Source organism: Mauremys mutica, chromosome 5 (assembly GCF_020497125.1).
Source record: "Mauremys mutica isolate MM-2020 ecotype Southern chromosome 5, ASM2049712v1, whole genome shotgun sequence".
NCBI lineage: Eukaryota > Metazoa > Chordata > Testudines > Geoemydidae > Mauremys > Mauremys mutica.
The window spans coordinates 115,805,534-116,093,891 of record NC_059076.1 but is presented as its reverse complement, the minus strand read 5'-3'; the positions used below and the strand labels follow the sequence as shown (position 1 = coordinate 116,093,891).

At 41.4% G+C, this 288,358-nt stretch overlaps 1 long non-coding RNA gene across 2 annotated transcripts; it reads left to right on the top strand.

Annotated features, from left to right (window-relative positions):
- Positions 1–102,039: 102,039 nt before the first annotated feature.
- On the top strand, positions 102,040–224,215 carry LOC123371768. Of its 2 annotated transcripts, none has more exons than XR_006579949.1 (5): positions 102,040–102,212; positions 126,234–126,482; positions 138,546–138,631; positions 176,170–176,246; positions 224,085–224,215. It is a non-coding gene; the product is annotated as an uncharacterized LOC123371768 (long non-coding RNA). The 2 variants fall into 2 exon arrangements; XR_006579950.1 differs by lacking the exons at positions 176,170–176,246; positions 224,085–224,215 and adding exons at positions 139,314–139,400; positions 141,684–141,755.
- Positions 224,216–288,358: the final 64,143 nt, after the last annotated feature.

Genomic DNA, 288,358 nt, shown 5'->3' with positions numbered 1-288,358 from the left:
CTATGTAGAGGGCAAGAATTTCATAACACATCATGTGTTAGGGTGCTTTGAATACCCCTCTGTCTAAAATAATAAAAACAAATAGTCACAAAAACACCACTGACATTTGTTGGTGGTGTTTTTAAAAAAAATACAATTTGTCCCTATGTGTCTACCCTTTATTCTTCACAAATTCTTGTGACACTACATCACTGGGTGGGTCATTGGCGGAGGGATTGAACTGGGGATCTCAGCATGAGGTTCTGCTTCCTGAGTTAGAAGACCCAGCTGCATTAGCTAAGGCTGTAGCAGGCTCAGCCAACTCTCAGTGTATGTCAGCACAACAAGAGCTGTGCAAGGGCTACCCTAACTGAGCTAACTTGAATCAAGCCAGTGTAACAATAGCAGTGAAGACAGTGCAGTTGTAGCTAGTGCATCAAATACATACCCGGGGGGGTCCATGCTGGGCTTGTACTGCCTGCATTGTGCTGTCTTCACTGTTGTTGTTACCCATTGTTACTGAACTGGCCACCTCCCAAGATCCACCTTATGGTTACAGGTTGCTCTGCAGGTGCCTTGCCCTCTTCAAGGGGTTGCTATAAACTCCACACAGGCTTTTACAAGCCCAGAGACAACAGCCCTTCTTAGGAGCTGATTTATTAACTGAAAACTCAAAAATAAGCACAAAAGTCTTACCCCATCCTTAAGGTGGCATCAGTGCCAAATTCACCTGGTGTCTTAGGGTCCTTCCTAACTAGAGCAACATCCCTAGTCTCAAGGTGTATGTGTACACTGCATAGAAAAACCTGGAACACTGAGTCTCAGAGCCCAGATCAATTGACTCAGTGCTTTGGAGTTTTCTGTGCACTGTCTTCCCTCCAGTAGACTTTAGCTCCCCTGGCTTCAGCATTTTCCCTATAGGAGGCTCTCACTACAGTTTTCTTATGAATTCTTATTTTATTATTCCTTGTCTTCTTTTCCCCAAAGCTTCCCGTTGCTCTTTGCAGGAGAATCAGCTCCTCCATACCCAGCTGGTTCTACTAATTAATCTCAGCTAAGATTGCCAACTCTCCAGGATTGCCCTGGACTTTCCAGGAATTAAAGTGTGTGTCAGTTTTTTAAAAAATAGAACTGGAAGGGACCCTGAAAGGTCATTGAGTCCAACCCCCTGCCTTCACTAGCAGGACCAAGTACTGATTTTGCTCCAGATCCCTACGTGGCCCCCTGAAGCATTGAACGCACAACCCTGGGTTTAGCAGGGCAATACTCAAACCACTGAGCTATTAAAGATTATGTTATGTGATTAAACCACCCAAAATTGGCAACCCTATGCCAGATCCCCCATCCCAGGTGTGGCAGGTAGGGCTGATTGGACTGTGGCTAGCCAGCTCCAGGGGCAGGTCACTCTATCACACCCATGTTAGCTGGAGTCAAGCTAGCCTGGGTAGGCTAGCCCATGCATAGCTTGTGCTGGGTAGCTGTACTTTAAATGTCTCCCAGTTCCTGTTACAGGGGTACAGAGCATCATGCTAAATAGTTGTGGGTTACTCAGCCAGGGAAGCTTGTCTCAAGCTTCAGAGGGTCACTCAACTCAAATCCCTGTACGGGATGGCATGTGTAGTGAACCATGTATAATGATCATCCTTAGCTAGGAATTCTGAGTTGGACTCTGACCAGTACTGAACATATTGGTTTTTTTTTTTCATTTACAAAACTGCTCTTTTCCTTTTCCAGGTTGATTTTGAAGTGTAACTAGTGAGAAAGTTTTTCTCTCTCCAAGGTATGGGGAGGGGACTGGTTTTTTTTTGTTTTTTGTTTTAAATTCTCTTGCAGATGGTTGCAAAAATAGACACTTCCTTATTTCCTTTTGTTAGCTTTTATGAGAGGATATTAAAGTGTTTTAATGAACCACACAGATGAGGAAGCTATTGTTCAAGATAAGTGTTATGTTCCAAAATGTTCTTGTATTATCATCGGTAAAATGAGTGGAAAAAGTTAATATTTTGCTTGGAGATATGCTAATACCCATGAGGTATTTTAAAACTGCAATAAGGCTTTTTAGTCATTTTATGTACTGTATATTGTGTTAAAAAACATAGGTACTGGGCAGATTTTAAAGGCAGGAAGAAAACTGAAGTAATGATCTTAATGTAAATTATCTTAAAGTAGTGCGTCTTTTTATTTGTTTTTTCAAATTACATTCTCCCATGGGTTTGGGTTATTGACCAAGGCTAAATTATGCATATCTAAAAGCAATAACGTTTGCTTTCTGTCACTGACGCATTAATGAGAACTTGTAGAGTGCTACTACAGAAATATCGGTCCATAGTACTTTATGTTGTGAATAGACCCATTTTCTTAAAAAATGGCAGAATTCCACTGCACCCCTCCCCCTCCATTTTTTTGGTCTTTTTCAGTAGCAAAAAAAGAAAACTAGGGGAAAAAGTAGAAAGTGGAGAGAGATTCAAACTCAAAAAATTTCAGCAAAAAATGGAACATTTTCAAACTAATTTAAAAAAAATTCAGAGCAAAAATATTTTTGAAAATTATCATTTTTTTTTCATTTCTTTGGCCAGATCTAATGAAAAATCACTACTGGAGAGATCAGAGATAGAGAACAAGTTGGAAAAAATAATTGAAGGAGGAATGAGAAGAAGAAAGAAGTTCTGTGGCTCACAAGAAAAGGAAGGCTGTTCCAGTAATCGGAGGCAGTTTGAAAGCAAAAGCTAAGAGTGGAAAGTGACAAAATGAGCATTAAGGAGTGAGAAGTGGCCAGAGTGTGAACTGGTTTTGAAAGAGAAAGCAAAGTCAAAGAAAACAAACTTTTGGGGGCAGGGACTGTCTTGTTATATGTATGTACAATGCCTAGCACAACGGGGCCTAGTCTGTGATTGGGGCTTCTAGATACTACTGCAATGTAGTACTAATAAGATAGAGGTAAAGGCATTGTAGGCTGTGTGACGTTATTGATATAATCTGGGACCATATAGAACGTGGTTGCAACCAAGGTCCTGTAGTGGCACCAAATCTTATGTAAAGGGGGTCATATAAGGTGTCTAAGACCACGTTATGGGTTGCTGGTTATGATTATGCTGTCTATATATATGTATCATTTTGTAGTTGAAGTTATGAGTATTGGCTCTATACTGTCTGTATTTCAAACTTATGCTATGCTTCTGGGAAACATCCCAGACAAGCTCTGCCTAGCCTGCTTGATGGCCCATTAAGGACCATCAGCTACACAATTGACCCATTGAGAGAAGGCAGATATGCCTTGTAACTCAGCAAAGTATGCAGGGACTTGCCCATGGGACTCCAGACTCCATTTTGCTGTAAGTTTCCACAGTAAGAACAAAGAGATGTTCTTACACCTGGAAAAGCCTATATAAGGCTGATGCCTCATCTCCATCTGGTCTTCAGTCCTGCTTCTTACCTCTGGAGGGACTTTGCTACAAACTGAAGCTCTGAACAAAGGACTGATGACCCATCCCAGAGGGGGATGTACTCCAGAGACTTGATTTGAACCTGCAGTTTACTCCATCACTGCTACAAGCCTGAACTAAGAACTTTGCTATTACTGTATGTAATTGATTCCATTTAACCAATTCTAGCTCTCATCTACATCTTTTTCCTTTAATGAATAAACCTTTAGATTTTAGATTCTAAAGGATTGGCAACAGCGTGATTTGTGGGTAAGATCCAATTTGTACCATATATTGACCTGGGTCTGGGGCTTGGTCCTTTGGGATCGAGAGAACCGTTTTCTTTTACTGGGGTGTTGGTTTTCATAACACTGGTGGTGATACTGGGAGGCTGGAGTGTCTAAGGAAATTGCTTGTGTGACTTGTGGTTAGCCAGTGGGGTGCAACCAAAGTCCTCTTTGTCTGGCTGGTTTGGTTTGCCTTAGAGGTAGAGAAACCCCAGCCTTGGGCTGTAACTGCCCTGTTTAAGCAATTGGTCCTGAATTGACACTCTCAGTGGGGTCCCGCCAGAACCTCATCGTCACAGGCTGGCAGATGAGTTTGAATTTGAGGAAAGAGAGATCATGCTAATGCAGAGGGCAAGGAGAGGGTTTGGCATGGCTGGAGCTACAGGAGAGGGAGTTGATGAAATTGTGCTTTCTTCATTGTCATGCTGCAGACTCATACGTTTAGTTCTGGCTTTGCCTAGTTCTGTCCCCTGTGCACCAATCAAGATGGCAGCCATCACACCTAGATAGACAAGACTCTAACTGAAATGCATAAAAAACTGCTGTCTAGGTGGCTCAGCCCAAGCAAGAACTACACCCATTCCAGTCTGGGTACTTCCATCAGAGGTGAAGACCCCATTGACGGCGGCAATAACACGTTCCCTTCCAGGTTCTGTGCTTGCTTGTGAGACATTGTGCCTTGTGCCAGCAGGCTGTCTCCCCAGCCGCTTATGCAAGTAGCAAACTGTCACTCCCACTTTCCTAGAGTTTGTTTTTTGTAACAAGATTTAGCCCTTTGTGTGTGTATGTTTTTGTATATAAAATCTATCAAGTTCCAGCCCAGAAATCAATTTTTCCTTTAATCTTATTTACTTCTGACTGCATTAACATTCAGCTGCTAGTCCTACTCTGTAACTTTGGATACTTGATTTCATGTCTTGTAAATTGTAATTAATCATTTCCTCTCTACTGTGAAGGGTAGTACAACAACATCTACACTGTCTATGGATTTTTACCTGTTTAAATACAACTGACATTAATTGTACATATTGTTTGAACCAACAAGGTAGAAAATTAAGGGAGCAACCTTTCTAATCAGTGGAACTGTCACAAATTCCTCACTGAATCATTGGTTTATTTAAATTTGCAACTGATCCTACAAATATAGACACAGCAAAAGAAACTGCCAGCTAGAAATAAGAAAATCAAGAGTTATATTCACCACTGGTATAAACTCCCTTAATTTAAATGGAGTTTTACCACATTATATCAGAGGTGAAGTGAGCCCCAGATTTTCTCAGTGGGTTTCTGGATAACAAAAGGATTTTTTTTTCCTTTCAATTTCACATCCCCTATTGCCTGAGTGGCAAGAAAACTGGTGTGACATAACCCAAATTCTGTTCACTAGTCCCAGCGTGGATGAATTTACTCACAAAGTAAGTATGTTGTTTACTAGATACTTCTACAATTTTTTCCCCTAATGTAATGGTACAATCTTTAATATATATAGTCCTATTTCATATAGTTTTGCAAAAATGCTCATTGAAATTGACAAGCATAATACATGCAAATTTTCCTGAGTTAACATCCAATTGAGATGAATAAGCATTCTATACTTTGAACATGTTTCTTCCGATATACTTGAAGACTGAGAGTTTTGGGGCAGGGGGATTTTTTCCTTCTGTACAGCACTTAGCACAATAGGGTCCTGGTCCATGACTAGGTTCTTTGGAACTATGGTAATAAAAAAATAAGACTACAGCACTGTTCATATTTGGAAGTTTCTCTCTAATAGAACTGGCTATAAAATGCTAATCCCCTTTTTTTCTATCCCCAATCAGGACAAAAAGGGGGTGGGGGGACATGATTTTCTTTTTTATGGGAAGGGATTTTCAGAAAAAAATCCATTTTGGGAGAAAGTGAAAGTGACAAGAGCCTTCCACTTGGGCAGTTGAAATTTTCCCACAGAAAATTCAGATTTTTTTTCTTAAAAGGGCATTTTCCATCAGAAAATAATTTCAGCAGAGAATTCCTAGCTCTACTTTTTACATCCAAATGAGCCAGGTGAACACTTATTAAATTGCAGATTAAAGTGTGTAGCAATTGATGGGGTAATATCACTTAGATCCTGAGAGCACATGTTAAGGAACCAAACAAACCAACAAAAATCAGGTATCATATGTAAAAGAGACCTACTTTGATACTCTAAAATTAAATAAAGGGGAGAGGAAATACCATTCAGTTGTATTGTTTACTGGAGCTATTTAAAATCTACACCAGAAAAGCAAAACTACTTGAAGTTCAAGTTTATTTATATGAACTAAAAAATAAAGCCTGTAACAAAGAGTTGTAACACACAAACACCCATTTTATCCCCAGACTCAACATCTTCCTCTGTAATTGCCTATTATCTACTCACCCTCCCCCACCACAGGGTTTCCTTCTCAGAAACTTTCTCCCAGCATGCCCTGGGAATGGCTCTTAAATTTGTCTGAGAGCAGCAGCTGCCTCCCTAAAATGGCCATTTTGCAAATGACTGTTAGGTGGTGCATCTCCTTCTCTTCTAGTGGGTAAGTGTCCCTAATGCCTGATATTCTTTCTTCCCAGTTGTTTTAAGGAAAGTGGCATATCCACACAGGCCCTTTCTAGTTTTGTATTTTAAAAAAATAAGTATGTTTCTTTCAGGTTTGTGATGACCAAATAGCTATTTTCTAGAATTTCATGATAAAACAAAATTTGGGTGGAATGAATTTGCCTGCAAAACAGCAGATATTCTGGTGTGAAATTATGCTGAAAAATAGTCCCACACTTTGCTCGGCTTTGCTCTATATTTTCTCTTTGAAGTTTCTGTATTCACCAGTTATACCTGTATTCCCTTTTATGGGCCAGAAGGGCACCTACTCTAGGCTCCCAAATCCTTAAATCATCACCTCTCTTGGGTGTAGATGTGCATTTCTCTCCCTTCTGACTGGGGTATTTCCAGGCTGCACAGTTCCCTGGCTATACGGCGATATCCCCAGCCAAAGAGAAGACTGCCTAAGCGGGGTTGCTTCCCTTCTCTCCTCAGAGAGGCTAAACAGTTGTGATGGCCCATGGTTATAAGTTATCATACAGCTTTTCTACGCAGGCACATTTATTCTTAAGGTGAAAGCATTACAGAGAAAACATACTAAAAACAATTTTAAAAAGCCCTTACATGTATGCTATAAGCTTACCAGAGATCACTCCCTGACTCCAACAAGGGCTCTTTAAACCCCCCACAGGAGGTTTACCTTTGGCAGGGCTGTCCCTAGGGGGGTGCAGGGTCTGGGGTGGAAGTGACAAATCTGTCACTTCTGGGACCAGCTGTGCTAGGCATTGGCACCCGCCTGAGGGACCGCCCCAAAGTGTGAGACCCGGAGCAGTTGCCCCAATTTGCCATACCCTAGGGATGGCTCTGACCTTTGGTCACCTGTTTGTAACCACTTTTACCCACAACTAGCCTCCCCCATAAGTTGGAGTCCCTCCTTTATCCAGTTTGGGCCTTTGAAGAGACCATGAATAGATAATAAGCCAGACAGTGGGTTTCTCTTTAAGGCGTAACTTCAAAGGGAAGGCTACAGAGCTGCGTAATTTGCATTCCCCGCTTTCCAAGTATTTCCCAGGAACCTCACTCAATTAAAAATTTAATTTTGTCTGGGCCATTTTTTTTTAAATCCTTTGAAGCACATTGGTCCTGTCTCCCCCTTAGACTATCCCCCAATACTATGTAAATATTTGTATATTTAATACAATGACCTCCTAAAATAATTAAACTTAATCCAATAAGATTTAACTTAATTCAATAAGGTTTGTCCAGGATATTGTCATATTTGTCAGAAGCACATCCACAGAGAGTGTCGCACATCCAGCTTTGTCATGTGGTGAATCTGCCTAGATATGTCCTAAAGCTATAATCATTTTCTTACCCATACAGAGAGCTTGTAAAGGAACTGAAAAAAAATTATAACAGAAAGGAATAAGAGCCAAACTTTACATACAGCCTCCTATTTTATGCTAGTCACAAATACCATTAATACATTCTTTGAAGGTTTTTAAATTGTTTAATCAGTTTCCAGCTGCAACAGAAATAGAAGAAAGTAGCACCTCAGCTTACTCAACAAGAATGACAACCAAGTACTAAATAATGAGACTCAAAATATCACCCCCAAAGTCATAAGACTGAGGGTGCTCATGCTTCATTCCACTTCTGAGATCAAAAGAAAACAAAATCTACTGAAAACAATATTCCCACTAATGATTTGTATGCCCTTTGGGGAACCTTTCACACAAGGCTCACACACCAGAGTAGTTAATATAATTGGAAACATCTTGTGTTTTGGGAACTTCTCTTTTCATTGCTTTAAAAAAAAAAATCTAGTGAAAATTGTCTCTAACAACAGGAGTATATCAGGATAAAAATATTGCCCAGAGGTTAAAGAAAAGTGTGTGTGCATGTTGCCCTCAGCTTTAGGACAATATCAAACAATTTTAGGAGCTACTTTTGCATTTTGGTAAGTCTGTCTTTGTCAGATCTGAGATGCCTATTATAACAAATGTATGTGCTGCTGTCAGCAAAGAGCACAGTCTTATCTCATTAAAGTCAATGGGAATATTGCCACCAACTATGTTAGAAGCAGTATCAGTGTCTAACTTCTATAAATTGCACACATACACAGTGGGAGTTGAGACAAGAACCCTTGTCCTCAAGTTCAAAAAAATACCTCTCCTACTTGAACTAAATCAGAACTTCTTTAGCTTAGAAATTTTCAAACTGAGGTCAGCAGAGGGCTGGTTACCTGTATTATTCGGGTCCATCTGCATTATTTCCAGTGACTGTATTGCATTAAAAGACAGCTAACAATACATTCAATACATTTTTAAATATCGTTAACACATAAGCAGTTGCTGATATTGGTACAAGTATTATTTACAGTTATGAATGGGAGGCGGTGGTCATGTGACATTGAACACAAAGGAGATGGTTCACAGAAGAACCACTAGGCTGAGCTATACTGAAAGTGTGTAAGAACCCCAACTATAGCTAAAGAGCCGTAAGTACCAGTTTCTTAGGGTAGGGCTATACTCACCGTCCGGGTCGACGCGGTGAGTTCGACTTCTCGGAGTTCAAACTATTGCGTCTAATCAAGACGCGATAGTTCGAACTCCCTGCACACTCCGGTCGACTCCGGAACTCCACCACCGCGAACGGCGGTGGCGGAGTCGACCTTGGAGCCGCGGAGTTCGACCCCGCTGCATCTGGACGGGTAAGTCAGTCGAACTAGGGTACTTCGAGTTCAGCTACGCTATTCGCGTAGCTGAACTTGCGTACCCTTGTTCGACCCCCCCCCCCTTAGTGTAGACCAGGCCTTAGATAGTACCTGCTCCAAAGACTTTATTATCTCTTACCATAGATTTGTACAGCACCTACAGCAATGGGGGTTTGAGCCTGAGTGCATCATAATACTAATCATTAGAACTGGTAAAATTTTTATTGAAACTATTTTTGTCTTTTTGACCACAATGAACATACCGGTATTTTCACAAAAAATAATGTTGGTCAAAATTTTTCATTTTTCAGTGAAAATGTTTCAAAGGGAAACACGTTGAATATTTTTTTAAAAAAATTCTTTTTGTTTTGGGGTGGGCAGGAAACATTCTCCCCTTTTAACTCCCTCTGCCCTGAAGGAGGGAAAATAAAGGTTAAAAAAAACCCACTAGCACGCTTTGCCTTTTTTATCTTCTATGAGCCAGCTATTTAAGGGCAACAACACAAAGCCAGTACATTTCAATATTACCTTGGTATCTGATCTTTGATCCTGGTATCACAGTATTACCTTTTCATCCTAAAGATGATCTTTGGAGACTGGGCAAGCCATCTCCCCTCCCAAAAAAAAAAAAAAAAGACAGAAAAGAGGTAGCTAGCTGCCCAGAAGATGGGATGAGAAAGGGATCAGAGGTGGATAGAGGTGAATAAAAGCCAGGGTCTATCATATTTCTTCCCCACCCCAGGAGTAGGAATCTTCACTTCTCAAAGGATCTGGCGTCCTTGGGCAAGGGGCTGTGTTTCATCACCAGCACTTTGATTTCTAGGATTCTGTAAATGGGAGAATCTTTTTTTCCCCCTTCCTTTCTTCTTCCTCACTTCTACCCGTGATGTCTTGCATATTCATGTTTCTGAACTGGGTCTGGTACGCATGTCTAACAGGTTTCTGCAGCATGAACTCTCACAACCAATGGATTTTTTTCCCAAAAATGCTTGTATCAGGATTTAGCATGATAGTGTTGTGATGTGAGCAGGGCCTAATAGAGACTGATATTTTATTAAGGGAGGTTTTTCCCATTTTTCACTTGACTTGAAAAGACTATATTCACTCATGAATGAAAAAAGGGCAGCTAAGTATGAAGAGGAGAAACTGCCTCTCCAGCTACACAATTGCCCTAGTGCATAATAAATGGGGATCAACTTCTTAAAGGATAACTTAAGCAATGAATTAATTGGAAAAATAAAGTGGTAATCAGAAATGTTTGCAAGCAATGTATCACACTAAACCTTTCAAAATATGTTTTCAAAGCAGCTTTGAAAGAAGCTACAGTCTGAAATTGCTACTTAACGTGTTGGGTTGGTAGTCTCCTTCATTGCTGATTCAGGTCCTCCAAGGTCAGACCAACTTCACTTCAAGCATTGTTTTGGATGTTATCACGCCAAATGAAACTTTCTCTGCTGTGAATGGATTGGAAAATTGGGATTATTTTTAATGCTTCTAGATAAGAATAAAGGATATTGTGAGCAGGATGATACAATCCTTTCAGGCAGGTGACCCCCTTTGAAATCGATAGGTATTTTGCATGCCAAAGGGCTGCAGGATTGGAAATAAGCACATCAAATTGATTACGCATTCATTTTTCTGCAGCTAATAGCAATTCAAACTTATTTTATTTGCACAGTTAAGGGCTTTTTGACTCTGCTGTATACTGAAACTGTAGTGAAAGGAGTAATATGTTGTTCTCATTGTATGAAGAACAGCTTTCATCCCCGGATCTCAACGTGCTTTATAAATATTAATAATATTATAAATGACATGCTTCTGAGTTTAAGTATCAGCTGGGAGAACAGAGCTTATTATTTCAACCCTTGCATATGAAACGCATGCAATGAAGGCCCCAGTCCTGCAGTGAGCTCTGTTCAAGTGGACCCCTAGAGAGGTGAATGGAACTCAGTCTGTAGGGCATTCTCTGCATGGGGCTCACTTAGGGTGGAGTCCTAAAGATGAATGGGAGGTTTTGAAACAAGTCACCACAATCATGGTATCACTTGGAGCATAGCTTTTGAATGCTCATGTAAAATTTGTACTGTCCGTAGCCACGTTCTGCCCCCTCCAGGAGAGCTCTTCTGGTTCCTGACTTTGGTTCTTCCCTTTGGTATTCTAGGTGTGTTTGCTTATCTGCCTCAAGCAAGGCACTTCCCACTGTCCCAGCTCTCCAGGACTTGCCCAAGATGGGCAAGATTTAGTCCTGCATCAACAGCTTTTACAGACACTATACAAAATCACAATATCAGAGGCCAACATCCTGTGAAACTAAATACAAAATATATTTTTCTCCAGGAAAAAAAATGTATTGGGACCTACTACTTGTGTCTAGCTTTGAAAGGGAATCAGGTATCAGACCTTATAAATTGTAACATTTTTTTAACCACAAATCATCTTTCCAGATTTATTTTAGAGGCTTTTCAGGCTCCCTGTGAGCCCTGTATGGTTGGACTCATGGTAACAAAGGTACCTTGTTTTACAGGTGGAAGGATACAGAAGCTAGTCCTAATAACATTAAAACTCTAAAGCATACATAAGTTTCACCACTTGTGAGTAATGGGACCCTGTCAAACTCATGCTGATAAAACCTTTATAATTACAAACTACACCAGTATATATTCCCTATATACATACTGTATATATACAAACTTCTGTAAAAAGTGATTCACATTATGCAAGTATGAGAGTATAAATGGCACGTTGATTACAATTTCAGAAATAGTCTTAACTAATGAAATGTTCTGGGCATGCAGCAACAACTGAAGTCTGGACCAGCTGTTCTAGAAATGTTAATGTGTATCTTTCAGGTGAGATTTCATCTTCTCTCTTTCTGTAAAGAACCAAATTTACTTCCTGATCTTTTGGGGTGAGGGGTGGGGAGTGAAAAGATTTTTCATTACCCAATAACAAATACTCTGATTGCAAGAAGGACATATTGAACAATGCATTTAAACAAGTCTTAATATAGTACCAGGCTACTTGGGATAGTAGCTTTTGTGTAGTATCTACTGAAATAACCATCTTTTAAAAGGATACAGATTTATTCTTAGAGTATTAAAATCAATGGAGAGAAACCAGGGGCAAATCAATGGAGATAGACCATGGATGAATTTGGTTAATATTTTTCCTGCTGAATTTGCTAACATGCAAGGTATATTTACAAAATATTATAATAATAATAGGAGATATACCAATCTCCTAGAACTGGAAGGGACCTTGAAAGGTCATCAAGTCCAGCTCCCTGCCTTCACTAGCAGGACTAATTTTTGCCCCAGATCCCTAAGTGGCCCCCTCAAGGACTGAACTCACAACCCTGGGTTTAGCAGGCCAATGCTCAAACCAAAGTGCTTTGCTCTGTTTTTGTAAACCTGTTAAAACTCCCTAAATAGACAGATTTTTAAAAAGTGTTTTGCTCCCAAACTATTTAGAATATATCCTTTCATTTACACTAGACTCAGTATTTTAAAGTTAATAAAGAATAAAATATGCCCTGCCAAATAAATAATACTCCCTTTTGTTAAACATACACATTAGATTAAATGACTTTTTTTTTCATACCGTGCTTATCACGTTAGACAGAATTCATTCTGTCATAAGAGCAGATGGCTTGGTTTGATGGAATGTGTTTCATTCAAGGAAAGGATTGAATAGTTTGACAAAATGAATTTTGTGGATGGATTAGACAAAGGAACATGACTCGTATTATCTATGGAAAGCACCAACAAACTGATTTTTAAAATGTTCTGTATGGAATGGATTGGAGAGGTTTAAAACATGCACTTTATTGATCAAACAGATTCAGAGGTCTGGCAATCAGTAAAATGTGTCCATAGAACTCAATGGGGATGTTTTTCATGCAGCGGCACGCTCCACAAATTGTATTCTCTCATATGTTTCAAATGATCCCATCAGTACAATGCCATTCCCTCCCTGCTTCCTCCCCACTCTCCATAAAAGCCTCTTTTTTTTTTCCTGTGACAAGAGAAGATATTTGGTAAAATTCCTCAACATGGCTCTAATTTCAGCATTTGGGGACAGTATATACCTTCAAGTCAGCGGCACTGCTATGGGTACCTGCATGGCCCCACAGTATGCCAACATTTTTATGGCTGACTTAGAACAACGCTTCCTTAGTTCTCGTCCCCTCACGCCCCTACTCTACTTGCGCTACATTCATGACATCTTCATCATCTGGACCTATGGAAAAGAAGCCCTCAAAGAATTCCACCATGATTTTAACAATTTCTATCCCACCATCAACTTCAGTCTAGACCAGTCCACACAAGCGGTCCATTTCCTAGAACTACTGTGCTAATAAGCGATGGTCACATAAACACCACCCTATACCGGAAACCTACTGACCGCTATACTTACCTACATGCCTCCACCTTCCATCCACGACACACCACACGATCCATTGTCTACAGCCAAGCTCTAAGATACAACCGCATTTGCTACAATCCCTCAGACAGAGACAAACATGTACACGATCTCCATCAAGCATTCTTAAAACTACAATACCCACCTGCTGAAGTGAAAAAACAGATTGATAGAGCCAGGAGAGTACCCAGAAGTCACCTACTACAGAACAGGCCCAACAAAGAAAATAACAGAACACCACTAGCCATCACCTTCAGCCCCCAGCTAAAACCTCTCCAGTGCATCATCAAAGATCTACCACCTATCGTGAAAGATGATCCCTCACTCCCACAGATCTTGAGACAGACCAGTCCTCGCTTAGAGACAGGCCCCTAACCTGAAGCAAATACTCACCAGCAACCGCACACCATACAACATAAACACTAACCCAGGAACCTATCCTTGCAACAAAGCCCAATGCCAACTCTGTCCACATATCTATTGAAGTGACATCATCATAGGACCTAATCACATCAGCCATGCCATCAGGGGTTCGTTCACCTGTACATCTACCAATGTGATATACGCCATCATGTGCCAGCAATGCCCCTCTGCCATATACATTGGCCAAACCGGACAGTCTCTACGCAAAAGAATAAATGGACACAAATCTGACATCAAGAATCATAATATTCAAAAACCAGTGGGAGAAGACTTCAACCTCTCTAACCACTCAGTGACAGACTTGAAGGTGGCAATTTTACAACAAAAAAACTTCAAAAACAGACTCCAAAGAGAGACTGCTGAACTTGAATTAATGTGCAAATTAGATACAATTAACTTAGGTTTGAACAGAGACTGGGAATGGTTGGGCCATTACACTAATTGAATCTATTTCCCCATGTTAAGTATCCTCACACCTTCTATGGGTCATCTCGATTATCACTTCAAAAAATGTTTTTCTCTTGTTGATGATTAGCTCATCTCAATTGATTGGCCTCTTACAGTTGATATGGCTACTTCCAACTTTCCACGTTCTCTGTATGTATAAATATCTTCTTGCTGTATGTTCCAGTCTATGCATCCGATGAAGTGGGCTGTAGCCCACGAAAGCTTATGCTCAAATAAATTTGTTAGTCTCTAAGGTGCCACAAGAACTCCTGTTCTAATTTCAACAAGAAATACATGGAGTCAGGTTCCTCACATCCATTAAATACATTCATTTTAGGTGTAGCAAGGCAGGATGATCCATGGTTTGGGTAATCATCTAGAGCTTGGGAAACACTGATTCAAATCCTAACTCTGCTATAAACTTCCTATGTGACCTTGCCAAGTAACTCTGTCTGTGCCTTGCCAGTGAAGTGGGGATAATAGTACTTCACAGGAGTGTTGAGAAGATAAAAACATTAACAGATTATGAGGCAGTTGGGTATTATGGTGATGGAGAATGTGTAAGCATTTAAGATGGATGAAGATGGACTCCTGTAAGTGCTGAACACACAAAATTCCCAGTGATTAAGGGGGAGGAGGCAAAAGGAGGGCAAATATTACCTTTGTTCTTCAGCAAATTATTGTATATTAAGTACTACTGGAGGAATAATGTTATAAACAGAACCCATCATTCAATATTTCAGAGAAAAGCTAAGACCTAAAATGATACAAAAGAAAATAATTCTCTCAAAACAAAGAAATCTATACTGAACTAGAACTATAAGTTGTATTTTACAGTTAGGGTGATGCCAAGTGATTTCTATCCCTCATAGATGGGCTCTGTTATTGGAAAGATAAACAGTAACACAGCTGTATTTGCTACTAGATATGGTTAGGTCTTCAAGGACCTACTTGAATAGTGCCAATGAGCTTGTTGAAGGTTTAATTGAAGATAAGTGACTGTTACTGGCATAAATATTAAGCAAAAGCTTTCGAACTAAATGGCAGCTTTGGGTTATTTTTGTCATTTTTAATATTCCGTGTTTTATTGCTTTTATCATCCTTTGTTTGTCGCTAATACCCTCATAAAAGTTCATAATGGTGCTTCATACAGCCAGATTGAAGTGTTAGTAGATTGTTCATTAATAATGTTAACTGACCAAATTTAATGAAGGTTCATTAACATTCATAAAGCAGCTCATGCATATTTCATAAGAGACTCTAAACATGAAATGCAACATTTTTCCAAACATGGAAGTTCACAAACTTAAATTTTTTTAGGAATTGTCAGGAGCTTTAATTAATGAAATATCGGAAAAAAAGTCAGTCAGTTTCTAAATGTTTGAACTCTTTTGAATAACTCCTGTATATTATTTAATTCATAATTCAGTACACCTTTAAGAAAATATTCCATATGTAGTTAATAAGCAAGGGCCTGTTATGGGATGGGCATAACCCACGGCCCTTCATCCGAAAGATGTCATTAAGCTCCTTTATATAACTTGTGTAGCTGAAACAATAGGAACCTCCACTCAAAGTAGGCACATGTCATTACTCAAAACAAAAGCAGATGCAAGACACACATGGGTGAAGGGCTTCACCGGCTATTGTTTTAGGCAAAAGGTGCGTGTGTGAGAGAAGGAGGAGAAACACCACAGAAGGAGACAGAGAAGGCAGCAAGGAATCACCAGACACAACCACAGAAACGCTAGTTGAGTGATCCTGAGAAAAAGTTGAAAGAGAGAGGCTAGGACTGCGAGCAAAGAAACTATCACCTTTTGTTTGATTCCATCAGTGTTCAAGGAAAAAAGACTTTGTACATCCTTTGTATCTAAACAGGATTGTCTCAGATCAATAACTATCATCAATTTCTCATAATGGAAACATCCTGAAGGACCCCAAAAGTTGTCAGAAAGGGATAATAGGCCTTATCCTTTAAACCTTTCTCATGCAGGGAATCCTTAGTCATGCATGCAGTTCCATTACCAGGGTATTTTCTCATCATTGTGGAATTACTTCTTTGAGTGAGGGTTACCCATCTGAGTAAGAATTGAAGGATTGGGTTCCCAAATGGTATTTTCCTCCAATCCTAGGAGTCTGATTCTGCTCTTGTTAAAGTTGATAGGCATTTCAGTGTAGGCTCCTAATGTTTATAAAAATACGTAGGACTAAATGCACTGTACAGCTATGGTTTGCGGTGGTTTGAATGGTAACACTGCAAATTCAGTGATGTTCATTTATTGTTTGAGCAATTTACACATGTAAGAGACAAGCACACAGTTATCAAATCTCCCAGTGATAACTGCACATGGCTTCTAGGAATGCTACTAGTAGTTGCATATATGTGCCAGTAACTGCCTCTCTGTGTTCTAAGAGTGCAACTAAATTACTGAATAAAAGTCACCAAAACTAAATAAAATGAAGAATGAGCTTCCCTAGAAATTGCCTATGTTTGGAACAACTCTCACATCTCTAAAAGCTGCTAACTAAAACAGTCTATTTTATAAAACCCTCCATTTCCTGTTGTTTTTGGTCAATCCCACCCATCCATTTTCCATTTGTTTCCTCTATTACCTGATTGCAGTGTCTCATTCCAAACCTAGTCAATGCCAGTCTGCGCATCAGCCATTGAAGATGTTTGAGGATGATTCAAGGTGCTCCTCCCACCAGGGCTAAGCATGCTGCCAGTGCTGAAAAAGAGCAAGTGCATCTCTTCACCCTATTTAAATGTTCCTTTTCCGTGTACAGCCCATTTTTGTACTTCAGACGGCAATGAGTTGATAGCACTTTTCATCATAGAGATGTCCACAAACCATTCAGATATTGGGGGCTAGATTGTGGTTGAAAGCTACAGCCCAGTGTCAAGTGCAGAGAAATGGTGTGGGGCGGGGGGGGGAATGCATCACAGTAGGACCCACCGCACACAAATCAGCCTCCTGAGGATTCCTATGGAGAGCACAACAGAGTGGTGGCTCCACCACTCTGGGGTTAGGGCTAGCCAGGAAAAGGGGAGACACAGGGCCTGTTCTCATTCCTCCCCGTCCCTTTAAGTGCCATATGCAGTGTTCACCTTTCCCAGATACACGGTGACTGGCCCTTGCATAGAGATGAGAAGAGTTGCACTGTTCCATCTCACGGTGCAACTGAACAGGCCCAGACAAAATCTGTTCCTGAAAGATAAGTGATATGATTAAGGCTTCCATAGTTCAGGATAAAATTAATTTGCAAAACAGTTAATAATTCATTAGCTTACAGTTAATCATAATGCATGTAAATCATAATGAGAAAGATCAAGGACAGAGACGATTTTCCCATATGAGTATAATCTATGTTAAATCATGCTTTGCTTCAGTTCTCAACCCAATTCCTGCTCCCACTATCGTTCTGCAAGTATGTCGTCTTTTTAATGATAAAAATGGATGCTGCATTTTAAATTTGAGTTGTATTGCCAACACTGTCTGGATTTTTATGTATACAGGTAGGAAGGCACTTTATGACTGGGTGGGAGGTCTGATGATGTGACTTTCAGCAAAAGAACACTTTAGGAAAATTATATGTTGCTCAATGAACTGTGCATTTATTTTCAGGCAATTTTAAATGTTTGAGGCTTAACTTCAAAACATGTGTAACCCTTTCTCCCACTGAGCTGCAGGAGAAGGGACCTGGCAGAGAATTGGACGGTTCATATGGGAGTGAGCATGGGTGGGGTACTTTGAGAGGTATCAAGATTTCCTGGCAGCTGGAGGCAGAGAAACTGTCAGTCAGGAGGAGCCTCCAAACCTGTGTATGAAATGAAGGTTTCAGATGATATTAATTAATTATTATAATTATTAATATAAACTACTCTTTTCCTCAGTAGATCTCAAAGTGCTTTAAAAAGTTGCTCAGTAGCCCCATCCCAATTTTGCTAATGGGGAAACTTGAGGGACAGAGGGGCCAAATGTCTTGCTCAATGTCACCCAGCAGCAGAGCTGGGAATCCAACTCCAGGTCTCATGAGTTCCCATCGAGCCTGCTATCCACTAGGCTACACTGCCTCCCATTGGCTTATATTGGTTTTGATCAAGTATGGGGGTAGAGAGCATTGCTCTCTCATGACCTGATTGTCCTGCTACCTGCCTCAGATGCTCCAGGCTGCCCCCATGTTGGTGATCTGGGGAGCTCCTCAACCTCTCCTCTTACAGGCAGTCACAGGGAGTGGGGCACAATGACGGCTGGCTGGCTGGCTTGCTAGAGACAATATATTTCTCTTTTGTTTTTCACCTGGCAGCCTCCAAGCTAATGGTTGAAATGTGATAAACTTAGGATCTAGACTACTTAAGAAAAAGCACCAAAAGCCTTTGTCCTTGAGTTCAATATGTATTATCAGTTTTTTATTACAGTTTAATTTATCATGTTGGGTCCTTGTTTTTATTATTCACAGAGGATTTGTTATAGGTTGAAAGAATTTGCTCCAACGCTGAGACAAATACTCTAGTCCATCTATAGAATAATAATAATCATGCCTAGCACTTCTATAGTACTTTTCAGCTGTAGATTTCAAAACACTTTACAAAAGCGGTCAGGATCATTACAGATGAGGAAACTGAGGTACCGGGAGGTGAAGTGACTTCCCCAATGTCTCCCAGCAAGCTAGCGGGAAAGCCAGCAACAGAACCCAGCTCACCTGCCTCCCACTCTAGTGTTCTAGCCATTAGGCCACACACCAATTTGCACCTGCATTTCCATGCACTATGGTGACCACTCAACTATTTGGCACATGCCGTCTTTCTCATGTGGTAGGAGATCTATTGGGGGCTAGTTAGTGATGTCACAAACTTGAAATAGAAAAAAAAAAGACAGGTATTTTATTACCTGTTATCTACACTGGATAGATATTTCCAAAATTATTCAATTCCAATTTAGCAGGATAAAACTCAGTACCATAAATGAGCTTCACTGTTGTTATGAATTACAATAAGCGTGGAGCTGGCCTTACAGATAGGTAGTAACATTGCTAGGAATGTGTTTTTATTTTTGTAAATCTTCATCAATTACTCAAGCTATCCCTATAGGGAAAAAAAACAGTATAAAATCTCCAAAGAAGTTGGCTTCCTGATAATAAAATATTCTTAATGAAACAAGCAGGGATAAATGGATGCTCCTCCCAAATTGCCTGGACTTGTTCAAATGTTCACTCAGTAATTTTATTCATAATGAGTAAATCATTTCAAACACTGGAGACTTGTTGGGTAAGAGCCATCCCTTAATAATCTGCACTCTTTGGAGAAAGGCCCCTAGCTACTGAAGACTTTTAAGCAGTGATAACGTTTATCATGACAAAACCATTTTTCTTTAATTGGGAGCTATCAGAATTCAGAACCCATATCTAATAGTAGGTCCAGGCTTCAGTTCTTGAACCAGGATGTTTAAGAGGGAAAGGGGGGACACTAACACAATATCTCAGTTGTTACATGTAGCTCCAATTTGTGATTTCCCAAGACACAATTATATGCATCCAATCTAACTACGCTAGTACACTACCATGATAATCTCTTATCTGCAGCACGTTGTCCTTGTCTAGTTGAATAGCTCAAAAATTCTCCATCACTCACAATCCTCAGGCCAAAGTCTGCCCGGATTCACATGCCATGGAACCCCATATTATTCAATGGGCCATCACAAAACAAAGAATAAGCCAGTTGCCTTTGCTTGGATGGTTGCTGCCTACTTTATGAGCTGAGTAAGTGTGCGTATAAATTGCTCTCATTAGCAGATGCTTGAGATTGCCTATGCATAACTATTATTAATCCCAATGATCCAACATTCTGTCACTTTCCAAATGATACTCTAGGATCCAAAGCTTTAATACACTTACCTACCTTTATCCAACACAGACAAATGATTCTTGGTGGAAACAAATTATAAATTATCTTGGCATACACACTACTTGTTTTAACTATGTCAAGTTAACGGGCCTGATTCTTCATTCCCCTGGACCTTGTGTAGTCATTTATATCCATTGAAAGTGGTTGTAAACCACTATTATTCTGGCTTTGGTAGCATTTTACATCCACTTGGCATTCCCTTTGCAGAGGTTAAATGGTTACATTACGTTCAAGATAGTAGAGAATCAGTTCAAGCATGTTGTAACTATATCCATAAAGGTTTAGATTTCAATCATGCTGCATTATAGACATGTTTAACTATGAGTCATTTTAACTTGCAAGACACTAGAATAAATATATACTGCATGATATACCCTTAAGAAATGGAGGCAAAACAATTTTGGAACTAGGCCTAACCAACTTAAGAAATAGCCTGGGTTCTTGATATTTGCAAACTTTGGATCTTCATGCTTACTTTATTATCTTTTCTTTTACATTTGGAAATTTAAAAAAAAATGTTGGAAAGAGAGTTTCTGCCTAAGTGGATTTCCTCTGGAACCTCCAAAAGGATTTAGTGCCATTTTAAATAAGGGCTGTCAAGCGATTAAAAAAAGTAATTGTGATTAATCACACTGTTAATAATAGAATAGCATTTATTTAAATATTTTTTTGATGTTTTCTACATTTTCAAATATATTTATTTCAATTACAATACAGAATACAAAGTGTACGCTCGCTTTATAGTTATTTTTGATTACAAGTGTTTGCACTGTAAAAAGACAAAAGAAATAGTATTTTTCAATTCACCTTGTACAAGTACTGTAGTGCAGTCTCTTTATCATGAAAGTTGAACTTACAAATGTAGAATTATGTACAAAAAACCTGCATTAAAAATAAAACCATGTAAAATTTTTAAGCCTGCAAGTCCATTCAGTCCTACTTCTTGTTCAACCAATCTTTCAGACAAACAAGTTATTTTTACATTTATAGGACATAATGCTGCTCACTTTTTTACAATGTCACCTGAAAGTGAGAACAGGCATTCTCATGGCATTGTTGTAGTCAGTATTGTAAGACATTTACATGCCAGATGTGGTAAAGAGTCATCTGTCCCATCAAGCTTCAACCACCATTCCAGGGGACATGCATCCATATGTCCATGCTGATGATAGGGTCTGCTCGATAACAATCCAAAGCAGTGCGGCCCGACACATGTTCATTTTCATCATCTAAGTCAGATGCCACCAGCTGATGGTTGATTTTCTTTTTTGGTGGTTTGGGTTCTGGAGTTTCTGTATCAGAGTGTTGATCTTTAAGATTTCTGAAAGTATGCTCCACACCTCATCCCCCTCAGATTTTGGAAGGCACTTTAGATTCTTAAACCTTGGGTCGAGTGCTGTAGCTATCTTTAGAAATATCACATTGGTACTTTCTTTACATTTTGTCAAATCTGCAGTGAAAGTGTTCTTAAAATGAACAACATGTGCTGGGTCATCATCTGAGACTGCTATAACATGAAATATATGGCAGAATGTGGGTAAAACAGAGCATGGGACATACAATTCTCCCCCAAAGAGTTCAGTTACAAATTTAATTAATGCATTATTTTTTAATGAGTATCATCAGCATGGAAGCATGTCCTCTGGAAATGTGTCCGAAGCATGAAGGGGCATACGAATGTTTTGCATATCTGGCACATAAATACCCTGCAATGCCAGCTACAAAAATGCCATGCCAAATGCCTGGTGACATTGTAAATAAGAAGAGGGCAACATTATCTCCTGTAAATGTAAATAGACTTGTTTGCCTTAGTGATTGGCTGAACGAGAAGTATGACTGAGTGGACTTTTAGGCTCTGAAGTTTTACATTGTTTTGGTTTTGAGTGCAGCTGTGTAACCAAAAGAATCTACATTTGTAAGTTGCACTTTCATGACAGAGATAGCACTACAGTACTTGTATGGTGAATTGAAAAATACTATTTATTTTGTCTTTCTACAGTGCAAATATTTATAATAAAAAGATACACTTTGATTTCAATTACAACACAGAATACAATATATATGAAAAACATCCACAATATTTAATACATTTCAATTGGTATTCAATTGTTTAACAGTGCAATTAAAACTGCTGTTAATCACAATTAATTTTTTAAATCACAATTAATTTTTTGAGTTAATCGCATGAGTTAACTGCGATTAATCGACAGCCCTAATTCAAATCATTCTTTGTGACTGACAACATGGGTTGTTTGCAATGTTAGTGAGATGGTCTATACAAAATAATGAAGAACGAGTTCACTTGTAATGTTTGTTATTAGCAGGGTAATACCCCATATTCTCCTTTATTATTGATCTTGGACAATAGTAAGGATAATATACTAACTTGACATTGAGCGAGGACAGTGACTGTTAATAGGTGTCCATTCTCAGATCTCTTCCAAAGTCTGCACTCTGTATTATGCTCAGATTTTGATTACATTTCACAATTCTGTAAATATCTCTGGTCTCATTAGTTGTTTTTTTTGTTTTTGGCACTGAATTTCTGAAACCTCTTCTTCATCCCAAAATCTACATCTTCAATAATTTTGAATGTGTTTACTCTGTCATGATATTCTGCCCCATTCAGTTTTATGTCATCTTAAAAGCCTGTTTTTCAATTCCCATGCGCTCTAAATCAGTGCAAGCTTAAAAATTATAGAGAGTGGGTATTATAACCATCTGCATGTCTGCACAATAAACTATTTATTTTTATTGATAACCTCTGTTTCTTCCTCCTCTGTCAGTTTTTCATTTGTTACAAGAGTGATGGGGACCCTGCGGGCCGGATCCGGCCCCTTGCTTCATTTCATCTGGCCCATGGGCCCCCTGCAGGGCTGGAGCTGCGAGCGCTGTCTCATCCCTCCGTGGGGGGGAACCCTGAGCCTCTGCGCAGAGGCATGGGAACTAGGGGTGTGTGGGGGTGATGCAGCACCCCCAGGTTGTGCATGGGTCCCGCACCCGTGGCTCTGCTCCCATCACCAGCTGTGGTCCCAGCCTCAGCCCCCTACCCCTGTCTGCGTTCTGCCCACCCCGTCCCCCCTCCCAAAGCCATGGCCTAGTCTTTGCCCCAGCTCTGGGGAAATGGGGCATGGACAGGGGTAAGGCGGGTACCAGGCAAAAAGTTTGGGGACCACTGGCTTTCAGCACCCCTACTGTAAAAATTGTTCCAGTGCCACTGCCTCTGTGACCCCCGCCCCTGTGGGGCTGGGGCTTGCCCTGATGCGGGGGGAGTGGCCCGCGATTAATTTTTTCTCTGTGGATCAATGGCCTGTGACAAAAAAAGTGTCCCCACCCCTGCATTACAGTATTTATTTCTACCACATTGGAATAGTTTTATAAATTAATCTCTTACACAAAACTTTTCATGTTATCCACATTTTTTTGTCCTCTGTCATCTTTGCCTAGCAGTTCACTTATTAGACTGCACTTACAGAACTCATGGCAGGTTGCTCTGTTATGCTCTCTTCTGAGTAAGAGGCATTAACTGTCCTTTGCTAAATAATACATTTGTAAAGGTTATATTATTTCATATCATATCCCCTGATCCTTTGTTAAACCTTTGAACTGTATTAGCCACGGACACCCCTCTGGTACTTCCGCTTTCTGTGATGAGCTTCCCGTGGTATTTGCCAAAGGCTTTTCTACTTCCCCATGCCACTTCCTTCATAATGATGGGATGCTATCCATCTGGGTCTCTTGCCTTGTCAACATTTATTACATTTAATTGCTAGGCTATATGCCATCTCATGATCAAAAAGACTCAGAACATTTTGTCTCTTTCCCCAAAAAATTCTGACCCCGTCTCCAGAGTGCAATCACCCTGTTTCTTTTTGTCAGATCTAAGACTAAGTAATTTTCAGAATCACAGCGATACACATCTCAACTATCGTACACTTTCTCTTGGTTTCCATATTGGTCCCACTCACTCTCCGCCAGGTTTTTTAGCTAGGGATTAGGGAGCATCATAATTTTTCCATCAAAGCTGTTTATTGGTTGAAAATTGTGGTTTTGATACAACAAAATGTCCTTAAAAGTGTCTGCTTTCCATGAATTTTTTTTTGGTGGGAAAAAAATGAAACTGTTAAGCTGAAAACCAAAGCACTCACATGATACAACACCTCCTATTTCAAAGGGAGAGATTAAGTGGCGGCACAGGATCTAGAAAGGAGAGAATGAGAGATGAGAGAGAGGCATAGAGAGGGAGGAAGGGAATATCTAGTTTGAGATGTGGCTCTAGAATAAGATAAGGACCATAGAGCATTTTTTATGTTATAAAAGTGTCTTGCAGCATTTTCCAGGTCTGGGAAAACAAGTCCATTTTTTCCTCTTAGAGACAGGTGATTCTTTACATGAACTCTGGATAACATAACAAGAAGAAGAAATGGGGCACCATCATAGCCATTCTTTCCATAACCAATCATTGTACCAAGAGAGATCTGTAAAGTGTCTGAAACTTTTAACAGGCAGTTCTATGTCTCAGAAACAGCTGATGGGTCAAAATGCTGTTGCCATCTCCTGTGAGGACAGACACCTTCCACCACACTCGCAAAGTGAGATACTAGACAGAAAATTATCTGTGTCAAATCTACTCAGCACAATCAAAATCTTGCCAACCAATCTGTGATTTAGAGCACCAGTTTTTCAGGCAGCCTCTACATTTGTGCACTCAGCCATTTGCATATACAAAAAAAGCATATATGCACTGGAAGCGGGTAAGCAAACATGCAGGTCACTAACCCAATTTGTACTGTACAATTTTTTTCTAAAACAGGAGATAGAACAATAGAAGATAATGTCCATATTGGGTCAGACCAATGGTTCATCTAGCCCAGTATCATGTCTTCCAATAGTTGCCATGCCAGTGCCAGGTGCTTCAGAGGGTAGTAACAGAACAGAGCAATTATCAAATGATCCATCCAGTTGTCCACTCCCAGCTTCTGGCAGTCAGAGACTGTAGACACCCTGAGCATGAGATTGCAGCTGGCTAATTGCCAGTGATGGGCTGATTCTCCATGAACCTACCTAGTTCTTTTTTTGAATCCAGTTATAGTTTTGGTCTTCACAACATCCCCTGGTAATGAGTTCCACAGGTTGACTGTATGTTGTGTGAAGAAGTACTTCCTTGTGTTAGTTTTAAACATATTGCCTATCAATTTCATTGGGTGACCCCTGGTTCTTGTGTTATGTGAAAGAGTAAATAACACTTCCTATGCACTTTCTCCATACCATAATTGATTTTATAGATCTCTATCATATCCCCCTTAGTCGTCTCTTTTCCTGGCTGAAAAGTCCCAGTCTTTTTAATCTATTGTCATATGGAAGCTGTTCCATGTCCCTAATAATTTTTGTTGCCCTTCTCTGTACCTTCTCGAATTCTAATCTTTTTTGAGATGGGGAGACCAGAACTACACACAGGTTTCAAGGTGTGGGCATACGATGGATTTATATAGTGGCATTATGATATTTACTGTCTTATTATCTATCCCTTTCCTAATGCTTCCTAATATTCTGTTAGCTTTTTTTACTTTTGCTGTACATTGAGTGAATGTTTTTCAGAGAACTATGCATAATGACTCCAAGATCTTTTTCTGGAGTGTAACAGCTAATTTAGACCCCATCATTTTGTATATATAGTTGGGGTTAATTATGTTTTCCAATGTGTATTACTTTTCATTTATCAACATTGAATTTCATCTTCCATTTTATTGCCCATTCACCCAGTTATGTGAGATCCCTTTGTAACTCCTCATAGTCTGCTGTGGACTTAACTAACCCGAGTAATTTTTTATCATCTGAAAATTTTGCTTGCATCCGACGAAGTGAGTATTCATCCACGAAAGCTCATGCTGCAAAACGTCTGTTAGTCTATAAGGTGCCACAGGATTCTTTGCTGCTTTTAAAAAATTGGTGTCAGTATATTAGCTATCCTCCAGTCATCTGGTACGGAAGCTGATTTAAGTGATAGGTTACATATCATAGTTGTTCTGCAATATCATATTTGAGTTCTTTCAGAACTCTTGGGTGAATACCATCTGGTCCTGGTGACTTATTACAGTTTGTTTAATCAAATTGTTCCAAAACTACCTCAAATGACACCTCAATCTGGGAGAGTTCCTCAGATTAGTCACCCAGAAAGAATGGTTCAGGTGTAGGACTCTCCCTCACATCCTCTGCAGTGAAGACCAATTCTCTTCAATGGCCTTATCTTCCTTGAGTGCTCCTTTTGCACCTTGTTTGTCCAGTGGCTCCACTGATTGATTGGCAGGCTTTCTGCTTCTGATGGAGTCTCTGAATGTGTCCACATCTTTCCAAAGAATGGTGCCTAAATCTGGACACAATACTCCAGTGCCAAGAAGAGTAGAACAATTACTTCTCCTGTTTTATGTACATCACTTGTGTTTAATAACCCCCAGAATGACATTTGCCTTTTTTGCAACAGCATCACAGTTGACTCATATTCAATTTGTGATCCACTATAACCCCCAGAACCTTTTCTGAAGCATTGCTGCCTACCTAGTTATTTCCCATTTTGTACTTGTAGATTTGATTTTTCCTTCCCAAGTGTAGTATTTTGCACTTGTCTTTATTGAATTTCACCTTATTGATTTCAAACCAATTCTCCAATTTTTCCAGATCACTTTGGATTGTAATCCTGTCCTCCAAAGTGCTTGTGATCCCTCCCAGTTTGGTGTCATCTGCAAATTTTATAAGCATGCCTTCCACTCCATCTTTCAAATTGGGCAGCGTTTTTAAAAGTGTCTAGTTTTTTTGGGTGCCTAACTTTTAAGACACCTTGAAGGGACCTGATTTTCAGAGCGCGGGTACACAGTACTTTCTGAAAATAAGACCCCTTTGAGGTTTCTCAAGTTGGGTAACCAAAACTTGAGGGAATCTAAAATCACTGCTTACATTTTAAAATGTTGGCCTTAATCATTACTATCCTAGGCTGTACTTGAATCTGCCACCCAGCAGTGAAGGGTCTGTATCCCAATATTAGAAATGGGCTGGAGCCAAGATCCTAACACCCTGAACTTGGAAGCTCAAGCTTAACTTGCCTCCTTATCAATCCCCAATCTATTCAAGTTTCCTATTCAATTATTTGTTTAAGCAAATTACGGTGTAAACTTTGGATCCATGTTATCTGTAATTCAGAAGGCAGTAACCTTTTCAGCATAAGGAAAATCATACAATGTTAGCAGTGTGCCAAGGTAGCTATATAATTCTCTATCCATATATAAACATATAGTAAATTTTGACCTCGAGACTAAAAACCAAGTTATCATCCATAACTAAATGGATATGACAGCAAGCTTATAGAATGCTGCAGGAAAGCATCTTGGAACAGAGCAGGCTATAAATGTAATTTCAAGGTTTGAAGTAATACAGTGTGAAAACAGCACCTAGAGTTTCATTGGGTTGGAATGTCAGTATATCACAGATAATAGAAGTAACCTGTATATTTATGATACTCCTTTTTTAGGCCATAGAGGATAGCTGTAATATTGGATGCTAGAGAGAGATTTAGTGTGGTATGCAAGTTTTGTATTTACATTCACAGAGAAAGATATTAATGAGCATCATTTAATTAAAAGTCAGCCTTACGGACTGATAACTTTCTTGTAATTGAATTCTACACATCTGTTAAATGAAATACAGACTTTGTGCATTCTGATTACAAGTAAATCTTCCATTTAATTCAAGAAATGCATACTGTGTACAGTAAGCTATAGCAAACTGCAGTACTAGCGTTTTCCTATGTATAGCTGTCTATAATGAAGTCTAGAAGAATTTTGTTAAGCAGACTTTGGGACTCCTTATAAGAGCTGTGTCAGGGAGGGAAAATGGTCTTCTGGTTCAGGCACTGTAATGGAACACAGGAAATCTGTATTCAAGTCCTGCCTCTACCCCTCTCTTCCTCTGTAACCTTTTGGCAACTCTGTCTCTTTGTGATTTAGTATCCATCCGTAACATGGAAATGCTACTGATTGTCTCCCAAAGATTGGCTACTCAGATTATATCAGGGACTGTCTCTTACTTTGCACATATACAGCTCCTTGCCCTATAGGCAGGGCTTAAATTTCAAACCCTGCAGGTCTGAAAATATTTACCTGAGCACGGCTCTGGAGATCTCTGGCTGAATTTAAGCTCTGCCTATACACCTTTATATTGCACAATAAATAAAAGGATGTTGTTAAGTACTTTTATAATCATTTTCTGTTTTCTTCATTTTCCATTTGTTTTTGGTAATGACCTCTTAGAAGCTTAAGAATAAAGGCTAATTAAAGTAAAAAACCAATACACATTTGATAATGCAGCCGCAGAAGTTACCCTTAAAAACATATAAAGACAAAAGAGAAATTTGTAAGGGCATCTGCTGGAGTTAACATAGGAGAGAATCAGAGGTGATCCAAAGTTCATATTTTCTGTTTCCTTTTTGTTATTTTCTTAAACCTAATCCTTAGGAGGATTCTCTTATCCGCAGTAATACTTCTTTGGATTGCCTAGCTCTACTTGAACCATTTTGAGAGACTCCTAGCTTTAGAACTGGCACTGGATTTGTATTTGCTTTGCCGTTTGGAATTTAAGATTTTAAAACTTAATAAGAGTTGAAAGTAGTTTTCTTGAACATATAATTAGATTGTTCTTTTCTTTTTTGCTAGAGCAGAAACAAAGCACGAGAAAATGATGGTTCAATTATTTGTTCCTTGAGAAGAATTAGCAGGTTTAAATTTGGCAAAAATCTGACCAAGAACAAGTATGTGGGGGAGAAGGAGGAAGGAACTCGCCAAGAGTGCATTGTTTAAAATGATCTGTTTTCAGAAGTATTTTCCATTTTCCAGGGAAAAGCACTGGCAAGAGTGAAGCATTGGAAAAAGTAATAAGCATGAACAACATTTTAAAGTGGGCGTGATCATTTTATGAGCAGTTGACAGTGTGTGCCAGGAAGGACAGGGAAATATGGCAAAAAGGGTTGTTGAGACGAGAATGAGAAAGTAATTCATGCTTCAGTTCACAGTCAGTCTATTTAGAGAAGCATCTGACCAGTAATAAAGAGGGATCAAGACTCTGTTCAAGAGGTGCACCTCCTGAAATGTTAATGGTAACTCTATGCAATGTGTCACTTTTCCCAGTTTCACAAAAGAAAGTGTCTGTTACTTTAATAGTCCCCAATCCTGTATTATCTGAGTGCCTCATTAAGTATTGAAAAATAGAAATAATAACAATCTCTTTCTTCCCTCCCAGCCTGTAGGAGAAATATTTTGACTCCTAGGTTATAGAAGTTTTTGTTTGCTTGTGTCTGTCTGGGAAGAAATAGAAGGAAAGCAAAGTCAAAGAGATGGTTTTTGTATGTAAAGTGGTACTTTTCCATGGTCTTAATCTCTTGTGGGAATGAGTTATTTAGCATAGGTCTGTCCTCTTCATTCATACATCTCCCCCTAGTGGTTGATTTTGATCAGTCTGAACATAGCTACTGTGGGATGGATAGTTATAGGACTGATCCCATTGAAGAGTTTGAACATAAGGAGACAAAACTAGGCTGTATTCAATGTGGGATCCAGTGCAAAGAGTGACTCTCTACACTGTTTCAGCTGCCTTCTAGAGGAAATAGTTTCAAACATCTCCAGTGTGAAAATGGCTGTGGTGCTGAAATATCATGGAAAAACAAAATTGTTGCACCATGAAAAGGCTTGTTACAAAATGAGAAATATTTTAACATGAACTTTCATAAAAATATGTATGGCTTTCCCCCAGCTCAGGTAATGAAATGCTAGTTCAATGGATAATTACATTGCCACAATATCCAATTACCGAATCTAGTACCTAGCCTTCAAATATCTCTTTATTCAAAGATATTAGTACCTCAAATTTGCCATCTTTTCTGACTCAGCTCAGCTGCAAAAGTGGGCCCCAAACTGGTAAACACTTACACCAGTGCTAATTTTTGCTCTCATGAACAGTCCAATGGACTGATTGGAATTTAAATGACGAATTTAATGACGAATTGATGGGGAGAAGGTCCTTCTAATACAGTGGTTGTGGATCTGAAGAACAGAAGGAGCATTTCCCATGGTTCTGAGACCACTTGCACACATAGGGCTAACTCTTGACTCCATTGAAATCAGTGACAAAACTCTCATTGACTTCAATAGGGCCAGGTTTCACCCCAAGGCTTTTCCTACCCCAGAGCTCTGGCAACAGAGTTATTTTCCCTGCTTGTTTTTCTTTTCCTGCAGTTCTTTAATACTCCTACAATGAGGGGTCTAGATTAAAGATGAAAACTAACTGCTGCTTGCTTTTGGCTGCTGTTTCACAATTACTGCTGAAGCATCTGCCACCTTTCCTCTTCATCTACTCTCTCTGACACTATTGTATGACATTCCCATAACGGTTCTCCTCTTCACGCACACTGGACCTCAGGAACAGAGCCCGGCTTTCCTCTTTCCACATGTGCAAAATGTGTCAGCTAGATTATAAACTAGAAAAAAATAGCAACAAGATTAATCTCTTCCTCCACAACTTCTTGTAGGATCAGATCAATAAGAGAAAAGCATTTGACCTTCAGAATATGGGAATGAAAATTTTATTGAGAGTTATTTTTATAGATTGAGAGAGAGGCATTTTCTTTGTGTGTATTTTGGAAGCTGTAATTCCTTCATCCATCAGTATGCAAAGCCTTGAATGAGATTGCTCACCTATCCACAATGGCACTTCAGATAAAATATGGTTGCAAATCCACCAGTTTCCCTCATGATGCGGACTAGCATTGGCAGAAGCAGCAGAAGAAATGAAAAGAAGTGTTCAATTTTAGGTGAAAGGTTACTGGAGTTAAAGAACCATGGCTTGACAAGAGGATTCTCAGAGTTCATTGTTCATCTCACTCCCAGGGCTGCACAGAAGTTTTGGGGGGCCCAGGGCAGCATCTGAAACTGAGGTCCCCCCACATCCATTGATGGAGAGGGGAGATGCTGGGGAAGGGGGCTTTTGGGGAGCAAGCCTGCCCTACACTCATGCTGCAGCAGTGGTGCCTGTAACCACAGAGCTGGATCTGACTTCTTGTTCCTGGCATTGTGACCTAGTGCACGGGATTACCACACTCTATAGATTTACACCAGATTGCAACACCACTCGGTTTGGGGTCCCTCTCAAACAGGGTGCCAGTGGCAAACTGCCCCTTTTGCCCCTTCCCTCCCTGGGGCAGCCCAGCTGCGACCTGTAAAATCTGAGCCCACATGAGGGTTATTAAATTTAGTCTGATTTAATCTGATTTATGCAGCATTCTCCCAATCCCTCTGCCCTTCCCCCTCCCTTTATACACACTTTCCTTCTCTCCCTCTGTATCTGATTCTAATCTCACCACTGGTTACGGTACCTTAAGATGGTGTGGAGGAGCTCACACTGCACCATCCAAGGAGGGGGAGTAGCTGTGGGCTAAGGCTGTCCTCCCCACCCCCAAGCTAGGCAGAGAAGTGGGAGCTGTGCTATAAGCTTACTTTGCTCCTGAATCTCTCTGATTTTTCAGCATTGCCAACCCCGTGTCCCAAAAATGAGATTGGTTGAAAATCATGAGATTTAAAAAAAAAATTGTTGGTTTCCTTTTAGTTGCTTCCTAGATTTTTTTAAAGGATTTTGTTTGTTCCTGTCTTGCAATCTTTTCCCTCCCCCTGATTCTGTTTAATAAACTATTTCTAAAAGAGTGATTTTAAACAAATGCACACATTAATTTTAAACACTTTTAAAAAATATAATCTTTTCCTTGCAATCACCTCCAACATAGGGTGCAGACAAAAACACAGATGGCGGTGGCAGGCTAGAGATGATAGGGGTGAGATGGGATGTGGGCAAGCAGACCAGCACCCCAGTGATTTTATGCTCCCCCCCCAAAAAAAGCCCTAAAGAAATTATTGAAACGGGTGCAAACAGCCTCCTGGTTGTTACTCAACACAGGAGAGACACCCTGTCTCCTCTGTGTCCTTATGCTGGCATTTGCACAGGGATCAATCTGGCCCTGGGTCTAGTGGCTTTAGTCCATCTTTACTTTTTAATACTGAAACAAGTGAGTAATCTTACTGACATGGATAGACCTATTACCAGCAATGAGTCACTTACGGCAGTATGTTGCCTCAAATATTTGGAATTGGGGGCTTTAGTTATATCATCCCAAGATCATCTGATTAACTGCTTTCCCTGCTTGTTGATAAAATTATATTCCAGTTGTGTTTGGATACTGTTAATTTACTCCCTCTGAGTAGCTCAGTTCTTCAGCAACCAGATTTTTCCACAATCTCATTTTTGTAATAAATTCTTAATGCTGCTGAAGGGATGTCTGGCCCTGAATAATAATAATTTCCATGTTAGTGTCAGTTTCTTGTCTCCAGTGCTATGAAGTTCTTTTTTTATTTATTTTTTATTAAGCTTGCAATGTTTTGAAACTTTTGCTCTGCTTGCTCAAGCTTAAGGTTTCTTTGTTTGTCTCTTCTATGGTATGTTTTTAATTCCAGAATGTGGTGCTGCTAATGTGTCATTGGGATCAGCACTGAGCACCTGCAAACCAGAAGGCTGTAGGTACAGGTAGGAACGAGGTCAGAAACAAAAAGCCTGATGGTACGGGAAGTGATTGGTCGATTAGCAAGGATGATTTGGGAGTTATATGTATAATATTTAACTCCAAATCTTCCTTAATAATAGATTAACATATATATTGTGTGTGTTTGTGATTCCTAAGTGACAACCAAAGGATGGGGATGTAACTCTGCAAATATTTCAGAGCTGTCAACACCAAAGAGGCAGAAAAATGATCCAGGAAGGTACAAGGATGTATAAGTTAAGAGTAATGGGAGGGATTTAAGATAATTAAAATTTAGGCTAAATTATGAGCAAAAGTTCATGACAGAAATATCTATCAGAGTGTGGAGTAGTCTCCCAAGGGTCAGGGACCCTACTGCCAAATCATTTGAAAATGTTTAAATTAGACTGGGCAAGGCACTATAAAATGTGCTGTAAGAAACAATCCTGAACTGGCAGGAGGCTGAGGCCTAGCAAGTGAGTTTGTTTTTGTGGGCTGTGGCTATATTCCAGTATGCACATCTGGTCTTTGGTTGAGTTAATACATTGTACAATGATAGTAATACCAGCAGTCAAATTTTGCTATGACTTGCATCTTGTGCAACTCAAGTAAAGGACATTAAGAGGTGGAAGCGAACACAGGATTTAGCCCCATTGAGCTGAAGTCTATTCTCATGTATAGTGGTGTAAATCTGGAGTAACAGCATTGACTATAGTTGTTTTTCTGATTTACAGCATAATTACTGGGAGCTGAACTGGGCTTTTTAGCTCAAATTTGGAAAAAAGCTGGGAACACACATTTCTTTTCCAGAAGTTTTGAGTTGGTACATATACACAACAGGCTTTTAAGATCACATACTAGTAATAAGCTTTCCTATAAGCCCTTTAAAGAAATATAAAAGGTTTTTAATGGCTATGTAGCTACTTATGCCCCCCATACCTGCAGTATCAGAGAACCTCACAAATATTAATGTATCCTCATCACACAGTGTGAGGTTGGAAATGCTATTATCCCCATTTTACAGATGAGGAGCTGATGCATAGAGAGACTAAGACCAAACTGAATTAAAACACAAACAAACAAAAACTTGGAGAAAGGGCATGCATCATTTTTAGGTTCACATGACAGAAATCCGCCTGTGTGCGCACAAATTGGTGCTTGTGCATGAAGAAGAGCCTTATGTATACCTTTACCTAATTTACATTTACCAATGCAGCTGTTTGCATGTGCACGCAGATGTGCCCACTAATTTTGTGACTGCAGTTTGGGAAGTCTTGGATAATTTGCTCCTTCATGTCCACAGAGGGCTGTAAGACCCCTCTTGTAATCTTGAACCTTTAGTTGTATGCCCATATAGAAGCTTGGAATGGAACTTGATTGCATCATTACCCTACTTCTTCTCAGCAAGGGGATGTTTGAGTCTCCATATAATTAATGTGCACTCATTTAGAGGCGGTGTGAAAGGAAATGCATGAGGTAACATTTCAAATGGGCTATCTATAGTGTGATCATCATCACCCATAATACCTAGGGGATTTTCAAGTATTAAGAGCAGTTAGATGTACCATTTCCATTGACATTTGGCTAGCTCCCGTTAAGTGTTTTAGAAACACCCACCCTAAGCACCTTATATTCCTTATAGATTAGCAAACATAAATACAAAATAATTTTAAAAAATAACTACCTAGCCTTTAAGAGAGAGAGGCCCACATTTTAAAACGTATTTAAGTATTGCTACACTCAACATCACAAAGCTTAAGTATTTTACGAGTCTAAGTCTCATTGGCAGTTAATGGGACTTAACCTCTTAAGTGCTTAAATCACTTTTGAGAATGTGATTTAGGCTCCTATGTCACTTAGACCTGGCAACACTGATTAGGAACAACCCCTAAATACATTCAAAAATCTGGGCCAAAGTGATCTGTGACGGGTTCATGCCGCATGCAGTGACAAAGGGATGGATTATTAGCACATTGTATTTTAAGAAACTTGTCAATGCCTTGTTCTTGAGCTATGTTCAGAAATAAAAATACCTTGTTACCTGCTGGATGTTTCATATCTTTCTGTGAATCAGTGTCAGGTGCCAAACAGAACATGTGCTGACAATAATCAAGTTATAACGCTTGTCTTCTGCCTTACAGGAGTAAATGTTTGCTTTCTATAGTATTTCATCAGAAGTAATTTAGCTTATCAGAAGCCTAATTTATTAAACGAAACTGAGTCTAAGAGCTCTAAAACAAACATTGACCCTACAACTAGCAAGTCTGACACAAATCTAGGTGCATGATTACTTGGCTAATGGATCATACTTTGTAACCAGTAGGGCATGCTGCGATTAATAGGATATCCTTGCTTAAATGAGATTCTATGCAGGTTTAACGTTAAACTCTGAGTGACAAGCACTGATACACTTAAGAACACTGGAATGCTTAATGGATGCAAGTTAACATAACTGGGTAGGATTTCAAGTACTTAAAACAATAAATGTAGATCCCAAAAACAAACCTGTCCTCTTAAGATCTGTGTGCAACTCCTGCCAGCATTTATGGGACTTACAAATGTTGGCCAAATCTTGAAATGTTTAGCAAGTTTATACTCGATCCTAACTCATGCACATTTCTAATTGAAGTTAAGGGGAATTTTGCCTGAGTAACAGTTCAGTGAAAGGTGAGCATGGATTTCAGGGTTTGACTCACTGGGGGAGAAAATTGCCCACATCTTTGGCTAATGCTGAGAAGCAGACGTCATAGCTCAGGGGAGCTGAATGTGCGAAGGTGGCCTTTGCTTTTCCCCAGTCCTGAACCCAATCTGTGCCAGGCTGGTCCCTGAGCATAATTTAAAACACCCTTATGCCAGCTGCAATGGCCACATGGGACTCCCCTAGCCATGCCTCCTATAAGTGTGGAGCGGATCAGAAGAATAAGGAGCCCAAAAGCTGTCTCTACACTCCAAGAAGATCCCCCAACATGGAATTGATCTTTCAATGGCCTCTACACTGGTGTTATGGCTATAATCTGCTGGTGGTATGGCACGAAGCAGCTGCACCAGAGCGAATAATCTGAGCATAAGCCGAACTCTAAAAGTTCTCCACGTCATGCAGTAGGTTCCAGTTTGCCTTCCATCAAAACCTTCAACACTGAGAGACTAGCTGATTATGGCAAAAATGGCAGATTAGAAGATCCCTAAGCTGTTGCTTAGCCTTCAAATAGCTTTTTAAAGCAATGAATTGACAATACGCTTAGTGTGAAATGGGCTGGATCCATACCAAACTGTCAGCAATGAGCAGCTAAAACACGTGGAATCCAGTTTTCAAAACTGGATTCCTTAGCGTGCATGAGTCCACGTCTGGGAGCTCAAATCAACATTTGATTAGGCATGCACCTAAAATGAGCATTTGAGAGCCCAATGTGGAACAGGTGATGCAAGTCTGAAAATGAGCTGCCACATTCAAGAATTCCTTTAAAAGAAGGTTTTATTTTTGAATAAATTTTATTCTATGCAAAGCTTTAAACACTAAAAGAAGTTACAAGTCTTAGTAAGTTAAACACTTTGGAACTTTTTTACACGTAGTGATTTTTTTGAATTGCTTTTTTCTTGCTGTTTTTCAGTTAACATGTTTTTAAACTAATCATTATTATACATGTCAATAGCCTTCATTTATAAAACATCTTCAAGCCACAAAAGGCTGGTAATCATGGGTTAGCTAAACATATCACATTATAGGACTCCACTGCACTGTATCTATCCAATAGTACATAATGTTCATCTGAATAACCCAGCTGACATAATGAGATATAATTATCCTTTTCAATTTTTCATTGTAAATGGTAATTGTATTTTAAATTACTGTGCAATTTAACAAAATCATGAAATATAATTGCTGCCTTTCAACATGTATATGTTAGAGACTACGATCATTTTCTAAATTTATATGCGTTTCTCTCTATTTTTTTATTTTACATTTCCAGCTAACATACTCTGAATGAAGGTCTATTGTTCATTGTTAGTCATCTTGCTAATTTATTTTCGGTATTCAGTAAGAAACTAGCAGTCTTGAAGCTTGAGACAATAATATAAACATCTCTTTTGATTAATCTTCCGTGCACAAGCTTGAAGTTCTAGTCTCCTCGGTAACATCAATTTCATTAGTCTTATTTCTGGTTCTTTTCACCCAAGAAAAGCAACATTATTTAACTGTATTGGTTAGAGTTGTTTCTTCAGGAATCCTTTCTTAGTTCTTAAGCCTAAGAAGGGGGGAGGGATACCTCAGTGGTTTGAGCATTGGCCTGCTAAGTCAAGGGTTGTGAGTTCAGCCGTTGAGGGGGCCATTTAGGGATCTGGGACATCAATCTGTCTGGGGATTGGTTCCCCTTTGAGCAGGGGGTTGGACTAGATGACCTCCAGAGGTCCCTTCCAACCCTGGTATTCTAAGGTACAGGAGATCCCTGAAAAGCTTTCAGATATCTCTATATTCCCTCATGTATGGGAGCTTCAGAAAGGAGGGCAGAACTAAATAGAGAACCATAGCTTCTAGCTCTAGGTGCACTTTTGCTGTTTGGCACTAAGAAGTTAAACACAGATTTAAAACAACATGGTCTAAGTGGAGGTACATGGACACATGCGGATCTGCCAACTGCAGGCTAGATTGTAATGTAGCATTCTGCCCTTGGTAAAGGACAGTGCATAGCTTTACTGCCTCACAAGGAACCCAGAAAACAAATAGTGCCTGAGTCACAATCAATTTCCTGGTTCTGCACTTCTGTAAACCAATAGTAGATAATTTTTGCCTCTATGCTGGCCTGGTTCTGCTGACTGGCACACTTAAGGGTGGGGCTAAAGCTCTGTCTGTTCCCTACCCCTGCCTGCCCACTCTCCACCAACCGGAGGGAGCAACAACCCTGAAGTCTTTGGGTACCTCTACACAGCAGCTGGGACATATGACTGCTAAAAATAGCAGTGTGGCTAAGGCAGCATGGACAGCAGCTCGGGCTAGCTGCCGAAGTACGTTCCCAGGGAGTCAGGTGGGACTGTAGTGAGGTGGCAAGCCTGAGCCACAGCCCATGCTGCTGCGGCCCCACTGCTATTGTTGGAGCACTAGCTGAAGTAGGGTGCCTAACTCCTTTGGGCACCTATGCAAATCCCAGCCTTAGATTGGACAACATATGGTACCCAGAGGTTCAGTCTTAGGGATTTTTCCATTGGCATCAGTAGAGACAAGAGCTCACTCCTAGAACTGACAAATCTCACTTGTGCTGAAATGAGTTTCGTGTTGTGCAGGCTGAATTCCTTTGAATTTCTTGTAAGAAGAAACAGGCCCTTCCTATAGGACTGCATGCCAAATAACATTGGCTTTAATGTGACATTTGAGAACCAAATGGTGCCTCCACCTCTGTATGGGACAGAAGACCACAGTCATTAGGCCATTGAACCCAGCCCAAAACACTATGGCCCAGATCCACAAAGGTACTTAGGCACCTAAATCGCAGGTTTAGGCACCCAAGTCCCAGTTTTGGCTCCACTGTGATCCACAAAACTCCCACTGAACACAGTAAGCTCCTAAATTCAATCAGCATCTAAATTTTCAGAGTAAAAGTTCCCTAGGTGCTTATGTTTCCACTCCAGTGCCTGAGCACTGCTGCCTCACTCTGGCATCCGCCTAAGAGCCCGAGCCAGGCCCGATTTGAAGGAAGGCAGGCATTCAGTCAACTAACTTGTGTGTGGGCAACCTCTGAGCACACCCACCAGAACAGGTCCCATTCAAAATCTGGCCGGAAGAGGAGAGGGTAGTGGATTTGATTGGTGCATTGGGCCTGGACCCAGGGCCTCCCACCTCCCAGACAAGTGCTCTAACCACTGGGCTACAAGTTATAAGGTTGGCACCACACCATCTCCTCCGCCTCCCTCCTGCCCACCCAATTCCCAATCTTGTGTGGTGCAAGGCAGGCACCTAACTCATTCCGTCAAGAGACTACTGAAGCACCTAAGCTGGCTAATGTCAGGTAATGGGTTCCATTTGTGCATGGCTAAGCAGAGATAGGTGCCCATCTCCAAGAGATGGGCAGAGCTTAGCGCACACCCCTCGTGTTGGCATCTGCCATTGGTCAGCTTAGGCAGCTCCCCATCTAGTGTGCTTGCTTTTGTGGATCACGTTCAAAGGCACCTATCGCTCCCCATTCATTATATAGGGAGCCTAGGTGCTAAATCAGGCTTTGTGGATCGCAGTGTTTTTCTAGGCTCCTAAAAGTTAGGTATCGCAACACTCAGCCTGCCAATGCCCAAGTCCCTTTGTGGATCTGGACCTATCTGTCTGTCTAGGTATTTATACAGCTCACATTCCAGGATGTCTAAATACCTCACAAACATTAATTAATCCATCTCCACAACATTGTAGTGAGCTAGGGGTATCATTCCCATTTTACATATGGGAAACTCAGGCGCAGAAAGATTAACAAAGACCACACAAAACTGAGCGAGCTATTGAACCCACATTTTCTAAATCCTAGGCCAGTGATTTAACCAAAAGGCCCTCCATTCCCAACCCCATCCCTCTAAAAGAGTGTTCTTTACAAATATATTGTGGTGTATCTGAAAACATATCCATTACCGACCTCTGGGATAAATCCTTTTAAATGGGAGGAGAATTCAATTTTCTAAAGTTATTTACAGGCACAATATGGGAAAATACAGGTTGTACTCCTGATACAGCTGTATTTTTCAAGACAATAAGCTATTCCAAAGTTGCACTCTCATTGCATGAGATACAGGATCTTAAAGTCACTTAGGCTACATTTGATATTGTGAGGCCAGTGCATTAATCAAATAGTAGCCTTGGAAAAAGCACAACAAAAATTTTAACTGTAACCTCTTGGTGCCAGCGGGTCGGAAGCTCCCACTGTTAAGTGCTGATGCATTTGGCATTGCTCCCGAGAAGTCAATCCTCCAGGTGCCAGAAGGGCTTATTAACTTTAAATAGCCTAATGCACTGTTTCTCCGCCCTAGTGCTGCTACCCTAAGGCTGGTCATAATGGAGTTATTGTGGGGCTGCGGCCTAATTCTGCTAATTTTAAACAAAAGAAATTCTTGTTGTCATGGCAATGTGCTGCAACTGCCCCCCTTCCTTCCTTAACCTTGCCTCTGTTCACAGGTGTATTCACAGGGGAATAAGGGAGACATAACCCCCTCTCAGTTTGTTCTTTCTGCTTGATCAGTGTGGCTGCAGAACTAGTGCATTCTTCTCCCAAGCATAACTCTTTTAGTGTGGTTGCACCATTATTTTGGCTGCAAAGAGGCTCACTGCTTCTCCTATCACTTCAGCTAATGGGAGATTTTGCCCTATCACCTCTACTGCATGAAATTACAGATCCCTCTGCTGTCTAGGGAGAACAATGCAATTCAGCAACATTATATAAAATAAAAACGATGTGACACATTTATAATCGCATGAAACCTCTTCATGCTGCTGTACCCTTAGAAGTTTAAAAAGTCTTTGTTACAAGACTCAGGGTATATCTACATTGCAATCAGAGGTATGACTGCAGCACATGTAGACATAAGCAAGATAGCTTTGATCTAGCTAGCTTGAATAACTAGCAGTGAAGCCATATCAGCCTGCCCAGGACCCTGAGTATGTACTCGGCAGATTGGCTGTGCTGCCACAGTTGCACTGATATGCTGTCAAGTTAGCTAGTTCAAACCTTGCTTGAGTATCTCTGCAAGTGCTGCAGTCACACCTCTGATTGCAGTGTAGACGTAACTTCGGCATGTGTAAAGAGGTGTATCTTATAGAGTGGAAGCACCAGCATCTCCAAAGAACTGGTTAAGACATCAGGACTGTCTCTCAAAATTGGGCATCTGGGCAATATTTATTTGTATTATTGTTTTTCCTAGTTAACAACAAGAATTTCATATTTTATGTGCAAGAGCAAGAAATCCAGCCCCAGAGGTTTGTGTTGTGGAGATGGCTGGAGCAATACAATCCAGTCTGATTCCTTGGCTGGGGAGCAAAACTGAAATCCCAAGAAGGGACTCAACTTCTCACATAATGGCTACTTGGCAGTCTGACCCTATTCCCCACCAAAGGATGATGTCCAAGATTCTGAGGGTGGCTCTTACAAAGCTCTACACGTATACAGATATTCCCAGACTGTGGAGATGGTGTTGGGTCTCTACAGCAGAGATCTTTAGAGGGGACCTACAACCTAAAGAACAGCTTCAGCTGATAGCATCAACATAAATCCCAGCTGTGGGAATTTCTGGCCTTTGAACCGAATTGTGCAGCTACTCCTGAGCTACTCTGGGTCCTTTCTGCCCTGACTTGGCTATCCTCAGAATCCATCAGGACACTGTGGAGTGACTCCAGGCATTCCTTACTTTAGTTCACAAAAGGGTAATAATTTGTTCCATAATTAATATTTCATGGAAATGCCTTTGAAATCTCCCAGAAGTAATTAATATTAGATATATTGAAACAGAGTAGGATCATAGGGGTTCACCCCACTCCTGAGAGTTATGATAGGCAAGATTGTGGGGTATAACTACAAAGGCCTGCGGGATTGGGGTCCTGAGAAGAAACAAAAGCTATTCTTGAGGTCAGTGACTGAGGAAGTTGGAGAATATGTGGTCTAAGCATAAATGTAGAGATGACCATTCAGAGTGTATGAAATCACTGTTCCTAACACTGGTTACCTTTTTATTTCATCTTTTAAAAAGGGGAGGGATGTTATATTAAAATTTCTTTCTAAAAGGCAACAAAACTCTCTAATAGCCACAGCTGGGCTACTCCCTACTAAGACATCCTCTCAGTGTCATGTTCTGAAGCAGAGAACACCGAAGAGGCATGAACATTACTCTGAAGGGTTGTGTTATACTCCAGTGCCCTCAAAGAAGTCTGAATGGCAGTTCACATTTTAATCACGCAGCAGAATATAACTGGGAGAATGGACAGTCTACGGAGAACAGTTAGCAGGCCCTGGACAAGAAGAAGCTTTGATTGCTCAGAAAAAGACACAGGTTCATCTCAAGCACAGCAAAAGGCTCATGTCCTGCAACTGGCCATCTAGGTGTAGTATGTGCTCATGCTGGTGCGGGCAATCTATGTAGAATATCTGAGTGCTCCTCCTCTCATTTTCCAACCATGAGCTCTTCTCCCAAGGAGTCCATGGACATTACACAGACAGCCAATGGGGGAATCACTAGAATTTTGTGCAGCTGGAGTACAGGACGTGAATTTGAAGGTGGAGGCATAAAAGCTATTGTTGCTGGTAATTTTTCTGTTTTGGCAACAGAAAAGCCAGCTAGTCTTCCCACCAGGATCATATAGTATTTAGTACTACATTGATTGTCAGCACTTGTATTCTATGGGCCAGATTCTCTTCCTCACCAGATCTCTAATCAGCAGGAAAAAGAGGAGAGGGATGAGGAGTAGCCCTCAATGCACGAGACAGCTCTAAATTTGTTATCACCACACAAAGGCTATGGTCAATTAAGCACCCTAGCTCCACTATGCCCCCTTTTACTCTCTGTTTCTCCTACAGTGGGAGTGAGAGCAGGGGATCTAAGGTGCAGGACCCAATGCTGCCACAGATACACCAGCAGGGAGTTCCCCTACAGCAGCTGACATCTTGTGCTAACTACTTTCAATCCCCTTTGTACCACCTAAATAGCTCAAAGGAGCTGGGTTTAAAATTGGAAAACCAACCAATCAATCTCCTCCCCTGTCAGCATTGAGACAGACAACCTACTTGTAAAATGATGTTGTAAACTAGCCTCCTATAACCAAGCTACATATTAATCTAATGAAGGGCAACCTCAGAAGGTTACATGTTTTTTATATTTATCCAAGCTTATCCCCCCACCCCATCACTCTTTGCTCTATCCCCATATGGTTTCCTTCACTCCTACCTGGTGCTGTGTTTTTGTAGCTTAAGTTTCTCTCTGTTTCACCATAGCAGCTTGGAATTTGTGGACCAAGTCTCATTTTTCCACTGAGTCATTACATTTTTTATAACAGTCTGTGCTATTAGTTACCTTTGCAACCATTCACTGAATCTAAGCAGCAGCTTTTATTGAATACATAAAAAAATTGAACTAGCGTTGCTGAGGGTAGCAAAGCTTTGTCACACATAGTTATTACAGGCCTCAGGTCAGGAAGCTGATGTTGCACACAAACAGCTATGGGAACCCCAGGCTTCAGCTAAATATTTAGCAAGCTTTCAACTAAGTCTACCTGACCTGGGTCATTGCACAAACTGTAGTAACTGTCAGAAAATGTACAGTATTGCTAATGCACTCAGCGTTTGCTGACGAACTGGTGAGATAAAAAGAAAAATATTGTAGAAAGGATCATCTTGTACTTTGGGGACCTATCTAACAAAATCCTGATAGAAATTCTGTACATTGTTCATCGTAAATTCATCAGAAATGAACTCACTGGTTGAAAAATTACATGGCCCTTGATTCAATAAAGCACTTACACATGTCCTTAACTTTAATCACATGTGTAATCACATTAAAAAGGCCCTAATGTAGCAAGATACTTACATATTAACATACTTTTAACATAGGTTTTTTTGTGTATAGTTTCCTAGTTTTTTAAAAAGCAAACTGAAAAACAGAAATCCCACCATATGGCATAATGTTGACACCCATATGGATCATCAGCGAGGTTGGAACATTTAGCTCCACCGCATAGACTTCTGCGACTTGAGCAAACGGAGCAGTAGGTTATCCTCCTCTATGTGGGCACTAGAGAGGGACTAGACAAACACTTTGTCACTGGATTTCATGGATATTTGTTGACAACAGAGGAATGGCGAGACTCAGAAATCTTCCGTTCCTCTCCAGGTTCTGGAGGGAAATGTGGTAGAGCAGTCACAGACCCTTCTGCCCCTGTTCTCCTCAAGCCCTGATGCTTTCTGCCTGCGTACTCTCCAGACTATCCCTGGCCCAGTACAGTCTCTTCCCCACGCTACTCTTCAGCTTCTCATACTAGTCCCTGTCTTGCCAGCCCTGGTTTCCAACCTCCCAAGGCTCCTTATTAGATCTCAGTCTTCTCCTGACTGCCTGGCTTCTTATGCAGTCTGCTCCCTCCACACTCACTCCCCATCTAGCTTTTGTCCCTTCTGTGTTTGAGTCAGGTGGCTTTCACCTCTTGGTGTCAGAAGGGGAAGAACTGAGAGCACCGGAAAGACAATCTCCCTGCTCTCAGGTCTATGCCCAGCTCCACAGTGACACACAGCAGCCAGGAGCAGCAACTGTAGGGGAAGTCTTGATCAGCTCCTGCAGCCCCAGGGATGGAGCACTCTGTGGAGATGGAATCTTCAGCTACCAGACTCTAACAAGTCTCTACAGAGCATGGGTGAAGTGAGATGTTTGTCAAAGGCTTACCACTTGCCAAATTTGTAAATGAACACATTTGAATGGGAACACCAAAAGGCACATGCCTGTCTCTAGGGTGACCCACCTCTACCTCACAATTTCAAGTCCCTGCCCTAAGCATGGAGATGCCAGAGATTCTCAGCCAATCAGTTGCTAGAATATTCTTGAACCAGCAAACCAATTTTTGTTGAAAGTTTCCAGAAAATTAAATTCAGCATAAGGCAGACACACGGTATGGAACATTTCAGTTCAAATGATTAAAGTTTGGCAAAGTTATAAGCAACTGAAAACAGCGTTTTACAGTGGGAACAGGGCCGGCCCCAGACCCCAGCATGCCAAGTGCGTGCTTGGGGCGGCATGCCGTGGGGGGCGCTCTGCCTGTCGCCGGGAGGGCGGCAGACGGCTCTGGTGGACCTCCCATAGGCGTGCCTGCGGAGGGTCCGCTGGTCCCGTGACTCCGGTGGACCTCCCGCAGGCATGCCTGCAGATGCTTCACCGGAGCCGCGGGACCAGCGGACCCTCCGCAGGCACGTCTGCAGGAGGTCCACCGGAGCCGTGGGACCGGCGACCGCCACAGCGCCCCCCGCAGCGTGCTGCCATGCTTGGGGCGGCGAAATCGCTAGAGCCGCCCCTGAGTGGGAAGTGTCAGGAAACCTTAAATACAGGTCGAAGTTCCAGTTCTGCCTATAATTTTTTGTCATCTGGGCTGCTTCTTAGCAGTTGTCTAATGTTCCATTGTTAGATCAAGTAGTAGAGGGGATAAAGGATGTGTGATGAGTTTGTCGAGATAGAGTAAAATCAGTGGGCAGTCCACTATTAAGATTAGTTCCAGCACTGGGATCTCTGTATGTGGCCAATTGGCAATATTATGCAAATATTGCCTTCAATATCAATAACTTGAGTAATCCATCTTGTTCTTTAGAATGATTACAGAGAATCATTGGTCACAGTGTATTTTCTTATCTCCAACATATCATCCATTGCATCTCTAATTTTCCTTTCAGTTACTGTAGTTCTGATGGTTAAATCTTCACAGGATCTCTGCATCATAACCAAGCCCAATCTCAGCTTCTCCCCCAATTTGATAAGGCAAATAGTCATTGCCTGAACTTACTTCTGAAATAATAAGCACCAGATCTGAATAATTATTAAAGGAGGTGCCAGGAGGTAGTGCACCACCCTCTCACATGTTCCCTCTCCGAAGGGGGGAGTCAGAGGTAGGTAACAATGATCTGTGCAGTCTTGAGAGTAGGCTAATGTAAAGAACTCACTGCTGCCTTGGCTGGTTTCCTGTCACTGTCTCTGGAGGCTCCCATTGTGTGTGTGTGTGTGTGTGTTGGGGGCGGGAGGGGAAGGGAGCGAGGCTTATATAGGCAACTCCCTGCTACCTCTGGAATCAGTACTCATGGTGCTGCACTTGGCTCCCTTCAATGATTTTTATCTTCTCTGGTGACTTTTATTTTGTGCACTTTATTTTCCAGGCAAGGAAAACTAAACTGATCTATTTTGATCACCTTTCCACTGAAGTCACTGGGAGCAGGAGCAAGAGCCCAGATTTTCATGGCTGACAGCTTTGCTAGTTATCTTTCCTTCTCTTTCCTTTTTTTTTTTTTTAAATGATACTCTGGAACAGGGTGGTCTGCCCCTTTAAGGGCCTGGGCCCTGCCAGCCCTGTTTGGAGATGGAGTCATTTTTAGAATTGGTGTTTGGACTTTGGAGAGTGGATTATCAGACCCAGCTGGGACGGGTTCAGATGTTTCCTATGAAGGGCTGAAAGAGTTCGGCTGAAGGGGTTTGAGGAAGGTGGTTGGCTTCCGTGGCAGGATCTGGAGCAGGGCAGAGGGATGCAAGGGAAAAGGCACTGGGGCCCTTCCAGCCCGCTTTGGCCCAGGAACAACTTTGAAGATTTTTCTATGTGGTTCATTAGTCCCCCAAAGCAGGGGTGTGAATTCTAGTGTGCCCTACATGGGTGCTAGAACTGGGGTGCTGCCACACCCCCGGGCATGAAGTGGTTTCCTTTCATATACAAGGTTTACAGTTTGGTTCAATGGCTCTCAGCATCCCCACTATAAAAACGGCTCCAACACTACTGCCGCCCCAGCATGTCACACACTAATAAACCCATGTGGACCCTGCTGGTGCTCACTAAAAGTTCCCTAGTGCGCACTAATGAAGTCCCATTTCAAACAGCACAATGAGGGAACTTTCAGTACACACCAGCAGGGTCTACGTGGGCCAGTTGATGTGCAATACACTGGTGCACGTTACAATTTACACCCCTACTGGGACGGACTGAGGCACTATGTAGACAAGCCCTGTCTCACTGTGTGAATTTTGCATTTGAAGAATAAAACAGTGTCCTGAAGGAAGGGCCTAAACAGCCTTTGGGTACAGTCTTAGTTCTTCCTGGAATGAGGACACAGGCCTACTATACCATCTCTTAACTCCCAAAGTGGGAAGCCCTCCATAATATACCCCCCACATTAGAAGAAAATAACAATACAAGCACGTTGACAGTAAGCCAACAATATAGAAAATTACAGATTGCTACTTGGGATGTTAAAAAGAATTCATTGTGGCAGATGGAGGCAGATCGCTTCAGGAAATTAACAGCTGCATTGGCCTACATATCTTTCCCACAATTTAAAATTAATGCATTAATAAATTCACAGGAAATAGTGCATCATTGAATAAATACAGACCCCTGTCATATGGCAGGGCTGAAACCTTTTGTAATGCCTGTATCATGTAACCGAGGACAGGAAATAGAGTGGTTTCATACCAATGATCTTGTCTGTTACATCTATTTTACATTTATAGTCTTGATTTAACTCCTATGACCGAAGTCTACATGAGGAATTTTCTGTTAAAAGGAAACTACTGCTTTCTTGGCTTGTACTGCGAGGGATTGGTTTTTTATTTTAAAATGAAAAGCCAGTCAGAAGTTTGAAGCAGGACATGCAGTTAAACAGAGAATACCAAGAGGGGAGGTGAAGACAAGCAGCAGATGGTGGTGAAGAAAGATGGGGGTAGAAGCCGTGCTGCTCGCTTATATGAAAAACTGCTAAATGATTAAATTCTTCATGTACCAAACCTTTTCATCTGCCCATCAGCTGTAGTTCCAATTATTACATGAATAGCTGTAAAATGAATAAAATGCATATGAGAATATTTAAAATGTTCTATTATTCTGTGATGTGTTTTAGTGCATCATTAATTCTGCTGATAAATCTGGCTTTGATTAGCCAGATTGCTAAACATCTATTCTCAAGTGCTGATATGGTGTGAGAAATTACCTGCTGAACTACAGAAGTGTCATCTGAACGCAGTTTATATCTCAGATGTTGAGGATGGGCCTGTGCCCCATGACATTTCTTTAACATGTCAGGAGCATTTTAATGCTGTCTCTTTGTGTATTATGGAAATTGCTGAAAAAAATGGACAGATGAATTCAAATACTTTTATTCACTGAAGTGGAACTAGTGTTGTGCATGTAAGTGCTTTGCACCATAGCTTGAAAAAATGTCAAGAGCAACTTCATAGCTTCTAGGAGAGAATGAGGTATCAAATGCAATACCACACTAGTCTGTTAAACTGGGTCACAAATGCTAACATTTTGCTTTCAATCACCACCAATGGAGCAAAACATCAAAGAGTTGGTATACTTATATTAGTACTGTTTTGAGTCCTGACCTATACTCTTATTCATTTTATTTGCCATAACTGAATTAAAACTGAAATGTTTTTATTGTGAACAAGGGTCCTGCAAAAAAAGACATTTCCCTACCAGGATCTCATTCTTGCTCTAAGTGGGTCAGACACACTCAAGTTGCCTGAACATGCACTAACCAACTTCTGCTTGAACTTTTCTCTTTGTTCTTCTCTTTTGAAATGATACGAGGATGGGTTTTATTGTACCGGTTTTTGTAATGCTGTTACTTTATTACTGAGTGACTTGGTGGGGAGACTTTTACGAATAGATGTATTCCTGTTTGTTCCAGAATAGTTTGGCTCAGGGGCTTCCCAGGAATATTATTGGCATAGCTCTGAGAAAACATAAGTTGAGTTGGCGGAGTCGTTTCAGATTGTGCATTCTCTGTGTGATCTCAGAAGGGAAACATATTGGGGCAAATTCACCCATGTCTACCAGGGGAGGATACGGTGACAGTTCAAGGTGTCTACAACACAGTTTTATTATTATTGGTATTGCAGAAGTGCCTAGGGGCCCCATTGTGTTAGGCACGACACACACACAAAAAATCCCTGCCCCAGGGAGCCTACAGTCTAATGATAGGATGGAGGAGAGCAGGGTGATGGAACAAGCAGACAGGGAGAGCATGACATAGCAATGACGTGATTATGAACAGCATGATAAGCAACAGTCCCAGCACATCCACTTCCTAATCATTGTTGAGGTTTTTATGGTATCCCAGCATAGGTGAGTTTTGAGGAAAGATTTGGAGGGGGGGCTTTGTGATGGATTTTCACAGGGATTTTTACAGGGAACAACATCTGTGCATACAAGGTGGCATAGGAGGAAGCATGAAGATGCTTGTTGGAAAACCTCCTTGTAACCTGATATCTGGGCACCCTTGACTGGAGAGGCTGGTAGGGTTAGGGCAGCCAGAGGATGAATATATTGAGAAAATATATTCTAGGCAGCCTTATGCTAGTAAGGCTTCTATCCACTCCACAGTGGAGCTAAAAGGTACTCTTGGATGAATACCCCATAGTGTATAGCTGAATAGGTAGGAGCAGGGAAGTTCAGTTTGCCACCTGTCTGTGTCAGCAGAGAGAGTGGATTCCACTACCTTTTAAAGTATTAACAGTATGATTGCTCATTATTATCAGCTTCCTCTTTGTAAGTCACACCAAGTTTAAATTCGTTATGCAGCAATTACCTTTGTCTTTAACAACACCGGCAGCCAAAAATGAAGCAAGCTCTGAAATCCCTCAGCATGCTGAGTTTCATACTGTATTTCAATAACTCCAGTCTTGCTTTTACTATGTTTTAAAAATACAAATAATATTCCCTTAAGCAAGCAAGCAAGCAAGCAATCATATTCTGCAGCCCTTGTCACATAGCATATTACTCAACATTCTGCGAATAGACGATCCAGGAATTGTGACAAAGATATCTTTATTTAAGTTTGCCTGTGACCACCTAAATGTAATTTTTGTTCAGTGTGATAGTTCGGGAGGAAATAGAATCTAGACCTTTGGCAGCTAACATTTATCTGCACCTTTGAGATCACTGGGAATTCTATAAAAAGACTGGAATATAGAGGAGAATTTTATTTAGGCCTATGGGGACTGATTTCTGTATGGAGATAACTGGAGGACATTCTCTCAAATAGGCATCCTCAAACCACAAGCTGTATCAGCTCAATTCTATATGTTTAGGAATGTTGCTAATGGAGACCTTTACTCTGGACCTAGGCATGGACTGAGGTTATAATTAAATCCATGTAGCTGCATTTGTATTCATAATATACTTAATGACATCATAGTCTTCTCTGTGGAACAGCGTTTGGTATCACAAATACTAAATCTTGAGATAAAACTTGAGAGAGGCCATCAGAAACAGATAGAAAGGAACAGATTGTTTTTGTTTATTTTTAACATGAAGCTAGGAAAAAAAAGATTAAATGTACCACAACGTTCACAGGAAAGAGGGACAAGGGGTGTGTGCCTATAACAGACGTAAGAGCAGTAGGTATGGTCTTAAAGTGATGTATTGCAGGAAGATGGGAAGCCTGGGATCTCCTAAGGGTATTACCTCCTGAACCGACACTAAAGAGTTAAAATATTACAGCTTAGCTATTACAAAGCCACACATATCTGGTGCATTCACTGCCTAGACAGACCTCCCCTCTGACTAGTCTCTGCTTGGTCCCTTTCAATATGGCCTCCACTGTCTCCACACCCACCATCCTTACAGAATCTAAGGATGTGTTCCCTCTGCACTGTATCAAAGGGAAAGTTCTCTGTTCCTCTTCTTCTCGATCGCCATGCTGCAACGGATGCAGCTCTTCACTCTTTCCCTTTTGCTTTCAGCACTCTGTGGTGTCTTGTTTTTGATCTGCCTTTCTGCCAGCTCCTATAGTCCCTGACAAAAATAAGTACTTAAGCACATGTTTAAGTATATCCATATTCAGTATTTTAGTATTTAAGCATATGCTTAAATCTCAGTGGGATTTAAGCACATGTTTAAAGTTAAGCACATACACCCTGAATAGGGTACTTTTCTGATTTGGAGCCTGAGTGTTCCTACTGGTAGCATCTTATCTTCCCTTCTACCCCCACTAGGGTGACCAGACAGCAAATGTGAAAAATCGGGACGGGAGTGGGGGGTAATAGGTGCCTATATAAGAAAAAGACCCAAAAATCGGGACTGTCCTTATAAAATTGGGACATCTGGATCTGGTTACCCTAGCCCCCACTAGGTCAGTGCTGTCCTCTGCTCTTGTTTTACGTCTTCTTATCTGTTACAAAAGGTTCCCCATCACCTTTGCAGAAGACTTCAAAATCTAACTTCCCCACTCTCAACTTTCTGCAACCATCCATCCTGCCGCTGATACCTGGAAAATCTCTTACTTTGCCACCCATTGTCCTTTCTTACCGTTGCAAATTCCCTTCTTTAAAACTCATTTCTTCAAAGATTCCTTGCTCCACTTGTTTCCTCGCAACCCAGCTGTCTATATCCTCCCCTATGCAAAATTCTGTCCTGTTCTGCCTTTCTGTGTTACAATACAGGATGTTCAGGACAAAGAACTATGTCTTTTCCAGGTTCCTTAAGCATCATGTAGGATTCACAACATTATAGATGTTTATTATCATTACTAATAGAAATTTTCCATAATGCCGGGAGATGCCTTCTGCAAATCTTTTGTGCCAGGTAATCTATTCTTTTCTCCCTCATGTTAGCATATGTACAATGTCATTGGGAGTACCAACATTTTTTCACATAATTTATTTCAATCAAAAATACATTTCCTTTTTTGAAAAACCAGAATGGTTCTGAAAAATATGTTGACATTATCAACATAATCTGTTTGTGAAAATTTTTGTGATATTTCTTACGATTTAACGGACATTGTCACTAAATTTTTCAACATTTTTTATTTACTAAAACCCACATTATCTTACTGAAAACTGTTTTCTCTAAAAGAAAGAAATGTGCAAATAATTTGATAAATATGTAGCAAAAATTAGAAAACAAAAATTAGAAAACATTTAGCAAAAGATGGAAAATGGGTCCATTTCAAACATTGCAAAAGAGAAACAACTCCTACATTTAATTTTTTTTTGCAAAGTTGTTTTTCCGTTAGCACACAAAGTCACTGCTGTAACAAAACAAGAAAGAAGAGTGTTCTTTTCTTCAAAGCCTTCTGATTGCATTTGTTTTCATTATAGAGAGTACTGAGCACAATTCTAATATATTATTTGCAGTAGCAACTTCCACTGACATCATATTGTTTAAAAGCTATTGTCAAAATACTGAGACAAAGTAAAAAAACAACAACAACCCGGTGATTATTTTTGTTGGTAGTTCCATAGGCATAGAAAAGGAAATAATATATCATCATGAGTTTCTCGAAAACACACCAAACAGGATGGGATGTTTCCTGAATAAGCAAAGCTTTGAAGCACACACCTGCAAATATTTTGTCTCTGGGGCTTGATACATTAGTGAATTCAGTTTCCTATCTTTCAGTGAAAGTTCAACTCCCTGAAAGCATGGCATTTCCTGTGGACCTTTCTTTAATGGCATGGGGCAACCATTAATGAAACAGGACAGCTGGTTTTAGAATTATTAGGTGAACTGGTTGTATGCCAAAGTTTGCTATGAATTCAGAACAGTTGCTGAGCCAGCTTTGGGTGGTTATTGTGCTACCTATATGAGTAATATGTGCACTAAGGTGACGGGAGGGAGAAGAGGGAGGAGAGAGGGTTATTCCTTGTATATTCTATCTGCATTGTCCCAGCTAAGATCAGAAGATCTGAGATAATACTAAACGACTTAAATATTACAATTACTCTGATTATCATGGTAGTAATAGAAATTATTAATTAATGGTATTCAATAAAAATGGGCCTGATTCTTGGATTTTCACCACAGTGTAAAATACTCAGAAACCCAATCGATCCTTCCCCCTCAGAGTTCTCCCATAGCATCTTTTCCCAGGGAAAAGAAGGCATAGCTGGGGCATCCTTATACCACCATGCTCTTTAGCTGCTAGATTGGCCCTTCTATCAATTGACAGTTGGGCATAAGTTAGGTGAGCTCTGAGGCTGCTCTAACTTCTGCTGGGGGCCAGCCCAGCTGTCAGTCAGCCCCAGGATCAGGGAAATGCAAAGGAGCCCCCTTTCTGGTTCTGTGACCAGCAGTGCTCTGCTCGATCAGACGATGTGGGGCAATGTTTTTGATTTCTGTGACATCTTGACATTCTAGGCGATTCCCTTAAAAATAAAAAAAATGGAGATAAAGGTAAATAAGATACAATTCTAAAGCCGATCATTATGTCAGCTCGATTCCTTTTAAGATATAAATGGTTTTAAGACCTGTTTATAAATCTGATTTTCATAAAATTAGGAGGTAGGGGATAGCACAAAATTTGAGCTACAAATGCAAAGACTTGGTCAATATCCTCTCTACCTCTGCAAAGTCTCTCCCTAATCTGGTAGAGAAATGATGTCACAGAAGGTCCGTAAGTTCATTGGGACCCAGTCCTATTCTATTGGGGTTCTTATGCAATACCCATCACAGTGGCAACTGAGCAACTTTTTAGCATCCAAAAGCTTTAGATCAGTAGTTTTTTAACCTGTGCTCTGTGAACTCCTGGGGGTCCGCAGACTGTGTCTAAGGGGGTCCACAAAAGGTTGTCATTACCATAGAATAGTGGTTTTCAACTTGTGGTCCATGGACCCCTGGGGGTCCATACACTATGTCAAAGATTTCCAAAGGAGTGTACACCTCCATTTAAAATTTGTTAGGGGTCCACAAATGAAAAAAGGTTGAAAACCACTGCTTCGATGTTAAAGCCAAAATTACATTGGACCCACAGACCAATACATTGCTTTTATGTCTAGTGTTGTGATTTCCTGAGTAATCTTGTTAAGGCAGAACTGTGCTGGAATAAGTGGGGGTTTTGGCATGTGTACAAGTTATATACTGTGAATAAATAGTACTTAAAACAAAAAGCAGATCCGCTCTTTAAAAAAACAACAACTCCACTTATACTTAGTGGCGGAGACATTTTTTGGCCTACTGTGATCTCTATTTACTTCCTCCTTGCAGGATCCACTGCTGATTGCTACAGTTGTTATAAGACAGAGAAAAACTTTTGCTAAGAAAGCATCTGGAAGTTTAATAGCTTGTGACTTTTTAAACTCCAAAGCAAACCTTGAAAATGAAGAAGCAACTCTCATTATAAACACTTGCCACATTCCTCAATGTTATCTGAAGTTTCTGTTCTCTTGAATAACTTACCAAAACCAAATCAACCCCATGAAATTAAAGTTATCTGTCTGGTATTTTCTTGCCAGATGATTCTTTTTAATCTGATTCTGAACAGAGCGGCGAGGCGTCCCCAGATCTATAGTTTCCTTGCAATAACAACAATCGAAGACACTATTTGTCTTTTTGTAACAGAACTCTTCCTTATTTGGTATCATGGGTTTTTTCCTTTCTAACTTACAGCAGCAAGTCACTCCAAAGATGGTATGGTGTGATAGTACCAGTAGTATGGGGCAGGGAGCCCCTAGTAAGAACACTGATCCAGCACGATGCATATCATTTTAATTGTGCTTCCTAAAAATCCTAATTATATTCTAGACATGAAATACAACTTTGTACAAATTTGTGACCACACAGGACTTGATAATTGTCACTGTCCTGTTCACTATGCCACTTGGAACTTCACAGTGGGATAGAACTATTATCCTTTTATTTCAGGTGAGCTGAAAGAAAATCTAATATGAGACCTCTGACATGCAGTTAAGCAGTCTAATTCTATCCAGGACAGGGCAGCATTGTCAGTATTTTTAGTTTGGCAGTATGTATTCTTCAAGCTATAATAGATATCTATGGATTCTCCTGTGACACAGGTGCAACTGACAGAGAGCACGAAGGGTTCCTGGGATTTTATAGGGATCTCCTGGATTGGATATCTGCATAGTAGTTCACCAAAGGTTGCATGTGAGGTCTCTACTGATCATCATAATCATTGCAAAATGTATGTATGGATAATATTTAAGGAGCTATGTATCTAAACTGAAAGTTATGTTCTTAAGGTCTTGGAGTTAAGGCAGGTCACCAGGAGGTGGCATTCCTCAGACGTTCTTTTCTGGCAGGAGGTAATTGTGTCACTGAGGCTCCCTGGCAAAGGTTCTGCTGTTCTTTGCAAACAACTCTCACCTCAATCTTGACAAACACATGTCTTGCAGGATATTTATCCATAAAGAGTAATGTGTAAGGTATCTACAGAAAACTCATAACTTGTCAAGATTCATAATCATTGTGAGATGCATGTATGGGTAACATTTAAAGAATAATAGATTTATTTGAAAGTATGCTTTAAGGATCTGGAGTAAAATTAGGCAGCAACAGATGATGTCTCGGTTCTGACCCACTCAAGCAGTAGGAAGTATACACCCACACCCACACACACCCTTCCCCTCTCTCCTTGGTTGGCCGGTGATGTAATGCCATGCTGAATTGTCTAGCTTTGCTCCTTCTCAAGACTTCCAATGAAAAATCATCAGACACAACTGCAAACAATTGAAACAACTTGGAGATAAAAAAAAGGGGGGGACATTACATCAGACAGAGAACCATCCTGCAAATGAATAAGGACAATAGACTGTTTCAGTATTACACAGGAAGTGGGAAAGGTACTCTTTGATCCATTTACTGAGGAGACATCTTGAGGAGTGAGGTATTCTCATGAAAAAAATGGATCCTGGTTCCTGTGAAGCCAGCCAGCTCTACAACAGACTGAACTTTGGGGAGAAATCATATTTTATTAGATAGGAAAAGTAATGATTAATCCACCTATTGTTAACCTGCAACTCAAAGACAGGGCTGTCATAGCTCAGAGGACAGTGCATGATGGTAGTATTAGGGAGATGACACCCAGCTAGGCACAGGCAAGACTCCTTCATGCAGAAGAAGGGGTTAACAAGGTGACTCACAATCCCGGGTGCCCTCAGAACTGTCACAGTAACATCTCCCTGTCTGGTCATTTGTGTATTGTTATATGCCTCGTTGCATACTGAGCCACAGGAAAAAGAAGAGATTGCAAAATCTACAAGAGAGGAAATCTACAGGAATAAACAAACGGGGCAGGGGGTGTCCTGTTTATGAATAAAGACAAAGAATTTTTCTAGTATAGCTTGGAGATCAATGCAACACACTGGGTCCTTCATCTCGGAGGCAACTGACAGCATGCTTGTTTCAATAAAGGACAATCACAACCAACCTATCTACAAAACACTGCAGGGATTTTGGGTGAGCATTATTCTACAAGATGTGAGAGTATCTATTTAGTTAGTCTTCAGAACGCATGTTATGATTTTATTTTATGTGTAACTGTTTCCAATAGTTCTACTTGCTGCTACTTGAATCTCTGTGCTTTAAGTAAAATTATACTTGATTGCACTGTAAACGTATCTAAGTGCTGTGTGTTAAACAGAGCAGTGATATGAGATGGAGCTGCTAAGATGGGGGGTACTGCTTCTTTGGAAGCAGTGAATCTGTGAATGTCCAATGGACCACGGGCTGTGAATGTCCAATGGACCACGGGCTGGACACTCCATGGAGATGCTCGGAGAGCTCAAGGGTTGAGGGTGCCTGTAGAATAATAGCGAGGCCTAGAGGAGAGAGCTTGTATTGCCTGTGGAGCTGGGGAGCTAACCCATGGCAGGCACAGAGGCGGCTTCCTCACACTAGGGGCAGGTGGTAGCTAGGTGTCTCACAAGCCTGGGTACCTCCAGGAAGTGTCTGACTTTCCCCATAATATCCTTTCAGCTGGTTAGGCAGAATAAATGGCAGTACTGCAGGGCTGAAAGACTGCACCTATAATCTAACTCAGACAGCATTCATCAATGGACACAATGAGTTTGTGAAATTAATGGAGACATAATTTAACACACAATGTTCTTTCAGTACTGCAGAACTGTAATTTATTCATAGAAAACTAATAGGACTAGATACTCCACATGCTAGAAGAAATGTGCATAGAGAAACAGCACTGTGACCTAGTTATAGAAAGTTATAATTAAAGCAAAGGTGAGTCTTGCCTTTTTTTTTGAATGAATGTCCTTTGGTTCACTTGATGATCATAGAATCATAGTAATGTATGGCTGGAAGGAACCTCAAGATGTCATAAAGTCCAGCCCCCTGAACTAGGGCAGGACACAATAAACTTAGCCCATCCCTGCCAGGTGTTAGTCCAACCTGTTCTTAAAAATCTCCACTGATGGGTATTCCACAACCTCCCTTGGAAGCCTAATCCAGAGCGTAACTACCCCCTTCAGTTAATTTCCACCCCCCGCCCCCAATATCTAACCTAAAATTCCCTTTCTGCAGATTAAGGCCACTATTTCTTGTCCTACCTGCAGTGGACATGGAGAACAATTCATCACAGTCCCTCTTTATAACAGCCCTTAACATATTTGAAAACTATTAGCTGTTTCCCCCCTCATCTCCATAAACATGACATAAGAACATAAGAACGGCCATGCTGGGTCAGACCAAAGGTCCATCTAGCCCAGTATCCTGTCTTCCGACAGTGGCCAGTGCCAGGTGCCCCAGAGGGAATGAACAGAACAGGTAATCATCAAGTGATCCAACCCCCATCGCCTGTTCCCAGCTTCTGGCAAACAGAGGCTAGGGACACCATCCCTGCCCAACCTGCCTAATAGCCATTGATGGACCTATCCTCCATGAATTTATCTAGTTCTTTTTTGAACCCTGTTATAGTCTTGGCCTTTGCAACATCCTCTGGCAAGGAGTTCCACAGGTTGACTGTGTGTTGTGTGAAAAAATACTTTTTTGTTTGTTTTAAACCTGCTGCCTATTAATTTCATTTGGTGGCCCCTAGTTCTTGTGTTATGAGAAGGAGTAAATAACACTTCCTTACTTACTTTCTCCACATCAGTCATGGTTTTATAGACCACTATCATATCCCCTCTTAGTCGTCTCTTTTCCAAGCTGAAAGGTCCCAGTCTTATTAATCTCTCCTCATATGGCAGCCATTCCATACCCCTAATAGTTTTTGTTGCCCTTTTCTGAACCTTTTCCAATTCCAATATATCTTTTTTGAGATGGGGCAACCATATCTGCACACAGTATTCAAGATGTGGGCATACCCCATGGATTTATATAGAGGCAATATGATATTTTCTGTCTTATTATCTATCCCTTAATGATTCCCAACATTCTGTTCATTTTTTTGACTGCTGCTGCAGATTGAGTGGATGTTTTCAGAGAACTATCCACAATGACTTCAAGATCTCTTTCTTGAATGGTAACAGCTAATTTAGACCCCATCATTTTATATGTATAGTTCGGATTATGTTTTCCAATGTCCATCACTTTGCATTTATCAGGATTGAAATTAATCTCCCATTTTGTCACCCAATCACCCAGTTTTGAGAGATACTTTTGTAGCTCTTCGCAATCTGCCTGAGACTTAAGTATCTTCAGTAGTTTTGTATCATCTGCAAATTTTGCCACCTCACTGTTTACCTCTTTTTCCAGATCATTTATGAATATGTTCAATAGGCCTGGGCCTAGTACAGACCCCTGAGGGACACCACTATTAACCTCTCTCCATTCTGAAAACTGACCATTTATTCCTACCCTATGTTTCCTATCTTTTAACCAGCTACCAATCCATGAGAAAACCTTCCCTCTTATCCCATGGCTGCTTACTTTGCTTAAGAGCCTTTGGTGAGGGACCTTGTCAAAGGCTTTCTGAAAATCTAAATACACTATATCCACAAGATCCCCCTTGTTCACATGCTTGTTGACACCCTCAAAGAATTCTAGTAGATTGGTGAGGCAGGATTTCCCTCCACAAAAACATGTTGATTATTCCCCAACAAATTATGTTCATCTATGTGTCTGACGATCTTTACTATAGTTTTAACCAGTTTGCCTGGTAGTGAAGTCACAGGTTTACAGGTTTGCCACGGTCACCTTTGGAGCCCTTTTTAAAAATTGCCATCACATTAGCTATGGTCCAGTCATTCGGTTAGGAAGCTGATTTAAATGATAGGTTACAGAGGACAGTTAGTTTCACATTTGAGTTCCTTTAGAACTTTTGGGTGAATACCATCTGGTCCTGGTGACTTATTACTGGTTAGTTTATCAATTTGTTCCAAAACCACCTCTAATGACACCTCAGGCCTGGTCTACACTAGGACTTTAAATCGAATTTAGCAGCGTTAATTCGAACTAACCGCTCAACCGTCCACACCAGGAAGCCATTTAATTCGAACTAGAGGGCTCTTTAGTTCGAATTCGGTACTCCATCCCGACAGGTGGAGTAACGCTAAATTCGACATGGCTAGCTCGAATTAGGCTAGGTGTGGATGCAAATCGAACTTAGTAGCTCCGGGAGCTATCCCACAGTGCACCACTCTGTTGACGCTCTGGACAGCAGTCCGAGCTTGGATTCTCTGACCAGCCACACAGGAAATGACCCGGGAAAATTTGAATTCCTTTTCCTGTCTGGGCACTTTGAATCTGACGTCCTGGCTGGACATCGGGGCGAGCTCCGCAGCACCTGCAACGATGCAGAGCTCTCCAGCAGAGGAGTCCGGCCAATCCAAGAATAGAAAGAGGTCCCCAGCATGGACAGACCGGGAAGTCCTGGATCTGATCGGTGTGTGAGGCGAGGAGTCTGTGCTGTCAGAGCTGCGCTCCAACAAGCGGAATGCAAAGACCTTCGAGAAGGTCTCCAAAGCAATGATAGAGAAAGGATACAGCCGGGATGCAATGCAGTGCCACGTGAAAATCAAGGACCTGAGACAAGGCTACCAAAAAGTCAGAGCGGCAAACGGACGCTCCAGAGCCCAGCCCCAGACATGCCGCTTCTACGAGGCACTGCATGCCATTCTAGGTGGGTCTGCCACCACTGCCCCACCAGTGACCGTGGACTCAGTGGATGGCATAGTGAACCTGGACAGTTCCTCCTCGATGTTCGCCGATGGGGAAGATGAGGAAGGGTCTGTGGAGGACAGCGCAGGCGACAGCGAACACAATACCGCTTTCCCTGACAGCCAGGATCTCTTCATCACCCTCACAGAGATCCCCTACCAACCCTCCCCGGCCGTTAACCCGGACTCTGAATCAGGGGAAGGATCAGGCGGTAAGTGCTATAAACATGTAAACATTTATTTTTTATAAAACAGGTATAAAAAAATAGAAATACTATATATAAAATTTTCAATGAAAAACTATATGAAAAGTAGGTCCACACATATAGGGATTGAACAATAATCCTCCAGGGACAATTCAACAAAGGTCTCATAGAGGTCCTCGAAAAGCCTCCGCAGGAGGTTCCTGGGGAGAGGTGCCTTGTTGGGTGCTCCGTGGAAGCACACTCTTCCGCACCAGGACATCCTTATGTACATGGGAATCATCGCCTCCACAAGCATGGCCGCATATGGTCCTGGTCTCTGCAGGGCTTCCCTTAGCATCCGCTCTTTGTGACTCCGAGGGACCCGCCTCAGGGTGATCTCGTTCATGAAATGCTGCATCTAATTAGGGCAATTAGTGTATTGTTACTGTTGTGAATGGTTGACTTTTACTTTGCATATCAATGACCCTCGCTTAACAGCCACGTGTTGTAGGCCACATAGGAAAAGCATACATTGATCTTTCCCATGCACTGGCGGGAGTGGCTGGAAAAGGGTCAGAGTATATGATTTCCAGATTGCCTTTAGCGGGAGGGCACAGTTATCCATTAACTGATAAGCAGAATGTACTGTAAGGCTTACCAGGACTGTCTGCTAGACGGATTCAGCTGTCTCTCCCCACTTGTCCGCTCTCCTGTGCAATGCCGCAGCCAATGAGAGCGTATTCCAAAATCTCGAACTTGTCCTGAGATCTCGTGAGACTTGTTGCCCTGTATGGTCTTGTTCAGAGAAACTGACTAGACTGTGTTCACTGTTCGCAAACATGTATCTGTTCAAGGAAATCAGTTACTTTTCCCATCACACAGCTTCGGGTCTTTCCCGGACTGCCCCAGCATCCCCCTCGCAGAGGCTGGCACAGATTAGGCGGCGAAAGAAAAAGACTAGGGACGAGATGTTCGCGGAACTGATGGCCTGCTCCAGAGCTGAGGCGGCAGAGCAGAGACAGTGGAGGGAGACCCTATGTCAACAGCATCGCACACACATCGAACGGGAGGATAGGTGGCGGCAGGAAGACCAGCAGGCGACTCAAACGCTGCTTGGGCTAATGAGGGAGCAAACGGACACGCTCCGGCGCCTTGTTGATGTTCTGCAGGACCGCAGGCAGGAGGACAGAGCCCCCCTGCAGTGTATCTGCAACCGCCCTCCCCCGCCAAGAAGTCCTGCCCCCCCCTCACCCAAAAGTACAAGACGGAGGGGCGGTAGGGGCCGTGAGAACTGTCACTGCACCACTGCATAGCGCTAATGTACCACACACCTCTCACGCTATAAATTTGTAGAAGTGCTTCCCTTACAGGCTCACCCAGTCCCAAATCCAAGTTTCATGCCCCCACTGTGTAGTAGATTATTAAAAGCTGTTTGCTGTTATTCACTGTTTCGGTCACGTCTTTCGTGTCAGAGGATTTTTTTGTGTATGGGGGGGGGAAGGGGATTTATAATTGCACGGTATAGCCTACATTACCAGGGTACAGACTTGGGGGCATGATCAACTGCAGGGCACACACAGACTGCAGTCAGTAGGCACCAGGGTCACTCTGTGTGGTGTATGCTGCCCCGGTTCATTCTGTGATGTGTATGCTTGTCCAGGGTCCTAGCGCCTGCCACCCCCTTAATGTTAAGGCACGCTGCCCTTACCATGCACTTCCACCGTAGCACCGAGCCTCTCCGCTGCCCTGAGCCCCAACAAGAGCCCTCATCCACGGACAGATACTCACCCTTCCCCCACACCCCTCACCCCTTCCTACGCCCAAACCCGCAGCCCACTGCCGTCATCCAAACCCCTATCCAAAGAAGGCACCACTCGCCCCTTCCTGCAAACCCACCCCTTCCTGCAAACCCTCCCCTTCATGCACAACCACTTGCAACCGTCCCCAACCCCAGAGACCTATGTAGGAGCAGGAGGATGTCATTCCTCTATGGAACAAGCGGTCTGTACATCAGTGCACACCGTGCCCAGAACAGTATGCGTCCATGTTTCAACACCTGAACAGAAATGCAAAGTAAAACAAAGATTTATTAATAATGAGTGTTACAATTAATTTGCTTTAAAACGTGCTTTGGAAGTGGGGGAAACTTGGAGAATGGGGTATGTAACCGCAGATCGAAATCGACACATACAGACACAGGCCCAGGGTCAGTTTCTCTTGAAAGCAAGTGGAGAGTCATAGGTTACCCTGCTCTCCGAGGAAACTTGCTTTCAAAGCCTCCCGGATACACAGCGCTTCCCGCTGGGATATTCTCTCGGCACGGGTGTCTGGCTGAGCGTAAACTGCAGCCAGGAGATTTGCCTCAACCTCCCATCCGGTCAAAAAGGTCTCGCCCTTGCTCTCACAGAGATTGTGTAGCACACAGCAAGCAGCAATAACTACGGGGATATTCTTTTCGCTGATGTCCGAGCGAGTCAGTAAGCTCCGCCATCTCCCCTTGAGACGTCCGAAAGCACACTCCACCACCATTCTGCACTTGCTCAGCCGGTAGTTGAAGAGTTCCTTCTCTCTGTCCAAGGCGCCTGTATAGGGCTTCATGAGCCAGGGCATTAGCGGGTAGGCTGGGTCCCCGAGGATCACTGTAGGCATCTGCACATCCCCAACCGTTATTTTGTGGTCCGGGAAGAAAGTACCTGCCTGGAGGCGTTTAAACAGACCAGAGCTCCTGAACACATGCGCATCATGAACCTTGCCCGCCCACCCAACAAAGATGTTGGTAAAACGTCCCCTATGGTCTACCAGTGCTTGCAGCACCATTGAAAAGTAGCCCTTTCGGTTAATGTACTCGCTGGCCTGGTGGGCTGGTGCCAGGATAGGGATGTGAGTCCCATCTATAGCCCCACCGCAGTTTGGGAATCCCATCGCGGCGAAGCCATCTATGATGTCCTGGACGTTTCCGAGAGTCACTACCTTTGAGAGAAGTTGCTCAACGATTGCGTGGGCTACTTCAATCACAGCAACCCCCACGGTAGATTTGCCCACGCCAAAGTGGTTCGCTACTGACCGGTAGCTGTCTGGCGTTGCAAGTTTCCAGAGGGCTATGGCCACTCGCTTCTGCACACTCAGGGCTGCTCGCATCCGGGTGTCCTGGCGCTTCAGGGCAGGGGACAGCAAGTCACAGAGTTCAAGGAAAGTGCCCTTACGCATCCTGAAGTTTCGCAGCCACTGTGATTCATCCCAGACCTGCAGCACTATGCGGTCCCACCAGTCCGTGCTTGGTTCCCGGGCCCAGAATCGCCGTTCCACACCATGAACTTGACCCATTGCCACCATGATCTCCACGGCGCGGCGTACCCTGCTTTGTGAGAGGTCTGCGCCACTCTGTGAATTCCTGTCCTCACCGTGCTGCCGGAGCCTCCTCGCCCGATTTCTCAGCAGCTGACTGTGGAAGAGGTGGACGATAAGGTGCAAGGAGTTGACAACGGCCATAAGTGCAGCGATGATCGCAGCGGGCTCCATGCTCGCAGTGCTGTGGCGTACGCGCTGTAACTGACAAGAGAAGGGCGCAAACAGATTTCCCGCCGGAGCTTTCAGGGAGGGAGGGCGTGATTGACGGTTCAATGACAACAGTTACCCAAAAGCACCCTCGACACATTTTTCCCCCAGGAGGCATTGGGAGCTCTACCCAGCATTCCAATGGGCAGCGGGGACTGCGGGAACTGTGGGATAGCTTCCCACAGTGCACCGCTTCCAAAGTCGACGCCAGCCCCGTTACTGTGGACTCAGAAATTTGAATTAGTGTATTTACTGTGGATACACAAATTCGACTTCATAAGGTCGAATCCACAAATTCGACTTAAGTAGATTCGAAATAGTCTTGTAGTGTAGACAAGGCCTCAGTCTGGGACAGTTGCTCAGATTTGTCACCTAAAAAGAATGGCTCAAGTTTGGGAATTCGTTTAATTTCTCCACAATGGCTTTATCATCCTGGAGTGCTCCTTTAGCATCTCGATTGTCCAGTGGCCCCATTGGTTGTTTAGCAGGCTTCCTGCTTCTGATGTAATTTAAAAAAATTGCTATTACTTTTTGAGTCTTTGACTAGCTGTTCTTCAAATTCTTTTTTGGCCTTCCTAATTATATTTTTACACTTCATTTGCCAGAGTTTTTGCTCCTTTCTATTTTTCTCATTAGGATTTAACTTCCACTTTCTAAGGGATGCCTTTTTGCTTCTCACTGCTTCTTTTACTTTGTTGTTTAGCCACAGTGGCACTTTTTTGATTCTCTATGTTTTTTAATTTGGGGTATACATGCCAAGTTTTGTTTAACCTTTCCTCAGAGGTAGGATGACCAGATGTCCCATTTTTAAAGGGACAGTCCCATTTTTGGAGACTTTTTTTTTTATATAGGCACCTAGTAACCCCCACTCAGGGCATCCCATTTTTTTTCACAGTTGCTATCTGGTAACCCTACTCAGAGGTCATGTTTTTTAAACATTTATTATATTTGTTGCTCTCCTCTGTGCACTCTATTTTGTACACATCTTACCTCAGGTGTGGTGCCCAGAGCTGGACACAGTACTCAGAGGCCTCACTAGTGCTGAGTAGAGCAGCACAATTACCTCTCCTGTCTTACATAAACACTCCTATTAATACACCCCAGAATATTACCCTTTTTTGCAAGTGCATCACATTATTGATTCAAATTCAATTTGGGATCTACTATTATCCCCAGATCTTTTTCAGCAGTACTACTACCTAGACAGTTATTCCCCATTTTGTAGTGGGGCATTTGATTGTTCCGTCCTAAGTGAAGTACTTTCAACTTATCTTTATTGAATTTAATCTTGTTCCATTTAGACCAATTCTCCAATTTGTCAAGGTTACTTTGAATTCTAATCCTGTCCTCCAAAATGCTTTCAACTCCTCCCATCTTGGTATCAAGGTAAAAAATTTATAAGTATAGTCTCCACTCCACTATCCAAATCATTAATGAAAATATCAAACAATACCAGACACAGGACAGATGCCTGCAGGGCCCCACTAGACACACCCTCCCAGTTTGACAGTGAACCACTGATATCTTTTCTATGAGTATTGTCTTTCAACTAGTTGTGCACCCACCTTTTATAGTAATTTCATCTAGACCGGGGTTCTCACAACAAAATTTTTGGTGGTCTCAGAGTGCGGCCACCAACTCTTGCTGGTGGCCACTCTGACAATTTTTCCTAAAATACTTAATTAACTTTAGACAAAATAAATAAAAAGGCACGTACACATGTCCAAATCATTGTAAAATATTTATGTAGGTTTTTTTTTTGGAGATTCAATAATAAAAATAACATAGAGTTATCGCTATTCTTTACTGGACCTAAACAGAATAGAAACACAAATAAGGTGCTTTACATGTTTTTGTCTTTTGTTGTTGTTTCTTTTGCCTTTTTTAAAAAAAGACTTGCTAGCTAGTAAGTCTCCTGCTGTGAAAAGAGATATTTATATGTTTGTTAGTATCACTTTTCACAACAGCAGACTTGTTAGCTATCTGGGAGGCAGTGAAAAGTGATATTAACATACACACAAATATCACTTATCAGAGCAGACTTATTCAGTCCTGGCAAGCCAGGGGACAAATTAAGCCTTGGCTGGGAAGGTGGGTAGGGAGGCAGCAGGGGTGATAGGGTGGATGGATGAGGGACTGGGGGATGGAGCCTGTCGAGTCCTGTGGCTGAGGATGGAGCCCATGGCTGGAATCAGCCGCCATGTGGCCGGAGCCCCGGGCCAGAGCCTGTTGCTGTGTGGCTGGACCCTGCCTCCCGCCACCCCAGTGCTGAAGCCGGAAGCCTGAGCTCTACCATCCCCGGGAAGGTGGGGAACTCACACCGACTGTCTGCTCCTCCGGCATTTGTGCTTCCAGATGGAGGCAGGGCCCAGAGAAGGGGCTGCTGCTTCTCCTCCCCTCCCCTCCCAATCACTGCCCGGAAGGCTGCGGCCACAAGAAAAGCCCCTGGTGGCCTCATGCGGCCATGGTAGCCGCATTTTAGAAACATTGATCTAGACCATATTTCCCTAGTTTGTTTATGAGAAGATTATGTGGGACTGTATCAAAAGCCATACTAAAATTAAGATATATCACATCTGCTGCATTCCGCCTTTCCACTAGGTCAGTAACCCTGTCAAAAAGGGAAATTAGGTTGGTTTAGTATGATTTGTTCTTGACAATTCCATGCTGGCTATTCCTTATAATCCTATTATCCTCTAGCTGCTGACAAATAGATTGTTTCATAATATATTCCAGTATCTTTCCAGGTATTGAAGTTAGGCTGTCTGGGCTATAGTTCCATGGGTTCTCTGTGCTACCCTTTTAAGGATAGGGACTGTGTTTGCCCTTTTCCAGTTCTCTAGGACCTTACCATGAGTTCTCAAACATAATTGCTAACAGTACTGAGATTGCTACAGCTAGCTCCTTAAGTACCCTAGGATGACTTGAATACAACCAATTTATCTAAATATTCTTTAACCTTTTCTTTCCCTATTTTGGCTTACATTACTTCCCCCTTGTTGTTGTTGTTGTTGTGTTGAGTTTCTGATCACCATTAACCTTTTTAGTGAAGTCTGAAACAAAATAGGTATTAAATACCTCAGCCTTCTGGATATCATCAGTTATTAGCTCTCCTTCCCTGCTAAGTAGAAGACCTACACTTTCCTTCATCTTTCTCTTGCTCCTTATTTAAAGAACCTCTTCTTATCCTTTTAATGTCCTTTGTTAGATGTGACTCATTTTGTGCCTTAGTCTTTCTGATTTTATCCCTACATACTTGTACTATTTGTTTGTACTCCTCCTTAGCAATTTCTTCATATTTCCACTTTTGTAGGATTCCTTTTTGATTTCCCGGTCATTAACAAGCTGTTGATGGAGCCATATTGGCCTCATGTTAGTCTTCCTACCTTTCCTTTGCATTGGGATAGTTTGAACTTGGATAATAAAATATGCCAATGTACCACTCTCAATGTGGAGGTAGGTTTTTAAACATCTTACAGGGCATAGTAACTTAACCATTTTCCATCAAATCCATTTTGATGGAAAAAAATGTTGTGTGAAAACTATCTGCTTTTTTTGGTCAGAAAAATGAATAGCTGAAAACCGAAATATTTCAACTGAAAACTGAAATATTTTAGTTTGGAATTGCAGCTGCAGTGCATCTTGGGAGTTGGAGTTCAATTACCTCATGTCCCAAGTCTCCTTTATGGGCTTGGCTTCCTGACTGGACTACATCACCCAGGATGCACTTGGCCAGGGACTCCCAGAATATGCTGTCTCCCCTCTCCAAGGGAATGCTCTATTCCTTTTTTCAAAAGTGAAATTTAATTAAAAATGGCACCTTCTCACAGAAGGTTTCATTTTTGGTGAATCAATATTTTTGAGGGAAAAACATTCTCTCTGAATATTTCAACTATGTCTACTTGATATGTTTACTCTCCTCTGAGTGTGGCCCAAATTGTTTAAAAGAAATGTATTGAAGTGTGGTGTATTCCATTTTTTTTAAAAACTACTCTGTGTGAACTGGGTTGCCTGTTGAGTTAACACGTATATTTTACTTTATTAAGAGATCAGGTAGTGGATATGAAGACACACATACATTTCATTACATTCTCACTTGCCGGTCATGCATAGCTCTGCATTAGGGAGTTTCCAGAAGGGGCTCCAAGGGATTGTGCCTTAGGCACAAGGGCTTGTCATCCAGTGTGTAGGTGGACTGCAGAGGCAACTGCAGAGGCTGCACTATCCTTTAGGATGCTGCATCTTACTCAGCCCTGCTGATATGGAGGGAGGTGTCAAGGCAATGTCTCTTCCTTTTCCCTAGTCCTCCTTGTGTCTCTTGGAATGTTATGTGACCCCAATAGGAGCATCTCTGTGTTTCTCTGAGAGCAGACACTGCAATTGAAAGATATCCTTCTGTAAGCTGCACATGGGGAGCAAAACTCCTTGCATTCTACACCCTCCCAGCGCACATCCATAGAAAACCCTGCACAATCTACAAACTTTTACCACACCACAGCACCTCAGATACCACCACTCTTTTCTGATCTAACTAGAAAAAGGCTGAGCCCTCTCTTGTTGGTAAATGTTTATTTATTAATAGGAACCATTGTAATACATAAATTACTATGCCCTGTAAGATGTTATGCCTTGCATAATCAGAGAAAATAAAAGAGTAATAGTCAAAGTCCCTGCAAATCAGCTCAATATAATATCTTGCAACATCTAAAAGAATTTCCTAGGAGGCCCCTTTTCTCAGGTAAAGCAATCCCTAGTAGGCTCCTGGTCTCCATGAGGGTAAAATTTACCCCAGTGTGGAAAGCTGGTGTAATGCCCTCAATACCATGTAGCCCCCATGATAAGGTTAGTGGTCAACTGAAAAAGTTTCCACAGAAGGGACAGAAACTTCACGTTAGGCTGAGATCACAGGGCTTGCAGAATCCTTCCTCCCCTCCTTGGCTCTTGACTACATGTGACTCTGGTGCCAAGCTCCTCACCTGATCGTAATGGCCACTTTTGTTGAGTTAGGAGTGAAGGTTTCTGATTTTTCTACTGCCCAGATGCTGTGGAGTTTTGAAAACACCTTTCCCTTCTATAGGAGAAGGATATGGTATTGTCCTTACCTTCTAACTGGAATATAGAAGGTCAAATTCACCATTGGCATCAAGCTGACCTAACTCCTTGGAAATCAATAGAGTTGTTACTGCTCACACAGGTGATTATTTTTGATCTGTTATATCACCAATAACAGGCCTAAGAAATAACAAGAATTATTTCATAACAGCAAAGAGACACTCATTTTACCCTGGTATAACTCCATTGACTTTAATTAACTTACTCTGGTATACAGCGATGGTGTAACTGAGGTCCCTGGTTTTTTACAGTCTTTAGTGATCTGAATTTACAGGTCTGACCTACAATACGTCCTGCTGTATGGAGTGTGGTGGTAGAATTATTGTATCACCTAAATTTTTCCCTGCCTTAATTCATTCTTACCCTACAGGTTTATATCTATACAGATAAAAAGCCCATCCCTAAAAGATTCATTATACAAGTTCCATTTGCTCCATGATTTACAGTACACTTGAAAATATGAAAGATCTTCTTCAACCTGAGGTTCAAGCACTGGATTCACATTTCCAGTTGTCCACAACCTTGAAAAGGGCTATGAAAGCAAATCCTGTATTATAATAAATAGATAAATGAAACTTCCAAAAGGAACTACTGTCTCCACCTCATTCTCATCATGCCGTCATTAAGGTTAATGATTTGCAGAGTCCAGTTGCTGCAAATGGATTTTACTAAGATTATCACTATTGTTCTCAAGCCAGGCTTACAGTACTGATGAATCTGGGTCCCATTAATTCTCAGTCCACCTCGGCTATGTGGATAGGCTTAATCCTGAACATACTTTGAGATAACATCTTCTCACTTTTTGCCCAAGTGGAGGTGAAAGAGATGGGTTAGGAGTGGGAGGGTTATGAGCAGCTGATACCCATGTTACTCATATTCATACATGTAAAATACACAATATAAATAGTCTCCTCCACACACAGTCCTAACAAATGATGTGTCAGAGTACAACTACAGTGTGTATTTATTTTAGGATGAAATCCCATTAGTCACGGGCGGCTGGTGACCCAGCTGTTGGGGGAGACTAGCCCCCAGCCCCTCCCCTTGTGCCCGAGTCCCTACCCCTTCCCCACCCTTTCTGCCACCCCTCCCCTGCAGGAGCCCAGAGCACCCTCACCCAGTGCTGCGGGGCTGGGGGGCGAGGATCTAGCTCCGGTGTGCCGGTCCCCAGCCCTGGCGTGCCAGGAGGCGCAGCCACAGCACCAGCTGTCCTGAGTCCCTGTGGGAGGCAGGCTGGCCAACCCCAACCAGCTTGGGCCAGACAGGGCAGTGTGCTGGGAACTGCAGGAGGGGGCCTGGGCTGGAGGTGAAGCATGGATGGGGCCATGATAGGCTGTTTGGGGAGGCACAGCCTCCCGCTGCCTATGATAGCCACCACCCATGCCATTAGTCTTTAACCAAATACTTGTATATTCCAAGTCCTGTTCAACATAACATTGATCATGACATGTTAAGAAAGACAGCTAACTTCAAATGATTTTAGTAATACTCCATCACGCAGCTACCTCTATGATCATTGAAAAATACCTCTAATATTTTGCATTAATTTGAATGCAAATCAAGAGTTTACTGGCATCTGTGCTGTAAACCTATACTTTTCCCTAATACAACAGACCACAAATGTGTAATTAAGAGTTGAGTGAACTATTCACGCCAAATGTTTTATCCAACACTTGAGCCTTTTTTACTATGTGCAAATTATCCATGAACAACTTCACTATTTACAAATGTATTTGTTACTTGCAGTTTGAATACATTATTCAAAGATATTTCAGCCTAGGCTTGTTTGCAAACTGCTATTTATGTTATGTGATTGGTCACTTGTTGTTTCTATTCCCTATTGGATGACTGACATTTTTTATAAACAAGGGTGAGCATTCCCAGTATGAATAGCAAATACCCATGTTTGCACAAAATTACTCTCATCTGCCAGTGAAGAGGGCAGTTCTGTGACCAAGAAAAAAAAATCCCCAACATTTGTATAACCAAAGCCCCATTAGTATTCTTCATAATGTTTATGTTGTGATACTGCCCACAATGTGCTAGGCACTTTTTAAACATAGATGAATCCCTGTGCTGAAAAGCATACAGTCTAAAAAGATGACACACACAAAGGGTGGGGGAACGTGACATAACATACAAGCAATGCGATTAGGGTGATAGATGTGTGGTATTAATTATATGTTTGTTTATTTGTTTTAAAGTTAATGACTTAAATTGCTCTCTTTGCTCCCATCCCCCACAACCATTGTCCCTCACTCCCTTCTTGGCTACTCACTTGGGAGTGGAAGGAAACTATTAATCTGCATCTTTTAAAAAAAATATTCTTCTGCATCCTCTGCTTTTCTTTTAAAATCAACCCTCTGATTTATATAGGGAAGTGTGGTGGCACATTCTCATGCAAAGTATTTTTAGAGAATATGAATAATTACACCAGATGGTTGTTTAATTCTGTTGGCATTATCTCTGCTGTATATTTATGGTTTAAAGTAATATTTCCTTATATTTTTAAATATTCCTGGAAGGTCATGGGTAAGGACTTTTTCCTTATTTCCATTTGATCCCTTTCGTAGACATATTTCAATGCTACAGCTGTTGAAGAGTTACAAACGTGTTGATCTAAAGGCATCTTAACAAACAATTTGTCTGTTTCAGCCAAGGAAGTACTTTCATAAGAAAACATTACATCTCTAATAACAGATTGTTCTTAGTGTTTTATATACAAAGGAGAGCTACTTATTCTGTGATTGCCTCTATTTAATCCTCCAACATTTGCTAAAATTACCCATTTCAATCGCCTCTTCATTTTCTACTGCAGTAGAAAAAACAAAGGGATGTCTGAACAATTTTCCCCCATTCTATATACTTTGGCTGCTTTGTGAACTGCAGAGAACACCTCTGCTGTTCCCTTTGTTCTATGGGTCAATGAAGCTAATTAGGCAATTTTTTCCTTCCAAATTCTTGAACAATTGGATAAAGGTAAAAGATGTATTCTTTGTGTTATTTCAGAACACCACAGAGTGCATAGCATCCAAGTCATTCAACTGGAATATAATGCCAAGAGAAATATTCTAGGCGAATATTCAGCACATTTCTGGCTAAAGGTGGTTTAACAAGAATGGGTACAATTGTGGTGACGTTTGGGCACATCTGAAGCAGGTAAATTATGCAGCCAAATGGCTCAGCAGCACAGCAAACAAATCTTATTTTGGAACTCTTGAATGCATTTAGCATAGACAAAAATACCCTCTCTTCACACTGCTGCATGTTTCTGGGTCACTGCTGATCATCTCAAACTGCATGAAATGTGCAAAAGTCTCCCACAGACTAAGGCATTTACCCTTTGACTGTCAGTGCCAGCTCTCCTCTGTTCACAAGTTTAACTTGCACTCAGAACAAAGCAATTCTGTGCTAGATAAAGAGACCTACACAGACTATAATAGAAAGCAGACTTCAACCAGTATTTTTCTTGTAATTACAGATTTATATAGAAACATAGGTCTAGAAGACACCTCAAGAGACTGTCTAGTCGTCATCCCATGTTGACATGGGATTAAGCATAATTAGACCATCCCTGATAGGTGTTTGTCTAACCTATTCTTAAAAAAACTCCAGATAACTGATGTTTTTGTTAGTATCCTTCCAATTTGTAATTCATTTACTATGTGAGTCAAATTGGCAGTGACCTTGTGGGTTTTCCTCCTCTCTCTGCAATGTGGGGTGTGGGCACTTGTTAAGATTATCATGTCCTTGCCATTGCAGAAGTCTTGCGCATTGGTGCACCTCACTCCCTGCTGTTCTTTGCCTGTGGCACATAATGGACTAGTCTTCTGTGGGCCGTAATGCTGTGGTCTAGTTTCTGTTGTTGGGTTTCATGTGCAGGTGCTGGGTGGGGTTGGTGGCCGGCGATATGCAGCAGATCAGACAAGATGATCCCTTAGGAGAAGAAAAAATGTGACATGAATTCAAGATGGCTGTTTTATTTTTCATAGTAAATGAATTACAATCTGGAAGGATACTAACAAAAACATCAGTTTTCTGGGGGATGTTTTAATATAAAAGAATAACCATGTAACTGTACACTACATATGTCAAGAATGGTATCTGAAAAATAGGCTTGATATACCAACCGTGTTCCCCAAGAAGAAGAAAGCAGAAGAGGGAGAAGCATGATGCCACTTATGGTGATCTAAACTGCAGAATACCTCCCCAGCTCAAACAGGCTTTTTCTGAGTAGGTAATTCAGCATTCAAACATGTTGCTCTTTGTGACTGCGAAACGGACATGTAGGGATAGCTCTTATCCTTTCCTCTTCAGATGTGGAAGATGGTTTTTCTGCAGGACCAGTCTGATGGCAGCATGTGCGATAGAATTTGAAGAACTGGTGCAAGGACACAAGGACAGCGGTGGTTCCTTTCATGTTGGTGCATATAATGGATTTGGGGGGAAGTCCAGGAAAGGCAGGGCAGGCTCACCTTCCACAATGTCACTCCACAAGCTGTTCTCTCTACCTCTTTCCTATAGAGGTTGTGCAAGAAGTGTGCTCTAGCTCTGTAATCTCTCCATCACCTGAGTAGGAAGGATTCCTTCCACTCTAACAGAGTAACTCCCCAGAGCTCAGCAGGCATGCTTTGTTTGTGTGCTTGGGAACTATTAGCGCTGCAATGAAAGAAAAGAAAATTGTGGTGACATATACAGAGCTCATAAATTATTGAGTAATCATAAACATATTGAGCAAGCATGACATAGTAATGCATACAGCTGCTCACTCTTGGTGTACGGAGAGGAGTAGGGCTCAGCCACAAATTCCAATATACAATACATGAAACAAGCTGCTCCTGGAAAATTACACCTTCCTCATATTGTAAATGGATCGACGTCCGCGGCTCCCCATGTCGACTCCGTACCGCCATTCGCGTTGGTGGCGTTCCGGAGTCGACAGGAGCACGTTCGGGGTTCGATATATCGCGTCTAGATGAGACGCGATATATCGAACTCCGAGAAATTGATTGCTACCCGCCGATCCGGCGGGTAGTGAAGACATACCCTGACATACCAGCTAGTTCTGAAGAGACAGTGAAACCTTCAGATACTCTGCTTTACAGCCTAACAGCAGATTGCAGAGACTGTAACTCAAAGAAGTGTTCTAACATGGGCTGGCTCTCCAGGAGAGATTTTGGGGGAAATCTCACACTATGACACTACCATCACTGGAAATAATGGCAGGAAGACTAATGCAGACAAGGCGCTGGTATTTTTACCACCATATAGTCTAACGCTGCTGAGAGAAGGTCTAGATGAGACAATGTAAAAATGCAGATGAATGCCAATGCCCTACCTGCACTGGTGCTTCCGGTGTTGCTACCACCACTGGAGTTTGCCTGGTTTCTAACCTCCACCTGGAAATTCATCCCTAGAAGGTGGAATTCCTACATCCCAATCTTCCCCATTCACTGCCCCTCAACCATTCCTTTTTGTGATTGATTACATCCAACTAAGAGAAACATTCAGCTATTCATTGCTGTGGACATTAGAGAGGGGCAGGACAAAGGTCTGGTACTATTTTACCGCTCTAGCAATCTCTTTAAATTGTACACATTGTACATGTTGTGTAGTGAAGGTGAATGACTGTAGCAAACACCAACATGTGCAATGAAGGTTACCATTGCAGCAAATGTGTCACAGTAACATTATTGCCTAACTGTAAACAATGGTATTTCTCAGGCACTATAATTGTCTTCTGGTAAAACACCTTTGATCATGGTTTTACCATACCATCAGTATTCCTTAATATGAAAATTATTAATAATTTAACCACAGCTTTATTGTAAACAATTTCAGTTGTGCAGTCACCATAGACATTTCAGTTGGAATGGAAGCTGCATAAAGTTAGCAAAGATATTTTCCAGACTTAAGATGTAAGCAGGTGATTGTCTACATCAGGGCCACGTTCTGCTCCCAGATGTATAGGTGAGGCAGGAGTCATGAACATCCATGTGGGACAGGATTTTCCCCAAGGTATAATCTGGATAGATATTGCTATCATTTTCGAGAAAGAATGCACACAGCTTTCCTAAAGTATCAAACAATGTTCAGAGCAAAGTATGTCAATCTGTCTTTTAGGTGGTGAATGCCGGCCTCGTGGAAACATGTGCTACCACAATAGTATATAAAATGACTGCTTATCTCTGCAAAAGGGGCTGTCGCAGCCAAATGGAAAGCACCTGCCCTGCTTGCTCTGTGAATATGGTTGAAAGGTTAACAGAATAGTAGCAATGCAGGAAATAACAGCAAACATTTAAAAGATTCCTTAGTGACCAACAGTTGTTGTTTGATGGCTGTTTAGTGTCCTGTGTGAAATTAATTAGTGCTTTCAATTCATTACTGATCACTTGGCCCTAAGTAGCAGCTTCGTCGGTAGGATCAACAACAAGGGTCTGGAGTGACTGGATGTGGTAGAACAATACTTGTCCTGACAACCTGGTCCCTCTAGCTCTGGGTTGACACACACTGGAGGAAGTTTGCATTAACCCTGCCCATGCTGTGAGAACATAAGGATTGCCTAGTGGATCAAATCATTATTCCATATAGTCCAGTATCCTGTCTCAGATATTGGCCAGTAATAGATCCTTCAGAGAAAGGTCCCTTAGGGACAGTTATGGGCACTTTGATCAGCACTAGCTTGTGGGTTTTTTCCTAAATCCTAATGAGTTTTGTATGGCATGGGAATGTAGCTGACTATCATCTAAGAATGTGATTCAGGTCTTTTTAGACCTACAAGAAATAAAAAGAGGCAAAAGAGTCATGCAATCAAAATATTTCTGGCATGTTCCTCAAGAAGTACTGGCCCAGATGAACAACTTATCCAGTGGACAGTCTACGAGGGGTGGGGTAGAGGGACTCCATCAGTGGAAAGCTGATGAATGAAACCTCCGTTACACTACAGGAATAGCTCACCTATAGAGTGTGCCATGCTGAACAAAGAAGGGGAATGTGGTCGGAGGGTACTATTGAGACTTCTTTGGCAACCCAAACATAGAATGGAAGCTCCCCCCATACAGTGAAAAATCCTAACAGTGCTGCCTGTGGGCCAGTCCCCACAGGAGCATGTGGGACAATCAGCCTTGCCTCTAAATTTTGCTACCAATGTTAGTACTCGACTATGATCCCTGTGATTGTCAATATAGATTCTGATAAAAAAGCTCCTTGTTTTAGACTTCTATTTTTTAAAGAGGAAGCCATAACAAATAAGAAAAGGGGCAAACAGGATACCATAGTGTGTATAAATGTATACATTTAATGCAACATATTTTGGAATCTTAATGGGCTGAATGTGTCCATTTAAGATACTTATTCAGAACAAGAAATAAATCCAACCTCCCAGAAATTAATCTAAGCCCAACCCTCTTGTCAATCTTTAAAAAGGGAAGTGGAAGTGTGTTTTATGCTGACACACTCTGAAGAAGGACTTGACACAGCATGAAGTTCAATGTGTTTCAATGGGGGTAGGGTTACCTGAAGTGGGCTCTGGACAAGGTGAAGCAAAATGCTTTTGGAACAAAAGAGCATTCCATATAAAAGAAGCAAATGACACATTATATTATACCACAGCTACTGCTACTGGCTCCCCAAATGAACCTGAAATTGGCATATGAGATCAAGAGCAGTGCATTTGCTTGCAAAGAACAAAGCCCACATTGTCAGTAAATAGAAAGGCAACTTCCTACTGGGTTACACAGAGCTTTGTTTATACAGAGTACAATCCTCTGGGGTGACTGTTGTAGTACTGTACGTATTGAAATAACAAAAAAAGACTAGAAAGAGAAGTGGGCTTTATATTTTGTAACAACAATGTACAAATACAGTTGCATTTTTGTTCAAATTATAGAGACCATTACAATGTCACACAATTTCAATGGCCAATTATATGTTCTCATCATTCTCTAAGCAAAAAAATCTAACAAAAGAGGAAAATTGCACCAAATTAAAGTATTCCTGTGACAAAATTGTGATGCGAGCTGAAACTCATTAAGGAGACAAACTAAAAATTGTCCTGCTCAGATGCCCTACACAGAATAATCACACAAACAGCAAAGCCAATAGTTTGAAGTGAAATAAAAGAGAAAAAAGTGTTGTGTGTCGTCTTAAAATATGAAGTCCATTGATCCAAACAAACTGCATATCACAAACAGAAAAGCCTGCAGCCTTGGAGAAAACAAACCTTATTGAAACAATTAAGCAAGTCAGAACCAGTCCTTCAAAGACTGAAAAAATAGGCCGAGTTGATGTAAAAGGGTGTAACTACATTGGCTGATTATGTAGGTGCTTATACAGCCTCCATCACCACAGAATCTGAGCATCATGCACACACACTAATAAATGTATCCTCACAACATCTTTGTGAGGTAGAAAGCAACAAAGAGTCCTGTGGCACCTTATAGACTAACAGACGTATTGGAGCATAAGCTTTCGTGGGTGAATACCCACTTCGTCAGACGCATGTGGGTATTCACCCACGAAAGCTTATGCTCCATGTCTGTTAGTCTATAAGGTGCCACAGGACTCTGTTGCTTTTTACAGATCCAGACTAACACAGCTACCCCTCTGATACTTTGTGAGGTAGGGAAGTATTATCCATTTTACTTATGGGAAATTGAGAAACAGAGAACTTAAGCATCACATTTTCAAAAGGTCTGAGTGCTTGCAACTGGGCCATATTTTCAAAAGAACTCAGCTCCAATTTATGCCACTAAGGGCTTCTCTACACTAACAATTACTTTGCAGTAAGCAGGGGTGTGGATCTACTCCATGCTAGCCTGCCTTGGACTAACTGTCCATGTGAACCCTGCTAATGTTCATTAACAGTCAATGCACTTTGATCTAGTCCTCTTTGAAATGGGCTAATGAATGTCAGCAGGGGGTTCACATAGATATTTAGTCTGTAGCAGGCTTAATTCAGCCCATTGTATGTGCTGTGTGTGTAGCAGAATGTCTTGGCACAAGAGAACTGATACAACCAATATCATCAAGACACCTGCTGTCCAATATAAAAATCCTTTAAAAACAAGCAGAAGAAATTTGGAGTCAAGTTACAGAAACCTATTTTCAATTCAAAATCAATGGCTAGGATGCTTATCTTCCATATACTAAAAGCACTCACACCATATCTCAGGCTAATTGGTTGTAAAATTTAAATAATGTAATGATATTTTGCAGACACATTTACAGGAAACTGCACTACTTTTGTTGCGGCTAACAGAGAACCATAATGAGAGTTACATGCATAGAAGAGAGGGCAGAATATCACCTTAAGAATTTGCGAGGGAAGAAGCATTTGGCAGTTTGAATAAATAATTTAAAATAATAAATTGGAAAGGATTATTATTTTAAATTGTAATTATAATGGGTATTTCTGAGCCTCATTCAAGAGGTGGCCATCTTTCTGGGATGAGACATCATTTGAGACAAACCAGGGTTGCAAACTACTTTAACAGTTCGGAGAGTCAGAAGAACCAAAACCTTACATGCAAACACCCAAACCTGGATGATACAGATCTGAATTCACAGTTGACCCCTAGCCCTAGCAATACTCCTGATCCACTCCCCCCACCCTTGAATGTTGGGATAGTAATTGTGATTCTCCAGAGAGCTATGTTAAAATTCTGCCTCCCTACATAGGGGGAAGTTGAAGTGATTTCTTTGTCTGTGAAGGAGTTTACCCCTCATCTGTACATTGTTTAATCACCCCCGCCAGAAATGACTAAATCTGGGAGATCCTATAGAACAAATTCTATGGCAAGTATTTTTCAAAAAATGCTCAAAGAAGAGAATAACTCAGTGTTTCACTATATGGTCGTTGCCCCAGCACATTCTTAACACATTGAAGGCAGCTCTAACTGAAGTCAGTAGGGCTTGCAAGTGGTTAAAAGGCACTGAACACCTCAGAATTTGGCCCTACAAGCTTCCAGACCTGCTTGCACATTGTTGAGAGCTTGCAAGCTTAAGATGATGTAACTGTTCCCTGATGGGCACACCCATCAATTATACCTACACAGAAGAGGAGCGACATTGTTAGGTCATTTCCCTGTTCATCCCCATGGAGAAATACCCTCACAGAGAAATCAATAGATTATTTGGGCATAAGCTTTCATGGGCTAAAACCCACTTCATCAGATGCGTGGAGTGGAAAATAAAATAGGAAGATATATATATACACAGTACATGAAAAGATGGGAGTTGCCTTACCAAGTGGGGGGTCAGTTCTAAGGAGACAATTCAATTAAAGTAGCCCTGGATGGTGGGGCTCTGGTTATTAGCTCCCTGTCCAGGGCTGAAGCCCTCGGGCTTCCCCCCCCCCACACCAGGGTGGTGGGGTTCAGACTTTGGCCCCCCTGCCCGAGGAGATGGGGCTTGGGTGGGCTCATGCTTCAGTCCCCCTTCCTGGGCTTGTGTAGTGATTTTTGTTGCCAGGAGGGGGGTCACAGTGCAATGAAGTTTGAGAACCACTCTTCTATTAGTATGGCATGGGAAGTGAGTCTGATGGATTGTGTGTTGCTGCATTGATTGCTGCCTGCTGCCTGGCAGTTTCCAGAAAGAATGCTGCATAATCTGCAAACATCCACTGAGACACTGGAAGACTCCACACTGGTGTGTCCATCAGAGGTTCACCTCTTAGTGGTACAACCAACTCACTTCAAATTAGCTGGTGAGCATGCATTTCTAGTGATGGCCTGAAGAGTTACAAAGAGAAGCTGCCTGTGGGCTTGTCTACATGAAAATTAGACCATGGCAGGATGGGGTGTGAATCTACCCCCCCAATAGCCTGCTGCAGCGTAACTGTTCATGTTTACCCTGGTGATGTATGGTAACAACTCACTAGAGCACTTTGATCCGTCCTCTTTGAAATAGGACTAGATCAAAGCTCATTAGCAGACTGCTAACGTGCATCAGCAGGGTATACTCTAACTGTTAGACTGTGGCAGGCTAGTGTGGGCTAGAGTCACCACCCCAGCTTGCCATAAACTAAATCTTCCTGTAGGCAAGCCCTTAGTCAGGCTTTCAATTTCATATCTGTTATGGTGCTGAGGAATCATCTGCATTTAGTTGTATTCCCTGAATATGCAGCTTTTTATTGCTATTTTGGAATCTTGTTGTTATTCCATTGTATTTTTATTGTTGCACAGATCCCCATATGCACTTCAGTATGTGGCACAAAATAAACAGATTTGATATTCTTACTAACAATTATGGGCCCAAATCCTCACATTAAGAAGTCCCATATTGTGCAAGCAGTCCAACTGAAACCGGTGAAGTGATCATTATTAATATTTGTATTGCAGTAGCATCTATGGGACCTAATCAGGCATTGATGCCAAACTGTGCTGGGCATCATACATGCGCACATAACAAAAATAGTCAGTGTCCCAAAGAGCTTGCAACATTTGTGGTGTATGGTACTTAACTTGAGAAGGAGGCTTATATAATGTTATGTTATTATATGGGATTATATTCACAGTAATCCATGATATTACTCCAGTCTTCCAGTTGTAGATTACAGTTGCATTATAACAATACTTGCAGTAACTCAAATTGAAATGTAATTGTTAGAGATCTTACAGGTTACCTGTTAGACATATTGAAATGTATCACTGTGTTGCAGAATACAGTACAGCCACTTGAACTAGTTAAGTGTGTGTCTCTTTGTTCTCTTTAGGTTGGGAAAGCGTAGAGCAGCAAGATACTTGTGTCAGTCTTTGTCTGAATTCAGTTATATTTGTACAGAGTTAAAGTTCCTGAAGGCAATATAGATTTTTGACATATTATGAAAAAACAGAATGAGCGAATTGTTAAGGCAGTGCCCGAAGAATTCAGAGATAACACAGATTCCAAAATACGTGAGCTGCGTGTGGCCCTCCACTTTTCTCTGTACTCCTCTTTCTTTGATTAATCACTTTGGATTATTTAGCTGACATTCAAGCAGGTCACATCACACAAACCGTCTGGAAATGTCAGAGTCCCCCTTTCCTTGGAAGCATTCCCTGTGGATAATTGGAAAGTATGCAGGACAGCAATCTCTTAAATTTGGAAATTCTTAAGGCACTTGACTGAAACCCTTGTTTCTAGAAAAAGAAATGTTTCTTTTTAAATGTAATTTTTTTCTGGTGCAATCTACAGCCTTCCCACCATGACATGAAATATTATCAGATCTTTCACACAGAGATGGACAGAAATCTTTGATGACATTTTGAATTTCAGTGAGAAGCATGGAGGAAGAAATTGACAAGGTTTCATAAAAAAAAAATCTGATTTTTCTCAAACAATTCTACTCACCAACTAAGCAAGTTGAAGGACAGCCAGTGGGAGACAGTAGACAGAGTGAGTTGCAGGTAGAGGCACTGGTGAATGGATAGGTGGCACTCTTCCCTGAGCTAACCAAACCAGGTGATGGGAGCAAGGTATTGCCAAAAGTGTCACCCTTGAGATGAAATTTAAAGTTAAGGTATTTACATTATCTTTACCTTGTGCTCATTAAAGATTCCAGGGCTTTGACTTTTCCATGACTTTGCAAATGTAGCTGTGTTAACCCCTGGGTAATGGCAGAATTCCAGTTTGGATAATTACACTCTGCTTAACTAAATCACTGTGCTGTTTAAGATGGATAAGGTATTCCAAATGTTCTGACAATTTTAAATTATTGTGTAGCTTTGCTGTGAGTATTAACATCTTCTCTGGGGTTTGTGATAGTTCAAAAAGGGGAAAAAATCCTGTTCTCTTTTGAAGTTGCCTTGGAAACTGTACTCTTGCAAACTAGAGTTTCCACCTATCCATAGCAAAGTTGAGAAACTCAGTGTTTGACATCGTAGCTCTGTTTTTTTATGGCACCAGAATGGAACCACAGAGGCCTGATGGATTGGTACCAAAGGACTACTGCTATGCTAAGCAAGCTGAGAGTTGCGCCACACCTCCTTTCTCAGAAAGAGGCTGTAGAATGTTCCACACTGCACTTGGCTCTTTGGTATAAAGAAGTAAGTACTGAAGCTGTTGAGCCTTCTCCTATCACTGCTGGGGCAGGGGGGGAGAGGAAAAAAGCCCCACAGAGAAATAAAGAATGAATAAACTTCCTGATTGCACAGCAGGGAATAATGAGTTCCTCGCTCCCTCCCCCCATTACAATATAATATGGAAGAGGAAAGCAACCATGAAGGAGAAGAGCCTCCTTCTCAGCAGCCAGGCGATCCCTTCCAATAGCAAAGAAAGAGTATGGTGCATACAGTCCCTATTTATAGGTCTTGCATTGGTGCCTATTGCCATAGAATCTGAGTCCCTCCAGGTCAATCGATTGGCACAGTGAGGTCATAGCACAGGAACTAAGACTCATTCGATGCAATTAAAAGGAGGGAAATTTAAAATTTAGATCTGGGAGGGGCATAAGGTTGGGCAGATTACTCCACGTCTGCCTACTGCTGGGTTCTTATACCTTCCTCTGAAGCATCTGGTACTGCCCATTGTTAAAGACAAGCTATTGGACTACGTGGACTTTGGGTCTGATTTGGTATGGCAGTTCCTGTGGTCTTAATAGACTGCATGGGATCTTAGACCATTCTCCCTTTTCAGTTACTTTACTTGGGTGGTTTTTAGTGCCATGGGGGGAGGAGGGGTTTACAGTTGTCATCATGTTCATTTTGAAATGTGGACAAGAACAATGCTTGAGAAAAGGGACACAATGAACTGAAGGGATTGGTGGATGGATGTAGAGGTGGAGTTTATTTTGTTCTTTTGTCTCAATTCAGAATTAGCAGCACTGAAATCTTCTCCTCTAACATTCTCTTCTCAGCCCCCACAAAATTAACATCTTACTACACTGCAGCTCTTCTTCTTTAAGAGATACTGATTCTCTAGTACATATCTGAGTAATAAGCTGAACATTTCTTCAGGTGTAAAAACAGTGTTAAATCACTTGAAAATAACTAAACTTCAAATGTGTAACTTTTTTCTTATTCAGAAATGCCACAGACTTTAAAAAAAACCAACACCCTCCCTATAAGCATTTCAATGGGCAGTTTTTCAAATTAATGCAGTTTAACTATTACATTAACTTAATGGCTATTTTCCCCTACTTTAACCATGTTAAATGTGCCGGCAATAATGAGCTTCTAAAGCTGTCTCTTCCGAGTCTCTGAGGCATCTTTAGAGTTCTGCTTATCTCCTGGATCATAAAGCTGCATAATTTAGTATTCAAACAATTCATTTAAAACTGAAGCACTTTGAATTACCGTAAAATTAATCAGAACAAAGAAATCTTAGCACATCAATTTGGTTTATCTCTATTTAGCAAATTTGAAAGTGTAAGTAAGATAAATAAAACTTTAGAATAATCTTCTGTTTTCTACTTATAAATCAGCTACTATAACCACAAATGTATTTAAATTAAAGAGGGGCAGTTTACAAAAATTCTAATAAAAGGGCCCTTATGGCTAACACTCTAAGATGATTATTTTGATAGGACAAACCTTTTACATTGTTCCATACCATTAGCTTAAAGAGCTACAGCTTTAAAATAAATTGGCATTCAAAAACCTCTCCAGATCTTGCAATGCACAGAGGTAGCTGATGTACATAGTCACAACGGCCACACTGTTAACTGGCCATATCCTAGGTCATATTGTAGCTTGCAGTACTGTACTACCGTACTTAACACTTACATATATTTTCATGTCTAGGTTGTATTTGCTAGGTTGCTTTACTCGCCTTCTTGGTGGGTTTTTATTTTTTTTTTCTGGATGGGCTATTGCTGGTTATGGGAAGGAAGTGTTGGCAGGGAATTAGGTTTAGTTCCCATTTTTGCCACAGACTCATTGTGTGACCTTGAATAAATCACGTGCAGAGAAATTTTCAGAGGTCAAGCTGGGAATCTGAGTGCTCTGGTTTGGATTCACAAGGGACTTTTCAAAGCTCAGAATGGCTGGTTCAGGAGTTCTTAAAAATTTGGCTCCTGCTCTAGTCACCCATACTATCTGGGTGCTCTGACTTTAGCTGTGTCTTTAGTCATTAGTATTTCCAAAAATGGCTGCAAGGCTGGAGCATTTGTATTTAACATTCTGTTATTAAAAATTCAGGTTTCTTCCTTCCAAAATAAGCCCATTGCTTCCCAGAAAAAAGATATCTACAAAATCAAGATTTATCCAGCAATAAACTGCATCTGAAAATCCAAAAGAACAACCTTTTATACCAAAATACCATTAATAATGAGACAAAGAGCCTTTGATAAATTATTAAACATGATGCTCAGTATGTAGCACTTATGTACAGCACAGTCTATTTGACTTGACACTTTTTAATGAAGCAATTGTTAAATACAGATTATTAAAAAGGTGACTGATCTAATGAAAAACTATTTCAGGTGATCCAAGAGAGAGGAGTGACAAAAGAGTTTGTGTGCATTCTCTATTTTTATTTTGCCCTCTTGATCTAATGTGGGTAGTTAACTCATAGAGCTGGTTGGGAATTTTGTCCATATGTTTGTTGTTTAAAAATGTAGTTTCTGCAAAAATTTAATTTTTTGTAGGAAATTTCTGATTTTGTGGAAATTGTTTGAATTTCTATTGAAAAAACTGAAATGAAATATTTTGGTTTGGGTCTGTGTAGCAGGGTGGACCCCCGCTCCTGCCCTGAAGGGTTAAAAACAGCCCTGGGAGGGGGCTGTGGCTGGAGAAAGCAGCTTTTAGGCTGGGCTGACTGGGGAAAGTGGCTGCAGCTGGGGCCATGCCCCAAACAGACTCAGCTGGCCCTATAAAGGCAGGGAAGCCAGAAACAACAGGTTTCCCTCTGCCTGTAGAGGGAAAAGGGCCTGGCTGCAAGGAGCTAGAGACAGGGTACCTGAGTGAAGCAGGGCTGGGGAAAGGCAGAAGAGCTGGGGAGCTCCAGCCTGGAAAACCCCAGGCTGCAGCCTAGCATAAGGCCAACAGGTACTGGGGGTTGCAGAGGGCAGCCCAGGGGTATGCCAAGGCACCAACCTTGCCAGTGATGAGTAGGCTGATACTGCAGTCTGCCCCAGGGCGTGGGGGCTGGACGATGACTGGCAGTAGCCTTATACTGAGGTGAGGTGGGGCTAGAGGGTGGGGGTTCCCCTGGGAGGGGGAGACCCAAAGAGAAAGAGGTTACTGCTTGGGGGCAGCACCCCAGGAGGGACACGGGGGCCAGAGGATAGGCGGATCACCAGCCTGAAGAGGGCACTCCGGAGCTGGAACGAGGTAATTCCCCGAAGTCACCAGCAGGAGGCGCCGCAGGGGTGAGTCTGGCACATCTACAGTCTGATTGACCCAAACTGAAATATTTTGGTTTGTTAAATCAAAATGTTTCCACCTGAAATGATGCAGTGCCTCAGATCCCTGTTCTCCTCTGTGGTCTGGGTTCCATGACTGGACTACATCTCCCATCATATACCATGCTTTCCTCTTTGTCTGAACAACTGTGGTTCATCATACAAGTCCCATGGCCATGGTCATCATGGAAGATGTAAACTGGCCCACAGAGATATGAATTCATGAGATACGTGCACTACAGTTCTCATGAGGAGAGAACAGTGTGTGCAATGGAGTGTTTTGCTTTTTGTTTGGTTGTTTTTTTAAATGTACATGCTACTGCATGTTTGTTACAGAAATTAGATTAAAGACATGAGCCTTGTACTTGGAATAGAAGGTGGATAAGGTCTATGATGATCCTTCGTTCTTGTGGGAGTTTTGAAACCTTTTGTTTGTATCAGAAACATTCAAATGAAACATTTCCGACATAACTGAATTGACATTTTCAGAATTTTCCATTCTGTGCAAAAAATAGTGACATATTTTGACTTTTCATCCCAACAAATTTCAAAGAATCAGAATTCTCTAGAGGATGGATATTCTGATTTTTTTTAACCAACTCAGGAGGTATTTTGCTATGAATTATTTTTTGTTTATTGTGTGTCACTAGTATTCCTCAAGTTCTGTGCCTTGTACAGACAGTGAAGGGATGATGAAGAAAAATAGCAGCAACAGAAGAAAAATAATAAGGCATGAAGAGGGGTTCCCCAAGGGTCAGTCCTAGGACCAATCCTATTCAACTTATTCATAAATGATCTGGAGAAAGGGGTAAACAGTGAGGTGGCAAAGTTTGCAGATGATACTAAACTGCTCAAGATAGTTAAGACCAAAGCAGACTGTGAAGAACTTCAAAAAGATCTCACAAAACTAACTGCAGGGCCGCCCAGAGGGGGGGGGGGAAGTGGGGCAATTTGCCCCAGGCCCTGGGCTCCGCAGGGGCCCCCACGAGAATGGCCAAGGCTCCCTCCCTGGCCCGGCCCAGCCTCCGCCCCTCTCCCGGAGCCTCAGCGCATCCAGGGGCATCCCTGAACAACTGCAGCATGGCTCCGGTGGGGCTCCTGAGCTCCTCCCCGCTCAGAGCCGCGTGGTAAGGGGGCGGGGCTGCGAGCTCCAGTGGGGCCTGAGCTCCCTCCGCTCGGCATGGCGCTTGCAGCCCCGTCCCCTTACCACACAGCTCTGAGCGGGGAGGAGCTCAGGAGCCCCGCCAGAGCCACGCTGCACCGCTGTTCAGGGACGCTCCTGGATGTGGTGTGCTGAGGCTCCGGGTGAGGGGGGAGCCGGGGGTAAGGGGCGGGGGGGGCATGGATAAGGGGCAGGGAGTCCCGGGGACAGTCAGGGGACAGGGAATGGGGGGATTGGATCATGGGTGTTCCAGGGGTCTGTCAGGACTCGGTGAGGGGGTGGATAGGGATCGGGGTAGTCAGGGGACAAGGAACAGGGGTGGGGTCCCGGGGTGGTGGTTGGAGGAGGGTCTCTGGGGGACGGTGAGGGGACAAGGAGCAAGATGGGTTGGGGATTCTGAGGGGGGCAGGCAGTTGGGGGGCAGGAAGTGGGTGGGGGTCAGATATGGGGCAGGGCCAGGCTGTTTGGGAGGCACAGCCTTCCCTACCCTAAAGTTCATTCAGCAGTTTGAGGCTTGCAGAAGAGCCAAGCTGTTAGCTTTTCCATTAGGGCTACCATCCCTTTCACTTCTCAAATACCAAATTATAGTCTATATTTAATTTCAGTGCCATAGGGAGATTCATGTCAGGGGAGGGTAGCTTCATTTAAAATTAGCCACTGGGGGAGGGCTCACATGAGAAGAGCAATATCTACACCACCTACCTCCTTCCCAACCCTACCAAGGGAGACCCCCCCCTCCCCTGCATTCCCTGAGGCTTCAGAGGGGTTAATTCAGTGGTTCTCAAACTTCTGTACTGGTGACCTCTTTCACATAGCAAACCTCTGAGTGCGACCCCCCCCCATTAAATATATAAAAAAGTGTTTTCAGTGTATAACACTATTATAATTGCTGGAGGCAAAGCGGGGTTTGAGGTGGAGGCTGACAGCTCGTGACTCCCAGTAATAACCTCGTGACCCCCTGAGGGGTACCGACCCCCAGTTTGAGATCCTCTGGGTTAATTTAATTTTAGCACCCTGTGTCCATTCACATGCATGTGCTATTTTGTGCTTTTCAGTTTTCACAACATAGGCTCATCCCAGATTCTGGAACAAGCTGAAATGCTCAGTTCATGGAGTATGTACATAGTCTATACTAAAGACAAACCCACAGTAACCGTCTCCAGTTTGTGAGGGACCTCATGGAGCCAGTCTCTAGGAAACAGATAAATGCATGGAGGTTTAAGTTCATTAATGACTATTAGCCAGGATGGGTAAGGAATGGTGTCCCTAGCCTCTGTTTATCAGAGGGTGGAGATGGATGGCAGGAGAGAGATCACTTGATCATTACCTGTTAGGTTCACTCCCTCTGGGGCACTTGGCATTGGCCATTGTCGGTAGACAGGATACTGGGCTGGATGGACCTTTGGTTTGACCCAGTATGGCTGTTCTTATGTTCTAAGATAAATGAACTCAAAGTTATGGAGACAGCTATGAGTCAAGGAAGCCAGCAGAGTATCAGAAACCTGGAAAAATCTCTGACTGGATGGGCTCAGGCATTTGGTCACAAGCTGAGGTGGTTCAAAAGTTTTAGATTTTTTTTAAGCAGAATTTTTTTATTGTTTCTTTAAGCAATCAAACACAACAAGCAGCAAATATTTGGCCACACACTTCTGAAACCCAAAACCATATTCAGGTTTTGGCAGACTAATTTCAGCTTTTCAATTAAAAAAAACCCACACCCTGCTTTTTAAAAACCCCTAGTTTTCAATCCAAAAAAACTTTTGATGGAAAATATTTGTCCAACCCTTTTAATGAGCTTTAGTGCCTTTTAGCACTAGCTTATGCTGAGAACCAGTGATGCCTTGTAAAGAAGTTTTCTCAAAACTGGGTTTGTGCCGAGATGCAGAAGGTTTATTTTTCCAGGGCCGCCTGTGGGGGGCGGCGGGAAAGCAAGTGGGGCAATTTGCCCCGGGCCCCTCAGGGGTCCCCATGAGAATATAGTATTGTATAGTATTGCAATTTTTTTATGGAAGGGGCCTCCAAAAATTGCTTTGCCTCAGGCCCCCTGAATCCTCTGGGCAGCCCTGACTAAGTGATTGGACAACAAAATGGCAAATGAAATTTAATGTGGATAAATGTAAAGTAATGCACATTGGAAAAAATAACCCCAGCCATACATATAATATGATGGGGGCTAATGTATCTACAACTAATCAGGAAAGAGATCTTGGAGTCATCATGGATAGTTCTCTGAAGACGTCCACAGTGTGCAGCGGCAGTCAAAAAAGTGAACAGGATGTTAGGAATCATTAAAAAAGGGATAGAGAATAAGACGGAGAATATCTTATTGCCCTTATATAAATCCCTGGTACACCCACATCTTGAATACTGCATAGATATGTGGTCTCTTCATCTCAAAAACATTTTTTGCAGATGACACAAAGTTGAGGGGAGGGAGAGAGAGAGCTAAAATTCAGAGGGATCTTGATAAAGTGGACAGCTGGGCTATGGAAAACAACATAAAATTTGACCAAGACAAATGCAAGGTGCTACACTTAGGGAAGAAAAATCAAATGCACAAATACAGAATGGGGGAAAACTGGCTTAGCAACAGCACTGCTGAGAAGGATCTGGTAGTTGTGGTGGATCGCAACCTCAACATGCGTCGTCAATGCGATGCTGTTGCAAAAAAAGCACATGCAATTTAAGGTTGCATTAACGGTATGTCTATACTACGGGATTATTCTGATTTTACAGAAACTGGTATTTGGAAATAGATTGTATAAAGTCGAGTGCATGTGGCCACACTAAGCACATTAATTCGGCAGTGTGCATCCATGTACCGAGGCTAGTGTCGATTTCCGGAGAGTTGCACTGTGGGTAGCTATCCCATAGCTATCCCATGGTTCCCGCAGTTTCCCCCGCCCATTGGAATTCTGGGTTGAGATCACAATGCATGATGGGGCAAAAACAGTGTTGTGGGTGATTCTGGGTAAATGTTGTCAGTCAATCCTCCCTCCATGAAAGCAACGGCAGACAATCATTTCATTTTGCGCCCTTCTTTTCCCTGGATTTCCCTGGCAGACGCTATAGCATGGCAACCATAGAGCCCGTTCAGCCTTTTTTCACTGTCACCGTATGTCTACTGGATGCTGCTGACAGACACGGTACTGTAGTGCTACACAGCAGCATCCCCTTGCCTTTGCAAGTTAGCAGAGACCGTTACCAGTCATATTGTACCGTCTGTTCCTTTCATGGGTGCTCCTGGCTTGCCTCGGTGAGGTTGGCCGGGGGTGCATGGACAAAAATGGGAATGACTCCCCAGTCATTCCCTTCTTTAAGTTTTGTCCAAAGGTAGAGTCAGTCCTGCCTAGAACATCAGGCAAGTCTACTAAAGAACCAGAGAGGCAAACAGCCGCTCCGGGTCAGAGCCCCAGAGATCCTGCAGAAATGATGAGCTGCATGCCATTCTAGGGGGTGCCCCTGCAACAACCCCACCCATTGCTTCCCTCCTCCCCAACCCCTCCTGGGCTACCGTGGCAGTTATCCCCCAATTTGTGTGATGAAGTAATAAAGAATGCATGAATAAGAAACTGACTTTATTGCATCTGCAATCAGAGATAAAGGTGTGGGGGGGAGGCAGCCTCCAGCTGCTATGATATTCCAGGCAGGACTGAATCTCCAGGAGACAAAGCTTAAAGAAGGGAATGACCAGGAGTCATTCTCGTTTTTGCCCAAGCGCCCCCGGCCAATCTCACCGAGGCCAGCCAGGAGCACTCACAGGATGATGACAGATACCAGTCATATTGCACTGTCTGCCATCAGGAAGGGAAAGCAAAGGGATGCTGCTGTGTAGCGCTGCAGCACCATGTCTGCTAGCAGCATCCAGTAGACATACGGTGACATTGAAAAAAGGTGAGAAACGATTTTTTTCCCTTTTCTTTCACTCCACGCTGGGCAAACAGGAAATGAAATTCAAAAGTTCGCAGGGCTTTTCCTGTCTACCTGGCCCCAGTGCATCTGAGTTCAGATTGTTGTCCAGAGCGATCACAATGGTGCACTGTGGGATAGCGCCCGGAGGCCAATACTGTCAAATTGTGGCCACACTAACCCTAATCCAAAATGGCAATACTGATTTCAGCACTACTCCCCTCATCGGGGAGGATTACAGATATCGGTATTAAGAGCCCTTTATCGATATAAAGGGCTTTGTTGTGTGGATGGGTGCAGGGTTAATGCGATTTAACGCTGCTAAATTTGATATAAACTTGTAGTGTATGTTACCCGGGGTTCTTTCAACCCAAAGCTCTTGGTACCTTTACTTTGTGCGAGGAGGTGTCAGGAAATAAATCAGGGGAGACACGGCCGTCCGACCGATAGATGGCTGGCACAAACAGGACAACACGAGTGCTTTCGCTTAAAGCTAAACTTTACTTAGTCTCAAGCATTTACACACATCCACAACTAGTTAGTAAAACACCCCCAACCCTTGATAATTACCAAAGCTGAGAGTGATACAGCGGCAGCCCGTCTGCAGCTGGGGAACAGAAGATGCATCCAGAGGGAGAGGCCAGTCCCGAAATGAGTCCCACCTGTCTCAAGCTTTTTCCCCTTATTTATACATTAGTAATTGAAGAAACCTTGTTAAGTAAGCAGTTTTAATGATCGAGCAAGAGGTTCCTTCTGATTATTGATTAACCAGGTGTGGGTCTTTCCAGAGCCTGCAGCCTGGAGACACCAATAGACATTCCTGAGGGTACATCCTGCTCTTTTCAAATGCATATATCAGCAATTTTAGCACAATTCTTATCAGGAAGGATGTGGGGTCAAGCTGCCCTTTTGGTGGCACCCTAAACCCCCCTCCCCTCCTGCCTTGGTCAAGCTGAGACTTGCTTTTAACAGCTTGCTGACTAGGCTGTCTTTAACAATAAGCCATAGTGATTTCAGGCACTTTATTGGTTTGCAAAAGTCTCCCTGTACAGTGTAGATCAGGCCTAACAGGCATAGCATGCTGTGACACATGGCCAGAAAGGGTTAAGCAGCTTGCAGGCTAATTGACCCAGATTCAACCTTTGGGGACATATTGGTAGATAATGTTTGTGTTTTTGTGTGTTTACATATAGTTAGATTTGATGGAGCCATCCCTGTCTATGCTTTATTCTGTTAATTCAGAGATCAAAAGGAAATATTAACATTTAAAGGAACTGTAAACATAGTGATATCACTGTATTCATCCCTTTGCGAATGGTGGAAAACAGGCAATTGCCTTATGTTAATCGCTGTAGCTAATTACCAGTGATGCTTAGGAAATAGGTCTACTTCAAAGTCTCCATGATTCTCTATTGTTCACCTATGGACTCTGAGCTGTCAAAAGAAGGCCTGGAACTGTATAAAAATGTCTTGGGCCCTGATCCTTTCATCTCAGATCTGTTTGATGCTTCATTCAGAGGAAGCTGAAGTCATAAGGCTGTGATCTCCGGTACTATCTGGATCATCCTGAATATGAACTTTGGACTATAACCTATGGATTAATTCTGAAAGAACTCTTTGCAACTATGAAGCTCACCATCTCTATTATGAATCTGATCTCAGAACTATACTTATGTCTGTATGTATACTGATCTTTTAACCAATACTCTCTTTTCTTTTCTTTAATACATTTTAGTTTAGTTAATAAGAAATAGCTGTAAGCATGTATTTGGGTAAGATCTGGAATATTCATTAACCTGGGAGGTAATGTGTCCAATCCTTTGGGATTGGTAGAACTTTCTTATATGATGAATAAGATATTAATTAATCCTCATCATATTTGACTTGGGAGTCTGGGTGGAGGCTTAAATCTGGGTCGTTTTAAGGGAACTGTGTTGTTGGCTTCTGGGTAACCAGTAAGGTATTATAGAAGCTGTTTTGTGGTGATTTGGTAAATCTAAGCATTGGAATATCCATCGGATTGTCTGCTCCCTTCTTTGCAATTCACCCTAATTGAGCAACAACAGCGTGGCTCCCTGGTACTCCAGTTGCACGTGCAACTCATGGGAGGTGATAGTACCACTCTACTCAGCACTGGTTAGGCCTCAGCTGGAGTACTGTGTTCAGTTTTGGTTACCAAACTATAGAAAGGATGCAGGGAAACTGGAAAAGATCCAGAGGTGAATGACCAAGATGATCAAAGGGATGGAATGCAAGCCATATGAGCAAAGGCTGAAGGAACTGGGTATTTTTAGTTTGGAAAACAGGAGCTTAAGGGGGAATACAATGGCAATCTTCAAATACTTGAAAGGCTGTCATAACAAAGATGGAGAAAAGTTGCCCTCTTTTGCCACAGAGGGTAGGACAAGAGGTGATGGGTTCAAACTACAGCATAACAAATTTAGATTAAATCTCAGGAAAAACTTTCTAACTGTAAGAACAATAGGACAATGGAACAGACTGCCTAGGGAGGCCGTGGAAGCTTTTTCACTGGAAGTTTTCAAAAGAAGGCTGGATAGCTATCTGTCTTGGATGATTTAGACACAATAAATCCTGCATCTTGGCAGGGGTTTAGACTAGATGACTCTCGCGGTCCCTTCTAACCCTATGATTCTATGAAACAGAGTGGGGGGGAAAAGCACAGAAGTGAACTGACTTGCACAAAGTCACAGAGCAAGTCAGTGACAGAGGCAGCAAAAGAAGATGATGCAGATAGGTGCCTAGTGGATTTTCCATAGAAATACTTAAGTGAGTTAGGAGTCTAAGAATCATTTTCAAATGGGACCAAGGAGCCTGATTTCTGTTGAAATTAGTAGGGCTTAGGAGCCAAAGTGACTACATCACTTCAGAAAATGGGATATAGGTCCCTAAATCACCTAGGAGCTTTTGAAAAATGTATCCATGATCTGAAGGAACTGTGCACATTTTGATGATTGATTATGCATCTCTCTGTGCCCTCTCATTTCTCTCCCAAAATGGAAAATTCACAGTTCCCTGATCATTTTTGTCTCATGATATTTTCAGTAGTTCTCAGCATTTTAGGATCTCAAATAATTTCTGGTTTTTGTTTTTTTACTTGTTTGTTTTATTGGCTCTGACCCCTGAAATAAGAGTGTTAAGATGAATGAACACATCAGTAATACTGTGAAATGTATCAAGAATAAGTTTTCTGCTAGAATAAAAATATGCTAATTTAATATGCCATAGAAGCGTATTTGGATTTACTTGTTTGAGGGAAACCAGAAATATTTTTTTGCCAAATCAAGCACCAAAGAAGTTTTCCTTATCGCAAAATATTTCAATTATAAAACTATCTGCAAAAGTTTACTATGTGCAGCTCATAGATGCCTTTTGTACATTACTTGCCATAAACTTACAGACATTGGGCAAAATCAAATCTCATTTACATCAGTGAAATCAATGGAGTTACCCTGGATTTATATAGCTCAGACCATAATTTGGCCTCTTGACCCCGATCCAGCAATGAGCTTTTCGCATGCAGACCACTCTATCTGCACTGAGCTCATTTCAGGATGCTGAATGTAACAGTCATAATCATGGCAGTTATCTACAGATGAAAAGAAACTGGTAATGAAATTAGTATAGATATCAAAACCCAGTCATTCCAGTGCTAGAGTTTCTTCTTCTTACTGAAATTTCCCATAGTGCTTTTGAAATGCAGGGCAATACACACATATAAAAGGGAATCACATTGGTTCACTCTCACCTTCATATTGATGTATTGTCATTAGACTCTGTAATGGTAACATGACTGTAGTAGGTAAGTAACTTCCTTTCGTTTTTATTTTAGGACACCTATGAAAAAACATCTGGGTTAAATTCAGACTTGGTGTAACTATCTTCAGTGCACTTGTACAAGAGATTAATTTGGTCCATTTAGTGAAATGTTTCTAATTTGTTTGTATAGAGCTGAATCTCCTTTTTTAAACATTCTGCTCTAGCTGACATGCATGTTAAGTACTACAGCTGCAGCCATCTGTAAGAGCTTAGAATTAATTTTCCTCTTTATAGCTGTGGCTTATTTCATTCTGCCTTTCTTTATATTTGTCACACAGAAATCCTTCATTCCTGGAAAAAAGGTTGCAGTTACTTTCCTTTTTCAAGTAATCAATACAACTGTTACCAGTGTTACTTACACTAACTCCAGTATAAGCATTGTTGAAAGTAATTTACTGATATAGTAAATTATTTTTCTGTTAATTTTTTATTATACATATATATACACAAAATAGAACAAACATAGCAAATGATACATAAACTTCTCATAATGCATTCATCATTTGCTACCTAATCTTGGCTATACTTGAAACATTTTATTACATATTCAACATATAAATCAGTTATTTTCATTACCGCAATTTATAAACAAACGTTTATAAAAATCCAAGTAGCTAAACACAAATTATTAAGATAACATAAAACATTAGAAGCAAAGTTCAGAAGAGCAAGACAGAGACAAGGAGGGAAGGAAGGTAGGTAGGGGGGTCCCATACAATCAACAGGATCATTCAGATACTTCCAGGAAAGCATCCCATATCTCTGAGAATTTTTCTTGGGTATTTCTATTACAGTACACAATTCTTTCCATGGTGGCTAAACTTACGATGTCTGTGCTCCAGTCTTCAATTGCTGGTCTCTTTTTGGATTGCAGTTTTGTAGTACTAATCTTTTAGCAATTATTAGTGCTCTGCTTAGCCAAAGTATTTTTTCAGATTTATTCAGCTTCCAATTAACTTCCCTTAGGTTTATTATTACATGTTTAGCTTGTAACATATTTTTTTTCCTGTCAAATAAAATTAACTCTGTAATTATGTTCTGCCCAAAACATAAGGGTATAGGGGCAGTCCCAGAGCATATGGGCTAAATTAGCACCTGCTGAATCACAGTGCCAACATTTGTCTGCCTTAGCAGCGCTTGTTTTGAACAGTCAGAGAGAGTTCCAATGCATCCTCCGTATGATTTTTCTGCTGGATTAATCTGAAACAGAGGTCCAAGGAACAGTTTGGTGCACTGGCTAAAATTTGTTTCTATTGGTCTAGTTCCTCCTCCTATTTCTTTTTCAGGGAATCCATGTTTAATTCAAATTTGCTGGCCAAGTGTGTCTAGTGTTGCCACAGGTCTTGGCAAACTGGATAATTCTTGGAGAAATGAAAGCAGTTCAGCTGGGTCAGGGATAGCACAAGCATTGGGGCCAAACAGATGGGAGATGGCATGCTTAAACTGGATATATTGCCACTCCTTCTCAGGGCCGCCCAGAGGATTCCGGGGGCCCGGGGTCTTCGGCGGCGGGGGGGCCCTTCCGTTCCGGGACCGCCAAAGTGCCCCGAAGACCCGCGGCGGGAGCCCCCCACCGCCGAATTACCGCCGAAGCGGGACCGCTGCCGAAGCGCAGCCCGGTCTTCGGTGGTAATTCGGTGGCGGGGGGCGGTCCCCGCCGCGGGCCTTCCGGGCACTCAGGCGGCGGGTCCCGGAACAGAAGGGGCCCCCCGCCGCCGAAGACCGGGCTGCGCTTCGGCGGCGGTGGGTCCCGGTCCCGCCCCCGGCCCCGACGGTCCCGCTCCTCCCCCCCGCCCCGGCCCCGGCCCCGGCCTCTTACCGAGCACGTCCCCGGCGGGGCCTGAGCTCCGTCCCGCTCAGAGCCGCGTGGTGAGGGGGCGGGGCTGTGAGCTCCACGCCGAGCGGAGGCAGCTGCCCCGCCCCCTCCCCACGGCGCTCTGAGCGGGGCGGGGCTCAGGCCCCGTTGGAGCTCCCAGCCCCGCCCCGCTCACCACGCGGCTCGGATCGGGGCGGGGCTCAGGCCCCGCCAGAGACGTGCTCGGTAAGAGGCCGGGGCCGGGGCGGGACCGTCTCTGAGCGGGGCGGGGCTCAGGGGCCCCGCCGGAGACGCTGAGGCTCCAGGAGAGGGGCGGAGGCGGGAGCCTCCGCTCTTCTCTTGGGGGCCTCTGCGGAGCCCGGGGCCCGGGGCAAATTGCCCCCTTTGCCCCCCCCTCTGGGCGGCCCTGCTCCTTCTAAGTCTCTAGACTGAGCCTTTTTTGTAATATTGCAAAAGGGAGGAAGGTATCATGTTCAATTAATTGGCTGATGGTCAAAATTCCTTTCCTAATCCAATCTGGCCAGATAATGGGATTGCCTTCTATAAAGAGTTTTGAGTTACCCCAGACGGAGTCCTTGGTATGTAGAAGGGGGTGATTTTTATATTTCGTAAACATTGTACCAAGTATTTCTGGCTGCCACAATAGCTGGTAATTGTTCTGTAGGGAATCTATAATAATCTGGGTGCAGCGCATTGGGAAGGGGTAAAGGAGCAACCAATTCTGCTTCCAACTGGAGCCAATCCAGGGCTCTACAGCATGAGGGAACAAGGCCCTGTGCTACTTAGCTAAGAGTTATTGCTGATGGTAAAGTTTAAAGTTGGGAAATCTAAAACCACCTGTTTTGACAAGGAGCTGGAATCTTTGTAATGAGATTCTGGGTTTGTTATGAGAACCCAACAAGAAGGTCCTCAACATGTTGATTTTGATAAAATAAAAGGGAGGAACATGGACAGGGAGGGAATTCAGAATAAAAAGGATCCTGTGGCATTCACTGTGATTATGTTCATTTCCCCCCGCCCCCACGGAAGAGAGGCAGTGTGCGCCATCTATTTAAATTGTTTGCTAACTGCATGATTAATGGGGCTAAATTAACCTTGATTACATTTTTAATATCCTTGGGGAATGGGATGCCAAGATATCTGAGGTTTGTCAGTTGCCATCTTAGTGTCCCTGTAGGAGAGCCACTTCCAGCTAGATCCAATGAGATCTTCATTGCTTCCGATTCATCCCAATGTATCTTGTAGCCAGAGTATTTACCACAGTTAGCTCATGTTTGTAGGATACATAAAATAGATTAATCCTGGTTTTTAATAAATAGGGTGATGTCATCTACATATAGAAGAATTTTTGTCTCCTGAGTCCCAGATTTGATCCCTTGAATCCCTCGGTGTTCCTTGATTGGTACTACAAGTAATTCTAATGCTGGATTGACCAGGAGGGGAGAGAGGAGTCTTCCTGTCCAGTTCACCAAAACAGATCAAACGGATAGGGGAATAGTGTGCTATTTGTTAGGATGTGAGAATTGGGATTAGATTATAACAGTTTCATCCACAAAATAAAGGATTTCCCAGAAACACATACTGCCAGTTCACTCTGTCAAAGGCTTGCTCTGTATCGAGTGAAATGATTGCATGGGAATTTTTAGAATGTTAGTAGAATGTCATAACATTAATCAACTAATATGTGTTATCTGAACCATGCCTTTTTTAAAATAATTCCCACTTGATTGGGTCACTTATTTTTTTTTTTAAAGCCGCTTAGCTAATATTTTTGAAAGTATTTTTATATCAGTATTGATTAAAGAGAGAGGTCTATAGCTATTACACTTTTGCACATCCTTACCTGGTTTAAGTAGTACAGTAATGAGGGCTTCCCTCACAGTTGGAGGCAACATACTTTTCTTTAAGGCATCTTGGTAAATGTATAGCAGTTTAGGCTCCAGAATTTCTTAGAGACTTTTGATAGAATTCTATTTGTACTCCATCAGGGGCTGGGTCTTACCCAGATCCATTTCCTCCATGGCCTTATTTCCTCTGACTGTAAGGGAAAGGCCAGTCTGCTGATCTTTTGAGATTTGTGAGAGGTTAGGAGTTCTAACAGAATTATTCAGCTCTTCTTGGTCAGGAGGTGAATCATTATTGTAAAGAGCTGGTAGAATTTCAAAAATTGATCTTATCTATTTGATTAGTAATAACCCACCCTTGTTCTGACTTGAGTAATACTATTCAGGACCTTCTTAGGGGGGAGGGATAACTCAGTGGTTTGAGCATTGGCCTGCTAAACCCAGGGTTGTGAGTTCAATCCTTGAGGGGGCCACTCAGGGATCTGGGGCAAAAATCAGTACTTGGTCCTGCTAGTGAAGGCAGGGGGCTGGACTCAATGACCTTTCAAGGTCCCTTCCAGTTCTAGGAGATAGGTATATCTCCAATTATTACATTACCTTTGACCTCTCATTTTAAATCTATATGTGAGAATTTTCCCTGTTCTCTCTCCCTCGACTCCCAGTTTGTTTGAATCTTTAAAACAGTAAATTCAGCATGTGTTGAAGTCAATCTATTTACTTCATACCGAAGACTGATTAATTTTTTAAGATTTCCTTGGGAGAGAGAGTTTGCACATTCTAAATCCATAGCTTTAAATTGTTTGGTTAATTCCAGGAGCCATGCCAGGATAATCGTCTTTCTATCTACTGAGTAGGAAATGATCCTGCCCCAGCTTTTAGTATATCCCGTAGGATGGATCAGGATATCTCTGGTGAGTCATTTGTTTCAAAGACAAAAACATTTCTTCAGTAACATAGTTTTAAAATTTTTATCTTTCCAAAGAGAGGAGTTCAGTCTCCATCTTTTACAAGTCAAATTTGTCTCAGGAGGAGAAAATTATAATATCACTGGTGCATGATCAGAGATCATGATAGACTTGATTTCATTATCTGGCACTGAGTCCACCAGATTCATAGAAATCAGGAAGAAATCTATTTCTGACTATGTGAAATGTGGGGAGGAAAAAAGTAAAATCCTCCATTATAGGGTTCTGTAACCATCATACATCTTTTAACCCCAATTTATCTACATAATCTTCTATAATATTTCTAGCATGTGATTGTGTAGGCTGGGGATGTCCAAGTGTCTAAAAAGGGGTCCAACACCCCACTAAAATCTCCTGCTATAATGATTGATTCTAGTGGGATATTAATTAATTTGGAAAATACTTGTTGGAAAAAACTTGGATCACCTTTATTGGGTCCATATATATTAATTAGGGTATGTATAGAATCAGAGATCCTAGCCTTCACCAGCACAAATCTACCATCCTCATCTTTATTTACATCTACAATTTGTAAATTGAGTCTTTTGCGATACAATATTGCTACACATTTGGAGGAGAAATGGTTAAATACTCCTACTCCTATCCATCCCCCTCCTAAATTTCTCTGCCTTCAAGTCATAAAAGGTAAGTTTTCTGAAGGACAATAATATCTACTCTTAGGCCTGGTCTACACTAAGAAGGGGGTTCGAATTAGGGTACGCAAATTCAGCTATGTGAATAGCGTAGCTGAATTCGAAGTACCCTAATTCGAACAACTCACCCGTCCACACGCGGCGGGGTCGAACTCCACGGCTCCCCCGTCGACTCCGCCAACTCCTTCTGCCGAGGTGGAGTACCGGAGTCGACCGCGGCGCTTCCGGAGTTCGAACTATCGCGTCTAGATCAGACGCGATAGTTCGAACTCCAAAAAGTCGAACTCTCCGCATCGAACCGGCAGGTAAGTGTAGACGTACCCTCAGTGTTTTCAGATGGATGAAAAGAAGTGGTGGAAATTGATGAAGGCTAACTTAAAAAAATACATAACTCTTATCCAAACAGAAATAGGACCTAAATTCAGGAGGTTTACGAGGTGTAGCCTTGCCTCACTCACTCCCCCCACATACCCAAACAGGGGTATAATTGGATTCTATTTAGCTTTATAAAGAAAAAAAAATCGACTATCCAGGGAGGGCATGGTTTCTGCACTATGCGCAACAAGACAAAAGGACTGGGGGAAGAACGCTAGTGTCTAAACTTAAGAACATGTTTACAGTGGATGTATAAGAAAGTTATACAAATTGTTTAAATTACCTTATTCTTACATAATTGGATCACTGGCAGATAAGGGTTCATTGGCAGAACAGTTCTGCCTAAACTTTGCTCCTTAGATAGAGCCTTGTCCACACAAGATTATGTAGAGTGAACTCCATTGCCCAATAGCTATGTTGGTAGTCCATCGCTGACAGTGAGGATGATATTGTCACAGTTCTCATCCGTGGCTACTCATATGGCCCCGAAGTCCGAATGCTGATGCACAGAGTCGGCTGCACTGAGGGCATGGAAGTCTGTTTTTTATGATGTGGCTCTGTGGCGCCTTTCACATGCAGCCTGGAGATGAATTTGTCGATCCTGCTCAAACCTGTCAGATACCACCAGTGAGTCCTATTCTGAGCCATTTGCTCAAGTTCTTTGGGATTGATGCCAGCGCACTAGACACTGTTCAGTAGTTATATCAGCAATGTAAATCAGTGTAACATTTAGTTCAACTCCCTTAACAAAAATAAAAACTAAAGAAAAGCAGCTGAACTAATATGATTGGGAAAAAACCTGACAATATGTTGAGGAAGAGTCAATGCTGGTTTTGTAAAGGGAAATCATGCCTCACCAATCTATTAGAATTCTTTGAGGGGGCTGGGTCAACAAATACGTGGACAAGGGTGATCCAGTGGATATAGTGTATTTGGACCCTGTCAAAGGCTTTCTGAAAATCCTTCACCAATTGCTCTTAAGAAAAGTAAGCAGTTATGGGAGAAGAGGCAAGGTCCTCTCATGGACCAGTAACTTTTAAAGAGATAGGAAACAAAGGGTAGGATAAGTAATCAGTTTTCACAGTGGAGAGAAGTAAATAGCCGGGTCCCCCAAGAAACTGTACTGGGACCAGTGCTGTTCAACATGTTCATAAAGGATCTAGGAAAGAGGGTAAACAGTGAGATGGCAAAGTTTGCAGATAATACAAAATTACTCAAGATAGCTAAATCCAAAGCTAACTGCAAAGAGTAATGGGGATTTCACAAAACTGGGTGGCTGGGCTACAAAATGGCAGACAAAATTCAATGTTGATAAATGCAACCTATTTGGAAAACATAAATACCAATTATAAATACAAACTGTTGGGGTCTAAATTAGCTGTTACCACTCAAGAAAGAGTTCTTGGAGTCATTGTGGATAGTTCTCTGAAAACATCTGCTCAGTGTGCAGCAGCAGTCAAACAGGCTAACAGTATGTTAGGAACCAATAGGAAAGGGATAGATAATAAGACAGAAAATATCATAATGTCACTATATAAATCCATATTGCATGCAGTTCTGGTCTCACCATCTCAAAAAAGTTATTGTAGAATTAGAAAAACAGGTGCAGAGAAGGACAAAAAATGATTACGGGTATGAAATAGTTTCCATACAAGGAGATATTAAAAATACTGGATTATTCAGTTTAAAAAAGAGATGACTAAGGGGGGATACAACAGATGTCTATTTACTCATGAATGGAGTATAGAAAGAGAATGGAAAAGTGTTATTTATCTTCATAACACTAAGGGTCACCCAATGAAATTAATAGGCATCAGGTTTAAAAGAAACCTGTGAAGTAGTAATTCCTCATAACACACAGTCAATCTGTGGAACTCATTGCCAGTGGACACTATGAAGACTAGAAGTATAACTGGGTTCAAAAAAGAATTAGATAAATGGAGGATAGATCCCATCAATGGCAATTAGCCAAGATGATCAAGAATGCAACCACATGTTCTGGGTGTCCCTAAGTCTCTGACTGCCAGAAGTTAGGACTGGATGACAGGAGATGGATCTCTTGAAAATTGCCCTGTTGTGTTAATTCTTTCTGAAACAACTTGCACTGACCATTGTCAGAAGACAGGATACTGGGCTAGATGGCAAGTATCAGAGGGGTAGCCGTGTTAGTCTGGTTCTGTAGAAGCAGCAAAGAATCCTGTGGCACCTTATAGACTAACAGACGTTTTGCAGCATGAGCTTTCGTGGGTGAATACCCACTTCTTGCATCCACTGGCTTGCATCCGAAGAAGTGGGTATTCACCCACGAAAGCTCATGCTGCAAAACGTCTGTTAGTCTATAAGGTGCCACAGGATTCTTTGCTGCCTGGGCTAGATGGATCATTGGTCTGACCTAGTATGATCATTCATATATTCTTATTCTCATACTAACATATTCTCAGTAATGTGGTAATTCATAAGCAGCAATAACAATTATTCTTGGACAGGATATTAGGATATCAAATTTCTTTACAGTTAGGGAACTGAAAAGATTCACTGTTAAACAATGTAACAAAGATTTCAGTTTAGACTTGGTATCTTTTATGAGTAGTTTAGCACAAATGAACTGAATGTGTCTAGATTCCCTATAAACCTAGAATCTAGGAAATTAGATGGGGATGAAACAAAGTACAATTATGAGAGGTGAAGAGAAGAATTGGAGACAGATACTAGAACGGGGAGTGCCTCAGACTGAAAACAAAAAATCATACTGCTCTGTTGAGCCTTGCCAATCCATGGGACTAAACAGAAACCAGGTCTTGTGAGGCAACTAACTTGGAGTCACGATCTGGAATCATGGGGAGGCGGGGAGGGGTTAAGGCGGCCACTCATATGTACCCAGAATACCGGACATTCCAGCACTTCTGGGAACAGCATGAGCCCACTCCGCCAACATGACCTCATACACAAGGTTCTTGTGACATCACGCCGCATGAAGGACATTATTTTCAGGAGCCCACTGCCCTGCTCTGCTGGTGTGACCTCGCACTCACCATGCATATGAGTCCCCCATTCAATACCAAAATCCACATGGGCAAAGCCACATCCAGTTTTGTCCCAGTACTGGACAGGGGACAAATCAGCCATAAAGAGGACTGTTTGATAGAAAACTGGACAAGTAGCCTCCCAGGATGGGGTAGGTGCTCCCGAGGCCCTGAAATCACAGGAAATGGGGCAGGGTAGGCACTCTCAGTGCCCTGGAATCATGGTGGGTTGGGCAAGGTAGGTGGGATCCTTTTTCCCACCAGCTGTCTCACAAGCCAGATCCCTCTGTTGGTGAATCCAGGAAAGTTCAAAGAAATAAAACTGAGGGAGGAGACAAAGTGGTGAGTTTTCACTGTGCCATTTGTTGCTAGGCTAAAACTGAATTCCAGCAAAACAGTGACTAGTCTGACGAAGTGGGTATTCACCCATGGAAGCTTATGCTCCAATACATCTGTTAGTCTTAAAGGTGCCACAGGACTCTGTTGCTTTTTACAGATCCAGACTAACACGGCTACCCCTCTGATACTAGTCTGGTAAAGTTGCTTTAATTCAGCCTGTCTGTATCTTCTGCAGGGGTCTTTACTTGAGAGATCAGACTCCTTTCAGTTTCTTCTGCTGTCACAGAACTAGGCATTTTACCTTCCTTTCTAACTTTGCAAGTAGCAGGGAAGGAAATGAAGTCTGAACCCAATCCTTTGGCTAGGGCTCATGGTCTATTGAATGTAATCCTCTTTTCCACCATGTCATTGATGTAATCTGGGAATGTCATCAGCCGATGTCCGTTCCATATTAGACTTTTAAGTTCAGAGGCTTTTTAAAGAATGAGTTCCTTAACATTGTATTTTAAAAATCTTAGTTATGGCCCAGGACTTTGCATTTGGAGAGGGTTTGGGTGGAAGGGAGTGGTGGGCTCTCTCCATATCTAAGTTGTGGTCAGAGGGAGAGAGACAAAAGTCCTGACAAAATGGTGGAAAAAAATCCCACAAGCCTCCCTCTTTTCCAGCTCCTATGGGAGACCCACAATTCTGAGATTGTTTCTCTTTGATCTTCCCTGGAGTTCATTAACCTTCTCCTGCAGTGCTTTAATAGTCCTTTCCTGTTGCTCTGCAGTTATATTCAGAGTACTCACTGTGTCTTCTAGTGAGGAGATTCTGTTCTCAGCTTCCTCTGGTCTTGATGCCAAACCTTGCAAATCTGCTTTATGTGTGAGTAATATTTTTGATCTCAGTAATATCTTCAGATATTTTTCTTAACATATAGTCTGTTCACTTGAAATTTGTTTCAGCCAGTCCATAATTTCATCTGGTGTCAGAGGAGAAGCCTCTCCCTGGTCAGCCAGAAGTCCTGAAATAGTAAATTAAACCAGAATATCAAGTGAAATTTCCCTGTTTCTCTGGTGAAGACTTGAGTATAGGAAAAAAAAATACAGAAAAAGAACATTATGGCGAGGCAGTTGGAGTAGAGAAATTAATAAGAAAATCAATTGATTAGTAAACATTTTCCTAGGTTTTCCTAAAGGAAATTTATTTTGTTAAACATGAGATATGTTGCTCTTTGAAGAGAAAAAAAACATAGTTCATGATTTTATGCAACTCTTTTGCTGTCCAAGTATATTTAAAATTGTACATATGAACACTGGGCAAACACCTTTCCTTCCATGGAAAAACTTATATAATAATGTTTTGAAATTACGATAAAGAACATGCACTGCAGTTTGATCGGATCCTGATTCAGGAAAGTATCTCTATGCAGAACAGGAGTTAAAGTTAAGCATGTGCACAACTGTTGCCTTGAATATGGATGAATTTAAGCACATGCTTAAATGCTTTTCTGAATCAAAGCCTTTACCCTCCCTGCAGAAAGACGAACAGCGTGAGATGGCACAGCATGGGCCTTGGAAGCATGTTGATCTTTAGGACTCACCAAGAGTCACACTCACTGCCCAATGCTACAGGTGTCAATCTATTTTCACAAATATGTTGCACTTCTACTTGCTGTTCAGTGGCTGCTTCATTGGTTAGGATTCCCATTTGTCACTTGCACACTGTTGCATGCTGGCATTACCTCCCACTCTGGGAGGTGCAGAAGCCACAGAGTGGGATTTGATGCAGCTCCCTGAAGCAGTAAAATAGCAATTTGATGGTGATTGCTATCTATTTTAGATTTTTGTAATCCCCCCCTCCTTGCTATAATAGCTAATGCATTTATCTTCCCAACACCGCAATGAGGTAGGGAAGTGCTATGATCCCCATTTCACAGATGGGGGAACTAAAGACCAGAGAGACTTTAGTGGCTTGCCCAAGGTCACACAGAAAGTCTGTGGTAGAGCAGAGAATTGAACTCAAATCTCCCATGTTCTAGGCTAGCAGCCTAACCATCCTCCTTTTGCTATGGACACCTTCACTATGCTTTCTTTGTGCCCCACTTCTCCTCCCACACACACACCCTTTAATACACAGAGTGGCCTCACACAGGCTGCTGGCTGCTTGGCAGAATCAGGAGAGAGCAAAGAGCATAGCCACTGCACTCCTTCTCTGTGCTCCCTGGCCACACTTGTGTCATTGGTGGGCATTTTTCCTCTCTGTGCCCTCGTACAGAGGGGAATATCTCATACATTACCATAAACTTCATAATAGTTTTATATGAAATATTCAAACTTAAACCTGTTGGAAGGAGGAAGTCTTTTCCTCAGGGTTGAGATGCAAAATTGTATGTAAACGACACTTCTTTTAGAAGCTATGTGCAGAGGTATTATATCCCCATTTCATTCGGCATCTAATGGGTTTCACATAACTGAGATAAGTGAATTATTGGTAACTACATTTTCCTGAACAAATAAATCTACTGTTTGATGCAGCACTGTAAATAATAAATCTATTGAACCTGTTTACACACTACCCTTCAAAGAAGAGTGAGAATACCCTATGTATTTTAGTGCTAGAATATCTTACATTACTCATGCATTACATATAGCATAAGAGAGAACCATTTCTTTTATTCTATATAGCATCCTTAAAGGTGAAATCCATCCATGTGGTAAGAAGTGTCAGTTGAATATGAAATTATAGAAATGTCCATTTTAATGAAAAATGCTCTATATAGTGTTATCCCTTGGCCCAAGCAGATAACCGTCATTCAGGACCTACCTGGGTTGTTTCCAATAGGAGGTGAAACTGATTATACTAATCAGGTAGTTCTTTCCAGCAATTCTGCCCAAAAGAAGATCTCTTTCTTGGCTTGCTTCCAGGACCATGGTACTGGGCATCTCTCCTTGTTTGCTCACTTTCTGGGTGCTTTTATTTCTCTGGGCTGTTCTACACTAAAGTTATAAGTCAACCTAAGTTACGTTACTTCAGTTACATAACTGAAGTCAACATAAATTAGGTCGACTTACAGTGGTGTCTACACCGCGCTGTGTCAACGGAAGATGCTTACTTACCTTCCGCCTCTCGGGAAGGTGGAGCACAGACGTCGACAAGAGAGCGCTCTGCCATCAACTTAGCTTGTCTTCACCAGACCCACTAAATCGACTCCGCTGCATCAATCGCAGCAGTGCTGATTTAGCCGTAAGTATAGACAAGCCCTCTCACACGCAGGCATGCACAGATCCACCAATCAGTTCTCCACCCCCTGAATTTTTAATCAGTTGCAGGGAAACTTCTTGGGCCACATGACTCAGCTTTGAGGTCTCTAAAATTTTTCATGTCTCTTTCTCTAGACCTTGAAAGGTACCTCTTAGGCTTATTTGTGAAGGAGGCACTCTGTGCACAGGACTATGCCTCTCACTTCAGTACAGAAAAAGATGGGGTTCAAACTTGGATTGGAACACAGAACCTTAGCCTACCCACTGTTGCAAGGAGCAGTCTTAAAGCCTCTGTTGCAAAAGAGAATGATGTTAGGTCCTTTAGGTGGTAAGACAATGAGAAAATACTCTCTGCCAACACCTTGTGAGAGTGTCCTGCCTCGCGATCCATCGAGTGAGTTGGAGCAGAAGGGGGCTATAGGGACCAGGAAATGTTGCCTTGTTCTCTGTCCTGCTTGGATTATCTCTGCCACTGATTTATAGCTCTGACCTATCCACTTGACAATGTAACTAGAAGTCTGAATTGTTGAGATGAGAGAAGTTTACACTTGCACTAATAATACGACAGTGAGTAAGACTTGTTGTGACCACTGTCATTTGGCCCAGTTTACAAAAGAGTTGAACCCTCCCTTTGACCAGGACTATAATTAGAGGCCCTCAACTTCTCCAATTCAACAAGAGACTTGAAGGAAAGCCATTTCTAAGACCCAACAGACAGTTTTTGTAAATTAAACTACCCTATTTTAATCTGTCTTTCAGACTAAGGAACATTATAACAAATATGTCATCCTCACTGATTCTACTTGGCCTATTATAATGAGCCTGGCAATGAAACCAACAAACAGACAATCTTGAACACAATAGATGATTTTCAATGGCTTAGAAGTCTTTAGATGTTATAAACTATATGTGCCAGCCTGTGAGTAAAGAGTAGGTGTTTTGATACTTGTACGCTTTTAATTTTTGCAAAATCATTAACAAAATATGGGCTGGACACCTGCCACAAAGCTAATTTGAACATGATGAATAGCATGTTTATTCCAAAATTTGCAATATATTCTGTTCTATAATTTTGCATGACATCCCATAGTACTGAGCTGTAGTTACACTGTTATTTGTGAGTGTGAGTACAGTAGTTAAGTGGGTTTAAAATCCTGACTCTGTCAGTCTGGGCAGATTCTTTAGGGTATTTTAAACTTATTTATTTGTTTTAATTTAGGCATCTCAATAATGTAAAAATTAATCCTTTAGAAAGTGATGACAAATGGACACAGCTTCTGCTCTCTCTCTCTCCCAGCTGTAGGCTTTATATTGTGCTTACTCTGATTGGAAGCTTTGATCAGTTGAGCATAAGAATGCCCGTAAAAGCCAGTTGGAGCAAAATGATAGAATCCTGCAAAAATGACCACCAGAAATGACACCAGATGGACATACAATTAAATGTCCCCAAATAAACTTGCCATCTGACACCAATGCCAACCTAGCTCCTCTGGAATCTGCTTCAGGCTTGCAGAGTGAGTGGGTCCAAATTACTACAGATGTGGGCATCATGACTCTCATATCAACTATGACCAACATTTCCTGTTCAGTTGTGACTTTAAGCTTGTATACTCCTAGAGTGTGTTATCTGGGACAGGGACTATCACAATGAAACTAATAAGGAATAAACAGAATAGGACCTAAAATGATTGTGCTAAATAAGTGGAAGGAAATAGGGTGACCTCAGATTCATCTCTGTCTTTTAATATCCCATTTGGCAACACAATCAGAAAACATTCTATTTGACTTGCCCTTTTCCTTTGGCTCTCTTGGGTTTTGTTTATTTAGGCTTTTACATAACTAGAATAGAAAATGCTCCTCTTACTCTTGAGTAAACAAAAGCTAATTTACATTGTTAGCAATCTTTTAAGTGTGGATGTTATACAACATATAGGAATGCTTTGTGCTTGCTGAAAAGGGCAGACTTCATCTAAAAAAAAATTGTTTCCGTTCTGTGGCATTAACATACAGTATCTATTCCCCTTTAAACAGATAGGCTGACTCAAATTCTCAGTCCCCAAATGCTTCTGTTGAAATTTGAGAGTGGCTATAACCCAGTCACAGCTTTTACAGGTTCATAATAGACTCTCACCCTTGGTTAAAGGAAGAAAGAATCTCCCTAACAGTCAAAAGAACGGCAATATTCTTTGGAAGGTGATCATGTCACAGTTGCACTTTATTGCCATAATATTTTGGAATATATCAATCACATAGTCAAATCTTTAAAGAAAAAACATGTCTCATAACCATTCAAGTACATGTTGTCATGCAAGACTGCCCACTTTTAATTATTAGCATAAACTTTTCGATCTTGTAAACCAAGAGGTAAATGGCATACAGTGATGCACTTGGTTCTTTGAAGACCTAAAGATAAAGATGTTTTCCTGTATTTGGGCAAGTCCATTAAAAACTTTATTGCCAATGTCACTAGACTTTTTACTGCTACACAACTCAGGTCCAGTTTCTCTGCTGTTGACTCTAGAATAGCTGTGGCACTTTATATGAGTAGAGGATGTAGCCATCAGTCACAAGCTTCTCAAAGTCCTGGACTAAATTCATGGCTCTAGTCTCCTTTCTGTTAGGTCCTGTTTAGTTGAGTGGTCCGAGTGCCATTCTGTCTACAGCGGATGACGTTGCTGGCATGCTGCAAGTTTGAAATCACTTCTAATAACACTTGCTCTTGAGGTATTTCTGTCCCCTCAGAGGCTTGATTTTTTTCATTGGCCTGTATCTTGTGCTGTCATTTACACCAGTAAAACACCACCAATATGACATGGTAGCATTTGCACAAGTATGAATGATTACACAAATTGCAAGGTCATGGTATAAAGGGCCCCAATATTTTATGAAGTGGTTTAATAATATCATGCTTCATCTGCAAGGTACTTTCCTGGTTTATATTAGGTGCCAAATGATTATCATATCTCTGTACTTTTCACATGAGAATCAGAATCTGAAATGTCATTCCGGTTTCTTTTGGTATTGCTACCAAAAAGGCACGATCTGTATCACTAGTGAGAGATCTTAACTTTGGTGATTCTTTCTTAATATACTGGCTCTGATTCACCACTAACTGACTTCAGTTTTCTATTGGAGCAAGTCTATTCAAATTAAAGGAGTTATACCAGCATAAAACTGGAGTAACACAATGATGAACTGAGCCTACTGAGTTAAAATGAATGCCAAGTTTGGGGCTATGGAAGGAATTTTGCTTAGGGAATATTAGCAGTAACAGTATAGGCAGGTTTCACCTTCCTCTGAGTATTTTATTATTAATAGAATTCACTAATGTAGATGTTTGTGATTTTTAATAGCTTGTGCTCCAGCTTCGGGTAGGAGAGCACTTTAAAATTCAAGTTATCAGTGGCGATATTGCTGAGTTAAAGAACACTAGCCCTGACAGAAATATACTTCTGTGTTTTTTATTCATGTATGCTGCTCCCCATGACCTGTTATATGCCTGTGTTCTGAACACTGTTGTTTTTGCTGCCTAATTTGGAACAAATTTAACAGGTAGTTAATCTTTGTTATTAGCTCTGGAGATGTTTTCCAAAGCATGCAATATACTTGGTTTCTCTCTACAAACCAACAGCAAATAATTACCATCTATGGTTATTTCACTCACTGAAAACTGACACATCATCCTGTTTCAGCATCAGCCCATCGTGCAGAATTCTTTGTAGTGTTTTAATTAACCTGGCATCATGATCTCACTACAGCCCCAAATAAAATGAACATCAAACACTCATATGCTGTCAACGTTACATTGTTATATGAGATAGCTCAGCTGCTGAACACATACCATATGGTAATCTTTATAAAACAATGACTGCCAAACAGCATATTAAATGTGACTATCTTGTCATATTCATTGTAAGGATTGACATAAACAAAAATAACTTAGGCTCATGTAGCTTGTTCATCTCAAAGGATTCCAATGTGTTTTACTCTACCTATCAATCTATCTAGCTAACTCTCTATTGATCTATGTAAAACTAGCTCACTCATGACTTAAAAGCAGCCTTTTCTGTGGTGGAAAGTACCAGCTGTTGAACTAGAGCACAGGAAACTGGAATAACAATTTTAGGACAAGTAATACAGACATGGATATGCTATTTAAACTGCAGGGGCAGAAGGTAATTACCCAAATTTGAATCTGGCCAGGATAACAAGCTAGCGCCTCTCTTGCAAAAAATGATTTTATTTATTTAGTCACTTAACAACAGCATGGCTTTATGAGTGAGTATCATCAGAACCAACATTAGCAATGCTTTGTAAAAACAAACACCTTTCAAAGAAACTGCTAGAATTCTGGGAGATAAGAGTTTATATGTGAACTGTCATCTCCAGAACATCAGTCAAATCTGTATTACATTCCTGGTGTTGGATGGATAAAGATTTAGGATCAAACTATTGTCCTGATCTAAAGTCCAACTGAAGTCAATGGCATTACACCCAGACCCTTTGTCTGTTCCCATCTGGGAATACTAAAGAATGGGCACAGGAAGCCCTTCGTTGTTCACTAGCACAGCTGTGTTGTGGAGCACTAGCACTCCAAACTGGCCCAGAATCGAGAGATCTAATCAGGAAAGGGGCTTTACTCCCAGACCCACTCCACCCCATCCCAACACAGCAGTATTGAAGGAGTTCTGGCTACAAGTTTTCCAAGGTTTACCAACTGCTACTGAACATGTGCACACATGACATCCCAGCCTCAGCTCTCCCAAAGGCACTATGCCTGACAAAAACATACCTCCAGCCACCACTGCCTGTGCAGATCAGCTCTTCCCCCTCTTAGGGAACAATCCTGCCTTCAGTTGTGCGTTCCACTCCCACTTAAGTGCACCTTACTTATTTCCCTCTCTGTGAGAGAGGTTTGCTCAGTTACTTCCTGAAGTAAAGAACTTTAACTTATTTCCCTTTTTCATGCTTCTAGAAGCCAAGGGCCTGGTTGATTTATGCTGCCGATTAGGAAAAAAGGATGCTTAAGGTGCCAAAGATGAGTTATTTATGATAATACCTTGATACTGTGAGTATTGTTTCCTGCTGTGTTTTTCCTTCCTGGAGAAGACTGAACATGACAGAAACTTTTAGGTCTAAATTTTCAGGAAGCAGTCACAATTGCACAAGCGGTGCAATTCATTTCTTCTGCTGCTGTAAGTCAGGTGGTTAGAATTCTAACCGGGAGTAGTGTGAATAATTGTGCCTGCAACTGTGAGTGCAAAATTGTGTCCATGGTATTTGAGACTGGTTTGAAGCTCAGCTGAAATTCATAACCATAATCATTTTGCTTTTATGGTGTCTTGTCAGCTGCTTGATGATTCCCTTGTAGGTGTCCTGTTGTCAGTTGGACACCAGGTGCATGTAGCTCTCAGCTTAGTACTTCTATTTGGTGAGTACATGGCATATCATATCATATATGGCTATGACTTATCCAGGGCCGCCCAGAAGGGGGGGGGCAAGTGGGGCAATTTGCCCCAGGCCCCGAGCCCAGCAGAACCCCATGAGCCCTGGCCCGGCAGCGCTCCAGGTCTTCAGCGGCATTTCGGTGGTGGTGGGGCCTTTAATGCTGCTGAAGACGCGGAGCGACTGAAGGGCCCCCGCCGCCAAAATACCCCGTGAGCCCTGGCCCGACGGCAGTCTGGGTCTTTGGTGGCATTTTGGCAGCAGAGGGCCCTTCAGTCGCTCCACGTCTTCAGCGGCATTTCGGCGGCGGGGGGCCCTTCAGTGCTGCCGAAGACGCAAAGCGACTGAAGGCCCCCTGCCACCGAAATGGCGCCGAAGACTCAGACCGCCAGCAGGTAGTACAAGCACCACAGCTCCCCCACCTTGCCCCAGGCCCCCTGAATCCTCTGGGCGGCCCTGGACTTATTTATATGTATGGATTTGAGCCACATCATTCACTGCATTTGGTTGCATTGCCATTACACCACCTGTCTTTCTAGTTCACAGTTCAGCACCAAACAGCCCACACGTTTTCCACTCTGGAGTGAACTGCCTTTATTCCACTTTAAACATTTCTGAACTCTAATCTCTCATCAGCCTATTGCCCTACACAAAACATACTCTCCTCTCAGCTATTCTAAGCCATCTGATGACCTGCTTAGCCATTATAAGTCTGGGATTTGTAGCACAGTAGAGTCTACATAATTGGGATTCAGATTTATCTGAGCATTACATAACATTATAACCACATGTCTTAGCATCTCCTAATTCACCTGAAGCAGTTGTGACATTTCAGCTACTATCTAATTCCAATTCCTGGTAGCTATTTGCATGATCTAGGCAGAAGCAGTAGTATGTGACTATTCTCCATGTTAACACTTCTAATTATAACTGACAGGGCAAATGCGGTAAAAAATCATCTCAACAAATGACTTGAGCAATTATGATCATACTCTTAAAGTGGGATATCAATTCAACAGGGGAAAAATGTGATCTCAGAGATCACAGCTCATTATAATTTCTTTCCTGATTATTCAGATTATTTTTAAGTGCATTTAACTTTACTCCAGCACAGGAAGATCCATGTAGCTAGCAGAGTGTCTGCCAGGGTTCTAACAGAGGCTCACACCTATGTTAAGCTTAACCATTTTTCCTTCTTTCCAAATGCAGATGCTCAATATAGAGGATTTGCCTTTAATCGTGAACTTATTTTGGAGCTGAATATGAGCTCCACACAGGCTGACTCCTACTTCCACATAGAGATTTCAATCGGCTTCTGCACAGGTACAGGGGGTTCATTTGCTAGACTCATCCCTACTCCAAGCTGCTCTGCTGAGGCTTTTATTTTTTTATTCATTTGTTGTAGGTGCTCTGACATGCTTTATTTTCCACCCAAAATTGTGAACTGCTTAAACCAGCTTTCACAAAGACACCTGGTTTAGTTCTGTCATTAAAGTGAGTGGTTCTATCCTAAGACTCACCTGGGAAAACACACCCTATGTAGGATCCGGTCACACTTTCACATTAATTAGGTCAGCTGACAACAGGGTTAACACATTTCCCAGTTATTACAGCAAGACTTTTAATCATTTAAAAGACACACAAAAACATACATACTTCAGAAGTAGAAACAAAGGGGAAGGGATGATCCACTGACAGGAGAAGTCCATGTCACAAGAAAGATAGAATCATAGAACTGTAGGGTCAGAGGGGACCGCAAGTCTAACCCCATGCTAAGTTGCAGGATTTTTTTGTGTCTAAACCATCCAAGACAGATGGCTCTCCAGCTTCTCTTTGAAAACCTCCACAGTGAAGGCAATTCCATGACTTCCCTAGGCAGTCTGTTCCATTGTCCTAAAGGTCTCTCTTTTAAAAGCTTTCTGTTCCACTAGATGTGTTATACTAGATCCTTTTTTCTTGGTGTAAGATAACTTCTATTTTAATTGATTTTTGTAGACTTATTTGTAGGGAGGCATGAAAGAAAACTCTAGATCTGAGACCTGGATTCAGGCTTTGTGCCTCCTATAACAAGCTGAACCACAAGCGTGAATATTCCCAAATGTAGTGTTTCAAAGTCTGGGTCTAAATCTTAGTTACCCCAAGGCTCAAAGCTGTTCAGATTGGACTCATAGTAAATAGGTTTCAGGTGCAAACTCTGATCTGAACTTGGTTTATTTCTATGGGACTATTCACATATTTAAAGTAAAGCATGTATGTAAGTATTTGCAAAGCTAGGGTGTTAGCAAGCATGTTTTGTATAAGTGAAGGAGTGTTTATAATAAAAAAGTAGTCTCTCATTTAAACCCGAGTGCTCACATATTTCACCTCTGTGAGGTGCTTCAGGTCTACTAATTTAGTGTCAGATTGATATACCCTTACTCAGGTTCAGTAGCACCTTATCCATAAGAATTCAGTGGGACTACGGTTCATGGAGTACTGTTCTATTCAATGTGAGTAAGGGTATCAGAATCTGTCCCTCAGTGAGTGAGTGTCCCTTTGTTTGCCTCCTGCCACAGGCACTGTCTTTGCCTCCTAAGCTTAGCAGTATCAGGAAAGCTGGAGTCTGTGAACCTTTTTGTTGAAATTGAGTTCAGGTGTTTGAACCTTTTGCAGCATTTGAACTTCATTACCTCTCTCAATATGCATTCTTGTACTGGTGAATGTAAATGTGCCACACCCTATGTAGTTGACATATTTCTTTAAAAAAAAAAAAAGGAAGTGTAAAGATTCCAGATAAGAAAAAGCAGGCAAAGTCTGAATTGAGAGTGCCAAGGAACAGACAAAACAGTCAAGCAGCCAAGCTAAACAAAATGTTAAATTATCAGCACAAAAACTCAAACACAAAGAGCAATCAGGTGAGAAAATGTCAGATACAGTCATAAAGAAAGCAAAACAATCCTATTTTCTTCCCTCATCTTCCCCTCCTATAGTGTATATGTAACTGCGCTCCAGTTCCTTTTGCAAAGAAGATAAATTAACTTTATATAATTTCATTATAACTGTTGGATTTTGTTTTCTATTCTATTGTTGTTGGTCCCCATTTTACCTCTCCAAAGAAATCCCGTTTACTAGAACTTGTATCTAAAATAGAAATATATGTATCCAGTTGGCGTGTTATATTTAATTAACTTATTTGTTCCTCATCCTGTCAAAAAAGTAACTTTTTCACATTTTAGACCGCTTGAGAAGAGCTTTTCCCCTTCCAAGGCAAGAAGTGTTAGAGGATTTGTTAATGGTATCTTAAGTTGCACTAATTTATTTTCAGCTGTTGCATGCATATAACTGGCAAATACCGTTATAGAATTGTTTACTTTACATTATAAAATGATCTAATCCAGGGATTTGCATCATGCATAACTCAAATAGAAATGTGATGAAAGTGGATAATGGCTTTCAAAGGAAATCTCCACCTATTCTTTGCTGCACAGTATTCTAAAAATGCTCCAGGAAACCCTCTTCTCAAGACATCAAAATTAATTTGTTAGAAATGTTACAATTTTTAATTATATTCCAATGGGATCTTCTTGGATACATCTTTCAAGATTTCTTAATCAACAGAATATTTACAAGGAAAATATAGGCTCTTCTGAGACTAAGTTCAGGAGTTTCCCTCCCTGCATCTATTAAGAGAAACCACCTTATCTAGTTACAGCTTTTTAAAAATAAAGCACTGAAACAGGTGCTCAGCACAAGCTAAGATGAGCTAATGGCTGCTAATTTAACAGTACTTATATTCTCCACATCAGTCATGAGTTAGAGGGTGTGCTTCAAATGGAAGTAACTGGCAAACATTATTATTATTATTTTTAAGGATCAAAAGTATATTTAGCACTATAAAACATTGACCCAATCTGTGCTTTGAGGAGCTCATAATTTAAAAAAGACAATTAAATTTATACACTGGGCCATACCTGTGCTGATATGGTAAGAAGCCTGATAGGCAACCTGTCCAGCAAACATTTTCATTAGTCCAAGGTATTGACTGGCCACTAACAGAAACCATATTGACATATAACAACTCATTTCTTAAACTGCCTTATCAGGAACAAATAATAAATCTGTAAATTTTGTTAAATATCAGTGATTTTTATGATTTATTTATTTTTATAATTAAGCAGGGTCATTTGTTTTTAAAGCAGCCAGGCTCTCTTAAAGTCCTGCCAACCAACATCGAAAGAAGGAAAATGGAAAGCAACACCTTTTCCTTTCCAAGAACTGGCAGGAAACCCTATTCCGTTTTGATAAACAACTAATGACCTCCAGTTGTCCTACACGAAGGGCCACACTGTAGATGGCCTGACACAGATGTGTAACATGGAAAGAGGGCACTCTCTGCAACTAAATACACGGGGGGCATTATGCTCCCCCAAATAGAGAACCTCTGCCAGCCTACTCACATGGACCCTCTAAAGAGACTATCAGCACCAAAAAGTTGAGGCAAACAGCTGTTTTAAGAATCATTTCAAAGCTGAATTTTCCAGGTGACATTCTCAGTTTGATTTATAAATAAATAAATCATGAATTTTACTCCACTGACCAGGATATGCTCTGGTTTTAAGAAAGTTTTTTGCAAAATCTCTTTAGAAGTGTTCAGTCAATGAAATATTGATACCATATGGAAATGGTAATGTATTTATACATTCTTTCTTGTGTAACACAGCAAAAATAAATAAATAAAAGAACGGGGAGGGGGGGAGAGGGAGGAAGGGAAGCCAGTGAATTCATTGAAAAGTCAGGTAGGTTGCTATTCTTTGCATTTTTGGCACTAAAAGCCAGTCTCTCAAAATCTCCCATGTGTGGGCAACAACAAACATGGAACAAATGGACTGTAAAATAACGGCAAATTAAATGATAGCATAATTTGTTCACTCTTAGAATCTTGAAAAAGGAATAAACATATACAAGTGATTCTACAATATCATCACTGAAAGGAGAAAGCAGTTGGACCAATCTTATGTTATTTTTATTACCCTTAAAGGAGTTTTCTAGAGGTTCTACTTTGCTTATATTGGTCACAGAACTTTTCCTGTGTTAAAGTAGAGGGGAATGGTCCTGCTCCCTCAGTGTTTCCAGCTGAAAAAGAGAAAAGAATACAGCTAAGTGGGGAAATCATACCTTCATTTCTGCCACCACCCTTTTCCATTCTCTCTGTTCTGTGCACCCAGATTACATTCTATGGACACAGATATTTCTCAGCACTTCTTGTATGAAATTTGGACTTAGATCTGTAGGAAAGATGGAACAAGATATCTTATGCCAGCTATGTCCCTGCTCCGGCAAACATACATATGCAGTTTACTTGCAGAGCCCACATGGTTACCCATATGTGCAAAGTTAAACATGCCTAGGTGTCTGCAGGATCAGGTGGTGACATAAGCACGCTACTTGTCAGGCAAAATGTACAGTTTATGTATTGTTCTCAGTATAGTATTGTACTCATTTAGCATTAGGAATATTGAATATGCTCTTATGTCTGGTGCTCTCAAGTATCCTGAAGTATCCAACTACTTTGATTTTTAAATTCTTCCTGAGTGTTTTTCATTTTAAGGGTAATAGGCTACCGTCATCAATAACTATAACACATTGCCTCTTGTACACGGTTTTATTCAACTGTATGCTAATACATTAAAGGGAAGCTGCTTTCTAATCCAAGACAAGAAGAAAAATATCACCATAAATCTGAGCATGCAGTCTTCAGAAGTGCAAACTGTGTGCCAGTTGGCTGCTAACTTCTGACATACGAGTGACTTCATTTCAGTGGAGTTGCACAGTGGGTCTGATTTTAGGGCAAAGTACAATGAGTCTTTTTTCCACACTCCATGCAGAAAGAACTTGCAATTTGACTCCAACACTCCATTGCACAAGGCGAAGCAGATTCCAGGAAGCACTGCTTGGCCTCAAGGGCTTCTAGGTAGTGTCACAGCCCTGCCTTCCCTGTACATCAAATATGGTTGTGCTGGAAATATCATAGAGCTCTCTATACCACACCCAGAAGATGTTATGCCATATACAGTTGTAGTGTTTCTTAGCAGCACTAGAATATGCTGCCATTTCTTCTTATCTCCTGCCCACTCCTTCTTCCAGGAAGTACTTGGCCCCAAGTGTGATCTTTAGTGAGTCTCTGTTCTTAATCTTGATAATTCAAAATAACAGCTTTATAACAAGTTTTATGAAGGAATTAAACCCCAAACTCTGCTCCTGTTTCACCAAGCTGTCACTGCAAACGGAATGATGGATTTCAGCTCACTTCCTTGACAGAAACCTGAACATATAAAATTGGAATCAGTTATCTCTGTTTTACACCATCTTTTCATTGACTATCTAAATAGGCCATCATAGACAAGTTATAACTTTGTACTGCTTTCAGGTATGTGCATTGTGCAAGAGCTTACATACATGTTAGCATGCCGTCTTAGCCCATTTCTCAATAACTCTGTGCTACCCAATTACTGACATGAAACTCTTCCACTTTATTTACAACGCAGAAGTCTCTAGCAAACCATCATTAGTTCTGCATAATACAGAATTCGTAGGATTTGTGAGGCAAATCATTGTGTTTTTGATTTGGTGGCTGAAGTGAAAAATTTTTAAAAAATCATTTTGGGTTTTCCCAAAATTTACAACTTTTTGATTTTTTTCTGTCCAGTTTGAACAGAATGCTTCATTTGACATGAAATGAAATTTTGTTCTAGGGTATTTTATCCCTTTTATAAAAAGTTAAATGTAGCTAAATTTTGAAACAAGACAACATTTTGAAATGAAAATTCAAAATATTTAATTTTTAAAATGTCAAAACATTTCAATTTGACTTTTGGGGAATTTTTTTTGGCCAAAACTATTCATCAAATTTGTGAACAGTTTTGGTTGACCCCAAACTCCATCTTTCAGAGAATAAACTTTTTTTGAAATAAATAAATAAATAAACATTGCACGGGTCTGCATGAGACATCCGCGCTAACTTCTCCAGTCACTCCAAATGTTCAGTTACCAACATAAACTCTGCCATGGCCTCACAAATCCTTTGTTGTGGCCTTTTCTCCCCTCCCCGGATTTCTAGAGATCAGCTCCAATTTCTCTAAAATTTCAAAGCGAAAAAAAAAACCACACCTACTATGCTGGTGGGGTTCCAATAGCTACAGGGGTGCCCAGTTTGCTTTACTAAATTTAAACTTCCCAAGCAAAATTAAGTCATTATCCATTTCAGCCCAATGGATAATATTTGGACTGAATGAACCAACACATTGTGATATAATCATAGAGTTGCAAGGTAGATAAAAGCAATTTAAATCTCAAGGATGGAAAATAATTGTTGATGGTAAACCAAAAAATAACAATGATTAATATGATAAAATGTTAAAAAAGGGAAATTTTGGCTGGCAACCAGTGATTTCCTAATGGAGGTACTTATTAGATTGTGAAAGAGTCTTCCATGGATATGATGGAAGTTCTATCACTTTTTACAAAGAGGTGCTTAAAACTGCACATAGAGACAATACTTCTGCTCTTGTCCTACACAAGAGACCCCTGTAAACACATTCTAGAATACCATTATCCTCTATAGTGACTCGCTCAATGATTCCCTTGAACCTCCACATCCAGAAGTGGTTGAAAAATGCAGAAAAAAGCCACACTCCTATCCACTGGATTATAAAATAAGACTCAGGTGCACAAGCTTGCGCTCTCTCACTCTCTCTCTCTCCCACACTCCCATTAGAGTCATTCTATCTTGTATAAATAATTAAATATCCAGTGGGCCAAAGCGAGAGACTGACTCTCTAGCCCAGTGGGTAGGGCACTCACCAGGGAGGTGGGAGACCCAGATTCAAAATCCCTCTTAAAACCATTCTGTTGTTTTTTGATGATATGTTCATCATGAAGGATTTTCAGGCCCAGGATGGAAATGCTTGTAAAAAGCAAAGAGCCCCACCAAAATCAGTAGCTTAGTAGTGAGGGCCCTCCCCTGAGATGCAGGAGAGCGGTTCACGTCCCTGTTCTGAATCAGGCAGAGGAGGGAGTTGAATGTGGGTTTCTTGCAGCACATGTGAGTGCCCTGCCTATTCTGGGTTTTCATCTCTTATTCAGAAATTCCATCCTGGATCTGGAAAACTGTTTCAGTTCATCAGCATTTTGTGACAAAATGTTTCTTCAGAAAATTCTCAACCAGCTTTAATAATTAATTCCTCTTTACTGATCAGCACCAAATCTAAAATTGCCTCATTTCTAGTTGTGGTCTCAGTGTTGTGGAGTAAGAAATTATCCTCTACATCAGATTATTTTAATTGATATTCCCTGTTATGAGTATTGACATAAATCTCCCACCACCCTAGATCTGGATTTTGATGTCTTTATCATCTTCACCATACAAATGTTTCATCTTTGCCATTTCTTCTGACTTGGCAATCAAGAATCATCTTCAGCTCCTTCATTCCATTTCTCACTTGTAAGAACGTATGTAGCATCACTGATATAGTGTCATTGCTATTGATCAGTCACATCATGACTGATATAAATTATCTTGATAATTGGAACACTATACCCTACATCCTTTTTTCTTTTTCTATTCCGAGATCATATCCTTCACTGTTCCTATTCCAATCTTATAATTTGTCCTAAAACATGTTTCTGTAATGCTTGCCAAAGCACACTGCAAAGACTCTCTTGCTTTCAGTGGGCTTTGGATCAGGCTCCTAACCTCACCTTTAGTTCGCTCTGTTTATTTCTTACATACCTGACATTTGACAGGAAGAAAGCTTTGGCTTTTAATTTTCTTTCATTTATACGTTGTTTATGATTCAGAGTGCACAATACATGTAGTATCCAAAAAACAGTAGTAACAATGTCCAGGTGTTCCCTGGAAAATGTGAGAGTGAAGACAAAGAAAAGAATTGTTTGCTAACAAATTCTCTTTTAATTGTGCATCTATTTTATGTAGTTTATATTTGGTCATTTTCACAATGATGTTGCTACTAACTTGCCTTTTACAGAGGTGACCTGTGTATCTGGATCTCTCTTTGCAGAAGGAGGTAGTAGGGAATCAGCTGGCATCATGTCCTCTCTCTCTCCCTGCTCAATCCTACGGATGCCTCTTTGTGGAACAGCTTTCACAGGGTCACTAACGAATCCCTCTCTCATGATGTGGGTGGGAAGTGGGTGGAGTGTTGGCTCTCGTCTTTCTGCACACCAGCCAACACAGACTGGCCTCTATATTATTTCTCTAACCACCCTTCAGTTTAAGTGAGGGACCAGGGTGATTCTGTGGCTGCATAATCTGGTTTCGGAACTGTTCCTAGAGCACTGCAGCTACATGCTGTCCCTTCTCAGGCCTGGTAGCTAAGCCACAGCTTAGCCCAAAATGATTATTTCTTATACTTCACCACCATATGCCTACTTTGATAGATGTAACAACTTTTTTCATATTCTGGCAGAAACCATGTTGATTATTGACTATTTCTGATGTTGCTCCCCATTAGTTCTATTTCTATTGACGTGACTTTGGCTAAACAAGACATCTCAACAGTTCTGTTTATGCTGAAGGTCATTACTTCATAAGCAACAATTAGTGTAAAGTATTTTACAATTAATCCTTCAAAGAGCTTTTATTAGGGGGAGGGATAGCTCAGCTCAGCCGTTTGAACATTGGCCTGCTAAACCTAGGGTTGTGAGTTCAATCCTTGAGGAGGCCATTTGGGGATTGGTCTTGCTTTGAGCAAGGGGTTGGACTAGATGATCTCCTGAGGTCCTTTCCAACCCTAATAATCTATGCTTTACCATTTCCTTGACTTTGCATCATCAAGAATATTTGAGAGTTTCATCATTTGAAAGCTAAGGGGCAAATCTTGCAGTCCTTCATCCAGCAAAACTCTTTGAAGCCTACTGAGTTGTCTTTAGGACTAAGGATCACAGCATTTGGGGTATATATTTGTTACTTAGTAACTGTAGGCATGTAAATATTCTGTTGTCAAATGGTAGCCTGGATAGAATGCATCTGGAGAAGTGAGGTTTTTTACCCACGAAAGTTTATGCCCAAATAAATCTGTTAGTCTTTAAGGTGCCACCAGACTCCTTGTTGTTTTTGTGGATAGAAAATATCTCCCTTGTCTAGCTCCCTTATTGTCATCAATAATCTTTAATTCTAATAACTACACTAATTGATTTTTGGCTACTCTTGCATAACATAAGAATCAGGATAACTTCTTTTTATCTTGCCAGCCTTTTGTATGCTTCATTGTACTATACACTATGGCATCCTCATGGCTTTTCAATACTGTTGATTTCACACTGGGCTGACAGAAGGATTAATTTTACTATGTATAGTACATTCTGTACTGACAGTAACTCCTTAGACTTGTGCCCAAGTATTGGCAGGCCAAAGATATTGCATGCTAAACAGAACATGAACTGTGTTTACTTGTTTGGAAATTATACAGATTTATTTTAAGGATTAAATTTACTTCCTTACTGTTGGTATAGCTTGTGAATCTCCACATATCCTGGTGTAACCCACATGCCTCCTGGGTGTGGTGTTCTGTCCCATCTAGTGGCACCGAGACTACTTAGAGAGAGAGATCAAATGAGTCTGCTCAACAGCCTTAGCTAAGAGCCAGTTGGCTTTTAGCTCATGCGGTAGAGGCTCATGCACTGAGGTCCCAGGTTCAATCCTGCCTGCCGACGACCAGGGTCTGTCAGCATTACACTGGCATTTTCCAGCCACTCATTTTACTGAAACTCTATTTCTGTGGTTTTTGCCAGATTGCTACAGACAGTAACACTCATAAATCTTCCCTGTTATCACAAAATAATTCCTGAGAGTGTAAGGGATTATGAAGTAGCTGTCATTTCACAGTTGCCATTATTTCCTAGGAAAACATGCCAGCTAGTTAAAAGCACACAGCAGCACTATAAGATATATCAGGACAGCAAAAAAGAATATCATGCCAAATCAATGTGCTCAACCGAAATGTACATGGTGCAGCTCAGGATGTGTATTTGTTCAATAGTGGTATACAGTAAGCACATCTTAGTGCTCACCCGAAGCTCTGCTCATCTGCTCACCCAAGTTGCTAATGTCCCCATTAGCTGAAATGGAAACTGAGGATGAGTGAAGCCTAGGGCATCTCAGATATTCTCTTTATGATCACCATGCTCCCTACACTGCCAACAGGGGTCATGCTATAGGACGCAGTATGCTGTTCTGTGCTACAGGATAATCCCCTTATACTATGGGACATGCCCCTCCCATAATGGGACATGCGCTTTGTGGTCAGATTCTGCTAGTGGCTCCATCTACCCATCTGAAACTGCAAGGATAATTTAGAATATAATCACTTCATTAGATCTCTGGCCTGGAAACTACGATGAACACTCTTGCTCTTGCAAAAGGGGCTATGAGATTTTCAATGACTATATGGATTTTGGGCTTCCATATGATTGTACTTGCTTGTGTTACAGAATAATAAATTTACTAATGCGATCTGTTTTCCTACCATCTAAATACTTATTTCCTAATTAAACAGACACACACTTTTGGGTTCAACACTACCATCCTCATTTGGTCAAACTTCCACTAAAGGAACTTTTGTTATATATACAAGATTCAATATGAAAACAAACAAACAAAAAAAGCTTGTTTACAGTAAATTGTAACTTTGATATAAGTATCAGACAAAGACTAGAGCTAGCAAAAATGTTAATTGTTTTCCACTGGAATTTTTTTTCTTCAAAATTTTCCTTTTTTTTATTTGACCTTTCATTGAAAAACCAAATGAGAAAATTTTTTAGTTTTCATTGTTTATTTATGTGTCCTCTTTCACTCCCTTCCCCTGTTCACCTCCCTTCTCTGGACAAAAAAGAGAACAGGCACAGAAAAAGGTTGGGTTGGGGGAGAGAGAAATTGAAAAACAAACAGTTTCAGTATTCAATTTTTGGGCAGTTAATAGAAAAAATCCAATACAACAAAAACATTAAACTTTTTTTTTAAAGCCGTTTTTGTTACAAAATGTTTGGAGAAATTTTGCCCCACTGAAGTAAAGACATATTTTAATACCTTAAAATGTAAATTAAAATTTTACAACTAGAAGGCCAAATTGTGATTTGCAGTATTAAACTGCATAGGGGAGAAAGGAGATGTAAGGTAGCACACTGTACCTCCCTTAACTGGCTACCTGCACCATGGGTTATAAAATGGGGAAATTATCTCACATCACCAAGAGGGCAGAGTTGGGGAGTGGGCAGAGCACTGATTCTAATGTACCAGCTAGGACAACTCAAACATCGTGGAGCAGGACATAGGCTGTACCAGGAATAGGGCTAGTGCAGCTTACTTTGTCCCTTGAGCAAGGAGAGCCAAGGCCCAACCGGTGACTGAGTCATGGAGTCCCTGGCCTGCTCCTGGGACAGAGCAACTACCCACTGAGCTAAATCCATAATCTAGCCCATGGTTGTGTGGCATTAGTGTGTTTACTACCATGTTAAAAATAGACATAACTCTTTCCTTACAGATCACTTAGGGATTCAAATTACCAGGCTTTTAGTGCCTGAAATTCAATTAAAGGAGTGAAAACTCCATGTTGTAATAAAATCTAGTGTTTGAAATGGCTTAATAAAATGAACTTCATCTCAGAAGTGTTTTTCACTTTAATGTGCAAGTGTTAATTATTTCTTTCTGAATTAACAACACTTGTTAAAAATGTCTAATTGTTATTTACAACAGAGTGAGGTATCAGGGTTTCCGAGCCTTCTCCACCTTCTGAAAGCACACTCAGTTTGGTTTTAGAGGCCTTTTTTGAATGAACTGAAGTTGCTTTACAATTCTTAGTCCTTTATAGAGGATTGTAAATGGAGGGGAAAATTTACCATTCAAAACAGCTTATTTTACTTAGCTCACAGGACTGAAAAATCACCATGGAAGGTGAAAAGAAATACATCCCAACTGCATTGGACTGGTAAATGCTAATCTTATCAGATTGTACAAACAAAATAACAGAACACATACAGTCACTTCACCTTCCTGTGCCTCAGTTTTCCAATCTGTAAAATAGGAATAATGATACCTACCTTCTCTGTACAGTACTTTGAGACCTACTGATGTAAAGCACTATATAAGATCTAGGTATTATTATTATATATACAGCAGCTAGGAATACAATTCATGTGACCCAAGAGCTCTTCTACCTGTTTTTAATGAGAAAGCAGGGATGTGTGTGTACAGGGATGGGGTGGGGGGAGTGAAAAGCCCATCCACAACTCCCTTCCAAGTACCACAAAGCTCCCTTGGAGAATACAACCTTCCTGAAAAGACATTGCCGTCTGACAGAACTGCTGTCACAACAGGTCTGCTTCTGAGGTATTCTGAGCCTCAGCTTCTGCCTTCTCTTTACCGCCACTCTGTCCCTATCGGTGGTAGTAGTAGTAGTAATTAGTAATACCTAGAACTGGTTCATGGTGGAATAGACGTAGAGGGACCTGAGCAAGTTATTTGGACTGAAACTACAGCTGATGTTTTGAAACTCATGCTGGTGTGAATGTTACAACCTTCCAGGACAAATTTTGGGGGGTGGGGTGGGGGAGAAGTGACATGAATGGTCGCCATACTCCCCAAACTCCCAACTCACTACCCTGTCCCCCCCCCTTGATGTGCCCAGGTCTCTGTGAATATAGACCCAGCTTCCTGGCTCAGCTCTCTGGTGCACCAGTTAGAAATGCCAAAGAGAGACATCTTTGTGCTGAATATAAATACCCCTCCCCCCCTGCAAGGGGCTTCGCTCCATTTTTTCTTTCCCCTGGAAACAGGCTGCAGAATAGCTTGCTGTGACAAATCCCCAGTCTGAATCCCTTCTCTAGCAGACCCTTGTCACCCCAAGTGCCTGTTTTGGGGTTTGTGAAACTTTCCATAAAATGGAATAAAAAATTGTTTTCAGAGGGGAGAAAAGGTTCTTGTGGATTATTTTTCATATTTGGCATATGAAAGAAACATTTTTCCTTGAATTTTTGCATTTCCTCCCCTAATTTTGAGCTGTTTTGGGCACATGAGCCACTTGTCATTGGTTTTATTTTCCTCCTGGGCTGACCTTACCCCATGTATTTAGGAGGGACAGCAGAAGTCGCTTGGGCTCGCCCATTCCCTTGGAGTAGCTGCAGCAGGGTGTGGCTCTGTGCACAGCTCTGTAGTGCAGTGCAAAGAGGGATTTTTGTTACAGTGGCTTTGCTTTTCAGCCCCTCAAAGGTCCCAGATGAGAGAGCAGGCCATTCACTAAAGACAAGCACTAGCTCATTATCAGATTTCTGATTGGAAATCCATGGGCGTCTCAAAGAGTAGCTAGTTCCGTACTCCAAAGCCAATGAAAGAGATCCTGCATGTTAAAGGGAAGAAAGGAATGGTCCTCTTGAAACAGCAATCCCTCCTTCTCTTCCAGTCCCACTAAGATAGATTCTGTGTTCCTGGGTCCCCTCCAAATGAAGCAGCAGATGGGACAGTCTAATCCTTGGTCTCGGAGAAACTGTGCATATAAATATTAAAATATCACAAAAAAGTGTTTAGGTGAGTATTAATCCCGTTGAGTTAACTCAGTATGAGGGTAATTAGTGAGGGTTTTGTGAACCATAGGATACTGAATTAACATCACCTGAACACACCATTTATTTGCAAATGTGAATCAAATTTAAGAACACACAAATTGTATGCAGCCCTTTATCATTTTTATGCATTTTATTACTTTGTACTAATGCAAAATGTAAATCTCTAGCAATTAACAACAGCTTTTATATTACCAGAGTTCCCATGGTTCTATTATCTCCATTTGTCTATAAACATTTTATTAGAAATTTGACACCAGCATTGTCCTAATTAAAGTCCACTTTCTAGCATAAAGTACTTTAATATACAGCATCATGAATTTGTGCATTTGCAGTTGTCTCTGATTTCATGCTTAGTTATGGCAAATGTTGCAATTATTATTTTTCTTGAGACAGTCATTCACATGATGCTTGAACAGCCTTTTTGTAGCTGATTGTTAATTTCCCTTAAATCATAGCTACTTTTAATAGATCGCATTAAGACACTGGAATTAACTGTATCACCAAGTTTATTTCTGAATCTTTTCATGACAGAATGTTTTTCCTGATATGACATGCAGAGCCAATGTAAAGTCATTGAAACCACTGGTACCAAGAAGTAAATTTGCCTGTCATAAAATGACATGAAAGTAGTCTACAGCTCTTCCATAGCAACAGTCCCTCCAGTTACAAAAATACTTTCTTTAAATGAGTTGGATGCTGTTCTCAAGCAAGTGCAAACATGAAGATCAAGCAAAGAAAAAGAGAACATCCTGCTTTTAAGACCGTCCTATGGGACCAAAGGTAACTTACATTCATTATGTTCCGTATTCATATAATCCAAACTACTTCAGAAGAAACTGAGAGGTAATAACCTCTAAGGAAGGAACCTGCAATCAAAATATAACTAGAGTATCATACGTGCCATGGAAGCTCAAAGTATTAAACTTTTGGTTGCAATTTAATTGGCAAGGCATCCTCTCTAACTTTTGCAATGAGTTAGACGTCATCTGCTCTACAAAAAGCCTCTTGTCCCTAGCTTTTTATTTGTAAATAATACATAAGCATCACTCAAGATAGTAAAATAAAAAAATAAATATTTTTAAAGCCCATATAAATAACTAGGGCAACATTTAGGATCAATAGTTCATGGTACCTAATCCAGAATTAAAGGTATTCAATTATTCAGTAAACAAATTTGAAAGCCATTATAATAAAATTCTATATCTCAATAGATTTCTCTATAACTTACCTCAGAGCTTTTCCATAGAGTCTGCTATATATTTTTTCAATAAACCTTTCCAAAACAAACAGGCTACATCGTCTACTTAGCACATCTACACACAGCATTTTGCATTAAATTCATTGCCAGAGCCTGGCATAATAAAACTAAGCTAGAATTCAAATATTGCTTTTGGCTTAAAGACAATTTTTCTGAGGAAGTTCACTTCTCAATAAACTCTTCACTGGAAAAATACAGGATGATTAAAGAGAGTCTTTGCCTGCTACACCCAGTGTACATACAGGCAGCAGATGTGCTCCTTGGCAAATACTGACGCTTCCAGTCTTCAGTAACCGTAGCTACAGATGCTTCTCCACCCTATGCTCTCACAGAAAAGGTAGACAATCTGCATTGTCACAAATGCAATGCTAAACCCTGACCGTCCCCTGATATCTCCCTGCATGATTATGAAGGCTAACCCCTCTCAGAACAGTGTGGATGCTGTTTGGATTTTGCCTAAATGAATCCATCATTTTCCCATTTTGAAAACCAAATATATATATATGTATGTTTTGGTCTGGCCAACGTTAATCTGTGCTCATCTGAACAGTCACAGTGCCTCATGGAAGCTGTAATTCAGGTGTCTAATACCCCCATTTGCCTCTGTGGGTTGGGCTCTCTGGCTGTACTACTCCCCTATGGTTGGTCCTCTGCAGTGCATCATGGGATTCTTACCTTGCCCTGTCAGTAACTATTTTAGGTGTACTGCACAATAATATGGTCAGAAATGAGGGAGGATGTTTCCTCCTCTGTTCTTTGATATTGTGATAATTTTAATTCTGGGGCTTTCCCTTCTTCCTACTTTGTCCAAACTGGGCAGAGTATACATTTTCTGAGGTCATCAGTCCTGAAGCTTTTTTTCCCCCAATGGTCTTATGTCTGTTCTACTTTTTATGGTAGTAACCTTAGAGACAAAGCAAAATGTAAGCGTGACAGTGGATAGACTTGTCTTCTCCTACACTCAGAACTGAGTTCTAAGTGTTTATCCTTACTTTAGGGTAGAAAGGATCTTAAATTCAATGAATGGATGAACTCGTTCAGGTTAATAAAAAGACTCCTCCATACCTTTGCTCACTTTTTTATAAATAAACTTCAACCAAGCCTTTTCTGTGGTTCTGATATATTTGAATAAATGCTTTTTCATGGCTGGTTCCCATTCGAGAATAAAATGTGAAGTGCTGAAATATTATGAGTAAGGCTCTTATCAGAAGCTGGTTGTCCGAGAAGGTGGAGTTGAGGAATGGAGCCTGTTTGCTGGCTTCCATTAACTCTACCATGGACATCAATAAAATATCCACCTGTTTGCCTGTTAAAATGGAGACAAGATGCTCTGTGAATATAGAAGTCCTAATTACTGTGGAGAGAGCCTGAGAAAGGGCTGTGTAGTTATTAAAGAGAGAGGACGTTGGGTCTGTTCTGAGAGAAAGGTAGAATTTGGGGACTGATGAAAAGGTTTAATAGTTTCCTTTTTTTTTCCTGCTGAAAACTCTTTATGCCTTCATTGATTGATAATGCAGTACCATTAATGTTTGCTGTGACCGGTTTGCATAATGGTACGTAGAATCTAGTAGTCATCTTCTATTCCCTGAGCCATGTCACTGCAAATCACTGTTTGATTTGGATGTTCTAGCTATTTTATTGGGGATTCTTTTTGCCTATATCTTTGTAGAAAATTTATAGAACAGATTTAACAGGAAGGTAAACCCATGAGCTGCTAAAGTGTACATGTTATTAAATGCAGAGTAGATTTTATATGATTTGGGTATAACTTAGAATATTTCAACTGAACAACATATTTTAGTATCATTTTCAATAAGAAAACCTTAAGTATATTTAAAAGAGCAACAGTAGTATTCCTTGCCTGATCCTTTGTATCTCTTTGGCACCATTGTCTTCATGTAACATAGCTGAACCTGTACACTTTTTTTTTCTTTCAGGTTAGTTATTATTGCTTAGCACATTGATTTTTTGAAGATGAATGTTGGCTTCAGTACACAGATTTCTATGCCCGGTGCTTTTTGTAACATGCAAAACATTACGTACAGTGAATGATGAATGACATTTCGTTTTATCAGTATTTTATATTACTCTCATGCTTATTTGCCCAAAACAGTTGAAATATCAGGCAACTGAAATGCAGCTCGTGTATGGCAAACTTTTATAAATAAGTACAGTGTGTGTTTGCAACACCATGACATTTTGTGATGTACTCTCCTTCAGAAAAATCAAAGGCAGAAACGTCTCCCAGAAAATTTTCTCAGAACTTAAAAACAAAGGGTGGAATCCTGGTGTCATTGAACTTAATGGGAGTTTTTCCATTGACTTCAAAGGGATCAGGACTTTACTGCAAAACAAAGTTAGAGAATGGATGGGTCAGGAGAATGGTAATGGGATCCAAAGCCTTCTATCTTTAGGTTCCGAGATCCAAGCAGAGTAATGACAGAGACAATACCAGCTGAAAACCAGTCTGTAGCCTAATCTGTTTACTAGGAACTACAGTTCTACAGTTCATCTTAAAGTGTTGCCTTCAAGCTATACTAAGAAAAATCATTCTCATTAGTAGTCTCAGCAAAGAGCCTAGAGTTTGGTTGAGCATGAACACTAAAGTATGGTAACTTTCTCTCTTAACAAACAGTTAAGTCATCTAAGCATTCAACAATAAGAAGTGATGATATTCTGCTTAAAGAGTAAGGTAAAGAGCCAGGTTTACAAGGGTTCTACTCCTGGGTCTTCCATAAATGTATTATGTAATCTTGGCAAATCACTGAACCACTCTGCGCCTCAGTTTTCCACTCTGTAAAATGGAGATATTTACCTCACATTTAATGACGTTCTTTGATTTCCAAAGATGGAAAGTGCCAACCCTCCCAGGTCTCTCTCATTATGATGGACACCATTCATTTTACTCCCAAAATTACATATGTTCTACATAAATTTGGAAATGTGTTGAAAATGATCAGAAATGCTGAACAATGAAAGCGAGATTACAGAAAATGTCACTTACATGAAAGAAATGGATCCCGTGGCATTTTAGATGTCACGAAGGAATGACCTTTTGTGTCCCACCACATTTGTGCATTGTCAGGTGGATAGTGCTGTAGAAGAGCTAAGAATTATTTATTGATACACTGAATTGTTGTCGTCTGTGCTATACCTATTATTTTATTATTACGGAGTCCCAACAATCTGTCTAGTGTTGCTCTGTAGTTAGAAAGCTTTGTTTATGGGTATTATCAATCTGGAACCTTTTACAGGTTTGAAATTCACCTTTGAACTAATTATTTTAAAACTTGTTATCTGAACACAGCAAACCTTGGTGTTGACTGTCTATATACCTGGCCTGACCTACTTCAATTTAGGAGCCAACTTGTGACTGTAATGAATGTGGATAATCTCAGGCAAAGCAGAAAATTCAATATACTTATTTTCATGCCAGTACCCAGAATGCTCTACAGTTCACATTTCTTTTATAGCTGTGCTAGAGTCTAATCTGAAATGAAGAGCGTTTGTGGGTTGGTTTTTTTTTCACTCCAATGTTTTTCTCAAAAAATAATTCTCACAAGCTTTCACCACTTTGAGCTTCTTTCCTTTTTTGTGGAGGTTTGTTTGAATATTTTTTTTCTCTGTTACAGTGTATTTGGATAGCGTGGAAACTAACATTCTGTATGAAATCAAACCTTGAAACTTTTACATTGCTATATGTGAAAAACTAATAAACGTCAGTTGTCACAAAGAAGGAAATATATGCTTGGAGAAAATACACTTAAATGAACCCCAAGTTTTCACAATAAGGACAGAGCATGTGGGAAGAAACAGGAAGCTGATTTAAATCAATACAGTCAAAAGGAACTGCTTTAAGCAGTCACAAGTAAGGAACCCTGGAGTCTAGATAGGCTTAATGACTTAGTGAGCAGACAGCAGTTGAATGGCACTGTGGAAAGAATAAATTATTAAAGTCTGAAATAATGGTAGATATATAAAAAGTGTCACACTTATCCAGGCCAACTCATGGGCCAACAGTCTTTGATGTTTAGATATAACTTAATTTAGACAACTTACAAATCCATCAGTAATAAAAATCTCTACAAACACCTTATTATTGAAAGAGCAATAGTGACTGATTGTATCATGCTCAGAGTTGTACATCAAATTTCCATGGAAAATAAATGTCAATGAAAAATGGAAATTGTCATAGTGCTATCATCACAGATGGGCTACCTGCATATTCAAAATACCACTAAAAAGCGGGGGAGGGGGAGGGAGAAGAGGAACTAAGTGCTAGTGCCATGATGGTCAGCCAGTGCAGTCCTTCTTGTGGATATGTCCAATCAATCATACCAACCTCCATATAGTTACCATGGTGACTATCTCACCATTAGAGATTACCTGGAGATTTTTAGCTATCACTCCATTTTGTTAGTACAGATATGGAGGTTGCTGGTTGTATTCCTGTAAGGACACAAACTTTTGAAAAGGTCCTGATTGTGTGTGTTTTAGGGACATTCTGTTTTGTTTTTGTGTTTTTTCTAGAAAAAGGAAATTAAAACAAAGCAAAACAATCTCAGTTTCCTATACAAATAATGATATTGAAAAAATAATCTTAAAAATCTGTGACTAGTTAGGTTGGACCTGGCATCCTCTCCACATCTGTAGTAGGGCTACTTTAACCCAAAGAGCCACAGAAATAATTAGATCTGCTAAAATGGCAAGCTTTTTAACATGGAGGGGCAGGCAGCCATTACAATATAAGCCACTAGTGCTGGTAGGATATGTGCACACAAGGCAAATTGCAGGGTGGTGCTACACTAGGTGGACACTGTCATATGGGCAGTTTGACTATGTATGTATGTTAGCACTGTACTAGCATTCAGTGTTGCTATCACAATGGTACTGTGAGCAGAGACACAGCCTAACAACTAAAGCTGAACAAGTAGTGAGGAAAAAATTCCATGAATATGCTTGAAATTTGCTTTGATTTCTTTGTGACACTCTTGATTTCACTTTCCATGAATATTCAAGTGTCCAATACTCAGAAAAGACAAATGTTAAGGTCCAATATTCACCAAAAGCAAATTTTGAATAGTATATTTGAATGTGTGCTTTGCAATTTGAGCTATATTCATTATCTAAAAAGGGAACAGAAACTTTACCACGTCTTCTGTAACTCACCAGCACAGCATGCATTGCAAATATTCCTTAAATTATCATCAGACCAAAGGTTATTCATAAGCAGCTTTGAACAGGAGCTAAATCTGACAATGTTTTGCTCTGGTCAGACAAGACATGTTTCAAGTAAATTATTAACTGTGAATTATTCATTTGCTCAGCTCTACTTCTACTAATACCTAGTAATTATATATTTCTCTTCAGCTTCAAAGTATTCTACAAACTATGGCCAAGACCCTATAAATGGATCCTTCACACACAGTCCCTTACTCTAGTACAGATTCCAGTTTAAGACAGTCATGGCTGTGAATACCTTAGTAAGATAAAGGCCTATGATGGATTGTTTCTTCTTCTTATTTTTATTACAGTAACACCCAAAAGCCCTAATCAAGATTGGGCCTCTTTGTTCTAGGTACTGTACACAAACATAACAAGAGAGGATCCCTGTGCCAACGAGCTTTCAGTTTAAAAGAGGGTGGGAGGGGAAATGGAGGCATAGGGGACTTGCTCAAGTTCACTGCATATCAGGGGTGTAAAACTTGGAATACAACAGAATTCTCCTGACTCCCAATCTAATGTCCTATTCACTAGGCCACACTGCCTCCCTTGCTGGCACAGCTGAATTGCAATTACTATATAAAACTTGAAGAGTTTAATGTTGTGTGCTACATATTATGCCATATTACAATTAGTCTTAAAAAAAAGGGGGGGATGTTTCCACCCACATAGCGTTGAGGCATTCTTTCAAAAAGGCTAATGAGATGTTATACGAACCATCTGCTGCTTGCCTTTCATTAGCTCAAACACCTTTGGAAGTGGGGGAAACTCCTTTTTAGTAAAAGTAAAATAGCATTTTAACAAACAGTGAAATAGAAGCCAAAAGTGTTTTAACTATATGGGGGTTGGTATGATTGATTGGACATACTCACACGGAGGACTGCACTGGCTGACCATCATGACACTAGCACTTAGTTCAGTTATCACACATGGGCTGCCTGCATATCCAAAGTACCATGAGTACAGCTGATCAGAAAAGGAGGGGGAAGGAAACTATGACAATTTCCATTTTTCATTGAAATTTGTTATCGGTGGAAGTTTTATGGCCAGCTCTGAGCGTGATACAATCAGTCACTATTGCTAATTCAGCAATAACATGTTTGTGAGGATTTTTATTACTGGTGGATTTGTAAATTTCACATGTTCCTTTTAATATTAACCACTTCTCAGCAATAAAAAGAAACTGTCCTGCACTCTATGGTCAACGGAGCGCCTCCATAATAGAAGACTGAATTGGTTAACAATTTCACTTCCGCTTCAACTAGAACTGGGACAAGATTTTTCTTAATGGAGATGACAAAAACTTTGCTGAAACATTACACACAGTGTTCCAAAGACTCATTGAAACTGGTTGCATACGGCCAGTTTGATTGTACAGATTGCCTGATGTAACAATGGCTATTGAGGGCTTCAGAGAGAAGAAAGATGACTGTCAAAAGGAGGTGGAAGGAGTGAAGTAATGACTTGGGCACCCACACAAAGTTGTAAGAGAAATCACATAGGTTAGCGTGCACTCAGAGAAAATTAAACAACGTGAAGGGTACCAGACCATCAGGGAACAATCCTGCAAACTCTTTACTCATTAAGAGTAGTCTTTTCTTACTTCAGTGGGACTGCTCACACAGTAAGGGCTACTTTTATGTAGTATGGGTTTGCAGGATCTGACCTATGCTCATTGACTAAACCATATGACATTAATCTAGTGTTGGGGTAGAACGGTGGGGGGATGGGACAAGAACGCAGGTGCTAAAATGAATCTGTGAAATGAAACATGATCTTAATATGGTTCTTTGGGAGGAGGGGGTTATATTAACCAACTATTTCACTCACTAGAGCCTACTTTAAACCCCTGCCATATTTAAGAAACTTATAGAATTCTAATTTCACAATCTTTACTGTGTAAATATCCAAGCCCCATAGTTCATGTCATACAAAAGTCACCCACTTTGCAATTTTTCTTTCATCTGCTTTTAAATAAAAAGTCTGCCTGTAAAATAATTTCAGCACTGAATGTGTGTCTTTGAGCAGCTCTTTGAATACAGCCATGGCTACCTCAATAGTTATTGCCAAAATGATTGTGATCTTAGTGTCACTTGTAACTGTCTAGCAGTCTCCTCATGACTAATTATTTTACAGACTATGTTTTAATTGCAGTGTGTAGGAGGTACTTTCTATAACTGTTGAGCATTACAAGGGGATAAGGTCTGCAACAGGCAGATCATTAAATTTGCTACCAGGAATAAGCACACTTCTGGGACCAATGACATTTGTCAAAATTAGTCAACATGTTTGTCGAATGCAAGAGGCCAGCTCGAGGACATGTCTCCTAATAACTGCTGGCCTGGTGAGTGCTGTTAATTATTTAACACGGAGAAGATATGGAAGACTTAGGCCTTCTCAGGAGAAATGCCTTTTTTATTAACAGATATATTAAAAATCCTGAGTGACTTAAATTAATGCTTTAAACAAATCTAGGCTGACAATTTTCTGGTGGTCTGCAAGCATTGCTAGAAGAGATGGAGAAACAAGTTACAAATATCAAAATATTATGCATATTCTATAGCTTCTTATCAGAGCCCAGAGTGATGTAAAATACAACTGTTAACAGATTTGAAAACATCCATGCTCATATTGAATTAGGCTGTCACCATTAACGTTACTTCATAAATTATCTGCTAAATTATACTATAATAAGCACAGTGCTATTCAGTGCTAAATATTACAGTGGTATATTTCAAAAGCTTGGAAACAGAAGGGAAGTTACAAGATGACTAACAGCTATATTTTATTGGGCAGATAGTTATGAAAAGTGAAAATCTGACACCCATTAATCTTATTATATCATTTCACAGCTTACATATAAGATTTAAGGCCCAATCCTGCTCCTATTGAAAACTTCCCATTTACTTCAATGGGAGCAAGGTCAGGTATGTAATAGCAGTAGAGAGTATCAATTTCCATTATGAGGTCCATCTCACACACAATAGTCACAGTTCTTGGTAATGGAATGAATGCATTTCTGAAATAACATCTATTATTACAGTGTCTCAAGATGCAGCAACTCTTGGACAACCCTGATGAACTAATAAATATTTGATGTGTGTAGGCCTCTCATGAATATGTAGTGGTGCACGTAAAGCATATCCTTTTTGCCATCATCCATAGTAATCTGGATTTCCCATTGAAGGAAAGTGATGATATAGCAGAATAGAACAGAAGCCATAGCTAAATATTCTATATACATCATCAGACTTTAGCTGTGAAAATATCAGGGCCTCAAATATTAAACCCTTGCTTCTCAGAGAAGTGGGAATTTAGATCCTTTCACCAACAGTTGTCTGTCTGTTTGGTGACCAATTGCTTCTTCAGGTTGGGTTCACAGCTTTATAGAGGCCTTTCCCACCATGCTTGCCTTTGGTATCTGGCCCTTTTAATCTGAAAGAGGCAACCAGCTGCAGTTTTAAGGTTGTCTTTGTCTCCATGAGGGTGGGATTTTGTGATGTGTAATCTTCAGTAACTACTTTAGGAAAAACATTATGGAACGAATTAAATCTTAGGAAGGGATGATGCCAATTGTTACCTGGAGGCAGACAGGTGGTTTTCATAGATATGTGGATCTACATCAGTGTAAGGCAGTTGTGAGTGACACAAAAACTGCAAGTGTTCTAGGATGTCTGAGGGAGAAAGTTTTTTCTCCTTCAATTTGCAGTGCAGATAATTAGATACTGTTATAGGATGACATCTGGGATCTTACAAGCTTTATTACTTATGGGTGGTTCTTTCAGCTTTGCCATGTGCCTTATGGATTTGTATCTATACTTAGTACTTTCCAAAGGATGGTATCTATAATCTTCAATGGTCAGTACGGGGTTCCGGTGTTGTTTGGAAAATATACTCTAGAAAAATACCATCCCAACATGATGAAAATTTGACATTTGTCCTTAAAATGTATAATAAAGCAGGTTTGAAAACTTCAGATAAAGTTATTTGGGCAGGGGGTGAGAGGTGGTATCTCAGAGACAGGCACAATTCCTGACCAAGAACACATTATACAGCAAACACTCATGCCACACACCCAAATGGCCATTTTATCTTTTTTTCCAAGACTTACCTTAAAGATGTCACACTTAGTGTTTTCTGGACAAGTGCAGATCTAATTCTGAAGCAGTTAAAAAATTGTTTGATAAATAAGCCTTTTATGCCACTTCACCTACAATTGTAATTAAAGATGGTTTGGATCATGTCCAATTCTTATTTAGATCCATGAAAAATTAGTCAAAAAGAAAAAGTTACATTTTCATCAAACACAATAACTGAAAAAAAGAATTGTCTATTGCAATGGTTCCCAAACTGTAGTCTATGGCCACCAATCAGCTGTTATCCAAAGCCCAAGGCTGACTGAAATGAACAACACATTAATGCCACAGAGTAGACAAAACATAGGTACAGGAAAGGACGATAAAAATAAATGTGCACTACCATACAAGCTATGTTTAAGTCTGCCTTTGTGTTTGAAAATAAAGAGAGAAAGAACAGTCTTCATGGACATATTGATTTTACAGCCACAAGGGACCAGTCAGATCATCTAGTCTGACCTTGTGCATAACACAGATCATAAGATTTCCATGTATTAATTCTTGCTGCAAATCTAATAGTTATACTTGAACTAGAGCATATCTTTAAGAAAAAAACACTAATTTGATTTATAAATTTCCAATGATGGAAAATCCACCACAACTCTTGACAAAGTGTTCCAATGATGAATTACCTTAACTACTAAAAATTGGATCCTTATTTCTAATCTTAATATATTTAGCTTCAACTTCTAGTTCTTGTTATGCCTTCCTCTATTAGACTGAAGAGCCTTCCATTATCAAATTTCTGTTCACCAGGAAGGTACACTGATCAAGTCACCCCTTTAACCTTCTCTAGTATTAATGACCCATTTTTCATATCAACATTCTACATTTAAGTTATCAGCTAAGAAGATTTGGAATGGTACAATATATACCTCACACAGGTACATCAGGAACAATAGAGCCATAGTTTTGGTTCTAGATGTGTAATCTGAGATACAATGCTTCCCAACCACCTGTGTGCCCCAGTGAAATTAAATTGCATCACATTAATACATCATTGTAATATGAAGTCCATCTGTACAGACCAATGATTGTGGCAAGAAACTTTAAATAGATATGAAGTCTTTCACTGCTTTACTACAGGCCATCTTGAAGTTTCTATATTTTTATGCTTTTAATATTGAACTATTATTTGTTATTATTTACAACTATGCTTGGAACTCTATCAGAGTTACTGCATATTTTTGTTATTTCTGCTGAAAAGATAGACCTGTTTTATACAAGGAAAATATGTGATGACATGAATTACCTTGGGGGTTAGCTAGATGGTGCTAAAACATATGTATGCATGGCTGTATCAGGGTGAATGTTGAAGCATGAGCCTTGTTGGATTAGAAGTTTGTAGGGGGGGAAAGAAACATAATTGAAAATGCTGTTGCTCTGTCCTAATTACAATAGTGTGGTTCATGTATAGCACATGCTTTGGTATCCCACAGAAAGTTCTATTCCAAATTTCCCATTCATATCGGTAAATTTAGTTATATGTATATCCATCCTAGATTCATAACTTAAAATATTCTTACAATAGTAATAATACCCTTTTCAAGATGTTTTGGTGTGATTTGGCCCATCCTTATGGTGTTAGCAGAGATTTTTTTTAAATAGACCAGACTGAAATGTAAACTCAGCTCATATAGAAGATAAGATCTTTCCTCCAGGGAATATATTAAAAAGTTATACAAAGCTTATTAAAAGTAAAACACTATGATATACTGTATCTCGTATGGGGAAAGTAGCAGTGTCAGATCGTAGGTAGGAATACACCAGGGAAAGAAGATCTGCTTAGACAAGTAATTAAAGCATTCATTTAAAAGACAAGAACCTTTCCCACAGCCGCTGATCACTGCTTGTGTGCAATATCACAGCGAAAAGTGCTTGAAATTAGAAAATGCTGAAACCTAATTTGTCTTGATGTCAATAAATGCTGTTAACGATCACACACTTGTCTGAGTAGGTTTGGGGAGTTTAACATTAATCAGGGTTTCAGTTAGGAAAACCCAAGACTGCCAATAACTCCATGGAGACAACAAGCTGTAACAAACTTCCTTGTAGGTCAAATGCAATTAACTAATAACCAGGGAAGCATGAAGCCACAGCTTTATTTAGCTAGATCAAAGTCTACTCAGGTTTGATACCTCCATAAAACCACTAGACCACAGTGCTTGTCCTGCCATTATTACTATGCATATAGTATCAACAACACTTCTGTTGCTTTGTAAACAGGTACTCATCTACCTACTGTGTAAATGGCTCCCCACCACTGTCATACCTGAACACCTCAAATGGAAGTGGAATTATCATCACAACAGGTAAATGTATGTATGATGACAAACCAAGGAGATTCTAATTTAAAAATCCACTAGACCAAATGGCTGTTTTTTTCTCTTAGAAAAAAAATCCTATAGTGAATCTAGAACATTTGCTTCAACCTGGGGTCTTGTTATTCTCTCTCTAGGTTTATGCACAGTGCCCAGCATGGTGGTATCTGATCACCTTATAAGCATAGCCCAGCTAATTTAGAAAACTGGAAATTGTTTTAGATCTGCTTTTGCTGCCACTGGACCCACACCTGGCTATCATGGATAGTCATATTGTTTTATCATGAAATCTTGCTGCTCACTGTCGTTCTGATCCAATACCCATTAAAGTCAATGGCAAGCTTAGGTTCATTTAAATTCCCTGAAAAGCCTCTCAGACCACCACCCAGCCCACAAGACTGCAACATAATAAGTATAAAGATAATTGTTTATATAGTCTATGATATAACTAAAACGCAAACAGGAAAAAGGCCAGGTTTTGTTCCTTTTCTAGGCACTATAAGATTGTATTGTGCAATGTATTATAGGAACCTGGCTTATTCCAGCATTTGTGATACAATCAATGGGAAGTTCTGTTGTCTTGAAATAGAAAGTTTTGCCAACACCTAAAACTGATTGATATTCTAGTTATCCTCAGAAAGCATCATTATTGCCAATGTAATTAAATCCGCAGCAGGTGGGAAAATCATGCAATGAGCTGAAGTCAGTGTTTGGAAGCTTTGCATTTGGCTTAGCAGCATTGCCTGAACTGGCTACTAAGGTACATATTTATTAATCAGTGTTATGTTACATAATAGGTTAGCTGTAAATGGAATACTTGTGGCAAGACTGTATATTGACTTGTAATAATTACTGTGGTATTGTAATGGGGTCAGCACCCATCTCTTGGGAGTGCCACCTCTCATTGGGTGTATCCACAGTCCAGCCCTGGTATGAGGAGGCTATCTTCCTGTGGCCCTCCCCAAGCTCAGTCCTTACTCAAGGGCTACATTTCTCCCCCAGTCCCTCCTAGCAGACTGTCTTTAGCTCAGTCCTACCAGCCAGCCAGGAGCCTCTCACTCCCTGGATCCTTGCCCACACTGAGCTGTCCATGGCCCTGCTGCTCTTCCAGGGAGCTAAACCTGCAATCTTTTCTTCTTCAACTCTAGCAGCAACTAACTACAGCTCCTTTTATATGGCCCTCCTGGGCCCTGATTGGCTGCGTCCCCTCTAGCCTGCTTGGAGGACTTCACCACTGCTCCTTTCCTGGGATGGGTGTGGCAGAGCCCTGGGGCCTTTAGCCTTTCGGCCTAGTCCACCATATCACAGGTATATAAATTTCTGTTAAGAATTTGGAATGGAGTCCAAATCTGTCTAGAAAATTAGGATTTTTAGGGGTTTGTAATTATTATAAGAGCAAGTGTGATCTGAGTTAGTTGCATATGAAAAAACAGGGCAAAATTCTTTTCTCAATTAAACCCCTGTAAAACTGGAATAACTCCAATGATTGCTAACATACTGTAGAATACTGAAAATCTAAATGCTACTAAAATAAAAAATCCCCACTTGGATTCCTAAAATTCAGCTTCTAAAGCCATATGTGGGCCGCTAAATAAGTGAAGTGATGATCCAAAGTGCTTAGCAGCCACGATTCCCATTGTAATTAATGTAGATTAAGGGCCCTGACTTACATTTGCACTATGGCCACTTTAAAAGTAGCCTACTCTGGAAAAGCTCTGTAAAGTAAGAATAAATGTAATTTGTGCTCACTTTATGGTCCCTTTACATTGCCAGAGCACCATCAGTGTATAAATGAGAATCAGGGCTTTTAGGTACTTAATTTTAGGCACCCAAAGTTTGGCATGATCAGCCCTTAATACTTAAGGCCAAAATCCCTAGGAGCATGTGTGTGCAAGCATCTCCATAAAAATAACACAGGAGATTAAAATCTACTAATCTTATGACTGTGCCAACACATCCTTTCCACCTACACTGAAACTGAAGCCTTAAATAGGTATGGTTGTTTGTGCTGGTATAGTTTCAGGTACTTTTTATAGCAGAGAATAATGAAGCTTTATTAGTAAAGCAGTAGTGAGCTGTTTGCAGTGCTTCAGATTCTGACCAATAAGCTACCCAAAGAGCATAATGTTGAAGCAGTCAACAGGCTCATACTTCATTTCAAAGCTAAAACTTTTAGGCTTGCTGTGAATGATGCTAAAAATCTGACCATTAGACTGGGAGAAAATGTAATTGCCACCAAGAGTTTGCATCTACAAAGCTGTTGAAACAGAAGGGAATTTGAGAACTTGATTGTAATCTCATAAGGAACAAGATACATTACTTTTGGTGTTTAAAAGTGAGCCCTGTGCTTTCATGTCTGTATCCCTTCAGAATTAGAGGAGTCAGCAAGAAGTTGAACTGAGCTTCACAGACTGATCTGGGGAGACGCATAATAACTCACAGCACAATTATGGTTACAATATTTTAGAGAAAACAAACAATAATACAATACAGAAAACAGGGTAAAATGTAATGAGACTCAACAAGTCAACAGTGCGTATGTTTGGTGGCAGTGCTATGTACAGGATTTGGAAGTACATCTACGTAGAGAGCAGAACACAGAGTAATGTTACATACCTGAAAAAAGAATAGCAGAGGGTTTATTTCCTATACACTGCATAGCCTAGCCTAAAAATAAATAGCCAAATAAGATACAACTCATTAAACCACTGCCTATGGAAATAATAATAAAATCATAATAGAAGACAAAAGCCTGAACAAGGATTGCAAGTGTGTGGGGACATACTAGAGAAACATCATCTAGGGATCGCATACAGAATATTTCTGCAGATGTCCCTACATCTGCAGGTGTAGCCCATGACAAGAGGTGGGAGGGAGAATTAAATGAGGGAGAGATGGTTGCTTTTTAGTGTGTTTGTGTTTATTCAGCACGTTAAATGTGCACGCCACTTTAGAGAAAAATAAATTCTAGATCAATGTTTAAAAGAGCTTATAATTAATGGGTCAAATCTTATGATATTAAGCCACCTATTACTCCATTTAGCTTCAGTTGGCGTTGTGGGCTCAGCACCTTTCAGGATTTGGCCCCCAGAGAAATATGAGAAGTGAAAACAACACGGTGGGTGAGCAAAACAGAACAAACCCCCTAGCAAAGAAGATATTGCATATTCCCCTCCCAACTAGACCTGTCACAATTTGTTCTGAATCTGATCTTCTGCTTGCCGTGTCCTCATACTGCTTCCCACCGCCACATCCGTGCACATACAATTGCCTGATCACTGCACTCCGCCAGGTCTCTAGAAGAACATTCGTGCTCAGGCAGCTGGCACTGAAGGAGGTGCATCATATTTTGGAGGCTCTTTGATGCAGTAACAGGTACTGGGACCAATGACGTAGCCCTACTTGAGCATTGTCTCTAGACTGGCCAACTCCAGTGCAGAGTTGATTAAGGCAATGCCACATAGGCCCAGGGTTGATTTGTAGCGGGTGGTAGGAGCTCAACTGGTGGAAGCTAGAGTGTGCAGAGCCATTCTCTACTCTGATAGCCCTAACTGAGCCCAGGTCTATTTGGGTGACAGTGTTAGGGGTTTATCGGTGGCAAGAAAACATCTTCATGACTTCAGTCGACTCAGTAGTCGTGTTATATTGCAGATGTCTGGGATCTATACATTGCCTTGTGCACTTGACTCTATTAGCAACTTCCCCAGGTATATCAGAAGGATCAATACCTGTGAGGATATAGAGACTGTTGAGGTGGGTGGCTTAAGACATCCTGCAATATAGCAGTAGGCGAGTTAAATATAGGGTTTAGCTTCTTAAAGTGAGGGGATTGTGCCCACGCTGCACAGGCGTATTCAGCAGAAAAGTAGCAAAGTGACACTGCCATTGATCGCAGAGTGGATGGGTCTGCCCCCCACTTTAATGTAACCAGCTCGCTGAGAATGTTGTTTAGTATGCTAACCTGAGCTTTAGTTTTCTCCGGGTGGGCTCTAGAGGAGAGGGTGTAACACCGAGCTATACAGCATTCATGGAATGAGTACTTTTTGTCCCAAGCCAACTGATAACTGAGTTTGCGTTTGAACAGTTTTGCCTCAGTTTTTCAGATGGAATGAGCTGACTTGCACCTGAATCTGTTCAAATTTGTCCATTACACAGGTAGGAAACTCCTCAAAGACAGGAATGCTCAGTTCTGCATCAGAATGACGACAACTCAGATTCATGGAAATGTCCATCTTCTGTAGAATTTAGGTGATCAGGACTCCATGAACACCAGGGTAGAGAGAGGAAAACACTTCACCCCATTAATCCTGCTTATTACAAAATCTTCCAATGGTTGTGCAGCTTTTACTCATACTGGCGAGCATGTACTCGTGTAGTCCCACTGAGGTCAATGAGACGATTTGTATAAGAGCGTGCCCACATGAATAAGGCAGAATCTAGCTGGAACTATACAGATTTTTTTTTTTTCAGAAAGGCCCATGTGGCCAAACTGGCTGGTCCTTAAAATGGGTGTGCAGAGAGTGGGAGGTCTCAAGGGATCTCACCAACTGCATGGCCGGCATAAGAGACAGCAAAATTGCAGTGACTCTAATGAAGCCTGAAATGAACAGCATGGGCATGTCACATACCAGGGAACTGGGGAAAAGACTATGCCTTCCGGAGCCACCACTATGGAATATTGTTGTTCTCTACCACCCCCCGATTTTCCTGAAAGGTGCAGTTCAGACCTGTATTTGTAAAGAGATATTGTATCAGATGTCATGACAGTGGCAGCAGATTTCAGAGGAGGAGCTGCAACTCCCAGCTTATTCCTTCATTAGTTTGTTACCAAGAGGGTTTATTTTGAAAGTTCCCTTAAAAAATTGTTGAGGGTGCTGTCGTCCGTGTGTGGGGCAATTTCCACAGTGTATTGGATAAAATGTTAATATGTATTGGATAAAATGTTAATTTTGTACCGGGGTACAAAATATATCGGAAGGACAGAACAGGCCGTGCAGGGGGAGGAGTGGCACTATATGTTAAAGAAAGTGTAGATTCAAATGAAGTAAAAATCTTAAGCGAATCCACAGGTTCCATAGAGTCTCTATGGATAGAAATTTCATGCTCTAGTAAAAATATAACATTAGGGATCTATTATCGACCACCTGACCAGGACAGTAATAGTGATGATGAAATGCTAAGGGAAATTAGAGAGGCTATCATAATTAAGAACCCAATAATAGTGGGGGATTTCAATTATCCCCATATTGACTGGGAACATTTCACTTCAGGACGAAATGCAGAGATAAAATTTCTCGATACTTTAAATGACTGCTTCATGGAGCAGCTGGTACGGGAACCCACAAGGGGCGAGGCGACTCTAGATTTAATCCTGAGTGGAGCGCAGGAGCTGGTCCAAGAGGTAACTATAGCAGGACCGCTTGGAAATAGTGACCATAATACAATAGCATTCAACATCCCTGTGGTGGGAAGAACATCCCAACTGCCTACCACTGTGGCCTTTAATTTCAAAAGGGGGAACTATACAAAAATGAGGGGGTTAGTTAGACAAAAGTTAAAAGGTACATTGACTAAAGTGAAATCCCTGCAAGTTGCGTGGGCCCTTTTTAAAGACACCATAATAGAGGCCCAACTTCAATGTATACCCCAAATTAAGAAAAACTGTAAAAGAACTAAAAAAGAGCCACCGTGGCTTAACCACCATGTAAAAGAAGCAGTGAAAGATAAAAAGACTTCCTTTAAAAAGTGGAAGTCAAATCCTAGTGAGGCAAATAGAAAGGAGCACAAACGCTGCCAACTTAAGTGCAAGAGTGTAATAAGAAAAGCCAAAGAGGAGTTTGAAGAACGGCTAGCCAAAAACTCCAAAGGTAATAACAAAATGTTTTTTAAGTACATCAGAAGCAGGAAGCCTGCTAAACAACCAGTGGGGCCCCTTGATGATGAAAATACAAAAGGAGCGCTTAAAGATGATAAAGTCATTGCGGAGAAACTAAATGGATTCTTTGCTTCAGTCTTCACGGCTGAGGATGTTAGGGAGATTCCCAAACCTGAGCTGGCGTTTGTAGGTGACAAATCTGAGGAACTGTCACAGATTGAAGTATCAGTAGAGGAGGTTTTGGAATTAATTGATAAACTCAACATTAACAAGTCACCGGGACCAGATGGCATTCACCCAAGAGTTCTGAAAGAACTCAAATGTGAAGTTGCGGAACTATTAACTAAGGTTTGTAACCTGTCCTTTAAATCGGCTTCGGTACCCAATGACTGGAAGTTAGCTAATGTAACGCCAATATTTAAAAAGGGCTCTAGGGGTGATCCCGGCAATTACAGACCGGTAAGTCTAACGTCGGTACCGGGCAAATTAGTTGAAACAATAGTAAAGAATAAAATTGTCAGACACATAGAAAAACATAAACTCTTGAGCAATAGTCAACATGGTTTCTGTAAAGGGAAATCGTGTCTTACTAATCTATTAGAGTTCTTTGAAGGGGTCAACAAACATGTGGACAAGGGGGATCCGGTGGACATAGTGTACTTAGATTTCCAGAAAGCCTTTGACAAGGTCCCTCACCAAAGGCTCTTACGTAAATTAAGCTGTCATGGGATAAAAGGAAAGGTCCTTTCATGGATTGAGAACTGGTTAAAGGACAGGGAACAAAGGGTAGGAATTAATGGTAAATTCTCAGAATGGAGAGGGGTAACTAGTGGTGTTCCCCAAGGGTCAGTCCTAGGACCAATCCTATTCAATTTATTCATAAATGATCTGGAGAAAGGGTAATCAGTGAGGTGGCAAAGTTTGCAGATGATACTAAACTGCTCAAGATAGTTAAGACCAAAGCAGATTGTGAAGAACTTCAAAAAGATCTCACAAAACTAAGTGATTGGGCAACAAAATGGCAAATGAAATTTTAATGTGGATAAATGTAAAGTAATGCACATTGGAAAAAATAACCCCAACTATACATACAACATGATGGGGGCTAATTTAGCTACAACGAGTCAGGAAAAAGATCTTGGAGTTATCGTGGATAGTTCTCTGAAGATGTCCACGCAGTGTGCAGAGGCGGTCAAAAAAGCAAACAGGATGTTAGGAATCATTAAAAAGGGATAGAGAATAAGACTGAGAATATATTATTGCCCTTATATAAATCCATGGTACGCCCACATCTCGAATACTGTGTACAGATGTGGTCTCCTCACCTCAAAAAAGATATTCTAGCACTAGAAAAGGTTCAGAAAAGAGCAACTAAAATGATTAGGGGTTTAGAGAAGGTCCCATATGAGGAAAGATTAAAGAGGCTAGGACTCTTCAGTTTGGAAAAGAGAAGACTAAGGGGGGACATGATAGAGGTATATAAAATCATGAGTGATGTTGAGAAAGTGGATAAGGAAAAGTTATTTACTTATTCACATAATATAAGAACTAGGGGTCACCAAATGAAATTAATAGGCAGCAGGTTTAAAACAAATAAAAGGAAGTTCTTCTTCACGCAGCGCACAGTCAACTTGTGGAACTCCTTACCTGAGGAGGTTGTGAAGGCTAGGACTATAACAATGTTTAAAAGGGGACTGGATAAATTCATGGTGGCTAAGTCCATAAATGGCTATTAGCCAGGATGGGTAAGGAATGGTGTCCCTAGCCTCTGTTCGTCAGAGGATGGAGATGGATGGCAGGAGAGAGATCACTTGATCGTTGCCTGTTAGGTTCACTCTCTCTGGGGCACCTGGCATTGGCCACTGTCGGTAGACAGATACTGGGCTAGATGGACCTTTGGTCTGACCCGGTATGGCCTTTCTTATGTTCTTATGTTCTTATGTCAACAACACTGATCTTCTATGACTCCCCAAACCATACTAATAAATCATGACAGCTCGAGTTGACCGACAGACGACAATTTCATTGGGCAGTAACTTGCAAGGTTTTGAAATTTGTTTTTGGTCCACACTGAAATGAAAGCAAAACATTGTACACACTTTCATGGAAACTCAAATGTGATAAAGTGTCTGTTGCCAGGCTGTTGCCTCAGCTTTCTGCTCAGGTAGAGGGTTTGTTGGTGGCCCTAGACTGGGATGTGGGAGACCTAAGTTCAAATCCCTATTCTATCTGATTCAGAGTAGAAGTTTCATCCCAGATCACTCAGAATCAGGTAGAGAAGGGACTTGACCCTAGGTCTTTCACATCCCAGGCTAGCACCCAATGGCTATAACTGCATGTGACAGAGAGTTTCTCTCTCTTTCTCTCCACCCCCCTCCCAAATGAAAACTTCATCACAACCAATATGTTTCTACAAAATGCTTCTGCTTCAACAAAACAGCACATTTGGGTGAAATTTCTAACAGCTCTAAAAGCAGAAGTCCTGTGAAGTTTCTTGACTAATACTTCTCTACTGTACCTGTATTGTTTGTAACAAATATTGCCATTCTTCAGTATACTTTCGCAACAGTTTTCAATATATAATGGCTTCAGTAGTTAATGGGTGTTAAGTCAATTCCAGTTTAAATTTTAAATGTAACAGCCCTGTGGCGGGGAAACACCACAACAGCTCAACACTGTAGCATTTAATTTCAGAAAGGGGGCTACACAAAAATTAGGAAGTTAGTTAAACAGAAATTTAAACGGTACAGCGCAAAAAGTGAAATCCCTGTAAGGTGAATGGAAACCTTTTAAAGACACCATAATTGAGGTTTAATTTAAATGTATACCCCAAAGTAAAAACATAGTAAGAGAACAAAAAAAAGAGCCACCATGGCTAAACAACAAAGTAAAAGAAGCAGTGAGAGGCAAAAAGGCTTCCTTTAAAAGGTGGAAGTTAAATCCTAGTGAGGAAAATAGAAAGGAGCATAAACTCTGGCAAACAAAATGTAAAAATATAATTAGGAAGGCCAAAAAAGAATTTGAAGAACAGCTAGCCAAAGACTCAAAAAGTAATAGCAATTTTTTTTAAGTACATCAGAAGCAGGAAGTCTGCTAAACAACCAGTGGGGCCACTGGACGATCGAGATGCTAAAGGAGCACTCAAGAACAATAAGGCCATTGCAGAGAAACTAAATGAATTCTTTGAATCGGTCTTCACACCTGAGCCATTCTTTTTTGGTGACAAATCTGAGAAACTGCCCCAGATTGAGGTGTCATTAGAGGAGGTTTTGGAACAAATTGATTAAATAATAAGAAGTCACAAGGACCAAATGTGAAATTGCAGAACTACTAACTGTAGTCTGTAACCTAGCATTTAAATCAACTTCTGTACCAAATGACTGGAGGATAGCTAATGTGATGGCAATTTTTAAAAAGGGCTCCAGAGGTGATCCCAACAATTATAGGCCAGTAAGCCTGACTTCAGTACAGGGCAAACTGGTTGAAACTATAGTAAAGAACAAAATTGTCAGACATATAGATTAGCATAATTTGTTGGGGAAGAGTCAACATGGTTTTTGAAAAGGGAAATTGTGCCTCACCAACCTACTAGAATTTTTTGAGGGGGTCAACGAGCATGTGGACAAGGGGGAATCCTATCGCTATAGTGTACTTAGACTTTCAGAAAGCCTTTGATAAGGTCCCTCACCAAAGGCTCTTAAGCAAGGTAAGCTGTCATAAGGTAACAGGGACGGTCCTCTTCTGGACTGGTAACTTGTTCATACGCTAATTTTTTTTAGTAAAAAAGGGAAGTACCAGAGAAGGGGGTCGGCTTATGAACAGATATAGAGAGGGAGAGGTGGGACACAGTCCCTCCCCCCAACAGAGGGAGCAAGGATTGGCAGCACAGCCAGCAGAGCCAGAAGGGAAGAGGAGGGGTCAGAGTCTCTCCGCTTTTGGCCACACTGCTCTCCCCCCAGCCTCCGAAGCAGCTGCAGCTCCAGAGCTGGCAGGCTGCAGCCGCACCCCCCACCCCCCAGAGCAGGCTGCGGCTGTGCCGCCTGGCCCAGCCTGCTGGAACATGATGTGGCAGCGCCGCCCGGTCTGGCCCACAGGCTGGGCAGTGCGGCTGCAGCCTGCTCCGATGGGAGCAGCTCCAGCCAGGCCAGAGACATCCTCCCCTGGCCTTCGTGGGAAGGGATGGAATGGGGAGAGTGTGGGGGTCCCGGGCTAGGGGTGAGGTCATGTGGGGGGTGGTCACAGGGGTTACTCCCCTGTCCCCCCGAAAAAATTCCCCACCAGTTGCTGTCCCAGTCCATCAAGGTAAGCAGCTGGCGGGCCAGCACATTTTGTTCACTTAGGTTTACCTCCGTGCCTGCAGACACTCGAGGGAAACAAGCCATCTCGGCCCACCAGCGGCTTATCCTGATGGCCCGGGAGCCAAAGTTTGCTGACCACTGAATTATAGGGTCGGCTTATGAACGGGTCATAAAATTTTTCCATTTTTACTTATCCATCTTGATGGGCGGGGGGTTGGCTTATAAACGAACCAGCTTATGATACGGTAGTTAAAAGATAGGAAACAAAGGATAGGAATAGATGGTCAGTTTTCAGAATGGAGAGAGGTAAATAGTGATTTCTCCCACGGGTCTGTACTGGGCCCAGTACTATTCAACATATTCATAAATGATCTGGAAAAAGGGGTAAACAGTGATGTGGCAAAATTTGCAGATGATACAAAACTTCTCAAGATAGTTAAGTCCCAGGCAGACTGTGAAGAGCTACAAAAGAATCTCTCAAAACTGGGTGACTGGGCAACAAAATGGCAGATGAAATTCAATGTTGATAAATGCAAAGTAATGCACACTGGAAAACATAATCCCAACTGTACATATAAAATGATGGGGTTTAAATCAGCTGTTACCACTCAAGAAAGGAATCTTGGAGTCATTGTAGATAGTTCTCTGAAAACATCCACTCAATATGCAGCGTCAGTCAAAAAAGAAAACAGGATGTTGGGAATCATTAAGAAAGTGATAGATAAGACAAAAATATCATATTGCCTCTATATAAATCCATGGTACACCCACATCTTGAATGCTGCATGCAGATGTAGTCGCCCCATCTCAAAAAAGATATATTGGAATTGGAAAAGGTTCAGAAAAGGGCAACAAAAATGATTAGGGGTATGGAATGGCTGCCATATGAGGAGAGATTAATAAGACTGGGAATTTTGAGCTTGGAAAAGAGACGACTAAGGGGGGATATGATAGAGGTTTACAAAATCATGACTGGTGTGGAGAAAGTAAATAAGGAAGTGTTATTTACTCCTCATAACACAAGAAATAAGGGTCTCCAAATGAAATTAATAGGCAGCAGATTTAAAACAAACAAAAGGAGGTATTTTTTCACACAATACACAGTCAATCTATGGAACTCCTTGCCAGAAGATGTTGTGAAGGCCAAGACTATAACAGGGTTCACAAATGACCTAGATAAATTCATGGAGGATAGGTCCAACAATGGCAATTAGCCATGATGGACAGGGATGGTGCCCCTAGCCTCTGTTTGCCAGAAGCAGGGAATGGGCGACGGGATGGATCACTTACTGATTACCTGTTCTGTTCATTCCTTCTAAGCAGAAGACAGAATACTGGGCTAGCTGGACCTTTGGTCTGACCCAGTATGGCCATTCTTATGTTCTAGTTCTGAAAACAGTCCTCTCTGATTGGAAGGTAACATACTGTACATGCCAAATTGTCTGTGCTGGTGTACAGTGTGCCTACAACATGCAATTGGTAATAAAATTAAACATATATTTTGTTTCTACAGATGCTGCTTAAACAAGCCCATGTCTTTATTATTATTGTAAAAGCAGAAGTTATAGAATCCCCTCTTTTTCTAATAGGAAACTTGTGTTAATTTGACCATTACTGATTAGATTTTTTTTTTAAAAATAAGCTTTTTTTTTTTAATGCTAGGCTATCCTCCTGGTGTATCAGTATGTATCAAACTTCTGCCATCAGGAAACAGGGCTTTAGTTTATACACCCTCAATATCCTGCTTGTACTGACTTTTTCTTAACTCTAGCAAAACAGTTCACCTTTACTGTCTCATAACCAATTTTTCCATCACCTTTGTAAGTGGATAAGAAGTGATATTTACATTTTGAACTTCCTGGCAGTAAGCATTCTAACAAAATCAAGTATTTTTGATGGCAAGACCCTATTAGGAATATACTATAAATGAGTCTATCCATCATGATGTAAAGATTCAATTCAGCTTAGTGCTTTAGTCTTAAATGTTATGCTTTGTATAAGAAAGAATTGTGCATAGCTGGCAGCATAGGCATAGGAATTCAAATGATCTAGAGTCAGAGATGTGAAGCTTACTTTTTGCAGAGAGATTTCACAGTTAGTGCTCCCAGTTAGTTAGGTCACTAAGATTCAAAGTAATGAAGAAGAAATATCTTTGTTTTCCTCGAAATTGAATCCTCAGCTTTCCCCAACATGAGAGAACAGCAATGTAAGTGGAGTCTTTGATCCACAATGAGCATGTCTAATTTGAATTCCCTTGATATTTCTGCTAATATCAACTGAGCTTTTGTGCATCTTCTCGATTGCAGGCGTATTATAATATGAGCAGCATCCTCATCCCAAACAGCAAAATTCAAATCATATCCTTTCCCTTCTTTAGTAGATGTCAAATACTTGAGGCTAACAGCAGATTCGGTCTCTTGCTTAGAGGGCTACCCTCAGCGAGTGAATCTATCTATCATTCACCTACCTGTGAAACAAACACGCTTAAGGGCTATCCTCCTCAACATGCAATTTGGAAAAAAAAAGATTAAAATATCATTTAAAAATATCACATTGGAGGAAAGCATTCCAAGTGGGTTATCTTCTAAACACAATGTACCATAGAGCTCTATAAATATGATTGCTGAATGAATAGATTCTCTGTCCTGCATCCCTAGATTCAGGCTAGAAATACAAGAGGTTCATGCTACGGTACTGTACAGGAAGTAAGACATAATTGCCTATTCTTTCTTGAATTTTACCAAACAAGTTTTATAAATTCCTTCAGATATTTGCTGTATTTTCCTGTGCCACAACAAACAGAAAACTTAGCTAACACCTCAGCTTTGAGAATTCTCTCTCGCTATTTCCTGTTTCCAGCAGAGTCTTACACAGTAGTTCCTCCCTTCCTGATCCAGCTGTGACCTGGCATAATCATTGCAGCCTTGTATTTTAAAAAAAACCAAAACTTTATTTTATTTTATAACCAGATATTTGTTACTGAAGATTCTCCTTCAATAAGGATTCTCCTTGGTTGTGTCAGAGGGGGGAAAAAACAGCCTAACGCACATCAAGGCATTGAGCTGGATAAGCAATGGACAAGTGCCAGGGGTGTGATAGGAGAGGAGATGAAGAATCTGGCACCACCCCTCAGCTGCTTTCCATCTCCCTTGTGTTATAGTCAGCCTGCCTCAGAGTGAATCCTTGACCTCATTCTATCCTCCTTTTCAGCAATCTACCTTGGGGCTGCAGCTTGATCATAACAGCTTCTCTTGTGAAGCAGTCTGGAACTCTACACCCGTCATCCAATCACAGACCAGAACTGCCAACAAAGTTCCCATCTTTCAGGCTGCAGCAGCTCTCTTCTTGGCAGTTATTAGAATTCTCCTCTAGTCCCAACCTAATGTTTCCATACAGCAATGTTAAAACTGGCGGAGAATATGGCCGAAGTTAATTGCTGAAAGGAATCTTCATAGCAAGGGTCCATCTCCCCCATTTCCTGTGGTTCAGAACCTACCAGTTATAAACAGGCATAGTTACGTGGGCAGAAAAATTACACCCCATCTAATTCCACTGGAATACATTGAAGTAGTAGATAGTTTGGTAATAAATAAATGCAAAAATCAGGAAATATATCTCCTTGGTATTGGGAAAGGGGATGTGTACTTCCTCCTTTCTGCCATTAGTTTAATAAATATTACTAACAAGTCACCTTGAACTTCCTGTTTCAGTCACACAGAGGAGAAAAAATACCCTAACACAGTAGGAACAGAACTTAAGTCTGCCTGCTCCAAAAAGCAGAGGCCTCTATGGGCCGCTGAGAGCGGGTTCGGGCCCTGGTGAAAAAATTTGTTCGGGCCCCCCAGCAAGGGCAGACCAGCTAAACAGGGCCAACGAAGCCGGGCCCCGGGCCCCCTTCCAGACTGCCGGGCCCCGGTAATTTGTACTGGCTTCCCCTCCATCTCATCGGCCCTATCACTTAGGCTAAATAGAATCACCATAGCTAAAGCTCTTCTTGACCTGCTGCTCACAAACAGGGAAGAAATAGTAGAGGAAGCAATAGTGGATGGGAACCTGGGAGGCAGTGACCATGAGATGGTCGAGTTCAGGATCCTGACACAAGGAAAAAAGGAAAGCAGTAGAACAGAGACCCTGGACTTCAGAAAAGCAGACTTCGACTTCCTCAGGGAACTGATGGGCAAGGTCCCCTGGGAGAATAACATGATGGGGAAAGGAGTCGAGGAAAGCTGGCTGTATTTTAAAGAAACCTTATTGAGGTTGCAGGAACAAACCATCCCGATGTGTAGGAAGAAAAGTAAATATGGCAGGTGACCAGCTTGGCTTAATAGTGAAATTCTTGCTCGTCTTAAACACAAAAAAACAGCTTACAAGAAGTGGAAGATTGGACAAATAACCAGGGAGGAGTATAAAAGTATTGCTCAGGCATGCAGGTGTGAAATTAGGAAGGCCAAATCACACTTGGAGTTGCAGCTAGCCGGAGATGTTAGGAGTAACAAGAAGGGTTTCTTTAGGTATGTTAGCAACAGGAAGAAAGTCAAGGAAAGTGTGGGCCCCTTGCTGAATGAGGGAGGGAACCTAGTGACAGAGGATGTGGAGAAAGCTAGTGTACTCAATGCTTTTTTTGCCTCTGTCTTCACAGACAAGGTCAGCTCCCAGACAGCTGCACTCTGCAGCACGGTATGGGGAGGAGGTGACCAGCTCTCTGTGGAGAAAGAAGTAGTTCGGGGCTATTTAGGAAAGCTGGACGAGCACAAGTCCATGGGGCCGGATGCGCTGCATCCGAGGGTGCTAAAGAAGTTGGCCGATGAGATTGCAGAGCCATTGGCCATTATCTTTGAAAAATCATGGCGATCGGGGGAGGTCCCGGTTGACTGGAAAAAGGCTAATGTAGTGCCCATCTTTAAAAAAGGGAAGAAGGAAGATCCAGGGAACTACATGCCAGTCAGTCTCACCTCAGTCCCTGGAAAAATCATGGAACAGGTCCTCAAGGAATCAATCCTGAACCACTTAAAGGAGGGGAAAGTGATCAGGAACAGTCAGCATGGATTCACCAAGGGCAAGTCATGCCAGACTAACCTAATTGCCTTCTATGATGAGATAACCGGCTCTGTGGATGAGGGGAAAGCAGTGGATGTGCTATTTCTGGACTTTAGCAAAGCTTTTGATACAGTGTCCCACAGTATTCTTGCCAGCAAGTTAAAGAAGTATGGGCTGGATGAATGGACGGTAAGGTGGATAGAAAACTGGCTAGATGGTCGGGCTCAACGGGTAGTGATCAATGGTTCCATGTCTAGTTGGCAGCCGGTATCAAGTGGAGTGCCCCAAGGGTCGGTGCTGGGGCCGGTTTTATTCAATAGCTTCATTAACGATCTGGAGGATGGTGTGGACTGCACCCTTAGCAAGTTTGCAGATGACACTAAACTGGGAGGAGTGGTTGATACGCTGGAGGGTAGGGCTAGGATACAGAGGGACCTAGACAAATTAGAGGATTGGGCCAAAAGAAATATGATGAGGTTCAACAAGGACAAGTGCAGAGTCCTGCACTTAGGATAGAAGAATCCCATGCACTGCTACAGACTAGGGACCGAATGGCTGGGCAGCAGTTCTGCAGAAAAGGACCTAGGGGTTATGGTGGACGAAAAGCTGAATATGAGTCAACAGTGTGCCCTTGTTGCCAAGAAGGCTAATGGCATTTTGGGTTGTATAAGTAGGGGCATTTCCAGCAGATCGAGGGATGTGATCATTCCCCTCTTCTCAGCACTGGTGAGGCCTCATTTGGAGTACTGTGTCCAGTTTTGGGCCCCACACTACAAGAAGGATGTGGATAAATTGGAGAGAGTCCAGCGGAGGGCAACAAAAATGATTAGGGGGCTGGAGCACATGACTTATAAGCAGAGGCTGAGGGAACTGGGATTGTTTAGTCTGCAGAAGAGAAGAATGAGGGGGGATTTGATAGCTGCTTTCAACTACCTGAAAGGGGGTTCCAAAGAGGATGGATCTAGACTGTTCTCAGTGGTAGCAGATGACAGAACAAGGAGTAATGGTCTCAAGTTGCAGAGGGGGAGGTTTAGGTTGGACATTAGGAAAAACTTTTTCACTAGTAGGGTGGTGAAGAACTGGAATGGGTTACCTAGGGAGGTGGTGGAATCTCCTTCCTAAGAGGTTTTTAAGGTCAGGCTTGACAAAGCCCTGGCTGGGATGATTTAGTTGGGTTTGGTCCTGCTTTGAGCAGGGGGTTGGACTAGATGACCTCCTGAGGTCCCTTCCAACCCTGAGATTCTATGATTCTATGACAGCATGTAGGACCCGTGACAGAGCTATGTGAGACAGACAATTCCCATTAATGAAGGATTTCAATATTTCTACATTTGATTTAGTTATGATTTGGAATAATTTGGAAGCAATGCAAAGAGGGCTTTCAGACTCCCAGCTTCCCCTCCCCATCCTGCCTGATGAACTAAGGAGGAGCCAGGATGCCAGGGAGCCTACTCTATGGCTGCCTGCCAGTTGAGTTACTTAGGAGCTTGGCAGCTGGGACCATAGCCACCAACTCCAGGGCCAGATTAATACTTTGTGGGCCCCGGGTGCCCAGACCATGGCCCCACCCCTGCTCCCCCCATGCTCTGCCCCAAGGCCCTGACTCCACTCAGCCTCTTCCCCCCAAGGCCCTGCCTGCTGCTCCACCTGGTGTCCCTGTCCCCACTTGGCCTATTCCCCCTCCGAGGCCCCTCAGCTGCTCACACAGGAGGGAGGGGGTGGAGAGCCTTGGGGGGGGAAAGAGGCTGAGGGGGGTAGGGCCTTGGGGCAGTGTGTGGGTGGAGCAGGAGCGGGCAGGGCCATGGACTGGGCACCGGGGCCCCTTCTGCTTGTGGGCCCGGCCCCTTGGTGCCATTGTAAACTCGGTACTGACCAAGCCACAGTATTGCTAGACAGTTTCATCAAGAAAGCTACAGTGAGATGTAATGTCTTTAAACTGGGATGTTAGTGAGGACAACTTGTAGGTGAGTGCAATGATTTTAATATACTGTAATTTATGATAATGTAATTATGTAGTTCATTACTATTTTAATAATAATTAAGATGCCAGTGATAGACACATGTTCAATAACTAGAATATGAAAGAAGTGTATAAATATGCTGAAAATAGCCTCCCCCCAAATCTGGCAGAGCCTCCCCCGCCCCCCAAAACAACAAGTGGCACCTTAAAGACTAACAGATTTATTTGGGCATAAGCTTTCATGGGTAAAAAACCTCACTTCCCCGCCCCAAACACACATGCCTCTTCAAAAGCACCCACCACCAAAAACAAAAGTCAACGCCTGTGGCTGGGGCTTCCGGGCTGTCAGCTCCCCTTCATCCACCAAGGGTGCTACTGAGGAACTAGGAGGGTGAGGTGGCAGGAAACCAGGCAGGTTCTGTTGCAACTTTGTCGCAATCAAACTATTGCTGTGAAACACTTCAATTTCGACAAATCGTCATGTTCCATTGGATAAATTCTGACCCGCTCTAATGATACGTGATTAATCAGTTCTGATTCTATGCTGCAGAGGGACAGTTCTTGCAATAACATCTTCTAGGCTTAACCCTTGTTTTATATGACTTTTTATAATGCAATAATTCCCTCTGACTGCAGAAGCTCAGCAGGCATTGCAGGGATCAGTTCCTTGCGGAGATGAATGTCTGAGTCAAGGATTCAGCTTCGTTCTGCACTTCCACCAAAGAGCTTAGATTTGAGGATTTAGCCATAGTTCCCTCCACTGAAAAGCATCCCGCATACCTCTATTTCCCCATGACAATACATGGATAACATTTCAGTGACACCCTTTAGTCAGCTGAGAAAGTGCTGAAGAAGAAGATCTCACAGGCATGAAATAATATAATGAAGACTCCACTTCATGTTCCTCTCTGTTGAAGGCCCTCAAAAAAAATCAGCCAAAAGAAGTTTCAAGGCCTTGAATGACTTTTCATATATATTATTTTTCATATTATATTATCAAAAAAAACCTGTCAATTTGCAAAAAGCTTCTACATGCATAAGAGACATATACCATTCAGTGTGACGAAACCCCTAGGTATTAACACCAGCAAGATGGTCACTGGCAAGGAAGAGAATTTACAGAAATAAGAACCAGAAATAAATACGGGATGTTTAGAGTGCTTTTGATTCCTCTAGAGACATTTGGTTTCTAAATATTATTTCAGCAATCTTTTCCATTTCTTTATATTTTATTTCTGCTCTTGGTCTTGCCACTCAATATCAGATGACTATAGATCATAAAGGTGTGTGTTCTTGAGGTACTCACTTGTATGAAGCTCTATTTTGCTTCAAAGTCAGGAACACAGCTGCTTTTTTCTCATGGAGATGAGATTTATTTCAGCAAAAAAGTATATATGTAATCCTGGCAACATTAAAGGGAAAGAGAGAATATTGATAAATGGGCTGATTTCTTTAGAATGGAGCTCTTTCATCTGTCGGAAATTTCTTTCCTCTACTATCCATTCTAAAAATAAAATAAGAGACATCCTGCTCCTCAAACTCTCACAGCTATGCCTGAACAGGCCCAACAGAGCCATGGAAGAACATTGCAATTTCAGTTGTAGTAAATATGGATATTGATAAACGAAGGCTGTGCACAAGGCCTGGTTCCCTGCTGCACCAAGACTGCTTTGTGCTGCGCTGGCAGCATGAAGGGACCTTAAAATGGGCAGAAATTGCCCACTGACAGCCCCCTGTGTAGAGGGCCTCCTGGCTGATATAGAGTTGGCCTACAAGCTCTGCATCAGTCCCTGCACCCAGCCCCTGCTATAAGAGAAGGTGTGTTGTAACCTGGCAAGAGTGTGCTGAACTATGATGATTCTCTGTTTTCTACAGTCCATAGGCAGCAGAGTATAGTTACAGAAGCCCTGAGTCTTAATTCAAAGACTGAGCAGACCCCTTCATGGTCCGAGATTAAAAGGAGTGCATAAATATCTTAAAACAGTTAAATCTCTGCTTTAAATGCAAATGTTCTTAACTATGGAACTAAGACTAAGACTCCATAATGCAGTAAAAATGTTGCTGGATTTAGTGTACTATCAGAAAACCCTTGACAAAGTCCCTCACCTAGGGTGACCAGATGTCCCAATTTTATAGGGACAGTCCCGATTTTTGAGTCTTTTTCTTATATAGGCTCCTATTACCCCCCACCCCCGTCCCGATTTTTCGCATTTGCTGTCAGGTCACCCTACCCTCACCAAAGTCCCTACTTAAGCAAAGTAAGCAGTCATGAGATAGGAGTGATGCTCCTCTCATGGATCAGTATCTGGTTAAAAGACAGGAAACAAAGGGGAAGAATAAATGATCAATTTTCTGAACAGAGAGTGGTAAACAGTGGTGATCTCCAGGGGTCTGTACTAGGACCAGTGCTGTTCAACATATTCATAAAGGATCTGGGAAAAGGGGCAAACAGTGATGTGGCAAAGTCTACAGATGATACAAAATTATAAGTCCAAAGCAGACTGTGAAAAGTTACAAAGAGATCTCACAAAACTGGGTGATTGGGCAACAAAATGGCAGATGAAATTCAGTGCAGGTAAATGCAATGCAAAGTTATGCACATTGGAAGACGATCAGAATTATACATTGAAAATGATGGGATCTAAATTAGTTGTTACCACTCAAGAAAGAGATCTTGTAGTCACTGTGGATAGTTCTCTGAACACATTTGCTCAATGTGCAGTAGCAGTCAAAAAAGTTAATAGAAAGTTAGGAACCATTAGGAAAGGGATAGATAAGACAGAAAATAGCATAATGCTACTATGTAAATCTACAGTACGTTCCCATCTTGAATACTCCATGCAGTTCTGGTCATCCCGTCACAAAAAGAGATACATTAGAATTGGAAAAGATACAGAGATGGGCAACAAAAATGATCAAGGGTATGGAATGGCTTGCATATGAAGAGAGATTCGCAAGAATGGAACTACTACTTCTTCTTTCGTATGGCTTGGGTAGGTAGCAATGACTACAAATTTATATCTAGATTTGCTAGCCTGCACTTTGCCATAGCAGTGAGCTGGTGAATGTTCTTCAGGTCCCTGGCAAAAGAATGAAGAGACACCCAGATATGATGTCTCCGTCGTTTGTGCCTGGTGACCACAGTCGCATACGGGTGTTTGCCTCATTTTCCATTTAAAGAGGGTTTGTCCACATCTCCCGTGAGATGTCCTGATGCAATTCAATCTGCACCAGTCTTTCTGATATAAATAAAACCTGGTGGTTCCTTGGCAGAGTCAACAATGAGCTGTTTGTTTTGACTGGTTGAAACGCTCCATATGCAATCTGTGGGTATCCTGGAGTATAAAGCCAGCAGCATGGACTGGATTCACTTCTCACTGACACCATTTGTCCATCAGTGAATCTCCCCTGACTTCTCTGGAGTTATTTCTGATTTACACCAGTGTAACTGAGTGAAGAATCAGCCCAAGTGCCCTGGTGCATGTTTACTTGTATGTATCAGATATACCATGGAAATGTGCTTGCGTAGCTACAGATGCCAGGAATCTGCAGATACTCAGTTCGCCTGAATGGTCAATCCATTAAAATTGCTGTCAAGACATAAGCACAGCCTGGCCGCAGACAGGACTAATATGATAGCCAACCATATGCTTTATATCTCTAAATATGAAGCTTCCTAAGCAACATCAACAAAGGGCTTATGAGAGTTTCAAACAGTAGTGAACTTTCCAAGTTCCAAAGAGCTCCACAAGTACAATAAAACTTGCTATTGACTCACAATAAAGTTTTAATTAACTAAGTTCACCGATATATTTTACTGCAAATGCCAATAGGTATGGAAAAAAGCACTGCATACCAGAGGCTGGTGAGCAATATAATTATTTGCCGCCTATTCATTATTAATCTTTTTCTAAAAAATTTCTAAACTAAATATAGTGCAATAATATATCTTGATTATCATTGGGCCTTCAATATTTCTGTTTACATTCCTTTTTTAAAAAGAAAACAATATAAATGAACTGCAAACACAGTGCACTGAAAGAAAAAAATAAAAAACCCTTTATGAAGAAATTATATTCTTCCTGAAAGAGAAGTCATTTTGCATGCTATGAATAGCAGCCTTTCAGTAAGCCACCTAACAGACTTTGATGGAATTATAATTTATGATGTATTAATTGGACATAGCAATATTAAATTTATCCAAGGAAAGATTGCATCAAGAGATTAGCAAGATAGCATATTTCAGCTATTATTTCTCTATATTTTCGGTGCCAGGAAGGGAAGTCTTGTTTTTATATTTAAATCAAAGAACTGCTCCCATCTATTGAGTTTTCATAAAACACTTCATTTCTTAGGAGGATTTAATCTCATGACTTCTGGAACATGCTTGTTAATCTATTTTTTATTTTTAAGGAAATGTGTACTATTGTATCATTATCTGAAACATCTGAATGTTTCAGCTTGTATTATGCCAGATACAATTATATTCCACATGCAGCATGTTGGCAGTTTTCTGATGTTATTTCTAAAAGTATACTTGACTTTTTAGTAATTTTCAAGGTATTCCAAATACGATCCACTGACAAAAAAAATCACATAATTACTAATATGTATCTAACAATTCAGACACTATCATAGATGTCACTTTTTTTAAAGTTCCAAAATACAAGATAAGAATAATCTTGTCACAGTACTGAAAAAAAGTCTACCTTTCCCACTTATTTTTATAAGAATAAATCAAGTTTGATATTTTCTTTCTAAATTTTTATTACCAAAATCTAGCAGTTTCAGTGGGCCATTTTGGTTTAAAAACATCAACACTATTCTATACATAAATGTGACCCTGAAACAATGGATGAAACCATTTCACGTGTCTAATACTAAATTCTGAGACAGTTTACCATTGCTTTTAGGCCCTAATCATGCAATGAACTCTATTCAGGCCCATCCTTGCATCCGCACAGAGACTTACTGGTTTTTACAGGAGCTCTATGCAGGCTCATGGGACTTTTCATAAGGAGCACATTGATAGATGAGTACCTTAGTATTAATAGGAGATACACCCTTGCCAAAAGGGGAATATACCTTATTCTTAAAAGTATATAATCTCCTCTTCATATGGTTGCGAATCTATTGACACAAACAGAGGTTAAGTATTCAACATTGCCAACTGCAAGCATTCAAAAATCATGAGTCAGGCCCCCAGAAAATTGCAAGATTGGATTAAAAACATCCCAAGATTGTCAAAAAATGTAAGTTTTAGTTTCTTTTATTAGCCATCTGGCCCTTTATGTTTTCAAGTTTTTCTCTGCAACCAAGAGGGCTGAAAAGTTACTTTTAAAATATAAATGATATTGAAAGCTCTCACAATGACATGCCTCCAGGAGCTGGGGCTGTAAGAAATACACCCAATGTCACAATATGCACAATAAAATAGAAGGAAGTTGGCAACCCCAAATATCCCGAGGAGAGTATAATACAGACATAAAGACAGGGAATGCTGTGGCTTCCTTTTTAGGTCTTCTCTGTTTTAAAGCATGTAGTATATTAAATCAGACAGCTACTAAACCCAGGTGGATCTTCATACCCTGCCACAGAGGCATTTGTTTTCACACTGTCTTGCTTGAGCAATGTGCTAATAGAAAACAAAGTTAAGGAAATACAGTACCAGCACAATAATAAAAACATAATTACATTGTTAGCAATTTGGCTGCAGCATTTGCTTCTCCTGCCATTGAAACCCTGTCACAGAAATGGAGAAACTAATCAATCAAAAAAATCACAGAAGAGTAAAGCCAGCTGTCTTCAATTTACACATAACAGTATGAATGTGACCAAACTCAGCTATGTGGGTAGTTGTATTTTTTTTTAAATTGATAGCATCATACTAAGAGTTTGTGAGTCTGCTCAGAGGAAAGTTTCTATTGTTTCAGTGGTACTAAAAGTTTCTATGATGTATACAAAGCTCTAATTGCCAACAGGAAATCTAAGGTCCCACACTAGTCTATGTAGCTAATGAGTTAGAGAAAACAAGCTAACAATATTGGACTCAGGTTATCAAAGGTTTAGACATAGGGTCTTATATAAAATGTAGCAGGATGCACAAGGTCCTCAGGTGCCCTTGTGGTAGATAACACAGTGACAAGCATTAGATAGCTTAAAGAGTGCATGGGTCATTGCACGGTCTGGGGCTCTTCCATAAGAATGTACCCTTGTTATTCAAACATGGAATTTCTATCCCTAAACATAGATTTATAGAATACCAGGGTTGGAAGGGACCTCAGGAGGTCATCTAGTCCAACCTCCTGCTCAAAGCAGGACCAATTCCTGGACAGATTTTTTCTCCTCTTTAATAGGATATAGAGTATCACATTTAATAACTCTCCCTCTCCCCGAAAGGAATGTCTCTGTCCGAACTGTGTGCTCCTCCACACTTGTCAGCTTTCCCCCGGCCTTTTGTTTAAAAACTCCTCTATAACCTTTTTAATTTTACATGCCAGCAATCTGGCTCCATTTTGGTTTAGGTGGAGTTCATCCTTCCTGTATAGGCTCCTCCTTCCCAAAAGGTTCCCCAGTTCTAATAATCCTAAATCTCTCCTTCAAACTCCATTGTCTCATCCATGCATTGAGACCCTGCAGTTCTTTCCGTCCAACTGGTCCCTCCTTCAGTTCAACCACTCTGGCCTCAAGAGCCTTTGCTCAGTGTCTGAGGGACATGAGTTGTTTGCTCTGAATGCACCCCACAGGGTCATGTAGTCACTCCTCCTTCATCTGGATAATTCCCTTGCAAAATTCATCTGTTTGCTGCTCCTGTTTGCTAGCTAGCATGACAAGTGTGGCTACATTGTGAAATGCAGAACTACAGAGTGAGGGACTCTGGTACCAGAGTCTCTCACTTGTCATGCTATACAAAGCAATTAGAGCTTTCAGTGGCATGCCTGTGGGAGGTCTGCTGGTAATGCGGATTTGGCGGCATGCCTGTGGGAGGTCCGCCGGTCCCGCGCCTTCAATGTACCCCCCCGCCAAATTACCGCCGAAACTGCGGGACCGGAAGGCCTCCAGCAGGCATGCCACCGAAGGCAGTCTGACTGCCGTCCTCACAGCCACCAGCACACCGCCCCCCACAGCTTGCCACCCCAGGCACACACTTGCTGCGCTGGTGCCTGAAGCCGCCCCTGGTGAGGAAGGAGAGAGAATCAAGAACTAGGACTTATATTCTCTCTGTGCTTCTTGACCCCTTGTTGGGAGGGGTGAACTGAGTTAATTTAATACTGCAACTTGCAGGTATTACTGCTGAATGAAATAAAATCCTTCCCCTTGCATATGCTCCTCCCCTTTCCTTATGCAGGTTTGCTTATGGAACACACTCCTACAAACTATTGGCTTTCTCTTCCCAGTCATTCACTCAGTCCAATTATAAGCACTCTCTGCTCTGCCTAAAACACATAATCAGGAAAATGTTCCCCTGTTCATTAAAGCAAGCCACTTAGCTCTTTATTCTAGCTAAAAAGTAAGGAAGGGTAGGGAAGAAGAGAGTGGGAGCCTGATAGATCAAGATAGAGTATACGCTGAGCAGGCACCAGGAGGATAAAAAGATGATAATGGAAACAGAAGAGTCCTGTTCTAGGCAGAAAATGTGGTAACATCCCCCCCACCTCCCCAGAAAATTAGACTCTTCCCACCATCCTAACCTCCCTGGGAGCTCCAGCTCCACTGATTAATCTTAGAAACATGCACCCACCTTTTCTCTCAGAAGGCCAATGTCCCGAAGTTCCCTACCCATCTCCCCTTCTTTCCTGCTCCTGACTTCAACTCCTAATGTGACCAACCTTCCCCCACCACTTGTGCTCAGCTAAGGTATGAGAAGTGGAAGACTTGCAAGAGAAAAGACAGGTGACTGAAAAGATGTTGGCGGATGGAGTGGTGCAGGGTTGGGCTTGCTCCACCCTAACACACTGCTCTCAGTCTGCCTCAAAACTGCCAAAAACCTTCCCTTAGTCTGGGGACAACCAGCAAAACCCTAGGGAAATAAACAGTCCCCAGGTGATGTGGTATTAAGGATTAAAGGTTAGCAAACACTTAATGAACTGTGTCAAAAAGAAGTGAATTGAAAGTTCTCAAAATCGGTATGTTTATTTTTTGTAAGAGAGGAAATATTACAGCCCTCAGGAAGTATTTGAGATAGTTAACTATCTTTTATACACTGTTGCTTTCTTCTATTTTACACAATAATTTTATTGAGTGCTTTGTAGTCTAAACTAATTTCCTCCACCACAGCATTTTATTATTTGCTGATTGTCCCTAGGTAGCTTAATTACTGGTAAGAGGATAATGAAATAAACCTGGAGCCAATATTTAAGTAGCGTGGAGCTACTCAAGTGTAATGAGTATTTTAAATTTGCATTTTAGTACTTTATAAAGACCTGCAACAAACATCACCTTCCCTCCTGGCTCTCACATTAGAACACTGTCTAGAATTAATGCACTGAAATGAACAAGGAAGTAAAGGGCACACCCCACGAGCTGGTGCTCTGAGTTGAGCCAATACCCCAGCATGATGTTAAGAGGTACTGTACTCAGAGCTATCTTCTGGAGGAGACATAAAACCAGCAAACTGTGGCCTTTAAAAATCTCATGATACTTTTTCCTTAAGAGGAGTATTATTTATCAATGCTGATGTCTCTGGTCATATTCTAACTTGGTTTATTATTGTCCATCTACTTAAATTTTCCCTGTAGTTTCAGCTACACATGTTCTACTATACTTCTTTTCTTAAATTGTTTACTTTTGCTGCTGTTGCTGCCATATAGGGGGGAGGGATAGCTCAGTGGTTTGAGCATTGGCCTGCTAAACCCAAGGTTGTGGTTTAATCCTTGAGGAGGCCACTTAGGGATCTGGGGCAAAAATTGATCCTGCTAGCAAAGGCAGGGGGCTGGACTAGATGACCTTTCAAGGTCCCTTCCAGTTCTAGGAGATTGGTATATCTCCAATTATTACCTTTATATAACTACCAGACTCCACCCCAGAGATGGTTGCATTCCAAGCATTGAAGAGCTTCATGCTATCTCTCTGGGGGGGGCTAATCACAAATTAGCCCCTCCAAAAACTAAAATTCCCCTTTTATTATCTGTCCCGGTTGCCCACACGCTAGTGCTGGAAGGACTAAGAGGGCTGGAGCCCCATTGGAAATCCCCAGTGACTGCAGCTAGTACTGCATCCTGCAGTATACCAGCCATGTTACACAGTGTCTATAATGTGACTGCCTTCTGGCACCACATGTACGGGGCTTAGCCCCATAAGCCCCTCATTACCCAGTGCCTCTAATCACATTTTGTCAGTATGTGAAATAATAGCTTATTATAGTTACAAGCTTTGGTGAAAGGTGCTGTACAAATTATTATTTATGTGCACTCACATATTACAGCTCAACTAAATTTGTTGTTGACTTTTTAAACCAGCATATTAATTTTTATGCAACTCAGAAAATATATATTATTCCAACAATGAAGTGTTCCAGTTTAATAAAAGCAATAAGGTAGCTTCAAGGGTTGTGATTATCACTAGATAATCACATCCTGAGGGAACTGGAGCCATTTAGATGCTCTTTGTGCCTAATTAAAATATGACACCGTTGGATTAAATGTTAGGACATATACCACTAATAATGATTTCATGCCTTATTAAGTGTAAAGAAATGTTAACAGGACAAGAAACATATCTGGCCAAATTCATCCCTAGTGTAAGTGCACTGTGATTCTATTGACTTTAACAGAAGCTACACACAATTATGCTAGAGCTGAATTTGGCCAGTTAAGTTTTTATGGTTCAATTTTTTTTCCTGTGAATAGTGACTATGCTGTAAATGCATGACACATTCATTATTCACTGAAAGTCACTTCCAGGGCTCAAAATCTATTTCTCTCTTTACGATATTGACAAAGGAAAGTGACCCAAACTTACAAATCAATATTGACATTAGTCCACTTCTTTGGTCTGAACAACATAGGCATACCTGATGGTCCCTTTAAAGCGGTGTATGAAGGATACTTATAACACATACACTGCATGGATAAGCACCAGGGTGTAATGCCCCCAGGTATAGAACCCAAGGAACTGTTCTTGGTCATTCACTCTGTCTGTCTTACAAAATTTTGCCAGCATAGCTATGTAGGCTAGTAGCATGAAAAAACAAAAAAACAAGAACAAAACAAACAAACAAACAAAAGCTACCCCCATGCTATATCTACTGAACCACACTCCTGGGTTATTTTGAAAAATTCTGGATTTAAAATCCAGTATTGATGTCCACCTCTTTTCACTATTGTTTTGGAGATGAGGGATTTTTTTCACCCAAAAAATGAAGCAATGCCCTTTAACAGCTCTCTACTCCAATTTAGAGTAAAGAACATGGATTATAGCTCCACATTATTGCTGTCTTGCCTTTTGTCTGCAGGCTTTATTGCCATCGCTTTATTAGAGAGCTACTTTATTATGACCAAGATATCTGCAAACTAAGAATTGTTACTTGTTCAACATCACTAAAGCAATACCTATAGACTGTAAGATATAGTTAAATAGAACTTTGAATAGACATTTTGCTTTTGTATACTACTGTTTGCCCTTAAATTACTCAAATCTCTACAATAGGCCAAGTAATCCCATTGTGCTCAAATGTGTGTCTTATACACCAATGTCGATGGAAAGACAGAGCCACTGGTTTGGTAGAATGGGTGGAATTGAGCTCTGAGACTGAACACAAAAAAAAAGGAATTTCGCTAACCATTGGATATGTCCAAGGAAAGCACAGAACTAGTTCTAAAGTCGTTAATGATCTTATAATTTGAAGGTTGTCTACTGATTTATGTGGGATAGGATGGTGTTCTCAGTACATGGTGGACAAATCTCCATGTTCCAGTGCTATCACCATAACTGGCCCATTTCTTGTCAGACTCAACAGGAAGCTCATGACTAAACAGGCTTGGAGAGGTGAATTTCTGGTGGCCAAAAACCAGGTTTGAGGCACTGTGGCTAGCCGGTGCAGGGAAGCATTGCTGCTCCCCATGCTGAGTATGTGCAGTGGAAGATATCTAGAAGACTTTAAGCTCCAGGACTGGCAATTTGGCAGCCTTCCTCAGAACCAAGATTCATTTTGCATGTTATAAAGCAAGGAGCTATTTTACTGAGAAAAGTAATATTGGTCAGGGCTCTTGTGTTACTCTCTGCCCTTTCAAAGGGTTGTAGAATCCTTAAATCCATCTTGACAAGTTGTGGGATTGTTCTGGGATGTGGTAAACCTCAGGTGAAAAATGAACCATGAAATATCCTCATACCTAGGATGCCTTTTCCACTTAATGAGATTGATTTTTATTTTTTTTAATTAAATTAAATCATTATAACAGTTTCCTGAGCAAAAGTAAACCTTTTTTAGATAGCTATTCAAAGTAATCTTTAAAGATGTTCCTGAAATTGCCATTTTAATTAATTACAAATAAATAAAAATGCTGGAGGCCCTGGGATCTTAAAGCCTTTAGAGCAAAGATCTGCTTTTGGAGCTCACTCACTGAGCTCTGAGTTGAATGAGATCATGTATGCTCAACTAAGGGCAGAATAGACTGCTGAAATTGGCAGCTTCAGAACAGAATTCTGCATCTGCCAAAAGAAGTTTCAAACCTAATGCAGCTGCTCTGAAGAAAGAAACCCAGCATTTCATTTGAAAGAGATGTGATTCCACAGCTCAGTGCCCTAACTTCAATAACAAAAGTTAAAGAGAAAAAGGGAGCAACACCCTAATAAATCCCTGGTTCTGCACTCACTTATAAGAGTGTAAATCTGAAGAGACTCAACTAAAGCCACTGGAATAATATGTATGTTAAAATAGTAGATCACATCATTGTACAGCACCTGGCACCCTGGTCCATGACTAGAGGTCCTAGATGCTTCCATAATATAAATATACAGTAATAACACCATCAGATTTTAGTAACATAAGTGAAAGCCAGAATCAGGTTCAGTGGTTGAAATCCAGGCCCCACTGAAGTCAATAGGACTTTTGTCATTAATCTTCAACGGGGCTAGGATTTCACCCACTATGATAGCCTACAATAAAAATCGCATGACTTTTTTTTTCTGTTTTCTGCACACGTGTATTTAAATTCACTATATGTATTAAAGTTTAAATATAGACATTGAAATATTATAACATAATTATTGTTTTATAACAATGTGCTTATTTTTGTAAATATGAATATGATCACTTTTAAGTATGGCGATATTTCAATAGGATTAGACAAAGCACAGTGTGTAACACAGTCTTTTTAGTAAAATAAGTAAAATGAATCTGGTATGATAATTGCTTCAGTAACCATGCATTTGTAGGGAGACAGATTATGATACATGAGGGCACCTCTTCTTGGCTATAATTACTTTAAAATAAAAAAAGCAGTCAGGGGCTGACATACAAGAGTACTGATAAGAAACTGAAACTATTTCCTGGTTCAAACCACACAACCTAGATCAGTGCTACTGAGACAAATAACTCCATCATATGGCATAGGTTAAAATCCACAGTCTCTAGTGGTTACAGTTATACACATCATTTCTGATCATACTGCCTATAATATCAAAGATCTCATTGCAGCATCAGTGACACTTAGGTACACAGGAAAAATGCCCACTTTCCAGATAACTACTACTGAGGCAATTTTTCTGACAACATTAAACAGCAGAATTTCAATACAGATGGATGTTTGGGGTGCACCTTCAAGCACTAGGATTTAGCAGGCAATCCTGTAACAGTCTACACGGGGTCAGTTTACAAAACTTTATAAATCTGAAGCAATCTCACAAACCTAAGGCTCTTGTAATGTTTATCTGCCCTCATTTCAGGCGTGACAAATGGACAAACTGAAGGATAACCACTATAACTAGAATGACCTACAGGTTTTGGTCTCAGAACGTGAGGAGGGAAAGGTGGTTTTCCTGATATTTTTTGTGGGCACGGGGAGAGGATTGGAACCAAGTCCCAAACTCTGCCTTCATTTTACACCTGTGGAACACTGTGGGAACCTGGGGGAGGGGATCAGTAGTGTGTAACAAGTGCAAATGTGGGCAGAATTTAGCCCTATATTTTTGCCAAAATTCCCGCAAAGTGAAACACATTCACTTCTTACACTTCTATTTTGTAGTTTTGAGTCTGATGCCAGTATCACCTTAATAAAGCAATCACTCACTATTTTCATGTAACTTTATAGAAAGTCATCTAGACACTAAAAATAATGGCCCATTAGATACATTTCTGTTACTACTTTGTCCCTTATATATTTTCAAAAAAACTGTTTCACGCCTATCTACCAGAGCTATGAAAAATGTGCACAATGAAATGCAAAGCCAGTAGATGTGCCAGGTTTCATTGTACAACAGAAAACTGGGACAGGTGTCCCTGATATTTGCCAGCTCTCAAGATAGTTAAGTTCAAAGCAGACTGCAAAGAGTTTCAAAGGGATCTCATAAAACTGGGTGACTGGGCAACAAAATAGCATATTAAATTTAATACTGATAAATGCAAAGTAATGCACATTGAAAAACATAATCCCAACTATACATACAAAATGATGGGATCTAAATTAGTGGTTACCACTAAAAAAAAAGATCCTGCCATCTTTAGGGTCAGGAAGGAATTTTCCCTCAAGTCATATTGGCAGAGTGTGACGGGTTGGGTCCCAGAAACCCCCTTGGGACTGCCACCTGATGTGCTGAGACTATCTTTGAGCCTCTTTCCCCTGGCAGCTTGGGACTTCAGTACCCGTCTTGTTGAGCCAGACATGCTAGCCTGCTGCAAACACAGACCCAGGTCTGAACCATATCCCCCAAAAGCTGCAGGCTTAACTGAAAACAGCTTAAGAAGTACTCCTGTCTCCAGCACCCAGATACCCAGTTCCCAATGGGGTCCAAACCCCAAATAAATTAATTACTTGCTCGTGGTTAATTAATAAGTAAAAAGTGATTTTATTAAATATAAAAAGTAGGATTTAAGTGGTTCCAATAATAACAGACAGAACAAAGTAAATTATCAAGCAAAATAAAACAAAAACATGCAAGTCGAAGCCTAATACAGTAGGAAACTAAATGCAGGTAAATCTCACCCTCAGAGATGTTCCAATAAGCTTCTTTCACAGACTAGACTCCTTCCTAGTCTGGGTCCAGCAGTCACTCACACCCCCATAGTTACTGTCCTTTGTTCCAGTTTCTTTCAGGCATCTCTTTGGGGTGGAGAGGTTGTCTTTTGAGCCATCAGAAGACAAAATGGAAGAGTTTCCAGGGCCTTTTACATTCTCTCTTTTGTGGGTGGAAATCCCTTTGTTCTCCTGTTCAAAATCACAACAACAAGATGGAGTTTGTAGCCACCTGGGCAAGTCACATGTCTCTGGATGATTCAGCTTTTTGCAGGCCGACACCATTGTTTACATGTTAGTTTGAAAAGCTCAGATGTGGATTGGCATCTCCCAAAGTCTATTGTTAGTTAAGTACTCCCAATTGCTTGAATAACCCCTTCACACTATGTTGACTAAATCTGCCTTAGGTGCTTCCTACAGCAAACACTTTAAATACATGCATAGAGCCAATGCTCATAACTTCAGATATAAAAATGATACATGCATACAAATAGGTTGAATACATTCAGTAGATCATAACCTTTGCAAGACATGTTACATGGCATATCTAGCATAAAACATAATCCAGTTATGTCATATTTACACTCATAAGCATCTTTCTATAAAGCATTATGGGGTGCAACATCACACAGAGAACCTGGGGATTTTTTGCCTTCCTTTGCAGCATGGGGCACAGGGTCACTTACAAGTTTAAACTAGTGAAAATGGCAGATTTTGTATAAATTGAAGTCTTTAAATCATGATTTGAGGACTTCAGCAACTCAGCTAGAGGTTATGGGTCTATTACAGGAGTGGGTGTGTGAGATTCTGTGCCCTGCAATGTGCAGGAGGTCAGACTAGATGATCATGATGGTCTGTCTCTTCTGACATTAAAGTCTATGAGTCTATCTTGGAATCATTGTGGATAGTTCTCTGAAAACATCCACTCAATGGTCAGTAGCAGTCAAAAAGGCTAACCATTGGGAAAGGGATAGATAATAAAACAGAAAATAATATAACATCACTATATAAATCCATGGTATGCCCACACCTTGAATATTGTGTGCCATTCTGGTCACCCCATCGCAAAAAAGATATTTTAGAATTGGTAAAGGTACAGAGAAGGGCAACAAAAATGTTTAAGCATATGAAACTGCTTCCATATGAGACGAGATTAAAAAGACTAGGATTTTTTAGCCTGGAAAAGAGATAGCTAAGGGGTGGGGGGATATGATAGAGGTCTATAAAACCTAGAGTGGTGGGGGGAAAGTGAATAAGGAAGTGCTATTTACTCCTTCACATAACATAAGAACCAGGGGTCACCCACTAGGCAGCAGGTTTAAAACAAACACAAGGAAGTACTTCTATACATAATGCACAGTCAACCTGTGGAACTCATTGCAAGGGGATGTTATGAAGGTTATAGTAATCAAGATGGTCAGGCATTCAACCCCATGCTCTGGGGCCCTAGCCTCTCATTGCCAGAAGCTTGGAGTAGACAACATGGGATGAATCACTCAATGAACCTTTCTGTTCATTCCCTTTGAAGCACCTGGCATTGGCCACTGTTGGAAGACAGGATACTGGGCTAGATGAACCATTGGTCTCACCCAGTATGGCCATTCTTATTGTCCTGTGATGTCCCAGTGTCAACCAGTCAGTGTTTGCTGATACTGCAGTGTCATTCACCAGAAATACCAGTATCTAGTGAGTTACATTTCTGATCATCCTTAAACAACATTTCTTGAAGCAACTTCTCAGATAATCACCAGCCTTGATAGTGATGAGATTAGTGTACTTGAAGTTATTTTAGTCTGGTGCCATCCAGTCTGTACCAAATCTTCTTACTCTTGAAAATCAAGGACTTTCCTATAAAGAAATTTTATAACAATTTTGACCTTACTGTGCATAGAACATGATCAGACACACTGCTAGAAATAATTACACTTTAGACCACACTTATGTACAGTGTAACAACATGTCCAATCTAAACTTTAAAAAGTTGTCTTGAAAGCAAAATAATGTGACATTAAAAATGGATGTTACCATCAAGAAAACAAGTTAGTTCACAGACTGATGTGCAAACTAATATATTAAGTCAGTCTGATGGAAATGGATGGCAAAAGGAACTTTAGCGGATGGGAGCTTCTACTAACTGTGCCTATCACAAAAAGCAGGAGTGAAGGGATTACAATTTTGAAACTTCTCCAGTTTGATATTTTTGCTGGTGATTCCCTATAACACTTGCTGTGCTGCTCCCATTCCAGTGAAAATGCTAGAAAGCATCCTGTATATTCCATAGGAAACCAAATTCCAAATACTTTGCCACGTGTATTTAGAATTTTTGGCCACAGTCAAGATGTTAAATTAGGAGTAATGGTGTATGTGGTAGGGGTCAAGTTTTCATTTTAACTAAGTTCACCAAATCATGTGGAAAGACACATTAAGTGATAGAGACCATTACTGTTTCCCCAAATTTTTAATACAAATTACCTATATATCAGACATTAGTTGTGAGCAGTGCCAGCAATCCAGCACAGCTTTACATATGCCCACAGCTGTTCTTGTGGTCAAGATTCAGTTTTAGCAGGTTAGCAGAATTTCTCTAATTTATTATTCAAATGTATTTACCGGTAATTTATATTTGGCTCCCACATCCAGAACCTCACACCCTACCCAAGTTGGACTGCAGCTAAACAAAATTAGACTGATAAAAAATTATTGTTTCTGCCTTTTGCAAAGCCAAATATTTTTATCTTTATGTTTGGGTTACATATGAAATTAACAGCTAGCCTCTGAAGAATCACAGCCAGTACATCCCTGAGAGAAAGAAGGTGCCTTGCTGGCCAGGGCTGCCCAGAGGGGGGGCAAGTGGGGCAATTTGCCCCAGGCCCCGGGACCCACAGGGGCCCCCACGAGAATATAGTATTCTATAGAATTGCAACTTTTTTTTATGGAAGGGGCTCCCAAAATTGCTTTGCCCCAGGCCCCCTGAATCCTCTGGGCAGCCCTGTTGCTGGCAGCTACCAGGGCAAAGGGGACCAAGAAAGGTTCCTCATTGATGGAAATTGACATTGACTGCCCATGACTTTAGCTCTCTAATCTATTTAGGCAGGTGTTCAAGAGGGTGTTGTCAATGAGGCTACTTGTGACAGTAAGGTGACAATAGGTTATTTGTGTGAGTAAAGCAAACAGGATTTGGATGTTTAGTAATAGTTTAAAGGACAATGTGCTTATGTCAGCTAAATGTGGCTGTTGTCCTAGTGGCATTGTGACCTGCATTTGAACCCCTCTAAAAAAGCAACATTTGTCTTCCTCTAAATCCTCTCAGGGATAAAACATAAGAAACATTTCACTTGTCAGTATTGTTTACTACTTGTTGAAGTAAATGTAAATCTGATGTTTCTCTAAGCAGGAGCTGACAGCTTTATTCTGCAACAACATACCCGCAGATTTCTTGACATTTCATTTTATTTTTTGATGCTGGAAGCTCTTTTCTCTGAATCAGTGTCAAAGCGACAAGGTCATCTCAGGTTATTTAAACCCACCTACTAGCTAAATGTCAAACTAATAAATAAGCAATAAAACTGGAAACAGAACCTTACTGCTTAGACAGACAGTCTCACCACTGGTGCTCATGGCTGCCTCGATATATCCATGGTACTCCAAAAATACCATTTATGAAACATTTATATTAGAGAAGTACCCAATGGTTTCAATCAGGAGCCCACTGTGAAGGTGACATGCAAATATTAGTGAGACAGCTCCAGTCCCAAAGAATTTACAATCTGAATAGATAAGACAAAGAAATACACAGACAAAAAAGTAATAAACAAGCAAGCGGCATGACCATCATTATGGAACCTGGTTGTTACATGCTTCCCTATTTTTAAATTTCATCAAGCCAACCTCCTCTTCTCCTCTCTGTCCTTGGATGCCACGGCCAGCTTGTGTGATCACTTTTGACCCAAAGAACCCTTCTTTCAACCTGCCCAACACATACATAGAACTTCAGCCTCAGTCTGAGGGAGGTAAAAAATGTAAAGTAGATCAAAAGTGTTCACATAGCTATTCCCAGACACTCTCCATTCCACACCATGGAGGGGTCATGCCACTCCCAGCACAGTCTATAGGGGAAGGGAGCAGGGATCAACAGGGATCAAGAGCAGAGTGAATAGTAAAAAGGTGGAATAAATATTCCATGGAATCATAACGTGTGGACGTGTGTGTGTGTGGGAGAGGTTAGGGAGGGAAGCAATTTGCAGCCTGCAGCTCAGACACTTATTTTGAGCATCAAACACTGAGCAGAAGAAGGAACATCCAGGGAAAGGCACCTTCTGTGTGTACAGTTCTGTGTGTGATGCGTTCATTGGTGAGATGTTTAAGGGCTGCTAACAGGGATCTTCAGCCCCACTACCCTTCTCAAGAAAAGGGAAACAGAAGCAGCATGAAGGGAAGACATGGAGAAGTGTACAGACCCACAGACACAAAGTGAGCTGCAATAGTTGCAAGGTAGAATGGACTTTGCTGCTGCTGCTGCATTTGACAGGCATCAGACATAAGGGAGAGCTACAGCTGACTGCTGGGCAGCCACTCTTCCCAATGGAATGAGCTCTTAGAATGAGAGTACATGCTGAATAATACCTAAAGCATCCCTATAATCTTGTTTGTTCCTATTACAGAACCCCTCCCCAAGATGACTGTAGCTACTAATAGTTGCCATGTATGATTATTGCCACCCAGACTTCTATTCCTACAACAATTCCCCCATTCATACAAATGCCCCATTAACCCTGAACCATAGCTTTGAATTCGCTGATCCAGCAGCAAGTCATATTAAATAATTCCACCAACTTTTATCTTACTCAAATGATTGTGAAATGACTAGTTTAATTACATGGTCAATTATCTATTAACATTTCAGTTATAAAAATATTATGAGATATCCTTAAGGACGTATACTCTCACTGAAGACAATTAAGCTTCCAGAAGACATTTCTGTCTTTGCCACCAAGGAATATTGCATGTTATTTTACAGAGAGTAGAACAAAGATGGGAAATATGTCTACAAGAAGAAAAATTGCTAACAGAGTATGGGCTTGATTTCTGGGGTCCTGCTAAGCTCTACCATCTTTGTAGCTTGCCAATTCTAGTTCTGTTGGGGGGAAATTTAGCCACTGGTGCAACTCAGAGCAGCTTCAATGTTGCTCTGATTTGTGCCTGGCTGCCAACAGATAGTTGTGGTTCAGTAGGAGGAGATTGCTGAAGCAACATTCTAGTAGGAGGGGATTGCCAGAGCACAGTGGCACTCGAGCTGTGCCCCCTTTTGCTTGGTGATAGTCTGGACAGGGACTGCAAAGGTGTGGTGATCTAGAACCACCTACCGTGGCTCACAGATACGTGGATTTCTCCAAGACAAAGTAATCTTCAGCTGGCTGGGTGAAATGGATTCACAGCTCCTTGGCATGGAGTGGCTCTATCATTATGGTTTTTGGGTGACACCAAAACTGTGAAATTAATGTTAATATTCATGACACATGAGAGAAGTTTAAAAAGTCAGAGTCAACAGATAAGTTCCTCTCACACAAATAGTGGCATTTTTATATGCTCATCAGCATCCTACATAGACTCCAGTCACAGGCTTTATAGAAATAGACCCATAATTTATTGCATAGGTGACCAAACGAACCCCTGTATTCACACTCTGCACACCATTGTAATAATCTTTGTACAAAATAAGCCTCATGAGGTATCACTGGAAAACTAATAACTTTCTGGTCAATAATATCATGGTGTAATGTGTGTGGCAACATTATATGTAAAGTTATAAATTTCCCCATGTGACATTGGTAGCACATATTCAAACCCATGTAGCCTTGAATGGGCAGGATTGATTAAGCAGAGCTATCTTAAACAAAGAATGTGTATTTACCTCAATGTATATTAATTAATAGTAAACAAGGTCCTTGAGACAGTAAGAGGAGACAAGGCAAATCTGTATTTCGGCACACAGGGGAGAAGGAAAAGCATTGGGGCACCTTCGTTCCCAGACTCCATTGCACCTTCTTTATTGTTTGAATAAACTTTACCTTGAGAGGTAATCAATCCTTAGAAGAATCCACTTTAAAGGAGAACTGGACTACAAAAGTGAGGGGCAAAAATACACCAGGGGATTCTCTCTCTCTCACTCTCTTGCTCTTTCACCTTAGATGACAAAGAAACCGGCCGTTTGGACCTTAAGGACCTGACATGAGAATTTGGTCAGCAATGTTGCTGGGAACATGTGGTAAGAATTTTACCTTGAACGAAGTCTAGTTTGTTAAGTTTTAGTTACTATTTGGCCTTTTATCTTTATTTCTCTTGCAACCATTTCTGACTTTAACACCATATACTTGTATTCACCTAAAACCTATCTCTTTGTAGTTAAATAAACTTGTTTTATTTTTTAATCAAAACTAATCCAGTGTTGTGTTTAAACTGAACTGTTTAGTAAATCCAAGTACCAAATTGTTGTACATTGAACTTTTATGGGGCAACGGACCTCTAATATCTGAACTGTTCAGGAGGGCTAGACTGTGCAGAACACACGTTTTTGGGAAATTCAGGGCTGGGAATGTGTTGAGGTCAGCCTGCAAGTAGTAACCAAGGGTGGTGGAAGCCAGAGTACAGCTGGACTGTGGCTGGTAGGCTGCAGCTATACACAGACACTCAGGGAGTTACTGGCATGCTGGAAGGCTGTTTGTGAGTGACCCAGGTGGAAGCAAGATATTGTGATGCATCCAAGGTTGCAGGGCAGGTAGAGACATAGCCCCTCACTGGTCTGGATTGCACCCTGGATTGTGATGGCATGTTACACCAAGGTGGAAAGAAACTATGATGGAAAGTTGCACTTAGGGATGGATGATCTTTCAAGTTTTTGCAGATTTCAAAGACTATTTTTCACAGGATTTGGAAAAGTAATTTGAATTAGATGGGTTTTTTTTCTAAATCATGTTGCTGGTTATTGACCAGCTCTAGTTTTTCCATATTTCCCATTTTCCTTTCTGCCTTCAATGATGATTCCCCCTCCCCCCTTTTCCTCTCTGTGTCCATGTATGCTAACATTGATCTCCTGCACCACTACGGAACAGGCTGTACATCTACATTGCAAAGTCATTAGATGTTAGTCATTAAATATCCCAAGCTAGACTGCAGCCCCCTTGGAGTTGCAGACAAGCCATGGCCCATCATTCACAAACTTCATACGATATAGTCCTCAAAGATATTGTATGCAGTTGTGATATCTTTCACAGAGTAATAAAACATACAGAAAGCATGAACTGGGTGATCCATGGGCACTTCTATTTGTCCTGAGTAGCTGCACCTCTACCCTTTTCTGGTTTCTGAGTGCATCAACCTCAGGCATTCAACCTCTTGCACTTACCTGTCGCAGAATCACAAGATTCCACCTATAGACTGGAGCCTGCATATACTACTCTATGTATCAACTGCTAATTACCCTGACTGGATTTCAGGCACCTGCGTTTCCTGACACATGACCAGTGAGATTCACCAACAGCCTTCTTAAAACAACATAATTTGATTTAACAGTTGAATGCATTAGAGAAAAAATGGTTTTGAAGGAATAAATGGCCTGCACACATATTTAGTGTGATCTAATCTTATGTTTCCCTACAGGCTGTTAGGTATGCTTTCCTCTTAAATTACATGAACAGAACCAAACCAACCTACATTCGCCTTGCATGCCCAAATCCTGCTGTGACCCACCCTGGTCACAATTCCCAGGGTGCCCTGCCATTCTTATCTCCCTGCTTGTCTATGACAGTTGGTGGGTCTCAGTCTGGTTGTCTTTGACTCACACTGTCATAATAGTTTTCCTCCAGTCTGCAGGAGCATCCAGCAGGGCCTCCCCAGGAGAAGGCCCCTGTTATGGTTGCTCCATTGCCTGGGCAGTTAGACCCATTCAGTCTTGATGGGCTGAAGTCACTGGACTAATGACTATGTTTCCTCTGTAGATGGTGATGTTGATACTTTGTGACCCAATCTTAAAAGTCAAGCACATAAATCACATTTTCGGATACAGATGAAAACATGCACTTAACACAGATATGGATGGTCTCATTTTGTTTCAGTATATTTTATATTCATATTTCATGTTGACCTTTCTTGGGCTAGAACTGTTCAGCTGTGCTACACACACCAGAACTATGTATCAGGTTCCCTATAATTCAGGGAATAACCACATCAATTTATAGAACAGTAAACAGAGCTACAAACTCCTTGCTGATACTACCAGCTATGCCCATCTAATTCTAATCATACTGATCATTGCCTCAGCCTGAGGGTATGTCTACACTGAAATTGGGAGGTGTGATTGCACCTAGCTGAGCTAATGTTGATCTAGCTAGATGAAAGCTAGCTCAAATAACAGTAGCAGTGTAGCTGCAGCAGCAGGGGCAGCGGCATAGGTTAGCATCCCTCTCCACCAACTACAATCCTGTCCAGGACCCTGTGCCACTGCCCCTGCTACCACAACTACGTTGCTATTGTTACTCACGCTAGCTTTCATCAGGCTAGATCAACGCTAGCTTATGTCTACATGTGCTGCAATCACACCTCCAAACTGCAGTGTAGACATACCTTGAGTCTTGCAACACTTACAAATGTTGAGTGATATCTTACTCCTTGAGTTGCCTCATTGATTCAGTGGGATTCCTTGAGGTAAGGCACTAAGACACTACTACTACTACTACTACTTTTTTGGCAAATGGTAAAGTGGCTCAGAGTCAGGGCAGGGTGGAAGTGAAAATACTGATTTGGATTCATGATCTGAACCCCTTCCAGAGATGGCTTTTTAGTGACATTCAATTTTATTCACTTTCCTTCCTTCTACCCCTCTGTGTGATTACTCTCCAATCCCCCAAAACTAAGGCAAATTAACAAGCCAATGTCAAGGCAACTCTATATGCCAGCTAAACATGAGTCACTGCAGACATAGAACCTGTCATGTGCCTATTACTTTGTCTTAAAATAGATTGAGAGGAAGCTCTAGTAAAACAGAAAATCCACAATATAATTAAGAAACTCCTTATTATCTTGTTTTTTTCTCCTGTTAAATATTTCATTGACATTAATTTATCTCAGTCTTGGTTTCTGAGTCTAGCAAAACTAGATGATGTCCTTTATACAAGCTAAACTTGCTCACGGGCAAATAATCCCCAGCTGATCCAGCACTACTTATGACAGGCAAGAATATGCACATTGAAACTGTGTCTTTGTATCCTGAAATTCAGCTTCCCTTCTGTCACAGGATAGTGGTAATTTACAGTTAGCATGACTTTTCCGCATGGTGACATTTTGTTTAAGTAAGAAAATCTGTGTAAAGTGGGTTTTTGCCTATGGGAGAATTTGTTTGAAGTGTAAAATGTAAAACTGGCAAGAATAATAATTCTATAAATTAGGCATACTAAGTAATATATGTGCAGACTTTTGATTTCTGTGGGAGTTGAAGGATTTCTCCATCTCAGTGGTTTTCAACCTGTGGTCCACAGAGTGTATCTAAGATTTCCTAAGACAGGGATCGGCAACCTTTGGCCCCGCGGCGGGAAGTGGCGCGGGCCAAGGGATGTGCTGGCCACAACTTCCTGCCACCCCCATTGGCCTGGAGCAGCGAACCGCGGCCAGTGGGAGCCACGATCGACCAAACTTGAGGATGTGGCAGGTAAACAAACCGGCCCGGCCTGCCAGGGTGCTTACCCTGGTGGGCCGCGTGCCAAAGGTTGCCGATCCCTGTCCTAAGGGGTCCACACCTCCAATTGAAATTTGGTCTGCAAATGAATAAAGTTTGAAAACCACTGCTCTAGCTCTATTTTGGGAAGCCAAAGTCATTGCTACCCCCAAAAAATGGATTTTGAGAAGCCCCTATAATAACCTATCACCCCCTTTGTCTGTTCTTCCCGAGGTCTGAGTTTCTGGGGTTGTTAAGGAAACACTAAAGGATACAGATATAAACTTCTGATAAAGTGATTGACATGGGCAGTATATTTTCCAAAACAAAGTACTTTTTATTAAAGTAATTTATAATTTCTAGTAGAATATAATCTAAAAATAGAAACCAGTCACAAATCCCTTATTGCAAGTTAAAAAGCATTCAGACCACAAGAACATACAGTTTAAATCAGGGGTTGGCAACCTTTGGTACGCGGCCCATCAGGGAAGTCCACTGGTGGGCCGGGCTGGTTTGTTTACCTGCAGCAGTCGCAAGTTTGGCTGATCGCAGCTCCCACTGGCTGCAGTTCGCCAATGGGGGCTGCAGGAAGCAGTGTCCAGCACATCCCTCGGCCCACACTGCTTTCCGCAGCCCCCATTGGCCTGGAACGGCGAACCACAGCCAGTGGGAGCTGCGATCGGCCGAACCTGCAGACGCTGAAGGTAAACAAACCGTCCCAGCCTGCCAGCGGATTTCCCTGACGGTCCGCATGCCAAAGGTTGCCGATCCCTGGTTTAAATGTTTTAAGCGAAGCACTTTGCTACAAATGGTCAGTTTGTAACAAATCGCTGTCAGCAGTTCTTAAATTATACTTCGAGTTTCACAAAAGTAAAATACAATTAAAAAACAGACACATATTTCAAGGATACCCATATTGAATACCATGCTAGCCTACACTATGCTAAAAATTATATTTAAAAACTGGCAGATTTACTTTTTAAATCCTGTACTATCCCTCTATTAATCACCGGCGGCTGCTGCTGCTCAGCTATTGTTGCAGTTTATTTTCAGTCACAGTTGTTACAATTAAAGCTCACTCCTGGCAGCTTCTCTTGCTCTGTCCTTTTGTCCATTAGTTATATCAATGTTGCCAATATTGTGGCTGCTGCTGAAGCTGCTTTCTTTGCTATTTTAAGTGCTTTTCTTCAGTGGGGCTCTTCTCAGCACTCTCAGCTCTCTCTCTCCAGCAGTTCTTTCAGCAGCTCTTCTTGCTGGCTTCCAATCTCTTTGTCCATCTTCTCCCAATTACCTTCCTTGCCGGCTCTACGGCACATTCCTGTTCCCATTGAAATCATGGGAGTTTTGCCATTGACTTCAGTAGGGTTATTACTTGGCCCGATTGTAGTTGCGGATTCTCTCACCGCTCTGACATAGTCCCAGTGGAAGTTCAAACCTATACTATTTGATTTTAGTTTTTTTGAAATGCTTTGCCTGCTTCTGGTCTGCCTGTACTAGAATGGGATAATCAGCAGCAATTACTCTTATTTAAAAAGAAAGCAGTGGTTTTCCTGTATTTTTAGGGCATAAAGTAGAATAGAAACATTAGTATGCAAAGATTAATAAACCTTGTTGGGTCTCAGTTTGAAAGCTTGGAAAAATACAATTTAAACCAGTTTTAATTATTCATTAACGTTTAGTTTTTATTGCAGTAGTACCCGGCTGCCAAGCCAAGATGGGGGAGACACTGCAGTCGGTATCGTACAAATCCCTACACAGACCAAGGGTTAAATCCTAGCTCCACTGAAGTCAATGAGTCTTGCCAGTGATTTCAATGGGGCAAATACTTCACTTATGGTTAAGGCTCCATGTTTGTCACAGAGGTCATGGATTCGTTGTCACAGATTCACTTCTGCAGCTACCTGTGCGGCTGGCCTGGGAGCCTTGTGAGCAGCTTGGGCAGCCCCTGGGCCAGTAGCACCAGCTGATTCTGGGGCAGTCTTGCCCCACCCCCACCTCCACCTCCACCCACCAGCAGCAGGGGGGCTCAGGGCTGTGTATAGGGGTGTGGGGTGGCATTTATCTGGGGGGGCTCCCAAGAACAGTGACAGAAACTCTGCTCCCAGCTCCACATGCTGCCTCTGCCCACAGGCACTGCCCCCGCAGCTCCCATTGGCCACGGTTCCCAGCAGACCCGGGGCTTTGGGGCAGAGTGGTGGCAGCATGTGGAGCTAGGAGCTGGAGATTGCCGCTTCCCAGGGTCTGGATAGGGAGCCTACCCCAGTCCCGCCAACCCCCACCCCACAAGCATCCACAGCAGCCCCCCTTGGCCGGGCCCCCCTGAGCACCCGTGGCACACCCCCCCCCGAGCTCCCTCCCTCGAGGTTTAGTCAGGGATATATAGTAAAAGTCATGGACAGGTCATGAGCCGTGAATTTTTGTTTACTGCCCTTAACCTGTCTGTGACTTTTACTAAAAATACCCATAACTAAAATGTAGCCTTACTTATTGTCTACACCCCAATGAACTTACACTGTAGGGTTTAAATGCTATGCATCTGTACATAATATTAGATATCATTTGATTTTTAAAAAAAAATACCAGGTGAAGACTATTATAATGTGTTGCTGTTAATAGAATCTTTAATAAGTTATTCTGGAATGTTTCTTTTTCTTTGTGTACACACACATACACTGACTTTCTGAATTAGTCCCCACACCTTCTGGAGTTTAAAGTCTGGAAGAAAACAAAACCATTCTTCTGCCCAGACTCTTTTTGGGCACCGACCTTCCTCTTCGGGATCTGTCTTCTTTTACAGCAGTCTTTAGACATTGTTCTGAGCTCAGCTTCCAGCACTCCTGGGATCCACTCTCCTCTTTCGTTGACAAGAGTTGGCTGTATCACTTCACAAGGTGACAGCATAGGGAGATCTTGCACCCACTGTCTACTATAGATCCCCAGCCCTGGGACTCTAAACAAATGGGCTGTCTGGCCTATAACTCAAACAGCCCTGTAGTTGCTTCCTAGGTTTGGTCACTGGTCCCTTCCAGGCTGATCTCCTTTCCTTCAATGGAGCAGTCACTCCCAAGTCTGATCTTGCTGGAGTCTCTCCTTGAATGACCACAGGCTACCCTCATATCTCTCAGCAGCGCTAGAACTTAGTCACACTCTCTCCCCTGCTGGGTGATCCTTATACTCACTCCTTCCACCTGAGACTAAACCTAACACAGCTTAAAGAGATAGCTCATATTTTGGCATGGCCTGATTGCCAAAGGAAGGAGGAATGGAAGGATTGCAAGAAGTGGTCCCCCAAGCAGAGTGCAGGAACTCTACCTGCTAGGGCTCTTGAGGGTGTGGGAAGAGGTGTGTTTATGACCTCAGAATAGCCCAGTGCTCTAAGTGGTATAGCAAAGAACATGTTCTCCCTGCTGCACATCACCTCCAGTATGACCCAATGGCTGAACCCAAAGTTGAGGCCTACCAACTTTGTCATATGTTCTGTCTCCTGAATTCTTAACAGTGACGGAGTCAGACAGCAGCAGTAGTCTGATGTTAGGAGAAGAGTCCTAGACAGGAAAACTGAAAGAGGTTTAATTTCCACCTTTCAAAAGAATCCATTTCAAATAGGCATAAATATATCCTTACTTGCTGAATAAAAGGTGGAGGCATAAGGCATTCAGTATGTATTTTGTCCTGTTGATCTGATCTTATCTTTCTAATAAGATTTCAAAAGCCTGAGTCAATGGATTTATTACTTTTAACTATACAAGAAATTCAGATAAAGGGCAAGGTAAAATAATACTTGATGGCACTAAGTGCTTTTATGTAAGAATTGAAGGTTATGGAAGTGCCTTAATATTTTTCACTTACCTTGTTATGAACTAATGGCATTACATTCACTTGCTTCTTTTATATAGTCTCACATATTGCAGTGAAGTTTAGGTTCTCTGAGATCTATTCAAAACTAAACACTTTTGTCAACAGCAGAACAATATGAACTGTATCTTTAGATGACCCTGTTTTCCTACCCATTCTCTTATGTGAACCATTATTCTGTGTTGGCTATTAGCCATGCCGCCTTCAGAAAACACTCACCATTGATTTCAGTCAGATATTCTTCAGTGCTAAATTGTATGAAATACATCATATTGTTTGTGAAGAAATCTCACCTTTATGAGCCCCTTCATTTCTGCCTAATTGTCTAAGATAAGAATAGCTTGCTGTGCCTGAGGGGAAACTTTTCCATTACCACGAAAAAGATAAATGGTAGAAAGCAAAAGGAACCTGGCTCATTACAACCTTCAGGAAAAAAAAGCCAAATTGGTCCTCAGAAATTATGTAATGGAGCTGACATGTTTAATAGTCTCCAGTACTGTGGCATTTTATATAACATTTTTCATAATGTATAATACAAACAATTACAGATTCTGGCAATAATGTATGGTACTTAGTATCTTTTGCTAGCTTTACTTTGTAAGATGCAGGAAGGGGGAAAACTGTTTTACTAATGCCAGTTTTAATGAGTAGAGAAAGGTTACATTTAAGGAAACATAACATTCATTTCAGCATGGTTCTAGTCTTAATCTCTATAATAATTGCACTAATGTCTTTTGATCTACTGTGAAAAATGCATAAATTGCTCAGAATGGTGAAAGCCAGACGGCTCATTTGATGCTTTAAATATCTGATGAGCTGTGGAGGACAGGGCTGAAGGGAAGATTGATTTTTCAGTACAGAACACAGTCCATAATAACAGCCAATTTCTTACTTGGGATTCATTTAGGTCAGCCACTTCTAAACATATTTTCATTAAGTGCATTGAGCATTGTTGAGGTTTAAAATTTTGGCATCGATTTGACAGGACACTAATTAACGTTACACCTTGAGAAGGGAGTCTGATGCTTTCTGAGTGGCCACACATCATAGCTATGGATGATCAAATGCAGTTAATGCACACTATGAATGGAATATTCCAAAATATATATAAGAAAGTGTATTGATTGTCAGCGTCCCAATGATTTACTTTGGGATACCATTCCAAACGAATGGAAAAAACAATGAAGCCAAATCCAGAAATAATGTATATTCTAGCTAAACGAGGCCCCAGTTCAGGAGAGCACTTAAGCATGTGCTTAAATTGATCCATATTCAGGAAAGCATTTAAGAACATGCTTAAGTTCCACTGATTTCAAAAAGATTTAATCACATACTTAAAGTTAAGTTCATGCTTAAATGTCATCCTGAACAGAGGCCATGAACTGGGACCCTAATTTATTTCTAAAAAGTCCCTCTCTGGGATTTATGGGAGTCAAATAAGTGACAATTCATTTGTGTTTGCTCATAATTCTTTCAGAAAGTCGTTAATCAACATCTCTTTTCAAAGACTATAAAAAGGAACCTGTACCTCACTGATACTCATATATTCAGTAACACTGTTGTATTTTCATTATTAATATTTATGGTTCCTGGATAGACATTTGTGATTAACATATTGGCCATATTGATTCTAAGGCCCTGTCTACACTCGCAAGTTTCTGCGCAGTAAAGCAGCTTTATGTATTGTAACTCCCAAGGTTCACACACTGCCAAGCTACTTAGTGCACAGAAACTGTACAGTTGCAACGCTGTAAAAAAACCAAAAAACACCCCGATGAGAGGCGTAGAGCTTTCTGCGCTGGGGGTCCAGCGCTGCGGTGCCAATGTAGACATCCTGGTCGATTCCAGCGCTGCGATTGGCCTACAGGAGGTGTCCCACAATGTCTGTTCTTGCCTCTTTGGGGGTAGTCCCTGAATCTGTGTATATGTTTGGAGAGCATTTAGCACAGTGGGTGCTACCTAAATAGATTAGAGTAGAATCAAAATAATAGTATTCACAGATAATCAATTACTTCCTGACATGGGCATAAACACTGTTTTATGAATACTTTACAACCAGAAGCCAGCAAATTCAGTAGCAATGGAAGAGCTATTTTGAGTTACAAAAAACTAATACTTTTCAAATCCTGCTGAGGTGAAGTGTGTGTGAGAGAGAGAGACAATGTGTGTGACTAATTAATCACAAGTAAACTGGTGAGTGTCACTTAATTTCATTTGGATCTATTGAGCTGTAGTAACTCAGGTGCCAACTCATTCTGCAAACCTTCCATGCACAGAACTCCCTTTGATGTTAATGGGAATTCTCAATATGTTAAACCTGGTGGCTAGGGGCCATATAGACCAAATGTAATCGCAAACATTGCTTTAATTGTAAACTCTGAGGCAGGAACTGTTCTTCATGTTTAACAACGCCTTGAGTGCAATCAGCCTCTTATTCATAGAATCATAGAATATCAAGGTTGGAAGGGACCTCAGGAGATCATCTAGTCCATCCCCCTGCTCAAAGCAGGACCAATTCTCAGACGGATTTTTGCCCCAGATCCCTAAATGGCCCCCTCAGCGATTGAGCTCACAACCCTGGGTTGAGCAGGCCAATGCTCAAACCACTGAACTATCCCTGCAAAATAAATGTTATATTAATAATCAATGCATTCGTTTACTATGGGCAGCATGCATGTTATATTTAGGGGTTTTCCCCCCACCCCTCCTGTTTGTTTTGATCACCATCTTTCCAAAACGTAATGGACATGTTCAGCCAGAACACTTTCATTAGTATGGAAAGGTGCTGGAAAGTAATTTCTATATTTATACTCTAAGATGATAGCAGTGAGAAAGGAGGTGACGTGGTGAAGGCTTAGCACACTACATCATTCAAGCTAGCCTTTGGCCTCAACTAGAAGATTTTTTTCCAAGGTGAGAGGTATAGAAAGTGAACTTTTATGCTGATTCTGCAATATTTCAAGTCTTCCCTAAAACACAGACTTCAGTTCCAATGGTTTAGTGATACTATCCATCAGAGAGTTCAGGCTCTGTAATATATTTCACATCAGTCACTAGGCTGGACTCAGACACAAATATATCATCTTGATATTGCTTTATAGCTGTTGCCAGTTTTATATTTATTTATATATTTATTTATTTATTGGGAGAGGATGTGTTGAATTTCTGCCAATGAATAATATATAAAATATAACAAATGGAGCTTAAAGGAAACAGACATAAGAAGTAACAGTATTGAAATAGTCATCTACAGATATAGTAAAATTAATTGTTAGCTTGAGCACCAGCTAAGTTTTATAGGACACTTACCAAGTTATTAGCTGCTAGTATCCCTTAGGATACTTCTGAGGTTTGAATTGTCACTCTCTCTCTGACCAGGCTAGCTGTCCACTGTCTCCCTAGCCCCATAGACTTTGTATTTTGAGATTACACATTCTCACTTTTCAGTCTTAAAAATAACTTCTCAGAAACGATTAAATGTCAGGCAGTTTTAACAGTTACTGCATGAGATCTTGTTTCAGCAAGATACCTAAGCATGAGGGAGAATATCATATGAAGATTATGTCTTCTCCCCTATCTCTTCACACCCATAACTTCAGTTACTCCACTTCTCTGCCTGGATTCTGAACCCTGTGGAGTGTCAGAGCAGCATATATCTGCATGAGAAGCAATGCCATGGTAGAGGGGAGATCCAAACGTGCGGTTCATGCTGTGTGTGGATCGGGAGGAGGTGGGGGGGGTATAGGAGGGGGCAAAGGTGGGAAATGATTCAGATCACTTTGATCCAGGGAACCCATGAACATCTTATTTCCTAACAACATCCCAGTAGTAAGTTTTGGAATAAAACACCCAGTTATCATTCAACAAAAGAAACATTGGTACCCATTTAATATTAAATATGGAAAATACTTATCCAATTTGTTTTTCATGCAATTAATGCATTTAGTAAATAAGTACCTTAAACTAGTCCGAGAAAAGTCACAATTTACAATCAGTAAACTGTCTCCCTGTCACTAAACTTATATAACCAACCCAGATTAAAAGAAAAGAAAAAAGTAATTGTAAATCTGAACTACTGCTAACTCTTCCAAATCAACTAACATGGAAACTCCCTTGTTTTATTCATATTGTGGAACCCTCAGTCATTCTCCTTCAAAAATGAACTGCCTTGTCCCTAACGTTGGTTTCTGGTCATCTGAAAATGTTATGTATGGCAGGATTGTTTTCCAGAAGAATTAGCAATAAGGAACTTTTGTTCTTCCACTTCCCTCTGTTGCAATCTTTTTCGAAGGTTGGGATTCAAGGCTGCCTCAAACTGAATGTCGATTTTCAAGTTAGAGTTACTTGGTTGCAAAATGATCAGGGGGCTGGGGCACATGATTTACGAGGTGAGGCTGAAGGAACTTGGCTTGTTTAGTCTTCAGAAGAGTGAGTGGGGATTTGATAGCAGCCTTTAACTACCTTCAACATCTATTGCCAGAGGGTGACCTGGTCTATTGTGTTAAAAATTTCAGTTTGCTAGCAGTAATGTTAACGTACATATTGACTTTATTGCTGCAACTTCCTAAAACTCTGTGAATTAGTGTTTCATTCCAACACCAGCCTGAAAATGAAGAATGGGAAATGAATTAACTGGAACTCTCACATTATTGGAAAGCAAAATATAGTTGATGCTGGTTTTATAAGTTGCAAGGAAATAAGAAATAAAAACTGGTTTACTGCAAGGAATCAGTTGCATTAGACAGACTGAGAGCCTAATGGGAGCTGTCCACATCTGGAATGATTGGAACAAATTGAACTGTGACAACTGGAGGTATGACGATGTCGAGGATCTGCCTCACTGAGTTGGGGGAAAGAATGTCTGTCTGCTAGATAATATAGCATTAATACATATCATGAACTTAAAGTAAACCTTTTCTTAATCAAATGTCAGCATATAATAATGACATGGCTTTATTTTTTAAATTGCCTTGATAATCCTGACCCAATTATGCTGAAAGATGAGCTCATTAGTTATGTCAAATCTAGTAAACTGAAGGGAAGTATCCTGAATATACGTCATTTAGCATAATATGAGATGTTAACTGATTTGCCCAAGGTCACAAAAGTAGTGAGCGGCAAAACTGGGAATGGAATCCAGATCTTGTTACTCTTAGTGTGGTGTCCTATAAGTTGAGTCCAGAATATATAAGAAATAATAAAGTGCCCAAAAAGAAGAAAGAAAGAGAAGACAAGAGGGTTGGATTCCTACAGGAATTCTGGAGAAAGACAAGCAATACAAAGAGGAATTGTAATAAATGAGATTGAGTGAAGAGATGTAAAAAGCAAGCTGGAAGAGGATAAATGAAAGCCATAACAAAAGGTGAGATAAAATGTTTATTTTATTTACTGGCAGGAGATCATATATAAATGTAACAAAATTAATGTACTGTAAAATGCCAACTTTAGTCCATCTATCTATCTATCACTACAGGTGTATTTTAATACATGCTGTAGAATCACAGGGATTTATTGAAACACTACATGTAACAACTCCAACACACACACAGTCAGGACTGAACTTCCTAGTGAACCTCCCAGATCAGATCCAACCACATAACGTACAACAACTTAACACTAAAATAAAGCTGCAGTACTATCTATTGATAGAGGTGAGATCTGAGTTGGTCCTTACCACCCTTCCCCACCAGTTAGATAAAAACATAAAAGAGTAACTACTAGAAATCTAGATAGGATGCCATCCACTCAGGTTTACATGTTGGTCTGCCTGGTTGAGTCGTTTATCCTGCCATGGAGACAATGCTTCTAGATGGTTCTAGATTATCAGTAATGAATGGTTCATGTCTTCCAGATTAGGTCTATCCATTCTGAACAGACTGGAAGTTGAAGATTTCAGTGTGCTGGGGTCCTAAGGACACACTGGCAATTCCTCTTCCAAACTGGCATCACATTACAAGCTACAGGAACTTGCTAGAGTATCTACAAATCCTCTTGTGCATCCCTCTGAGATGGTGGTTTAGTATCCTTGGCATTTGCCCTCCTCTATCTTTCAATGAATTTGTGCACCAGTTCTCAATGCAATACAAATGGGCAAGCTCCTGGTTTGTGTCAGCAAGGATAAGTTGTTTAGTACTTTAATTACCATGCAAGGTTCCCTCCCCAAAAGGAATAAGTTCGGGATTTTTCCAGGCTGCTTTTTCCAGTTTGTAGACACACCTTTTCTCCTTCTTGGATGGGCACGTGTCACAGATCCCAGTGAGCACCCCTTTCCATCTACCCGCTGGAACTGAAGTGAGGGGAATCCAAGCCTCAGATGCTCTGTATCCCTGGGATGTTTCAAGCTCCTGCAGCCTGAACAGATTCCAGCCATTGCCCCAATCTCAGGGTCTCTAGGCAGATTTAGAGCATAGACCTTCCATCTGGGTGTCCCTCCCTTTCCCCGAGTGTTGGAACCCAGTATCCAGCCCCTCTGGGAACAGCGCTGACCCTTCAGACTCCCTGGTACTTAGACACACCCCTCTCCCAGACCTCCACCTTACAGGTGTGAAGCTTCTGGTTACAATTTAACTATCATGAAGCAGTTGTTGTGAAGCAATCACACATACTTTGCCCAAACAAACACGTTTACGCTCTTTTATACTTAATCATGTAAAGTGCAGGAGAGTACAGATTGCATAAAACAATAAAACATCCTAAATTCAGTGTCCCTCACTAGCTCACCCTTTCCTTAGAAGTCCTTGGGGGATCATCTGTGATCAGTCAGACAAGCAAGGTCTTCCACCCCCTTGCCTACTCTGCCCCTGTAGCAGCCTCCCTCACCTTAGTCTGGTGCAAAATGACTCTCCCTCACAGACTGCAGAAAATGGCCCCTGAGCAGACCAGCCTTTGACTTTTTAAAACCTTCAGCACCCTGGATCAGGTGAAACCTTTACCACCTTCCCCAAATGAGTACACACCCCTGTCAGGTGACTTTGTGGTCAAGGTGACTTCCCTCCTGCTAAACCAGTTTTTCTGGGAGAAACCAGTCTTTTGTCTATAATGATTGGGTACTTAAAAGTCAACTACCTTCTATTATTCTTTTGCCACCTGCCTTTGTAATTTTCAACCCATTATGGAGGAAAATAGACCATAAATAAGGCAAAGGGCTGCATATTCAAAATGGAGTTTGCAGTGTGACACAAACATAGGATTCATAATCTTGCGCCAAATTAATAAATTGTACAGACATTCCCAATTCATCACAATATGTAATTTTCCTTCTTCCTGGCATCTTGTGCTGAATATACTTACTTGATCATCTGTTCCTCCACCTCCTGGAATGCTGTTCTTTCACCTGAGTAGGTGCAGGGGCCTCGCCACTTTTTGCTGCCTCAACATCAAGTCACAGGGAAGCATTTGCAGCATCCAACAATAATCTCATATGGAGAGTAATGGACAGCTGAGTGCAGGCTGGTGTTATATACAAAGATGACAAAAGATGTCTTCATATCCCAATCTCATTTGTCTTCACTGTCTAAGACTCTAAGCTTGGCTTTCCATTCCCCCCATTTACTTGCAGGTTGGGTGACACTGGGCCTCTCCTTGGTTATCTGGAATTGTCGACAAATCTCATGTAATAACAGTGATTGAAATCCCTTCCCCTAATCACTGCAGATTAAGTGTGGTGGGAAGAACTTCAACACTGCATGTTTCATCAATGCAGCTGTCACTGTCTCAGTCCTTTTATCCTTCAGTGCCTATGCCACCATATACTTTGAGAAGGCATCATATGCTGCCAACTACTGATTTCCAGCTACTGTTTCTGGTAGTGGACTGTCAAGTCAATCTGTATGAACTCCCAGGGCTTACTAGGTTGGGGCATTTCCCCTAAAGGAGTTCTACCTCTCCTTGCTGGCACTTTCTTTTCTTTTGACAAGTAAAGCAGGAAAGTACCAGGTCCTTAACATCCGCAGCCATGCTCAGCCAAAAATGAGTTTGATATCCAATTCAGTATATTTTCATATCCCAGGTCTCTACCATTTTGTTATCATGAAGACACCCCAGTACTGTTTTCCATAAGCTTCTAACAAGTCCATAGTTGTCAACTCTGTGGATGTGCCGGGGCTGGGGCACTTATGGGAAAAAAAATGGGTGCTCAGCACCCACCAGCTACAGCTGTTTGGCCATGCCGCCAAACAGCTGTTTGGTGGCTCAGGAAGGGTCTTAGAGAGGCTAGAGAACAGAGTGGTGGGTGGGAATGGAGTGGGTTTAGTCCTGCTTCCTGCAGCTGGGGGAGATTCCCAGAGGTGGAGGTGGGTCTGATCTCCTCCATATTGCATGGAGCCTTCAGAGCTGGCAGCAGCCATGGAGGTTCCTGAGGCCTGGGGAGGTAGCCAGAGGTGGGTCTGATCTCCTCTCAAGAGTGGCCATGAAGGGAAATAGGAAGTCCTTTTCCTCCCCAGCCCAGCCAGGACTAGCAACTAGGAGCTGCTGGCAGGGGCATTCCCAGCAGCATGTGATATCAGACCCACCTCCACCTTTGGGAATCTCACCTGGCTGCAGGAAGCTCCATGGGTGCTGCCTTCATAGCTGGATTCTGAAAGCAGCACAGCCACAAAGCTTCCTGCAGTCAGAGGAGGTACCTGGAGGAGGGTCTGATCTCCCCCAGAGAGCGGCCCTGCAGTGGAAGAGGAAGAGGCAGTCCCGCCCCTCCCCAGCCCTATGGATAGCAGCTGGAATCCAGTGAACAATAGCAGCTCCTGGCTGGGGCACCCACAGCCCCACCCCTCCAATAGCTAGATTTCATGGAGGATGTCTAATTTCATGGTTTGTGACATGTTTTTCACGGCTGTGAATTTAGTAGGACCCTAGTGGTGTGGATGTCAGTAGCCCAAAACCCATATGGCCTAGGTTCTAGCCTTGCTGGGTCTTACAGTGCCAGACAGACTGGCCTGGGGCTGGGGACCCTTGAACTCAGAGGGTCCACACTTCAGAGGTGGCCTGCCATGCAGAGTGCATCTGAACCAAGGGCCATGGAGCTTTATCTTTCACAGATTTTTTTTTCAAAATATCAAAATCCTCCACAAAACAGAATTACCTTTCTCTGCACAGCTCCAGATATTAAACATCATGCTTCAGGATTTAAAGCAATCTCTCCATTAGGGATTAGGATGAAACCCTCATGGGGGGGGCCGGGCAGGGGGAGGAGGAGATTATCCCACATATGACTAATGCAGGGTTTCTTACACCTTCCTCTGGAGCATCTGGAGCTGGCCACTGTCATTGACAGGATACTGAATTAAATGGACCTTGTGTCTGATCGAGTCTGGCAATTCCTGTGTTCCCAATTTCCCAGGATGACCCAGAACTCACAGGCTCAGTGGAGATATGTGAATGTATACGTATGCCTATATAGCTACAGAAAGGTATGAAAAATCTTAAGCAAGTTCTTTTGCTGCAATTTTGCATTTCAGAAGTCTCTGTTTTAGGGCAGTGTTTTTCAGTCTGTGGTCCACAGATCCCTGGGGGTCTCAGACTATGTCTAGGATTTCTAAAGGGGTCTGCACTTCCATTTGAAAGTTTTAGGGGCCTTCAAATGAAAAAAAGGTCGAAAACCACTGTTTTAGGGCAAAGTCCAACAATCTGCACTCCCTGCATATCAATGAGTTGCACACATGTAGGAAGGAAAGACGACTGGTAATTATTGAGACTGACTAAGCAGATCTTTGCATACAATTTTGCCCTTAAAATGTAAAATTTTAAATATGTTGTAAAACATGAAATACAGTGACTCTGTAAAGAAATGTACAAACACACTATCCTCACTGTAATAAAAAATTTTATTTGATGAGCTTTTAGGTGTTGAGAGAGAATACATCGTTTTTCAGCTGCAGACCTATTAGCAGTAAAATCCTGCTAATGATGCTATATTTACATTGTGTGAATTGTATGAAAAGTTCCAAGACTAAGGTGAAGGCACCTTTTTTCCCACTTTGAAGTTTAGTTTAGCTACCTCTTTATTCTGAGACCTGGACTAAAAGCGAAGGGATTCTATTGCCCCAGAGATTGGCTGGAAAAAATGTTCAAATAACTCCTAGTGCAGCCTATACCTTAATAATTCAATTATGTAAATTAAGAATATGAATTAGTAATGTAAAGTGATAATAATTCAGTGTTAATTTGTCATGAATTATGGAAAAAAGATCTCTAACCTTAAGGCCAATCCATTTAGTCCATGTCCCATACTTCAGAAAATTGCAATAAATTGTCCTATGTGCTTGTCTACTTGTCCACAGTTCTATAATTTTGGTATCTTTTATTCTGACCCATATAACCTTTTCAGTACCTTTTACCATGTGAAGTTAATTATCAAATATATGTTACCATTTATTCTGAGTAGTTGAGGAAAACCATACGAAGCTGACTAGAATGCCAATAATTAGCCATTTGTTTTTATGGATTCTTTTATGTTACTTTACTTTCCCAAAATAATTATTTCAATCTGATTCTGTTGTTTCAATGGGGAGTTGAGAGTTGTGAAAAATTAGGGGCTCAACATTTGGACATTTCTTAAGCAAGATAATTATTACCAGGAGTTTGCTTTCTTCTGAACAAACTTTGCTCTCTTATTCTCTTAGAATAATTACAATTTGCATGTATATGCTGTGTTTATCACTGTACACAATTACAAAAATTAATAGTTGAAATTGTGCATAAATTTTATTAATTACTGGGCACTGAGGTGGCTACCTGCCAGTTTAGGCACCTAAATCCAGCATTTTGCCATCACTGACATTCATAAAACCCTGTTGGCTAACAATGTAGGTACTTGAAGTCCCTAGGTGCATGCGTTTCTGCCATTAAAGTCCCCAAGGCACCTATATCCTGGAACAAGGAATTTTGCAGTTACACAATTTGCTGGATCTGTGTCACACTGAGAAAGTCTCCTCCTATGCCCCACTTATGATCACTCATTCTACCCCAGAAAAGTCAAAATTGGGAGACCTTCATGCCTGAGGTTGCGGTTGCTTTGCTGGCAGCTTTTGAATGAGTAACAAGGACGTGTCATGTCATCAGGGAATAAAAGGACTACCCAAAGCAGTATTGTCCATGGATTAGAACATAGAACTGTTATGCATGACACTGAGCAGATCACAAAGTCACTTGATCTTGCTGTACTTTAGTTTCCTTAGCTGAAATAATGAGGATAATGATACTTGTATATGTTGGTAGAGCCCTTTAATTAGAGAAGCAGTGTGCTGTGGTAGAACAGCCACTGAACGGGGAGACCTAAGAGACCTGGGTTCTGGTCCTGGCTCTGTCACAGACCTGCTGTCCGATGCTGGGACTGTAACTTCATCCCTGTTTCCTCTCTAATTAGATTATAACATCATTGGGTCCGAGACTGTTACTTACTAATTATCAGTATTATTTGTCTTATGGTGGTGCTAAGAGGCTCTAGCTGACTTCAGGATCCCCTCTTGCTGGCTACAACACAGACACACAGCCCCTGCCCAAAGAGTTTACCATCTAATTATATTAAAGATCTGTCTATGTTAATAAAGTATCATACTGAGAATTTGTTCGCCCTTATTAGCTGTTGCCTGAAATACATGTTCTTGAAGTGTGGATCTATACATTTCTCCTACAGCCAGACCCTCATTCAACGAGCAGGAAAAAATCAAAGAGTAGAAATTCTGCTCCTTTTAGACCACACTGGTAGCTGACAAATTTTCCAGCTTAAGAATTTCTTTTGCTTTCAAAGGAAACCATCTGGCCCTTTGTCCATCTTTGTTTTCATGGTTATTAGTCACTTTCTTTATTCAGAGCATAGAAAAAAGTAAACTAGATTTTGGATGGCACTGCTTCTTAATAGCTCTGTTCAAATAGACCTTTAAATGGGAATCACAGATAGGTTTCTATTGGTGTAAATCTTAAAGTTCAGCTCTGCTCTGAAATGAGAGCGAATAAATGGAACAGTGGGGTTCATATTTATCATGTCACAGTGACCTCTGGACCAGATTTGCTCAGTTTACAAATGAGAAGATGTTTTTCTAACTCCCAGCCTTGAAATCTCAACCTGGAATCTGAAAGTCAAGCTGTATTGTTTTACTGGTTCATACATTTTTACCAGTAGTAAGGATTCTGCTAGCCAAATTCTACCCTCAGTAAACTTCACCTCTGCAACCCCTGTATGGCACTGTGCAGATGTAAATGGGGGCCAATTTTGGCCAACAGTTGGAATTTAATTAACACTTCTGTTAATGGTCTAGACAAGGATCATGTTCATTTCCTCTTAGCAATATTAGCTCTGCAGAGCTAACAATAGTGAGAAATAGGATAAACGTATTAAAATGTCACTCTTTGCCTGAACAGAAAATGACCTTGAAACAATGTCCAAATTTCCAGCTGTCTGATCTATCATCTTACTTTGACAATTGGGCTGAAGATGAGGCTGCATAATTGAAATCAAGACCACTTATCATGAGTAGTGGAGCATCCATGTGAGCAGTAAATGGATGTCAGGAGGCACAGTATTGATAATGGTTAATATTAAAATAACTGCCTTTAAGAATAAGTTTTATTAGCAAGAACGACATTCTGAATTTTTAAAACAGGCCATTCAGGGCCTTCAGCATTGTGGAGTAATCTTTTCTGAATAAATACTGCTTAAAATAATGGAATGCTTCAGTAGGCACTTAGAGTGGGTTTGAAATTTCGCTGGAAATTAAATGTGATTGATAAGCTCTCTGTGGATGCCTCAGAGAAAGTTTAGCATCCTATGACACTTTCAATAAGAGTGGGGTATAACCACAAGAATTTGACAAACAGCTGTTGAAATAATGTATTCTAAGAGAGGGCTGGATGACTCAGGGTATTGATAATGCAATGTAGAACCCTTTGTCACTTAGATGTTTGCTTAATTTCAGCCCCCATCAATAGTGACTAAAAGCAGTTACTATATGATGACTGTGAAATTACTTTGTGATCTGAGTGAAATTCTTAGTGGGGAGAAACTTCCACAGTCAGTTCTGTGGCTGAACAGCAGACTTCTCTCTGCAGGCTTGTCAGTGAGGTACCTAACATATGCACTAAAAAGCCTGTTAAAGTATAACAGGCTCTAATGCCCATTGATGATAGTGATCTGCTATTGAGTGGATAGTGGCAGTTCTGCTGGCCTACATAGTCACTGCACTTCTTTAAATTGACTCTATACTTTGTAAAGCCCTTGGGAAATACCAGATCAATAATATCTATAAAACCAAATGACATTCTCTCTGAGTGATTCCTGTCATTCCTAAATATATGCTTTCATTTTGTGCACAGCCAACATAGACACTATTGACCAGACTTTACAAGTGTATTAGTCAGAAAATAGTGTGTAGAATTTAGATAACAATGCCAAATTGCCTCTTTTTCTACTGTACAAGGTTCAGTCACTATTTCAATTATAAACCCCAAAGGCTTTTAGTTTCATAATAAATATTGAGGAGAGTGGAAATTTGTCATGTATGTTCTCAACTAGAGATGTTTTTAATTTCAATGTACAAACAAAACTCCTGTAGTCTAAAACTGCATGGAGACAGAGATGTAGTTGTATTGTTCCAGTAATTGTTGTAACTCTCACATATGAAATTAGTGATCTGGGGGAGCTTTATGGACTATAGTTGCTGTGGTGAAAGTTTTCTAAGGTGGGAAGACAAGGTGTAATCTTATCTGGAGTAAATCCTGCAGAGTCTTTCCTCAGGATTCAACGCCATTACAACTATCTGACCTGTGCTGCCTGGGTGACTCCCTTCCTCACTTCATGGCTTTGACCTGAGTGTATGGCCACAAAGATGCAGCAGTGGGATAGGTCATTTGGAACTGGACTCAGGAAGGAAGCTGGTGACAGAAAGCCCAAATGAGCCTAATGCTCTTTTGCCTTAGGATCCCTTAGGATCTCCTAGGGCCAGAATTAATTAAGTTGCAAGGCTATGATGCCAACAAATGCTACTGTGTACATTCTAATATCTACATTGTTTTTTAACTTCCAAGGCCGCTGTTTAAGTACAGTTATAGTGTGATTTTACTTTCTATGTTTTTAATTTAAATTTGGAGCCAGAGTCATCCTTCCACTGGCACTAGTGATAGGACTGAGGGGGAAGAAACTTGCAGTCCAAATGTTGCCCTTGTTTCAGTGAACCAGTGGGATAGTGTAGGGTGCAGAATAGCTGGTGCATAAAAATGCCATGACCATACTGTCTCCTAAGCCCAATCTACTTGCCTTTCCTTCAGTCCCACCTCTGTCCCAGGATGCCTTAATAGTCTGTGGAGACAGTGCAGAGCCAGCAATGGGAGAATCCTTGGGAGATAGACTGACCTAAGGCCCTTTTGTGGCAACCTAGCAGGAGCAAAGTGAACATAAAGCAATATTGGCTATAGCCCTTGGTTTCCGTTCTGCAAACATTTCTGAGTACATTTTCAAACACTGCAACATATACGTACACTCACATTTAGATGCATAAAATTGGAACCATTTTACATTACAAGATTATAAGCTTCTGGACAGATACTGTCTTTCTGACTATACAGCACCCAGCACGATGGGGCTCTGACGTTCTAGGTGGTACTGTAATACCAATAATGATACAAATGGGTACTTTTATGTACAGTTACCCATTTTGTGCATGCAGATATTATTTTAATTGCAAAATGGGTGCATGGGTGTATTCTGCTGATGAAAATTAGGCCCTGTCTACAGGGGGTGGAATGAGGCCCATTTTTCAACTGTTAGCTTACTACAAATGGAAAGCCCTTTTAATATCTATGTAAACAAATGGTGCAAGTTGGGCTGTACGGTACGGTACGCCGTACCAGTAAGATATTTATAGACAGTACACCATACCGGAAAGGCACAGGAGCAGAATGTGGAGCTGCTGGGTGACCCCATGCCAGAAGCTCCTCCAGTGAGGCTGTACCACCCCTAGCCCTTCCATGCAGCTGAGTCTCCTGAGTCCTGTCTGGGATCTGTACAGCAGCCCTGGGGGCAGGCCTGGGGGTGGTACAGCCTTGCCAAAGGAGCTGCCGGCATGGAGCCACCCAGTGCCTCACGTTCTATTCCTTTCACCACTGCAGTTGTGGAGAGCCCTGTGGTTTGGTGCAGCGGGAGGAGGACAGAGTCCGTCCCCCAGGTAACATGAGATGGATCATGGGGAGGGGTGGGGGAGAGCGTGGGTCCCGGGCTGGGGGCGGGGTGGGGAGGAGTCACATGGGAGGTCACGTGGAGAGGTCACGTGCACCTACCCCCATTGGCTGGTTCAGGTACCAGTAAGAAATTAATTTTACTTGCACCACTGATGTAAACACAGTTTAATATCATTGAACACCTTCAAAGTCATTTGAACTGGTTGCATGGTAGCCTAGGCGCCATCCTCCATTACAACACGACCAGCCAACATGACTGAAAAGATGTTAAACTGTGTCAACTTAAGTTTAGGAGGGTTTCCAATTGTGTTATGCTAATCTGACTGAGCTAAGGCCTCGTCTACATGAGAAAGTTGAATGGGTTTAACTTAAACTGTTTTTTAAACTCATGTAGTTAAACTGGCGCAAACCCTTTGTGTAGACTCTCTCATTTTGGCTTGAGTGGTTTCCTTCAGTTTAGCTGAAACAAATTTCTAATCAATGCAAACTAAACTGAAATAAGCCTGGTTTAACCATAATAATGAGTATGCACATAGCCTTTTCCACTGGTTTAAGTAAATCAACTTAAAATCACATCTAAAGTTAACTTGTCTTTTGTAGATAAACCCTGACTCAACTGGAAAAAAAACCCATCCTTTCCCCACATATAGACAGGGCCTTAGGCACAATGCTTGGAAATGTGCTCCTCAAAATTTATCCTGAAGTTCACTGGAGCTGCTGTATAATATATTTACTGACACACTTTAGTGCAGTATATACCTTTTGGGCAACCTCATTCCATTCCATAATTGTTTTCTGGAGAAACCCTTACCCTTTATTTGATTTACACAATACAGATGGTTGGTAAAACTTGAATTTTTATTGATGCATAGTAATATCTTTCTGGGCACTCTTAAAGAAAGTGACATAATTCTTTAAGACATAATATTACACTTAGGAATTGCAGTAGGGGATCATCAATCTTTTGTGAAACTCTTTGAGCACTCTGCCGGTGTTAAATAAACCATGACTAAAAATGAAATTCAAAATAGTTTGAGTGATTTCTGCAAAACGTTCTCCATTTGCCAATTATGTAGCACTATATTTCATCTTCTCAGTTATTCATTATTCTTTGCTAAAAATACAGCAACAATAGGGGACTTTTGTGATTCCCATAAGAATTATAGATGACCCATTTCATGAAAACCATGCTGTATATTATAACAAATGTCAAAATTAATAAAGTAAATGATGATGATGATGATGCATTTGTTTTTCAGAGTTTGTCCAGTTAGAGGGACAGTGAATGACCAGAAGTATGTTCTGACTGGTCAGTTGTGCTTTTGGGGTGATGCTCATGCCACACTGTGCCATAGTGCATGGTTCAGACCTCAGCCCCAAAAGGAAAACCCCAGCATCTCATGTGGGATGAGGAAGGAGGAAATTAATAGGACCCAAAGAGAGTAATTATCTTTTCCTAATTTTAAATTAGGCCAGACCCTAACTTACTCCTTCCTTCTTCTCCTGGCTTATCCTCAAGTCCTTTCCTTACCACCACATTCATCATCATCTTACTGTCAGTGATCCTTTTCCATGGTGGTTTAAATACTGAGTTGGAAGCCTTAAACAAGCTCCCAACTCCGCTCTCTGAAGTTCAGTTCAAAGCAGCCCAGGTGCTTCTTAAGAGCTGCTGGGGTCAGTGGCTGGGCTGCGAAGCTACATGGGAGTTTCACCTTAAAAGCCTCGCTGCAGCGGGAGCACTAATGGCAGCACTTTGAAGGAACACTGCTGTTTCCCCTCTTGCCCCAGATGTGCAGTGCTAAAGAAGAACTAAAGAAGGTGCTTTAAACTGCGCTTTACCTGCGGAGAGCTGTGCTGGTAGCTTACTTAACCTACCACGGCAAGTGCAAAGGAGCCCTGGGTAAGAGGAGCATGAGGGAAGGACCTAGAGGGGAAAAGTTCAGTATTCAAATCCCCACCCCTCATTTGCACCACCCTGCCTGCCCCTCAGGGAGGAGGGATAGCTCAGTGGTTTGAGCATTGGCCTCCTAAACCCAGGGTTGTGAGTTCAATCCTTGAGGGGGCCACTTAGGGATCTGGGGCAAAAATTGGTCCTGCTAGTGAAGGCAGGGGGCTGGACTCAATGACCTTTCAAGGTCCCTTCCAGTTCTAGGAGATTTGGTATATCTCCTATTATTACCTCAGCAGCCCTTTGACCTCTCACTTTACACTCCCTTCTCACTTTAAAATACTAACTATGATTTTTAAAGAGCTCCAGTTTGGACCTTGGTAGCGGGGAGTCCTCAAACCTCTAAAATCAGTCGTTAGGGACCAGACACTACACGCGTGTAAATCAGAGGAACACCACTAATTTCCTTTGGCCCAAGGTTCTGATGTTCTCCCAAAATCTGAGGCACACAAAAATGGTATGCAGTTCCGAAAAATGTAGCCATTTTTTTTTAAATTGCAGAAAGCAAAAGCTAAGATAAATGTCAACAAGGCACTATGGAGTCTCAGGCCAACACCGAAATTAATTTGAACCCAATCACATTGAAAATGTCAGTTTTGACAAAACCCCAGTGGGAAAATGTTTCATTTGAAATTTTTCACCCAGCTCTCAGAGTAAATTTGCAGAATGTATGGATGCATGACACACTGCATCAGGACTGTGCCCAAACAGTCCACCATCTGGGTGCTACATAAGGACACCCAACAGTACATAAAGCCTCTTACCCCAATGACTGAGGCAAACGTACTGACAGCTGGAATGTGCATAGCATTTCCTTTAATCAAAGGCACGCTGCATCTAAAATGGTTTTATCACAACTAGACCCAAAGAAACTGACTCTGGTGGATACAGCAGAGGAGTTGGTATAGAAAGTGCCAACCATACCCTGATGCACCTATGTAGGATTGAGGAAGCTATTGTTTGGATGATTGCACTGGGGAGTCCAAGTGAGGACCTACCAACACTGCCAGATGTACCCAGACTGAGGGATGTCTATGCAGAACCATGGCCTCACCTCTTGTGTGCACTAGCAAGGACCAGAAAGAAAGCACCGAGGAGAGTACTATGGACAAGTTGTGGCAGCCTATTTTTTTAATTCAGACAGCACTAACAGTATGGTTGGGTTTATTTTGCAGACACTGTACTAGCAGTTTTATTTAGACATTTTGCATTTTCAAAGTGTATGCAATTCAGTCTTGGCATCAAGTTAAATTTTAGTGAGGTTTTTGAGTGTCATTTTTCCTCTGACACTCCATGATGTTTTTCTAAAAAGAAATGCTCTAGTTGAAAAAGGAATTATTTTGGGGAAGTTAAGATCAGATCAGATGATCTCAATGGACCCTTCTGGCCTTGGAATCAATGAATGATATATCCACCTTTTATATGTGGCAAAATGTGCCCAACAAACAGTTTAGGTCACCAGATCTTCATCCAACAAGATGGAGCTTCCGTTTCATTGTTGCTATTTCACTGGAACCGTGAAACATAAAAACATTGCATAGAATAATATAACTGCAGCCAGAACTCCTTGCTTTACATTACAAGTGTTATATGGTGTAACATTTTTTGGTTAACAGTTTCACAATATAACACAGCAGGTAAATAATGTTTATTGTTGACATTATGCAATATGGAAATCAATAAAACTCTCATTTGAGAGGGATATCATTAATTTCTAGCAAACTGGATCCAGATTCCTGAAAGCAATGAAGAATTTGGATTTATTTCATGCCCTACATATCAGACTGTGCTTCACTTCCTAAACGGGCTGAAGTCCCAAGTCTCACACTCTTGCTAATGTAGTGAATCACAGCCCAGATGTTTGAGATTCAGAATAATTTTGAAATTCAATCACTATATCAGTGCCAAACCTAACAGACATCATTTAGAAGTGTGACAAATATGTTACAGTTGTTAAAAACAGTTTCAGTATTGAACATAAACATGTCTACACAGAAAATCCTCAGAAAAGAAGCTTCTGAAGAAAGTAGGCAAAGGCTGGCCAATAAGCAAAGGCAATAATGATCTATGTACATAAGTGTGTCCCCTAAAGTATCTGATCTGAATGCCTGCAGCTGTAGCAGAGTATGGATCCAATATTTCAAGGTGGGTAAATATTCTCATCAGCAATGGACTTTAATGAGAGGTGGGAGATACTCAATATCTCAAAGCCTCAGGCCCTTTATTAGTTTATCTGTGCAATATTTGTACACTTTCTGTACATACACTTGCAGTGTGTTTCCTCTATTTTATTCATTCCTTACTGCTAGAGTTGATTTTCAAAACTTTAGATAGACAAAGGTGAGTGAGGCAATATCTTTTATTGGACCAACTTCTGTTGGTCATAGAGACAAGCTTTCAAGCTTATGCAGAATTCTTCTTCAGGTCTGGGAAGGGTATGTGGAGTGTCACAGTTAAATACAAGGTGGAATAGATAAGGTGTTAACACATGTTGCAAAAGACTATTCAAGGTGAAGTGGGCAGTTAATACCCCAGCAGTCACAGGGCAGGTGCGGGTTAGTTGCGTTACAGATTGTTGTAATGAGAAATAAATCAAGTGTCTTTATTAAGACCATGTTTTAGGTGTTTATCAGAGTTATGAATTTAAGTTTCCAGTCTCATATTTCGAAGATGCTGTGTAGATTTCCTTTGAGAATGAGGACTGAGAGATCAGACAGGGAGTGATTGTTTTGTTAAAAGTGTTTGCCCACAGGTGATACGGTGTTTTAATCTTTTATCATTTTTCTGTGTGAGCTCATTTGAGAGTGTAGTGATTGTCTTCTTTCACCCACATAGTTGTTATTGGGGCATTTAATGCACTGGAGAAAGTACACCACATGTTGCTGTGTAGGACTCATTCATCTAGAAAGGTGTGTTGTAGGGGGTATTGATCATGGTAGCAGTGAAGATATGTCTGCAGGTTTTGCATCTGTTGTTATGGCAGGAGCTAGTGCCACTTTGAGTTGTTGTGTCTTGGTCTGTGGGAAGCTTGTATCTGATGGTGAGCTTGGTGAGGTTGGGGGTGTTGTTTGAAGACCAGAAGAAAGGGTTCAGGAAAGATTTATTTCAGGATATGGTCCCCATCGAGTATGGGTTGTAATTGTTAAATGATATCCTGGATGGGTTCCAGCATGTGGTGGTAGGATTTGCAGTCAGAGAAGTTTTTTTGTCCTGTATTGCAGCAGGTTCTCTCAGGGTATTTGGATGGCCCATTCCATGATGCAATCTACTTCTCTGGTGGAGTGTCTTTGTTTGGTGAAGGCAGTTTTAAGTATGTTAAAATGTGTATCCTGGACTTTCTCCTCAGAGCACATTCTGTGATAGCTGAGTGCTTGGCTGTAGATACAGATTTCTTGCTGTGTTTGGAGTGGTTAGTGGATCTGTGGAGGTAAGTGTGGTGATCTGTGGTTTCTTTATACAGTCTGTAGGGTTCCATTGTTGGAGCTGATCATGATGTCCAGGAAGTTGGTGCTGGTGTTGAAGTCTTCTAGAGAGAGTTTGATGGATGGGCTAAGTTGTAGAAGTTGTGGTTGTAATCTATGAGGGAGTTTAGGTTGTCTCTCTAGAGGATGAAATTATCATTCATGTATCTCAGGTATATCACTGGTTTTGTGGTGCATTTGTCCAGAAAGTCCTCTTCAAAGAAGCCCATGAAGAGGTTGGCATACTGGGGAGCCATCCTAGTACCCATGGCTGTTCCCATGGTTTGGACAAAATGTTTGTTGTTGAATGTAAAGTTGTTGTGGGTGAAGATGAAATGGATGAATTTGGCAATGTGTCTGGGGTGGATATCTGAGTGTTGTTCATTGCCCTGTAGCTATTTGAGGCAGGCAGAAATTCCAATTGTGAGGGATGTAGGTATATAAGGAGGAGGCATCCATGGTGGCAAGGATGGTGTTCTGAGGAAGGTCGTTAATGTCAAGGAGTTTCTGGAGGATTCTTTTGTGTCCTGGAGGAATCTGGCCATTTATGTGGTGAGTTGTTTGAGGATGGTTTCTATGAGCCTGAATATTCCTTCAGTAAGTGTGTCATGGCCAGATAGGATGGGTCTGCCTGGATTCCCCTGTTTGTGTATCTTGGGAAACATGTAGTAGGTCACCAGGGGATGAGATTGTACAGTTTGCCTTGGAATGTTTAGGGGAGGATTTGATGATATCCTTAAATTTCTGGGTGTGTAGTCTTCTTTCAGTTCTTTACAGTAGATGACACTGGAGAGTTGTTGGTTGGCCTCATTGACATAGCCCTCACAGTTGAGGATTACTATGGTGCCCCCTCTGTGTGCTGGTTTGATCACTATCTGGTGGTTGGATTTCAGGGACTGTATCACTGTCCTCTTGATGGCTACGGGATTGTAGTGGATGTGATGTTTGTTAGGAATGTCACAGTCAATCTTTTTCCTGAAGCAATCAATGTAATGAATAAGTGTGTGGTTTTGTCTGCGCTGGGGTATCCAGTCAGATGTTTCTTTTTTCTTATGACTGTTGGCAGGGACATGGCAGTTGTGGTTGGTGTCATCTTTGTTGTGAAAGAATTATTTGAGGTGAAGCAGTGCAATGAATTTTTCCACCTTATTTTCACCACTGTTTATGAAATTACTTGTGCTATGTACTGAATAGCCACAGACTTTGCAATTTTGGCCACAAAATTTATGTTCCTGCATAGAGCAAACACTGTTGCCCACAAAAGTTTTCAGATAGTGGGTTGAAAATGAAAACTTCTATTTGCTTTCTAATTGCTGTGACTATGCTGAAAAGTTAAAAGAAAAAAAGTGAAGCACAGTTTAAGCATCAGCTGTTCAGCAAGGGAAACAGATGTATTAATTATCATGTACTGTGGGGCATATTCTGTATTGAAATAGAAGAATGAGAAAAACAAGTGTAGAGTGGATATCCCCACAGGCAAGAAAAACTGAGTTCTGACCTGAGAAACAGAGTAATAAATTTTTTTTCAATACCACATGTCTAAGAAAAATAAGCCAGCAGCTTTGAGTACCGAAGTAGACCATGAAAACCACATACTGTGTGTTACCAAGGTAATCGATCATATGAAAAGAGCAATATTGAAACAGGTGCAGATCCTGGAATATTAAAAACAAGTTAAATGGACCCATCATTGCTGATGTCACTGCAGAAACAATGAGAAAAAATATAAATCACCTTAAAAAATAAAGTCTTCCTCTTTATAACAATGAACAATAAAGAATGAAGACTTAATAAGAATAGTTTTTAAGAAACCATATCTGAAACACAAGCAATGGATTCAAGTCCATTACAAAAGAGTGAAAAATTCTAGAACGAAGTTTTAAGATCTGATGAACCATGAATGTTGATGTTCCACTCTGATGGGAATGTTTATATAGAAGAAAATGGTAAAAACCAAATGAAGTATAACAAAGGTAATGTAGAAACAAAGGCCATGTCCACATGAGTATAACTGAGATCGGAATATGGTCCCAAGTGTTTGGCATCATGACTATTAGACACATAATCTGAATCCATTTAAAGGAATTTTAAATTAATTGAGCAAAGGAGTAGATAAGTTAAGAGGTCCTACAGCAACAAACTAAAATGAATCAGCATACTATGCACACTTCAAAGGAGCTGTCTTGTATTTTCAATAAATATATAGACAAGTGTTCCCAAGAGACTCCAGGCGTAATAAAATGAATGATGGGCTGGAAAGTGGTTGCTAGAAAGACAAAATCAGAACATGACTTGTGGATATAACATGCTTGCTACCTCTGAACCCATACTCTTTTTTCTTCCCCTGTTACGCCTCCACTGGAGGGGATCAGGTGATAAGAGCAGCCATTGCTTTCTCCACAAATAAGATTTGGAGCACATATCCAAGCACTCCTTTTCCAATAACTTGCATGCCTTTCGTTTGTCTGCATGAGTAGACATCAAGGTGGAATTTGACTCAGAGTTTAAATAAAGGGTATTTAAATTATTTTTTGGTTGATGGCTTTTTTCACACTCATGCTAGCTGATCATGTGTTGCTAATATGTTCTCCACATTTGTCTGTTATCTGTTAACATTAGCATCTGTTACTTTCTTTGCAAACTTGTTTTCTAGTTATTAGTGTTATAAACCAAATGTTTTCTGCAGATTCCCCTGTTATTTGGACTGTAGCCAAAACATTTGAGCATGTTCAGAGGACAGAGCATCAGAAGAGGGGAATATCATTGTGATCCAGTGATTACACAACAAAAAGGGTGGGTGAAGCTTGATCTCATTACAGTTTCTCATAAAAATTAGTTATCAGCCATGGGTCAATTATTGGTCAGTGCTTGTAGCTAGAGCTGGTGAACAATTTTTGTCAACGCATTTATTTTCTGTTTTCACAAAAATATTCTTAGTTTCTAAACATTTGTGGATTTTGCATTTATTGAGGAAAACCTGAGAAATTTAAAAGAGAAACATAGTTTTTCTTGAATTTTTTCCTGGGGGAAAAAAGTCACATCTTGACCAGCTCTACAGCTCTTATTGATTCAGAAAAGTGCTCACCAACCACAGGAAATAGCTATTTCCAACATCGAACCCCATCTTCCCTGTTATGAAACTTTCAGTAGGTTAATGGTATGGTTATTTTCCCCTCTTCTTTATTATGCAGTCAAGATAGGAAATTAACTCTTAATAAATACTGTAAAGCTATAGATTGCTGAAGAGGTCAAAATAATAATTCATTAATTTGCATCATGTAAAGATTATATTAGATGCATTGCATTATTTATAGAATATATAGACTTGACATTTCTACTGTAGTAGCTATAAAAGTGAGGCAATGTGAACAAATTATATCCATTTACTTTTTATTATGATTTTTGCCCATTCTTGTTCTTGGGTAAATTTTCAAAAGTACCTAAATGACTTAGGTGCCTATGTCCCATTTTCAAAAGTTATTTAGTCACTTAGAACCCAAATTCTTTTTGAAAATCAATGGGATTTAGGTTCCTAAATGCTTATATCACTTTTGACAATGGAATTTAGGCTCCTAAATCACTTCAGTTTTTTTTTAAATTTCATCCATAATCTCTAATTTGAGGATCCCAAATGCTGTAATTTAACATACGGAAATTTCAGTTACCTCTGCATTCATATACCTTTAACATTCTTTCAGTAAATTAAAACAATACATTAGAATGTTATTCCTGTCCATTTAGTCAAAATTAATTGTTTACTGTTACATCTGATTTTACAATAATGTGATCATTCACAAGCACACAAGAAAGTGTGTAATTGATCCTTACCAGAAGAGGTCAGCTAACTATGGGCAATCCTTGCACAATATAGTTACTTTATATTTAAATTCATATTGAAACTTTGACATATTGACATATTGACTCATTCACAAACCTTTTTAGAAATCTGAAGATTATATCTGCTGATTAAAATGTAACAACTTTGAGGTGTCCTTCAGCTATAGAAAAGTCTAAATAATATAGTGAGCTTTATCAAAGGGAATCTCTGCTTCCAGTTACTGGCACAATATAATGCTTCATGCTGAGTGTTATATGTGATAGGTTAAACTGCTTCTTAAAGTGACAGTTGCCTGACACACCTGTGTGAAATAGCCTTAAGAAAGATTTGAGGAAGATACAAGTTATGTTGTTGCCTTACAAATAAGGAATTATACTTTGTATTCAATACCTGACTGTTACACTATACACCATGGCTTGTTTGCACTGTCCTGTCGAGCTGTATCAACCTATCTAAATATTTACCAGTGACATTATTAGCCACCTTAAGCAGGATTATTAAACAGAAATCAGGCAACACTGTGAATGCTGTATCAAATCTACGGTCTCCTAGGAACTTCCCAGTTGGCATTATGCTGCACAACATGACTTTTTGGAATGTCACATTGACAGTGGGGAGAGACTTCCAGTTTTCCTTCTTGCAGAAGACAGGAGTCTACCATGAGTGCTGAAGAAAAATCTTTGCTGGGTATTGGCATGCATAGGGCCCACGAGTTTGAGAAAAGTGAGCAGTTCTGATTCTATCCAAGAATCCAGTGAAACACTGGATACTATGCCACCCACCCACCCCAGAAGACCCCAAAGGGGAGAAGGCCAAGTAATGGGCCCTGAAATGGTGAATTAGGGAGGAACAAGCCTATTTACTGATTCTTGCTAGAAAGTGCAGTGCTCCCCCCATTAGAGAGAACAGCACCCCAGGAAAACCTGCCACTGGGCATGGGGAGACAGTGGTTTTGTGGGGTTTGAAAAGGGAAGTTCCAGTTTTTGTGGAAATCGAGAAAACATTCTCCATCACTGACAGTTTTTAAATCAAGAATGGATTTTTTTCTAAAAGATAACCTCTTGGAATAGAAGTTCTATGGCCTACAGGAGGTCAGACTAGATGACCAAAATGGCCCCTTCTGGCCTTGGAGTCTCTGAATCTAGGAAGATGAGTCACACAGTTGTGGGAATGAGGGAACAACTCAAGGCTCAAATATCTTGATCAAGCCAAGGGTTCCCAAACTTTTTCATAGGATGGGCCACAGTTTAACAGAGAGATTATCTTGTCCATCACCTCCCCTGTAATTTGTAATCATATGACAGCCCTATGGCAACTATGATTGCTTACTTAGAAAAGGAAAATAGGAGAGTATTTAGGATGAAATTTTCAGAAGTGTGCAGAGTTGGGCCAACGCTGAGCGTTTCTGAAAATCCTACCCTTTAATGTATCTTTATCCTCTTCTAATGCAATTAAAAGCTAAAACAAGGGGGAGAAGGAGCACCATCCACAAGTGCTCTGTATAGATTAATGTACCATGGAGCACAGTGTGGGGACCTCTGAATGGGAGATATTATTTGGAGGTTTATTTGAACTGCACTGGAAGCCCAAATTTTTTGAATGATGATTGACTGAGGTGTAGGGGAAAGACTGAAAACGTTCTGATAATCTGCATTGGTTCGGGCCAATTTCTAACTATTAGAGATCAGGATGAGACCTATCTGGGGGACAAATTAACCCACAAACTCCAAACCTTTTGGAGTTTGCCCCTCATTAGATTAACTGGAACACTACACCTGCATTACCCAACTTGATTGACATAAAGCAGCCACACACTTGGCTAAAACCTGATGCTACTGAAGTCAATGTCAAAGCTTCTGTTGACTTCAATGGGTCCAGGTTTGGGTCACTGACTTCAATGGTTGGATCTGTCTTTTTGGAACATTTTGTTGCCCTAGATGACCCTCCCTGTTCTGTATGTCTGTCCTTGCCCTGGTTAGTAACCACAAGAGAAATGCAGGCATCAGCTTCACTATCTGAAGAGTACTATTGCTTTTAAAAATGCTTTTCAAATTATTTTTAAATTAAAGAGATCAATGGATTTTTTAGGAAAAGCCCTTTTGGGTGCACAAACAAACCAATTCATTTTTCATCCTTCTAATTTTTCTGGTTGGTTCTAAAATTTCATTGCATTTAGGAATAATTTGCCTACTTGAAGCTTTTGCTGGGTTTTGTGTGGTGGGTTTTTGTTGTTGTTGTTGTTGCGACCCTGCATTTTCACTGCTCAGCAGGCAGCTGACAGAGACAAGTGAGAGTCCCGACTCTCTGCTGCTGGCTACCTGCTGCCTTTCTGCTCCTGTTTCCTCAGAAACAGAGTTCTGCGCTATGAAAATTGAGCAATTAATATTTTAAACCTCTGACTTTTTTCACTGCATTTTTAATATTTCAGAATTTTTAAAAACTAGTCAGAAAAACATCTTGTTATTCTCCCTGCCTAGATGGATATAAAAGATTTTTCAAAGGGTAGACAATGAGTTCTGACCTGTATGCATATACTCAATAGCCACAGAGTCTGAACCTTCATCAACCAACCTAATGCCTCTGTTGATAGGATTAGATTGTCAGTTGACAATAAGGGGCAGTGCACAGCTGTGTTTCCCCAGGAGGGAATCCTGACCTTGAGAGTCACAATTGCCCTGTTTCCTCACTTGTTCCAGGGGTGAAGTATTTGCTACTAACCAATCCCAGTAGCAGTTTATTTTATCTTTATCTTATTTTATCTAGCTCAGCTCTGCTTGCTGGTGTGTTCAGGGGCAGAGCTAAAGCCCCACCCACTCTCCAGTCATCCCCACCTTCCTGACAGGGAGCGAGTACCAGTGTGCAGAGGCTATTCTCCCCTTTATTGCATTGCAGAATGCGATGCCTTATTCCTACATACTCCTTATAGGGAAACCATTCAATCTTGCCAATAATGTCCAGATGGTAGTCGGTTAAAAGATACCAAGGAGTTCAGTGATTATTTCAAGTAAGAGTTGGATCCCGCAGTCTTCTCACAGGCAAAACTCAAACTGACATCAGTAGAAGTTTGCTTATGTAAGGGCTTCATGTTCCAGCCTTTGAAATACATACAGTAGTTTTTTTATACCTATTCATTATTTCTCTATATTGAATGTGATCATATGCCTTTCTTCTCTTTGAGAACACTAATAATATCCTTGAGATAACTGTATGAACTTGCTAATGAATTGGTTCCTTTTTCAAATAATCAATAAATATGGGGGATTGAAACAAAATCCAGTCATTTAGGATAATTTTAATTAAACATTTTCGTCCTTATCTGTGTTCCCTAGGGAAGGTCAAATGCTTCTGATACTGAGCACTTAGCAAACAACGCTATGGAACTCTATGTTCCTTTGTTTTTGCCTTTAGAATTCTCAAGGTTGAAAATGCTAAATTCTTCTCTTGGGGCCCATGCCTGTTCCCACTGAAGTAAATGGCAACGCTCCTACCCTAAGGAAGATTGCACTGTCACAGCCTATATCTAGTATCTGTATCTAGTCTAAGGGCAAATAAACTTTAATCTCCAGGCTATCAATCTGGCACTTTTCATGAGCAACAAATTCACTTAACATTTTAAAATGTAAGTAAATCTTGTGTGCTGCAGCACTTGATCTCAGTCTAAATATTAGGTGCATGAACAGCAATGCTTATGCTTGTACCGGAGAAGCTGGTGAGGGAGGGAAATTATAAGAAAATACAACTGACAATGGGCCTAAGATGCATAAAGAATGCTATTTTTTTAGGAGTTTTTTCCTTGCCATGTTATGGGGCATATTGTTTTTCTTTTGCAAGAAATGGCTGGGGAGCTTGGCTGACTGGGGTACCAATGGGGAGCAATAGATAAAGAAGGGTAAAAAAGTCAAAAAGAGGTCAAATGATAAAGAAGATCTGGGGAAAGGTTTGAAGAACAAATTGGAAAGATTTACACATGTGAAATGAAATGGAAAGAGAGAATGTGATTCAGACAACTTGACAAAGGGAGAGAGAAAACTAAGCAAAAAACCCTTCAAATGTCATTCAAAAATCATTAATCAGGCCTCCAAAAGTATGAGATTTACTAAAAAAAATTTTTTTAATTAAATAAATGTTGGGTTCATTTTATTTGCCTTTTTTTGAGCCTTTAGGGTTCAAGGTTTTTCCACAACCATGAAGTCTAAAAACTTTAAAAAAAAACATGAAGTTCTCACATGACTCCAGGAACTGGAGCTTTAGAAAATGACCAAATACAATTAGACTCAAGATAAAATCACAAAATTGGCAACACTGTAATATCCTGTTGTTCCAGAGCTTTCAACAGTGTGTCCACCTTTTTGCTCCATTTACCTATGTTAATATTTTCTCATTCACACAGCATGCGCTATAAGTATTCGCCTCTGTGCACACACTAAATCAATTCCAATCCTCCCAAATATCAATGCCACTGACTCAAAATCATTTTATGCGCCAATCCATTCCACCCTTCCACAAAACAAATTCCCCTGTGAAAAATTCACTCCCAATCCATTTTGGCCACATCCACAGTTCATTGCCCTTTTAATCCACCTGCCTGATCCCACACTCCTCAAATTCCCATCTCATGTCTCCCCTAATCCCAGACTTTCTTGAGTCATCCTGCTGTTCCCAGACTATTGTCCCTATGTTCTCCAAAGTAATTTCTTGAGCTAGGAATAATGTCTGGCACCAGCATCACTGATTGGTGACTTGCCGTTTATTCTGGGCGAGTCATTCCTGGGCTTAATATCAGAGGTGGTAGCAGTTTGATTTGAGGTGGGAATGGTGAAAAAAGGGGCCCTTTAAAAAAAAAAGCAATGATCCTTTGTGGTAGCTCCTCCTTCCTGCCATAAATGTCTTGGATGGAATTGAATTAAAGGGGCAAAGCTAACAGCTCAGAAATCTGCTAATCTCTAAGTAAGGTTGTAGCCCATGGACCACAGTTTAGGAACAGCTGTTCTAGAAAATCCTAATTTTGGTGCCAAGAGCACATATGCAAGAATGAGGATCTATCCTGAGAATATACTTGAATGAAAACAATGGTCAATTACTTACCTACAGATAGCTGTAAGTATCAGATCAGCACACGTGTGAGCAAAACAAAATTAGCAAAAGTTTCCCTTGCAGTTCATGCTCACACCTTGCACAAGTTTTGCTTTAAAAGAAGCATCAACTATTATTTTAAGGATTTACAGAACTCAAAAGGCCCCAAATTATGCAGATTTAAGATATGTGAAATAACTAAAGTAGACTTTGAAATTAATGTTGCAGAACATAAGGACTTAACTAGAATAAAGTTCAGTCAGACCAGATTATCTGTGTTTGATTATGTCTGAGTACCCAAAACATTTCACTGGCAGTTTGTCCAATAACAAGTACTTTGTGTTACTGCTTTGTTAATCTAGAGGGTTTTCTTTTTAATATTTAATGGTTTTCAAACTGATTCAGACTAACCAGATCTGATTGTACTACCATTATCTTATCACAGCTTACTGTAGTACAAACCTCAATACTGAAATAATTGCAAATGTGGCTTTTGAAACAAAATAGAACCACCACTGCTGGAGCTTAAAACACTGGAGATGACAAATTGTATTTATGATTATATGTTTGAAAGGAAGACAAAGTCATTTTAATAAACATATCTGTCAAGAAACAGCATCAAAGCATTTTTAAAGTCCTCTATGCCCTTTGTCGCACAGACAACATTGAAAGATGCATCAAACCGCCTGCCTCCAGTGAAAGGATAGCGTTTAGCACAGCATTACATTTAACACAAACTGACAAGGTTGTTGACTTTGTAACAGTCTAAGAAGATAAACAGTAAAAGTGAAAGTGAAGACATGACCCTGACTATTCCAATCCTTTAAGAGACACTTGAAGGGTTTCAAGATTAATCTCCATTTTATTTTACAAAACCAAACTCTTGTATAAATTACCACCGAAAATAAACAAAATAGACAATATCATTATATATTGTTATTTCTTCATTTACAGACAACATTTCACCTGAATGAAAGCACTTTGAAAAAGAATATAAATCATCCAACTCAGTTTGTGTGCCTCAAAGAGTATATAGTAAAATTACACAAACAGAGCTCCAGATTGTGCCATTCAGACACAACTCCACAATGAATATGGTGGGGAGTCATATTGTCCCTAGGTGGCACACTGACAGACATTAACCTCAGAGAGGAATGCCTCTCATAGCTCCCAGATGCACAAGGGGAAGATGCCTTGCCTACTGCTAAAAACCTTCACAGTTTGCTTCATGCACTGCCTGAGACAACTTGACATGACCCTGCTTCCTCTCCAACACCTTTTTTGGAAGCCAGGAGAGGTAAGAAGTTCCTGGGTCTTAGTCCTCTGCTCAGGCCACCAGAACATGTTACCCCTCTCTATGTTGCGGAAACGCTCTTGCACTAGCCAAGACATTCTAGTGAATACACTTTTCAGTTCTCATCACTACTGTATCTGCATAGTACCTTTGACGAAGGCTTCATGTCCTTATCTCCCACAGTAGGAGACTTCTGGGAGAGAAGTACCTCACTCCTTCTCTTCAGAAGAAGTATTTGGAGGCTTTTCACCACTACCCCAGCCATAGCCAATGTGCATGCTGGGTTTGTGTCTGTCTTTAGAATTTGGAACCCTCCGAGGCCTCTGCCATTTTGATGACGCAGAATGTTTGGGCAACCTTAGAATTTAAATAAGTGATTCAGAAGACCCTGATCAACATACCAGCTTTTGACACTGTTGTGATACCTCCCTAAACTGTCATTAGATGACACAGAAATTGGCTGGCATGGAAGAAGTGAGCCAGATATAACATTTTCTAAACTCCTCGGATTTCCTGTATCCCTGTCATTTGTGTTTCAGGATTGGATGTGGTATGAAGTCTATGGTGGCCTTGTAGTTAATGATCTCCTTGGGTTGGGCAAAGTTCAATTGTCCATATTAATTCTTTTAGCTGTCAGACACCTTTGATTAGCTGGGTTGGTTTGTTTTTATGCTACTGTATTCATAGATTTCAAGGCCGGAAGAACTACTTTGATCACCTAGGTTGATCTTCTCTATAACACAGGCCATATACCTTCTCCAAAATAATTCCAAGAGCAAATGTAAACCACAGACATCCTAGGTGTGCTGTTCTGTCCCATCTAGTGGCACCGAGACCACTGACAGAGAAAGAGAGATATTATGAGTCTGCTCTACAGCATTAGCTAACAGCTAGTTGGCCCTTAGCTCATGCAGTCATAGGCGCTGACTCCGTGGGTGCTCCACACTCCCCTCACCCTCTGCCACACCTCTTCCTCCCCTGAGCGTGCCCGTACCCGCTCCTACACCTACCTCCCAGCACTTCCCACCCAGTCACCGTGAAACAGCTGTTTGGCAGCCTTAGCATGCTCCGGGAGGGAAGGGGAGAAGCAGGAATGTAGCACGCTCAGGGGAGGATGCAGGGATTTGGGGAAGGAGTTGGAATAGGGGTTGAATGGGGGCAGGGCAGTGGGGGTTAAGTACCCACAGGAAAGCAGGGAAGTCAGTGCCTATGCATGCAGTAGAGGATCCTACACTAAGCTCTTGAGACCCCAGGTTCAATTCCACCTGCCAGCAACTGAGGTTTGTTGGCATTACACAGATCTTTTAGAAAAAACTTCCAGTCTTAATTTCAGAATTGCCAGTGATGGAGAATCCACCATGACAGTTGGTGAACAGGAATGTTTCCATTTATAGCTTTTTGAGACATTGGACAGGATAAGTGTTGAGAAGTTACTTATTCTCCCCATCTCCACATCCCTAACTCCCCCCACTGCTCTTTCATGCAGTTTTCTGACACCAATGCTTTTCAATGTGCATGTATAGCCTGATGGCTCTTTGTGCACTTGAATTCTAGCAACTATGCACACAGCTATTAATGCTTCAGAAGTAGGTGTGTGAAGATGCTTCCACATACAACTTTATGCATGCATGTAAAGAGAATAAATGTAAGCCTCTTTACAAATCAAGCCCTGTTTATTAAGCTTTGTTTCTGTGATTTGCACAGAGGTGGACATGATTCCTGCTCCAAAACTTTACAATCGAACACCAGCACAGACAATACAGATCAGTATGAAACCAGGAGGGGTCTGAAGACATTTAGAAGTATCCCATAGATATTACTCTACAAGCCCATAGAATTTGATGGAGCATGATATCCAATCTGTAGAATTTTTAATATCCATATAACAATTATATTCCTGTTATAAAAATTTAGAGGTTGGTTTACAATTCCTATAGAAAGAATAATCTCTGTTCAATTCTATAGGACTTTTCTATAAGAACGCCTTAAGTTGCAGCTTAGTGGCTGGAGCTTACTAAGAATATATAGCTTTCCCGCACAGATGTTTTTCAATAGACTTTTTTTTAAACTAAATAAATCTGTTTGCTAAGTGTGTCTGCTCGCAACAGAAAATTGAGACTTTTGTCAAAAACTTTTCTGCCAAAAACCTTAAAACTTGTCTTTCAATTTTTCAACAAAAAGTCAAAAATATGAGTGGAAAATGTCAATGAAAACACAATATTTCATTTTCCCTGAAATTTTTCACAGGGAAAAAATAACATTTTCTGACCCTCTTGCTATATAACCCTTAATTACTCCTACACAAACTATACAACCTACTCGATGACCTTCCAGGCAAGCTTCAAAAGTCATTTATTTGACAAGCTTCTGGGGCAGGTTGAAGGTATGTTCCTGTGGGGACTAAAAGGGCAGTTTTGCTTGTTGGATTTATTAGCTGCCTGAGATCATTCACTATTTGTATGTGATTGGTTTTTGTCTGGGTGGTCATTTTGTAATTCTAATTAACAGATAGGGCATTTCCTATTATTATTTAAATCTAAAGAAGGAGGAGGGGGAAGGGATGACCTGCCTATGTCTTTGCAGAGCTCCTCTCTCTCCAGCCTCACCCTTGGCTGGAAGCAACTTGTCCCTTCCTGCTGGCACAGTGTCGAAAGGCAGCTAACACCTCCAGGATGCTGCTGGCCACTAACATAATCCAGCTGCCACCTGTCCCTTGGCTACAGCACAGGAAGGAAGGGGTTAAGCCCTAAGGATTCATTGTGCACCAGGGCCCAAGGAACCTGACTGCAAGAGCTTCAGTGAACCCAGCCTGAAAGGTGGTTCAGCAGAGGAAGGTCACTAGGGGATGGAGCAGCCCCGTGCTCCCGGGGGATAGAGTAGGGTGGGGTCAGGTCAGGTGAAGAGGGTGCTAAGCCCCTGCCCAGGGAGCTGCTGTGGAGCCTGCAGGTTCAGGGTGTGAACAGGCTGGAAATCACTTCCCCCCATCACCACTCCAGAGCTTAGCTGAGGAGCAGAGAGGCTTCCCCGTGCCAGTGCTGTGCAGGGCTTTGGCACATGCGGGGCTTGGCTCCTCCTGAACAGTGTCCCGAGACAGAGGGTCTTGGACTTTCCCATGGTGCCGGCCCAGCCAGAGGCAGTGGGGGAAGAAAGGAGCCTGCTGGCCAGGCTGTTGGTGAGCTGAGCGCTTTGATCAGGGGCTGGTTCTCTGCAGAGCACTGGGAGCGGGATGCGCCCGGGGTGTGGGGAATGTGGAGGAGCAGCGGGGCTGGGAGGGGTGAAGGGGCAAAGCAGAGAGAGGACAGTGAGATGGGGAGCACATAAAGGGCTGATGGGTGGCCAGCAGAGGCGACACGTCACTGGCTGCTGAATGGCGCCTGCCAGCACTCACCGACTAATGCAGCTCGCAGCGCGCAGCCAGTGCCGGCCGGAAATGGAATGGGGGGAGGGGGTCCTGCTGGCTGAGAGCAGGAGCTGCACTGATGGACTGGCAGGGAGAGCAGCCGGCTCTGCACGCTGCCTCTTCACCCCGCCACTACCCTTGCATACCCATCCCCATAGTAGCCACTGGACCCCCACACTCACCGCTGGAGGGCAGACAGCTGGTGAGCAGGGATCCAGCCTGCAGAGACACTGGGGACACCCGCAGAAGGGCTTAAATACAGGATAGTCCCTTTAAAAATCTCTGGTCACCCTGAAGAGAGTGGTTTCATTTGTGGAGCTGTACAATTCTGGCAAGGTGGCCATTTGGAAACCTTTTCCTTTCTTTTCTTTTTAGCTGGGGAGCAAAGGACTGTTTGGTTGTTTCAGTGTGTGTGTTTTCCCATTAGAAAGTTTGGAAGGTTAGCCGAAAGAGGAGTATGTTTCACAAGAAAGTTGGCTTTCTGCACATGTAGGGCCCTTGGAAGTAAAGTTTAGCTATGTCAAAGCGTCTGAATGGGGTTTCTCCAGTGCCTCAATAGCCTGTGATAAACTCTCGGTAGGCACATTTGGCTTTTGCTAGGTAGAGTCCTGTGCCTGCGCCTTCCCTGTGTCCCAGGGATGGCTACTGTGAGGCCAGCAGAATTTGGGAGAAAAGGGGTAGAAGAGAAAGCACCTCAAGCTGACTTAGAGTGGTGGTGGCTCTGGGCAGAGTGCTCCTCCTGCTCCTTCCTGTCTGGGCCCTGGTCTCCAGTGTGGGCTTGGGGGGCTGCCTGTGGGCAGTGGGAGAATGGGGTCCAAGGAACTCCCAAGCTCACCCTGCGCAGGCCAACTGAAGCCTCTCCCCTAGCTTGGGGTGCCAAGTATTAAGCCTTCCTCTGTGGCTTGGGCTAGAGAGCATGATCCATCCTCGGGTACATTTGGGTGGAGATGGTGGGCAGCAAGAATTTGGGCCATCAGGTCAACCCACTGGGGATAATGGAGGCAAGCCAGCAGCCCTGCAATTTTGCTTCCTGGGCCGCCATCTCAACCCTCATCTCCTATGAGCTGGGAAGGCAACTGGCCAGGCTCAACCTTCTCGTCCCCTCCCCAGGCCCAAGTCCCTTTCAACCAGCAGGTCGAGCAAGGAGCCCAGAGAGGGGAGGAAAGGAGGTGGCCAGAGCCTCCTCCTGCCCAGCGCCGGAGTTGGCCGGACCCTTCCCCCACCAGGGCTCTTGCCTACTCCCTGCAAGTCGCTCAGCCTATCTCCTTTTCACCTCTCTGAGCCCTAGCAGTCAGCCAAAAGAGCAGAGGCCATCTGCTCCATCCAGCACACAGAGTGGCCAGCCTGGGGCTTGAACCCATGACCTTGTTATTATTAGCACCACATTTGAACCAGCTGAGCTAGCCAGTCCATGGCAAGTGTGTGCTTGCCTGACCTTTTTGGAAGGAGCCACCGGCTGGACCAGGGACAGTGTGGCCTCCACTATGACATGGGTGGATCAAGAGGCTTGCAGGCAAGATAGGGGAATTAGCTCAAGTGATAGAGTGCTTGCTTTGCATGCGAGAGGTAGCAGGACTAATGCCCACGTTCTCCAGCGGCAAGGGAGTGATGGTACCTTCTCTTGCCCTCGTTTTCGAAGCCATTGACAGTCAGCAGGCTGAGCTCCTCCAGTGGCCTCCAGCCCTCTCCCCGATTGGTCTCCCAAGAAGCCAGCTCTTGCAGGGCAGAAAGCTGTTCGTCCACAGTCCTTCTCCCCCTTGCGGTGGCTGGGAGGCTGGAGATAGGTTGGGGAAGTTAGCTCAACTGGAAAGCATAGGAGAAGTAGTGAGATCGATACACATATTCTCCAGCCTGCTCTGCTGCAGAGGGGGACCTGCCCTTTTCTTGCTGAGCTGTCACTAGAGCGCGATCCCTTTCCCCCTCCCTCCCAGTGAACACAAAGCTGATTGGCTGGGAGGGAGTGCCACTCAAATACAGAATTATTCACATCCCAGGGGTCCATGAAGGGAATGCAGAGATGGGCGGGGAGGGGGGTAGGCGTGATACCAGCTCAGTTGAGACCATGTAAACCACCCAGCCTCCTGATCTCAGCCAGCATGGCAGCCGTGGGCCAGAGCACACAGACAGCTTGGAGAAAGCCAAAGCGGGGAAGGGCTGCGTTGGTCTGAACAGTGAGTCTGTGGGTGTCTATCCTGGCGGAGGCAGGGTTGTTTTGCTGTATGCTGGGCCAGGGAGCCTGTGTGAGCCTGGCTAGAGTTCCTGAGCTGGGCCCGCTCCTGGCTTTGCTTGGGTTAGAGGAAAGTGGTGAAGATAAGAACGGCCCTCCTGAGTGAGACCAATGGTCGATCTAGCCCAGTATCATTGCTTCTGACAGTAGCCGATGCCAGGTGCTTCAGAGGCAATGGCCAGAGCAAGCAATCACCAAGTGATCTATCCCTGCGTTGTCCTCTTAAGTTCGGGTGCTTGTTCCAGGGGCTAAGTCTCACCCCCATGACACACTCCAGGGAAGGAGTGTTGGTGTTTGTGCTGAGGCTCGTGGCTGGGACTCAGGCTCCTTCCCCGACTCTGGCTAGGCCCCCATCTCAGGCTGTGTTCTGCTTAAGGCCATGGAGCCCTTGCCTTTTTTGCCTGGTGCCTGGGAGTCAGGCTAGCTGTGGGGAATTAGCTCAAGCAGTAGAGCTGTCTACAGCAGTCAGGCTGAAAATCAAAAGCCATCCTCCCCAGGTCCACAGCCACCCGGGGGCTCCTTGGCTCCATTAGTGCCACACTCTGACCAGCTGAACTAGGCAACCCACGGGAAGCTTCTCAAGGTCTTTCCTGGGGAGGGCTCAGATGCGAAAGCACCTGGAAGTTCATTAGCTATTGTAAGAAGTGTGAACTCCCAAGCTCACCCTGAGCAGGCCGACTCTGAAGCCTCTCCCCTAGCTTGAGGTGCCGGGTATTAAGCCTTCCTCTGTGGCTTGGGCTGGACAGTGTGATCCGCTCTCGGGTACATTTGGGTGGAGATAGTGGCCAGCAAGAATCCAGGCCATCAGGTCAACCCATTGGTCCTATATTACTATGGTTGTTTGTTCTTTTTCTCTTTTTGGACCCATTCAAATACTTTAAATGTATCATAACTGATAATTTATTATATTGAGTTCTAGATTAGTCTCATGCCTTCTAGACTATATTTGTGCTTCTTGTGTGTTATTTCAACTAAGTATCTCTGGTACAAAACTTTTTGGCTCAACCTATATAAGTACAGTGTGCTTGTCATCTTCATTGCATTACAGTTTCTGAAATTGCTTTGTCTATAACTTTGTTTTATTTATTTTTTCTTTGCTTATTTAGATGATAATTACAACTGTGGGATATCATGATACATTTTGATATTATTCCTATTTGTAACATCTGTTTACGATACCTGACCTGAATATAATTAGACAGTTGGCTGTGTTTATTTCTGGGTTAGAAAATATTGTTTTACACAAATAATTTCATGTTTCTCTGATGACTTGTGTTTGCTCAGAAAATGACATGTTGTAGTGAGAACATTAGCCAAAATTATAGTATTACTTTAGAAATTCAATATAACCATTCTCTTTTTACTCACTCTATGGAATGCTATTGAAATCATGGTTAATTTTGACTTATTGTCATTGTACGTTTAGAACATCTTTATATCTTGATGTGCACTAGCTCATTTTGAATGTTTGAATATTTTGTCTTGAAGAGCTTAAGGCTATACTTTACTATCCGGCAGTGAAAAAAGATGCATATGCTAAAAGGCCAGAAGAAATCACTATCATCTTGTCTGACCTTCTGCTTAACAGAGGCCATAGAATTTCACTCAGTGTTTTTGCAGTAAAAGGCATTGTTCTTCTCCACTGTACACATGAACACTACTGAGCCATCCCTATCTGACAAATCCTTGAGGAAGAATATTGTAAATTCCCAAGATTCTTATGTGTTTAACAATACCATGACAGCACTCTCTGATGCTCCTTGAGTTCTCCCATCCCTCCTGCCAGCAAAAATACAGAGATTCCAATACTGTAGAAAGGAATGGGAATCACATTTTTCTCTCCAAGATCCAAGGAGATGGCAGCAAATTTTTCAATAGGCAGATGTCATCTTACCTTACAATTTACCTTTCTGTCTCATCCTCTTAACACTTTCAGCCCTTTATAGTAGTGACCCACAATACAACATCTTAAAATAGTAGTATTATGGGGCTAGACTCACAAAGGGATTTAGGTGCCTAATTGCTGATAAAGTCCCTTAGGCACCTAAAAATCTACCAGTGAGCCTGCACACAGCCACCTAAATCCTGACACTTGGTGCCGTTCCACTTTGTATAAATAATTAAATAGTCATGGACACAAGGACTCGAATCTCCTACATCCCAGGTGAGTGCCCTCACCATTGGCTATAGAGTCATTCTCACTCTTTCTCTGCACCAATGAATATTTAATTGTGTATACACTTTGCAACAACTTCAACAGGAGAGCCCATCACTGCAGAGTATTCTGTAGCCCAGGGGTTAGGGCACTTCCCTAAGAAACAGGAAAGGTAGCTCCAAGTCTCTTTTCCACCTCAGGCATAGGGGGGATTTGAAACTTGCTTTCTTATATCCTGGGTCAGTACTATCACCACTGGGCTAAAAGGTATACGTGGAGGAGCACCATATTGCTGATTTTTTTTCTCCAGGAGAGGATTCACAGTTGTGAATCCCAAGCAGAGATAGGAACCTCCCTCCAATCAAGACTTAGGTGTCTAAGTCCCTTTATGGGGTGGGACTTTGGCCACATCCCTCTCCTCAGCATTTCCTGTTGGCTGGCATAGCTGGCTCCACACTCAGCATGCTGGCTTTTGTGGATCCTATTAGACACATAACTCTCCCCATGATTCCAGTAGGCAGCAAGGCACTGCAAAGTTAGGTGTGGCAACACTGAGCCTACGTTCCCTTTGTGGCTCTAGACATCACCTAGAAATCACCTACTGCAAGACAGGCCCAACAAAGAAAGTAACAGAACGCCACTAACCGTCACCTACAGCCCACAACTAAAACCTCTCCAGCGCATCATCAACGATCTACAACCTATCCTGAAGGACAATCCCTCACTCTTACAGACCTTGGGAGACAGGCCAGTCCTTGCTTAGGCCTGGTCTACACTACGGGGGGGAGTCAAACTAAGGTACGCGACTTCAGCTACGTGAATAGCGTAGCTGAAGTCGAACTACTTTAGTTCGACTGACTTACCCGTCCAGACGTGGCGGGGTCGAACTCCACGGCTCCAAGGTCGACTCCGCCACCGCCGTTCGCGGTGGTGGAGTTCCGGAGTTGACCGGAGCGCGTGGGGAGTTCGAACTATCGCGTCTTGATTAGACGCAATAGTTCGAACTCCGAGAAGTCGAACTCACCGCGTCGACCCGCGCGGTGAGTATAGACAAGCCCTTATAGACAGCCCCCCAACCTGAAGCATATACTCACCAGCAACTACACACCACACAACAAAAACACTAACCCAGGAACCAAACCCTGCAACAAACCCCAGTGCCAACTCTGTCCATATATCTATTCAAGGAACACCATCATAGGACCTAATCACATCAGCCACACCATCAGGGGCTTGTTCACCTGCACATCTACCAATGTGATATATGCCATCATGTGCCAGCAATGCCCCTCTGCCATATACATTGGCCAAACTGAACAGTCTCTGTGCAAAAGAATAAATGGACACAAATCTGACATCAGGAATTACAACATTCAAAAACCAGTAGGAGAGCACTTCAACCTCCCTGGTCGCTCAATAACAGACTTAAAAGTGGCAATTCTTCAACAAAAAAACTTCAAAAACAGACTCCACCGTGAAACTGCAGAACTGGAATTAATTTGCAAACTGGACACCATCATATTAGGCCTGAATAAAGACTGGGAGTGGATAGGTCATTACAAAACTTAATTTTACCATACTAATTTCCCCCTACTGCTACTCACACCTTCTTGTCAACTGTTTGAAATGGGCCACCCTCATTACCACTACAAAAGTGATTGTTCCTCCCTTGGTATTCTACTGTTAATTGAATTGTCTCGTTAGACTGACCCCCTACTTGGTAAGGCACCTCCCATTTTTTCATGTACTATGTATATATATCTGCTATTGTATTTTCCACTCCATGCATCTGATGAAGTGGGTTCTAGCCCACGAAAGCTTATGCCCAAATAAATGTTAGTCTCTAAGGTGCCGCAAAAGGACTCCTTCTTGTTTTTGCTAAAATACTCATGTTACCTCGCTCAGTATAAACTGTTTTCCAGCTAGCACATTATAAAATCTACTTACTGTTTACTTTTCATTTTATCTTTGTTGCTTACAGAAAAGTGCTGTGAACTTCAAGAAAACCAGGAAGGAAGAGTGCAAGAAACTTAAAATAGACATCTAACTCCAGACCATTACTGTGCACAACTCTGGTCACTAGAACAGATTACTATTTGCCTTTGGTTTTTATTTTCCCCGTAAGAAATAAACACTATTGTAATTGGTTTGGTTTTATACATTTTTTCAAACAACATAGTTACTTGTTTTAAATAAAAAGAACAATAAATTTGGGTTTGTTGATTTAAAGCACACTGATATTTGTCAGACACTGTTGACTGAGAACGTCACTAACCATGAGCACAACTCTATATGTATCTCAGGTATTTTAGTTGTGCATTGTTATGGAAACAGAGGTCTATTGATTGCATTCAGAATTAAAGCACTGCTGTGCTGTTGCAAGCATACAATGAATCACCTGCAATAAATTTGTTTGGGGAACTTGCTTAACTACAGTATCTTCAGGGGAAAAAAAAATCAATGGCATGTGTCTGTTGACCTTTAAGATAAAAAAACGAAATAATAAAATATTTTGTATCTACAGATTCTGTACAATGCTTCTGCAATGTTACTTCAACAATGTTATGATTGCATTCCACTATTTTTCAAATGTCAAAAATAAAACCTTGGTCCAGAATCAAAGCTGGTGTAAATCAATGTAGCGCTATTCACTTCACTGGCCATTCCAATTTACACAGTGAAGTATCTGGCCCATTTCTTGTGTTGGCTGAAAATTCTCCTGGTGAAAACCATGTCATCAAAGGGAACCACTGAATATTACAGTTAAATAATAACTCAACAAGTAGTAACTCAATTCTTAAATGTCTGTCTTTTACTTCTGATTCTTCCTTTCTCTTCTTAGTTACTAAAGGTCAAATGTCTGAGTCTGAGATATGAGCCAGCGGTTGCATTAGCTACCTCAGGTAGTCATATCATTCAGATGTACAGAGTACTAAAGAATGACATCACAGCCCAGATCCTCAATACGCGTTTAGGCACCTACCTCCCATTGATTTCAATAGCAACTAAGTCCATTGGTGGATCTGGGCCCACGTGACTAGGTCTGTATAAGCGACAAGGTGGGTGAGGTAATATCTTTTATTGGACCAACTTATGTTTGTGAAAGAGACAACCTTTGAAGCTTACACAGAGCTCTTCTCCAGGTCTGGGAAAGGTACTCGGGATGTCACAGCTAAATACAAGGTGGAAAAGATTGTTTAGAATAAGGAATTAACATGTTGTAAGAGACCATTCAAGGAGAAGTGGGCAGTTAATTCTACAGCTATAGGACAAAAGAAGGACAGTGGGTTATAGATTGTGGTAAGAAATAAATCTAGTGTCTCTAAGTCCATGATTTTTAGTGTGTATGTATATAAAGTGAAACTCTTCTTAATGCAAGATTAGTCTTCAGTATAATTCCTGTCACTACAGCAAATGTAAGTCATTTGTGTTTTGTTGTGGGTATTCAAGTGTTCAATTATTAATATATTTCTGTTTATAAATGTAACAATAGTCTGTATATTTACAAACTGTACTTAATGTTTCATTGGCATACAAAGAAATGGAAAATAGAGCATTAAAGGGCCTGACTCTGTTACCCAGGGTTCTTTCAACCCAAAGCTCTTGGTAACTTTACTCTGTGCGAGGAGGTGTCAGGAAATAAATCAGGGGAGACACGGCCGTCCGATCGATACATGGCTGGCACAAACAGGACAACACAAGAGTGCTTTCACTTAAAGCTAAACTTTATTTAGTCTCAAGCACTTACACACGTCCGCAACAAGTTATTAAAACACCCCCAACCCTTGATAATTACCAAAGCTGAGTGTGGCTCCCGAGTGACACAGCGGCAGCCTTCCGGTGGCCAAATCTTCCGTCTGCCGGTGGGGACTGCAAGATATATCCAGAGGGAGAGTCCAAAAGAGTCCCCAAACGAGTCCAACTATCTCAAGCTTTTTCCCCTTATTTATACATTAGTAATAGAATGGCATATCCCTTAAAGAAACCTTGTCAAGTAAGCAGTTTCAAGCAAGAGGTTCCTTCTGACTATTGATTAACCAGGTGTGGGTTTTCCAGAGTCTGCAGCTCTGAGACCCCAATAAACATTCCTGCTCTTTTTAAAATGCATGTATCAACAACTTCAAGACGAGTCTTATCAGGAAGGATGCGGGGTCAAGCTGCCCTTTCAGTGGCACCCAAAACCCCCTCCCTTCCTGCTTTGGTCAAGCTGAATTTGCTGAATGATCAATTTACAGCTTGCTGACTAGGTTGCTTTTTAACAATAAGCCATAGTGGTTTTAGGCACTTTACTGGTTTGCCAAAGTCTCCCCGTACAACTCCAGTCCACTATATCTGCTTTGAGCTGCTCTCCCAGATCTTCAGCTCTGCTCCACTGTCGCAAAACAACTGTAAATTAGCTTAAGTAGCGCCTTGATAATTCCACCTGCACAGGAGACTCATCAATCAGGTGGCTTAGAGCAGACATAGCAACCAACTTCTCCCCCTGCTCTTAGAAGGTGTGGTCAGGGCATCCCTACAGCCTAGCAATTCCCAACTGCTGGAAAGGTTCCTGGGGGCCACTGGCAACTGGGGTAAGTTACAGCAGCCCTTGACTGCTCTAATTTACACCAAGGACTGGTCTGGGGGCAGGATACCTCTAGGACTGGAGGATCATAATGTGCCCCATATCTCTCCTGAGCTGCCCCTAAACACAACTAGGTGCAGCTCAGGTTTTGGGCCATTACAAATAACAGAATAAACCTACAGTCTATTGCAATGATGTTACTTTCTGATGTTTATTTCCACAGAGACAATGGGTCAGAAAGATAGTACTTGTGTGAGAGGAGAAGTGTGCATTTTTCAAGGTGTACGTTTAACTGCTTGAATGATATAACATCAAAATAACTGTGCGCCTACTTGGAATATTTGAATTGTCAAGTTGCTATAGCTACACTCAAATTTTGATATATGAACCTAAATGTTGGCTTCAAAAGTGAAGTAAAAAATTAAAGATCTTTCCTTACATTTTTCTCTACGGAAAAAGCCAGTCTAAGGTAACGTTTACTGAATGTAAAAATAAAATACAGTACAAATATAATTTATTCTTATTAGGATGGCAGTAGAGGAAAGGAGAACAGTCTGTTAAGGAAAGATCGTTTTGATAAATGGAATTAATGTCACATAACAGATTCCGGGTTTTAATCCATATTGATTTACTACAGTTTATTTTAGGAAGTTGCAGTTAGATTAAACCATACTCAACAGAAGCTGATTTCCTGTTTTCTTTAATGTGAGCCAATCTTACCACATTTAAGTCACCACAAGCACAAAAGTGCGTGCAGCACATGACTCATAAGAATGTACTTGTATATTTGAACAGGTGAAGGTGCAAACTGAAATGTCTTGATGCCAACTCAGTCTATCCCTGCAGCATTTCAATAGAAATTAATGAAAACAGCATCAGATTGGAGAAGGACAATCCACCTATTTTCCTAACATTTTTGACAAATTACTCCCCCGTTTCCTTCCATTAGTCTCTTTTATTTTTCTTGGACTTAAACAGCAACTTGTTTTTCCCACTGATTGTTGAAGCTATTTTTGGTATGTTTACTTCCAGTATCAAAACATTTGTCTTGACTACAAGATTGTAGCTGTTTGCTGCACAAGCTTAATTGTGATGCTTAGCTGGTTGTTCATAAGACTAGCTAATTAGAGATGAACTAAACGTTCTGTTAATAATGTTGTTAAATACTGCTGGTCAGGGAAGTACTTACTCAGCCTGAGCCTTTTACTCATTCTCCATCCCACTTTTGAGAGCGTCTTTTGCAAACTTATAAGGAAAGGAAACCTGGCTGAAATTCAACCCTGTGCAGAAGGCCACCAAAAGATCTGTGCATCAAAGGCTATGTCTTCATTAGTAAAAAAGGGGTCTGTTTTGTTTTGTTTTCCTATCCTGGGAAAATTAATATTTTTCAGTTTCCCATTCCACACTGGGACCTTTTGACATTTGGTTTCCAGGTCCTGTGGATCCCCCCCTTTCTGCCCGCCCACTTCCCGGAACCCAATAGGTACAAAAGAGGGATTTTCACCCTTAGTTAATATGAAGACTGGAACCTTGGTTCATCATTGCAGGAGGGCATGTGAAAGACTGAAGACAAAGATAACAATCAGTTTTACATGGGAACACTGAAGTGCACATTAAGGAATGTCAGCTACTTTGTGATTTCTAAAGCCAGGACAAGAGAAGTGAGGTTGAAATTGTCTATTTAGTTGGCTTAGTATTTGTCCCCCAATGGATTCTGAAGGCACTGGGGTTGGATCATTTTGAATTCCATCTATAATGTGCCGTCTTAGTCCAGATTTTGGGGAAAACCAAATAAGCAAGCTGCAGCATTTGTAAAATATGTAATTCATGTAGTGAGTAGACAGTTTTATCTTCAAATTAAATTAGATGTAGGTGAGTGCAAGCTGATGCATACTGGAAGGACTAATCTCAACTATCCTTTCATATTGCTGAATTCTAAATTAAGTGTAACAACACAGAAAAAAGACCAAGACATCCTTGTGGACAGCTGAATGAAAACATCTGCCCATCGCACAGTGGAAGTCAAAAAAGCAAACAAGGTGCAAGGGGTGTTAGGACAGGGATAGAGAATAATGCTGAAAATATCTGTGTATTAGTGGAAGAAGACCATGTGCTCTCTAAAAGGCATTAGCAAGGGCACACGTTATCCATATCTATACTCATTTTCTGATGGAAAAATGACAGCTAGAAAGTGGATTAACTATTCTAGACACAATTGGTGCTTCTTACTCTGGAAAATTTTCATTCTACAATCTATGTCCCTAAGGATCATCAGCCTTTGCAACTTTAACCCCCTAAGGAAAATTCAAGTACCCTTACATGAATTTTCCAGTTTAACCAGAAACTAAACTACAAATACAATATTAAGAATAAATACCATTCACTACTGACTTAATGACATACAAACTTGGTGTGTTGTTGTGGAAGGTGTACCAGTAAGATTTACTATTCCTGTCTCTTTAGCCTTTGAGCAGGAAATAAAATGCTACTTACCTGTTTGGGGAGAGGTTAAGTGTTTTATGTGAATTACTGGGCATGTAAAAGTCCTGAGAGGTTTGGGGTTTGGTAAAAATATGTTGTTAGAAGTGGCTGATGCTATTTTTGGAAGCTACCATTCTGTTTTGGACCCAGCTGAAGTCCAAGAGGGTTGTGCCTTTCAAATGAAAGGGAGCAGGATTAGGTTCAATATTTTTCTGCCTGTGCAACAATATAGTTTGCTAAATCTGAAGTTTTGCCTGTAATAAAAACGTGTTTTCTTTATATAAAGCAGTTTTAGTGATGTTAAACTGTTTTGGGGAAATTACTATATTAACAACCCAGGATATGTCTACACAGCCCATAGCAGCAAGCCTCCCAGCCTAAGTCAGCAGACTCAGGCTAGCATGGGTTGCGCAAGCACACTAAAACTAGCTGCTGCCGGTTCCTGGAGCCAATGGCTGAGGCAACCCCTTCTGATGGCGGGGGGGTGGGGGGAGAGGCTGCAATTCTTTGTTTTCCCCCCTCCCCCCCAATGCAGACAGGCTGGGTGGCCCACTGAAGTGAGTCGGGGGTGGAGGTTATGCTCCCTTTCCAAGCCTTGCCATGTTTCTTTTGGCAGACTCCCTGAAACCTGCTCGCAGCCCCCAGGGAGCCCTGGACTCCAGGCTGAGAACCAGTGATTTAGAGGTTATTCTGTTAAGAAGGAGAATGCCTAGTTAAAAATTGCGTTGTTTTCTAGGAGAAGAGACTCCAGGAGGGAAAGAATTAGGAGCAATATCAGTGAGTACTTAGCATTAAAAAGATTGTTAAAGAGTAATTGCCTATGAGTCAACATTTTATTTTTGGACTACAGCGTTGAGAAAGATTTTATTTATTGAATGAGGATCAAATCGTAAACTTGATTGTGCCTTTAAGTCACAGTCCTGCACTCAGATACTGTGGTGATGAAATCCTTATAGCATAGGGTATGTAGATATACCCTTAGAGTAGGAGGTCTTGTACCTCACTCTGGACAGAGCTGTTTTAGAGCTCTCCAACATATAGGAAATATCCCTTCAGTACCTTTAAAGATAGTCAATCCTGCTTTCCCAGCGCATTCAGCCCCTGCTGTCTGGAGCGAAGGATACTTTTCCCTGTCTCCTTTGGGACAATGTGTGCTCTTAAGGTGCATGTAGCAAATATTCATGTATTCCTCCAACCATGGGGGATAAAATCCTGGCCCCATTTAACTCAATGGGAGTTCCCCTCTCCCCCAGAGAATGATATTGTCCCTGGTGGCCCATGTGTGGAAATGCAGGGCAGCTACTTCTTGTCAATTTACCCTCTCCCTGCCATGTGCTTCCACAGAGAAAATTTTACTCTGAATTAGCCACACACTGTATGCAGTGGGGGACATTTTTCAAACAGCCCCAGGGCACTGTTTTAATACTCAGAATAAATGCCCAATATTTTCCCAGCATGATTTACAGCACTCACTGGGTTCTCTCCACCTACCATCATCTACTGGATTTCCAGCTGCATTTGTTTCATTTTAAGATTGATGAATAAAATATCTGTACCATGTTAATTTTGCGATAGGGGGAATATTTCTCTTCTGTGTAAGAAAATGCCTATGACAATTCTATATCCTGTACATAATGTGCACATGCCATAACATCACCTACCCACTAAGGCACCCCGCTGTAGACTTGCTGTTCTAGTCATTCATAAATCATGTTTATTATGCACTGTTTATTAATAATGCAGAAGACTAAAGTGCAGAACCAATGCAAGTAAACAGTTTACTGGCAATTTTTTTTTTCCATAAGAGGATGCTGCAAACATAAGCAAATCTCAACAGTTACCTGTGTAAGCATTTCCTTCACAGTTAAACATACAAGGCCAAAATCAGGCTCTGTAAATGGGCGCAGTTTCATGGATAGGATAATGTGCGTTTAAAAAACTACATCAAATTTATGGTACTGAGTAACCTAGAGTGAGTAGTCGTATATACGGTACTTACAGAGAGAGGTAGTGCCTAGAGGCCCAAATCGGAGCTCAGGGCCTCATCGTGCTAGGTACCTGATGAAAAAGTGAAGTAAATTTTACCCATAGGGAACAGATTCTAAATCAAAGGGAGACCTTTGCTTAAGCTGAATTTTCCCAGGAAAAGTTTGGAACAACTAATTAGTGAAGGAAGCTAATATATTAGGCTCACTCTCAAACAAGCCAGGCTTTGTTTAGTTAAAGAGATCCAAGTGATATCTTATGAATCAATGTTTGAGTGAATAATCTAAACCTAGTCTCTAAGAGCTAAAGCAATTATTTACTTAGCAAGAACAAGAAAAATACAACTTGCCCAGGCAGGATATGTTACTAGTCCAAGGAGTAAAGAACAAAAAGCACTTTTAATCACAGCCACTGTAACAGGACACTTTCTGGGAATTGCTTGGACTTCATACAGTGACAAAAGGTATAATGAATGCCTTCTACTTGAATGTACGTATCTGAAGAACCCCAGACATCACAATACACCATATTTGAGCTTTTCTTCCAATTGTATTCTTTATAAAGAATGTAAGTTGAATGAGTCACAATAGTTTATTATTATAGTTGTACTATTACAAATTGCCGTATCTTCAACTTTGACATTCTATCATTTCCATGCAAGAGGTGGAAATGAAGCTTAATAGGGTAGTATTTAAACTGAGACTACACAACCTTGTCATTATTGTCGGTACAATAGCAAGCCTCACTGGAATCTGCCATACAAGCCATGCAGAGGCTTGGAGTTAATTACATCACCATAGACAATAATTTGCTCTTTGTGGTGGTAGTTATCTCTTTGCACAGTTGGTTCTCTTTTTTGTTGTTTTCTAATGTCCCATTAATCAAAGTTACATTTACTCTGTGTCATGTGATTCATCATCCTTCCCCTCCACAGCCCCCGGCAGCTACTTCCATCCAATAAACTACTAATCTAAACTGGCAGTGTCCAACCTTGAATATCACAATAGCTTGTACAAATGCTGTGGGTCAACTGCAGGCTCCCTGACTTTCAATAACTCATATTATATTTCATCTCGTGTTCATTTGTTGTGATAAAGATCATATTTGTGTCAAATGCAGGGATATCATTTTGAACGATAGCAAACAGGGCACTAAAATAAATCTGACATTTCCTAATTTCAGAACACACCATTTTTTACATGTAAGAAGATGAAGAAATGACACACAGCTAGAGTTCTTATATTTAGGTCAGATATGCATCACAGATATTCTTTGTATTATAAATTCATCTGAGTGGTTATTCATGACTAAAAATTAAAGAGAAACCATTAAAAAAAACCACTTGTACCTGATTTTTTTTTAAACCTATCAATGTTACAAGAAGTACCCAAAATTATTGGAACAGAGTAGAGGTGAAAAAATGTACTCTGTTTCCCTATTACAGTCAGCTAGTTTCCTATATTCCCTGTGTGTGTCATTCACGCAGCCACAGAGGAGAGAAACATAACAAATAAAATTTTAAAACAACAACCCACACAAGCTCCCCTCCCCGCTAAAGCGCCCCACAAAACCAACACAAAACACAAACTAGACAGTGAGATTCAGGGCAGGTGTAATATCTGAAATTACTTAATTTTTTTTTAAAAATGGTGTTTCAAATCATGTCTTAAATTTTTGTATAGAAGGTTGTTTGATGTATGATTCAGTCCTTAATATCTCTGGGGAAGACATAAAGAATGGATTTTTGTTTTCCTGGCTTTGTACACTGTTCACGTCACTAAATGTGAACAGATATTTTGTGTGTGTGTGTGTGTGCGTGTGTGTGCGTGCGTGCGTTTCATCAACATATTAGAGGAAAAGTTTCCATGTTTCATTTTTTTGAGGCACTGTGTGTCCTGGAGTAAGGCAGCATAGCTCATCCTTCCATGCCATATTTCAGGTCATGGAACATGCTGATTGCAATACAATGGAATGCTTTCAATGTCTTGTGCTGACATTCACCTGACAGCATAGGCTGCTACGTCAAAACTCAGAAAGTATAAACTTCAAACTGCCGTTTCCAGAAAAAAATAAGATTTCATGAAAGCTAAAAAGGAAGCAAGAGGAATAAGGTTGTCTTCACAGTTTCTGTGGGGGACACATGGTATCATGGTTTGTGTGCCAAAATGTGTAGCAACTTACTTTTTAAAATGGCCTCCAAATTATACATACTAGCTAAAACCTGCTCTAGCCTGTGAAGGATGAACAAAATAGATGGGAGGCACTGAGGGATGGGTATATAAATAGCTAAACAGATTAGAGAGAGGACTCAGCACTTTGCAGAATATAACTCCAATCAGACATGCCTGTCTGCTGAGGCTAACACATGGTGCAAGCTCTATCTGCCCCATCCCTTGCATTCCCTAGACGGATGACTTCCTGCATAGGCAAAAGAGGCTCCTTGCACCTTCTCACCTGTCTAAGACATGTGTGCAGGGGGAGGCATAATTTAGTCCATTATATTATAAAAACTTCACAATAGCTTTTAAAGAACCAGACTTACAAATGAGGTACATTCTATACAGTGCCTCTTCTAAACACTGGGGTTTGTCTAGATTTAAAAAGGTGATGTTAGCATGTGTTAGCAAACATGATTTAGGGTGACTCTTAGGTCAGGTCTACACTAGAAGACCTATATCGGTATGTCACTCTGGGGTGTGAAAAATCCACACCCTGACCAACGTAGTTATACCGACCGAACCCCTCCAAGTAGACAGCGCTATGTCAAAGGGAGAACTTCTCCCCTCGACACAGGTACTGCATCTCAGGGAGGTGGATTAATTATGTTGATGGGAGAAGCTCTCCTGTCAGTGTAGGAGTGTTTTCCTTAAAGTGCTACAGCCATGCAGTTGCGCTGCTGCAGCCCTGACCATGAAGACATGCCCTTAGGCTTTAATTTGACCAGCCTGGCATGTGTTAAGGGTAGTATGCCTTCTCTTCAGACTTTTGAAATGTGTTAGTTAGCAAATATGACATGTTTAAACCCTAGTTTGGACGAGGGCTCAGAAACAAACCTTAATACTATTTGATGCTACTGTTTGGGGGGGGGAGGGTGCGTATTTTACTGTTGCTCAGAAAATGCCTCCAATCTTGGCTAACCCAGCATATTTCTAATTTATTTCCAAAGCTCCTGCAGAGAGGCCAAAGTTTTCAACATTTGATGACTCACTCCCTCAGAGAGCTAGTTAACAGTCTGTTTCTGAACATTTTTCACTCCTGGGCGACTTTAAATGTGGGCAACTTGACCAATGCTACAGTACTAAGAGAACATCCATGTTGTAGCAGCCACGCTTTGTGAAGAAATCTCTCATTAAGAACTTTATTACTCACACTTCAAGAAATGCCATTCACATGGTGCGCTAACTATGCCTTTGGGAGTGAGTGTTAAATGAAAGAATAGGAACTCACTAATAAAAGGAAGCCAATTCTTTTTCTTTTCTATCAGTGTACTGACCATTAAGTTGATGTGTATCTGTGTACTGCATACATGATTTGAGCTCAACATGAATTATCTACTGCAGATTCGCAGATTATATAAATCTGTTAACAAAGAAACAGTCATATGGAATTGTATTGGTTGGTTTTCCTATCTGTGAATACAGCTATATCACCTATATCGCCTAATCTTGGGGAGGATGCAAATTTGCACACATGAAGCTTCCTTCTCCGTAAGGTAGTAACAGTAGGTTTAACCCACTAAACCACAAGAGTTTGAAGGATCCACAGAAGCAAGGCCCAACTGCTATGAGACCCTGGGCTTTCAGTTCCCTGCTCCCCTCCACTTTTTTTGCATCACAGCTTCTGCAGACCTTGGGCCTCACTGGGACAAGGACATTCTACATCATAGAGTTGGACAGCAGGTAAGTTAATGATGGTAGGCTCAGAACTATCTTACATGAAAAAAATGCCCCAGGGTTGCTTGCAGGGGATGACATCACATAGGGTACTCATCTCCATGGCCACAGCCCTCTGACACAGCCCTAATCGCCACAGAGTGAATGGCACTAAGTGATGTAGCCTTTGTATTTTCCGTAACTTCTGCCTTTGTTGGAAAAGTATATTAAAAAATCTGCTCTCTACCAAGAGATATGGGCATATTTTTGAGGCAAATAAATAATAAATGCTCCAGACTGGGTGTCTGGAAAACTGGGTTCTGTTCCCAGCTCTGGCACTGAGTAATTGTGTGGCGTTGGACAAGTCACTTAGGCTGAGACTTTCAATTAGATATAGCTACCTAACTCCCACAGTCTTTTTAGAAAATTCCTGTGCTGGTCTCTGTGACTTAATTTCCCCATTTGTAAAAGTTATTTTAGATCTACTGATGAATAACTCTATGTAAGTACTAAGTACAGAGTCAGAAAAATAAAAAGGAAGGAGAGTAACTGGATGATTTGAAACGTCAAGTATGCATAGTCTGGGTTTAGATCAGTTCTTATGTTATCAAAACTGGCTAGCCTATCTCTAATTGAGAATAAAAGTAACCACAAATGCTGAGTGCCTACTAACCACAAATATTGTGACACTGATCTAAAGAAACAAGTGAGATTCAAAAAACTCGCTTGCATAGTGGGGTCCTGTAAATGTTCCAGGATTAGCCCTGAGTTTCTAAATTGGATTATGTCTATTTTAAAAGGTGTGTCATTGGTAAATTAGGAATTTGCATTAAAAGCCAAGGACAAGTTTCATATAAATTGACTACAGTTTCCATCATGATTGCTGTTCATTAATTTGGCTTATTTGTTTATTGTTTGGTGTGTATTTCTTTTTTAGATTATCTATGCATGCCAAAGCCTTGAGGCATAAAAAGTAATCATCTACTTTCTCCAGGGACATAATGTATACTCTTAAAATCTCGCAGTGAATAACAGTAGTAAAAACTTACTGAGTTAGATATGTGTTGAAGTTCACAGGATTGATGTTGGCTATACTGAGCCCAAATAACCAGTGCCCACCCCAATAACAATTTTAAAAAATAATATAAAACACACTACCACTATCAACAAAACCATAGAGAACAAGATATTGAAACTAATACAATAATCAATATTACCAATGTCAGGACAAAGGAATATGAAAATACAAGTGCACTGTTTTATATACTTAAGGATCGAGCCTTCACACACTTCGGTGTGATCCTGCAAAAAAGTTAAGCCCATGCTTAACTTGAAACACATGAGTAGCATGTGACTACTCATGTGCTTGAAGTGATGCCTGGGCTTACATGATTTGTTAAATCAGGCCCAGAGTGCTCAGCTCTTCTCAGGATTGAACCAGATTTTGTCCTTGAAAAATCACAGAAATAATGAACCAAATATCTGTGTGACATTCTGCAATATTTCTTCCCAATCTTCTTCTGACAATGAGATACATAAATCGGCTTTCTACCTGCAATGTCAGTGAGTACAACAGCAAGTTAAGCCATTTGTATGTATCAGCTGCAAGGCATCCTGAATTATTGATCTTCTTAACAAAATTTTCCAATGGAGTCAATAGTTTATTGTGCCATATACTGTTATGTAACAGATTGTCATTATCTATAATGCCATCCATGCGATATTGGTACATGATTTTTTTCATGTTAGAAATTGATTGGTGAGTAGAAATTAACTCTTCAATCTTATGTAGATGCTTTTACTTCCATGTGTTTTTAATATTTGACTCCACAGTGAATTTAAATTTTGATTTCTCTGTATGTGTCTGAATATTGATGTGACGCTGGCAGATCAGATGCCAGGCCAGGCCAAGTTCCCCATGTCTTCATTGAACACTGACAAATACATAGCTGGAATCAGTCTGGCTCACCTGTGTGTTAGCATTGTTCAAATAGGTGCTGGAATTATCAGAATGTGTTTATATTGTTCAGACTTTACTGAATGCTTGTCAGTTGCTGCAAGCATTGGCCTCACTTACAACGTATGTATCCCATATTGTAAAGTAATATTTCAGCGGTTGTATTGTGAGCCTGTGTGACCGCATAGATCACCAGACAGGAGAAAGACATTAATTAGTGTGGAGGGCTGATCTTCAATAGGTGTTACACTCTTTCCAAAAGGAAAGGGCCACCATTACTAGATGGACTATTGTGGGACGTTGCAACTGTCCCTATGTACCATCAACAAGAGGACAAAAGACTTTTGTTGTTATGCCCTCCTTCCTGTTAAGATGAGTCATACAAGTGGACGTCTCCCATCAGCTGACCTTGTAGCTCAGAGAACATGGCAGGAAGGGGCTAAAAACCCCAACCATAAGAAATTGGGTATCTCTATGGTGCTAGGACTCTTTTAGGGGAGGTGTGGGAAAGTGTTTCTAGGCATAAGCAAGAGCTCCCCTGCTGCTTAGCATGGGTTAGCCCAAAAGGATATATAGAGTTTGCTGATTACAGATGTTTCTATTGCCCTTTGCAACTCATTTGTGTATCTATGTTTAACCTTATAAATAACTCCCTGGTGTTTTTTCTACTTAATAAATCTTTAGATTATTATTGGATTGGCTGCAAGCATTGTCTTTTAAGTGATTGGTCCTTTGGGACTGGGAGTAACTGAATACTGCTGTGATTTTTGGTGTAAAGGACCAGAGACGGATTAAGGTTTCCTGGGGCCCTGGACCAGAGCAAGTGGGGGGGCCCATCCCTGCTCAAGGCCCCACCCCATTCTGCCCCTTCCACTGTGGCCCCATCCCTGTTCCATCCACAGTTCCACCCTATCCCACCACCCCCATGACCCTGCAGCGCATTTGCTCCTTTATTCCCTTCCTCCATTGCAGCCCCCAAGACTGTAGAAGCTCTGTCCCCCATGCCACAACCCCTCCAGCCCTGAGGCCGCATCAGAGAGCAAGAGCTCCTCCAGTCATAGAATCACAGAATATCAGGGTTGGAAGGGACCTCAAGAGGTCATCTAGTCCAACCCCCTGCTCAAAGCAGGACCAATTCCCAACTAAATCATCCCAGACAGGGCTTTGTTAAGCCTGACCTTAAAAACCTCTAAGAATGGAGATTCCACCACCTCCCTAGGTAACCCATTCCAGTGCTTCACCACCCTCCTAGTGAAAAAGTTTTTCCTAATATCCAACCTAAACCTCCTCCACTGCAACCTGAGACCATTACTCCTTGTTCTGTCATCAGGTACCACTGAGAACAGTCTCGATACATCCTCTTTGAAACCCCCTTTCAGATAGTTGAAAGCAGCTATCAAATCCCCCTCATTCTTCTCTTCTGCAGACTAAACAATCCCAGGTCCCTCAGCCTTGCCTCATAAGTCATGTGCTCCAGCCCCCTAATCATTTTTGTTGCCCTCCGCCAGGGGCGGCTCCAGGCACCAGCACGCCAAATGCATGCCTGGAGCAGCAAGCCACGGGGGGCAGGCAGGTTGCCTTCGGCGTTATGCCTGCAGAGAGTCCGCTGGTCCCGTGGCTTCGGCAGACCTCCTGCAGGCATGCTGCCGAAACCGCAGGACCGGGAACCTCCCACAGGCAAGCCGCCGAAGGCAGCCTGCCTGCCATTCTTGGGGTGGCAAAATACCTAGAGCCGCCTCTGCCCTCCACTGGATTCTTTCCAATTTTTCCACATCCTTTTTGTAGTGTGGGGTCCAAAACTGGACACAGTACTGCAGATGAGGCCTCACCAATGTCGAATAGAGGGGAATGATCACATCCCTCGATCTGCTGGCAATGCCCCTACTTATACAGCCCAGGGCCGCAGTGGGGGTCCAGGCGCTGGGGCTTCCCTCTGCACCCCGCACTTCTGCATGGGACCAGGGTTGGGGCATGGAGGCTTCCCCCGTCCCACCCACCTGGCGCTTCTGCCGGGAAGTGGGTTCAGGGTGCCGTGGCTTCTCCCGCCTCATTCATTGCTTCTGCCAGAGCTCCAGCCTTCTGCCATCCCACAGTTGATTTCTGCTGGGGGCGAGGCACCCACTTTTCTGGAGGCCCCCAGTTGGCAGGGGTGCCATCAACCCATTGGATAATCCACCACTGTAAGGGACCATCTATCACAAAGATAGGTGGCAAGACAGATCATAGTATCCAAAGGAACTGTCTGTGACTTGATGTTAAGGCTGTTATAGTACCTGAGTTCATACTTGATAATTGGTTGGTGAAATCTAAGTGTAGAGCTCACAGCTAATTTGGGGTTTGTGCCGTGGTTCCTAACAGTCTGTCCTGAGGTTGGTGAGTCACCACAGGCAGCGTTACAACTGAATTTGATAGTTGTAAGTTGGTGAGTGCTTTAGAGGTTGTAATATGTCAGGCTGTGTTGAATAAAGAATTCTCTCTCAAGCGTACTACTAACTGCTGAGTTATGGAAATATCTGCAGTGCACAAAATGGAATTGCTAAATCCAATGTTCACTATTAGCAGGACCACACCTGAAGTCCTAGTGGGAGTTTTGTGTAAAGAATGATGTTTGTAAGATTGGGCTCATTGTTATGAATAATCATTAAATGTGCCCTGCCCTTCAAAGTGTGCCAGATGAGGAACAGAATCTCTGCCCTACAGAGATTACAGATGTAGGGCCCAATCCAGGGAGGTGCAGCGCACCCTCAATTCCCATTGACTTCAATGGTAGTTGAAGGTGCTCAGCAGCTCTGAAGATTGGTCCTTACAGGTGCAAATGGGCAATGCAAACAAGTACCATTTGAGTGACTGGAATTGTGTGTTTGCCATGACCAAAAAAAAAAAAAGTTGTCATGGTTTTATCATTTCAACTAGTTCAAAAGTCCCCTATAAACAGCAATGACCAACCTTGTCACCCTGGAGACCCTACAATGTAGCCCTCAGAGTGACTGATAAGACAACATGTGCATTTGATTATGAACTGAAGACATTTACTCTGAGCTCGGCCTTGCAATTTCTAAATAGAAGCGTCTCAATCAGCCCTGTCACTATGGGAAGGCTGTAAATGCACTCCAACTACCTGGCGGATGACAAATTTGCTCTCCACTATGGGAAGGCTGTAAATGTTTCTCCAACTACCTGGCAGACGACAAATTAGCTCTGGTTGGTTTATTCCATGCTTCCTTGCTAGACTGTGGGAGCATTAAGGAGAGCAGGATAGATGTCTGACTGGCTCTGCCTGATTTTGGTGAAGTATTGATTGTGGGCTCTTGACCTTGTGGTAATGTTATATTTGTCCCTCAGGTTGGATGTTGGTGCACTCCTGCACCTGTACTTCCAAGGCTTTGGTGCAGAAGTCCATCTCCTCAGAACCAAAGCTTTGCATCTGAGGCCCTCTGGAGTCAGGGATAGTTTCCGAAACTCATTTCAGCATCCCTCAGATCCATGAGTTACCCATACAGCCTGGGTGGGCACCTGTCCCCCTTCCCCCACCCCCAATTCTTCATGATTTTGGCATGATCACCACTATACGAGTAGCCAAGACGTGGAAATTCAGGGAATTATTGTACACTGGCAGAGCTGTATGAGGCAGCTGGAACAGAACCTGCCAGTAGCTCAGAGAATCAGTAAACTCAATTTCAGTGGCCTTAAAATTCCACACATTCACCCCAAAATTGACAATAAGTAAAATAGTCTCAAGTGTTTTACAAGCGTTTGTTTTCTTTTAAAGATTTTTATTTAGAAGCCTTGGTGCAGATGTGTGAAAGTCACATTCACCCAATGCGGTTGCATTATATCTAATGTCTTTCTCTTGTTCTAGAGATGCACCGAGCACACTTGTTGGTGCTCAGCAAACGTTATATTTCTTTGTATTACATATTATGACAATCAAATTCTATGCTTAGATTATTCTCTATTATGTATTGACTCTCCCATTACATTTATTACAACTGAGGTGTTCATTATATCACGTATCACTGCAATGTTCTCATCTCTTGTATTCAAATTAAAAACAAAGTCAAATAAGTTTCCTGTTGCTGTAGTTTGCTCCTCTTTTTGTTCCATGCTCTCATTACAAGAGATAACTAACTTAAAATCATATTAAAATCTTACTACTGCTAAATAAGGTGTCACCCAAAGTTACCATTCTCTCTCTCTCTCTCTCTCTCTCTCACACACACACACACACACACACACAGCGATTGTTTCAGCAGCTAGAATACCTAAGGCAAAACAGAGAACTATACATGAACCAACAAGTATTGGCAGGTGAAACTTGCATATCTTGGGCTAAATACTTCAGTGTCCTATAGCTCATTTTCACAAAAAACCCATCAAGCATTCATTAACTCCAATCTGGAAATACCCCTACTGTAGGTGGCTTTCCTGGAAGGTGTATGCATCCCACTCCTTCCTCTGCAATAACCCAACACCCATCAAGGCCACTGAAACCAGGACACAAGTTAAGGCAGCCCTCAGAAATTCTTCAACCCCAGGGTATGGAAGGTGCATTTTTCCCATTCCCCACCACTGGCCCTGTGCCAGGTTCAGCTCTGACTCAGGGATGAATCAGGACAATTTTACCTGCAATACCTAATAGCTCTTTGCTGTGCAAAGTATGTGGTAACCTATGTCCTGGAAAGTCTTAATAATGCTTTCAAGGGAGCAGTACAATACAGCCTGTTGTGTTCATAATCCATGCACTAATCAGTCCCCAAGTAATTGTTGACACCATAGAGTGCAACAGCTCTGAAGGGAAATTACTGGTGCATAAGTTACTTCTGCTGGGAATAGACTTAGCATTTAGAATATTCTCTTCACCACTTTCCAGCTCATTAACCTTTTTCTATCAGAAAAAAATATTGATATCCAGCCAGGATGAACTCATGAATCATTTAATTGGTTTCAAATCTGGTCCAATAAGATCAGAATAAAAAGTGAATGGGGGCTCTCAGATGTGTCTTTATTTTTAACTTAACGTCTTTAAACTATATACACATGTGACTACATTCTTGAAAGTTAGTATTAATTCTAGCTTACATTAATATATTGGTCTTTCATCCCAAAGTACTTTATAAAGCAATATAAAAACTCTATAAAGGTAACACTTCACCCACCTTGGGGATAAATGCAACTGTTGTTAATTACACAGCAACATTCCTTAACAATTTAAGGCAGGAAAAAGAAGACTATCATATCCAATTGAAAGGACAGGGAAACTGAAGTAAGGAGAAGGTAATTATCCAATTTGGGAAATTGTTTAGGACACCAGGGTTTATGTGCTCTGCTCCTGATTTCTCCATTACAGGTGTCTTAGGATCTTTTATTTGTCTACTTTAACTCTTTCTAGTCTTCCCTTAGCAGGCACTGACCAGAAGTGACTAGGATTCAGGTAAAAGCAGCATCTGTTAGTCTATAAGGTGCCACAGGACTCTTTGCTGCTTTTACAGATCCAGACTAACATGGCTACTCCTCTTTTACATCATTTCTTGTGCTCTTGCTGAACTCAAACACCTTACTCCCCTTGCATCAATGATAAACCAGAATCCAGCAGTGTTCTTTCTTCTTAATACTGGCCATACTAATTCATGTGAGGATTAACTGTGTTTCTAAGTCACCGGTCCACGTGGAAATACATGGTTAAATACCTAGCAGGCTACTTCTGGCTCCTGGAAACTGTGGGATGTCTGGGGCTGGAAGGGCTGGGAAGCACAGCCACGGGGGATAGAGCATTAGCAGACTCTTTAGACTTGAGCTGTGTTCACAATGCGAAACACCTGGGCTATGACTCTCATGACAGTGGGACTTGGGCTCTGAGCTGACCTCCCATTCCTTCCCCTCAAGGGTCCAGGGTCTTAAATTCACAGGGGTTCCTGGCTTAAGTTAGACTAATTTCTGTATGGAGGAAAGTGGGGCTTGGGCTTAAGCCTGAGTCAGATCCGGGGCATAGTGTGCAGTGTGGACATATCCAGCGAGACAACCTTGACTTTGGGTCTCCCTTTGTTCAAGAGGGGAGTAATCTGTAATAGATCTGCACCTGGTGCAGATTGCTTCCCCCCTTTACACTGATTCAAATGTCTTACCAGTAACTTGTGGGGGGTGGAGCCTTGGCTACATCCACTCTCCACTCCTATCTGCCCACCTATGAAAAATAGTGAGGAGTGGCCTTGACAGCCGCTCTTCTTCTTATATTGGTACCTGGGACATCTGGCACATGGAAGTAAGGGGTTGTCCATTACATAATGCATTTGGGGGAGGGTGGGTCATTAATTTTGCAGGTTTCAGTGTTACAATGGGGTGGATGGGCATTGAAAAATCTCCCAAAAGTGTGTTATGTAATTTATGGTCAGCCCTTAAGGGGTACATTACACCCCTTATTCTCTTTTGCAGACACATTACTAGAATCATAATTTGGCCCTTTATTCTTTTCGGCACTAATTCAGCTGAGAGAGTTGCAAATGCTTCTTTTTAATGAACTTCTTAGATCACTTGAAAATAGCTTGCCTGTCCAATTTTAGAGAGGGCTTAAATCACATGTGAAGAAGTTCTTAGGAGTAAATAAAAAAAGCCTTGAAGTGGACAAGAAATATATCTTGCTACATGTTCTCACCAAGCTGTGAAGATTAGGCACTAATTTGAAGAGGTTTGTATTGTTTTTTCCCCTACTACAGCTTTAGGTACACAGTGGAGAAAAATATTCTCCCATTTGTGCCTGTAACTTGTCAATAACAACAGTCAAGACATTGTAAGGGAAAAATGTGCAGGATGGAAGGTTTTCAGCCTCAGGGCTCTTCGGGTACCATGTTTAGGTTTCCCATACTTTTCCCTTTGCTCTTTTCCCATCCTTAGCTGCCACCTGGTGTCCTTCTGTTAGAGCTCAAAAAGTAGACAGCTTGCCAATTCTTTGACAGACAGGCACTGAATACTTCAACAACCACAAAAACATCTCTTTCCTCTGGAAAAATTAGATCTTGCCACTTATACAGTTCTTGGGATCCTGCTGTAAACTCAAGTTCTTTGGTGCACAACGCCATGGGCAGTGGTTTAGTCCACCAGACTTGGTCTAAATAGACTTTGTTCATACTTTTAAAACTAAATGTATGTGCTTGTCTTCCCTTTTTCTTAAATAGCACAATGCTGCTTTCCCAAAGCAAGTTCATATTTCTCACTTTCTCATGTAGGCGAAGCAGCTGCTTTTTTTGCTTCCTACTGGCACAGGATTTATGCACAGCACTTGGCAAAGAGAAGTACACTTCCCTCAGTGTTACTACCCTACTTTGAAAAATGAACACTGCTATTTTATTGAAACCTATATGTCCTTTTAGGGAGAGTTTGGGGGTGGGTGGGTTATACAATATCTGCCTGGGGAGTCCATCTCACAGGAAAGTGCTTACAAATCCTACTCTCCTTTCCACCACAGTAAACCTCATTGCAATCATGACATGAAGAAGAGCTCTGTGTGGCTCAATAGCTTGTCTTTCTCACCATCAGAAGATGTCCCTGTACTCATGTTGGCATGGTTGGCTTTTTTTTTAATACCAAAACCTGTCTCTGAACCCTTGGGTCAGTTTTACTCTTGGTTCATCAACAGTGTCACCATTGACATCACTGGATTTTTATTTGTGTCAATTTGGTCATTAATCAGCAGTAAAAAGGTTGGTATTTTTTGGCTCCTCACTGCAGCTAAGTCTTTTATCTGGTACCTTAACTCCCTATTAATTTATACATTATTTTACTAGGCAGGGTTAGTTTCTGATCAAGTTGGCTGAACGGACTGAAAAGGGAACTTTGGGACAGATTCTGATTTCGATTACACCAGTGTGAACCCAGAATAATTTAGATCAGAAATCTACCCCTCTTTTTTGGGCCCAGGCTGAAAGATGGTAAGTGCCCTCACTTCCAAGAGAGCACTCCCAGGAGGTCCTCAGCACCTCTCAGGATTGGCTAAGGTGTGAGCAAGTATTTCTTCATTTTCCTTTCCATAAGTCCATTCCAGTATTACCTTCACTGCAGAAAGTATTAGGGGCCCAATCCAAAACCTAGCAATGTCAAATAGGATCCTTTCTATTGATGTCTTTGGTCATTGGTTCAGTCCCTAAGACACAATATGGGCCTGGAGTACAAAGTAACATATTTTCCCCTTCAGTGTAAAATGCATCAATCCTTATTTGGCAATTAAAACATGGTTTGGGGTAGATGCCCCGTTGCTGGCTTAATAAAAATCACAGAATGCTTATTAACCGAGAAAAACAGTTAACTCTCCAACATTCCAAGACATTTGTTTTGCCAAGACTTCGGCTTACATAACTGATTTTTAAACCTTTGTTATTTAAGACTGGAACAAACAACTGTACCTACTGAGAGTACCTTTGTTAGTGTCTCATCGTGCTTTTCTAATAAACCACAGATGATTTATAATATGCTCACATGAGAGACATATTATTGGGCCTATAAAGCAGTTGCAGTGCAAGATTTTTTTGGTGCCAGAAGCAGTTCCCTGTGGTTTTGTAACAAAGATCTTCTGTTACGACTCTGAGAACTGTCAGGGAACATTTCTGTGCAGTGCCCAAGGAGTAAGACAGTCACTCTGGTTAATATCCACAGCCTGTTTCTCTCCCCAGTATCTAAAACATACCTTTTGCCATTAATTAGAGCTGCTCTCCTTTCACTAGAATTTGGGTTGGGGGCTGGTACCCAGAGGAAATATTCCTGCCAGCCAAAGACAGAGCGGCAGAAAAGTGTTAATGGCTGAATGTATATATTACACTTAGCAAAATTTGTTAGTCTATCAGCGATTTCTTTCAGAAGTCAGGAAACTGAAAACATTTTGCGAATTGGAAAAACAAACAATCCTCTCTAGTCAACAGAGGGCAGAAATGGGATTCATTTCTGGTTGCTCTACCATTGCTTAGTGGTGCTGGAACAATTTTTTTTTATTGTGGAGGCCCTGAAGCCGGAAACCATATATTTGGGTTGTTACTACTACTTCAAGTCAGGGGGTGTGGCAGCACCCCCACTTCCAGCACCTATGCCACTGCTACCCTTCCACAAGGATTCTGCCAAGGGAGGACAGCTTTTAAGTCTGCCCTGGTCTCCACCAGATCTCCACCAGAAGAGGCTGCCTAGGAGAGGCATTTAACATCTTTCAGCTAGCCTGACCTTGATCCCTCCTTCGCTGGCTCTACCCACTTTTAGGGGTAGGGCTGTACTGACTGGGTCAGCAGATGCAGGTTCCAGAACTTGCATCTCCACACCCTTCCACCAGCCAGATTTAAAAATGTTATTAAAGTAAATGTTTAAATTGAAATATACACAGGTTGGGAGGGAAGGTACTGTACATCTGGGGTCAGGCTTGGGTTATGGGGGGTTACAGATATCGTTTGCAAGGATGAAAAGAGACATACATATCGCATAACCGGCATAGACCCAGATTGGGGTGCAAGGGTTTTTAAAGTGTCAGTGAATAAGTGGGCTCGGGTTCGCCACCCATGGAATGAATAAGGAGTTGTCATGGGATCTCACCCCCACTTTGAGCTTGTGGGTTCAAAGATGGGGACCCGCATGTATTCTGCCACCATGTCCTATGGGATCTCACCCCCACTTTGAGCTTGTGGGTTCAAAGATGGGGACCCGCAGGTATTCTGCCACCACCCTAACCCTTAGGGTAGGGTTCCTTCTCGCTGCCACCACTCAATTAGGAAATGTGAATTGAGACACAGTCCTTCCCCAAAATCCTAGGGGATTCCAAGAGCCCCAAATCCATGGAGTTCTCACACCCAGGAGAAACAAACCATTCCCCCTGCTTCCTCCCCCCTCCCTTTTCCTAGGAGAGATACCGGGATTCAACTACAGAGGGATACCTCCCTCTCCCCTTTCCCTGAGAATCCACCCAAGGAAAGACCAACAAGTCCTTAATAGAAAAGAATTTATTAAGAGAACAAAAAGAAAGTACAGAATCTCTATGAGCCCAAGCTGGACACTCATAGGGTATAACCTTATCAATCTCTGGAGAGAATCCCCTCTCCCCCTTTTCTCAGTAAAAGCAATATCAGCAAACAGGAATAAAGCATTTCCTTTAGCAAACACACAATTGCAAATATAGAAATCAAATCATAAGACTAATTCGCCTTTCTAATTAATACTCACTATTAATTAGTAGAAACTACTCCAGGAGAACTTGGAGACATGACTGTCCTCTGTTAGATCCAAAAACAGTTCTCACACAGAACACAGACAAAAGCTTCCCTCCACAGAGATTTGAAATTATCTCATCTCTGATTGGTCCTCTGGTCAGGTGGTCTCCAGGTACTGCATGTTAACCCTTTACAGGTAAAACAGACTTTAACCCTTAACTATCTGTTTATGACACGCCCCCCAAATCGCCAACAGTGGGAACTACTGGTGGTGATTTCCTCCTAGAACTGTAAAATAAACAGATAAACAAAACACATGCACTATTACATATACTACTAAGTATGTAAACAACAAGATATTTGACATTGAACAACACTTTGTATGCATTTGCCCGGACATACTTGGCGACGTCCTTGCCCATCCTCCCAGTGGAAGGAATGTTTTTAACCTGTTTTTGCTTTGTTGACCCCAGAATGCCCACTGGGATGTCAGGGCCCAAGCTTAAGAGCTTGTCCCAGTACTTAGTTGGAACTACCAACTGTCTTTGAGGATGCTGGCCTTCCTGGTGTCCACCAGAAAGAATGTCCTTATATAAAAGTCCTTGTTTTAGAACAAACTGGAATTGGGTAGAAGAGCTGAGAGGCAGTGGGTTGCTGCGTGCCGCCGCCCAAGCGTAGCCCAGCTGAAAAAAACTGCTTGTAACAATGGGTTCGAAACACCGCTGCCACCATGTCATGGGATCTCACCCCCACTTTGAGCTTGTGGGTTCAAAGATGGGGACCCGCATGTATTCTGCCACCATGTCCTATGGGATCTCACCCCCACTTTGAGCTTGTGGGTTCAAAGATGGGGACCCGCAGGTATTCTGCCACCACCCTAACCCTTAGGGTAGGGTTCCTTCTCGCTGCCACCACTCAATTAGGAAATGTGAATTGAGACACAGTCCTTCCCCAAAATCCTAGGGGATTCCAAGAGCCCCAAATCCATGGAGTTCTCACACCCAGGAGAAACAAACCATTCCCCCTGCTTCCTCCCCCCCTCCCTTTTCCTAGGAGAGATACCGGGATTCAACTACAGAGGGATACCTCCCCCTCCCCTTTCCCTGAGAATCCACCCAAGGAAAGACCAACAAGTCCTTAATAGAAAAGAATTTATTAAGAGAACAAAAAGAAAGTACAGAATCTCTATGAGCCCAAGCTGGACACTCATAGGGTATAACCTTATCAATCTCTGGAGAGAATCCCCTCTCCCCCTTTTCTCAGTAAAAGCAATATCAGCAAACAGGAATAAAGCATTTCCTTTAGCAAACACACAATTGCAAATATAGAAATCAAATCATAAGACTAATTCGCCTTTCTAATTAATACTCACTATTAATTAGTAGAAACTACTCCAGGAGAACTTGGAGACATGACTGTCCTCTGTTAGATCCAAAAACAGTTCTCACACAGAACACAGACAAAAGCTTCCCTCCACAGAGATTTGAAATTATCTCATCTCTGATTGGTCCTCTGGTCAGGTGGTCTCCAGGTACTGCATGTTAACCCTTTACAGGTAAAACAGACTTTAACCCTTAACTATCTGTTTATGACAGGAGTCCAAGTCAGTATTGGTGGAGCGGATAGGTACATGGGTGGGGTGCGTCCCTTGGTCTCTCAGGGAAGGAAGTGGGTTATTTCCCTGGTCGACTGGCTCAATTACTCAGTGTGGTATTGGCGGTGTCCAGTGATGTGTTCGGTATAAATGTCTCATATCAGGAGCCAGCAGCCTGGGTCAAGTAGCACTCACAGGATTACAAAGCCATATATATGTATATTATCATACCATAAAAACACTGACAGAAAAACCCCAACACCATACAATGGAGGGTGTGGAAGCCTTAATTCTTGTTTTGTCTAAGTCAGACTGTTAATGTTATTTTAATGCAGGGTTGTTAGCTTTTTTACATTTACTTCTGTTGACATCCTGATAGGACTGCATCAAAACAAACTGCTTAAGAAACAAATGTAAAGTGCGATGCTCCAGCTGATTGGAATTCTAATAATTATGTACTCAATTGACTCCCAAGACAAAGAAAGCTGGCAAAAAAAGCCAAATATATAGCAGGAATGCATTGTACTTATCAAACCCTTAGGCCAAGGGTAGTCAATAGGCAGATCACAGGCCAAATCTGGATTGCCAGATGCTTCTGAACAGACTGCAAAATATTTGTATTTATTTATCATCATTATTGTTATTATTTTTGTATTATTTTCTCTGGTGTCTGGACCTTGACTATACCTTGACCAAGAAATGTGGACCTTGACAAAAATAATGGATTATCCCTGCCTTACCAAATAATGAAAAGGTGATTATTTGCTCTAGCTTTTTTCACTCACTTGAGTTTTATAAAAAGAACAGGAGTACTTGTGGCACCTTAAAGACTAACAAATTTATTTTAGCATGAGCTTTCGTGAGCTGCAGCTCACTTCTTCGGATGCATAGAATGGAACACACAGACAGGAGATATTTATACATACAGAGAACATGAAAAGGTGGAAGTATGCATACCAACAGGAAGAGTCTAATCAATTGAGATGAGCTATCCTCAGCAGGAGGAAAAAAAACTTTTTGAAGTGATAATTAAGATGGCCCATAGAAGGTGTGAGGAGAACTTAACATAGGGAAATAGATTCAATTAGTGTAATGACCCAACCATTCCCAGTCTCTGTTTAGGCCACAGTTAATTGTATCTAGTTTGCATATTAATTCAAGTTCAGCAGTTTCTCTTTGGAGTCTGTTTTTGAAGTTTTTTTGTTGCAAAATTGCCACCTTCAAGTCTGTCACTGAGTGGTTAGAGAGGTTGAAGTGTTCTCCCACTGGTTTTTGAATGTTATGATTCCTGATGTCAGATTTGTGTCCATTTATTCTTTTGCGTAGAGACTGTCCGGTTTGGCCAATGTACATGGCAGAGGGGCATTGCTGGCACATGATGGCATATATCACGTTGGTAGATGTGCAGGTGTACGAGCCCCTGATGGCGTGTCTGATGTGATTAGGTTCTATGATGGTGTCACTTGAATGGATATGTGGACAGAGCTGGCATCGGGCTTTGTTGCAAGGATATGTTCCTGGATTAGTGTTTATGTTGTATGGTGTGCGGTTGCTGGTGAGTATTTGCTTCAGGTTGGGAGGCTGTCTATAAGCGAGGACTGGCCTGTCTCCCAAGATCTGTGAGAGTGAGGGATCATCTTTAAGGATAGGTTGTAAATCTTTGATGATGCGCTGGAGAGGTTTTAGTTGGGGGCTGTAGGTGATGGCTAGTGGCGTTCTGTTATTTTCTTTTTTAGGCCTGTCCTGAAGTAGGTGGCTTCTGGGTACTCTTCTGGCTCTGTCAATCTGTTTTTTCACTTCAGCAGGTGGGTATTGTAGTTTTAAGAATGCTTGATAGAGATCTTGTAGGAGTTTATCTCTGTCTGAGGGATTGGAGCAAATACGGTTGTATCTTAGAGCTTGGCTGTAGACAATGGATCATGTGGTGTGACCGGGATGGAAGCTGGAGGCATGTAAGTAAGTATAGCGGTCAGTGGGTTTCCGGTATAGGGTGGTATTTATGTGACCATCGTTTATTAGCACAGTAGTGTCTAGGAAATGGACCGCTTGTGTGGATTGGTCTAGGCTGAGGTTGATGGTGGGATGGAAATTGTTAAAATCACGGTGGAATTCCTCGAGGGCTTCTTTTCCATGAGTCCAGATGATGAAGATGTCATCAATGTAGCGCAAGTAGAGTAGGGGCGTTAGGGAACGAGAGCTAAGGAAGCGTTGTTCTAAGTCAGCCATAAAGATGTTGGCATACTGAGGGGCCATGCGGGTACCCATAGCAGTGCCACTGACTTGAAGATATATATTGTCCCCAAATGTGAAATAGTTGTGGGTGAGGACAAAGTCACAAAGTTCAGCCACCAGGTTAGCCGTGATATTATCGGGGATACTGTTCCTGATGGCTTGTAGTCCATTTTTGTGTGGAATGTTAGTGTAGAGGGCTTCCACATCCATAGTGGCCAGAATGGTGTTTTCTGGAAGATCACCGATGGATTGTAGTTTCCTCAGGAAGTCAGTGGTGTCTCGAAGATAGCTGGGAGTGCTGGTAGCATAGGGCCTGAGGAGAGAGTCCACATAGCCAGACAATCCTGCTGTTAAAGTGCCAATGCTTGAGATGATGGGGCGTCCAGGATTTCCAGGTTTATGGATCTTGGGTAGCAAATAGAATACACCTGGTCGGGGTTCTGGGCATGTGTCTGTATAGATCTGTTCCTGTGCTTTCTCAGGGAGTTTTTTGAGCAGATGGTGTAGTTGATAACACAACTGAAAGACAGGTACAGTCATGCATCAGTAATCTACACTCCTTGTTGAAAGCCATTTGAAATCAGTTGGAGGGAAAAAGGGGGAAATGCTTGTAATGCTGGTAGCTGTCATGAATCTTAAGCAACCCAGACACAATAGCAGGGATGGGCAAACTTTTTGGCCCGAGGGCCACATCTGGGTATGGACATTGTTTGGCGGGCCATGAATGCTCACAAAATTGGGTTTGCGGTGTGAGAGGGGGTGAGGGTGAGGGCTCTGGCTGGGGGTGCGGGCTCTGGGGTGGGGCCAGAAAAGAGGAGTTCAGGGTACGGGACGGGGCTCCAGGCTGAGGCGGGGGTTGGAATGCAGGGAGGGGGGGTGAGGACTCTGGGATGGGGCTGGGGATGAGGGATTTGGGGAGTTGGAGGGTGATTCAGGCTGGGACCGAGGGGTTCAGAGGGTGGGAGGGGGGCACGGGGGTGAGGACTCTGGCTGGGGCTGGAGATGAGGGGTTTGGGGTGTAGGAGGGTGCTCCGGGCTGGGACTGAGGGCTTCGGAGGGTCGGAGGGGGATCAAGGCTGGGGCAAGGGGTTGGGGCACAGGAGAGACTGAGGGCCCCAGCTGGGGGTGTAGGCTCTGGGGTAGGGCTGGGGATGAGGGGTTTGGGGTGTAGGAGGGTGCTCTGGGCTGGGATTGAGGGTTCAGAGGGCAGGAGAGGGATCAGGGCTGGGGCAGGAGGATGGGGCATGGGAGGGGGTCAAGGTGCAGGCTCCGGGTGGCGCTTACCTCAGCTTCCAGAAGCAGTGGCATTGTCCCCCCTCCAGCTCCTACATGGAGGCATAGCCAGGCGGCTCTGTGCGCTGCCCCATCCGCAGGCGCCACCCCTGCAGCTCCCATTGGCCGCAGTTCCCAGCCAATGGGAACTGCTGGGGCAGCACTTGCAGATGGGGCAATGCACGACACACCCTGGTAGCCCCTAAACATAGGAGTTGGAGGTGGGTCATGCCGCTGCTTCTGGGAGCCGTGGCATATGCATGCAGAGCAGCCCCCAACCCGTTCCGCAGCTGGAGCGTGGGAGAGGGGCAAGCCCCAGATCCCGCTCCCCAGGGGGATCTTGAGGGCTGGATTAAATCGGCTGGTGGGCCGGATGTGGCCGGTGGGCCGTAGTTTGCCAACCCCTGGACTATAGCATAAGTGACTTCATGACAAACAAGACTGCATGCTGACAGCACTTCTTTAGTTATTTTCTCATGAACTGAAAAGGAGAAAAACCCCACTTCCACAGGATAAAGACATTAATCACTTTAGAAAGTCTCATAAGCATTACAAATACTAGGTATGTGTCCAATTCTTCTATATTTACAAATAGCACTGGTCTGAAAAATTATGAAAGCAGATACAAACTATTTCTAACATAGCATATGCTACTCCACTATCAGGAATGGTCCGATACCATTGTCACCTACAGAAGCACTTTCTGGCATAGCTTTATAATAGGGTATCAGATTCATTTCAAATAGAGAGAGAGAGAGAGAGAGAGAGAGAGTACAGCATGTAAAAGGCTGGTGACAGACCACTAGCAACAAACCAATTGCAAAAATGATGTAGCTACTTTCCTACACCAACTTAGTCAAGTTACCAGAAAAATACTATTTATCATTGTCTCATTGTAGTCCCATTTCACTAATAATATTGACATTATTTATTAATATACAACAAACTTGCTGTGAAGCAGTTACAGTTGTTACAGATACAATATATGTAACACACATCCTGCCTCCTTCTCCACCTGCCCTCCCCCACACCAAAAAAAAATCACAACAACCAAGGAAGTGAAAAGTTACGCTACGCAGCAATAAATACCCTCCACTCCTTCACCCTCACACCCTACCATTACCACAAGTATAGTACACAACAGCTTATGTATTGCAACCTTTTGGATAAAATCAGACAGATAGTGCAGCACCACAAGGTTTTATGTGAATCTGGCATCCATCAACTAACCCTATATCTGTGCACCAGACTCTCCCCTCCAAATCAACCACTCAAGCCACCATCCCCTGTCAATCAGGCTTCTGTTTGTTTGGCTTCCCTCATCAATCAAGCTTACATGAGCCCTCCTCCATCTATAGGCTTGCAAGAGCCTGGCCCTCATCAGGCTTGTGTATTATTGGCCACCTTCAGCCAATCAGGCTTTGGTGTGCACTGAGCCTCCTTCAGTCAGAGGGCGTGTGTGTGCATGTGTGTGTGTGTGTGTGTGTGTCCTTTTAGTTATAACATGAAAACCAGCTAAAAAGGATCCTAAATTCAATATTAAATACATTAAAAAAAAACCAAAAACGATTGCATCACTCTTTCTCAGGATCCACCTCTCTATCAACTGTCGTGTAGACAATGTTTTATTCATTAATTAGTCAACAATGAAAAGTAGCCTTGACAAGGAGATATTTTAGCCAGACCCCAAATTCAAAATCTTCCCATTAAAAATGTATTAAGAGAAACCAAAGGACAACTACATCAACTATAATACATAGGATGCAAAAACTAAACATGAGGGATTGGACACACCCACTATGGAGTCCACTGCCAGACATCCCCATCATTAGAGCTGGTTGAAAAACCGGCAAACAATTAAATGAAAAGTGTTGAAGTTGTTTCCATTTCACAGGATTTGCTATAGGCATATTTTCTGGTTTTCACATAATTTCACATATTAAAAATGTCCGAAATTATTTTTTAAAAAAACTATTTTGATGAAAATTTTGCTACAAACTGTAGTAAAAACATTTTTCTATGATTTTTTTACCACAATTTGTAGTGAAATTTTCATCGACATAGTTTTTTTTTTTTAAAAATCAATTCTGACTTTTTATTTGCTGGAAAAACAGGTTTCTTTAAGAAATTGAAATGTTTTGGAAAATAAATTTTGGGGGATAAAAAATAGCCTGGAAAGTTTCAAGGAAAATGGAAGTTGGATAATGACAACAATTATTTATTGTTAAAAGGCTCTTTTTGATAAAAATATAAGTTGCAATATATTTTGACCAACTCTGTTATTTACTTTTACAGAATTCTAAAGTATGTTATACACTTAGACTAGCCATCCCCTCACTTTTTTTGCTTTCCATTAAGTGTATCTGATGTATCTGTGTTGAGATCACTTTTTCATTAAGGTTGAGGTAGCTATCAGTCATCTTAGACCTGCAATGTGACTTATTGAGGTTCCCTGGTGAGAATGTCTCTTCACACAGACAGGTTATTGCAAACATAGACAAGATCTTGGCTACTCACACACAAGACAGGTTTATCTGTGTGTCAGGTGCTGGTAAAACTCTGGCACGTTTATTAGTCCATCATGATTATATCACATTGCAACTCAATGAGTTCCATCTAAAATTCTTGGAGAACTTTTAAATCTTAAATGAGAACGATGTCCTGAAGAACATGAATTTGTCCTAGCAGGCTTGAAAAATCAACAAATTGGCACTCAAATTTACATCCCTGTTACCAAATGCTGAGCTCCGTCCTAAAAGAGACCAGCATGTGCCTCAACCAAGTCCTTAGAAGCAAGGAAGTGGGAATTGTTTTGCAGTTGTGCCTCCCAAATACTCAGCATCATTTCAAATGCTCAAACATGGCTGAAGAATGACATTTCTTGAAAGTTTCCTTGAAGATCTGTCATGCCCTCTTCCGCATTGCTTATCCATTTTTTTCTATAAAGAAGAAATGCTTAAGAACAGCATCACAAAGGAATCATCTCCCTTCTGCATGATATAAGAGCTATCCATACTGGAGGCAAGCTCTTCTAAGAGATGTTGCTGTGTTTGGCAGTGATTGAGATGTTTGGAGTAAAAAAAGTCACTGTCTATACTACAATGCTCATGACAAGTTCTGTCTGCACATTTTCACACAAAGTCTTACAGTGAACAACGCAGTTAAACTTTTGGAACTGCACAGGTGCTGATAGAGTGCTCAACTTTTCATTTTCCTGGCAGTCACTCAACACCTTTATCTATTTATGGCAGGAACTCAATGAGTTGCAAGTGAAATAAATTTTCCCCAATGCATTTCCATTTTATCAATACACGTCAGGTTTTGAAAACATAGCAGCTGCCACTGTTGTGTCTTCCATGGGCATTATTTCAAACTGTTATTTACTGCTGTAAAATTGAATGGTTGGTCAACACTTGAAACAAACACAATCTACAGCAAAAAGTCTTTGAAATCAATGCTTTTATCTGTAGCAAATGAAAATCCACCAAGATCTTCTGATGTATTTCTATAATATTCTAGCAAATTATTTGATCATTTATTTACACTTTTAGCCAGTCTATTTCTGATCCAATTCACATTCACAAAAACTTAGGAAAAGGAAGTTTACCTATTTTGACAAGACAAATCTTAGCAAACAAATCTCTAGAAAATGGCTTGAAGACCTTCACAATCATTTTGGCAGCTCGGCAGGTTGCTTAAACAGCATCACTAAGTTTGTCAGCATTCATAAGAAATGATGGTGGTCTTTTGTACAAACAAAAATTGTACTGCTTTAACTATGCTACTATAGTTAAAAGAGTACAACCCTATTTGCATGGATGATGTTGTACCTGTATGAACGTGTTTATACTGGTATAGCCTATTTCCACACAGGAAGGGGAATAAGCGATACTGGTATAATTATATTTAAACTCTACCATTTTTGTTGTTGTTCTGTTTGTACAGCCTATCCATGACTAGGGCTCCTAGGCACTAAGGTAATACAAATACACTTCTACCTTGATATAACGCTGTCCTTGGGAGCCAAAAATTTTTACCGCGTCATAGGTGAAACCGTGTTATATTGAACTTGCTTTGATCCTCTGGAGTGCGCAGTCCCACCCCACCCCACCCCCGGAGCACTGCTTTACCATTGGTACAAAAACTGTTTGTAGACCAGGCCTCTGTCAATAGGAAACCTTTTTTCAGCTCAGCAAGCTTGTCTCCCCTTATCTTTCCTCCTAACATCCCACATTCTCATGTTGGGTGTGGTAATTTCTAAGCCTGACAAGCTGAGTGTTCAAATGTTAAGGAGTTTAGCTCTTATTTTCTTAACCACAAGTTGTTTATTGTAATTCACAACCATAAATATCAGTGTGGCAAGGTATTTTCAATTCAATATTATAAAGAAAAGGTTTATTCTACTCTACTCTACTGAAGTTTAAGAAGTATTTGTTTGGCTAGATCCCACAAAAAGTGGTGAGATAGTAAAATAAATAGAGACATTTTTCCTCAAAAAAGATTGGGATAAGGATTACTATAGCCTTTAATATGTATACTGAAGTTGCAAAACATCTCTACCGAAGGAGCAGAAACAATCTCACATAAACAATGTAGACATAAATGGAGTGCTATTTGACCTGCCTCCACTCATTAGAAAATAGATCAAAAGAATGATGTGCAAAGATTTTTCATTATCAAATTTTAATGAATAAATGGCATTCTTATTTATTATTTATCTACTTTTAAAATAAACCAGATTATTCCCATGATACTGATTTCATTTGTACTACAGAAGTTTATACCAAACAACTCAGGGCCTGGTTCTGCCTTCACTCATACAGGCGTCATTTAAATCAGGAGTGTCCCAGGCCAGAGCTACACTACAGATCTATATTAGTATAACTATGTTGCTCAAGGGTGTGAAAAATCCACATCCCCTGAGCGATCTAGTTATACCAACCTAACCCCCAGTGTAGACAATGCTATGTTGACCAGAAAGCTTCTACACCAACAGGAGCAGCTCTTCCCTCAGCGTAGGAGTGTCTTCACTAAAGCACTACAGCCGTGCTGCGCCACTGTAGCTCTATACGTGAAGACAAGCCCACAGGGTAGCTGGTCCCTGGGGATAGACTAAGTCCAGATATCCTGGACCAGAGAAGGTGAGCCCAGTCCAGCCAGCTGAAGCAAGCTGGGCTGCACCTGGGCCAACAAAGGGCTGCTAATAGGCAGTTGATGGGCTGAGACAGCCTGTGCCCTGGGGAGGGAAAGCCACACTGGAGTGAATTTAGCCCCTGTGGTGGGTCCCTGGAGCAAGGGAAGCAGTCCAGGGGCTGCTGATCCAAGAAGGAAGCAACAGCTGAGACTGGAAAGCTGCCAGGAGTGGCAGTGCCAGAGGCCGGTGGGAGGCTAAGGAATGAGTTAAGACTATTTTTCTGTTTGTTTGCTAATCTCTATTAAGGTAATAAAGCTGCTTCCAAAAGACAGGGCATGGCAGTGCGTACTCTGGAGCTGGGGAGAAGCCCAGCTCAGGTACCTTCGCTGAAGTCAGCAGAGTCACACTAGTATAAAATTGATGTAAATCAGGTCCTGAGTGTTTATTTTTTGTCCCCATTTTATATAAGATTGAGGACTTTGTTAACACGTGCACACTTGCTTAATTGTATGTAGTCCCAATGACTTCAGTGGGACAATGCACCCGAATAACGTTAAGCACACAGGTAAGAGTTTCTAGAATCTGGGGTGTAGATATTTAGTTACTGTCACTGAAGCAACTTGCTACATTACAAAAGTAGCTAAAAAAGCAAGATGGAATGCAAACATTTATTTGTTAAGGAAATATGTACTAATTTTTCCTTTAATGAATACGGACTATAGAATTAGAAGAAAAGCACAGACGGTGGTGAAATCTAAATGAAGAAAGGACAGTTTGGGATAAGGAATATATATTGTAATGGTCACATCTTTAATGCAGGGCAATTTCTACAGTATTTTTCTTTCAATGCTGCTTTCCTTCACTCCAAGTCTCTCTCTCCTTTTTTAAGAGTTTTCACTTATCTTTAAATGGTAAAAGACACTTCAAAAACATCTGTTCCACAACGCTTGCTGCAAATCTATACCTCTCGAACCATTCTTCTTTCCCATCAACAGATCCAACAATCAAAAAGGAGCATGTTTCTGTTCAGGGTTTTAAAACAGATTACAAAGGAGACAGCTTATTCTCCCATTGCTGGATTATAAAATACAAACTGCCAAGAAATGTGGTGAATATGAGGAGAAGTTTTTTACTGAATTCCCTGAATTCCCTGAGAGGTTAGTGCCATCTATAGACAGGGATTAGTACTAAGAGAAATAGCAGCTGAAGAGTTTTGGTAACATGCTCCACAAATAAATTGTTGAGTTCAATGAAAAAATAGCATTTTTATAATATATAACTAAAGGGAGGGGGGAAAGAATACCTTCCTGTTCCTAGTATGGTGTGAAGTGCCCCCATGCCCCCTCAGATAAGGCGTTAATGCAGAGATGGATTTAGGGGCTGCAGAAATTTGAAGAGAATCAAAAAGTTTAAAATATGAAACATTCACTGCTTCAGGAAGCCTCTGAACTCTAGTTTATAAATCTCTGTATAAAAATTCAGGAGTAATCATGGGGCTATCAAACTGCATGACAAACGTCACTGCTCAATGACTGTGCTTTTTATTGTTTTCAGTCTCTCACCAAAATTGTCTGCTAGTGACCTGATCTTGCAGAGATTAAGCACAAGTAACTTTAGTCACGAGTTATTTCATTAACTTCAATAGTACCACTCATATGACTAAAGATACTCACATGCTTTGTCTTCCAGGACCAAGCCCTTAGATGGCAAAATTCTTTATGGAAGGGACCTTGCTTTCCTTTTTGTCCAGAGAGCACCCAGAACCAGATTTACAAAGGTATTTAGGCACCTAAGGATGAAAACAGGCACCTAGTGGGATTTACAAGTCACACATCTGCATTTTAGGCACCTAAATACCTTGTAAATCTGACCTTCTGCACATTGTTGGCTCAATAAAAAGAGGGTTGGACATCAAGGCCCCTATCTAACGCTCTGAGAGAGTCCCACTGATTTCAGTGGCATGTGGGTCAGGCTCCAAGAGAGCAGTGTCATGTGCTATCAATGCCATTAATAACATTGATTGCAATAAAACTTTCTTTCAATCTGAACCACATGTGAGGAGAAAAAGCTCCATTGCCATTGATCCTGGAATCTCTTCAAGCTACTTTCAGGCACCTTCCTTCCTTCCCTAGCTTGTCTATCCTATTGTATTCAGATTTGCTCTGTTGCAAGCCTCAGTGTAGGGGAGCATAGGATCATAAAAGTCCATATAAAAATGTTGTCTTGCACAGAGAGCAACAGTTGTAAGCATTAGTGAACAAGCAGTACATATTCGAACATACTAGAGGCTGCACTGCTACCTGGAAATTATAAAATCAGAGAGCTTTTAGTTATTAAAGTATCACATTTGATTAAATATTTAACTGCTTTCGTAGCATTGAAAGACTACCAAAATCAGTCCGAAAAAAATTGCATATCCAAAATTTGATGTAATAAAAATACCCCTTCCAAAATAATATTTGGATTTAAATTTTTAATGGAAAAAAACTAATACAATTGATATAACTATACAGTAGTAGCTATGATAACACTGAATTAATTTTCTGGCACATTTAAAACCCATTCCTGTGCAGTAGTTCAATCAATTGTGTATGCGTATTTATTTTAGCATAGTTGGTCTCATAGCAGCACTCCAAATACTGCATTTGTATAAAAAATATCAAGAGCAAAATTGCTTTGAAATGTGTTTGTAATTTTCCTGCTACAACTTAGAGCACTGGGCATGCTGACATAATGTGAGCTATAACAATACACACTTGGATTCTTCAATGGATGCAAAATGCTTTTACAAATGTTTTCTTTTGGTCTAGTTCAGCAGCATCAGGAATTGTAGTAAAGGAATTCTAAATGGAAATAAGTCAATTTAGGTTGCTTAAATTTTAAGTTTATGTGCCATCCCTCAGCAGTTTCCCCTGCCCTCTGGATAAATTTAATTATGAACTGAATTTGCAAAAAGTAGATAGCTAAATCTGTGAAAGAAGCAGGTTATTAATTAGTCAGTCAAATTTGCAGTGTTTCTGAAAAAAATAATCTCACTAACTCTTCCTCTAAACCTTTTAAACAGACCTGAGATCACAGAAGATGGGAAGCAGGTGTTGTGATCACAGAAAATGGGAAGCAGGTGTTGTGATCACAGAATATGGGCATTGCTATGTTTTTGGTGGGGTAGGGCAGCAGAAACTTGTTTTGCAGAACAGCTCTAAAATGTGAAGACTGGCTTTGTTTGTTCAAATGTTGAGCCTTTACTGAGGCTGAGAATTAGCCAGCTGCTGCTCACTCAGGCAGCTGCCATATTACAGGTGCCACTTCTATTTCTGCAGCCATGGAAACTGCTTTAAGAGAAACTTTCCTTCTATTTCTCCTATGAGTGCACAGAGAATGCACCATTTAATCAGCCTCCCCTCCCCTGCTTGTTGCTCCAGCTCTGCCTGAGGAGAAGGAGAAAGAGGTGGGGCTAAATTGCTGCTGAAGGTCCCTGCAGGTGCTACAGCAAGTCACTCCCCAGAACTGCCTTCTAGTACTAGGAGGGAACCTGGAGCCATACTACCCGTCAAGCCCTATGCCACCAGCCAGTGGACTCTGCTCCCACATCTGGCCACGCAGACAAGTTCTGGGAGACCACACATAGTGGGGAGGACACCCAATACTTTAAGACCCATACTTCACTGTTACAGCAACCACCCATGCCAGCACCTGTGGTGACTTGTTTCCCATCCAATCAATTACCCTACAGTCAGGGACCACAGGAGAATCCATTTGCCACCACTGCTGTTTCTGTGAGGGACAGATGCCAGGTAGGGGAGTCACCTAGAAGACTTTTAATGATGAGCTGGAGAAAGGAAGCCATTGCATGTGAAGGTGTACTCACCAACACTAGGACCGGAAGGACTGATGGATTGGGAGGCTCATAGTATGGAATTGATTAAATTATTTTTATTGAGTGGGTTAGTTTATCCTCACAATGTCACACAATTGAGGTAAAGCAGAAAAATGTTGAGGAAATCCTTGTTCAAATTTTGGAGGTACACCATGGATTATGGCCCTATTCTATTCTATTCTATTCTGCAAGAACTCTTACTACGTTTTATTTATGACTGAATGTTGTCCGTAAACATGAGCTGTTTATGCTTCTGACCCACTATTCTAATTGTTCAGAATGAATAAATACAATGAAAACTATTTCAAACTCCTAATTTCTTTGAACCTAAAATTATAGAGAGGTATAAGCTACAAAATTGAGATCCAAATATAAGCCCCAGTGTTGGAAAGAGTTACATGTGCTAATCTTTAGGCACATGTGAAATCTTATGCAACGTGATAGGATGACTCATGTGTGTAACGTTAAGCATTTATGTAGCTGTTTTCAGCATGAGAGCCTCAAGTCAGAAGACTGCCAAAGTTTGAGAATGTTTAGATCAGGGTTATAGGGCTATGTCAAACTTAAGAACTTGAGCCCTCACTTTTTTTCTTTATACTCCTCCACCTCTGCTTGAATGCCTAGAACAGGGGTTCTCAAACTTTTTTTTGCTGGGATCACCTTTGAAAATATTTCAGGCTATGAAGAACACCTCTCAGCCCCCCCCAAAGTGATAACAAATGACAGTACATACTCATAAGAGCACTAAATAATTATCCCTGCAGTCAAAGGTCCTGAAGCCTTTCAAAAAGTGTGGCACACATGCGTGGACTATTAAGAAACACATTTTCACAACAACAAAAAAAGAAAGAAAAGAAAACAGGATAGTCTGGGGAGTTGGAAGCCTTTTCCACTGATTGTGGTAATAATCATAACATTGACCAAGGATTGTGGCTTTATATACGAACAAGTATTTGGATACTTAATGAGAGGAGTGATGCTGTGGCTCCAGGGAACTGAGGCAGACTTAATGAGAGGAGTGATGCTGTGGCTCCAGGGAAATCGTCCTCCGCATTCAGTTTTGCCTGGTATTTATTCTTTAAGTAGTCAAACCGGGAAAAAACAGAATGGGAGATAATATGCATCCAGGGAAACCCAAAAGTCAGCCAGAGGCTGGAATTGTAATCTCTGCTTCAGAACAGAATCACATGAGTTGTCAATCAATCCCTCTTGAGTTTTCAAAGTGAGATTTGAATTCGAAGATAACTGGTAGTCGAATGGGTTTCTTATGCAGTTAAACGTGGTTAGGTCGCAATCAGCAAAATATTTCAAAAACTGGTCTCAATGTGTAGAGAGGTGTTCAGCTACATTTTTTTATATCCCCAACAGTGACATCATTCAAGAGATTTCCAGGAGATCGTTCAGCATTGAAAATATTTGAAAATTTTTGTTATTGACTTGTGACTTCCAAACAGCCACTTTTTGGGTAAAGGCGTTAATTTTGTCATTGAGTTTGAGAATGTTTGTTTCTTTTCCTTGTAGTGACCCATTCAATTAATTTAAATAATCAAAATATCTGCTAGATATGTGAGTGCTGCCAACCATTTGATGTCACTTAAATGCTTCTTCAGGGTAGAATCCACTTCAGTCAGAAACAAACATACCTCATCTCTCAATTCAAACAGGCGGATTAGAACTCTTCCCTGTGATAGCCAATGAACCTCTGGGTGCAGTAATAAGCACTGAAGCTCCAACCCATTTTTTCCACAGACTTTCAAAAAAGTTGGGAATTCAGCAGCTTTGCTTTAATAAAATTAACAACTGCTACAGCTTGACTCAAAATTGATTTAAGATAGGGTTCCAGGTTCCTGCCAGCAGGAGTCTCCCTGTGAATCATGGGGGCATAGACTGGGGAAGGCTGTGCCTCCCCAAATAGCCTCACGTGGTTCTGCCCATGTTTCACCCCAAGGCCTCCCTCCTGCTTGTCGCTAGTTGCCCCAGCCCATGCAGGCTGCCTCCTCTTCCAGGAAGTCTGCTGGGTGGGGTTGGGGCTAGGGCAGCCAGCCTGTGGCCAGGACTTAGGGTGGGGGTGGGGGCATACGCCCAACACTCCTGAATGCGGGGGGGGGGGGGCCCACACACCACCCACACAGCACTCTGGGATTGGGAGGGGCAGGCTACCCGCCCACCCTGTGCTCCGGGGTTGGTGGGGCATGCGCTGCCCACCTGGCGTTCCGGGACTGGAGGCGCTCGGGTGGCCCAGGGCTGGGGAGGCCCTCTGGGTTCAGCAAGGGAAGGGGAGTAGGAGGAGTGGGGCCTCAGGCAGAAGGGGCGGGCCGGGCTGGGCCCAGCCTCCCCACGCCCGTGGTTCACCCACCGTCCATGCTGTGAATCAAGTAGTATGTCCACTGGGCTTCTGGGGCCACTTCTTTAAGTCTGCTGACAAGCCCACTCGTGGTACCAGACATAGCTTTCACGGCCTCAGTGCAGATCCCTACACAGCTGTTCTAGTTAATGTGTTCCCCCATATACAGGCATCAAGGAGCTTAAATATTTCCTCTCCCTTAGTATATGTCGGCAGTGCCTTGCAGAAGAGAAGTCTTCTTTTACCGTGTTTTCCCAAAATGTGCCGAACGTAGACCAGTAACTGTGCTGCCCCTGAAACATCGGTGGATTCCTCAATCTGTAAGGCAAAACACGTGCTCTTTTTAATGCTTCCCTTTTAACTACTTGCTCTCATTTTTCATTGGCCATATCCTCAATACAACGACTCATTGTATCATTTGATAGTGGAACAGAACTCAGCTGAGTCTTTGCCAATCACACTCTCACACACATTTTTAGTTGCAAGACGAATAAGAGATTCAGCGATGGTGTGATGCTTCTTTGCCCTGGTGTTTAAAAGTTGAATATGCCTCCAGAGTTTTGGCTGATTTACGTATAACAGTTTTTTTACTGGTCAAGTTCATGAAGTTTCCTTTCAAAAAATTCCACAGACTTCACCATGTATGTTTTGTGTTTTGTTTGTAAATCTCACTGGAGTTTATTTGGTTTTAGACTGTTATGGGCCAAAACTTCACTGCACAAAACACACTGGGGACTGGGATTGACTTCTGAGCCAGTGTAAGTAAATCCAAATGCCTAATAAGAACTGCAATTTTTTGGAGGGGGGGAGGTGGGGAGATGGGACATTGTTTTTTACTGCATTTGCAACTCCTGTTCTCCACCATCTATGTCAGCTTCCGCTCCCCTTTTCATGCCACATACAATAAAATTACCCATTGTTTTAACAAAATTATTTTCAGAAATTACAGCATTGTATATCTTTTGTGTTCACTACCTATTTTTTCCTGGTGTTAGATGGGGGCCGGCAGTCTTCATACACTAGAGAGGTGGTAGGCCACGTTCCATGACAAGAAGGGCTTTACTTCAAGGCTGCTGCTGGGCAGCGCTGCCTTCAGGTATGGCTACACTATGCGGCTTTTAGCGACACGGCTGTGCCGCTACAGCCGTTCCGCTAAAAGCCGTGCAGTGTAGCTGCTGTTTGTTGGGAGGAGAGAGCTCCTGCTGACAAAGCACTGTTCACACCGGCGCTTTTCATCAGTAAAACTTTTGTCATTCGTGTGTGTGTTTGTTTTTTTTAACAGCCCAAATGACAAAAGTTTTGCTAACGAAGTGCCAGTGTAGACAAAGCCTTCACACTGGGGTACCCTGCCCAGGGCCGGCTCCAGACCCCAGCGCGCCAAGCACGCGCTTGGGGCGGCGTCCCAGCGGGAGGGCGGCAGGCGGCTCCGGCGGACCTCCCGCAGGCATGCCTGCGGAAGGTCCGCTGGGACCGCGGATCTGGTAGACCTCCCGCAGACGTGCCTGCGGAGGGGCCGGTGGTCCCGCGGCTCCGGTGGAGCATCCGCAGGCATGCCTGCGGGAGGTCCACCGGAGCCGCGGGGCCAGCGGACCCTCCACAGGCACGTCTGCGGGAGGTCCACTGGAGCCGCGGGACCGGCGACCGCTAGAGCCCCCCCCGCGGCGCGCCGCCCTGCTTGGGGCAGCGGAAATCCTAGAGCCGCCCCTGACCCTGCCAGCACCTGCCAATCTCCTGATCCCCCTGAAATCGTCTGGAGACACACACACACACCCCACTTTGAGAAACGCTGGCCTAGAAGATATCAGCCAAGCAATGATGGTTTGGTGTATATACGTCAGGGAAAGCTGACCTTGTTTGTTTATTGAATAAAAAAATGGTTACGTTCAGGAATTGTCTGGTTGCGCAATTGCTAGCTATACACCCCTGTGATTTTGTTTTTATTACTTGTTATCCTCTCCCGGCCTTTTTCTCTTAATGTTTGGTGTGCTCATTTCTTTGCATCTTGTCTCAAATTAGATTGTAAACATGTCTCTTGTGGTGTTTGTACTGTGCCCAACACAATGGAATTCTGACCCTATTTGGGGCCCCCATGTGTTACGACAGTACAAATAATAAATAATATTTATTTTGAGGAAGAGTAGAAAAAATATAAACAAGGGTTTAGACAAAATATATATGCATTAGGTTCTATTTTCTATCAGTTTCTTCATCTACATACTCCCTTTTAAACATGTCAGTTGTGCATACACATTTGCATGTTCTCTTTGACAAACTCATAAGCAATCTTTATTTCCCAGATGCTTTAGAAAATGTAGCCAGAAGATAGAGAACCAGAAATTTAATGCTAAAATAATGAAGTCTAGAATTGAATGTAGCCTACACCAAGTGCTGTTGGAGTTATGGGGATTTTAGGAAATGTTAATGAAATAAAAGCAAGAGATATGACATGGCATATGACCCATTTGTTGCTTCTAGACAGATGTGTCTGTTTTGCCCCTCATTCAGAAGCTGTAAGGAAGTTATGGAAAGATTTGGGACGTAACATACAGACTGTCTGCTCAGAACAGCAAATTAATTGAGAAACTAAATACCACTTGGACGGTTGAGACAAACTGATTCTGTTAATTTGATTCCTCCTTATCCAGATCTTGGGGATCCACAAATAAAGGACGTTTGTCAAAGCATTTTTTCATATTAGTTTCATTGGAAGCCTGAAACTAATATATGTATTTCCATGCTTTTACATATAATAGACACACTGGTTCACTGTTGGAGAGTTGTTCACGGATGCACATGTTGATTTCCTTTCAAAGAAAAAAAAAAGTGAATCAGTTGCTCAATGAAATATAAATAAATGACTATATCACACAGCCAGAGCATATGGGGAGGGGGGGAGGGAAAGACCTATTTGCTTCAAGACAGATCCATTAAGCAGAACCAAACCGAATGTTGGTGGCTTTATTCTGATTCATAAATAAGTTGCTTTTTCATAAAATCTAAAACAGAGCATTTGAAGGGCATGATTCCTGGGGCTCTATTGATTTCACTGGACATTGAACCAGGCCCCAAAATGTCTTGTCTTTTTCATTCACAGAGCTAAAATAAGCAACAAAAGAAACTTCCAACATTTCAGAGACCTTTTCTGAAAACAATTACACAGTCTCCTGCTACCCAGAGAAAAGCAGTATAGCCAAGATTAACAGAAAAGAGAAGAAACGTGAAATAACAACACAACATTTTCCATTTGGGATGAGAATTACGCAAAAAGATTCAGAAAAACAAAGCAATAAAAATTCTCCAACCAGACTTGGAAATATAAGAAAAATAATAATGAAATTTGTATTTTTAAACAGAAACCATTACATACGATCATCCAACAGCTAATTGGCAGTAGAGCCATGATTGACAAAAATCAAGGTAACTCTGTAATGGATACCTAGAATGGAAATGGTTGTAGGGCATGGACTCTTTAAGTACTTGAATGATATTAATTAGATCAACTTTGAACATATCCCTGTAAATTAGTTTCAGAAAAGAGGAGCCAAAGGTTACACACTGCTAAGTAATACATTTAATAACATAGCCATTCTCCTACAAAACCAAACTCATATTTATTTAGACATTTATATGTATAAAGTAATAATATTAAACAAAGGGGGGAAATCATACAGCCTAGTGACCAGATCAAAATTATTTAGTGTAGAAATTGAACATGCCCAAATTTCAGGGTTTTAGGGGAGTATTTTGTGGAATGGGGGAGGAAAGAGGGGGTCTTTTTAAAGAAAAAAATGAACCAGCTTTAAACAGGGCTGACATTTCCCTGCTGTGGTCTGGAGTTCTGGCAATATCAGTTAATTAATTCCTGTGCTGGTTTGAATTTGTATGAGGCTATGCATATCATTTCTGAAATCTTATATTGCTATGAAGCACATAATGTAAAATGTTTTTTGGTTGCCAAGAAAAATAGAAAAAAAAATAGCGTGGTGTCTTTGGGAAATTTTACTATGTGCCACGCTTTAGAGGGTGAATGTAAAGCCAAACCCAAGCTGAATGCTTTGGGTTTGCCCTGCGGCCTAGAGAAAACTTTATTCTTTTCTCACTGTGCTGGTGTTCTCTGCATCCACTTGGAGATCCTTATGGAATATTGAAGCATTCATAGAAAGAAAGAAAGAAAGAAAGAAAGAAAGAAAGAAAGACCACAAACCTCTCCTGCTTGAAAAATACCAACTACTTGCATTTTTACTGACATCCGAGTCAGTGAAAACTTCGGTTCCTTCTCACTGGATGGTAGTGGAGAACCTGGAGAGGAATGTATCATGGGGAATAAAATGCTACATTATTGCTCTCATAGAAAGATGAACAAGGGAGAGCTGCTAGGTGTGCTCACCAAGCTGGACAATCAGGGAAAGACATTTCAAAGATATGCAGTGTTTTTAAAGCAGGGGTTGGTGGCTTTTGGTCTCTGTGACCCCTACGCAGTGGGTTTCACAAATGTGACCAGAGTGGTCAGTGTCAAGCATTGTGGGACAGCTGCTGGAGGATTTTTGGGGTCAACATAGGTCAGGCAGTGTCTACACTGCGTCAACCATAGTAGGTAAACCATTCAGGGAGGTGGTGTTACTGAATTACTGTAATGAGGCGATTACATTGGTGGGAGACAAATATGAGTGTAGACACATGCACAACTAGGTGACACAAAGCTATTTATCTCAACCTAACCATATAGTGGAGACTAGGCCTATAAGTCTTCTTTCTAAAGTTGTTGAAGACATCACTCAGGCAACATTTCCTTTCCAATTCATGATCAGGCTCTTGAATCTGAGAAGGAAAAGATAACGGAACATGAAATGGGAGAAGTGAGGGTGAAAGAATAAAGACTAAATTGTGCTATATACAAAGAGTTTAGCTGAAGACTAAGGGAAAGGAATGATTTTGCCTAGAAGTATTGTGCCTACTTGAGACATAATACCTCCAGAGGCATTAAGGCGGAAGCTTGATGTATAGAGGAATTAGCTACACCTTCAAAAACACGTAACAAGCAGGGCTGGCTGGAAAATGAGACCTGAGGTTTTGACATTTATTTTTGTTCAAGCAGAATCTTATGAAATTATTTTAAAAAAATAAACAACAAACCTCACAAGAGAGAGAGACCCGCCACAGAATAGTCAATAGCATGGTGATGGTTGGGAAACTCAGATCGGATGTGGGATACCCAGGTTCAAGTCTCTCCTCTGAATCTGGAAGAGCAGGGATTTGAACCTGATGTAGAACACCACAAATGATGTCACTCATCATGTCAGGTTCAAATTACTGCTCTTCCTCATTCAGAGCAGAGATTTGAACTTGACATGATCATTTGTTGTGTTCTACACAGACCATAAAAGTATGCCCTGTAACGCATCTGCCAACTTGATTCTTAACAGTCATGTTCAAAGATGGTAAAATTCTATGATGTAGACAAGCCCTTGCTGGCTGATTATTTATACAATATGTGCTTTTAAATATTCATGCTTGAGGTAATTAGAAGGCAATGAGCTTGATTTTTCACTGGCTAGCCTTGTGTGACGTCAATTGCATCTGTGAAAAGCAAATGTTTCCTCGTTTGTTAGTATTTAAAACCCACTTCGCAAAGGGGCAAGTGACCGTACAAAGTGCAAGGCAGAGTAAAATCAGCACCATTGTCTCCAAAAGCAGTGACTTTGGCAGCTTTGTGATAATTCCTCCATGTAATCCTGACATAAACTGGAAGTTAACCAGGTCAAATTAATCCATGGTATAACTCCATTATATGAAAATTTGGCCTAATGTATCACTGCAGTGATATGCATATTAACTACTGATTTTCCTACCCATTTTAGAGAACACAAACATATTCTGGGGCAAAATGAATGAAAACCCATCAGAAAACTTCCTAAGTGCATCAAACACTTGCACCCACTACACACAAAAGTACCAAAAACTGTTATATTGATAACCTAATAAAACATTTACTTGTACCACATGAACAATTGTTTCAGCATCCACAATACTGAGCACAACTTCAAATAAGTAAAACTGAAAATTACTGTACTGCTAAGCTCATGTGGTTTTTTTGGTTCAACAGTGTAATACAACTCACAAAGACAATTGGCCTCCAGTCTACGATTTCTCCTGTATGCTGTTTTCCCAGTCTCAGTCCCACTGACTTCTGTAAAATTTCAGATGACTGTATTAAGATCCAATCTAAAGATTCAGCCTGGATTATCCCTGGCAGCTTTATCTGCTCCCTGCAGGGCTGGGCTGGATCTGACTGGTGTTCAACATGGCTGCCAATCTGATAGAACTCACCACTGATTGGTCAGGAGCTTTCAGCTTCTAACTAAGGGCAAAAGTGTGTACATGGGGGGAGCTACTGAGCATAGAATCATAGGACTGGAAATGACCTTGAGAGGTCATCTAGTCCAGTCCCCTGCTGTCATGGCAGGACTAAGTATTATCTAGACCATTCCTGACAGTTGTTTGTCTAACCTGCTCTTAACAATTTCCAATATTGGGGATTCCACAACCTCCCTAGGCAATTTATTCCAGTGCTTAACCAGTCTGACAGTTAGGAAGTTTTTCCTAATGTCCAACCTAAACCCCCCTTGCTGCAATTTAAGCCCATTGCTTCTTGTCCTATCAGAGGTTAAGAAAAACAAAATGTTTCTCCCTCTTCCTTTTACGTACTTGAAAACTGTACCATGTCCCTTCTCAGTTTTCTTTTTTCCAGACTAAACAAACCAAATTTTTTCAATCTTCCCTCATAGGTCACGTTTTCTAGACCTTTAATCATTTTTGTTGCACTTCTCTGGACTCTCCAATTTGTCCACATCTTTCCTGAAATGTGGCGCCCAGATCTGGACACAATAGTCCAGTTGAGACCTAATCAGTAGAGCGGAAGAATTACTTCTCGGCTCTTGCTTAGAACACTCCTGCTAATATATGGTGAACAACCTCCTGCAGGCCAAACTTCTGGTTTGCAATCACTCAAGCCTCTACACTGTCACCTTGTCTGGAAATGTTTCCATATCAACCCAAGACAAGTAGAAACAGGAGCTATAATTACAGCAATAAAGTTTTTGACTGAATATCAGGAAATAAAGAAAAGGGGGTTAGACTACGTTTGAATAAGAAACATTGAAGGTGGGATTACAAATAGTGTGAATGGTCATTTTCTTCCTTAGACATTGAAGAAAGATAAATCAACATTAAATAAGGCAAACTATGTAATTTAATGACTTATTGAAGTGAGTGGAAATTACCATTTTTATACATTTATCATGAAAATAAAATCACATTATTTGAAATAAAATAGTATTGGGGATCAACCAGTGGCAGCACTCCTCACCTAGAGCTTCCCCGAGATGCCATATTCACGTTCATGATATTTTACAAAAGAAGAGCTAAATCACACCTTTAAGGAACACCCCTGTGTTGGGAGGGGCCATGCTGCACAAAGGTTCACGTATGTTGGTGAGCATGCACCATTGTCCTTCAGGATGGTGCAACCAGCGAGATCTGGCAGGGCCAAATCCAGAATAGGTGTAAGTGGATGGAATTCATGTAAGCCTCTGGGCCATATTTAGCTGTGATGCAAATGGTGATGGTAAATTCCATTGGTGGTGGAGGGTGGTGGAGAGGCACATTCTGATCTCAAATTCCATTGGTGTAAATCCACCATTCTGAATCCATTTACATTAATAGAAATCCAGCATAACCCCACTGAAGATTTCAATAATTTTTAATGCAATGTTATCAAAGTGGGATTTATAATTCCCATTGAATGCCAACTCACAAGGAAATGAGGTGGGGGACTCAATTAGCCAAAATAACTCTTGTTAGCTATCACAGGAGGACATGTCTTCCCCCTTGACAGGGACGACTGGTTAGGAAAATGGAACATGATAAACAATTATGACCAGGTCAAAAAATGAATCAGCTATTTATAGGTTATGTAACTACTGTCTGAAGTCATCATTAAGTTTAAGATGCCTTTGGAGAAAGAGGTCTGTCCTGTCAATGATTAATGATGCATCTGAAAGAACACTGAGATGACCCAGAATTTGAACCAAATGATAAAATCATGTCTCTCTTGCAGAGAAAGGAACCTGAAAACAAGACTTAGAGTTTCATCCACACCATGTCCTCCAATATCAGAAGGGAGATGGGTCCCTTCTGATCTGATTTCAGTTAGTCAGAGAGGAATCTGGGAGCTCTCCTGCACTTCACAAGAATAGTACTAATATACCCAGGGAAATTATCATCGTGCCCACTGGTTTTAGGAATAATGGCCAAACTCTTTGAAGTTGGCTTCCTAAGGTTAGGCATCTAAATCCACATCTACCTTCCTAAACAAATGCAGAGTGATTATTAAAAGTGCTAAGCATCTATAGCACTCCACTAAGGTCAAGGAGAGCTACAGGTGCTCAGCATTTCTGAAAAATAGATCATTTTTATTTAGAGGCTTACCTATGCCTTTAGGTGCCTAGCTTAGGCCTCCAAATCTGTACATTTTGGCCATTGTAACTGTTGAGTATGCATCATCCGCAATGCATCAAGACAGTATCCAGTGAAGACACCACGTAGCACAATGAAGTTTACATCTGAGTGCATGGGTATAATATTTAACCAAATACATAAATAATCAGAATGGATGTTATTTTCACATATTGGCAGACTGTAGTAGGACATTTCATGTGGGTCTGTTTTCTGGAGACATGAATTTCCAGCTGCAGAGGATTCCTTTCCTGGCCGCTGTTAGAAAGATCATAGCTATTGAAGCATCAAATTGTCCATTTAAGAGGCATTGTTGAAAAGAGCAAATTTAAGAATAATTTGAAGGGTGTGAGGGATCCTGGGCCTCAAACCTGGGTCCCAGGTTGACACTGCCACCCAGCAGCTCACATGAATAAACAGGAAAGGATCCAGTGAAGGGTTAGCTTGTGGAAAACCCTGCCCTCAAAGCTCCCAATTGGGGGAACATCCAGCCCCTCAATTGGCTGAACAACTCTATATAAACCAGGAAGTAAGAACAGGAAGTTGTCTGAGCAACTGGAGGAATCCCTAGCTGGCCAGCTGCTGCTGTGGACTCCCTCCTGCTTACCTGACTCCTGAACCCTGCTTCCTTCTCTGCTCCTAGTTGCTGTTCTCCTATCTCAGAGTCTTGTCTACTCCCAATTTCCACTATCCTGCCCTACTTCAAGTTCCTGCTGCTGTGCCTTAGCTCTGATATTGTCTCCAGCTCCGACCCCTGGCTTGGCACCTGCCACTGTCTCTGACTCTGACCACTAGGCCTGACCACCCACACCCAGGTCATTGCAAAGGGCTGGTTATAATACAGAGTTGATCCTGTTTCCTTGCTTTAAATTAATAAATGGCTTAACCTGTTTCATATTACTACAGTGCTCCTAAAAATACCCAATATAAAGTACAGATAATAAACAAAATGGGCCAGATCCTCAGCTGGTGTAAATTAGCAAAGTTCCATTGGCTTAAATAGATCCAAGCCATGCTGATTTACACCAGCTGAGGATCTCGCCCAAGATGTTTTGCTTGTTCATGCTGTTGTGGCTGCACAGACTATTTCATCCCTGGAAGTATATTTTAAAATGAATCCTTCCTGCTGTCAGTATCAGTTCCATATTAACTGAAACCAATGAGAATCTCACTCCACCATTACAATGTTTATAGTCATGGTGTACCTCATCATCACGAATACTTCCCTAGTGACTGAAACTGAATCTTACAATTTAACTGAGTTTTGTTAATAGGTCCATTCAAATAAAAATCATATAAATTGACTACATCTTCTAGTGGGAGTCTTACTACTGTCATATTTGTGTGGCTCTAAAAGAAAAATCTTCTATGTAGGAAGTGAGAAGAGCGATGTAAATACGTCATAGTGCTTTAAGTTAAATAGATTTATTCTACTTTCCAAATCACATAAATCATTCTGGAAGTGTAATGTCTATATAAAAAAAGATTGTCCCTGAATAAGACACAATTTTTAATAGTGTGTGTAATTAACCATTGGAACAACCTAAGGATGTGGTGGATTCTCTGCAACTTGAAATCTTTAAATCAAGAGCGGATATCTTTCTAAAATATATGCTCTAATTCAACCAGAAATTATGGGATTAACACAGGAAGCACTTGGTAAAATTTTATGTCCTGTGTTATGTAGGAGGTCAGACCTGATACTCATAGGGTCCTTCTGGTTTTAAAATCTAGTACTATATAAGAAGCCTCTCTTTAGACCAAAACTCACTTGAAATGCCTCATTGTACTACACAGTGCAGAAACCACAGGGTTGATCAATGTTATGGTAAATCAGCTGATGAAATTAATACATTAAAACATTCGGCATGAGCCAAGCAAAAATCTGTGTGAAGGACACAAATTCAAGAGTGATAGAGTCCTCACTTGGGCTCGTAAGGCTGCAAGTGTTCCAGTAGTGATACATAAAACTGACCCAACTTCTCTCCCATTGAGAGATTACATCTTCCTGCAATAGATAAGCATTGCCACCTAGTGGACAGTGTAAGAGCAGCTACTGCTGGAAAAACTTGTGTTACTGTTTTTGCTGGGAAACAGATTTCCTTTTACAGTAGATTTGGGGGCAGGGTAGATAACTCTTGTAATAACATTAAAGAAATTGATAGAGTGAGAAACAAAATGTCAACATATAAAACAGAGGCACATTTGTGTGCATAACTACAGTAACTCAGGGACAAAGTAGGAAACAGTTGAAAGCAATGAAGTGGGACCCTTTGCTTAACTGAAAAAGGGACTTGGGGTTTGGAAAGCCAATGTTATTGTCAAAAGGCTCAGTGCTGTAAAAGTGACGATGAAACACAATTCACAAAGTTTCAGAGTAGCAGCCGTGTTAGTCTGTATCCGCAAAAAGAACAGGAGTACTTGTGGCACCTTAGAGACTAACAAATTTATTTCAGCATAAGCTTTCGTGGACTACAGCTCACTTCTTCGGATGCATAGAATGGAACACACAGACAGGAGATATTTATACATACAAAGAACATGTATAAATATCTCCTGTCTCTGTGTTCCATTCTATGCATCTGAAGAAGTGAGCTGTTGCCCACGAAAGCTTATGCGGAAATAAATTTGTTAATTCACAAAGTGAATCCAAGTTAAATAGAGGCTTCTCTAAATTGTTTAAAGAAAAGATAGAGGAGCTCTACTGAGCACAGTAAGTTAATGGTTTCCATTGTGAAGTAGAAGCGGCAAAGAGTTCTGTGGCACCTTATAGACTAACAAACGTTTTGGAGCATGAGCTTTCGTGGGTGAATACCTACTTCGTTGGATGCATGTGAAGTAGGTTCTTCTAGTCTAAGAATATCTCTGCACTGCAATAAAAAAAAAACCCACAGCACCAAATCTCAGAGTCTTGGTCACCTGACTCAGGTTCAGGGGGCTCAGGCTGTGGGCCTAAAAGTAGCAGTATAGACATTTGGTCAGGGGCTGGTGCCAGCGCTCTGAGAATCACCCCCAACACGGGGTCTCAGAGCCCAGACTCCAGCCTGAGCCAGAATATCTCCGCTGCAGTTTTATAGTGTTGCAGCCCGAGCCCCGCAAGCCTGAGTCAACTGACTTGGGCTAGCTGTAATGGTGCTGTGGGTCTTTTATTGCAGGGTAGACATACCGTGACAGGGCCCATTTTTCTTTATCCTGAAGCTGAGGGCAAGAATATTGTTAAACCAATCCATTTTTTGTCTCTAGCACCTTTCTTTTCTTAATGATCCCAGGCCTATTGCAAATTCCTAAACCAAATAAAAGATGCTAGACAAAGAAGGATTATGATGAACTCTTCCCAAATGGAAATAAAAAACCTCCTAATAGGTACAAGGCGTTATTAGATGCCTTGCATTATACATTTTATCCCCTCCTTCATTTGTCCTCAGCCATTCTGCTTTTCCTTCTCTTGTATTTTCCCATGGATTTTTAACTCTCAGTTCTCTTTTTTCCCCCTCCAACCCACCCGTTTGCCCTCTGTAGACCTTACATAGGTAGGGATCTATTAGCCCCACATTAAACAAGCATAACTAGGAATTATATACAAAGCAAAGACCTGAGTCATGCTCACCATGGCTGTTGAGGGAAGACTAGAATTCATGAATTACTTAAATCATAACACGGCCGAAAACCTGTCAAACCACACAATCCACAGTTTTATTAGACACAAGATTTTCTAGTTGCTTAGTATTCAGGTAAATACATCTATGCATTAAAAACTACATCTTTGCATGACATTTGCTAGGAAAATACACTTCTGTGGAATATTTCAGTGTTTAGTTTTAACATTTACATTTTTCTTATTTAATTTCAAACTAAGGACGCTAAACCGATATACTCAGCTACCATGGTGATGGGCAAGGGATAGGAACCAGAATAAAATGTTTGATGAAAAAAATAGCATGGTTTAACAGCAAGCAATTTGTGAGTCTGCATGTGATCTTTATTCTATATCTGTGTAACTTCCTTGACTTCAGTGAGGGTTTCACCACATTTACTCTGGTAGAAGTTAAAGAAGAATCTGACTCTAGTTATTTGCCAAATTCAATTTGACAGTATTTTTTTTTCCCATTGCATTTTCACCTGGACTAGAGTATACATGACCAGACCGAAACTTTGGCTTGAAAAAAGATGGTTTTTGTACCAATGGAGGAAGGAAGGGAGTTTATGTCTTCAGCCCTTCTCTATTCTCTGTTAAACTTTATGGGGAAAGGAAGGTATTTTATTCAGCAGCTTGTCATTCACTTACTCAGAAGCAATTCCACCTGTGAAATGGGATGTAATGTGCTTACTCTCTTCTCTTAACACATGACTGACAGGTTTGTAATGTTTCTTAGTGGTAGATGTGGCCTTATGCTTGATTTCTGCCTAATACATAGCTGATGGATCTTGAAGCTGCTGAGATGTAAGCAGGTTTTCTCTCTGGCAAGTAAGTAATTGTGCTGCCCCATAGTGAGCTAAGGGCCATTTGTACACACGTTGTGGAAAGTAATGTATTCCCACATTTCAACACACTTAATTTGGGCTTCACTGTTCTTCACATATCTGCATCCAGTTGACAACATGATCAAACTGAACTCACAAGAAATAAAACAAAATATTCTATTATTAAACAAGACTCCTCATCTATCATGGTACAGAATTCATTTCAAAATCTGATTCTCACACAGTACATATTTTCTTTTTTTGTACCACCCATTTCTCTTTAAACCAGAAGCAGACAGACTACGGCCCGTGGGCCACATTCGGCCCACGGGACCCTCCTGCCCGGCCCCTGAACTCCTGGCCTGGGAGGCTACTCCCGGCCCCTCTCCTGCTGTCCCCACTCCTCCGCAGCCTCAGCTCACTGCGCAGCTGGCACAATGCTCTGGACGGCAGCGCAGCTGCAGAGCCGCGGCCTGACCTGGTGCTGTGTGCTGCGCAGTGGTGTGGCTGGCTCCAGCCGGTGGTGCAGCTGCTTGTCCTGGTGCTCTGGGGGGCGCAGCTGTAGTGCCGCCAGCCACAGGTGCTCCAGGCAGCACGGTAATGGGGCACGGAGCGGGGGGGGGATAGAGGGCAGGGGTGTTTGGGGTGGTAGTCAGGCAGTGCGGGGGTGGATAGGGGTTGGGGCAGTCAGAGGGTGGGGAACAGGGGGGTTGAATGGGGGCAAGGGTTCCAGGGGGCAGTCAGGAAGAAGAGGGGGGTTGGATGGGGCAGCTGGGGGCAGTCAGGGGACAGGGAGAAGAGGTGGTTGGATGGAGCAGAGGTCCTGGGGGGGCGGTCAGAAAGGAGGAGGGGGTTGGATGGGGTGGCGGGGGGCAGTCAGGGGTAGCCAGGGGACAGGGAGTGGGGGGGTGGATGGGGCAGGAGTCCCAGGGGGCCAGTCAGGAAGGAGAGGGGGGTTGGATAGGGTGGCAGGTGCAGTCAGGGGTGGAGGGTCCAGGGACGGTCATGGGACAGGGTGTGGGGGGGTGGATGGGGCAGGAGTCCCAGAGGGGCTGTCAGGGGACAGGGGGGGTTGGATGGGGCAGGAGTCCCAGGGGGTCCATCAGGGGGTGAGAAGCAAGGGGGCAGATAGGGAGCAGGGGCCGGGCCACGCCTGCCTGTCTGGGGAGGCACAGCCTCCCCTAACTGGCCCTCCATACAATTTCGGAATCCCAATGTGGTCCTCAGGCCACATAGTTTGCCTGCCCCTGCTTTAAGGGGTCACTATCAATTTAAAAAGGAAATCACACTTTTGATTAAAAGTGTTACTGTATTTACAATTAACACTACGAATACCATGAGTGAAAGATTAACGGGAAATTATGCTTCTCTATTATTTCAGTTTGTTTGTTTTGCAATTTTGACAATTCTTTGTGTATAGTTCTTCTAGATGTTTCACCTGTATAGTCAGTTTCCGTTGGTGTTTACATGGGTCTTTCACAAAATAGAAGAAAGAGAACATTTTTAAAAGTAGGAAAATGTTATTGTAAAACCACAGAAACAGGTTCAGGTGTAGTACCTGAGTCTGCTTTTAACTATTTTGTTTTTGAATTCACTAGATCTCAAGTTGATGCTATCCTTCTTAAGACTAAAGACAAATCATCAATTTAAAATTGGATCAAAATGTAACATTTGTAAAAACAATTTTTATAAAACAGAACAGAAACATATTTCCACACTTTGGATTCCAATAAAAATTGTTTTAAACACATATTTCACTGCATTGTCTGAAAACCAAAATTGTCTATCAAAATCTGAAAGTGAAACTGAGTTCAACATGAGAGAAATGAAAATGCAAACAAAATGACAAGAACATTGCACTATTAAAATTCTTTTATCTGTAGCAAGCAGACAAGCTATTTGTAACAAATACTTTCACAATATATAATATTTAATTTGCTAGTTGCCCTTTAAGTTACATAGTCCTGATATGAATTATAACTTGTGTATAAGAAAATGGACTTAGATCCCTTCTAAAAAACCAATAAGCAATAGAATATGTATTAAAAGTGACTAAAAATAATAATTTAAAGGAAGGAAAGTCCACGAGAGAGAGAAGATGCTATAGAAGTGCAAAGTATCAGTATTATTATATAAGTATAAATGGATCTATTGAAAATAGCACCTAATTAATGTAGCCATAATCCAATCAAATATTTTCAGGACTGGAATGAGACACAGAGATTCCATCTGTGGATACAGCTGGGTTCAGTAGTATTCGTCCATCTTATTCAACCTATGTGTAAAAGCAGTAGGAAATGGCATGACTTTCAATGCTTGCAGAACACAGATAACATCCAACTCCTTCATGCTACACACATGCTAAAATCATCTCCCACCTCTCCCTAGATGAAAAGCAGCTGGCTGCAAGCAAAACCTCACAATACATAGAGAAGAGGAAAATTTTGGAGAAACCATATATCTCATCTCCTGGACTCAGGGCCCCAAATGATAAGTTTTCATAGAATCATAGAATTATAGAATATTATGGTTGGAAGAGACCTCAGGAGGTCATCTAGTCCAATCCCCTGCTCAAAGCAGGACCAACACCAATTTTGTCAAGCCAGGCCTTAAAAACCTGTAAGGATGGAGATTCTACCACCTCTCTAGGTAACTCATTCCAGGGCTTCACCACCCTCCTAGTGAAATAGTGTTTCCTAATATCCAACATAGACCTCTCCCACTGCAACTTGAGACCATTACTCCTTGTTCTGCCATCTGCCACCACTGAAAACAGCCTAGCTCCATCCTCTTTGGAACCCCCCTTCAGGTAATTGAGGGCTGCTATCTACTCACCCCTCAGTCTTCTCTTCTGCAGACTAAATAAGTTCCCTCAGCCTCTCCTCATAAGTTATGTGCCCCAGAACCCTAATCATTTTTGTTGCCCTCCGCTGGACTCTCTCCAGTTTGTCCACATCCTGTCTGTAGTGGGGGGACCAAAACTGGACACAATACTCCAGGTGTGGCCTCACCAGTTCTGAACAGAGGGGAATAATCACTTCCCTCGATCTGCTGGCAATGCTCCTACTAATACAGCCCTATATGCTATTGGCCTTCTTGGCAACAAGGGCACACTGCTGACTCATATCCAGCTTCTCGTCCACTGTAATCCCCAGGTCCTTTTCTGCAGAACTGCTGCGTAGCCAGTCAGTCCCCAGCCTGTAGTGGTTCATGGGATTCTTCCTTCCTAAGTGCAGAACTCCACACTTGTCCTTGTTGAACCTCTCATCAGATTTCTTTTGGCCCAATCCTCCAATGTGTCACTCTGGACCCTATCCCAACCATCCATCATATCTACCTCTCCCCCCAGTTTAGTGTCATCTGCAAACTTGCTGAGGGTACAATTAATCCCATCATCCAGATCATTAATAAAGATGTTGAATAAAACCAGCCCCAAAAGAGTAGAAGCCACCCTCTCCCTCCAGCACACAGAGTGGCAAGCATAAGGCTTGAACCCATGACCTTAGCATTATTAGCACCCCACTCTAACCAGCTGAGCTAGGCAGCCCACATTTTCAGTTTAAGGGTCCTTCTGGAATGCTTACTCCACCTGGATACACCAATGGCCCCATTAGACCAAAATGCATTCTGCCACCTTTTCAGTGGCCAAAAGACTGCCCTCTTCTTCCTGTCAATTAATAACTTGATCCTGTCCAGATACTGCAGTGCTCTCTACCTTGAGATGATATAAACACTATGAGAAAGCACCATGGTTCACCATGTGGCAGTCCATCTTCTGAGCAACACAGAACAATGAGTACAACTAAACCCAGTGCTTTGCACGGCTTCCAGTTCACTATCATAATTTTTTTTTCAGAATAATAATGGGACCTCTGCGGTTACTCATCTTCAGAGAGAAAGGGGCCAGAGAAACTCATGTGGAAGAGAAGGCTCCTAGTTTGTGGGATCTGACAGGATCATCTTATGAGCCAGTGCAAAAGACTTCTAGGGCCCACTGGATGACATCAAGTGCAGTCCTGTCCTCATCTGTCTGTCTGTCTACCCATCATGTGGTATCTGAGTGCTATCAAAATCACATAAGCAAGCAAGTACTTAAGGCACGTTACAATAAAATGTAACCCCATTGCAGCATCTTACTATTAGATGAACCTGCCAGATCCCACAAACCAGTAGACTTCTTCCATTGGAGTTTCCCTGGCCTGCTCCAGTCTGGAGTTAACCAAAAACATTCCATAACTGTTCCGATATCCACTGATATGTGCTACCCCCAGAGAGAGCCTATGGAGACTTTAATGCATAAAAGCTATGAGATTCACAACTGAGGCAAAACCCTTGACGCTGGCTTACTACTTTATGCCGAGATATTTTATGGAGCCCTGCAGTGTGGACAGTATTACATTTTCTACACATTCAATTGTCTAGACATTATAATGTGTGTTAAGGATGGTGTTTTTCCTTTAAAGTGAATTTATTGTGTTTTGAGTGGTTTCAATCAGACCAATAACTTCATTTTCACATGTATTTTTCCAGTTTAATATCTAACAACATTATTATAATCTCAAATCATGAATTTCATCATGGTGCAATAAATCAAGGTAATGAAGCATGCCTCATAAATTTCACCACTATTATAATAAAGGTCATAGGCTGATAGGAGTTTGAAATTACTGTCTGAATTTAAATATTTTGTGATTTAAAAATTAAATCAATCAGATCTCACACTCAATAATATTCTAATGCAAAACTAGAAACAATACAGGGTATATGAGAGAGAAGAGAAAATATAAGCAATGTATCTTGTAAGTGGTGATTGCATTGTACCATACACACACTATTTACATTACTGTAGATATGTTACCCAAGCCCATACATAACTCCTCTACATTTTACTGCTGCAAATGTGGAAAGTGACTTAGGAAATTGGACAGGGCATGTACATATAAGTTAGGCATGTAATTAGTTACTTTGCTTGACCAAGGCCCTAGAGTAGAATAGGACCCATTCTTGCCAAGAAAAAAGGAATCTAGTCTAGTATAATAACAACAACAACAATATTATTATGGCAGATATATGACACCTTAGGGATATCAGAGAACTTTCTAAATATCCCTTATTCTCTTGGTAATACTCCTTATTATCCTCATTTTACCTATGAGGAAACAGAGGTCCAGCATGATTAAATGACTTGCATAAGGTTGCACAGGATAGGATTTTCAAAAGAGTTCAGCATAGATTTAATTCTGGTCCCTTTTGAAGTTCAGGGTAAAACTCCCTTTCCTTTGTGCCAGTCACAAAGTCAGGGACAAAAATAAAAGTAAATATCACTCAGACTCCTATGCTTGAGCCCCCAACTTATACTTCCCCTCCTCACATTACCATCAGTGGAAATCCTAACAGGAAACATTATCTAATGATCAGAGCACAGAATTGGTGGTCAGGAATCTTTGTTTATATTCCTGGCTCTGTCAGGGGCTTGCTCTGTGACTTGGGGTAAGTCACTTCACTTCCCAATATCTCAAGTTTGTCTATGGCATAGTGAAGCTTAATTAATGTATGTTATGCCCTTGGTAATCCCTGGATGATATACGATAACTCTAAAATATTTTTATTTACAGCTGAGTGAATAATTCAACATGAATAATCTATTCAATTAGTTTAATCATTTTCCTTTGCATATTGCTCACTATCAATTTATTATTTTTCTAAGTTACTTGTTTTCAAAATTATTTGTTGAATAATTTCCGTAAATATTTCTTGGTTAATGGATCGTTCACAAAGAGTTCACTGAGAGTGTTTGTTATCTGAAATTTGGTGGGTTGGTTTCTTTTGATATATAGATCACATGGTATTGCCTCTATTCCCTGATTAGATTAATGTAATGTTTAGAATCAGTTTTCTGCTGTGAATGCTTGTGTTCATGAGTCCATATTTTCCATGAATATTCTTCCATATTTGCTTATAACTTGTTTTTGAGGAGAAGTTCCCTGCCTGCAAATGCATTTATGGAAAGCAAACATTTATTTTTAATTCACAAACACACGCAAAGTGAACTCAATATTTTATTTAGGGAGACAGTCATAAAAACATATTTCAAGTACTCACCCAGGTCAGTTCTTAATATATCTTATTCTTTAGGCATGGAAAATAAAGACAATGTTAAAATGTTCCTAATTTCCTTTTCTTCAATACAAATTAAATTAGTATTTACAACCTATAGGTCAAGGTAATTTAACATGATTAGAGGTAAACTGTGTGGATTTATATTTTCCAAATGGGTTAGCAACTGATCTTTTGTATTCATTAGGTATGAGTGTGAGACTGTAAAACCATAATTTAAGTAAATGTAAGGAATATGAAGATGATTAAAATAAGCTCTTTAGGGTCATTACCATTGCAGCGTATATTTTATAGTAGCATTAAATTTTTTGAAATATTTACAGTGAAGAAATATTCTTTAGCTATAAAGATGTATTAAATTATAAAATGCAGGACTTTGAACAAGCCACGATTTACATTTTTACTTACCTGAGGGGGTCATTAATTGCTAGAACTGATTAATTATCTATGGATTTTCAAGTAAAAATGAGAGAAAAGAAGTTTAAAGTTCTTAGGGTGACAAGCACAGTCTGATTTAAATATATTTATGCAGTCTAGTTTTTAATTTTTTTTACTGCATTTAAATGATAAATTAAATGGTTTAAGATATTGCCATGCTATCATTTTATCTTGGGCTAGAATTATGGAATGACAGATGAAGGAATTAACTTTAAAGGCATTGGTCCATTTAAAGTTTGTAGGGCTCAGAATGAGATTTTTCTCTTTTCATTAGAAACAGCTTAAAGCTATATAAATAATCAAGGAATCAAAGTTGTTAATGGGTTCATAATTTCCACAGGCGCTTCATACTTGCTGTGCAACTTGGATTGCCCAAATCAAGATAGATAGCTATGTCAATCAGGGGTCTGAAAAAACCACACTCGCAGCCAACGTAGCTATGCCAACAAAGCCCCCAGAGTAGGAACAGTTATGCCGGCAGAAGTGTATGTTTGTTGGCATAGCTAATGTTGTTCAGGGAGTTGATATTGCTATATCAGCAGAAAAACTCCTTCTGTCAGCATATGCTCTGTCTACACTACAGGACTCTGCCAGCATAGCTATCCCAGTATAGCTGTATGGCGGATCCTGTGTAGTGTAGACTAGCCTTTAGTAAAGTGTTGGCATAACTCTCATCCATTTAAGTAAATAGTAAAAGGCCATTGCTGAATGTTTTTAATAATCCCATCCATATAGCATTTATGGCAACAATACCCTTGCAACCATCCCCCACTTGTTTAGAATAATAATGATCTGGCAGGATGCAATGTTTTCTTTTTGCTTGTGTGGGTGTAACTTGTTGGCACCAGCTATTTAGAAAGGGACTATGGGAGAAATGAATCTGTAAACTTGGGGGTCGTACTCGGTGCTGAAGAATTACAGCTTAAGAAAGCTGTACCCATACTTAAGAAAGGGGGAAAACAAGTGATGTGGAAAACTACAGGTCTGTTAGTTTGACCTCAATTGTATGCAAGGTCTTAGAACAAATTTTGAAAGAGACAGTAGTTAAGGACATAGAGGTAAATGTTAACTGGGATAAAATACAACATGGTTTTACAAAAGGTAGATCATACCAGACCAACCTGATCTCTTTCTTTGAGAAGATAACCAATTTTCTAGATAAAGGAAATTCGGTAAATCTAATCGGGCTTTCAATAAAGAATGTGATTCAGTTCCACCTGGGAAACTATTTGTTAAATTGGAGAATATGGGGATTAATACAAGAATCGAAAGATGTGTAAGGGACTGATTAAAGGGGAGACTATAACAGGGGAGAGTTAAAATTGGTTAACAGAATCAAATACATACAATAAATGCAAAGTTCTTGGTTCAGGCTTGTAGTAGTGATGGAATAAACTTCTGGCTTAAATCAAGTCTCTGGCTGCTTCCAAATCATTGGAAAGTCCTCAAGTTCTTGGTTAGAATGAAGAAGTGAGGTTTTTTACCCACGAAAGCTTATGCCCAAATAAATCTGTTAGTCTTTATGGTGCCACCGCACTCCTTGTTGTTTCCATTAATATAAATTCATAGTCCAGAGGCTGCAGCAGAAAAGAGGCAAAATGGGGAAGCGGGGGGGTGTTCCAGGGTCTTTTATATCTTCTGCCATGTGGAGGGAAACCCATCCCTTCAAACAAAGCCCACAACACAGCTAGTGGAAAATTACAGGTGACAAGATAGTGTTTAGAGTCACATGGGCAAGTCACATGTCCATGCATGAAGGTTTGGACACAGTAAAAGCCATTACCTATACCTCAAACAGCACGTTTGCAGGCTAGTCCAGTCAATGTAGATGGGCATCTCCCATGGTCCATTGTCAGTTAAGTGTTTCTTGATGAGCCACCTAATTTGAATAGTCCCTCCAATATATGCTGGTTAACTACCTTGTGAGCATTACCCCAGGAGCAAACATTTGAAATCCAGGTAAAAAGCCAATATTCATAACTTCAAATACAAAAAATGATACATGCATACAGATAGCATAATCATAACTAGCAAATCATGAGATTTTCATAGACATCTTACATGCCACATTTTGTACAAGATTTGTTGCAAATATATAACAGTGGTTGCAACAATGATCTATATAGTCATTTTAATCAGATAATGTCACAGTCACAGATGACGGTATTGACAAGTTGAAAAGAATCAGCAAAGAGGCTGTTCAGTTACATCTAAAATCCCTCCACTGACTTCTATTCTCTTTCTTCATTACATTTACGTTTTTCATCCTCATTTTCAAGGTGTTTAATACCTCCATCTCTTCCTACATACATGCTCTTTTCATCCTAACCTCCCTTTGCTCCTCCATATCCTCTGTCCTTAAGCTCCTTTTGTCTCCTCTCACCTCTTATATGCTTTTCCTTGTAAACTTCCATACACTCAGGCCTTCACACTGAATTTTAGTAAGATGATCCTATTTCAATGACTGATCCAGTGTCCACTGAAGTCAATAGAAAGACTCCAAGGTAACCTTGTTATGATGGATTTGGAGCTGCCCTGTGTTAATTTATTGTGTGCTGGTCTGGCTACGGGTGTGTTTTCTGTATGACTGTATTAGTTTAGCTCAGCAGGAGTCTGTCTGGAAAAACAGGCAGGAAGGAAGGGAGTGGGTCAAGATAGCCACATCTCAGACACCTCAGAGTTGTTAGGGACAGTGCCAGCACTGTTAGTTGCTGATTTAGCCTCCATCTTCATCCAACCTACAAAACTGGTTTTCACCAAAAGGCCCCCAAAACAGAAAAATGAAATAACTTTGGCAGGATTAAAAGAGGGTCACTCTCTCAAGAGACAGGCAGTAGTTGTTCAGCCCAGATTGAAACACAGGACCCCGCTTGGGTGTCTGGAGAAGCTAGGTCAGCCTAGGAAACCATTCACAGGATAGTAGTAGGGCTTAAGGTAAGATAGATGTTTGTAGAACGTTAATTTTAAAATTATTTTTCTCTAAAAGTTTTGCACCTTCTGCTGAATAAACAATACTGTTGTTTTATGAAGGCTGTTTTGTGAGTGTGTAGCTCTGGTTAGACTCCCAAAAGGAAGAACTGCAGGTGCCCAAACTCAGTCGGACCTGCAGGGTAATCACAGCTGATACATGAGGTACTGCAGCCCACGTCCCAGTCTAGGAATGAGAGACTTGTGAAATTCCACCCTGAGATATGTAAATGCATGAGGCCTAACAACTGTGGGGGAGGCACTCATAAGGGATCAAAAAGGGGACAGAAAGTGGGAGCCCACAAGGATTCAAAAAATAAATACTGGCCACTCCAGGCTTGTATTAAACTCCCAAGGTTACAGCTTTTCTCTGAGCTTGGATTGGTCGATGTTGCCACCAGCCAAGTGCAAAACCCCTTTGAGAGCCCAGGAAGGCACACTTGGGAATTCCTTCCTCTGGGGTACTGTCAAGCCCTTTCACCCCCACTCCGGGGAAGAGCTGAGAAGGGAAAAAAAGGAAATCAGCTGTTGGCACCAGCTAATCAAACAACATGTGCACAAACCTCTTAGGACACAAAATTCAATTCTGTTCTTAAAAAACGGTAAATTTTATTAAAAAACAAAAGGAAGAAAATATATCTGGGAACTTAGGCTATTGCTAGATTTAAAAAGAGCAACTACAAAGATTAAGCATCAAGGGTAGTTTCTTGAGGTCCAGCTTAAAGGTTACAAGCAAACCAAAAGCACAGAGGAGTTCACAAGCCATGAAGAAATAAAAGGGATAAACCTAATCGCATCTTCCTTGACATTTCCTGATCTACTTACATATGTGCAAGAGCCGGTACACCAGGGGTAGGCAACCTATGGCATGCATGCCAAAGGCGGCACATGAGCTGATTTTCAGTGGCACTCACGCTGCCCCTGTCCTGCCCACCGGTCCGGGGGGCTCTGCATTTTAATTTAATTTTAAATGAAGCTTCTTAAACATTTTTAAAACCTTATTTACTTTACATACAACAATAGTTTAGTTATATATTATAGACTTATAGAAAGAGACCTTCTAAAAATGTTAAAATGTATTACTGGCACATGAAACCTTAAATTAGAGTGAATAAATGAAGTCTCAGCACACCACTTCTGAAAGGTTGCCAACCCCTGCGGTACACCATGCCAGACTAGACTGACTTCCCCAGGCCTGCGATTTAAAGGGCCCAGGGCTCCCTGCAGCGGCCAGAGCCCTGGGCCCTTTAAATCGCCACCCGAGCCCCGCTGCTGGAACCCTGGGGTAGTGGCGGCAGGGCTCTGGTGGCGATTTAAAGGGCCCAGGGCTCCGGTTGCTGCTACTGTAGCGGAGCCCCGGGCCCTTAAATCGCCAAAGGAGCCCTGGGGGCTACAGGCTGCTGCCACTACCCCGGGTCAGGGGGCTGCCTCTGCAGCTGCTAGCTCAAGGGGTGTTTTAAAGGGCCCAGGGTTCCCAGCCTGAGCCCCGGGGCTTTTAAATCTTGATGTAAAGGGCCCGGGTATTTAAAGGCCCCGCCTCTTCCAGTTGAGACCATGCCCCTTGCTACCGGTAAGTCCTTTAAGTTACTTTCACCCAGGGCCGGCTCTAGGCACCAGCGTTCCAAGCATGTGCTTGGGGCAGCATTTCTCAAGGGGCGGCTCTCTGGGGGCGGCTCTTTTCAAGGGGCACTTTCTTTTGTTTCGGCGGCAGCAATCCATTTTTTTTTTATTATTTGATTGGGGCGGCAAAAAACCTGGATCCAGCCCTGCTTTCAGCCCTGTTTAAATGAGTAGCTTCTAGGTATGATCCTGATGATTTTTCCATGCCTGGCCCCAAGCTTCTTACAGCATAATTCTGCCCTGTCCCCTTGCTCTGGGAGAACAACCACACACAGACAAAAGAGGAGTCTTGTTTCAATTTTAAAAAGTTCTAGCCTCCCCATTGGCTCTCCTGGCCAGGTGCCCACTCATTCTTTTTAACCCTTTACAGGTAAAGCAAGTAGAGAACAGCTACTAAGAGGGATTTTATAGCTAACTAGCTGGCTGGGTCCATAAAATGGAGCTATCCCTCTTTTCATTTATCACAGTACCTGATTTCTAGATTCCTCCTCAAACACAAACTGAAAAATCCTGACAATTCTAGCAGATCCATTGACATACAAGTATTTCCTAGCACACCATTTGCCTCCTGCTGGATGTACTAGATCAACACAGGCATTTCTTTGTCACCTGAAAATCAATATAACACAGGAGGTGAAATGTCAACAAAAATG